Raw genomic sequence first — 282,469 nt, forward strand, 5'->3', positions numbered from 1 at the left:
CCCTTGACCAGTTCCTAGTCCCTCAGAGCTAACATGGGGATGGGATCCTGACCCTATAACACAGCAGTTCTCAACCTGTGGGTCACGACCCACGGGAACTGTATTAAATGGCCGTGGCACTAGGAAGGTTGAGAACCACTGCTATAACACCTGTCCCAGTCTAGAACCTTAAACTAAACCAGTGTTTTTCAGCCTTTTTTATCTCACAGCACACTTGAACCGATAGTTAAACTTCCGTGGCACACTTAAATTATGTTGATCAAAAAAAAAGAATTAAAAAAATGAATATATTTATTGTGCTTTGAACTTCTTTAGAAATAAGATCCTCTCATGGCACACTGGTTGAAAATCACTGATCTAAATGCTCAGTCTCATTCTTGACATTCCCTAGTCCCACCCTTAGCCTTTGGAAGGAGCTAAAAATGGGAGATCTGCTATTTGCCCTGTATGGCCAAGGTGTGCATTTCTGGAAACTGCGGGGCCGGCTTGAGGAAGAACAAAAATAATTCCTGTGAAATATGGCCCAGTTAGTGCTGCTGCTGCAGACAGTAGCACTTGGTCCTTGCTGAGGACCAAGGAAAATAGGATGGAGCTGGAGGGGGGCAGAAGTGTGGCTGTGGGGGACTGCAGGCTCGTGGTAGTGCTTCTCAACAGGGAGGGGCTGAGGCAGGCCCTGGGCAAGTAGGGGGCCTGGGCAAAGGCTTCCTGCTGGAAGGCTGGAAGTCATTCTTCATTCACTGTTGAACAACTATTTACCGAGCACCTGTGGAGTGGAAGCATCAGTCCCTTTGCTGGGGGAATAGCAGTGAGCAGAACCATGTCCCCACCTACATGGAGCTCACATTCAGACTGGGGAGACAGGCAAGAAACACACTAACAGATATGTCCAGAGGATGGGACAGAGAGTGACAGAGGCTGTTTATATACGGTGGCATCAGGAAAGCCTTTCTGGGGAGCTTACATTGAATAAACATTAAAAGACAAGAGGCAGCGAGCTCCTGCAATTATGAGGGGGACAGTGTCCAGGCTGAGAAAAGAGAAAGTGGCAGCCCAAGGCTGGCAGCAAGTGACATGTGAGTCCAGACACAGTGAGCAAGGGCCTGGGGTGAGGCCAGAGAAGTGGCTGGACCCAGTGTTGAGGCTCAGCCTGGCTTCCACAGTCAGAGGTCCCGAGAGGGCAAGGCCCTCATGCTCCAGTGGCGGGGAGCAGTGTAGGAGTGTAGGGACTGGGAGTGGGGCCACCCTCTGTAAGGTCAGGCTTGGCTTGGTCTAGGCTTGGCGGGGGCCTCTGTACAGGAGAGAAGTGGGGCCTGCAGTTTCCCCCCAATATCCGCAGCCTCAGATGCGCACCCACCTTGTGTTTCCACATCATGTACAAACCAACAAACACGTGTGGAAAATAAGCACAGGTAGGGCGGCACCTGTGGCTCAGTGAGTAGAGCATCAGCCCCATATACTGAGGGTGGAGGGTTCAAACCCAGCCCCAGCCAAACTGTAACAACAACAAAAAAATAGCCGGGTGTTGTGGCAGTTGCCTATAGTTCCAGCTACTTGGGAGGCTGAGGCAAGAGAATCTCCCAAGCCTAAGAGCTAGAGGTTGCTGTGAGCTGTGATGCCACGGCACTCTACCGAGGGCAACAAAGTGAGACTATTTTTGAGTGTCTCTAAAAATAAAAAAAAAATAAGAAACCAAAAAAGAAATAAGCACAGGCCCACCCTTCAGGGGCACCCATAAGGACACTGGACATGAGAGGTGCACAGATTCCTGTGCATGTGGACATTCATAAGAAATTCTAGAAGGGCAGAACATCAGGCTAAAGGACTTTGGACCCACTCTCATGCACAACAGAGGAACTGAGGCCTACAAAAAAGAAGCCCCAGAATTTGGTGGTCTGGGCAGCTCTTGGAATGTGCGCACATGTGGTCTTCTCTCTTCTTGAGGGCCCAGCAGCCTCTCCCTCCCTGGACTCCCAGCAGGAGTGGGCAGGGCTGCCTCCCAATGGTTTTAATGAGCTGCGGAGGGAACATGGGGTGGGGACCCAGGCTGACTCTGCCCTCTTGGCAGGATGGCAACAGTGCACACCATAGCTGGCCTCACTTGCTGGCAGCTGCACACACTGCTTATCCCTCTTGGGACCTATGTCAGGGCCCATCAGATCTTCCTCTGTCTGGCTTTGCTTGTGTCCTCTGCCTCCAGCTCTAACCTGGCTGGCTGTGATTCTGTTCCTCCCTCTTTCCTCTGGTGCCTCTCTCATTTCTGTTTCTCTCTGGTTCTCTCTCTCTGTTGGGCTCTGTCTCTCTCCATTCTCTCATCAAGATCTTTTTTTTTCCTTCCAGGAAGAGCTGACGTGGCACTGCCAGCAGCCCCTGGTCAGCGGGAGTGAGGCCCCTCGGGTGGAGGAGTGGTGATGGGGCCTCGAAGCCGCAGCTGGGGTGGTGCGGCAGGACCAGGAGGGGAGGGGGCAGAGGAAGGGAGCAGAAAGGGCTGGGCCTCTGTGGGCAAGAAAGGGAGGGAAGGAAAGACTGGGGGAGGAAGTGAGCCCCACCTCCCCTGCTAGGGTGGTCAACTGTCCTGATTTCCCTGGGACTGTCTGGGTTTTAGCGCTGAAAGTCCCATGTCCCAGAAAACCCATCAGGCCCAGGCAAAGGATAGTTGTTTGGTCATCTTACTAGCTGCCTTAAACCCACAGGAGCTGAGGCCAGGACTGGCAGAGATCTCCCAAACCCACTCCCTTTTCTTTCCCCTCTGTACCTCGCAGCTGCCCCTACATTGCTGTAGGGTTGCATGACCAGGATGTAGGTGTAGGGGTTGGAGGGTCTGGGAAGAGCTCTCCATTCCTGGGCCTCTAGGCCCCCTTCTGTGATCTTAGGACAGTCAAGGTCTCACCCACATACTCACTTGGGGTCCCCATATTCAGACCTGAGCCCAGCTTAGAGGAGGCTAGGAGAGGGAAGATGGCAACCTAGGGAGCCCACTGGAAGCAAAGCCAGACTTCTGGCTTGTCTTCCACGTGCTGGCATTACCTCCTAGGGGTGCATTTTTTGATGGTGAGGGGAGAGAAGAGGGATTCCCCAGGAAGTAACAGGCCCTCATCCTTGGAGGTATGCACACTGCTCCTCGGCTCTGCCGGGGGCAGGAGCCACCTGTCTCACTATGAAACAACTTGGAGAATCGAGTGGTCCTTAGCTGAAGTATACTCAGCCCTGGTGGGCCTTGTACAATGCCCTTCTTGGTGGTGGTGAGGAACAGCTGCACCTTGTAGGCGGTGGTGGGATCTGGGCATATGGAGATAAGCTGTCAGTGACAGTGTCATTTCTGCCTGAGGGGGCTGGCACCTTGTGTCTCCTGCCTTCAGTCCCCAACGACTATTCCAAAAGGAGTCCAAACTTAGTGTTCAGCTGTCATCGAGGTCTGCAATGATGGTGAATGAGGGGTAAAAACTCCCTGCCCCCAGGAGGGCTGATAACAACAGAGTGTGGGTCTCCTACACAGTGTGAAACATTCTCTAAAACTGTCTATTTACAAAGAACTACACAACCTTGGGCACATTCTTTCCCCAAACTGGGCCCAAAGTCCCCACATGGACAACAAGAAGGTGGAGTTGGTGTTCTCTAAAGCATTTCTGTTTTTGGCATCCAGTGACCATCCACCTTGTCCAATATTCAGTCAACTCGATGAGACCTTTTCTGTGCCAGGGATCAATAGCAACTGTCAAGGTAAGGCATTTGTCCTCATTGGGCTTCCTCCCTAGTAGAGGGTCACATTAATAACTGCTGATGATAGCAAGGGCTATGAAGAAAAATCAGGGGCATATGTGAGAGAAATTCATGGGAACTACAGATGGGGAGATGGCTGCACTCTGACCCTGGTGTGCTTTGGAGAAGGCAGGGGAATGTGATCTGTGAGCACCTCACAGAATCCTGGAGTGGGGGGCTGAGGGCCCTTTGTGCACATAAGGGTGTATGTATGGGCTGTATGAGACACAGTGAAGCCCTCTCCACCAGGAAGCCCTCCCTGGCTGACATTGAGGTTACTGATTCTCCTTTCTAGTTTATTGAACCTGGATGTGTATACTGCTAGCCTCTGGTTGACCCACCAGATTTAGGACTTTCACAGAACTCTGGCACAGTAAGGATGATGCAAAAGAGGGCTTCCTTTGCAGTGGGAGGGCTCTATATTAGACTATAGTAATATCCTCAGCATTGAACGTGGGGTGCAGGCAGCATGCTGAGGACTTCTGCAGTTTTACTTGCTGGTGGGGAATGTGGGCTAATGAGCTGGGACAGACTTCCTGGGAATGTTTTCAGCCAAAGATGATATCTGCCAAAAGGGTCAGTTGAGTCATGAGCACAATTCAGCCCGTTAACAGATAGAAGGAAAAGGAAGCTTTGGTGAGGGCTACTGGGGGGATATGAGTAGGCTTATTTTGTGAAAGCAAAATTATTCAGACTACTAAGTTCTTTCCTGGAGCTCCCTCATCTTCAGTTTTCTCTTCCAGCTCTCTTGTTTTAGCCCATTTTTATCTTTTTATTATTTATTTATTAATGTTTTTTAGAGACCAGGTCTTGCTCTAGGCTAGAGGGCAGCAGTGGCACAATCAGAGCTCACTGCAGCCCTGAACTCCCAGGCTCGAGAGATCCTCCCGCCTCAGCCTTCTGAGGAGCTAGAACTGCAGGTGTGTGCACCACCACACCCGACTTTTGGACCTCTTTTGTCTCCCCATTCCCACTCCCCTGGGCCCTCATGTTTGGGGGAAAAGGGTCCCATATCCTCACCTTGGAGAGGTATGCCCCTTCCACACAGTGTTGGGCAGTGGAGCCCAGAGAGGGTAATGCTGACTGCATGGACACTCAACACCAGGGGTGGGATTTGGGGGTACTGCGGGGGCCATCGAGAGAACACTCTGGGGTGAAGCCCCTCAGGCTACCCTCTGTGCGCAGGGTGGGCAGTCCCGGGTGACAGCCTCTCTGTGAGCCTGGCCATCTCAAAATCCCAGCCATGGACACTGAAACCCAACTGGTTCCTGCCCTGAGCTTTCCAGTACGGAGTTCTGAGCCAGGTGTCCCTGTCCCCTCCCTATCCAATCTGGAGTACAGCGGGGTGGGGGTGGGCCTCGAGCCTCAGGAGCTCCCTGGACAACAACATGCCTTTTGGGCAGCTTTAAGGAAACAGCTTAGGGATCTGTTTCCTTAAAAGAGCACACCTGCCATTTCATCTCACTGAAGGACTGGAGCCAGGTTGTTGTTTTGTACACCTTGACCTTCTCAGCTTGTCACTGAGATACACAGAGACACACTCACTTCCACACACAAACTCACACACACTCACGCAAACACACACACAGACATAGACAATCACACACAGATGAGTCTCACACCCACACAAAGACACATCCACATACAAACACACACACTCGAACATTCTCAAGCGCGCAAATCCACACACGGTCTCATACCACATGGACGCAAGCACGTACATACTCACCCATACACGGAAATACACTCTCACACCCACGAACTTGTACACAAACACACATAGACACTCCCATAGCCCCTGCTTGGGAAAAGGAACCCCATTTTTTCCTTCATGTCTCCCACCTTCCATGAGATTCAATTTCTTGCTCTTCCGCCCCTAAAAACTTCCTGGCCCCATCTTTTCTTGGGTTTCTTCCAGACAGTGCTGTATCTTTAAGGAAGTTGAAGCTGCTAAAAGTGAGTGAGTGAGAGAGAGAGAGAGAGAGAGAAAACACAACCCAAAAAAATTTGGCATCTTTTCCCCCTCAAGTTTCTGGTGTCACTTATGAAACACGGGTCCTGGTTGTTGCAGAGAAGCAGTTGTTTTGCCAGAAGAAGGGAGTGTGCGGCTGCCCTGGGCCCCCTCCCTACAACCTCCCTCAGCAGACTTTCTGATCCAGGCCGCCTGTCTGTGACAGGGTGGGCCCAGGCGTGCACATTGACCGTGCGGAGGGACCAGTCTGCCCCTCCCTTCAGCATCTAAGTCCTCCTGTGGTGCCCTTGGCCCTGCAGACACTAAGGCTAACTTGGTCCTCTGTTGCTGTTTAGTCCATCTTGGACGAGGCCCTGCTGGACAAAGAAGAGTAGTTTGCAGGTAAGCTGTTGGGAGGAGGCTCCCCGGGTGGAGGTGGGGGAGGCCTGTTGGAGTCAGAGCTGGTTCCCTCTTGGCACATCCCTGTTGGTTTGAGGTATTTGGGACAGTCCCTGGCTTAGAGCTTTCAGGGCCTCTGCTTCTTTGACAACCGACAACTGAGGCCCCGGAAATCCCAGCTGCCTTTGGGCTGAGCCCCTGGCCTCTCCCAAGCCAGCCGAGAGGTCCTGGTGGGGGTTTATTTAGGCAGCTGCCTGGTGTAGTTTGGACAGAACAGGCCATGGGCGTGATTCTACAGAAAAGGCCTGGTGTCTGCTGTGGTCACGGCCGGGCGAGCGGGAGAGTCCGGGTGGGGCGGATGGGGGTGGTGTGCACTGCACAAGGGGCCTTGTCTGGACTGGGGCAAAGCATACCTATGGGGGCTCCAGTGGGAGGGACTGTAGCCAGGATGTGGGAGGGCAGGGGGAGGTTCTGTGAAGTGCTGGGGGAGGGGGTGGCTGGAAAACAGATTTCGAGTCATAAAGTTGGCTAGGATCAGGCCGAGGCAGGGAGAGCTGTCTGCTTAGAGGAACTGGGGTCCTCTTCCATCTTGTCTTCACCCTGCTTAGCTGCGAGACTTCGGGCAAGTCCTGGCCCTTTTCTGGGCCTCAGTTTCCCCTTCCGTAGAATGGGGGTGGTGGGCTAGGTGGTATTGGGCTTTAGCTGGGTTATGTGGTGCAAGGCCTTCTGATGGGGAAGGGTCTGGCTAGGATCCTGAGAGGGATGAGTCCCTTTAGCAGGTCCTTGGGAGCACCTGAGTGACACACCCTTCTCTGCAGGAGGCGTGATGCAGGAGCTGCGTCTGCTCTGCTGGGTGGTTGTCCTGGGCCTGGCTCAGGCCTGTCCTGAGCCCTGTGACTGCGGGGAGAAGTATGGCTTCCAGATCGCTGACTGCGCCTACCGAGACCTGGAGGCCGTGCCGCCTGGCTTCCCGGCCAATGTGACTACGTTGAGCCTGTCGGCCAACCGGCTGCCAGGTTTGCCAGAGGGTGCCTTCAGGGAGGTGCCCCTGCTGCAGTCACTGTGGCTAGCACACAATGAGATCCGAATGGTGGCTGCCGGCGCACTGGCCACTCTGAGCCATCTGAAGAGCCTGGACCTCAGCCACAACCTCCTCTCTGACTTTGCCTGGAACGACCTGCACAACCTCAGTGCCCTCCAGTTGCTCAAGATGGACAGCAACGAGCTGACCTTCATCCCCCGAGATGCCTTCCGAAGCCTCCGTGCCCTGCGCTCACTGCAGCTCAACCACAACCGCCTGCACACGTTGGCTGAGGGCACGTTCTCCCCACTCATCGAGCTGTCCCACCTGCAGATCAATGACAACCCCTTCGACTGTACCTGCAGCATTGTGTGGCTCAAGACGTGGGCCTTGGCCACGGCTGTGTCCATTCCGGAGCAGGACAACATCGCCTGCACTTCTCCCCACGTGCTCAAGGGCATACCTCTGAGCCGTTTGCCACCGCTGCCTTGTTCAGCACCCTCGGTGCAGCTCAGCTACCAACCCAGCCAGGATGGTGCTGAGCTGCGACCTGGCTTTGTGCTGGCGCTGCACTGTGATGTGGACGGGCAGCCAGCCCCCCAGCTTCACTGGCACATCCAGACGCCCGGCGGCACCGTGGAGATCGCCAGCCCCAATGTGGGCCCTGACGGGCATGCCCTGCCTGGCACCCTGGCGGCCAGCAGCCAGCCTCGCTTCCAGGCCTTTGCCAATGGCAGCCTGCTCATCCCCGACTTTGGCAAGCTGGAGGAAGGCACCTATAGCTGCCTGGCCACCAATGAGCTGGGCAGTGCTGAGAGCTCAGTGGACGTGGCGCTGGCCACACCTGGCGAGGGTGGTGAGGATGCACTGGGGCGCAGATTCCATGGCAAAGCCATTGAGGGCAAGGGCTGCTATACAGTTGACAACGAGGTACAGCCATCAGGGCCAGAGGACAATGTGGTTATCATCTACCTCAGCCGGGCTGGGAGCCCTGAGGCTGCAGTGGCAGGAGAAGGGGCCCTTGGGCCACGGCTCTCAGGCCTGCTCCTGCTGGGCCAGAGCCTCATCCTCCTCTTCCTTGCCTCCCTCTAGCCCCTCCATAACTGGCTGGGCTGGAGCAGCCTCAGGGCTTCTCTGTCTCCAGCCCTGACCCTGCCAGGGTCCCTGTGAGTGCTGCGGGGGTTGGGAGTTGGCAACTCCTAAGATCTGCCTGGGCAACTTTACATTTTCCTACCTCCCCTCTAATCTTTTCTAGAACACCCATGACCTCCAACTTCTAGGCCTGCTCCAAGCTAGTGACTAGGATAATATTTAATCCCCTAAATCACAATCTGTGGAGCTAAGAGCTACTCACAGCATGACCCCCCATCAGGGCAGCATGCTCACAGGACCATGCCCTAGCCCAAGCCTCGGCGGTGAGTGCCCAGGCTCTGTGACTGACAAGCTGGCAAGGGCCAGGCAGGGTGGGGATGGTGATGGGGTATGGCTAGGATGCAGCCTGAAGCACACAGAGCATAGGGGACGAGGACAAGATGTAGGGGCAGTGGCTGGTGTGGACCTGAGGCTCTCCATGACCTGTTCATGCTCCTCCTGCCCTTCTGCCTCTTGGGGGATCAGGAGTCTGTCTGTTCTCATCTCAGACTGCACTGGAGGATCAAGGATGGGCCCTCCTCTCATCCTTCCTTCTTTAGCCTGGCCCCTCCATCCTGGATTCCTGCCCTTCCTTTCTCTCCAAATGTGCCTCTATAGCCTGCCAATCTGGAGAGGCCAGCTGGCATGGGGGCAGCAGAGAAATAAACGGCATTTCTGATGCTCCCCTGTGTCTGCCTGGAGTTTTGTCTGGATTTAGGAGCCCCTGTTGGGGGTAGGTTTCAGATCTGCAGAGTCAGGGCAGGCAGGCTGCCTGCCCACATGTGATGGGGACCCAGTGTGATGGGCCAGGGGCCGGACATCCAGGGAGAAGAGCTACAGATATTCTTTCCTGTAACACTAGCCCACAGGAAGCCAGAGTCTGACAACTATCACAGAGGCTTCCCTGATGTCATCAGTGAATCTGAGTGTGGCTGTGTGTCAGCAGTGGCTTCAAGAGGCACTTGCAGAAAGGAGCAGAGAAATACAAGTGGCTGGGTTTTGGCCCCTCTTCCCTGTCTTGGTCCTGGAGGAGATGTTAGGAATAGAGAGACAGAAGGGCCAGGTGAGGCAGGACAGAGGAGATGGGAACATACTTAACCCCTGCCTTTCAGGAGGAAGAAATGGTTTTCCAAGAGGAAAGTCCAAATGAGGATTGCAGATGCCCATAGGAATCTCTCCCCAGGAAGCAGATGGATGATTAACTGACCCAGGCAGTGGATGGAAGGAGGGGGTGCTGACAGTGACTTTCAGGTCTCTCAGAATGGGGAGAACAAAGGGTCTCTGAACTTGGAGACCTTACAGAGCACAAAATCTGCACCAGATGTGTCTCCCTACTTCCTCCATCCTGCCCCTTTCAAGATTGAGGGAACTGCACACAGGGACAATGACCCAGTAGGAGAGGTTCTGTGACTTCTGCCCAGAGCCTCCAGAACTGCTGAGCTCAACAAAGTGGAAGCAGGAGACCAAGGAGTCTGGGGTAGCAGCTGTGAGCCTTGGTGGCTGGCCAGCTCCTCCCCCTCCTCCTGGTCCACATACGGAACCTCTTCCTTCCCCTGACCCTTGCTAGCTTGCAGCTCCTGCTGAGCTGATGTCATCAGCACCCAGCATCAAGAATGACTCCACATCTGGAGGAAGGCAGCAGGATAGAGCCAAATCCCATGTACTGTGACACCTTGGGTAAGTCACTGCCCGTCTCTGGCTTTGGTGGCCTCAGAAGTCAACTGATGTGATAAGACAGGGTACTACTTAAGGGCCAATCAACTCTGATTATCTAAGGCTATAATCCTAGTGTGATTTGGACCCTGATGTCCCTGCCTCTATTCACAGCTGAATAGCCTTGGATTCTTGGAGCAGGACCTAGACTGAAGACTGGGCCAGGGCAGCACAGGGAACACTCAGCTGTGCCCTGAGGGAACTAGCTACTCCTTGCTTTAAAGTTTTCCATGGCCCCCAGTGCCCTCCAGGTGAAGCCAACTTCCCCAGCCTGCCATTCATAGCCCTTCTGACAAGCTCCTCCGATGTTCAGCCCCATCTCTGCCTCTTCTTGGAACTGCTAATTAGTTGTTCTCATAATGCTATGTGGTGTCACCTCTGTGCACACTCTTCCCTCGACCTGGGCACCTCTGCCCTGTTCTTAGTTTGGCTACATCAGTCTTTGGGACTTGGCTCAGGCCACACCTCCTCCAGAATGCCTTCCTGGATGTCCCTCCACCCCCAGTGGGGGCCAGGTCTCCTCCCTGGTGCACACAGCTCTGGATTGGATCACACTATTGTGACTCTGTTTCCTTGTCAAGGGCAGAGACCAAATCTGGTTCACCTCTCTGTGACCCTGCAGGAAGGTCCAGGAAGATGATTTTTCAGTAGGCTGCAGTGGTATCAGAGCACGCCCTCTTTGGTCTCCTCAGGGCAACCTTAAAGGTGGGTCTGAGGTCCCGGGCCCCACCCTAGCTTCATAGGTGTTTAAGACTTAAGGAGGGCAGGAACCTGGGTGTGGAGCAGATTATTGGTCTCCACTAGTTGTGTAGATGTTTCTCGAGGCCCTGCTGACCCAGATCCATGGGGTGGCCACATCATCCCACCCTCTGTAGGCCCCTGGGGCCCCATACCCAGAGCATCTTTCCCATTAGTGCATCCCCCTACTCTACCCAGCCCCGGGCAGGGGAAGGGACTCCAATCTTCCCCAACCTCTTGTCTGCATACTCAGTCTGCTCCCATTAGGACAGCTCCCCACCATCCTCTAGGGTGGCACACCCTTGTCCTCCTCCCCAAATCTTGCCCATTCTTTAAGACCCAGAATGAGTCCTACTTCCAAAGTGACATCCATACTGCTCAGGGGTCGCATCATAGGATTCTCACTCTCTCTACCATCTAGAGGGATGCGGCTATGGGTTCTCTCTGCCCTCCACCCCTGCCCAGACCAAAATGTGATCAGAATACCCCAAGCTCACTCAGGCCCCATAAATTCAGTGATTATTTACTGATAGTGTGGGTCAGTATCCCCTGCATACCCCTCCCCCTATAAGGAGGACTGTTTCTCAGGAACAAGTTTATTACCGGGAACACACTAACCTCTTTCATAATAGCTACAGGCATAAAAACTACAAAAATATCTGGCTCTCAAAAGTGGGCAGCTCAGTACGCAGCCTGGTTTGAGTGGTGACTTGGACTGCCTTACAGGTCAGAGGCCCATGAGCCTTCCAGCCATACCCCAGAGAAGACAGGGGGAGCTGAGGAAGAGAGAAAGCCCCATGGTGGTTCCACAGTATGAAGGCCAAGGCTGAGATGGGGCTGAGCTGGAATGAAGGCTGCCCTGCCCTACCCTGGATCACCAGTCCTGTTTCAGTCTTGAGAAGGCTTCAGAGAGGTTCCACAAGACTGGTGGCAGAACCAAGGTCAGGAGAGGCCTAGATATGGCCACCACAGCTCCACTAGCTCCTGCACCAAGGGCCTAACCCAACAATTGCTTTCTCCAGAGCTCTTGTTGGCTCTCCTGAAGCCTGGGGAGCACAGTGGAGCCCGCCTGAGGCTCACAGAGTAGGCAGACCTCCACCTAGCCATGCTGATCCTGGAGCACCTGCCAGCAAAGCTGGTGCTCAGTGGAGGGGCTGCTGAGGCAGGGGGTGATGCTGGAAGACCCAGGGAGGGAGTAGGATGGTGGGCAGGAATGTTTCTCAGCACAGCAGGGCAGATGGGTCGGCCTTCCCCACCCTCAGGACTGGGTGCCATTGGCTTGGGCACCTGACAGGGCCATCTTCCGAAAGGCCTGCAGGGCTGGGTTGTGCAGCAGTGTGTAGGCCAGGCCCCAGCGGGCCCTGCCCCGGCTGACCCTGGGACCTGCTCCCTTGGCCATGGGGTCCTTTGTCTGCAGCAACTGCATCCCTGAGAGGAAGAGACCTTCTGTGAGTCACTCATCAAACACTCATCCGTGTCTCCCCAGTACCCAGACCTGAGCAGAGAGCCTGAAAATCACATGCCTAGTAAGGAGGGTGAGCCTGGGGTTTAGCTCAGAGTGGGAACTGGGGAGACTCTTCTGAGATACAGAGGGCTGTTTGTAAAGGCTTGGGATGTCACCCTGAATGTGGCAGACAGAGCGAGGGATGAGGTCTGTCAAGCCACTGGAGCTGACTTGGAGCTGACTTAGCATCCCCTCCCTACTACATACTTCCTAGGCAGTAGGGAAGGTGGAGGTCATACTCTGCAGAGGGAGGGGCGAGGGCGGCAGAGCCGGCCTGGGGTGATGGTGGGCATGACAGCCCCTTAGCAAGGCAGCCATTTCATTGTGCACATATGGTGTGTGTTCCTATCACGGAAAAATTACCCAGAGACCAGACCAGGAGGGGTGACCATGGCTGCCAAGGGAGAAAGGAAGTGAGAATTTTCCTGGCACTCGTGACATGTTGGGGGTGCTTGCCTCCTTCCTGGGAGAAGCTAAGGAGGTTCAGTTCCCCCCATTCCTAGTGGGAGTACACACCTTCTTCTTCCTCCCCTGGCCTCAGGCTGTCCTGGGGGGCTGGCGGGGTCCAGGATGGGGGGCTCCGCGCTTGCAGGAGCAGGGTGCAGAAGGCTGTCATGGCTGGATGTGACTGGCTGACCTCAATCTTCAAGAAGTTCCGGTATGTGTGGTAGCCTGGGGTAGGCAGAGAGACAGCAGTGGTGAGGGCACAGGGGCCTCTGTCTGCTGGTGGCCCCTAACACATGCACAGGGAGTGTGTGGGCATGCCGCCAGCCAAGCATGTAGACGGTTGGACACACGGCTCCACTGCATGTGGACACCTGGAGCGCACGCTGCTGGGACACACCACACCCGGAGAGCACACTGCCGCGGAGCGCAGGGGCCACGTGCTTACAGACATCTCTGGGAACTGAGCAGCACGTGGCTAGGGGCAGCGCAGCCTGAGCAGTCTCCCAGCCCTCAGCCCTGCTCAGGGACTTTACCAGGGTCAAAAGTGGCAGCTCTTGGGGGCAGCAGGCTGAGATCTGTCTGGCCGAGGTGGACGGCATTGTAGAGGGCAGAGAGGCACACTCGCCAGGCGGCTACCATGGTGCCCACCAGCACGTTGAGAGGGAAGAGAAGAAAGGTGGTTGCGTAGAGTGCTCGCCTGGGGTGGGGAGAGAAGGAAGGCTGAGGCAGGCCTCCCCAGACCCCTCCCCAGGCTCAGTGTCAGACCCAGATGCCCAGAGATATGTGTGTTTATGGAGTGCCTCCCATTTATCGGGGGTGCCTCTGTGCACCCCACCCTGTGCTGCCCTTGGCCTTCTCTCTCAGCCCACCATTCTGGGAAATAAGTGGTGTTATCCTTTTCTAGAGAAGGGAAACTTAGCCAAGGCTGAATAGCTGCTCAGTAGCAGAGTTGGGTTTGAATCTACTTGGGTCTTTCTGTGAGCCAGGTATTGCCCACCTCCCTCCTTGGGTACACTGTCTACTAACTCCAAGTCCCTGCTGGGGCCAAGGTTCTCCCAGAGCCTTGCCAGCTGATATGGCCCCTCCATTTAGAAGGAAATGAGGGCAGAACAGTGCTAATTCCTGAAGCAAGAAAGGCTGAAGGGGGTATTTCTGGCCCCATGACAGGTATGGAGAGAAGTATGTGGAATGGCTAGGCCTTTGTCTCTTTTCTCTATGGGCAAGGCAAGCTTTCTATGATCCCCTGGGATCCCTGACTGACAGAGGGAGGAGATGGTAAAGGAGGACAAAGGGCACAAAAAGAGAGAGGCACTGAAGGAGAGGAGGCTGAGGGCCTGGGGGAGCCACAAGCCCAGGGGCCACCTCACCGATTGGTCAGCTCTGGGTGTCCATGATGCGTCTCCAGGAAAAACCAGTGGGCTGCCACATTCTGCAGGATCACAGCCAGGGCCAAAGTCAGCCAGAAGGGCCTATGGGTGCGGTAGGGAGGGGGTCACTATTAGCAGCCTCTGGGAAGGGGCTCCAGAGCCAGCCACTCCTTGCCTCACTCACCACGAGGACTCCAGGAACCGCAGGAGCAGGAGGTTCCTGCCATGGAGCACCGGCATGAACACCAGGAGGGCGAGGGCCGTGGTCCCCAGGAAGAAAATGACCTGCTGCACCAGGAGCCCTGCCGGGGGTGCAGTAGCAGAGGACAGACATCAGGGCCCATGGGAGTAGATAGCCCACCTCTGCCACCCCCAAGAAGGGCTTTGGAATTTGGCAGCTCTTTTTTCAAATCCACTCTGCCTCTGCCTAGCTGTGCTGCCTTCAGCAAGTTACTTTACCTCTCTGAGCTTTGGTTTCTTCTTCTGTAAAATGGGGATAGTAGTCCCTACCTTGGAGGGCTGTTAGGATCCCATGAGATAATGTCTGGAAATTCTTTGAAAAACCATAAGTGGTTTGCAAATGTGCTTTTGCCCCAATTGCTCCAGATGATCGGGGATAAGACCACATTTTAAACAAATGTTTGCATTCCTATGGATCAGAGCCTGGCATATGGTAGGCGCCCAAGGGCTGTCTACTGAAGTAATCTGGCCGGTTGATTATATGGGATAATGTGTACAAAGGGGCTTGTGAGGTACAGTAGAGATAAAGTCCAGCAAGAAGAGAAGTTATGACTTTTAGTCCTAGTAATTCCTCCACTGCTTTATCATCTGCCTCCAGCAAGGTGAGAACTCAAGGAACTGGTGGATGGAAATCAGCCCTGGCATCAACAGCACTCTCCATTGTCAGAGTGCTTTCCTCCCTGCAGCGCCCAATGGAAGAATCTGAAACTCAGGGCTAGGAGGAGTCCTTATTTGGTTCAATTCTCTAAGGGTAGGACCCTTGTTGCAGATGCCAACAGTGCCCAAAGAACTCTGCTTCCATACCCCCAGCAAAAGGGATCTCATTACGTTTTGAGGTGACCCATTGTGGCATAGCCCTTCCTTACAGGAGCAGGAGCAGGAGCAGGAATGTACCACCCTGAACTTGCCAGTTCCAGACCTGGGTCCACCCTTCATGTAAATACTTGATGGCACCCAGGGTTCATGTTCACATGAAGGGTACCCACTTCCTAAGGGCTTCTGCACCCTCCACCTCCTGAGCTTGCTGAGGGTGGGGAAGGCTCTTGCTCCTGAATTAACCCAGCCACAGACAAACACTCAGGGGCAGCCAGGACCTCTGGAACACTTTTCCCCTCCCCTGCTGGGCTGGTATCTCAACCACGGTCTGGGCCCAGGCTGGGTGTGGGGCCAGGGAAGCTTACCGAGACAGGTAAAGGCAGTCTGGTAGGCACTGAAGCTCATCCAACAGAATATGGCTTGGCGGGAAGGATGAAGGCTCTGGGGTGGGGGCCCCAGGTCCAGGGCAGCCCCTCGGTGCAGAGCTCGAAGGTTGGCCCTAGGGTGGGAGCAAGGAAGGCAGGGACCTCAGGCAGCATACACACTCCCTAATTCTTCCTCTGGGCCAGCCTCCAGCCAGACTTCCTGTCTAATTACAACCCATGACCATCAGCAGGGAAGCCAGAGCTGTGGGAGCTCAGAGGAAGCCACTAACCCAACCTGGGCATCAGGGAGGGCTTCCTGAAAGAGGTGATGTCTGGGCAGTCTTAAAGGGTGATTAAGGAAGACAAAAGCAGGCAGAAGGCTCAACCTGGGCCAGATCAGAAAAGTGGGAAACAACAGTGAGGATGGAAGTGTCATGCAGCTCAGCCACAGGGCAGGAGGCAAGGCGGGCAGGGCTCACAGCCTTGAATACTGGGACAAGCAGGGCCAAACCTGGGGAAAAAGGTCCCTGCACAGGTGCTCTGAGTTCTGGCAGATGTCAGTTCTCTAACACTGGTGAGGTGCTAAGACCTCCTTTCCCACCCACCCTGCTCTCTTTCTGCCCAGAATCCCCCAGTGTACCTCCTCACTCACCACAAAAGGGCAAGCAAGGTGGCTCGACATTCAGCACCCACCGCAGCCTCTCAAGAGCCCTGATGCCCACCAGGCCACCCTCAAACCCACCTTCTCCTGTCAGGTCCCTCCAGCCTCTGCTCTCACCCATGCGTCCCCATCTCCTGCCTCTTCTTCCATTCCCAGGCGCAGGCAGCCCCCCAGCTGCCTTCCTGCCCCTTCTCAGAGGGCAAGCTCTACAGGCTGCTCTGAGTCACTTGTGCTGTGTCACCCAAGGGCAGCCCTAGCCCCACCGTCTCCTTCCACCCCAGTGTAGCACCACCTCTGGTACTGCAGAGGCCTGCCCAGCCTCCAACCCAGGGCTTCCCCACAGGTGCCCCTACTCCTCAGGAGTCCTGAAGGCCCACAGAACCCCTCCTCTTCTCCACTCTGCACTGGCTGAGTCAGAGCCTGCCACTAACCTGTGTGCTGCCAGCGAGCGGATCAGGACCAGGAAGGTGAGGGAGCAGGACAAGACCAAGGCCGAGATGTAGCAAACTGGAGGGCAAAGAGGAGGAACTCAGGCCTGGAGGATCTCCGAGGGGCCGCTGAGCTGCCAGTGCCAGGGTGGTGCCCTGGGGAAGTTACCTCTGCCCCATGCCCTACTCGGAGTGGAGGCCTCTTGACCACCCCCTCAGTTCTCAGATCCAGTGTAACTTGATGACTTTGGCCACCCCATCCTTCCTGGTGACATCTTGTGGCCAAGATCTGGCCCTCACTCTGGTGCTGCAGCTTCCACTGCTGCGTGACCCACTGTGGGAGACTCCATCCAACCTGGTGTCTGCCTCCAGCTCCATCATCTCTTGGCCACATGGCCTTCAGGAGGACGGTCCTTCTCCCCAAGCCTTGGTTTGCCCATGAATATACTGCTCATCCATCTCCCTAGGTAACAGGAGGCATAAAGCCCCATCTGAGACTAAGAGAGATGGAGGGGGATGTGCAACCACTTCCAAGCTGATTCAGAATGAGCTCAGGTACCTGCACTCTAGTCAGCCAACCCACAGAAGTGTTCCTGGTGCCTGTGTCCCCACCAGAAACTTGGACGGGGGAGAGCAAAAACACAGGGAAAAGACAAGCGCTTAGTCCTTGCAGCCACTGGTGCTAAAGCAGGGGTGTGTTGTGGGGGGGGGGTACTCATCACTGACAGCATGTTAGGATCACCTGGAGCTGCTAAAACTTCCCATTACACCCCGACCAGTTAAATCAGAATTTCTGCAAGTTGCACCCAGTCTTGGCTTTGTGAAAGCAGGGCCAGTGAGTCCAGCATGCAGCCAGGCCTGAGAACACTCTTCTGGGGGCTTTCTGAAGGCAGAAGCTGCATGATTTATTTATATTGGAAAAGGATCGAAATCAACCCATCAGCAACCCTCACACGGAGTGCCTGCTACAGTGGGGCTCAGACTATGCTCATCGGAGTCCCCGAGGGCTGTTTGTCAGAGATGCTGACCCCACCCTCAGTTTTCCATTCAGCAGGTCTGGGGTGGGGCTTGAGCTTCAGGAATTTCCAGGTTTCCAGGTGGTTCCCAATGCAGCCAGGGCTGAGAAACCTAGGGCCTCTCTGCCTGTCCCTGGCTCCCTACTCCAGTGCCCTGGCAGGGGCGCTTCTCTGGGAAGTAAGGGTGGGAGAAAGCAGTGTGCATGCGTGGCTCCATCCTGCTGCCTTGCCCCTTCTGGAGCCAGCTCTGCAGCAGAGGTGCATTCTGGGCCATTTGCTGCCAGGAGGTGAGGCGCCTGCTCACTGAGCCTGCCCAGTGAGTGAACAGGCTAACACAGGGTTGAAGGATTAGCAAGCCCCCTGGCCACAGGCCTGGCGTTTGATGTCCATCTGTCTACCTCCTGGATCTCTCCTCCATTATTCCCAAATGTGGGTCCTGCCAAACTCTGGCACCCCTGGAATCTTCTTTCTTTGCTGCCCCAGGGATCCTGCATGTGCCCCTATTTTGAGTCCTGCTTTGGGGACAGATCTGTCTTAGAGTCTGAGCTTTCTGTGAATCACACCAAGCTTATGGTTCAATGCCAACTGGCAGCTCTCAAATATGCTGTCAGAGCTCAGAAGACACCAGTTCCCTAGGCTAAGAATAGACCAAAGGACTCCCAGGAGCCAAACCCAGACTGCTGAGTGGCTTTGGGAAGATCTCTAACCGCCTCTCATCTGCAAACTAGGAGAGTAAAATACTTCTCTGTTTGGTCCCTGTACCCAGGAAGACCCCAAGTGGGAGAATTTTGATCTTGGAAACTGTACCATGGATTACAAACGTAAGGTGAGATGTGTAGAAGCAGCGTGTCCATGGACACATCACTTCTTTCCCTGAGCCTTAATTTCCTGCTTTGTGAGGTGGGATCAGTGATGCTGACCTAACAAAGCTGTTGCAGGTGAGGGTCTGGGCTTGGATGTGGGCTGACTTGGGCCATGGCTGCTCCTGCCTATGAGCCAGGTTAAGGCCGGCTTGGAAAATCCCCTTGGAGATGTCATTTTTGCCCACCTGGAATTTGTTACCTGTCCAGTTTGTGGGCCTCAGCAGCAGTTCCAGGGAAGCCTCTGGGGTTGGAGCTGAGGCACTCAGGAAGGTCAAGGCAGGGTGTCACTGCTTGGCCCTCTGCCTACCCTCATTCCCTGACCCCCTCCATTGCCAGCTTGCCCAGGTCTGCAGGACAGGGTGATGTTATTGGTCACGAACGGCTGCAGAGCAGCCACACCTCCACCTGCAATGCTGGCAGTCTGAGCTCCGACTGTCACATGTTACTCCTCAGAAGCCAGGATGTTCATACCAGCTGGGAGCCCCCATGTCAGTGAGGGAGCAGGCCCTATGACTCCTGACCACCAGGCTTTGTCTGAAGGTGGTAGCCAGAGCCAAAGCCCAGGTTTTAGGAGCCCTGCTGGTTGACCTCAAGCAGACCCTCCCCATCTGCCCAGTCAGGGTGCTCCCCTTCCACGGAGCTGAGGGGAGGGGCCAGGAGGTGGGAGAGGTAGGTGGCTGCAGGAGGCATCAGACCATAGAAGCAAGGCTGAGATTGTTCCCTGATGGGGAGGCTTACTGTCAGGGACAGAAGAAGAAAAGGGGATGGCACAGAAGATGAGGATGGGGAAGAGAAAGTGTGGACCCTGCCCACCCCAGCCCTTGCCCTGAGTGAGATTAGCTCAGAAATTCTGATCACCTGCCTCCTTTCCTCCTTCCCCACACTCAGCTCCCCCATCCCATGGCCTTCCTCATCTCGACACCTAGAGAGTTGGTCACAGACACTGGCGTTTGGGGTGGGAGATACCACACAGACCGACAAGGAACCAGGGCTACTGAGACAGTCCTTTTGAGTTTGATGGAAACTCCAGTTGCCCCTATTTGGAGAAGAGGCAGTCAAGACCAGAGAGGGGAAGAATGTGCCGAAGGGCCCCAGTACATCTGTTCAGGCTGGGGTGTAGCTCTGGCTTGTGTCCCCACTGTGACCCTCAGGGGCTCCCCGGAAGCCTCACCTTCCAGAGCCCACAGATAGTGCTTCACCAGCTCCACCACCTCCTGCCTGTCCTCTGAGAGCACGATCCCAAAGCCGGCCAGCAGATAGGAGACGTCTGTGGTGACACCTGCCCTCACCTTCTGTATGGTGGGTACCACGCCCACCAGGAGCAGCAGGGCCACCTGGAAGAGCCCCACAGTGAGGCTCTCAGTGTCTCTGTGCTGCCAGGGGAGACCCCGGGGGAGACACTGGCAGCACAGTGTCATAGCCATATGCCCACTGCCCATCCAAGTGTTCATATCTGTCCCTTAGAGCAGGATCCTCATGCTTCCAGACAGATGCAATTGTGAGCTCACAGGCCAAAAAGAGGCCTTTGAGCCCCTCAGCTGTACACAGTGGGATTCCATATCTGTGGGTGCCACAGCCAACCAATTCAACCAACTGCAGATCAAAAATATTCAGGGAAAAAACCCACAATGAAAAATAACAACAATCAGGAATAATTCCAATTTTAAAATACAGTGTAACAACTATATATGTATGTATATATGTACAGCATTTACACTGTATGAGGTATTATAAGTAACCTAGAGATGATTTAAAGTGTACAGGAGGATGTATGTCAGTTGTATGCAAATACTATGTCATTTGCATTATATCAGGGACGTGAGCAACCATGGATCTTGATATCTGCAGGGGTCCTGGAGCCAATCCCTATGGATACCGAGAGACACCTGTATCTATACCCTATCTATCACTCTATCTATCATCTATTTAAACTTCAGAATATAAAATTTCTAAGTTTTGTATGTTGGAGAAAGCAAATGAGTACAAGAATTAAAGCTAGATAGACCTGGAATCTAATGTTGACTACCCTGACACATTAACTGTGTAGGAACTTGGCCAAGTCAAATTCATCTCTCAGAGCCTCAGTTTCCCTCATCTGTAAAATGGAGAAAATCATTCCTACTTCAGAATTTTAATTTTATTATTATTTTTTTGTGTGTGTGGAAGTGGTGTTTATTATATTAGCTCACTAAATCTTTTTTTTTTTTTTTTTTGTAGAGACAGAGTTTCACTTTATTGCCCTCCGTAGAGTGCTGTGGCAGCACACGGCTCACAGCAACCCCCAACTCCTGGGCTTAGGCGATTCTCCTGCCTCAGCCTCCCGAGTAGCTGGGATTACAGGCGCCTGCCACAACGCCCGGCTATTTTTTTGTTGCAGTTTGGCCGGGGCTGGGTTTGAACCCGCCACCCTCGGCATATGGGGCCGGCGCCCTGCTCACTGAGCCACAGGCGCTGCCCCTAGCTCACTAAATCTTTCCAACTATTCAAAGAGGAAAGCAATTCTGTTTCCTCCATTTTACCTATAAACTAACAGGTTCAGGGAGATCAAAGGACCTGCCCAAGGTCTCATAGGAGTTAAGTAATTGAACTAGGATTAAAGTTCATGTTTATATGGATTTTAGAACTCATACTCTGAGTCACAGTATAAGTCCAACAAGAGTTAACACTGCCGCCCTTGTGCATAGGCCGCATTCCCAAGATGGCCAGAAGCATCTGGCCAGGATTCAGGGTGGGACATTTGGAGAGCTGAGTTGGGCCTGAGCTGTTCCAGGCTCGGGATTGAGGGCAGGGGTCCAGGGGCAGATGGCACTACAGGGGGCAGAACATACCTGATAAATTGCCGTCCCTGTCAGGGTGGCTGAAAGCACCAGCTTCAGGGGGAGGCGGAATCCTGCATCCCCAAAAGAAGGGGCATGGTGAGCAGCACCACCCAGGCCCAGGAGCCCTCACCTCTCCCCAGGGGCCCAGAAAAAAAGTCAGGGCTCCCAGGACTCTGAACCACCAAGGTCAGGCCAGGGTCTTGCCCTCGCCCTGAATTAGGAGTTGTCCCTTCTGATGACAGGATTCTGAGGAGCAGGAGCGAACCTTCTATTGCAGCTGTTCTATGCAAGGGAGGGTGAGGTCACCTGTCACTCTGGGCCTTGGGTCCCACCCCTTACCTCTCTGTGGAGTGTAGATGTACTGCCTGAAGCAGCTCCAGGCCCAAGACAGGCACCCATGCTTGCGGGAGTGGGAGCTGTAGAAAGATGCCGGTAGTGGTGTAGCCCTCAGAAGCCCCTGCCCCAGGACAAGTCCTGGAGTTTGGTCACTCCTCATCTCTGCCCCTCCCCTGCTGCCCAGTGCCACTCTCCCACACACGCCTGCTAACTGGCCCTGTTCCCTAGCCCCTTTCCCCCGCCCCAGCAAGGTGAGGACCTCACCTTGTCTCCAGCTTCTTCCTGCAAAGAAGGTTCCTCAGATATTCCTCAGAGTAGCGGCTCTGCAGCCCCTGTGGAGACAGACAAGCAGAGGAGCAGATGACACATGCCTGGAGCCATGCCTGGGGCTCTGGCTCAGGGTCCTAGAATGTTCACCAAGTAAGTGCTCTGCAAAATGCTCTTGGCTGTGGTAGTGGTGGTGGGTGTGAGGCAGCTGACCTGTGGAGGTGAGATGCCTGCCCATAAAAACTGCCTTTTTCTTTGTCACAAATACAAGGCCAGTTGGTCTCCTATGGAAAAACCCTCAGTGCTGGGAAGTTCTTCCTAAAATCAATCTCCAGCTCTCTCTCCTGCTTTACTCAGTTGCATCTCACCACTGCTTTTCTTCTAGCCCTCGGGCCTCTGCTGTCTGAGAATGGGGTGATAGAGAGCCTATGTCCCATGGGCACGTCCCTGCCCAGACACAGGATGGGGTCATTCCAGGTTAGACACCCAGGCCTCTCCTCCCGCTTCTACTGAAGAGAGATCACAAGGTGGCTGGATTTGTCTAAGCCACATTCCAGGCCTTAAGCTGCCTGGCAGAGGCTTGTGGAAGGATGGGGTGAGTGCCTGCCTAGTGTCACCTATTGCCATGACAACCCTGGATCCAGGGCAGGAGTGGGTCAGCACAAAGCTTGATCTGGTCCTTTGAGACTTAAACCTCTTTGACCAAAGTCCAAAGAAGATTTTGTTCTTCTCAAGACTTGGGAGGAAAGGCTTGCAATGGCAGGAGAGGTGAGGCAGAGGAAATCCTAGAAGAGGCACTGTGTGTCCCCAGGGAGCGTCCCCTCTTCTGAGCCAGCTGTAAACATGAGGGGACCGTGATTTCTTCAGGAGACTATGAGCACCTGGGTAGGAGTTATAAGTCTTCAGAAGCCACACCAAAGCCAAGAGTCAGTGGGCCTCCTCAGTCCAGAAGGACCTGTTGGGGACCCAGGGCTGCCCCTTGGGGACCTCTTGGCCTCTTCTCTTCTCACTGTCCATCCCCCCTCAGAGTCTTACTCATTCTCTAGCTTCGGTCTGACAAAGCCCAAGTTAAGACCTGATCCCAACCCCTCTGCTGACCTCCAGACCTCGAGCAAGGCACGTACCCATGGCCACGCATCACCACAGGGGCCCCTGCTCTCACCCAGTTTTCCAGCCAGCATCTGGCTCCACCACCTGCCTGCTGTCTGCCTGGATGCCTCCCACCAGCCTTTCCTTCATCCGCCCTATCTGGACAGGAGCCAAGCCCTCTGGCCTCTGTGTCCTCAGCCTTTTTGAGCCCGTCGATCTTCCCCTTTGAGGGCCTCATGGGAGTTTTCCTCTTCCTCCCCTCTCGCCAGGAAGGGTTAGTCAAGCTGCCTGCACGTGTTCCCGTGGCATTCAGAGCAGCCCGCTGTGTGTTTACATTGCACTGCATGTCTTTGTCCTGCATTTCCCCCGGGTCCCCCACCTCACCAGGACCTCCTGGAGGTCAAACACAGGTCAGCCAGCTCTGGTCCACAGCATGGAGCTCAGGGTCTGACCCAGGGTAGGTGTATGCAAGACTTACATACACAATAAGATCACAATATCTTTTAAGAATTCTCTCTTACTACTGTGTATTCATCTGTCCATCCACCCATTCATTCATCCATCCACCCATCTATCTAAAAATTCAAAAATATTTGCTGAGTACTATTATGGGCTAAGACCTGTCCAGTCATGCAAACAAGACATGAACAAAACAAAGCCATCTCTCTGCCCCTTTACTCGCGCTCTTTCCTGTGTCTACCTTGCCTTCCTGTTCGTTATTCCTTCCCTCTCCAGATCCTCCCTGTCCTTCAGGCCTCAATAAAGTCTACCTCCTCTAGGAAGCCTTCCAGGACCTCCCCTTTTTTTGGTATTATCCAATTATGTCTACCCTGGAGTTGATTCCTAATGCAGTTCTGCCTTAGTGATTCCTGCGTCTCTTCAGCACGTGCAGAACTTGGATTAGGGAAACGGTTCCAGGCCTGTCTCATTTCTCCATCTGGATCCTCCGTTTCAAAAACAGAGCTATGACGTTCCTGTCTTCTGACCCAGTTCCCCTTTGAGTCCCCACTAGTCAGATAACACAGTGCCTCAGGTATCTTGGGCTCAAGTCAAGAGCGCAGTCCAGCCTTTGCCTGAGGGACTAAGCCGTCTCTCCATGACACAACAGACATTTTCTGAACACCTGCAATGTGCTGGCCCCCTACCAAGCATGGCCGTATACATAGGACCACAGATGGGGGTAATCTGGGGTAACTTGGGTGCTGAGCAGGGGCCCACCCCAGCCCTGTGCCCCTTTACCTCGAAGCCTGTCCTGTGGCTGAAGCTTCTCACCAGCTGCACCGGGTACCAAAGGCTCAGGAATCCAAGGCCCAGAAGGAGAGGCAGGGAGGCCAGCAGGGAATAGTACTTATAAATCTGGACAGAAAGACACCCAGACAGACCTACCTTCTGCCTTCTTCCCCCAACCAAGAACCAGTCATCCATTTCCCTTCCCACCTCACACTGGGGCCCTGAGGATGGTCTGGGCAGGGGCCCTGGGAAGCCTTCTGGGTCTTTGTCTCCCAACTCTGCCACCCTGCTCACTTCCCCTTCTCAGGCCCTGCAGAGGTGCTCACCCCTCCCCCAGACTCCCATAGGCCTGAGAGGAGAGAGGAGTCCACCAGATCCCCTCCTGCCCACCCCCGGGTGCTAGAATGAGGCCAGAACAGAGGATACCCATTTTCCCTGGCTTCACATTTCTGGACTATTAGCACACAGGCTCCTGCAAATCAGGCAAAAGCCTCATTTTGCCCACATACAGTATGCAAGCTGGGCATCAGGAAAGCACATGCCCTACCTCCGAGGACCAAAGTCTTCCTGGAGTCGAGCCCCTTATATTACATATTCGTTCATTTATTTGTTAACCCAGCATGTTATTATTCCAAGTTTAGCACGAGCCAGGTTCCAGGTGATGAAAAAGACCCACCAAGTCCACCAGCTCAGAGCAACCATCTAATCTTTACCTCTACCCTGAGGGATGGGTGGTGTTATCACCTCCATTCACAGTTGGGGAAACCAGTCTTAGGTAACATTGTTTCCTCAAGGCACTGCACCACCTGGAGTCATTTTGTTTATCGTGTTTCCCCAAGGATTTAGTTTTGTCTTTTTCATGGTAGTAGTCCAATGCCCAGAAATGTCTCTGGTACAAAGTGTGTGCTTCAGTGTGTTTGTTGAATGAATGAATGGGTGAGTGAATGAATGAAGTAAGTAAAGCTAGGCTTAAACTCAGGTTATCTAGCTCTAAAGTCTGTACCACCATTCTTTGGGTCTAGATGGGCAGCTTCACACTCCAGCCAGCAGTCAGTGAACTGGATTCTGAGGTTCTAGAATTCTCCTTTTGGCCCTTCGAGACCATCTCCCAATTCAGCCCTGGCAGCCTCTATCCCTCTTCACTTCCATCTCCACTCCAGCCTGACCAAAGGCAGTCTGGGAAATCACTAATGGGTTTCCTCTTCTTGGTCTGCCCGTGCTGCCCTTCTTGTTCCCTTCTAGACTGGAAGCTCCTGAGGGCAGGACCCAGCTGCTTATACCCTGCTCCTCCCACAAGAAGCTGAGCTTGGAACAGGCCTGTGTGTGAAGATGTGGAATCCCATGTGAGAGGAGGCAGGGAAGCCTCAGACACAAGAGGAACAGACTGTGCGCCCCTCTGCCCTTGGCCCTTGTGAGTCAGTGGTTACCTGGGGTGCCTGGGGACATTCTGCCCTCTGCCAGATCTGGATCCCCAGGTGGGCCCAGGACAGTATGCTGCCGAGCACGTGTGCAGCTCTGTGGCCAGTCGAGGCACAGGAGGCCAGGGGGTAGTAGAGGGCAGCGTAATAGAGCAGGCCTAGCATCTTCTGGGGCCCTGGAAGGTGAAACAAGCAGAGACCCAAGCTGGGAGGACAGAAGTGGGGCCTGGCGGGAGCCCACCCAAGTCTTTCTCCCATCTCCAGCTTCCAAGCCCCTCAGCGAGTTCAGTAAGCAAGAGCCCTGAGTTCAAATCTGACTAGTATCAGCTCTGTGAGCAAGTTACCTCTTGGAGTCTCAGTTTCCTCATCTGTAAAATAGAAATTTTCATGTATTAGTATATTAGCAAGGACAAAATGATCAGGTTTATATACAGTGCTTAGCATAGTGCCTGAGTAAGTGCTTAATAAATTAAACTACTACTTTATTGTCGTTTCTATCTCTGACTCCCAGTTCCCTCCACTATAAAATGGGGCTAATATCTGTGCTATGCAGAGTCACTGTGCAGACTTGATCTAAAGAGGTCAAGCTGCTGGCCATCGACAGCCTTTCCTGTTACCATCACTTCCTTTAGTCAAGCTTAATGCCCCTCGACCCTCCCCACCGGTCCCATCAAGGCAGCCACAAGGCCTCGGCCACACTGGGTACCTTGGCTAGGTGGCAAGGCAAGGCTCAGGAAGGGCAGCGGGTCCTTGTCTGGGAGCAGCAAACATAAGGAGCTGAAGAGGGCCATGAAGACGGCAACAGGCACTGTCCGGGGCCTGTCCCCAGCCAAGAAATCCACAGGGCTGGACAGAAGCAGGGACAGGGTAGGAAGGAGTCACTTAGCCTCCTGCAGCCTCATTACCACAGGTTGTGTTCTATAAACCAGGGGATGGAGTCAGTCTCACTTTCCAGACAGGAAAACTGAGGGTCCTTCATTCATTCATTCCATAGATAATTGTGGAGCTCTGAGCCCTGTGGCAAATGGGCTCAGGACACACATGCAGTGGGAACAGGCCATAGCTCCACCCACCCTGGATGCTCCAGGAAACAGCTGCCCCCATACTGATCGGTCTGTCTGGGCTGGCAAGCCTTCAGAGAGCTCAGCGAGTCACAACATCCTTGTGTAACTGCCGCCGCCCTGGGCTGGGCGTGGACCCAGGGCAGAGGGTAGACAGCGGGCACGGCTGTCTCAGGCTTCGCCCCTCTGGGCTCAGGGCAGGCTGCTCAGACCTTCTGCTCTGCATTCCAGCTGGAGCTCAGGCTCTGAGAGCTCTATCCTGCTTCATTCCCCGCCTCCAGCATGTCCACCCTCAGACAGGGCAATCTCTTTCCTGAGCCAAGCAGAGATCCCAGGCTGGTTCCCCACAACGCCAGCACAGCAGGACCCACCCCAGTGGGCAGCCCAGGTCTGGGGCGTGAGGCTGCCTACATTGGGCTCCACCCACCACCTCCCACAACCCTTTGGTCTCTACCCCACTAGCCTGTGAAGTCCCATCTTCCTGGGGTCGTGCCTGTCCTGGGCTCTGATTCCAGCCATAGGGACTAGAGTTATTCCCTCCTAAATCTTTTAAGCATCGGGGTCAGATGACACCCCTAAGGAAAGGGGAGAGTCGGGATGGTGCTGAAGTAGCCATGGTCAGTCCAGACACTGAGGGCTGGCAGAGAAGTCACAGCCTGGAGCTGGATCCAGTAGCGCTCCTGTGTCTGCGCTCAAATCCCCTCTCCCCATATCCTGGGCAATAAGAGCAGTTGGGCCTGAACACATCCCTCCCCCACTCTCTGAGGTCCCTAAACTAAACCTAGAGATGGGGTGAAATTGAAGAAAGCCCCTGGGCTGTGAGGTAGGGGTGACCCTGAAGCCAGACCTGGCTTTTAAGTACTTGATGAATCACCCGTCCTCCCAGAGTGGCCCTGTCAGCTGGGCCCCCTGAGTGGGGTGCCCAGGTCATGACACCAACCTGGGCAGGCCTGGCCTGCCACGCCCGCAGTCGGGCCAGAGCTGGCGGCGCCTCACTAGCATGGCCAGCAGCAGCAGTGCGAGGATCTGAAAGGAGAACACAGAAGAGGGCTCAGGGTCCCCAGGCCTTCCCCAAGGGGGCTGAGTCTGAGGGCTTGGACTCAGACCCCAGGATAAACCCCATCTTCCCAATGCACACTTACGTGGCATCTTGGGGACTGGTTAAGAGGTGGCAGATGTCTGGGAAGTTAGATTTGGCCTGCATCCTAGTTTGGGTTCCCACTGTGGGAGAACTCCTAGATTCCCCCTTCTAGGGTCCCCCCTCACCAACCCCAGCAGGAAAATACAAGCCCTTCGCCCACGCTGGGAGCAGGTTTCAAGTCAGGTTAGACTCAGGTTGGACTCACCGAAAGTGAGGCCAGGCAGGCATGGTGCAGGCCAGAGGACACACTGGGGTGACAGGAGGGCACTGTCCTGCAGAGCAAGCAAAGGCCAGCTTAGGTCTAGGTAGGGCCCCTTGGGTGCACAGATGGGACTGGCATCCAAGGTTGTATACACTGAGGCTCACTCCTCAATCCTCTGACCCTCTGATCCCTCCCACACCAGCCTGCCTCAGGCCACTTTCTCGGGGTCATTTTGGAGCCCTCATGTTGCTATAGTGTGCCAGCCCCTTGCCGAACTATGGGTTTATAGGGTAACAAAGACAGGAGGCTCCCAGGGGATGCAGATTAGGCCAACTCGGCCTGAATGCCTCTTTTTTGCTCACCCAGATGCTCCCTATCCCTAAAGACCCATTTCATTCCTCCCCCTCCAGGAAGACTCCCTGACTGCTCTGGCTTCACAGGTCTCTTCTCAGAACTGCTGTTAAGCATACACCTGGGTCAAGCAATCAAGTAATTGGTATCTAAGACTGGTCTGTGATTGAAATGATCTTCTCTGATCCCCCTCTTTTCTTATTTTCTTCTCATTAAGAGCCTTCACGTGCAGCTCGACAGGCTGCATGCTGCCCAAGGATGCCTCCCCTCCACCGACGAGAATGAGTAAAGTCTGAGACTCAGGCCACACTACTCACCAAGCCCTGTGCACCTACTGAGCTGAACATACTTAAAAAGGAGTTCTTTTTTTCTAATTCCACAGAGGCAACCTATATCCTGGCAGAGGTCCTGCTCTCGCCTTGGCTGAGCACAGAGGTAGGCCCATTGTGGACATGAGATCAGTGAGGACAGTGAAGGCCTCAACTTCCCTGGCTAGGTCATGTGGTGGAGAAAGGAGGTTAGCTCAGCGCTGAACCTGGGCCTGGGAGAGCAGTCTGGACTGGGTCCCCAGGGAGGAGTAGATTTCCAGATTTACCCAGCTTAGGCCTGGGAATGCCAGAGAGATGATGGCAGTGTTATCAAGGCCACAAGGTCTGGTGACAAGGACCTTAGATGGGGAACCAAGCTACAGTCAGGTTCTGCGTGCCCAGGAGGCTCTGTCTGCCCACCTGGGCACCCTCCCATTGTGTGGAAAGGAGGAACCAAGGTTGCATCTTCCCCATGAGCTCGGAGCGCTGGGCCCCTCTGCTGGGACAGCCCAGTCTCTCCTGTTTGCCGCTCTTTCAGGAAATCCCAGAGGGTGAGCAGTGGGAAAGAAACCAGTCACTTAGGCTTGTCCTTGAGGTGGAGGGACAGAGTAAGTCCTTTCTGTGGAACTTCTTGGCCCGAGCAGAGCTTACCTCTCCCTCTCCCAGAGCAAAACTGGGGGCAGCGCCCATAGCTCAGTGGGTAGGGAGCTGGCCACAAACACCAAGGCTGGCAGGTTTGAACCCAGAGCAAAACTGGGCTCATGGATAGAGTAGGTGCCACGTAGGGGGTCAGGTTCCCACTGCCTGGGCTCAGGCCTCGCACTCTCCACTTCCAACTCTGAGCCCTCTCACCATGATGTGTGTGGCAGGGTCTAGGCTCCTGCCTAGCCCCTCTCAGCCTGCATCTCACATAACTACGCCCTGCTCCACCCTGTCACCCTGGGCCCAGCCAGGTTAGGGACTCGGTAAACTGTCCCTGGAGCAGCTTGACCATTTTTCTGGGGCCCTCACCCCCAAAACCAGGAGTCACCTCCACCTCTGGGGATTTCCTCCACTGTCCTGTCTGGGGGAAACTGGCCCTTTCTGTACCACCTGAGGTCTCCGTCTGCCCCCTCAGCTCAGTGTGTCCATTCCACAAGCAAGTGTTTGATGGCTCATGGACATGTTTTGTGCTGTGGAAAATGCGGGAAGGCACAGTCGCAAAGAACAACGTGGGGGAGGGCAGTGGGCTCCATCCCAACACCCACAGGCAGGTGCTACAGGACGCAGAGGAGGGAGAGGAACTTCGGGCACCTGATTTGAGCATCTCTTTAGACAAAAATGGGGGAAGGTATCTCCATGGAGCGGAAAGAGCAGCGTGGCAGGGACCGAGCCAGGCTTCTAGTCTGAGTGCAGCCCGGAGCTCAGATGAAACCCTAGGAGGCCACGAGGGTGTTTGAGCCATTGAGTGCTCTGGATTTAGAAAATTTCTGTGGCTGAGTCTGTCTTGGCTACTATCATTGGTGCCCACCCACCCCAGCTCTGGCCTGACAATGGTGGAGCACTCTGAGGCACAGCTGAGAGCTCCGGAAGTCCTCAAAGCTTTGATGTACCACATCCCTCAGATGTCTGACTCACAGAGGGAGAGGTGAGTCCAAGTTCATCTCCTTGGGATTTCCCTGAATTCCCAGCTTCCTACTCCCACCTTTGGAGCCAGAAGGATGGCCGGTGGTTTGACTTGATTTGGCTAAGTAAGTAGATTCCAACAAATGTCTTCATCCTTACAAGTGCCATGCCCTGCAGTGGGAGAAGAGAGCTAGATGCCACCCACATTAGGGACAGCACTTCCCATCACCAAGTCCCTGCCATGCACGCAAATGCATTCTGACATGATATCTGAATAGCCAGCTACAGAGCTGGCTGCAAGCACCTGGCCCCCAGCCAGTGCCCCAGACTGAGGCTGCCAAGGTCACAGCTTCAGATTAGGGCCATAACCTAGGTTAGGATCTTCCTCCTCATGGGGTTCCTGGCCCTCCCCACTCTGCTCCCTCCCAGCTCCCATAAGCACAGAAAGGACACAAGGAGCTCATAGGCACTCAAGGTCAACCAGGGAAGATGAGTGGGGAGCACACCCTTGCTGGCAGCAGTCTGTTTTCCAGGTGGTCAGAGCCCTGAGTCCTCCAAACAACCGCTCCTTCCTTCAGGCCTGGGTGGGGCCTCCATCCCTGCAGGGTGACCCAAGCCCAGCCAGGCTGCAGCCCCAGCCCCTGGGGAGGCACGCAAGAATTTTTCCTTCTCCAGTTTCAGGTTTTTATGGAGAACAGATGTGCACACATCTGGCTCAAAAATCCCCCAGCCTCACCTTTCCAGTTCCTCAAATCCTCAGACAGAGCAGAGAGGCCCAAGATGGGGCCAGGGTCAGAAACAATGGGATAGAACTGAGCTCAGGGTCCCAGGCAATCCAGGGGTCTTGGCAGCAGGTTGGGGGCATAGAAAGGCCCAGCGCCCTTGCCAGCATGCCCAGACCAAACAAAGGTAGAAAGTTCTGGGTAAAGCAGCCGTGGCTGGGTCCCCAGGTCCCTCCCTCCTCTGGGGTGGCCTGAGCACTCTTGCTAAAGACAACAGGCCCTCCTCATCCTCCTGGAGACACTGAAACCATCCAAACAAAAGCCATGCTTTCTTCCACCAGTTCTCTGCCTGCCCCCACCATACTCCCCAGGGTGCCCAGAGAACCTGCCATACCCCAATGATTACCACACAGACCAGTAACACCTCAAAGGCAGGCCTACTTCCCTCAAGTCCCCCAGCTTTCCCCATCCTGGCTATGGGCCTGGATCATGCAGGGTGCCACACAGATCTGCTGGACCTGAATCTGCAAAGATAAAGCCCAGGGATCTGCATTTTCAACACAGCACACAGGTGCTTTGTAAGTGACCAGCCTGGCCCAGGTCTCCCACCTCAAGCATCTTAACAGCAAGGACAGGGGTGTTGCTGTCATGTAACAGATATGGAGACTGAAGCCCAAAGAGAATGAGACTTGCTCAAGATCACACAGCAAATGAGTGACAGAGCCAGTCTTAGCAGCCCTTGCCCTCCCCCCAGTGGTAACCTCTACCACACCCCACTCTGGTGGCCACAGAGTCGGGGCCTCCACACTCACCCGTCTGGCTGGAGCCCCTCATCCCCCTGGGGCTCATCGATGTACCAGTTGTCATAGTCGCCTGCAGAGGAGGTCTGGTTCCCGGCTGCCTGGGAGGACATTTTCGGTCCTTCTCCTTTGACCCCTAGATAAGAGAGAGAAAAAAAAGAAACCAAAAAAAAAAAAAACCAAAAAACCCACTACAGATGTGAAAAGAGGCTTAAAAAAAAAGAGAGAAAAAGAAAGGAAGAAAGAAAACCCAAACAAAGAAACATTTCTCTTTAATCCTAAAGGTTACTTTCTTGCTTTTAGTTCTCTGGGAAAAGCCCGTCTGGGATTGAGATCCCGGGCAGGCGGGCACGGAGGAGGGGAAGGGCCTCTCCTGTCCCCTCCCGTCCCGTCTTGCCCATTCTCGCCTGGTCCTGCAGAGATAGCTATCCTCTCGGGGGTTGTGTGCACCCCTTCAGCGTCCCTGGGGTCTTGCTGGAACTTCTGCCTGCCTGACCAGCTACCACCAGGCCTTTGTTCAAAGGACCATTTTCAAAGAAGGTTAGCCCAGTCCGAGCTGTCCAGAGACCCTCCCTTCCTTTCCCCTCCCCAAGCCCACCTAGACGGACCCACAGACACACCAGAAGGGAGGACCAGAGAGGAAGGCACCGTAGAGATGAAAGGGTGGGCGGGCCACAGTCAGTTCTGCACGGCCTGCCCTCCCCACTGGGCTCCTGCCCCTCCCCGCTCTCTGGGGTCCTGCCCAAGCCCCCACTTTGCTCAGGCTCCCTTCAGCCCCTCCCCCAGCCTCAGCCTACCCCTCTGGGGGCCCCAACTGTATTGGCAGCGGAGCCCTGGAAGTGTGGCCAGGAGGCGCCAGCACCTGGCTTCACACACATACCTGCCTCCAGCGCCTGCTCTGGGGCACTCGGACAGTGTCCCCACATCTGCAGTGCCCCAGCATTGCGGTAACCCAAAGGAGACAGACCACTGCAGTGGGCCGGGTACAGAAGCAGGGACAGGGAGTCTGTTCATTCCTCCTCCTGTGGCTTTCATGAAGGAGGCAACATGTGTCTCACTAGAAACCCTTTCTGTTCCTACAACTTGATTTCACAAGGCGATAACTCACCCCTGTGAGGCGGATGTTCTTTAAACACGAACCAGACCCAAGGGTAGGCAGAGGAGCCCCGCCTGCCTCCTCCTCCTCCTCCTCCTCCTGGAGTGTGGGGGAGGGGTGAAGGTTCCTCCTCATCCTCCCTCCCCTCCCCTCGGGAGCCAGGCCAGACCCCTGGCTCAGCCTGTTACCTCTCCCTAGACCCAGAACAGAAGAAGGTGCAAGGTGCAGAATAAAATAGAGAGCCGTTCTCAGTCTCTAGCCCTAGGGGGAGGCTCAGGCCCCCTGAAACTTTGAGGGTCTCTATCCTTCAAGCTCCACAAAGGGCTTGGGTCATGGCCCTACCCAGCTAAGACATTCATTCAACAGCTTTTCTGAAAAGACAGTCATTCACTTATTCTGTTAACATAAATTTATTGAACACCTACTATGTGCCAGCACTGTTCTGGGCCCTAGTACCTGAGAGATTCCAGTTTGGTGTGTATGGGGTGGAGCAGAGGCAACTAAGTCAATAGCCGGAGGGTTACATGGGGAAGGCCCTGGGTGATGTGGGAAACTGAATTGGGATAGAGAGAACTGGTTGTGGGTGGTGGCTGGGTGGTTGGTGAGGGATTCCTGAAGAAAATAACCTTTCAGTGGCGGTCCGCAGCGCAGGGACATGTCAGCTGAGCAGAAGGTGGTGGCGGACTGAAGGGGGGAGTCGGGGGAAGTTTGTGTCCAGCAGAGGGAACAGCACAGGCAAACACTCAGGATAAACAGGGCTTGAAATCCTAAAGGCTCTATTCCACACTCCTTAGCCAGGCCCACAGGGCAGGTTTAGGGCCTGAGGGCTGGTCAGCCTTAGTCCCTCCCACTCCTTCCCAAATGGCCCCTCTTCCAGGAAGAGGGCTCTGGCCCCCTCCCCCATCCCACAGAGATGTCAGTGTCTGCTGACTCAGAGCTGAACCTGAACTTTGATATAATGGAGAAGCCCACAGTGGGCCCTCTGATCCCTGGGATTTAGGGTAAAATTTGCCTCTCAGGCCTGAGTGGGAGCTCCCTGAGGGCAGAAGTCTAGCCCTTCCTTCCTTCTTCCCTCTTTCCCCTAATGCTCAGTGTGTGGCCCTAGGATCAGAGTGACTTTGGAAACTGAGTTTGGCAAAGTCATTGATTGTTATGGTAACTATTGTTCATCCCTGGGCATGTCCCTGTCCCACATAGCTGTGCAGTCCCCTGGGCTTCACCAGCTGGGCTTCCAGAGACCTCAGAACCACTCACTGCTTGGGGGTCCCAGACCTTTATCACAGGGAGCAACAAACTCCTATGTCATTTCAAATCTCCTTGTGATAACAACAATGGGAGTCCTGTTCCAGACAGGGAGCTCACCCCCCTACAAAGCAGAGAGGTCTGTGGTGGGTCTCTCCGCTGATCAGAAACCATGTACTTGCTTGGAAGGAGCTTAACTGCCTCCCTCAGGCTGCTTTGTTCATTCATTGATTCAACAAATGCTCCCTGCACACTGATTCCATGCCAGGTGCACCCTACATGCTGACGGTGCAGCAACAAGCAGGGCCCTGCACCTCATGGGGCTTAACACGCAGCAGGGGAGACAAAACAATTGTCATGAGTGCTGAGAGGGAAAAAAGTGGGGGAAGAGAAGACAGGCAGATAGGAGTTGTTTTAGACATGATAGTAAGAGAAGCCGTCACTGAGGACGTATTACTTGTAAGAGAGGGAGGTTCTCAAGGGCACTGGGGAGGGGCGTTCAGGCTGCCCAAAGGAGCCTCCATCAGCTCAGGCTGGCAAAAGGGGACCCCCAGCCAAGCCCAGGCTCAGAGCCTTCCCCACAGCGCCCCCTCCCTCCTCCAAATCCTGTTCTGCCCCAAGAGACTTCCAATGGATTCCCCCTTCCCCTATGGAAGGCCCAGTGACGACAATACCACCTCCCTTCTCTCTGGAGAGATGCAGAGGCCACCTTCAGGGAGGCCCTAAGCATCAGTAAGGAGAGCTTTGTCCCTCTCCCCTGGTGTGGCCCAGTAGGCAGAAGGCAGCCTCGGGCAGAGCAGTGCTGGGGATGGGAGGGAACAGGTCCAGAAAGTGAGGACAGGGTTTCCACCCAGCAGTGGAAAACTCCTAGTTGGGGAGACAGCCTAGATGGGTTGAGCCCTGGGTCTGGATGTGCCCTTGAGTCCCCTCTCTGGGTTTCGCCCCGCCTCCCTACAGCCTGGAGATTCTTCAGTTGTGGGCTCTCTCCCCAAGGCCCCCACTCCTTATGCTTAGTGACTTCATGGTCCAAGAATGTGGAGCTAGCACACTAGTCACTGGCTGTAACAAGAAGGTCAAAGCCACAGAGAGTGGGCGGTGCCTGTGGCTCAAAGGAGGAAGGTGCCGGCTCTATGTGCTGGAGGTGGCAGGTTCAAACCCAGCCCCGGCCAAAAACTGAAAAAAAAAAAAAAGCCACAGAGAGTGGCCATGACCCCCCAGGTGCTCCCATTGCCTTCCACCCATCCTCCTGGCCTGCAGATCCCCCACCCACCCCCTGGTAGGGGCAGGAGGACAGGTTGGGTTGAAGATCCAGGGATCCTGGGTGGCCACATGGCTCAGGCTAGGAGGCTGAGCCCACTTCTTGGAGTCCAAGTGACCTCCTCAGCTTGGGGAGTGACCTCCTCAGCTCCCATCTGCATGATGGGAGGGTTTGGCCTGGGATGTTAGGAAGGATGTTGCCTGGCCAGACTGCCAGCTGTCAGGGAGAAGTACTGGGAAGAAAAAGACAGTAATGATGAACCCCTGAAGAATTTCTCCAGAGGCCTGGGTGGCAGAGCCCATGGCCTACCATATGGAGTTAGCTTGACAGGGACACTTGTGCCCAGCAGCCTCCAGGCCCTAGGAGGGGCTGGAGAGCAGTGGTATCTGGGAGACAGAACTGCAGAAACTGAAGTGGGTGTTAGGAGGGAGGAGATGGCTTGGGCAGTCTTGCGGACTTCCTGGAGGAGGGGTCCACGGAAGATTGGGCATGGTAGCAAGAATGAAGTTTAAGTGTCTTAACAGAGTCAAGAAGGGGAGTGTGAGAGGCCAGGAGAGAGCAGGGTGAGGTCAGGGCAGGGCTGCCTTGCTGTGGCCTGCTCAAGCCCTTGTGGGCACATTCAGATGAGGCTGACGCCAATATTCAAGGAGCAGCCCAGGCCAGCAGGACTCCCAGCTGGGCACAGATTGGGGTTGGCTAAGCTCTGCTCACTGTGGGAAAGGGTCCTAAAAAGCATATGGAAGACTGAGCCAATGAAGGCCTTCTGCCATCTGGGCTTGGCACAGAGCTGCCCTGTTCCTCAGGCTGGAGCTGGCCTATGAAGTCTTGGGACAGAGCTTTCTTCCTTCCCATGTTTTTGTTCAGGTTGATTAAACCTGAGGAATTTTTGCATCCAGGAACAGAGGCCCACGTGCGTGCCTCTGGCAGCCTGTGGTTATCAAAATCCTCAAGGGGCAAAGGACCAAGTTTAGAGGGTGCTGACAGCAGGCCAGAAGGAATGGGGAAGGCTGGCACCCCAGAAACATCCCTGAGGACTCCCAGATCTTCCAGATCACCTTAAGAATCTTAGTAACATTCCCAGAATTTCAGTAATGCCATAAGAACCCCTGGATTCTCAGTATAGCCCCCAAGGACCCCTCCCAGACTTCACTAACACATCAGAAGTACTATAACACCCCAGGACCCTCCAAATCAAGCAGAGGCTGCAGCAAGATGCCCAGAAGCCTGTAAGTGGCTGCAGAAAGCCCAGAGACCCTGTCACCCTCCACCCCCTCCCTTTTCACCCTTGGCTCTGAACCCAGCAACATACCCAAAAGTTCTACAGCACACAACCTCACCAACACCCCATAGCCTCAGCAACATCCACAATCCCCATAGCACAGCAGAGAACATCACAGGGCTGCTTCAGTCCAGGAGTGGGACATGGCCAGGATGCCAGCCTGTGTACCCTGGCCCCCAAGAGCCCACCGGTAAGTGGCCAAGGCAGAGTCAACCCCACAAAGAGCAGCGAGCTCAGGGTCTGTCCTCAGCTACACAGCAAACAGACACACATACACACTCACATCAAACTATGCACCCTCACACAGAGGTGCTCAACTCTGGCTCCAGACCAAGCCTGCCTCCTTGTAGTGGGCTGGAAAGCAGCATGATTGGCAGCCAAGCTCATGAAGGAGAAAATGTAGGTACCGCCTGCCTTGCTACCTCCTACCTGTGGGAGGGTCAGAAGCATCATGTGATACACCTCCCTGGAATTCTCATGCCCCTCTCACCAACAGCATCATCATTACACAAGGGATCTGCTCTGGCATGACGCTGGACACGGGTGAGGAGGAGCGTAGGCAGCTGTTCCAGGGGAGCTGTATGTTCTTCCCCTCCCAGAGGGCGAGGCCAGGACTTGGAGGAGGGAAGGCAGGTTTCAGTTCAGGGCAAGAAATCTTTCTTACTCTAACAGAGTATTGAGCACCCGATCAAAGGAGGCAATCAGGAAGAGACTATTGGCTTGGCACCTGTAGCCCAGTGGTTAGGGCACTGGCCACATACACCAGGGCAGGCAGGTTCAAACCCAGCCCGGACCTGCTAAACAACAATGACAACTACAACAAAAAAATAGCCAGGCGATGTGGTGGGTGCCTGTAGTCCCAACTACTTGGGAGGCTGAGGCAAGAGAATCACTTAAAACCCAAAAGTTTGAGGTTGCTGTGAGCTGTGACGCCATAGCACTCTACTGAGGCGTCATAATGAGACTCATAATGAGGCATCATAATGAGCCTCTACTGAGGCGTTCATAATGAGACTTTGTCTCAAAAGAAAAAAAAAAAGAGGCTGTTAACATCAAGGTTCTAAAAAGGGTCTCCTGCCTTTAGAGGAGGACTTGCCAAAAGGCCATGAAGGTTCCCAGCTATAAGAGCTCTGGGTTCTCCTTTCCCAGCGTGGTGTCCCCGTGGTCTGGCCTTGAGATGTAGGCTTTGTTCTGCCCTCCTTCCTCACTGAGGACACTGACTGCTGGGCCAGTCCCCCGAGTTCTCTCTCTTTGTTCCCCGGCTGACTACGGGACAGGGTTCTCCATCAACCTCTTGCTCACAGGCAATCAGATCCAGCTCAGACCGGACTGTTCTCATGTCTCCCTGCCTTTTGGAGATCCCACTAGCTCCCATTCCACTGTCCCCTGAGGGCAGCCATCCCCAGGTCTCCAATCTTATACATCAGAATTGCTCAACCCCACCATTCCTGTCTCCTTCCTATTTCCAAGCCCTGGTTCTTGCTCTATCCTGCACCCCAGTCCCATGTGCCTTCTCCCTGTTCTCCCCTGTTCCAAGCCTACCTTACCTTGGTGTGGCTTCACCCCACCTCCACTCTCTTGACCTCTCCCTCCTGTGCTTCTTCCTTTTCCTTTGTTGATCTCTCCAGGCGGGCAGGCAGGGTGCTTCCCAAAACTGGGGCCTTCACTTCTGAGCCCCAGCACCAGCTGGGCTGGGACCCTGAAGGAATGGCTGTTTGTGTGGTCTCAGCAGTTGGCCCTGAGCAGTGTCCCCAGCACCTGCTTTGAAAGGTGTTTCATCTCCTCCTCCCAGGAAGGCAGCTCCCTCCTTCCCCTGGCCTCCTGCCCCTCCTCCTCTCCCAGGCCTCCTGCCTCTGATTCCAAGATCAGAGAAGCCCACCCCACCCCCATCTCTCCAGCTCAGGCCCAGAGAAGGGGGGCTGGGGCCCCACATCACACACTGGGCAGCTTGTCTCTGGCAGCAGAGCCTCTCCACCCCCAAACCATTTGCCCGAAACTTGATCTCCTTGGCCCTCAGAGTCACCTCGGTGTGGAAGCCTGCACAGGGCTTTGATGGCTGAGTTTCCCCAGCTGTGGCCACGATGGGCTCCCCTAGGTACCCTCATTTGTCACCATCCATCTCTCCCAGGCAGCAATTGCCTGATGAATAGTACTGAGCCAGAGGGGAACCACCAGCTCAGCTTTTAATAACCGGATCAGCACCCTGCTGCTGCCTAGCTGGGCTGTGGGCCCTGACCATGGGTGGGGGATTTATCACACTTTTATGGGGCATTGGGGCTGGAATTCCAGGTATGATCCATTCCAGGGAAACATCAAAAGTTTCCCTAGGGAGCTTTCTTTTTCACCCCTCATAGAGAGGCTGGGGCTCTGGGGTCCTGCTCTTCATCCCAAGCACATTCCTACAACCCCCAAGGATGCAAGACAGGGGACCCAGCACCCTAGAGCAGGTTCACTTACTTTTTCCTCCCCTCCCAGAGGGGCACCCTGCAGGGATGCCAACCGAACTGGGCAAGAAGACAAGTACTCAGAAGGTGCTCAAACCTAGTGCTATAGCAGGCAGAAAGTAAAGGACAAGAATAGGATGTAAATTCTCAGGAGAAGGGAGCTGGAGAGTGTCCTGCTTCTTCCTCGAAGGAATAGGGGGAGGGGTGCAGTCAATATAAGGGTAGGGCCGCCCAGGAGTCCAGACTTTCAGATGTGCAATTGACTTTCAGAGATGGTGAAAGACCCCAGAAGAGGGGGCTAAAGGTGAGGATGGTACAAGAGATGTGCCTACCCAGCAGGAGGAAAGGAAGGGATGGAAGGAGAGCAGCCGAGCAGAGACAGGGCAGTAGTCTGCCAACTAGGATATGACCACCCTCTTGCAATGGAGAGGATTTGGGGGTAAAAGGGTTAAATCCACACAAAGAAAGAATTAACCTTTGGCCCCCTTCTAAGAATTCATCCCCAGGGGATGCTTTCATACATGCACAGAGAAGATGCCAAGGCTGCTTGTCATGGCACAAAGTTGGCAACAAGCCTGATACCCATCAATAAACTTTGGCAGGTCTACATGGCAAACTACTATTCTGCCCTTGAAAAGAAGGAGGTCCCTCGCTGTGGACTGACATGGTGGAACCTCCAAGACGTACTGCCAAGTAACTGTAGCCAAGAAAGCAAGTTGCTGAACAATACAGAAATCGTGATCCATTTTATGCTTCTTTAACTAGGTAGACATATGTGTGTGTGTATGGATATACATAAAAAGTGAATCTGGCAGACACGCGGCAAACTGTTCACAGTGGTCACACTTGGGGAGGGATGAGTTTATAAAAATGAAGGAGGGTTTTCACTTGTTTGAAATGTATATTTAAAAACTTACATCGCATGCATAATTTTTTTTAATATGCCTGCTGTGAGTAAGGAGCTGTGAAGGCATCACTGAGCTGTGTGAAATGGATTCTGTCCCCAGCCCAGTATTGCACATTCCCCAGCCTTCCTTGAAGCTAGATGCAGCCCTTCAACGAAGTACTGGCCAGTGAAATGGAAAAAATAGAACTGAGCATAACTCCTAGGATGTGTTCTGTAAAAGAGAGATGTTTTCTTTACCCCCTCCTACTTCTAGCAACAACGCAGTCGTGATGGCTGGATCTCAAGCAGCCATTTTGGATGATAAGGCAGAGGTCATGCATTAAATAGGATAGTTGGCTGCAAAAAACACAGACTGAGCTAAGCCCAGATCATAAAGTTGAAGGAGACCTCAGAGACTTCTTACTCTACCCAATACTGCATCACATCCAAAGGAAACTTATGCACATGATGTGCCAAGGTCAGTGACTGAGCTAAGGGGAGATTTGCCAGAGATTCCTCCCTCCACACACAGTTCACCACTCTTCCCCCAGAAACCTTCCTTCCTAGAGCTTGGACTCTTTTCCATTCTGAGGCTAGGAGATGCCCTTTGGAGTTGGGGGGAGGCCCTAGACTTGATTAAGCCAAATGGCAGAGCTGGGACATACCTCTCAGTATTCCATATGATGAGAACACAGCAGAACCCTGCCTACCGGTGCCCACTGGTGGGTCTGCCTGTTAATAGCTCCTATTTGGCTTCAGTCTGTTGTCCTGTCTGCCTTTCTGTCCCTGGCCATCAGTCTCTGCCATACCTGTTATTAGCACTCTCTGTCTCAACCTTCCTCAGTCTGTCTCCACCTTCCTCAGTCTGTCTCCTATCTCTCTTTCTAAGTCTCTGCCTCATGCTTTCTCTAACTCCACATGTCTCTCTTTGACGCTCTGTCTTCTTTGTGTTTCTCTCTCCTGCTCTCTCACCCCCACCCCTGCCCGGAGTAAAGTATGTAGCTCTCTGTCTCAATGTCTTTGGTGGTACCTTTTCCAAGCTAGCCCCTGCCCTTCTTAAATCTCAGATCTTGGGCCCTGTCCTGGGCTGACTCAGTGCTGCCCCCACCAGCTCTTGCCCATTTCCCATCCTCCTGACCTGTTTTTTCTGTTCCTGGTGCTCCAAGAGGAATGGTGCTGGTCTCAGAACACGCCCGAGTCTGCAGGGCCCCAAGGCTGCTGGACACTGTGTCAGGACGATTTGTGTCTTGGTGCCTGGTGCGGCAGCTGGGTCACTGGACACATGGAGCCAAAGGTCAGTGTTGCTGACGCGGCCAGGGAGGCTACCCTCTCCCTCCTGCCAGGCCAGGAACTTTAGCCCCTTCAAGGCAAGGCTGGCAGAGGGGGGCTGTTGGGGAAGACCGGAGATTACTGGTGCAGCCCTAGCTCCCCTCCTCCAGCTCTGCTCAGCTGAAGGCCAGAGCCAGAGGGCTTCAGGGATGGCCTGGTTCTCTTGACAGCACTCAGGGCAGGAGAGCCTGGAGCAGGAGGCCAGGGAAGGACAAGTGTACAACCTGATGGGGCTAATGTTATAGGGACAGACGTGTCCCAGTTATGGAAGACAGATTCAAGACAACCCTTAGTGGAGTGATGAGACCAGAATTCTAATTTTGTCTTTTCCTGACACTAGCTGAGTGACCACAAATGCAGACCCCAAATGGGACTCAGAAAACAATACCCTAAAATATAGACCTCAGAAGCCAAAGTTTTTCTCTGACCTTTTCTTGCCCTCCTGTCCCTCAGTCCCATTCTCCTCTGAGACTAGCCATAGAAATTAGAATCCCTTTTCCCCAAGGTGAGTCATAGAACTAGAACCCCTTTTCCCCAAAGCCAGCATAAAGGCTAAAAATACTACTCAAACTTTCTCTTGGCCTTTCTGTATAAAAACTGGTCATTAAAAAAAAAAAAAAAGTCTGACCTACCTTGTTTGACTGTAGGTCATAAGACCCCCATTCCAGAAAGGGTCCTGCTCCACAGCCAGAAGGAAAGAATACATCCTCAGGAGGCCAAGCAGAAGCTAGAGCAATGATTTTCAACCTGCGTGCTGTGGCACATTGGTGTGCTGTGAGAGGATCTTAGGTGTGCCATAAAAATTTGTGAAGATCATGTATTAAATCATTTTTGAAAGAAGTTCATGGGGTGGTGCCTGTGGCTCAAGCAGTAGGGTGCCGGCCCCATATACCGGAGGTGGCAGGTTCAAACCTGACCCCAGCCAAAAAAAAAAAAAGAAGAGGAAGTTCAAAGCACAGCATGTATATTCTGTTTTTTACTTTTTTTTAATCAACATCATTTAAGTGTGCCACAGACATTTAACTATAAGGTTCACGTGTGTGGTAAAAAGATAAAAAAGGTTGAAAAACACCGATCTAGACAGACAGGCCTCGATGGGATTCCCCGCTTAGTCTGTGAACAGTAGATCACACCCTTTTCATCCAGTCATGTTACTACATGGCGGTTGAACCTAAGCATGGAAATGGACAACTTCCCCAGTACCTTTGGGTCCTCATTCTGAAGGCTCACGTGTGCATGTTAATACATTTGTATACCTTTTCTCCTATTCATCTGCTTCTCACCAGTGGTTTTCAGGGAACCTTCAGAGGGTGAAGGAGTTTTCCCTTCGCCCCTATAGTCCCTTCCTCGCTCTGTGCAGTGGAGAGAGACAGTCTGCCATCCTTCCCTTTGCCAGTCTGAGTCCGTAGTCCTGTCACCCTCCAAGCCCCAGGCACTGTGGACTTGAAGGGAGTGGGCTGTGGGACGGAGAGGCCAGAAATGAGAAGAGGTGAGGATGTTAGGGGACTGGGTGGGGAAAGCCCAGTGATGGCCACATGATCACCCGGCCTAAAAGGCAGGAGATCTGAGGTCCATCCCTTGGCCACCTACCTGATCTCTCTGGGCCTCTGTTTCCTCATCTGCGGAAGGGGATTAGAGTCCCAGTCCCAGGTTCAAGGCATGATCCAGGATTCACAGACACCCCTGCTTGCCAGAAAGATTCAGCTCTAAGCAGAAGTGGGAAGTTGGGTGGGGGTGGGGGAGAGAGCTGGAGGTGGGTCCTTGAGGATGGGGATAAGAGCCTCAGGAGGGGGTGGTGCTGAGGAAGGCTGAAAGGAGTCATTGTGAGAAGCAGGAAGGGGCCCTCTGAGGTGGACTAATTACAGGCCCAGGCTCTGGAAGACAAAACCAGCAACTTCTGAGTGGCCATTCTTCTAGGGAAGAAAGACAACTCAAGGGCCCCATTAAGGTCTTTCAGGCTGGAGCTGCAGAAGCTGACTTAGAAGTCAGCCTTCCAAGACCTGCTCCCTGCCCGCCTCACCTCCCAACACCTTCCCACATCTCACACCCCTGATTGACACCTCTGGAAAGGCAGGCCTGCCCCCAGGGACAGCCTCTCCTGGAGTCTAAACCTTTTGAATCAGGGAGGCAGGTACAAGTACAATCCTGGGAAAGGAGTAAGGATCTGCTCCTGCTTTGCACCCTGGGCTCCGTTTCTCCCGAGATCTGTGAAATGGGAGTGCCCCCAACTCAGACTTGCTAAAATCCTTTGAGATTTCCAGACTATCTCCATGGAGATGAGGCCAGGCCCAAAGAAGCCTGAGCATCAGGCGCCCCTGCCTCCTGCCTTACCACTTAGCCCCATACTGCTACCCTCCCTCTTGGGCACCAGCTGGCCCACTGAGGCACCAAGCTATATCTCCACTTTCCAATTTGACTCAAAAGCCCAAAATGGTCTTTGCTTCTCACATATGGAATAGAGACAAAATGGCCAAAATAAGTATTTTTCTTTTTCTTTTTTTTTTTTTTTTATAGAGACAGAGTCTCACTTTATCACCCTCGGTAGAGTGCCGTGGCGTCACACAGCTCACAGCAACCTCCAGCTTGTGAGCTTAGGTGATTCTCTTGCCTCAGCCTCCCGAGCAGGTGGGGACTACAGGCACCCACCACAACACCTGGCTATTTTTTTGTTGCAGTTTGGATGGGGCCACATTCGTATCCGCCACCCTTGGTATATGGGACTGGCGCCCTACCCACTGAGCCACAGGTGCCACCCAAAATAACTATTTTTCATTCCTTTCCATACAAGCAGGGCTGGGTTAGGTTTGTTCCTCAATTCATTTATTCTTCCATTTACCATCCATCCATTCATTCACTAGCTCATTCATTCATTCCATATTGCTTTAGACCAGCGGTTCTCAACCTGTGGGTTGCGATCCCTTTTTAACAATGAAAATATATTGCGGCATTATGAAGGTTGAGAACCACTGCAAACCGTCACCCAGGCACCTATTCCTTGCCCACTCATGTCCTGGGTACACTAACATGATCCCTGAAGGAACATTCTTGTTAAGTGTGGGCAAATCATTTGAGACAGGAAAGAACACTGCAAAACGAGGTGAGGAGAGCATCACTGCCTGGGTTGCTGGGGAGGAGACTTTAGCCAGTCTGTGATGAGTTGGGTTTTGTCAGGTGGCACGGGGACTTTTGGCAGAGAAAATCACACCAGCAAGGGCAGAGAGGTGAGAAAGGGCAGGCCTGGCTTGGAACAAAAGTGAGCCTTCCTCAGGACTTTATGTTAAATGAAATAAGCCAGTCACAAAAAGACAAATGCTGTAGGCTTCCAATTCTGTGAAGAAGTAAGAGTAGTCGGATTCTCAGAGACAGGAAGTGGGATGGTAGCTGCCAGGGAGTTGGGGGAGGCGGAAGGGGCGTTGTTTAAGGGGTATAGCGTGTCAGTTTTGCAAGATGAGAAGAATTCTGAGCTGCATGTTTAAAAGTGGTTAGGACGGTAAATTTTATGTTATGTATTTTATCCCATTTTTTAAAAAAAGTAACCATACACATACATAAATAAAAGAGTGTGTCTTCCTGGAGGAGTGGGGAGGGGAGGCGAGAAATAGGAAGGGTGAGGATGTTCGGCATTGGAGAGTCCTAAAACCATGCTAAAGCCAACAGAGCCACCTCAGATCTTTTGCAGAAATTTGGAAGGAGGAACAGCAGAGAGGAAGGAGGGAAAGAGGAACACATTGAAGGGACTCCGGACGAACAGACCAGGAGAAGAAGTGATTTCCAGGCATAGCCCCTGCTTGCAGGGGTATGGGGCTGGGGTGTAGCACAGGGAGGTTGGCTCTGAGGCAGAAGGAACTCATTCCCATCTTACAGCATCTCTGGGGGGTGCTCCAAATATGCAAGAGAAGAGAGCTGCTCTTACTGAGTCACCAAGCTCTAAGATCTTAGAGCCAAGAGAAGCAAACCGTGGCCTCCCGCCCTCTCCCTCAAATGGCCATGCTGTGGCCTTTCCCAATAAGATCTAGACTTCAGACCACCAGAGCTGAGGGATGACTTGTCCACCCCTCTGTCTCTCATCATACAGACAGGGCACTGACACCCAGAGGGAATGGACCTGTTAAACTTCATCTACAAGCCAAGTAACTAGAACTCTTTGCCTCAGTTTCTCCTTGGGCAAACTGAAGAAAATGAATTTTAATCATTGCAGAGGAAGCCTGCCTTATACATTAGGACCCTTAGCTGGGTACTTCTACAGTTTTAAGGTATGCAATTCCTTAATAGGAGGGAATTAAATCTTGGAGCCAGTCCCAGGACATATTTAGTAGGAGAAAGTGTAGATAGAATCCTTGGATTCAAATCTCAACTCTACTTATCAGCCATGTAACTTTGGGTAAGGTTCTCAACATTCTTTCAGCCTCCAATTCTTCTTCTGTAAAAAGGGAAATAATTATATCTCCCTGACGGAGCCAGATAGAGACCCTGGTAACCAGTATCTTCTCAACGAACAGTACCACTAGTGACACTGATGATGATGTTGAATAATGATGACAATGATGATGGTGATGCTGCTGGTAGGGTCATGATGATGATGGTAATAGTGGTGATGGTAATAGTGGTGATGATGGTGGTTTTAGTGATAATGGAAACGGTGGTGGGAATGGTTGTGGTGGTGGTGATGGTGGTGGTGGCAGCTGTGGTAAAGGTCTGGTAGTGTTAGAGATGGTGGTGGTGGTATTGATGATGGTGCCAGTATTAGTGATGGTGGTGGTGGTAGTGGTGGTATTAGTGATGATGGTGGGCTCAATGGTGGTGGTGGTAGTGGTGGTGATGATGATGGTGGTAATGGGGGTGATGGTGATGCTGGTAGTGATGGTGGATGGTGGTGATGGTGATAGTGATAGTGATGGTGGTAATGGTGATGCTGTAGTGATGGTGGTAATGGTGGTGATGGTGGTAATGGTGGTGGTAGTGGTGGCGATGGTGATGGTGGTAGTGGTGGTGATGGTGATAGTGATGGCATGGTTGTGGTGAAGGTGATGGTAAGAGTGATAATGGTGGTGGTGATGGTAATGGTGATGGTGGTAGCGGTGGTGATGGTGGTTAGTGGTGGTGATGGTGATGGTGGTAGTGATGGTGGTGGTGGTGGTGATGGTGGTTAGTGGTGGTGATGGTGATGGTGATAATGATGGTGGTTGGTGGTGATGATGGTGGTTGGTGGCGGCAATAGACATAGTTACTGAGATGTGTCCAGGATTTTGCATCACCCACTGGGACCCAGGATCACAAAGAATGGATTCTAGGTTGACAACTCTGGTGTGAGAGGCTCTGAGCTCTTTGCAAAGTGGTGCTATGTCCCACATTGTAAGTCTTGATTAAGAAGATAAACTAAGAGCATACTCCCAGGGAAACAGATACTGCTTCCCTTCCCTTGAGAACCTCCCACACCCAAGTCAAGAACTCTTGGGTAGGGCAGCGCCTGTGGGTCAGTGTGTAGGGCACCAGCCCCACATATGGAGGGTGTTGGGTTCGAACCCGGCCCCGGCCAAATTGCAACAAAAAATAGCCAAATGTTGTGGTGGGCCCCTGTAGTCTCAGCTACTTAGAAGGCTGAGGCAAGAGAATTACCTAAACCCAAGAGCTGGAGGTTGGTGTGAGCTGTGATGTCACAGCACTCTAACGAGGGCAACAAAGTGAGACTCTGTCTCTAAAAATAAAAAAATAAAAAAAAGAACTCTTGGGAAAACATAGACATATGGCGACAGGCTCTACCAGAAATGGGAGGTTCTGAATACCACATACCCATGTGCTCCCCACACCAGAGTCTTCATCTGGACCCTCTAGCATGCATTAGATCTTCCAGCATACATTATAATTTACTTATTTTCAATATTACTGTTTCTTTTTGTCTGTCTCCCCACTGGAAGATAAGCTTCGGAGAGCAGGAGGTTTTACTTGCATCCTTGTTATATTCCAAATGCCTAACAGCATCTGGCACACAGTAGGGGCTCACTGAATGCTTGTTGAAGGAATAAATGCTAAAGGGGAGGGATCAATGGCTGCCTTTGTTCCAAGGCCCAGGCCCAGCTTCCTGGCTTGTTACCTGGTTTCTCCTCAAACAAACAGAGAGGGGTGGGAGGGGCCCTGAGCACCCAGCCTATAGGCTTTCAGACTGGACCCTGGCTGGGACTGTGAGCAGGAGGGGACAGTGCTGAGAGGTCAGTCCCTCACAGTGGCCATGGCCTCCAGGGGACCTGAGCCCTGGGTCCCTGCATCCCTGCTGAGCCAGAGGCTGAAGGCTGAGGAGAAAACACTAGACCTGGAGTTTGAGGTCTTGAGCGTGGGGTTTAATGAGGGTGGCAGATATGCCCTACGGCTGTCAGCTGAGAACCCGCTGCAGGCAGGCTCTGGGGTTGGGGTGCAGCTGCAGGTGAATGATGGGAACCCCCTCCCTGCCTGCTGTGCGGTCACTGATGTCATTGAGCAGCAGGATCCTGGCCAGAGCCTCCCCGTCACCAGGAACAAGTTTATTTTTACTTTGCCCAAAGGTATGAAGTAAAGGTGGGGGTGGGGGGGAGAAAAGAGCCCTGGCATTCCTTTTCTAGCCCCTCAGAGACCTCCAGGAGCCTCAGGAGAACTTGGAGGGGTGTGGTTAGAGCTTCAAACTGCACTGCAAAGCTCTTCAAATGCTGGTCCTCCATGAGCCCCTGCCTCCTTCAGTGTGACTCAGCCTGACAAACTGGGACTGATGCTTATCACATAAGGCAGGGTGACAAGGAAATGGAAGGGCAGATAAGAGATGACTTTGTGCATTTAAAAGTGCTAAGCACAGGCTTGGGGCCAGTCCTGGGCAGTGGACTGGTGAGTTACAGTGAGTAACATTAGAACCAACCACCTGAGCGCTTGGCCCTGAGCACCCCATGGTTGTGGGTATGGGGGTGAACTGAAATGAAGAGAAACGAGATCTGACCCTGCCTTCTGAGAGCTTCCAGACCAGCTGAAGAGGCAGGAATCCCAAACAGATAGTAAAGTGAGCTGGAAGGAGCAGAACACCCATGCCTGGACTGTGAGGCCATCCAGGCTGGCTGCCTGGAGGAAGAGGGAGGGACATGACAGAATGGGAAAACCAAGTCGTAGGCTTCAGGTGGGCAGAAATAGGGGCAGACTGAACTCTTCCCTGATCTAGGGTGTTGGCAGAACTCAGGACCATGCCACAGGCTAAGAGCCTTCCTCTCTGTCCCATGCCCCCGCCATGAGCTTGGGTTGGGCCTTGGTAGAGGGAGGGAAGCAAGGGTGGGGACTTGATAGGAGGCCACCCATCAGGGAAACCTTAGCCAAGCCTGCCTGGCTTCAATGCAAGGGCTGGGCATCCCGGGGGTCCCCAAGCCTCTGCTTGTCCTCCTCTCCCCCTGTCAGAGACAGAGAGACCCCAAAGACCATCTCTAAGCTCCATGTTGCCTCACCCAGGGTTCTGCAAGAATGATGGTCAGCATGATGCACAGCTGAGGGTAGAGGCACTGAGGCTGGACGGACCCTCAGGACAGGCAGCCCAGCGGGTGGGCGAGGCCATCTTCCCCATCTTCCCAAGGCCAGACCAACCCCGCATGAACCTGGAGGCGCGAGAACACGAGGACCTATACCGCTACTGCGGCAGCTTGGCTCTGCTCCGGGCCAGCGCCGACCCCACCACCCGCCACTGCGGGAGCCTGGCCTACAGTGTGGCCTTCCACGTCCACCGGGCCCCTCAGCCTCCTACCTCAGACTCCACTTTGCAAGCTGGCGAGCAGGAACTGATGTCATCATACCCGGAGGCCCAGCTTCCCAGGCTGCAGGTGCGTGCTCCCTGGGCCCCAGCACAGGTTCTAAGCCCACCAGGCATGAGACACAGCCTCTCTGATAGCCCAGCTGTCCTCAGCCCCTCACTGAGCAGAACAGCAGAGCTCCCCAAGGCTGCCTTATTTGGTCCAGGGAGCATGTGGTCTGAGCATGGACACAGGGAGTCCCAGTTTGAAGGGGCAGACAGAAAATGGGGCAAAAAAGAGCAGAGACCCAGCTGGAGGGAATTTGTTTTGCTCCATGGGTGAGTGTCCCCTGAGACCCTTCAGTCCCCGACCTCAATCTGACATGTTCTTACCAGATTGGGAGGCTCCACATGACCAGGAGACCTCCTCTGTGTGCCCATCCTCGAGACCATCCAGCTCTCATGACCAGGAGGGGCTCAGTCTGAGCTAGGACCCTGGCAGTCTCAGGCCCAGGTGAGGGGCCTTATCCAAGCTGTTGGAATGTCCCTCAGCACGGCCATGCTCTGCAACAAGGCATCTTGTCTAGTGGGCCTCACAGCCAGCACCAGCAAAAGCTGATAGAGCAACTAGTAGCCCATGTTACAGGTAGAGAAACTCAGGCTAAGGATATTTGAATCCGTTTAATGTCAACAACATTTCCTGGGAACCTAAATGCGTAATAGTGCATAGAAGCCAAAGCTAGATCGGTCCCTAAGCTCAGGGTGTCATGTAGCTTTAAGACAGTTGGGTACAACATGGGCATCACTCCTGGTTCTGTGAGACGTTGCTGGAAGGGAACACGCGTGTCAATTTTGTGCCTAGGAATGGCTTCTTAGACGAGGTGTCATTTGAGATGATTCTTTTGCATGCATTCCCTCATTCACTCACTTACCCATTCACTCATCCATCAACCCTCTGCTAAGGTGGTAGATTCCGGAAAGGCAATCCTGGGCTTTGCGGAGGGTATTCCAGGAGAAGGGATCATAACAAGGTGGCTGTGGAGGAGGGAAGGGTCTGCCTGGCAGCAGGAGGACAGCCCAGGTTGGAAACTGAAGTCCATGACCAAAGGCAGCCGGCGCTTCTGCAGTGCCTCTCTGCCACAGTGCATTGGTCGGGTGTTGATGTGGAGCCCAGGGGTGCTCCACACTGAGTTGGGCTAGGAGGGGGCCTGTGGCTAGAGAAAGTCAAGGGCATAGTGGCAGAACAGTAGATAGGTATTCAATTCAGGAGACCATGGAGGAGGTTTATGTGGGAAAAGGATAGGATCTGAGCTGTAGTTCAGGATGAGCAATGGGGCAGTGTGCACCAGCAGAACCAGAAGGATGAGCAGGGACCCAGGAACCAGCTTCTCCTGCCCAGGTCACTCTGCCCGTTAACACAGCCCACAGTGCCCCCTGTTCATTCATTAATTCATCAGTTGATCAACACATACTTTTGACCACCTAGCTCTGTGCTGGGTGCTGAGCTTATAAAATGAGATGGGTGTTATCTGGGCTCTTAGGTGACATTCTATTTCCCCAGACTGTACGACGATCCCTGACTTTAGAGCCTTGGCCTGGCCTCTGTGCCCTACAGTTTTTCACAGGACTGGGCATGCAGGAGACACAGAGCTTAGGGGAAGTGTCCTCTGCTCTTCAGGTTCCAGCATAGCCTCGCCACCAGAGCCACAGGCCATGTGGCCTGTGCTCTTCAGACTTGAGCCCTAAATGGATGTGAGGGAGGGGAGAGGATGCTAGGGGAGGAGGGTTCATGAAATGTCCTCAGCAACTCTAATGTCTGTTATTTAAAGCCATCATCTCTCCGCCATGCTCCCTCTTAAAGTGTCAGATGTCTGCTTCTAGCAAGACAAGAAAATGACTTTCAAGGGAGAGGAAAATCGCTTCCCTCCAGGGGGATTCAGCAATCACAACCCTGACAACAGGGCCAGGAAGTACAGGGAGCAAACAATGGAGAGGGGTCCTTGGAAGAACAGAGGCCAGGCGTCTATTGTTTCTTTCAGCTCTGGTGAACTCAGTCCAGTGGGGTGGCCTAAGGAAGGCAGGCATCTTTCTGGTGCTGGGTCTTGGAGGCCCAAAGACACAGCCGAAAGGACAATAGCAAGACCAGGCTCTCAGTGAGCCATATTCAGTTCAAGGCCAGGAATGGTTTCTGGTTTGCAGACACAAATGTCTAGATTCAAGGCCACTTCCTCCAGGAAGCTTTCCCAGCATTGGTTCCTCCCTTGTAAGTTATTCTCGGTCCTGTTTGCATTAGGCATTTCAACAATTGAATCTTTTCAGTTTAGAACTTCATGGCAGGATCGCAAGTTGTTCTTCAGTATGTGTAGAGTGTGTCCATTTTTTTGTAACTGGAAATGATGATGATCATGGGGGCTGTAAGTCTACGGAGCAGGGGTGGAGTGGGGTGGGGATAAGAGTGCACTGATCAAGATGATCACCAATGAGGAGGGAGCAGGAGGCAGGGCTCAGTGTGAGACCAGGTCAGAGCTCAGAGCCAACTGACTTGGAATGCGAATCACTTGGTTTCTCAGCATGGGTTATGTGGTCTTAAATGGCTATGCCAACACTGCTTACTGTATTTCCTGAGTCCTAAAGACCCAGCAACTGGAACAATCAAGTCCCCTGTGCTAATATGTCATGGACAGTGAACAGTTTCCCTTCTCTAGTCCTCCAGTGTCCTCTGTGAGTGTGTGGAGTGTATGTGCTGAATATTTGCAGGACATACAGCCTCCAGGATAGAATCACTCCTTGGGCCCATGAATGGGGACACTGGCAGCATGTAGGCAGTGTTGCAAAGGGGAGTGCCCCTGCATGGAGGATAACTAGGTCCAGGTCATCCCAGCCATGGGCAGCACCCTTCCCAGGCAGAGGAGCTTCCTTTCCTGGTAGAGCTTCGCCTGACTTACCCTGCCCCGACACTGCCTCCTGTCACTCTCAGCAGGTTGGAGACCACATGGCCACACACCTCCAGGGTAAAGGGGAGAAGGAGGGTGCCCTGTCCAGTGCTGGGCAGAGTGGGTCCCTGAGGGCGAGGACAGCAGGAAAGTGCACGTTAAAGCCTGACCAGAAGGCTGCACTCTTAAGGACAATGGATGCCTCTTGGAGAGATGGGGAATGGCAGGGGAAGGTTACAACAGCTTTGGGCCTGGTGCCACCAGACCCTCTCAACCCTCCAAACCTCCAGATACTTCCCCCTCCCTCCCAAAAGATCCCTGAAGATTTAATGGCAACCTCCCACAGGCAGAACTGTTTAGGAGGGAAACTTTGGGCTGGAAATTCCCAGGGATGAAATTTCTGGAAACATAAATTTAAAAATCCCTTGCTTGCAGCTCTGGGAGCCACCCTGGGGGCTCCCTCATTAGAGGTGCTGGAGCCTCTTCCCACTTAGCTCAGAGATTTCTGGGTTCCAGGTGGAGGGCAAGGAAGGTGAGGAGGAGGAAGAGCAGCTGGTGGGCCTCCTCCCCCAGCACTCACCCCTTCCTTTTTGTTTGTTTGTTTGTTTGTTTTGCAGTTTTTAGCAGGGACTGGGTTTGAACCTGCCACCTCCAGGATATGGGGCCGGCGCCCTACTCCCTTGAGCCACAGGCGCCACCCCACTCACCCCTTCCAACAATCGCAGTTTTGTTTCATGGAAATGATTCCGTTTCCCAGGAGCCTTTTAAATGAGGCTTTCAAGGTTTTTTTAATATATATATTATTCCTTCCGCTTAAAACACTTTTTTTTTTTTTTGAGCCCTGAGGGAGTAAGGAAGAAAAGAAAAAGCTAATAAAGCAATCACCAAACGTTGAGCACCTGGCTCCATGCCTGAGGATTCTGTTTGTGGATTTGTCACCAACAGGCTGGGGGCCTCCGTTAAGAAGTGGAGGGGGAAGGAGAGAAATCCACGGAGCTGTTGTTAGTGGCCAGCGTCCTCTCTGCTGGTCCCTAGCCCCCCTGTCTCAGCATCTCTCTCCCTCTGCCCCTCCCTCTCCCTGTCGCCTCTGGTCCCCATTCTGGCTGCTGAAGCTCTAGGCCACACCCTCCCAGCCCCAGGCATCCTCCTGCCTTTGGGCCCAGGCTCTAAATCCTCACTCTCCCCCTTGGCCCTGCTTTTAAATTCATTATGCCTTTTATTGTTGGCTGTTGCCTATGCTATTTCTATTGCCCTGGAGACCAGAATGGTTCAAGCAGCAGAGGCACCCGATGCGCATTTCATTAACTTTACTGTTTACTGCCCATTTAATACAGTACGGGGAGAACGGTATGTGAGGGAGGGCTGGCCTGGCTGGGGGAGTTGGGCACTCTGTTCACGCCCTTTTCCATCAGTGCCGGCCCCTCAGAGCTGGCTTCCGTCATCTTGTGAAGCCTCCGTTTCTGCTGCTCCCCCTACTCTCTTGGTGGAGGGGAATGTCACCGGCCCATTTCATAGGTAGAGAAACTGAGGATCTGGAAGACAATGCTTGGGCTGCTACCAACAAAGTGGTGGGAGGTGGGGAAGGTGAGAACAGGTTAGACCAGGATGGCCAGCCCCTTCCCAGGCTAATGTCCCAGTCCCTTGGCACTGGGACTTCAATGTTCCCGCCCCTTCTCTTTCTTTCCTGTGTTCCATCAAATATGGAGGACTTGAGGCAGGTCAGCTCCTCCTTGCAAATGAGGCAGTTTTATGGGCTTTAGAAAAACACTGCAATTGTTCCTTCAATTACCCTGGAGCAGATTGAATATATTAATCTCTCTCTTAACTCGAGTTAGAGACTCGGCTGCTGCCCCTCCCCCAGCCACTAGCGTCCCTGCATGGGCACGTGCCAGGGATTGACTCCCAGCCCCCACCCTCAAGGCTCAAGGGCCCAGAGCCAGTCAATCCAGGCAGCACATGTGCGGGCACAGACACGCATGCACACACACACACATATACACACACGGCAGACAGCAGCTTTACATTTCTCTATCAATGTTCATTGATTTTCTCCTTCGCTTAAGTAAACGCAATCATGGGGGGCTCCCCTCCCCAAATAGGGCACAGGAGGGGTGGGAGGGGGACTGGGCGGCTCCCCCTTCTGCTCCGGTGACAACTGCCTCCAGCTTAAACACACTCTGCCCCAGGCAGCTGGGGCCTGTTAAAAGCTACCTGAGGTTTTCCTTTGTAGCTCGATTTTCTTTTATTTCAGGGGAACAAAGGCACTGTCAAGGCATTCTCAGAGAGCTCTGTCACCATCACAGGGAGGGGTGCAGACCTGTCACTATGGAGGAGAGCAGAGGTGCAGGCAGGCAGGTGCTGGCCCTGGAGAGGGTGGAGTGGAGAGGATCCCTCCCCCCCCACCACCCTGTCAGGAAGAGGGGTTAATTGCACCACAATCACCCTGCCAACTCCCTTCTGGCCCCTCATCATTGTCCTCCATCCAATGCGTTGAAACACTTTGTCCCCATGAGTTCCTGGCCAAACATGGATGGGACTGGAAGAAATATATCTCCGTGTCCAAGCCTGTCCCTCTGCCTCCACCCTCCAAGTTGTCCGTATGTGCCTTTGGAGGCCTCTGGAGTAGGTGCCTGGAACTCAGGGGTGGGCTGTGCCGAGATTTGAGATTCAGCCAATATAGGGTGAGAGGCAGGTCACGCTCTGTGTAGGTTACATAACCTCCCTCACCTCTACTTCCTCATCTGTAAAATAGGGACAAGAAATTCTCATGTTCTTTATTGCTGGGAAGATTAAATGAACTAGTGTACAGTTGGCCCTGCCCTGCAGGAAGTGCTCAATAAATTCTTGCTGTTCTAGTAATGACTTGGGATGTCTGTGTTGGGTGAGGAGGCTGTGTCTGAGCCTCAGCTTCTGCATCTGGACAATCTGTCTGCTCCTTGTTGCCCACCCAGTCTCCTAGGGGAGGGGCTTGGAACTTGTGAGTCTTATGGCCTCTGGACCCAGATAGCAGGTTGCAGTGTGAGCAAGGCTGGCCCAGCCTGGGTTCTAGTCTGGGAAGAGGTTTCATTAGCAGATTGTTGTAACTTCACACACCAGATGGCCCTGCTGCCCTCCCCCCATTCTGCTTTCCCCCACCCCTGGCTCTGACTCACTGCCTCCTAGAGGCCTGTGTGTGTGATGTGCTGTGCTTAGTGTGAGGAGAGATGGGGGGAAAGGGAGTGCCTTTTTTATTTTTTTTAAAGACAGTCTCACTTTGTTGCCCTCTGTAGAGTGCTCTAGCATCACAGCTCACAGCAACCTCCAGCTCTTGGGCTTAGGCAATTCTCTTGCCTCAGCCTCCTGAGTAGCTACAAGTGCCCGCCACAATGCCCTGCTATGTTTTGTTGCAGTTTGGCCAGGGCCGGGTTCAAACCCGCCACCCTTGGTATATGGGGCCAGTACCCTACTCATTGAGCCACAGGCACCACCCAGGAGTGCCTTTCTCTATGTCTCCCAGCTAGCTGAGGCCCATGAGTGGCTTATGAACTGCAGGGCAGGGACATGTGGTGGCCTTCTCATGTCCAGAAATGAGATGAATGAAAGAAGTGGGAGGGGCTGGGCACCATGGCTCACACCTGTAATCCCAGCACTTTGGGAGGCCAAGGCAGGTGGATCGCCTGAGCTCATGAGTTCGAGACCAGCCTGAGCTAGAGTGAGACTGTCTCTAAAAAATAGCGGGCATTGTGGTGGGTGCCTGTAGTCCCAGCTACTTGGGAGGCTGAGGCAAAAGAATTGCTTGAGCCTAAGAGTTTGAGGTTACTGTGAGCTATGACGGCACAGCACTCTAAGGGAGTGATAAAGTGAGACTCTGTTTCAAAAAAAAAGAAGTGGGGAGGAGGTACAAGAGAGCCTAGTTTATGGTGGCCTTTTCTGGTCCTTATAGCCCTGGAAGGGGTATGTGCCCCAACTTTCAAACACAGCTGCCCTTGTGGACACTCAGATACACAAGAACACGCATGCAAGCACACACACACTTGAGTAGACATGAATGCACTACACCATAAAGATGCATTCATACCTGGAATCACATGTCCTTCCACAGACACATACCACCTTGGAATCCTTCACCTTTGGGCAGACCTGCCAACCGTAGTTTCTACCAGATGAGAAAGCAGCTTGGGCACATGGCGTGGCATGTGTACTCTATGAGGTGAGAGTAACCCTGTGGAAACCCATCTTTAATGTAACCCTAACAGTGAGGGCAGGACAGGAAGGCTGACAGTGCCTAGTGGGCCTGCCCCAGCCCTGGTAGGGTAGGTCTGTCAGGGTCAGCCCAGTCAGCCTAGCCTGGATCCAGTGCTGGTTTTGCAGAATCCTGGGGTCAGGAGTAGCTGAGGCCAGCAGGGACCAGAACAGATGGAAGAAACAGGTGAAATGTCCTTTCTCCATCTAGACCTGTCAGCCTGCCCTGTGCCCCAATGGTCTGACCTCCCTCGGCCTAGGGTGGCTCTCGTTCATTCATTCATTCATTCATTCATTGGGTGTCCTAAGCAGTAAACCAGGCTGCTGTGTGTCCAGCCCATGGGGACCCTCCAGGCTGAGCAGGGAGAAGAAATGGGAGGATCTGGGGAACATGACTTTCCAAGTTGATCGTGGAGGAAGTGGTGGACACAGGTGGCTGGCCATCAAGGACTCATTCTACTGGAGGGAAACAGCTCTGACTGGTAGTGAGAAGACTTTGGTTTAGAACCTCATTTCCCAGTTGCTTAGAGCAAGTCACTTACCCCCTGGGCCTCAAATTCCTCATCTGTATGTTGGGCAGTGGGGCCTCCTGACAAGGGAGTTATGAGGCTTAGATGAGGAAGGGGGTGGGAAACTGCATGGTGCTTAAAACCTGCCTTACAAGTGTCAGAGAGTCCCTTGATCACTACCTGGAAGGTGAGGTGGGATTCCAGCTAAGATGGGGGGGGCGGTGCTTCCAAGTGCAGAGGACAGTGTGAGCAAGGTGTGGAAGCTGGAATGTGGAGCATGTGAGGGACAAGCAAGCAGGGGAAGGCAAGGGATGGACAGAGGAGGTTTGGAGTTGAGGGAGTTGCAGGGAATGCCAAGGGAATAGCCTAGAGCTTCAGTCATCTCTACCTGACACTCTCTGCCATTCCCTCTTTAGCTGAGGCTGCTCTGGGCCAGGCTGGCAAAGACAGCACTTAGATCACACTTGGCAACCTGCAAAGCCCATTGGAGCATCATATTGGTCTTGGGAGGTGGTCAGGGCAGCCTTGAGAGGTGAGGGGGGTTTTCTGTTTCTGGAGCAGGAAACTGAGCCCCGAGAGGAGGTGAATGACTTTCCTAAGGCAGTCAATAGCAAACCAGACTGGAATCCATGTCTCCACTGTATATTCTGGTCTTTCTGATCCAGTACACAGGTGGAAATGACTTCGAGCATCCTTTCCCAGAGAGACTCACACTTCACAAGCTGTTCCTTAGCCCATTTGAATACAGCACTAATACCGGACTTACTGGGCACTATGACAGGATCATGGGGAAGCAATTCAGGGAATAGATTTCTTCCTGGTGGCCCCATGTCACACCAAGTCTAGCCAAGACAGGTTACTTGGTATTATGCTGACCCCAACAAAGAGTGCTCATCACACTGGGCTGTTTGGGAGCAAGGCTGGACTTGGGGCTATCAATGGCTGAGTCTCAGGGCAGACCCCTGGCCCACTGCAGATGGCTGATGACACTTAGGAAAAAGTGTTCCACAAATAGCCCTAGCCCAGAATTAAGCCCTTTCCCACCCTTTCTGAGAAGTAACAGTGACTTAGTTTCAGCTAAGGAGGTGGAATGGACAAACTTCGGGAACTCAGGCTTGAATTCAGACTCCCACTTTGCCTCATAGGAGGTATTCTGAATAAAGTCACTTTGCTTCTCTCCGTTTTCTCATCTGTAAAAGAGAGATAATGATGCCTACTTTGCAATGTGGTTGTGAGAGATTAAAAAATATGCTGCCCTCACTGTAGTCCAGGAGGCCTTCTTGGAGGAGAGGGGCTTCCAAAGGCTTCCAGAACCTAGGCAGCCCGGAAAGCACCTTGATTCAGCCTTGGAGGTGGGGAGGTGATATCGATTCTCCCTTGCAAGAAGCATTTGCTGAGCCCCAATTCTATGCCAGGCCTGGACTCTCAGAGCTCTCTACGGGGACCCCAATGCAGTCAGTGAGCCCAGCTAGGCCCAGCTTTGGAAGGCTGAAGGTACAGGGGAGGGGTGGAAGTACCTGAGCCAAGACAGGAAGGGAGCAAGGAAAGTAGTATCAAGTTCTAATTTAAATCCTGCTCTGCCTCCTCCAGCTGTGGGACTCCGTCAGTGCCTCCTTCCCTCATCTATAAAATGGGGTGATAATGCTCCTCCAAAAGGACTGTTGAATTGAATATGTAGCATATTTCAAGAACATAGCAAATACTCATGATCGTGATGCCCGGATGGCAGCAAGCTAGGTAGACAAGGGTGGGAGGGCCACTTCTAGGCAGACAGAACAGACTGAGCAGAGACCCAGAGGCTTGAGAGAACGTGGGCTCTTTGGGGAACTTTGAGGCTCTCTGGGGAAGTAGTGAGTGTGGGAGCAGGCGGGGGGCTAAGCCATGGGTGCCCCACCCCTCACCTCTCACCCCAGTGTGAAGTTTGCCCTTAAGTCACTGTTGGGCCAGTGGAGCTGAGACCCCTGAGTATGCATAGGAAGGGGAGGGTGTAGACATTATTTGAATCTTCCTCTTAAAGCATAATTGCTCTTTGTCAGTGGGGGTTCCTGGAGTGGCCTCCTGGGAGATCGTTTTCCGGGCTCCTCTCTTCCAGGAGACAGGCAGGGCTGGGCCAACTCCAACTACAAATGCGATTTCATGGCCTCAAATGAGATTAGGGCCAGAGGCTCTGTTCTCTGGTAGAGATGGCTGGCAGTGTGAGTGAAGGGTAGCCGGAGCTGAGCAGGGAATCCGGAAGGGATCCCAAGCAGGCTTGGCCTGAGTAAGCAGTTTCCTATAACTGGATCTACAGAGCTGTGCTGCTGTGGGCTATGGGTAGGGTGCTCAGGCCTATCAGCCCCATCCCCAGACTGCCCACAAGCACCTAACAAGGGACAGCGCTGTGATTGAGAACACATGTGCTACAGCCAGATGGCCTAGGTCTAAAGCTTGTCTCTTCTGTTCCTAGTTCTGCCTCAGTTTTCCCATCTTTAAAATGGGAGCTACAGTAGTACCTGCCTCATGTATCATTTTGAGGTTTGAATAAACAAAATGCATAGAGCAGTGTGCCTGGCACATTCTAAGTGCTCACTAATTGTCAGCTAATATTATGAGTTTTATACACACCAACCATTCCTGCCCTAGCAGGGAGAGAAGGCACAGAGGGCTTGGACTCTGGAGGAGGGATGTTTTGTGGAGAAGACATCCCTCTTCTAGGCTGAAGTAGCAGGGAGGAGGAAGGCACCAGACACTTACGTCATCCCCCACTCACTCACCAAGCACCTACCTAGTACCAACTCTGTGCCAGGCAACATGCTGGGCCCTGGGGATGTGGCAACCATCGGGCACAGTCCCTGCCCTCGGGACCCTACTCTGACGCTCCAGCTCTGGGACTCCATCTGTCAGTGCCTCCTTCCCTCATGTATAAAATGGGGATGTTGATGCTCCCCCAACAGGACCATTGAATTGAGTATATAGCAAATTTCGAGAATATAGCAAATGCTCATGATTCTGATGCCCAGTGGAAGCCAGCGAGCTAGGCAGACAAGGTTAGAGGGCCACTTCTAGGCAGACAAAACAGCTTGAGAGAATGTGGCTGAGTGTGGCTGGGCCAGTCCCCTATAAGCAAGGGCAGAAGCCGGGAGACTGGAAGATGACAGTTTTATCCAGCACAAATGGGCCATGGACCCTGTCCCAAAAAGTCAATACTGGGTCATGAGTCAGGGTTGGGGAGGCCCATGGGCTGTGGATCTGATGATCTCAGAGTGTGGGTGGAGATCATTGGGGAAGGTTCCAGGCAAGAATGAATGGATTATTCACTGGATTATACCATGAATTATTCAAGCTGGTGGGCGGGGGGGTGGGGGGGAGACAGCCCAGGCATACAGAACAGCATATGTGAGGGCATGAATGTTGGGGAGATCAATGCCCATTTGGAGGCAGGGTACAGGTGTACCATGAGGCTGCAGCAGGGAGTGAGGCAGGAATCACTGTGTCGGATAGAGGGCTGGGCTGTCAGACTATTAGACCTCCTGAGAGCAGTGAGGCCTGCTGAAGTGTTAATTGAAGTAGAAGAAGGACTTGGTCAGATTTGGGGGGTTGGAAGAGGTGAGTGAGGGAACACAGATTTGCTGGACACTGACTGAGGCTAGCTCCCCACCCCCAGGCCTTTGTCCTGTGACTGGACTCCCCACACACACACACAGCTTTTGCAAGTTACTGCTTCTGCTCCTCCTCATGGAAGGGACTGATGGAAGGATTCGTTGCTTACCTCAAAAGAAAAATACCCCAAAGCCATGTTGCATCTTTAGCAAAGTGATTTATGACATGACAGTAGGACCTTGGCTGCCCCAAATGAGAGCTCTGGTTACCAAAGGCTGAGAGAAATCCTTCAACATGGCAATCAGTGAACATGCCTGCCAAGCAAATGAAAGCAGCATTATTCAACAATGAGAAGACCACGCTCTTTACCAATCACCCCCAAGTCTCCTGTTGCCAGAGGGGCTCCATGTTGTCGCAAGCTAGTGTAAGCGCGAAGGAAATCTCATTTAGGGGCTGCCTGCTATGTGCCAGACATCATTCTCCTGTCTAATCCTCACCATGACTCTGCAAGGAGCCTGCTTGCAGGTCTGTTTTGCAGATGAGGAATGGAGGCTCCAAGGAGTCAGTTGACTTGCCAGAATCCTTGCCGCAGGGCCTGGCAGGGCCAGGGTTAAAGGCAAGCCATTCAAGGCTGGCAAAAGTTTTGTGCCCAAAACTTTTTTGCCTACTTGGTGGTGCTAGACCAGGCTATCCCAGGGGGCCAGAACCCACAGAATAAAGTATAGAAAGAGAGGTGAGCCTGAGGTCTCACTGGACATAGCAAGAGAGGTCAGGACTATCACAGAGTCTGCTCTGTGACAAAACTTGGATGCATGTGGATTTAGCCCAGTAGCCATTTACTGAGCTGATAAAAGTCACCTCCGTATAGTACAGAACCAGGGCAAGGTCAGAAGGGCAAGGGCAGGCAGCAGCCCAGCACATCCCGAGTCCCACCCTTGCTCATTCAGCCAGCAGGCCCTGAAGAGTCAGCAAGCATCTAAGAGGCTTAGTGGGAACTGGGAACAAGCTTAGTGATAGGAGTCATGGCCCAGAGTGCTGTGACCACACCAGCCCTTGGGGGACAATCAACCCCATGGCCCATTTGTTCCGGATAAAAGTGGCATCCTCCAGACTCCCTGTTTCTCCTCTTGCTCACAGGGCCCTGGCCCAGGGTGCTGAGCCTCTAGTGTGCCACTCTCTCTTGCCACCGGTGTCCACAGGCTGCATTGTCACAGAGCCATCTGTCTGGCCTCACACAAAAGGCCAGGTGTTTTTGATCTGAACTTCGCGTTGCCCCAAGTCTCCAGCGAGAAGGAAGGAAAGCTGCAATTGCTTTCCCCAGAATGAAAGGAATAGGCAGTGTGGTTTGGTGTTTGTGATCACAGACTCTGGAGCCAGCAGGCTGGATTCAAACCCCAGTTCTGCCACTTCAAAGCTGTGCGACCTTAGGCAAGTCCACTTCCTCAGTGCTCTTAACTTAAAATGGACTAACAGCAACAATGCCCAGGAACAGGGATGTAAGGGGCAAATGAGACAATGCGGGAAACCCCTGGCACAGCACCCGGCATACAGTAAGTGCTCACTAAATGTGGTGGGAGGCGTCTGTGTAGGAGCTAGTGGTGATGATGAGAGTGGTGACACCAGGACATTCAGTGAGAGCTTAGGCTCACAGAAAGGGGCTTGTACATCAGGGGTATCAGTCAGAGTCCTACCAAGAGAAAGAAGGCATTCAAATTTGTGAACTTGAGGGAAGTTTAATCAAGGGACTATTTGCAAAGTTCAGGGTGAAGAAGGAGAGTGCAGTACCCTTGGGACTTGTAACTTCCCTACTCCCAGATGTGAAGGACCAAGAGCAGGGAACTATGGCCAGACCTAAAGTGGCAGCTGCTGTGCGATATGGAGAGAGCTGCCTGCAGGGTGGCAGTCCCAGGGAAGTGTGTCTCTCCCAGAACCAGTGAACGTGGCTTTCCCTCCCCGCTTAGCCCTGTACCACCCCTTCCCACTCCCCCCATCGCTCTCCATTCCTTTTGGGCAGCTGAGTTGGATGAGGTGGGAAATGTAGGCAGTGTGATTTTGTAGCAAATGGCAGCACATAGCTGTGTGATCTTGGGCAAAATGTTAACCCTCTCTGAGCTTTACAAAGTCTTCATGTTCCAACCACCATTCATGCTCAGCCCCAGCAGTGTATACAGCAGGTACTCATTGTTGGCTGAAGGATGGAAGACTCTGAAAGAATATCCTCCTCTGACTACAGCAGAGGCTGCACTGACTTCACATCAACTCTGAGGCTCAGCCTTGGAAGTTTCTGTAGAGAGATTTGGGGGGCTGGCTTTGCCTTGTGCTTAAATCATGGCTCCAAGTGGGCACCCTGGAGGCAGTTCACATCCTACCCCTTGAGGTGCTGGGATGGGTTTAAGCTTAAGTCACCACAGCCAGATCTGTGCTGGAGAGAGTTTGCCAAGTCCAAGGTTGGTTAGCAGGGAAGGAGCGAGCATGTCTCGGGGCACTTCGCCATCAGTGTCAAGCGCTTTACCTGGACCATCTCCTTCAGCCCTCAGAGCAACCCTGATGTCCCCACTGGATAAGGAAGGGAACTAAAGCTCAGAGAGGGTTAACATTTTAACCCAGGATACCACAGCTAGCTGTCATTTGCTACAAAATCACACTGCCTACATTTCCCACCTCATCCAACTCAGCTGCCCAAAAGAAATGGAGACAGAGTGATGTGGGAGGGGGCAAGTGGGGGTGGGACATGGCTAAGGAAGAAAGGAAGGTACAGTTCACTGGCTCTGGGAGAGAGACAATTCCCTGGGACTTGCTGCATGGGCAGTTAGTCCTGAAGAGCTGCCTCCTCAGCATCCAGGCCTTAGACATGGCACAAGGGCATGGCTGACCATGAACTACATGTATCCACCCAGACTCTTCTTGCTGCCCAGCAAGCCCAGCACAAAGCCAAGGAAGGCAGCAAGTCCCCTCCTTCCCTAAGAGCCAGCCCAGATCCAACCATGAGGCTTGCCCTTCCCAGAATTGTGGGCTCCCTAGTGACTGTGTTTAATCACTGGTCCAACCTAATGAATGATACAAGTCCAAGTGCTCTCTCCTGGGGTCGGGGGCGGGGGCGCAGGGTTACCTATTAGCTGTGAGATTAATCATTACCTGCTTCCCCTCACACTGGAATCTCCCTGAATCATCAAAGCTTGAGGCTGGCCCCTGGGCAGGGGAGTAGAGTTTCCTCTGGACATTAGGGGAATAAGCCCATTTCCCTGGGCTGGGGAGGTGGAGTCCCCCAACTCACTGTCGGACAAGGAAGAGAAGGTAGAGCACAGGGACCCTAGTGTTGTTGAGGCCCTCTTGCCCATCAGGAGGAAGCAGTGCTGGGGAGGTTATGGTAGGCACAGGAGCCAGGGTCCCAGGGGTCCTTGGTCCAGGGAGATAGATAGTGAGTGAGGTGGGGGGAGGCTTCCTTCCTGTGTCTGCTGAGTGCACAGTGCCCGCTCTCTCTCTCTGGAGCCAGACGGCCTGGAACCAGTGTCCAATTGCATTATCTTCTTCCCAGGCAGGAAGAGCACAGGGGTGGGGCTACAGTGACAGAAAACTCAGATGCTAGGCAGGGCAACTGCCGGGAGCCCAGCAGGGCAGAGCCACAGAGAGGCAAGCGCAGTGGCCAGGGCACTAGGGCACAGAATGGCAGGAGGCACTTGAGCAGAAGTGGGGCCCTCACACAGCCCCGAGAGTCACTGCCCTATACGTATGCTCCTAAGTGCCTACCTTACCACTCCAGGCAGGAGTTACAGTGATGCCACCACCCCCTCCAAACTGCTGCCACTGTCTCCTGGACCAAGCAGGCCTGAGAGAAAGAGGGAGAAGCACTCTAGGGAGACAGGGAAGCCATCTGCTGAGACCCTCTCCTCTTGTGCATATCATGTTGTGACAGGGCTGGCCCCAGAGGGAAGTAAAGCACTGTACTAGCAGCCAGCCATTCCTGGTCAGGGCAGGACCCAAGACCCAGAGCCCCAGGATGCCCCCCTTGCCAGGCCTGGACAGGGAGAAAGCTAGGTGTGGGGTTCCTGGCTTCCAGCCCCAATTACCTGAGGGACATTGACTGGTCCTTTCAGTTCTACTCAAAGGTGAAGCCTCAGCTTTTGTCTCTAAAGCGAGGAGAACTTCATCTTCCCTGCCTTTCTCTTTGTAGTGGGGGTGGGGAGAGCCAAGAGGCCTCTGCAAAGCAGAAGGAGGCTGCTGGCTCCTGGCTGCCAGGGTGGTCCTGCTCTTGGGCCCCAAGCCAAGGAAGATGAAAAGAATCCCCAATGTGGGGCCTAAAACGGCTGGCTGAATAACAAGGGAGACCACCAGGGCCTCCCAAACACCCTACCTAGAACCCCAAATCACTCCTTTTCTGGCCCAGGATGCCTGATTGCTCTGTAAGGCCCAGCTCAGACCTCCCTTCTCCTTTGGCCAGCCCCCATCCCAGGCCCAGGACCAGTCATTCCTCATTCTGCCATCTTGCTTCACAGTGAGCACCTAGAACGATGCCTGGTGTTGCTCAGTAAAAAGATTTCTCATCTTTATAATAATTTCCTGAGGAGCTCAGAACTGGATTAACTACAATCTTTGGCTCATACTCTAGTACCGTCATTGGCACATATATGTCTCTTTATTTAATTATAATTTCTTTTCTTTTTCTTTAATTTTTTAAAAATTTATTTTCAAAGTGGAGTAAACGCCCATTAACTGGCCACCCACTCTAACAACCAGAATGTTACCAATCACAAATCTGCTTATGTGTTTTCCCCTCTTCTGGCTTCATCTTCTCACCTATTCTCAAGAAGAAATTATCTTCTTGAAGTTTGTGTTTATTATTACCAAAAAAAGGGAAGACTGTTAGGTAGCCAAAGAGCCAGGAGGGCTGTAGACTCCAGACCAAAGGCATGAGCCTCTGGCTGTTTCTAGGGCTGGTGAGACTTCAGCCCTCCCCTGTGACGTCACACAACGTTGCCCAGGTGACCCAGCTAGGTGGCTTTCCCAGTTCTGGGCAGAGAGAGGGTCACCCCTCTCTCCACCTTCCCGGGGGTGCCAGGAGTCAATTGCCCGCTGGCTAACCCCTGTCTAGGCCATGGCCAAAACCCCTCAAGGTACCTCCACTCACAGATCATCTTGCTGCTAAGAAATAGTCAGGCCTCTACCCCTCACCCACCCTCCAGAGCTAGTGTGTGGCACTCTTAAAACCACACTGACCTTCATATTGTTCTGGGACTCCAACGTGCCCAGGCCAGCTGTCTGGGCAGGACTGATGCCTGATCACCCACCAATTCCAGGTACTGGTCCCCAAGATTGTTAAGGCCAAACACTCCTGCCCCCAAGAGGATGGGACGGAAAAAGGAAAAGGTGAGGCTAGGGGCATGGACCACGTACCTACCTGAACTCATCCCTCCTTCAAAGTCCCTTGTTTTGTTTGCTCTGAAATTATGAAAAAGCCTGCCTTCTCTAGGTTTCAGTTTTTGCAGCTGTGAAGTAGGGACTGAGGTGGTCTCTGTGGCTCCTCTAGGTTTGACGCCCTGTGCTCTGGGGCGATGTGGAGCACAGACCTGAAATGCAGTGGGCTTGCAAGTGCTGTCGACCCTGCCTGCCCTTCATTTCTGCCCTCTAATCGCTGGGGTCACGCAGGCTCAGAGAGCCCACTGAGATGGCTCATCATCCCTCTCCCTCTTCAAGTTCTCTGGGGGATTCCTAGGCTGCTGCCTGACAGCCCCAACCTTGATGCCCACTGTCCCCATACTCTCCCAGCCCTGGCCCTCATCTTCTGGGGCCCACACCCCCTGTTCCAGGACACAGATGCTCAATTGCCTAGAGTGAAGGGATCTTGTCTATTGTGTTCACTGCTAAATCCCCAACACTCAGAACAGCGCCTGACACATAGTAGATGCTTAAAAGAAAGCAATGGTCAGCCAGGCATGGTGGCTCATGCCTGTAATCCCAGGACTTTGCGAGGCCAAGGTGGGAGATCAGTTGGGCCCAAGAGTTTGAGACAAAGCCTGGACAACATAGTGAAACCCCATCTCTAAAATTTAAAAATTAGCTGGGTGTGGTGATGCTCACCTTTAGTCCTAGCTACTTAGGAGGCTTACTCGAGCTCAGGAAGCTCAGGAAGATTACTCGAGCTCAGGAATTCAAGGCTGCAATGAGCTATGATCATGCCATTGCACTCCGGCTTGCGTGACAGAGTGAGACCATATCGGGAGGGGCCTAGAATCTCAGTACAATGAGATATAAGCCATTCAATGTTCCTTCAACTGTGTCACCCATAGGGATAGCAGAAGGAGCTGAGACCAAAGGCACATGGGTACTTGCTAACTAGGAATACCCTCTCTGCAGTTACACTCTTAGGTCAAGTAAACCAAATAGTTGGCGGTGCCCAGGCCCCAGTGTGGTTTCCATTTCGTTACACTTGACTTTGGTGTTTCTGGTTCTTGTTGTTCTCTGCCCACAGGTGGCCTCTCCCCAGACTCCACCCTCCCCATTAAGCCTCTTTTGGAATGCTACACTCAGGACCAGGTCCCAGGTGTCTTGGCCTTGGACCCTAAGCTGCCAGCCAATTCCCGGCTGCCCCACTGAGCAGGTTTCAGGGATCCAGGGAGAGTGCATGGCAGCTCCAAGGAGGAGCCAGAGTTGTTTTGTTTGGTTTACAGCTTTTGGAAGCATTTTTAATAGCTTGGCAGAATCCCCTATAAGCATATTCATAATGTATACATGGTGTTAAATATTTGGGTTTCTTCTTTTGTTAATCCCCAGTTTATGTCTTTTTTTATTGGGGTGATGTCTATGGACTTCAGAACTCTTTGTGTATTAGAGATATGAGTTCTTTTATATATATTGCAAATATTTTCTCCTGTTTGTCTTTTCTTTGTATAGCAGTGAATCTTGGACCATTATAGAAGCTGGTATAGAGTTTTAAAAAAATGTAATCAAATCTATCAGTTCTTTTCTTTATTATTTCTGACTTTTGCATCATTTTTGGAAGTCTCTCTGCTACAAATATAACTCTTCTTGCTGCTACCAATGAATACCCAGGTTATGAGTTCAAGGAGCATATGCTGTGTCCCAAAGAAGGAGCCCCACGTCCAGGAAGTATGGTTAGAGCCAAGCAAAAACAGCAAGGTTGTGGTATCAGATAGACCCTGGTCCCAGCCCCCCACTGCACCCCTCTACCTGAGCTGTGTGCTTTGGCCTCTCTGAGTATGTTTTCTCACCTGTAAGAAGGCCTCGCCCTGCCCAGTGTAACTCCCAGGTGAATTTAGATGCTGAAACTAGAAAAAAAAAATTAGGGACCATTTTTACCTCAAGGACTCCTGACACTGCTGAGCAAAAAGGCCCACTGGAGATCCGGGCAGTCAGGCCCCTGCTACCCAGTCTCCCACATAGCCAGCTGCTGTGACTGTCAGATGCAGGGCTCTTCTAGGGGACAGAATTGGGCTTCTGAACTTCTCAAGGCGTCCCAGATGGCTAGGGGAGAAGGGTTGACAGGCGTGGAAGGGGTCTCCTCCTCCCCACCAAAACCAATGTAAATACCCCCCTCACCCATGTGAGGTTAAAGGGGCTTTAACTCCTTCCCTGCTGGTCCTATTCTCCTCCTCCTATTTCCTCCAAAAATGTCCCAACTGATGCCCCTAAGACATCTGCTGGCTGGCTCAGTGCCTGTAGCTCAAGCAGCTAAGGCGCCAGCCACATACACCAGAGCTGGCGGGTTTGAATCCAGCCCAGGCCACCAAACAACAATAATGGATGCAACCAAAAAATAACCGGGCGTTGTGGCAGGTGCCTGTAATCCCAGCTACTTGGGAGGCGGAGGCAGAAGACTCGCTTGAGCCGAGGAGTTGGAGGTCGCTAGGAGCTGTGATGCCATGGCACTCTACCCAGGGCAATAGCTTGAGGCTCTGTCTCAAAAAAAAAAATAAATTGGCCAGGTGTTGTGGCAGGTGCCTGTGGTCCCAACTACTTGGGAAGCTGAGGCAAGAGAATCTCTTAAGCCCAGGAGATGGAGGTTGCTGTGAGCTGTGATGTCACAGCACTCTGCCCAGGGTGAAAGCTTGAGGCTCTGCCTCAAAAAAAAAAAAAAAAAAAAGACATAAGCCCAGCCTATGGAGGCCAAGGCCGCCCGTCTGGATGGGGAAGGCCTTGGGATTAGCCATGCCAAGCTGGCTGGCACTCCACACCCAGTGAAAGATCCAGGAGTGTGGCACTGTGGCATCAGGTTTCAAGGCTCACACCCCATCCTTCCACCCACTGCTGGTGGCCCTGGGCAGCTGAGAAACTGGCCAGTCTCCTGCCTCAAAATGCTGTCTACTCATCTCTGTCCCCTAGCAGTGTTGGATGGGCTAACTGAGAGTGAGCCCGAGAGGCCGAGAGGAGACAGGAACGTGAATTCTCTCTCAGGGCTCCTCACACCTCTGCACATGAGTCTGTGGGCCCTGAGGATTAGGGGAGGGAGGTTTTACTCCCACTTCCCTTTCACTCCCCCTTTTGCAACCCAGCACATGGACCATTTACTCATAAATCCATCGATGCAGGGGCGAGGGACAGGGAATATTGGTCCTCCTGCCAGGCATCTCCAAGGAAGCCTATAGATTTCCAGATTCCCATCCAGATGGAGGAAGGAAAAAGGGGAAAACAGAAGGATGGCAGCCCTGGCCCACCATCCCCACTCCAGGCCTCACCCTTGGCCCCAGGCCTTTCTGGCCCTGGGCCCAGCCTGCCCAGTGGGCACATGCCTGCAGGCCTCATCAGGAGGCGCCAGCCTGGCAGCTGGCCTGGTGCCCAGAGCTAAAGCAGGAGCGGTTCTCACCAAACCCTCTGCAAGCTTTATTTCCTAGAAGGCTATAGCCACGGTGAGGCCCAGAGAAGGTAGAGAGAAAGGGGGTACAGCTCCTAGCCTGGTCTGCAGATGCCTAGCTGGGCTTCAGGGCTGCCGGGGAGTCAGTGAGAGCCCTTGAACCAGGGCCCTGCTTCTAGACCTTCACTTCTGTGACCCCAAGGAGCTCATGGTAGACCCTGTGCCTTCACAGCAACAGGGGCACCAATCTAGGGCTGGGAGTGACATTATTCACTTCTCCCAGCCTCAGTGTAGGAACTTCCAGCACACTGGCCACTGGCAAGACATCAAAAACCACTCCAGACATTCCTGTTGGCCAGGTGGAAAAACTGAGGCCCCCAGTTGGTGGCACAAAGTTGAGGCAGAGCTGGGCTGAAACCTAGGTCTCTGGGGCCCAGGCTGTGCTAGTCCTGCTCCTATGCCACTGAACCAGGGGAGAGAAACTGCTGGGGAGTAGGAAGGTTAGGGGTGGACAGTGAAGGTGTGATCCTAGGAAGAGCCTGACACAGGAAAGGAGGGGGTGGTTCTGAAGATGCTGCCCCTACCCCATTCTTGCCTGGCAGCAGAATACAGGGAAAGGGGAGGGGTAACTCTCATCAACACCTTTGCAGATGGTGACAGGCCCTGTGGGTCCTGGGGGAGGGGGTGACCTCTTCAATCAGGGGAAGGGGAGGGGTCTCTGTAGTGTTGGCACTTCTGGGAAGGTGCTCTCACCTCCTAATTAGTCATCTTATTAGGCAAGGAGGACAGTGTGCACCAGAAAGTGACAGGAGCAAGCCAGAGATGACAGTGTTGGGGTGACCTCTGAAGAAGGGTGTCTGGGCAGAGGAAATAGCCAGGGCAAAGGCTGGAAGGCTAGAGGGGGCTTGGTGGGTGAGAGAAACAGCTAGGAGGCCCGTGTGGCTGGAGTGGGGTGAGCAATGGCCGTGGGACAAGATGAGGTCAGTTTACCCAGCCACTGTAAGGCTCAGAGAGAAGCAGGGAGCTGCTCCATTCCTCTGGAATATGAAGGATCTCCCTGGCAGCTGTATGACCTGGGATGGGGCAGAGGCCTGGCCAGAAAGGAAACAAGAAAGCATTTAAGAGGACAGTGTGGACATTGGGGTGTTGGGGCCTCCAGTGTGTGAAGTTGGAAGGTAAAAAGGGGTTGGACCTTAGATGTGGTTTGAAGGTGCAGCTGACATGATCTGGATCTGCTAGTGGGTTGGACAAGGGGTGTGAGAGATAGGAATTACAGACAAGGGGACCTGCAAAAGCAAAGGCTTAGAAGTAGGACTGGACTTGAGAGATGAGGTGGCCTGTCTCATCCTGCAAGAAGGATCCAGGACTGCAGGAGAGACAGAGAGGTGCTGAAAGAGCCTTGGGGTGGAGAACAGAGGTAGGGAGAAAATGGGTCCAAGGCGACTACCTTCCAGAGTGGGTGGAAGGATGACAGAAGAAGACAGGCACTTGGAGGGGAGCTGTGAGGAGGGCTGGAGGGATGGCATTAGAGGGAGGTGCCACATTGGAAGAGGCTACTCAGCCCAGGCTCTCCCCACAGAACACTGAAGACCCAGAGGAGCGTGTGGACATCCCCAAGAGTACAGAGTCTGAGGTCAGCCACCTGTCTCCCTCTAATAAGGAGACCATCATGATCACTGTCCACGGGGCCACCAATCTACCCATCTGCAAGGATGGCTCTGAACCATGGCCCTATGTGGTGGCGTAAGTAGCTGGGTAAAAGTGAGGGCAGGGGATACATGGGGCTAGGGGACGTGTCGGGGCTGTGAGTGGAAACCAGGGGATGGCTTTTGCAATATGAGCACCCAAAGGTCCAGGACCGAGACAATGATACCCAGTGGGGAAGAGCCAAGTGCGACTCAGACAGGGCTGTGGGTTTACAAATAGAGGCCTGGCATCTTCCCTGCTACATGGGAAGCTGCTCACCAAAGCTGAGAAAAGAAGGGAACTAAAGGGTCCAGAGAGCCACCCCTCTATCTCACACCAACTGGGCAGGGCTTGGCCACAGCTCAACCCCAAAGGGAATGCAGAAGCCTGGGCTGAGCTCAGTGGGGAGTGATGGCCAGAGGAAAGAGACAACCTGGAGCCTGCCTCTCCTGGCCTCTGGGTGCCCCATCCCACTGTGTCCAGCCCTGGGGTCAGCTCCTCACAACGGCCTCCCCACCCCCACATCCTCTCCAGTCATTTCTATCATGGGGGCTTCCCAAGTTCTGTTCCTTCGATGCCTCCCATGTGCCCCCACCAGCCTGGTACTGTCTCAGCCTGCCATACACCCCTCAGCCCGGTACCAAGGCCTGCCAGGCCATGTCTGCTGCTCACCCCACGGGCCTCACTTCTTCCTGGAAGGCACTAAGGGGCAGCACAGTCTCATCCAGCTACCCTTCACTATGGATGTTGGAAATTTGCTCAATCTTTATTGTAAAGCACCATCTCTTAACCCCCTCCAAGGAGCTTGTCATTCCTTAAATCCCCTCTGTAGACACTGGAAGTCGCTGCAACTTCCCACCAAGGCTCCCTATCTCCACCCGGTTCCCACCAACAGTCTGTTGCCCACATTTCCTTTAGGGGCTCATTTCCTTCCCCAGCTGTCTCACTAACACCTGCTAAAATCCCCCCTTCTTCAAAGCTTTGCTCATGATACCTCCTCCAAGCAGCCACCAGAGTTGAATTCTCTCTCCGCTGGAGCCCACAGCAGGGGTCTGAAATAGGCACCTTTTATAAATTATGGCCCTCTTCTGCCCCCCAAACAGACCCCAGGCAGGTCTTCTCCATTTCTCCAACAATGCACCCAAAACAGACCTGAGTACAGACCTAGGGGACAAAGAGTAACTGAGGCAAAGACTTGGTCTCTGTGACGACAAGCTTCTGTCCCCCCACCCCAACACACACACACACACACACACACACACACACACCCGAAAGGGAACAGATGCCTTGCTGAAGACCAACAGGTGAAGCACTCGCCCCAAAAGCCCATTTGCAACAGCCCAGCTCCCGAGTCCTCTCCTCCCCTCCCCCTGCCCATTTCCGTGGCGAGAGGACAGGTGGCAGGGAGAGGGCTTGGCAGGGAGGCTGGTTTCTAGCGGGGAGCTGCTTTCTCCTCTCAGTTATTTCCATAAACCAATTATCACCGATCATCTCGGGAGATTGAGGCCCCTGCTTGTCACCAATCCAGCCCGGACGGTGGGGCGGGGAGCTGGGTGGCGGTCATGCTCGCTCCTCGGAGGGCACCGCGACCCGCCGCATCACCCCGTTGCTATAGGAACTCGCAGCTGGAGCCTAGGCGACCTAAGCCTGGGGGCTGGGGGCTGGGGGCCGGGAGTGGAGAGCTGGACACACGGGAGTCCCCCCGCGCCCTCCCAGTGGCTGTGGCACGTGGGGCGGGAGAGTCCGTGGCACGGAGTGGGTAAAAGGGCGCCTCTCTACAACTTCTCCACGCTAGCCGACCTGGCCAGGCTGCAGCCTGCGTCCCAGGGCTCTAGGCAGAGCTGCCACCAGCTCTAGCGGGTGCTAATGAGATGCAAATGAAAGGAGAAGGGAGGGCTTCTGAGAAGGAAGGCCCAGCTGTTGGGCTTTCAGTTCTGGCCCCCAGCCCCAGGCAGGAGCCCCCCGAGGAAGGACCCGGAACCTCAGAGGCTGCAGATCCGGCAAAGATTTGATGTCCCTATGTCTAATTACAAACACATACTGACAAAGCATGCAATAAACATAAGAAAGTCCATTAAAGGTCTCATTTTGCTTGCAATGAATATTTCAATGCTTTTAAATGTACATATATATTCATATATTTCTAGACTTAAATGTAAGACCTGAAACTCCTAGGAGAAAACATAGGGGAAAGGCCCCTTATGGGTCCCTTATATTGTTTTAGAGACCAATTAATAATGATTTTTTGAATACGACACCAGAAATCTAGGCAACAAAAGTAAAATAAACAAGTGGAACTGCATCAAACTAAAAATTTGGGGTGGGGGTTGGGAATGAGGGAAACAAGGAGATATTGGTCAAAAGGAACAAACTTCCAGTTTTCAGATGAGTAAGTTCTGGGGATCTAATGTGCAAACAATCCACAAAATGAAAAGGCAGCCTATAATATAGAACAAAATACAGGGTGGCCATAAAGTTCGTTATGGCCACTTTGTATTTGCAAGCCATGTATCTGATAAGGAGTTAATCTCCAAAATTTATGTACGAGGAACTCATACAACTCAATAGCAAAAAAACAAATAACTCAATTTAAAAATGGGCAAAAATGGGTATTTTCCAAAAAAAGATATACACATACAAATGGCCAACAGATATATGAAAAGGAGCTCAGTATCCCCAGTCATCAGGGAAACGCAAATCAGAACCACAGTGAGGTATCATCTCACACCAGTTAGGACAGCTACTGTCAAAAAGACAAGAGATAACAAGTGTTGCCCAGGATGTGGAGAAAACGGACCCCTTGTACAATGTTGGTGGGAATGCCAATTGGTACAGCCAACATGAAAAACAGTACAAAGGTTCTTCAAAAAGTTAAAAATAAAACTACCATACAATCTGGCAATCAATCCCACTACTGGGTATTTATCCAAAGGAAACAAAATCAGTATCTCAAAGAGACATCTTGAGATGCCCCTATGTTCATGGCAGCATTATTCACAATAGCCAAATATAGAACCAATAAATGAGTAGATAAAAAAAGCATCATATATCCAGGGTGTCCATAAAGTTTGTGTGCAATTTATTATATTGACTATTGTAAATTGCACATGAACTTTATGTCCACCCTGTATAAGTACAATGTGTGTATTGTAACATGTAGGTATACACGCGCACACACACAAATGGAATATTATTCAGCTATGAAAAGGAAATCATCCTGTTTGCAACAACACGGATGACCCTGGAGAATATTATGCAGTGAAATAAGCCAAACACAGAAAGATAGATACTATTTGATCTCTTTTATACATACGTGGAATCTAAGCTGAGCTCATAGATGTAGAAAACAGAAAAGTGGTTGCCATGGGTTGGGGATGAGGGGAAGAGGAAATGTTGGTCAGCATGAACAAACTTCCAGTTTTAAGATGAGTAAGTTCTGGGGATCTAATGTACAGCAGGCGGCTACAGTTAATGTACAGTACGATACTGTATTGTATACTTGAACTTTGATTGTTATTATTCTAATTATTCTCACTACCGACATGCACTACATGTAACTACATGAGGTGACGAACGTGTTAACTAACTTGATTGTGGTAATCACTTCACAATGTGTACCTATGTCAAATGATGATGTTGTGCACTTTAAGTTTATACGATTTTTATTTGTCAATTATACTTCAATAAAGCTGGAGAAAAATGAAATTATATGAAATTTCACATTCTTTCCAAATATTTTTTCTCACCTTTGTGCCATCACCGTTTTGTGGTGCCCTAAGCTTAGTCTCCCTGGGAGGTTGCCTGCTCTCTGCCTCCCATGCTGGGGGTAGGGGCTTGGGGATCCTTGGGGATCCATTGTCCTCCCTGGGTTTGTTGCATCCTCTGCAGACAGGCCCACAGATGCAGGTGGGGGAGGGACAGATGCACAGGCCTGACAGGGCTCCAAAGCCATCCACTCATTCACCCCATTCATGGAGAGCTGAAGAGTGTTCAGGTTCCAAGATGGTATCCCACTTTGGGGGTTTGGTTTCTTCACCCCTTAGTAGGCACCAGCTTTGAGCCCGTCTAGTACTAGAATGCATCCCCAACAGTTCCAGCCCAATAAGGCCACCTCTTTTCAACTAAGCCACTGGTCTGCTTCCAATCTGTCCCTATGCTCTGTTGGAAAAGCTTTCTCTACAGCCACCAGCGACTGACTGTCATGCCTGGTCCTATGCCCAGTGGACGTCTTGCACGATCTCTCAAGAGCATTAGCCTCTTGGGACCACTCACTCTTTTTGAAGCCCTTTTTCCTCTTCTTTCCATCTGTGGCTATAACCTCTCTATCTCTTCCATCTGGCATTAAGTGTTGGGTTGTCACAAGCTTCAACCCTAGGATGTTCTTCTTTCTCTGTACTCTCTCTCTTCATGTGATCCCATCCCCAACCTGGTGTTGCAAGAATCACAGTCTTCGCCCCATCCAATCTGTCACCACATCATGCCAGTGTCTCTCCCACCTCCTGAATTCAGCTGCTTCTCCCCACCAGCTCTCCCACCCATATAAGCTACTGCACTGTTTCTCCAACTGCTCTTGGTACCGCTCTTGGTCCTCCAGACCCAAGACCTCCCATATTCCCAGAGTGAAGAGGATTCCAGGCCCAGGATGGATGGGTCTTTGCCATCCCCACTAGCTCCTTGGCAACATGACCTCCCACCTCTCTCTTTGTTCCAACCACACCAGACATTTCTTGGTTCTCTGAGGAGACTGTTCCCTCCCACCCTAGGTCTTTGCACTCTCCCTCCCCTAAAACATTCTCCCTCCCCCTCTACCAATCTCAGCTCAGTCATCCCCTCCTCCACAAAATCCTCCCTAGTTCCCAGGCCAAGCCAAATTCTTGCCCATTACACACTTTTGTGAGCCTATATGCAGCTGCGGCTTCACCCATGGTGATACACTTTCTGTGATTATTAGCTTCCTATTTGTCAGCACCTCCCGCCCCATGGTGCCCCGTTAATTCCATAAGCAACATGGTCTGCTTTGCTCGCCATTATATCCCTATTATTAAACTCAGTATCTGGAACATAGGAAGCTATCAGTAAATGGTTGTTGAATGAATGAAAGAATCTGGCCCTGCTTCTAGCTTGCTGTGTGACTTTGGGAAGCTATTTGTCTTTCCGTGCCTATATACCTCACTTGGAAACCTGCCTCAAAGGGCTGTAGAGACGGGAGAGCCAGACAGTGGGATACTGACAGTTCTAAAGCATGATGGGGTTGAGGGGCGTCCTGAGCATTCATCACAGTGGGCTCACATGAGGAAAATCTGACCCCCTTCACTGGGGTCAGGAAGACCCAGCATCCAGTCCACTACCCCAACTCCCTGTGTGACCTCAGGCCAGCCACTGACCTCTTTGAGCCTCAGTCTTTCCATGACCAGGATGCAAGCTTTGGTCTCCACGCTGCTGCAGGCCTGCCTGGCTTGCCTGTGCTCTGGTCTGAGAAACGGTTTCAGTTCTTGAGAGGCAACAAGAGCCCCAGCTGTGCTGTCCGAGAGTCCATGCCCAGGTCTGCTGTGCCAATGACCGGGCCCAGGGTCTCCCAGTGCCTAGCACCTGTCACCAGCTTGGCACAGAAAGACCTGCCAGTCATAGCCCAGCAGGGACCAGGAAGGCAGTGGCACTGACGGGTTGAGGGGGGTGCCCCAGGGCAGGATGAGCTGAGGAGAAGGGGCCAGAAAGGAGATGGCCTGTGGGGTATGACCCTTGGCCAACGCTGCATAGCAGGGCTGCCAGTGTTGGCAGCTGCTGCTTTGGTTGCCGGCTGCCCAGAGCTAATGAGTGGGAACAGGGCCAGGCCTGGAGAGGGAAGGCACTGCTTCCTCCATGCACATGGTGCAGGGTTGAGGGCAGCACAGGGGAGGTGGCACAAATCAGGACCAGCTAGAGTCACACTCAGAGGATCTTAGGTTTTCTTAGATAAGTCTGAGCACCCTCACCCTGTCCTCAGACTGAACCTGACATTGGTCACAGACTGAGCCCTAACTCTGGTGAATAAGTGAAGAGGGTACTGTTGACAGTAGGACAATTGTTCCAGGTCCTGGCAAGAGGGACCTTAAAAAATGTTATATTTACCGAGTGCCTACATATTCCTGGCAGAGGTACTAGGACCGCACATGTGTGTTTCACACAGTTTAATTGTCACCGTCCCTGTGAGCTAGGTATAATATCACTCCCATTTTACAGATGAGGCTCCTGAGACTCAGAGCATTTGCATGACATGCCCAAGGTCACAGAACTAGCGACTACCCACGAATCCAGGAATCCCAAATCCAAAGCTCTTTCCACCTCATTCTGTGCCTTAATCTTCCATTAGCCATTGTCCCTTTTAGGAAGAGAAACTATTGACACCAGGACAATAACCCAGACTTTCCGAGAGGATACAGTGACCAGTCTGGAGAAACCTTGGGATCTGGCATTCCTCTTCCTTCTGGTCAGGCTCTAGGCCTTTGGCCAAGGCCTCCCGAGGGCAGGAATCTAGGCAGAGTGGGTGGAGGCCGCAGCATGACTCACAGTGACCTGCAGGCTTGTCTGAGCAGCCAGTGAGTTGGATTCAGCAAAAATAACAGTAATAGGGTGACTGTGTGATCATGGGACAGTCCAGCCCACATTTGCTGAGTATGCCTCACTCTGAGCTCACTGAGAACTGATTCTTCATACACTCCAGCTTTAACAGAGCAGCCTGTAAGGCAGGTTGCATGAGCCCCATGTGATAGCCAAGGAGGCCAAGGCCCAGGGCAGTGAGGGACTTGTCTGAGGTCACATGGCTGGCCAGCAGGAGTGCAGCAGATACAGATGACTCTTCCCATCTGGCCGCCAGCTCCCGCAGAGGCCCAGGCTCCTTTGCTCCCAGCAGGAAGCACATGGGACAGCAGAAGAGGTCAGGGAGCAGGCCTTGGGTGGGGCTGGGAATCCAGGGTCCTCACCTCCCCAGCAGGGCCCCAGCCCAGCGCCCGATTTCCCATCCACACCTGCACCATATAACGTCAGTCCCTGGAGGCCCAGAGTCTCAGAGTTTTTGTTCACTGAGAACTCCCAGTATCCCAGAGTTATAAACACAGATGGCGTCAGCCATTAGAGGAGGATTGGCCTGAGATCTCCCAACCAGACTTAAGCCACAAGTATTCTTTCCAGATGCTTCCCCATCACCACCACCCAGGGTTCCTGAGGTCTCTTCATGCCTGAAATGCTCATTCAGGCTCAAAAAGCATGAGCTCTCCCTTGGGAGCCGTGGAACTCCAAGGAATGGTCTTATGAGGGCAACACTTAGAAACTAGTGTTCTGGGGGAAGATTCCGGGCAGTGAGCCAGGCTGGAGGGGGCCTTCCTGGTGTCCTCATGGCATTACGCATGAACTGTCTCCTCTGCTTATTCTGAAGACGGACAGAGATGCTGACAGGCTCCTCCTCCCCAGACATCACTGGCTGCCAGGAGGCATGATCCTCCCCCCAGGCTTTGTGTGGCTGCCCTCTGCCCTGCTGGCCCCTGGGCCCTCCAGAGACAGATGCCAGGTGATCCAGCATCTAGCAAAGCAAGGGAGGCTACCAGGCAAGGGGTGGAGCTCAGGGCCCCAGTTCAGCTCCTCCTGACCCCATGTCATTCCACACACACCAGGATTGACAGGTCCATGTCTTCAGGGCCACACTGCACAGCCCACCAGGGTGGATGCAATAGACGGCAGAGCCACTGTGGCGGTCCTGGGGCACTGCACAGTGGGACCCTCACTCAGACCAGCAGCCCAAGTCCTTGCTGATTCTGACAGGGAAGAATGAGGGCTTGGGTTATCAGCTCTCTCAGTTTGTCAGAAACCCCCCATTTTTGTGTGAAATCAGCTGTTACTTTACATGCAGACCAAACAACTCTTGTCAGGTAGCTCCTCTCCTGGACCCCTCATCCTCATCCCCTCCTGAGCCCTGGACCTGACTCAGACTTGACATCTCATCCAGCTCTGCTGGCAGCTCCTCTTCTGCCAGGGGCATGACCTCCCCATGGCTGTATGTCCCCCCATCTGAGGCCTTCTCTTTTTTTGCCTCCAGGACATCCCCCTCTCCTGATTCCCTCCTCTGTCTCTGACCATTGCGCTGTGGGATGCTCCTTGTCCTCTTCTCTATAAATGTGGGTGCTTCTGCATACATCTTGACTCTCCTCTGTGCCCCAAGTCTCTCTGAGATATCCCCTCACCCTAGGGACCCCCTTGGCCCCTATCCTGAAGGCTCCAGGATCTCTGGATCCAGCTAGGGCCTCTCTCCTGAGCACCAGCACCAAGAGCTCACCCACCAATGCATGTCTGCACCACACATTCAGCCTCCCCTAGATAACCTCCTCTTCCTCTGGGCCTCCACTGTCTATCTAGAAACCTGTGAGATACAGAATACCACTAACTGGGAGGTGCTGAGCCCAGAGATGTCTAAAGGGTAAGGCACAATCAGTAGCAGTGAACCAGGAACCAGGACTCAAACCCACATCCCGTAAGCCCAGTGTAATTCTCCTCTCTGGCCTTCAGCAGGACTGGCCTGGGAACGCTAGAAGGGAGGCAGTGGCATCCCCTTCTCTGCTCCCACACATACTTGAGGACAGAGGAGCAGCTGGCCCTTCCCTGTCTTTTCCTGTCTGACTTCCCTGGCTGCTCTGTGGGCCTGTGCCCAGTGCATGCCGAGGTGCCCTCTGGGTGCTGGAGGAGCAGGGCCTAGGGACTCGCTTGGGACTGTGGCTGAGGACTCTTAGCATGGTTAGTGTGGCCAGCTGAACCAGACAAGAGGCCAGGGCCCAGGCAAGATCAGGGCTCCTGGGGCCTCAGGGTTTTGAAGAAGTCCAGTTGCCGTGGCTGGGCTCTGCTCCCCTCTTTTGGTACATGCTCTTGGGAAAGAACTTAGGATCTGAACCCTCCCCCCAGCCAGGAACTGCTCAGGTCAGTCCTGAGGAGCTGCCAGTTTCTTGCAGAGGCCCAGCAGCGCAGGCCAGGGGGTGGCCCGGCAGAGCTGGAGGACTCAGGCTGCACATCTCCATCTTCCAATGGTCTGTCCTCTCCTTCTTCATTCAACAAATACTTGCCTGGCCCCACTGTGCCCATGCTGGCAACTGGGAACTGAGTCCCAGCAGGGACAAGACATGTCTGCCCTTGAGGAGCTTACGGTTTAGCAGCATAGCATAGGTGGGTGTGTGTGTTTGTGTGTGTGTGTGTGTGTGTGTTTGTGTGTGTGTGTGTGTGTGTGTGTGTGTGTGAGTGAACAGATAACCATCCCCACTCATTCCCCCTTGGTCTACAATCTCCCAAGAAAACAGTTGAGCAGGCTCCAGGCCTCAGCACCTGGGTATCAGAACCCCTCAGGGGTGCTGGGCTCTTGGGAAAGGGCAGGAGGCTGGGGGTTGCTCCAGACCTCAGACCTTGGCCTGGACCACACAAGTTAGGCTGAGAATCAGAATGACTTAGGGATCAGAAAAATCAGGTGTTTGTTCTGAGGTTGGGCAGTTCGCTTTCATGTCTGGCCTATGCTCCTCCTGCATAAGGCTACATGTATGAGAAAGGGGACACCCAGAAGAGTGGATGTTCAGAGTGACTAACCATTGAAAGATCCCGAGTCAGGCCAGGTTCCTACCTCGCCAAAGGGACTGTCACTCCATCCCCACAAGATGTGGTGTTGACTGACAGGGGCATCCTCCTGCTGCACAAGTAGATGGCTCCCAGGGACCCTCAGCAGCTGCACCACAGGACAGACCAGAGTGTGACACTCCAAAGGCTGCAGGTGGTACAGGCAGGGCCCTCCTTGGGCCTGCATTGTCTCCAGTCTCAAACAGAGAAAAGAGGTATCTCTGGAAAATGAGGAAATTCCCTTCCATGGAGAGGTGTGACAATGCCCAACACACCAGGCTTGAGTCTGCCTTTGCACCATAGCTCTGGGGGCTGTGGTTTCCCTGGGCCATACATATGAAAATAGCACCCAGGTCTCCCCAGTGTCATGGGCGGGGATGAGGGTACACGCTGACTATGAAGGGCTCCCCCAAGAATAGCAGGTGAGCAGGGGTGGGGAGCACTTTTGTTTTACAGGAAGATTTTTGCCTTTGTCAGAGGTCCTTGGAACACACTCTTTCTTTTTTCCAAAGCAGTCCTGTCACAGGACTCCTTGCACCAGAGTTAGTTCTGTACATGGAGGCCACCTGTAGTGTTGTAGCACCATCAGCAATTAGTGATGGTTCATTAGAGTCCAGTTACTACATGAAACCAGGATGAGAGCCCACTGCTTTGCTGAGAGTAACAGCCCTGTTCATGCCTTAAGTGGCATCTTTCTGAGAGCTCAGAAGCCACAAGGACCAGTTGCTCCACCTTCAGCATTGGTGGCTGGGGGTCAACACCAAGTGGGAGCATTGTTGGTGGCTGCTTTCTGGGGCAAATGGGAAAGGGGCGGGGAGAGGGAGTTTCAGACCTGACTGTTCCTGCCTCACTTCTCAGCTTCTGTCTTGAGGAGCCCCTGGCACAACTCCCTGCCCAGCAATCCCAGGGGACCTTGGCCAAGGCCAGAAGCCTGCAGGCCAGGGCTTTTCCCTCCTGTCTGCCTGGCCTCAGAGGACACTGCGTGTGGCCATAGAGAGAAAGGAGGTTGGGAGGGAACTCAGTAAGGGAAGACCATAGCTCCCCTCCTTACTGCCTGACCCCTGCTCCCAACCCATCATAATACCCCCCTCCCTAGCCTCAGGCTTTCTCCCCCAGATGGGGAACTCCTCCTCCCATGCTGCTCAAGCCCTGCCCCCACCAGGAAATCTCCCTTCACCTGTCCAGCCCAGGCAGGGTCAGAAACACAGGAATCCCGCCTTTTTAGCCACCCCATTCAGATTACTATCTGTCTCTGCAGAAGCCAACTCCCCATCTCCTGTCCCTAGTGCATAAACCAGGGCTCCTGGATTGGAGACAGGTCATTGGGTTTTCCAGAGCCTTCCAGGGATGGACATAGCCTGTGGACTGGGTGTCTGGGTGCTTCTTGGTCTTCTGGAGGATGCAGGAGGCCCAGTCTCCCTGGCTAGAGGCTGGCGTGGAGGATGTAGGTAGAAGGAAATTGCCCTGACCTATCAGAAAAGATTGAGGTCCAACCATGACACCCCTGGCAGCTGGCCCTGAGGACTCTTAATCAGAACCTATCCCCTGACTTCCTTCTCAGATTCCCAGGTGAGCCAGCAACAGGGCTGTGATGGACCAGGTCAAAGCATTGCCAGACCTCTTGATCCACCATCCCTCCACCTAAGGGTTTGACTTCATTCATTCTTCTCAATCCCCACCTGATGGCTTCCTTCCCATGGGCTTCTGGAAACATCCCTCCAGTCTTTTAGGATTTGGGAGCCTGCTCAGCAGCCAGAGCAAACACAAACGGGGACTCTTCCCTCTCCTTCACTCTCCTGGAAGCTACCTGGGATTGGCACTCTAGGCAAAGAGGAGGCCAGGCTTTGACTTTTCATGTTTTGATGCTTTGAGGGGAGCTGAAGGCCAGAGAACTGGGCAGGCAAATGGGAAGGTGAGTTCAGTTGTGAATAGCAGACTTCGGAGGTAGCTTGAGGGCTGGCAGTCTGGGGACATAGGGCATGGGGCCTGAGGCAGCATGGAATTCAAGCCTCCCCAGGCAGTCTCTGTGCGTGTGTCCTCTAGAGGCAGGGTGGGGGCAGCCCTAGACCTGCTCCCTCTCTCTCCATCAATGCCCTGTGCTTTTCTGCTGCTTACCTCTGCTCACAGCTGCAGCCCCTGGGAATCAGACAACAGTTTTCTCTCAGTCATGACCTTGCAGAAGGAAAGCAAAGTCCTTCTTGTCCCCTCCCACTCACACCTGCACTTGGGCTTGCTTCTGGCCTCCCACCCCCTGCTGGGGTGAGCCCCAGGGACTCCTGGCTTGAGTCTGGAGTTTGTCAAAAATTTGTCAAAGATGCACACCCCCCTCCTCCAGCAGTGTGGGGATGGGCTGAGTTGAAGGGGTGGTTAACATTTCCCTGGAGCTTGGCACAGGGCTGCTGCACTGTCTGTGAACCTGACCCTAGTACCCATCTTGGTGTCGCTGCAAATGCTGGGGGTGGATTAAGCCTGAGCCACCTCTGAGCTCCCTCTGGCGCTGACTGGCAGGAGCCAGCTATAGAGCTGGGGCAGGGCTCTGGGCACAGGGAGGGATGAGTATCAGTCCTTGCGGGGACCTGGGGAGGGAGGCTTTGAAGAGGTTCCCCAGGCTCTGAGGCTGCTCTGCCAGGCCTGAGCCCCTTCTGGGTCTGAGCCATATGCCTAGCTGGGAGTGCAGAAAGGAGCTGGGCAAAGAAAGTGAGCTGGTCCCCTTCTCCAGTTCTGCAGGGAATCAGAAGTTCTTCTTGCATGAAGGCCCACAGGAGTCAGCTGTGCCAGGAAAAGCCATTACCCTGACAGCTCCCTCCACCTGCTAAAAGCCTTCCTCCTCCCCTGGGGCCTCCCCCTCCCAGTTGCTTCCTCTGCACTCACCTAACCCTGTGGCCCTCTTTAGTGGGGAGTGGGAATGGGGGCAGGGAGAGATACAGAGGCTTGCTTAACTCTTTCTTTGCTGGAGGGAAGCCAGTATGACTAGGATCCCTTGAAGCTTCCCACCCGTGTGCACCTGGAATTCCTCCTGCCGACCCTCCAGGAGAAGTGTAGAGAAGGGGAAGGGACCACAGGCCACGGAGAGAGAAGAGCAGAAGAACAGGCTGGCAAGTGCAGGTCATGGGGTCCAGCCTGAATCCTGTCACTGTGCTGCTGTGACTTCAGGCCCTCAGTGTTTCTACATGCACACAGAGCCACTGGGAGACCCCTGAGAAGCCCCCCAGGACAAGTCTGTGCAGGAACAGGTGCTGTGTCCAGCCCCCAGGTGACATTCTTGGTGTAGAGGAACTGACATCCTCCTTGCTTATCCTCAATGTTCCCTCCTTTCTGCTCCCATCCTCTGTTCTCTGGATACCAGTCTCTAAGGAGGGAGGCAAGCATTGTCCTGCAGGCAGGGAACTAATCTCTCGCTTCAAGGCAGAAGAAGGCTGCTGAGAGCCCGGAGGCCTCTGACTTCAGGCCACAGAGTGGCACCAAGAGGGGCTCTGATTGTGAGAGGAAGGCACCCAAGGGCAGAGGGTGGGCGCTGCCCTGCCAGCTTCATGCCCGTCCTCCCTCTGCAGCCTGGCAGCCTCCCTCCGGCCCCTACACAGGCGGGGAGCCCATTCTGTGGGGCCTGCAGGGACAGTGGCCTGGTCAGCCTGGTGAGCCTAGGTCTAAGAGGGGCTCTCGCTCCCCAGGAGATGCCCCTTCTCATTCCAGGGCTGCCCTTTTCCCCCTGCCTGCTGCCCACACCCTGATCCTTTGAGAAAACACCCAGGTTATTTTGTATCACAACATGAACTGGGGCTTCCTGGGTGCCAGAGCTTAATGTGTTTTCTCTCCAACCCTACAGCCACTCTCTGAGGGAGGCACAATTTGTAGGGGAGGACCTGAGGCTCGGAGGGGAGCTGATGCAGTCAGGACAAATGTGGGCTTAATCCCATTCTGAGTGACTCTGAAACCTGTGCTCTTCCCAGGGGTCCACACATTGGCTGGAGTGGCCAGAGATGCCCCCAGCCTTAGATCAGAGTTTGGGACATGATGGGGAAGAAACCAGGCCAGGAGTAAAGAAGCTAAGGTCTCTAGCGATATGGGGTAAGAAGAAGGAATTACATTTGTAATTTAAACATTCAAAACCATAATCATTATTAACACTTTATGGTACTTAACAACATGCCAGGCAGTGAACATACTACTTCATTTCATTCCCACAGCAGCCCTGCTGGAGGGTACCATTGTCACTACCATTTCACAGATGAAGAAATAAGGCACAGGGTGGTTGTGCACCTAGCCCAAAGTCACACAGCTTAGTAGGTGCAGAGCTGGGACCCAGCTGGTCTGACTCCAGGGTCTCTATCACAATCACTTTGTCACACTGCCCGTCAGTCGAGGCAGAGTGAGAGTCCTCAGCTGACCCCTGGAGCTTGGAGATGGGACTCTTCCCACAGAAGTGGTCACCCACAAGAGCAGGACTGGGTTTGTGGTAGCAAGGGGCCAGGCCACGGTGTCATTTAAGTCTAAAGGACAGAGAGAGCAGGGAGGAACAAGCCGGGCAGAGAAGGACCATGTTGGGGCCGCTAACACATGGCGCAGACTGGACCTGAGCCAGCTGGTGTGCCCCACACTCCATTTGGGAGCTTAGGTGTGGGCCAATGGCTGGTAAGGATGCCATCTTCACCTCCCCCCAGGGTACCATTTGTGCACCATGCTTCCCCTCCTGGGTTCCCCAGGGCAATGCCTCATGCCGTGATGGTCTCCAGCCCTGACACAGACACACTCGCCTCTTCAGCAGAAGCACAAACTCTCACTGACTGGTTGATGGCTCTGAATCTCAGGAACACTTAGCCCAGATACCTGTAGGGTGCACTGGGATGTAGCAGTCCTGAGCTCCCGTCTCACTTTTGACAACCCATCCTTGAGCAACTTGAGTGCATGAGGGCCAAAATTCCCCGTCACTGTCCCCTGCACCCAGCCCCAAGTCCTGCACACAGTGGGCACCACAAAAGACGTGTGGCGTGTGTGGCGTGTGTGCTCCAGTGAAAGGGTTCAGAGCCTGAGGGCTGGGCTGAGACTGGAGTCTGGGCAGAAGAAAAATGGAGGTCAATAGGAGAGGACAGCCAGGAGGGCCATCTGACTTAGAGGAGAGGTCAGGCTGCAGAGTCCACGCACACAGGCGCCTGCTGGGGAGCACACCCTCCCTGCCCTGCGAGGGGCAGGAAGTCAGACGGTAGAGGCGTCTCTTCCCACCCCCACTCTGAGCCTCTGGTACCTGTATCTAAGTGAAGGCCTCAGCAGTGGCCAGTGAGACAGTGTGGTCACCCGGCAGGCAGGGCAGCCAAGGGGACAGGCCTGGCATCCCCCGGGCCTGGGACAACATGAGTTCATGTCTATGCATGGGAGGGAGCTCTTCATGTTCTGTCTACCTTTTGCTCAGATTTATGGACAGTGGCGTCTAAGAGGGGGCAGACAGCGGACAAGATCCCTCCCTCTGATTTACCCTGTCCTTCCCCTCCCCAGGAACAGCACATCTGAGGAAGCGAACAACCAGAGCTCCAAGGCAGTCACATCTGTGACCTCAGAGCCCACCAGATCCCCTGTCTGGGGGGACACGGTGAAAGTGGAGATTCAAGCGGCAAATGCTGGGCAAGAAGGTGAGGCTGGGGAGTGGAGGGTGGCAGTGTGAGCACAGAACTGCCCCTTAAGGCAGAAGAGGGCTCTCACCCAGCTCAGCTGGCAGCCACCTGAATGTCACTTTGGGCTCAGTTAAAAAAAAAAAGCACTTAAAAAAAAATCCCAATATTGTCATGCCTCATCTCCCTAGTCTGCTCGAAAAATGAGATGTTCCACAGAAATGAATTTTCCAGACAATGCAAACTTATCTTTTTTATGTCTGTTGTTATTATTTTCATGGTGGTTATTATCACCATCTCCCAGTAAAACAGCACATTACAGCTTCATGGCACGTCCCCACACATCACTCATCGGAGTCACCACCTCCCAGGAGGAACAATGCTGTTCCCATTGCTTGGGAGAGAACCATGAGGTTCAGGGAATTTGAATAACTGGCTGGAGCTCAAGTTCTCAGTAAGCAGAGGACATAGGACTCGGCATTGCATGTTCTCACTGTAGCTCCAGTGTTCTAGCTGCCTTGACTTGATGTTTTTAAAAAATGTCTTTAATGTCACTAAAACAGATGCTTTTGTGTGTGCCTCGTCCTTCCTGGGTCTCAGCCCAAGCTGCCAGGGCCCCATGTGCACTGGGCACAGTGCGTGTGCACATTGCATTTCCCCTCCGATGGGAGAGCCAGGCTGGGCACACAGGAGCACGAGCTGGCTGACACTGGGACGGCTCTGGGCACCAGCATCGGGTACTGCCAGCACAGACCAGAGGTGCCTGGCAATGTCTCTGGTCTTATCTGATGGGAAGAACCCTGGGCTCACTTCTTGCAGGTGGCCTCTGCCTGAGAAGACAGGCTTACCTCTCCTCTTGAAATCCTGCCAGGGACCTCAACAGAGCTCCTTGTTCACCTCACGAAGAACAAAAAGCTGGCTGCTGAAGGCTGAGAGGGGAGTGGGAGGGGGAGCCTCTGGAGAAGCCGAAAAGCCAACTCCAGGTCAAGCCAGAGAATTGCTTTTTCTGCCTTGTAAAGGGGGCGGGTGGAGCTTTTGGGACAGTTTCAGAAGACACAAAAGAGGAGGAAAAATTGACATAGCATTTCATGCAGAGGCACATGTGAGCGTGTGTGTGTGTGTCTTTGTGAGCACCTGCATGCCGGCCTGTGTGTACGTGTGCACATTGTATGTGTGTGAGGATGTGCTGCGTCTGCCCTGCAGTCACGCATGCTGTGCCTCTTATGTGTGTGTGTGTGTGTGTGTGTGTGCGTGCGTGCACAGGTGTGTCTGGCTACAATGGCATGTTGTGTGTGTGCCTGGATGTATCAGGATGGTAGTGTGCACCTTGCAGTGCATAAGCGCATGTAGTTTGTGTGTGTGTGTGCCAGTGTGTGTCAGGCATACATGTATGTGGCTGGTGGGAAGTTAGGGGTCATGGTGAGTGGACCTGGGGGCTGGGATCCTGCCCTGGGCTCTAGTCACCTAGGGTAATAGAGGGAAAGGTATGATAGGACCCATCTGTGCGGCACAGAGCGGGCAGAACTAGCTGCAGGAGGGACGGGAGGCCGCACGGGCAGGCAGGAAATATTGGCAGGCGCCGCTCTGCAGATTGAAGTAGCTGGATGCTTGTTGGAACCTGGTTGGAACTGGTTGCTGTGGTGATGTCTGCAGTGGGGGTGGGGAAGATGGGGGCCAGGCCAAGAGGTGGGGGAGGGTGGGAGGTACTCAAGGATGTGTTAATGAAAACCAAAAGGGAGTTTCAGACCCTGTGACAGGGCCAAAAGCAGGCGGGTGACAGAAATGGCTTGTTGGCCACACAAAGGGAGCAGTGGGAGGCCAGAAGGGCACAGTGCCCAGAGAGGAAGCTGATGAAGCGTGTTTGTGGCATGGAGACAGAAGCAGGGCGGGTGGCTGTCCATTCCCCCCAATTCCAGCTCATCTGCAGGTTGCCAAACAGAGGAACAGGGGTGGGGGTTGGGAGGGAACCAACCTTCTCACTAGGTTTCAGAAAATCCCAACCAGACCTGGGGACTCCAGGGCCCATGGGGAGTGGGCATGAGGGGCTGCAGCCTGCACAGCTTCTTTTGGAGCTTAGGCTGGGAGCACTGGAACCCCCAAGCTGAGTTTCCTCTGGTCTCAGAGTGGGTGAGTGTACAGAGAGCTGCAGGTGGTTGACAAGGGGAAAAATAGTGATAGCCACAAGGAGCATTTGCTTGGAACTTTATAGCATGAAAGTAGTACACGCCCCTCCTTACAACAATCCTAGAGGAGGGACAAGATATTTCTTTTTTAGAGTATTAACATTTTGCAGAGCAGGAACATGAAGCTTAGAGAGGTTAAGGGACTCACTAAAGACCCCAGAGAAAATTGTTGTCTTGGTACTAGAGCCCAGGTCTGCTGACTTCAGACCCCTTGCCTCAATCTACTTTCTTTAAGCCAAGCTCCACTCCTTGAATGACCTTACCCCCTCTTTCCTTTGTGGCTACCTCTTGAGAGGCTGTGTATTCAGGTTAACTGTGAGGGAAAGAGAAAGAAGGAAGAGTTATAAAATCTCTCACCCTCCTCCTCCACCCTGACATCCAAATGATCCCTCCAGCTCCAAGTGACCAAGCTTCTGACTGGGCTCATCTCTTGGCTTCCAGCCTGCTGAGCCTTCTGGGACCAGTAGCTGTCCTTGGTACTGAAATGTCCCTGTTTGAAGAAGAAAGGCAGAGGGCCAGTGGCTTTCCAGGGGTCTCCCTCAGACACATTTCTCCATCCCCATCCTCCCATTCTTCTCTAGATCTCTGTTTTATCTCCTTTCCTCCACCATCTCTCTCTCCTCCTCCCTCCATCTTTCTCTTTGTCCTCCTCAAATCATGGATTTTCTGAATGGAAAGATGCTGCAGAAGTCACCAAATCCAGCCCCTCCCATCATCCACGTCCTAGCTGGGTAATGTTGATCGAGTTATACAACAACTCTGAGCTCCATTGTTCCTTTTTTAAAAAAACAGAGGTGGTTTTGAAAACCACCCCCTACTTGAGGGGTTGTGCCAGGAATTTGTTGGAGTAACAGCTGAGGAATGCCATCCCCATGCCTGGCACACAACGAGTGCTCACTAACTAGAACACCGTGATTACTTCCAGGATGCTGCTGTTCTTCTTAAAGTTCATGCCAAAGTTTATGCCCTCTTGCGGGGAAATGTGGTCTCTTGGGAGGACATTGACTAAGTCATTTACTTGTTGATGGTTGCATTAAGGGACTTCTTGAGCAGGTCACTTTTTATTGCTGAAACTCAGTGTCCCCACCTGTAATATGAGGAAGATAATCCCACCCTGCCTGAGGAACTGGCGAAGGTGTTTGTGACCCAGGGAAGGGGTCTTATTCCCAGAGGGGAGTGCTATGCCTTCTTGCCTGTGTATCTATCTCTCCGTGAGCACACGCATGTCTGCTGCCACAGGGGCTGGGCGGGGAGTTTCTCCACTGCAAGAGAGAATGTATTTGGGGTCCTGACAGCACCTGGCCCAGAGACTTGCCAAGTGCAGGGGCTCAGAGAGTGCCTGTGGGGCTGTGTGCACATGTGCGAGCCACATGTGTCCGTGCACATTGACTCTTCAGTGGCCCCGCTCCCTGCTCTCGGCAATGTCTCTCTCCTCCCTGGGAGGGAAGGCGGGAAGTTAAGTCCTGTTCTGACCATGTGCTCATGTTTTCTCTTTCCAGATGTGGTCCTCAAGGTGGTGGACAACAAAAATAAAGAGGCACTATTGTCCTACAAAATCCCCATCAAGTACCTGCGTGTTTTCCACCCCTACCACTTTGAGCTGGTAAAGGTGAGTCAGCGGCCTAGGACAGGAGGGGACAGAGCTGGCGGAACGTCTTGGTGCCCCCGGCTGTTCCTCAGAAGCAGCCCCGGGCATTGCCTGCCCACCCACAGTATGACAAATCCAGGGCTATGGGGGGCTCTGGAAGACCTTTCTCCTGACCCTCTAAATTCATCTCTGTAAAACAAAGATAGCATAGCATAACTATACCACATTAAGTGAATATACCAATTAAAGATATATTCTGATCTCCTAAATGTTTTAAAAGGGGGTGGATCGAAAAATTAAAAAAAAACAACTATTTGCCGAGTACCTACTGCTCCAGACCCTGTGCTAGGCATCTCAAACACCATCTCTAAAACCTCAAGGCAAGTACATTCTGCATACGTGGGACTGAGCAGAAGAACCCTGTCATCCTGGGTGACAGAGAGTGAGTGAGTGGCAGAGTCAAGAGTGAGCCCAGGTCATGCTCTCTCCCAAGCCAGTTCTTTCTCTGCTGCCTCTACACGCTGCCTTGGCAGAAAGGCCCAGAAGGGTTGGGAGATGCGGGGGATAAAGCATTTCCCAGAATGCACCTCTCAAGTGGGCACCTGGGAATGAGCATGGAGTGGGGAGACTTAGGCCCCTCAGTCCACAGCTTGGACCTCTCAGCCTGGGCCCTCCACCTGCCCTCCCTCCCCATGCTGAGCAGTAGAGAGAATTCACTTGCTCATTGCTTAAGTAGTTAGGAAGTACCTACTACACCGCCAAGCCAGGCCCTGGGCCAGAGGTGAGCGCAGACATCACTTTCCTGTCCCCCACTGTGCACTGCAGATCCCTGTAGTGATTGAGAATACAGAACAATGTGAAGCCAGACAGTCTGGGTTCCTGCCCCAGGCCTGCTGCCTACTGGCTGCATACCCATGCGAAGCCACTTAACCCCCTCTGTCTTCCTCAGCAAAGCTGAGCCGACATACCCAGTGCAATGATGGGAAGGTGCCTGGCACGTAGTAGGTGCTCAGTTCAGTTAGCTTCTCTCCTCCCTCCCTGCTCCAGGCCTTGCACTGACCTTTTGTCTTTTTATTTATTTATTTATTTGAGACAGAGTCTCAAGCTGTTGCCCTAGGTAGAGTGCTGTGGTGTCACAGCTCACAGCAACCTCAAACTCTTGGGCTTAAGTGATTCTTTTGCCTCAGCCTCCCAAGTAGCTGGGACTACAGGTGCCCACCACAATGCCTGGCTATTTTTTGGTTGTAGTTGCCATTGTTGTTTGTCAGGCCCGGGCTGGATTCGAACCCACCAGCTCTGGTGTATGTGGCTGGTGCCCTAGCCACTCGAGCTACAGGCGCCGAGCCTGCACTGATCTTTTTTCCAAGTGACTATTCACCATGGCTCCTGGGATATTAACTTTTCCTTAGGCCCCAAGGGGAACCCCAATCCCGGGCTTCAGGATAAGGTGCCAGGGCCAGGCAGGGGAGTGAAGACCCAGAGAGATGAGTGACTTGCTCTGGGAGATGCAGAACCTCAACTGTAATTCTGGGTGTATGGGTCCCCTGGCTCCCTGGCCACTTACAACCCAAGCCTTGTTATCACATCTTTACCAGAGAGCAGGCAGTCACCGGTCCTTGTGAGGGTGATGAAATATTCAAATGGAAAAGGGAAGATTTATTATATTGATCTCCTTGGAAGGGCTCACAGGGACCATGAGGTTTAATTATCAGCTCAGAGCCCCAGTGGAGCAATGCCAAGTGATTATCTGCAGAAGGCTGGATTTATGGCCAGGGTCTGCCCTTTAGACACCCTCCTTCTGGTATGTCTTCTTCCCCTACCCTGTCTCTAGCCCACCTGGTCTGGGAAAGATAACCAAAAGACTAGCAAGACGCAACTGTACACCACAGTCGTTCGGAAGTGTAGCTTCATCCCCCGCTACGTCGGCTGCAGCCACACAGCTCTGGAGGTACCAGGGCTGGGGCCTCTGGGGTGGCATGTGGTGTGGGAAGGGGATAAGCTTTGGGCCATCCATAGATCCTGTTTTGGCCCCCTCTGCCTAGCCTGAGGGTGTGGAGCAGAAATGTCAAGAACAGACAAACCAAACAGGCCTTCCCAAAATAGTCAAAGTACTTTGTAGAAACAGGCCCTGGGTTGGCAGGAATGGTGAGGGGGAAGATGCTTACTTCTCTTTCCCTCTCTGCCCTGAACACCACCCCTCTACCACAGGGAGGGTGGAGCCTCCCAAAACCTGGTGTCTTCCTGAATCTCCCAGAGCAGGGAGAAGCCCTGTGCTTCCCACTTTGGCACCAAGTCCCTGGCTGTTTCTGTTCTGTTCTTCCCTTTCTGGGGTAGTGACTAGTTCCTAAGCCCACAGACAAAAAGTTAGGGACTCCCCAATTTTTCCTTTAGTTTAGTGGTCTAAAGAAGTTTGTCTGGTCTGCCAGTTAGGTATTCTGGGGTCCATTCATTCATTCAACAACCATTTATAGAGCTTCTTCCATTAGCCCAGATAAGGCTGGGCCACCTGGGACCTGGTCACCATCCCTTGACCCATCACCTTCCACCTCTACGCTGTTCAGCAGCTTCAGAAGGAATCACTGAAGTCCAAGGCTGACATGATTGAGGGACCAGGCCCCAGTTCTACTCCATCCAGCCTTTAAACTGCCCATAGGTGACAGATTCAAACCCAGCTATGGCTTAGATGTATGAAGGAATCAGGGAGGGAGCTGTGGAAAGCTCTGGGCTTTCTTCCCAACCTGGATGATCTGACCCCCACCCCCACCCCATAGCACTATGTGCCTGGCAGGGCAAGAACTGTTCTTTGTCCCCATTTCACAGGGGACACTGAGACCCAAGGAGGGTCTAGTCCCCATCAGAGAGAACTCCTAGTCCATAGTTCTACCCCACACCCACCCCTGGATGCCAGCCTGTGCCACCCCTGTAGGCTCCCTCTGCGCCCACCTCTCCTCTCCCTTCTACTGCCCCCTTTCCCAGCAGTTCACAGCTACGCTAAATGAGAAAGAGTAGCAACATCTTGGCCATGCTGTCCCAGGCTGCACTCCTGGGGCTGCAGGGGCTGCTGTGAATCTGCCCCCACCCCAACCTCTCTGACTTGCCTGGTAACTCCCTGGCCCCCAGCACCCCACCCACAGATACCCTCCCTGTCTTAGCAACTAGTATAGCTCTGAGCAAGCAGCTGACTGCTCTTGATAGCAGCTGGAGAGCACAGCAGGAGCAGAAACTGCTTCTGTGACTCAGCAGGCTGTCATGAGCAGGTATGGTTGGGCAGTTGTCTCAGCCACACCTGGCCAGAGTCCACACAGACAGGAATAATTAGCTACCCTCTCCTTTCAGACTCTCTTCTCAGTCCATGTGAGCTGCAGGACCTGAGTGCTCCCATGAAATCCCTCAGGCCCAGATCCCCAGCCCGATCCAGAGTTTGAAATGCCACCATCAGAGTCAGCCCTTTGAATGTGGAGAAGGGATTCAGCCTCCAGAGGTCCCAGTGAGAGCTGAGAGGCCTTGAGCACTTATGGTTCAGGGTTGTGTGTAGTAAGCGGCAACCAGCTGAGATGGGCCCTGGCAGAGGGGCCTGGGACAAGGGAGAAGAGAAACCAGGAAAGGATCCAGAACAAGCCCCATTCCTGGGCCTTCTCCTCCCCTGGAAAGTCAGAGATGGAGGGACCAGGGAGATTATGGCCCAACTGCTCAGTGTATAAGTCAGAAAACTGAGGCCCAGAGTGAAGCAGGACTGGCAAAGGGGACCCAGCCAGAGTAGACAGGGGGACCCTTCCCATCCCAAGCTGTGGCTGGGCATGGTCCCACAGTGCTGTCCAGAATCCCTTCCCTTCCTGCTCCTCTCCCATCAGTACCCTTCCCCCAAGACCCGCTCTGAGACCATTGCCTGTCTCCTCCCCCCCAACCCCCCCCCCCGCCACAGGGCTCTCCCTCTGCCGCTCCCCTCTTTCTCCCTAATTAACGTGACACTCATTTATCCCACAACACATATTGAGGTCTACTTTGTACCAGGCACTTTTGCTAAAAGTCACTGGGATGACAACAGTGAATGAAATAGACTTCTAATCAAATAAACAGAAAATAAACAAGAAATGAATTAGAATAAACACAAGCTATGAGGAATATTGTGGGAGAGGCGGAGGATGGGGCAGCTACTTTATTAAGAGTGGTCACAGAAGGCTTCTCAGAGATAGTGACATTTAGGCTACAGGATGGGAAGGAGTCAGCCATGACGAGTTGGTGGGAGCTATGGGAGAGTCTAGTTAGAGGAGTTAGCTCGTGCACAGAGCCTGAGGTGGAAATAGATTAAGGTGGGTTGGAGGAGTGGAACAAAAAGTGCTCCGGGAGGGCTGGAGCAAGCTTTTGCCTGACCTGCCCCCTAGGGACACAACCCGCTTCTCCTGCTCTGCCCCTGTGCACGTTGTGCCAGTGGAAGTCTGGAGGAGAGGAGATGCAAGGAAAGGGTGCAGAGAGGGCCTTAGGAGGTGACAGAGGACTGAGGTCTGTGGGGGAAGCAAAGACTGGGATCTGATGGAGAAAAAGTAGCCCAGACATGTGATGCTATGACCCGTCCCCACGGAGAGCAGGCACCAGGGGGCACCCAGCTGTGGCCACTGTCCTCAGGAAGCTCAGTGTGGCCAGAAAACCAGACCTGGGCATGGTGTCCTCGGTTTCCCAAGTGTTGTCTCACAGATGATCTAATCAGAGCTCCTCCCAGCCCTGAGAGGAACCAGGACAAAGGTTTTTGCCTCCTTTGACTGACTGAAACACCTGACCCTAGGTCCTGGCCCCAGGAGCCAGGAGAGGAGCCTGGGTTGGAACACAAGCTTCCTACCCAAGTCATGACTCTCATCTGACCCCTCCTCCCAAGGGAAGCTAGTATAAGAGATCCACTGAGACCCAGGACAGAAAGCCAGGGGCAATTGCCTCAGCTAGGCAGAGAAAGCTTCCTGGAGGAAGGCAGCCTTGCACAAAGCAAGAACTGAATAAGGCAGGGCACAGGGAGGACAGGTGCCAAGTGCAGAGGCAGCCATGAACTCAGGGGAGGAGAGAAAGATGGCAGCGGGAGGGCCCAAGGCCACACAGGGTTCACCTGCCTCCTTTCTTCTCCAGGTCTTTCTACATGGAGTCAATGAGCCCCTAGCCAACAGCCCCAACCCCATGGTGGTGATTGCCCGGGTGGTTCCCAACTACAAGGAATTCAAGTGAGTGGGGCCCAGGTGGGCATGGGGAAGGGGGAAGGGAAGGCTGTCATTGCCACCACAGGCTGACTCCAGGAACCCTGGAAACCCACCTCCTCACTGGGTCTGAGATCCCAGGAGGCTTTCTGTAGCAGACTATTGAAAGATCAAATTCTGCACAAATAGAGTGGAACCACCTAAAAGAATTAACCCCCTACCCTCTCCTACCGGATGTCCCACCTAAGAAAGGTGAATGGGTCAACCCCCTACCCTACCACACCGGATGTCCCACCTGGGAAAGGTAATGGGTCAACCCCCGCCCTTAACAACAGATGCCCAAACCAGGGAATGTCCTGACTCCCACCTTCCTGACCTTTAAACCCCCCTATGCCATCCTTTCCCCAGGGAGAGCTCAGACCCCCTGGAAAGGGGCAGCCCAGACCCCTCCTGAGAGCAGGCCAGGGCAGGGGACAGATGAGAGCTGGAGGGAAGCCAGTGTGTGAAGGAGGAAGAGAGGAGTCCTTATCCCTGTGATGGGGCCTCAGCCCTTTGTCCTGCCTCCCATCTCACACTCTCCCTTTCACTCTAGCTCTAGGCCATAGGCTCCAGCTGGTGGTTTTCCCCACAGGAGACAGCCTAGGGACCCTTTTGAAACTTCATAATGTTTAGCCCTGCCTAAGAGTCCCCTCCTGGAGGTGTCCCTAGCCCCAGCCCCAACACGTCCCCTCCTCCTGCAGACTTTCTTCTGAGGGTGCTGAATGTACAGTGCTCAGGAGGAGATTCAGGCTAGTTTGGCTGCACAGTAGGGGAAGTTCCCCAGTGAGCTCCTGCTCTCTGTGACTGCACCATCTCCTGGTAGGCAGATATCTGCCTCTATCCCCTCCACTGGCTCTGATGACCCAAGAGGACCCCAACCCATCTGCACCACCTGCTGAGTTTTCATGAACTATGAATTCTCCTTGCTTCTTGGAGGAATAAAAATGACTGATGTATGTATGCCCCAGCCCAGTGACTCAGCACAGGGCACAGGCGTGCATGTACACACCCTGAATCCTGCCCCTGCAGGCACTTGATGCCCTTCTAGCCTAAACCAGGACCCCCACCATGGGCATGAGTCATTCTGACTAGATCTTCCAAAGGCAAGGAAGGGAATGCAAGGCTCATTTTAAAGATGGTGCAGCTGAAGCATTCAGATGTGGTCAGGGATAAGGGAACCTGAGAGCTACATCTTGTCTCCTGACCAAGATGAGCTTCCCGGAGCATGGGCCAGCAATCAGAAGGACCAAGATCACCATCTATATCCTGGGGTCCTGGTCTGAACTTAGCAGGCCTTTGTACTCTTTTGCTTCTATACAGAGTCGAAATGGGGTCCTGGGATGCCAGGCTTAGGCACAGAGCCAAGGCAACTAAACTTGTCTCTTTGCCTCCCCAGGGCCAGCCAGCTAAACAGGGACCTCACCTCCGTAGGGCTGCCTATCACCCCAGTCCCTTTCCCTATCCCATCCATGATGAACTTCGATGTGCCTCGGGTCAGCCAGAATGGGTGCCCTCAGGTATGGCTCCTTCTTCCTGCTCTGTCCTACTTCTCATAACTTCTCCCCCACATTCACTCACTAACTCAGTCAGCTGTTCATTTGACTATTGGATAAGAGTGTGCCGAATACCACTGTGTATCCAGGGCTGCGCTTGTGTGTGCTACAGAGGAACTGCCTCTGGAACTCTTGGTTTAGTGAAGATAGGTGTCACACGCACAGAAAGGTTAAACATTGACATGAAATACACATAATGTATGATCTGATAGCAAACTCAGAGCTATAAACATCAGATGCAAAAAGACACACGGGGACAAATATTGTATGATTCCACTTATATGGTGCACCTAGACTAGGCAAATTCATAAAGGCAGAAAGTAGAATCATGGTTACCAGGGCTGGGAAGGGGGTGGGGGAGGGGGGAATGGGGTTATACTTAATGGATACAGAGTTTCTTCCTGGGGTGTTGACAAAGTTCTGGAAATAGTGGTGATAGAAGCACAACATTATGAAGGTACCTAACATCACTGAACGGTCTACACTTAAAAATGGTTAAAATGGCGAATTTAGTGTTATGCATATTTTACTATAATAAAAACTTAAAAAGAAAACAGGAGAGGGAGGTGAAGCCTGGGTGATCAGGGAGGACAGTCTTGAATTTTTAACAGAGGGAGAGTCAGCACAGGGCAAGTAACAGCAACAAGAGCACAGTGATGGGACACATTGGTCACATGCATGTCAGGGTGGACAGGAGGGCAGAGTGTCTGAGCATGGAGGGGTGTGTACAGGTCACGGCTGGGTCCAGGGGAATGGCCAGATTGATCTCTTCTCATAATCTGCACTTCATTGCAAGCTTGCCCCCACCTGATGGTCCCAAGATTGAGGACAGAAATAGAAGGGTGTTTTTTGGAAGTCTGTCCTGTTGTCTACCCACCAGTGCTCATGTCTGGCATGGCAAAAATAGAACAAGACACCCCTTCAGAGCCTCTCCCTCCATTTAAAGGCAAAGACATCTGAAGAAGGCTCAGACACAGGCAAGAGTGATGGTGGTGGGCGGCGCCTGTGGCTCAGTCGGTAAGGCGCCGGCCCCATATACCGAGGGTGGCAGGTTCAAACCCGGCCCGGCCAAACTGCAACCAAAAAAATAGCTGGGCATTGTGGCGGGTGCCTGTAGTCCCAGCTACTCGGGAGGCTGAGGCAAGAGAATCGCCTAGGCCCAGTAGTTTGAGGTTGCTGTGAGCTGTGTGAGGCCATGGCACTCTACCGAGGGCCATAAAGTGAGACTCTGTCTCTACAAAAAAAAAAAGAGTGATGGTGGTGGGGAGGGGTGGGAAGAAGGGGGACCCTAGAGACAGAGGCTTCAAACCCAAACCAATCCTTTGCCTGATTTCCCCAGAGTCATCTCACACATGGCCCTGCATTTGCCCAGAAAATTATGAACCAATCAGCAGGCTGTCCCAAGGGGTAGGAGGCGCTGCTTGCTTTAATGAGTGAGCCCCCTCCCACGCCTGGGCCCTCTCTGGCTGCCTTAGCTGCATAACTAGTGTGTGGGGGTGGAGGTGGGGAGTGCCCCTTAATACAGAGACTTCCCTCTAACGCCTCCTGCATGTTTGGGGCTCAGAGTCAGAAGTCCAACAATGACAGGACACTTGTTGCAGGTCCCCTAACAACACAGTAGGTGGGCCAGGTTGAGAACTTGCTGCCAGCTGACACCAAGGTACTTACCCAGGTACAGCAGTGAGAGAACACTGGGGCAGCTGCTGTGGTGTGGAAGGGGCGAGGACAATGCAGGCAACGCCCTACCCGGAGGGGGCACCAGTCAGCAGCCCTGGGCTCAGAAGTTCACAGCACCCCTGCCCTGACCTCTCCGAGTTTGGCTCCTCTACAGTTGAGGGTGTGGAGTTGGACTAGATAATTTCTAGGGCCTGCCCCTTCTGACATGTTGGGGGGCTGTGATTTCCCACCACCTCACCGTGTGAGAGCGCTGTGAGCAGGGGAGAGAGGGTCCAGCCCACCAAGGTTTGTCCCCTAGCTCCATGACTTATTAGTCCTGTGACCTTTAGCCAGCTGCTCAATCTTTCTGGACATACTGATTTCTACCTTATGGGGTTATCGGTAGAACTCACAGGATAACCCGTGCAAAGCAACTAAGCCCAGGGTCCAAGTTAAAGTGGTTCCGTCTCTTCAAGAGCTGCAGCCTCCCACCCCCCGCCGCCGGTGACATACGTCCCTCTGAGGCCAGCCTCACCATGGCCTCTGTCACATTTGGCTCCAAGTAAAAGAAACCCCAACTCGAAACCCCTTAAACACTAAGGGTATGTACTGTCACGCATCACAGACATCCCGAACTGGTTGCTGCCGGCTCAGAAGCGTCCTGGAGGGTTTTGCCATCTTCAGTGGGCTAACAGCTCAGAGGGTGAAACGTTCCACGGACCCCATCCAAATAAGGCCAAAAACCAAGAGAAGAGGGAGGCCTTCTAGTCTCACGGTTGGGTTTTATGAGGAACTGGAAGCCAACCCCACCAGCCATCCCTCATCAGACTGTCCTCTGTCTCAGCGGCGGAGCACCTGCGCTTCCCTGAGCCAATCGCTGAGGAGGGGCGTGGCTGCGGCGGCTGCGGAGGAGGGGCCACCCGACTCTCCGGGACGCCTGGACGCTGGGTCCTCTGTGGGCGAGGAGGGAGGGGAGCTGTCGCGGGCTAGGCGGCCCTCAGGGAAGCCGGCGAGGAAGGCAACAGCTGAGCTCCTATGAATTAGGGGATAGGTGGGGCCTGACCAGGCCTAGACTACTGGAACCAACACGGGGATGGGCCTGGGAGTTACTTCTGACCTTGCACCCCATTTCTGAAGGGCGGCCCGTTGCCCAACAGACTGCCAAACTCCTACCGAGGCTGTTGTCTCAGCCTCCTACAGAGTTGGGCGGAGCTCGGAGGAGCTGAGACACAAGGGTGGAAAAAGCTCAGGCCCAGCTTGTTCGCCAGCTCTCCTGGGGTTCCCTTCCATCCCGCAGTCTGCCCTGGTGCTGGCGCTCTCTAGCCCGGACTCCCGCAGCAGCGCCCCCTCAGGCCCTCCCATCATTCTCTGCCCAGGGTCTCTGCTACCCTTCTGGCTCCCAGCGCTGACTCTCGCTGGCATTCTCCAGCCCCACTGATGACTTGCTGCTCTCCACAGCCATGCCACCCTCTCTCTCCTCCAGCCCTTGCCTCTGCAGGACTCAGCTGGAGCCGCTCTCCTCCTCCTCCCCTGCTGTCCTCCCCTCCTGTCCTCCCTTCCCCAGGGCAGAGTCATTCTCAGACATCCTGCTCCCACAATCAGACCTAGCTTAGGCCTCTACAGGGGCCATGGTGAGGGGGAGTGTCGGGGGCAGCTGTCCTATCCCCTTGAAAGATGTTGGGCTCCGGCGGGGAATGGTCTGGCTCTAGCTCCCACATGTGCCCTGCAGCACCTCACAGGGGTCTGGCATGGAGAGGTCCCCCAGTCAACCTTTGCTGAGTTCTGTTGAATTGAACTTTTACCTTCCTGGCAAAATATCCATTGTCTCTTCAGTGTGTGGCGCACAGAGCATTTTCTCTTTGCATGATGAAAAATTGTGGTCCCAGACAGGGGAAGGGACTTGCTAAAGGTCACACATCAAGGTTGAGGCAAACCCAAGTCCAGAGCCAAGGAGTCCCAGCATCCCAGGAGCCCCACCCCAGCCTCAGCTGCCCCCAGCTACCCTCCTCAGGATGGCAGCCTGGCCAGAGAGGCAGCAGTGGGTGTGGGGGTGGGTGGGCCCGGAAGCAATGGGAGACCCTATAGAATGAAAGCTCTGTCCCCAGGGAAGGCAGGTCTGCCTCAGTGACTGGGGGTTAATGGCTTTTCTGAAGATCACAGATGAGGGTTAATCACATTCTTTTAATTCCACAGCCAGCCATGGCTTTTCCCATTAGCAGCTGCAGGCAGTGTCTACTCCCTCCACCCCCCTCATGCCTTCCCTCTCCAATTCTAGGTCTGAAGGGATCTTTCCTGGAGGACTTATTCTGGAAAACTGTTCAGAGAGGTCTGTCCCTTATTGGGCACTCACCACCTCTTGCTTTGAGTACTCCATTTAGACACATTAATAGGTCCCAGAGAGGACAACTAGCATCCATTAAATAACCTTCCTCCAGGGTGGAGGCAAGACACAGGGCAGCAGGGGACTGAGTCACACATCCTCTCTGAGTGCCCCTGTGCCTGGCAGATGGTCTAGGCCACGTGGATCCCCGAGCACCCAGGAGAAGGGGTGGCTCTGGAAGAAGCATGGTCTGAGGATCAGTCCTGAAAGATCACTCCCAAGTCCCACAGAAGCCAAAACCAACTTGTCTGGCCTGACCTGGTGGCCAGGTGGCTATCCCTGATCTCACTCTAGGAGTATCTTGGGGACACTCTCATACCTCCAGTCCTTGTTCTGGTTTTCAGGCCCCCCTGGCAGTGATTGCCACCTGTCTCCCCAGGCACAGGGGCAGATGCAGCCTAGCCTTTGGTGGGGCCTGGGAAAACCAGGCATATTAGTGTGACAGACATCGGAGCCCTACCACCACAGGGGAAGGAGACCCACATTGATATTTTGCAATCCTGCCATCAGTAACTCCTGGAGCCAGTGGTGCATTGATGCTGACCTTTATGAGCAATGATTGATTCCCACAGGGGAGCAGGAGGTGGGAGCAGCTGCCACTGCTGCTGACAGCCCCTGACTGGGGCAGAAGCAAGGCAGCCCCTCTCTGTGCTGGGGCCCCACCAAGCTACCTGCTGGGAGTTACAGATGATGCCCACCTTCCAGCTTTTGCAGATGCTGGGCCTCCCCCTGGGGTCTCTCCTTATGCCAAGCATCCCCTGCTCAGTGCCACCCCCACAGTTTTGCTAGTGCTGCTTTCCCACCCAGAAGAGGTGGGAAAAGACTTTTCAAATCTTCACCTGGTCAAATCCTCCTCCAGAGGCTTCCCCTTCCTGACCACCCACAGGAATGTCTCCTATAGCTCCCTTATTTGGGGAATATAGTTAATACTGTCTTCTTTCACTGCTTAAGTGGTACCCATGTGAGTGCCCCCAACTGCTGGCTTAGGGTGCCATCAAGTCCCCCAAGTGCCTGATGGCACTCATTGCTGGCACACAGGGGCTTCAGAGCCTGAAGATCTGTCTTGGCCTTCTGTGAAGGGCTGGGGAACCTGCGTGGAGGAGAGGGCTGATGAAGAGAGTAGAAGCCATGTCTGATTTGGCATCTGTGACAAGCCATGAGTGTGAACATGAGTGCAACAGTTTAGGAAAACACTCTACCAATAATGAATCAAGCGCCGTAAAACATGCATGCCCTTTAACTCAGCAGGGCTGTTTTAGGAATTTGTGCTCAGGCAATAATTTGAGAAACAAAGATAGGTAGCAAAGAACATTCAGTGCAGCGTTATTATAGGGAGAAAATGGGAAGGGAGAAACCAGGGTGCTTGCACATTACAGAATATTCTGAAGTTACTAAAGTCATGGGCAACAAGAGTTTCTTATGACTCTGGATATGCTTAGGCTTTGATGGTAAATTAGAAAGGCAAGGTGCTAGAATAACAATTATATATAAAATAATTGCATAGAAAAAAACAAGAAAGAAGCACACAATTTTATGAACTGTTCACAACAATTGTCTTTAGTGTGAGAACGTAGTTTTTTTTCATCTTTCTACTTTTCTGTATTTTCCAAAGTTTATTCATTAAGTGTGTGTTGCTTTGTTCATTGGGATAAACATTTGTGACACATATAGACACACGCCACAAACAACCAAGTATTTGCACATGCTTTGATTTGGGAGGAGCTGTAGCCCCACCACCTACTCTTAACTTCTCTCTCCAGCTGTCCAAGCCTGGGGGACCCCCGGAGCAGCCCCAATGGAATCAATCCTTCCTCTTCCAAGGTAGAGATGGAGCCACCAACTTCTCAGAAAACACAGCCTTGGTACTAGAGTACTACTCCACTTCAAGTGAGTGCCCATGGTGCCTCGCCAGGTCAGCCATGTATCAGGAGCTTTGTATAAAAGGATGCAGAGGACCATCCCACCTCTGCATCCCCCAGCGATGGGTTAAGGGCTTTGAGGTGTCCAGGCAACCTCCCAATGTAGTCAGAGGAGAAGCTGGCTGGCTTACTTGTCCAACTGGCAGCTATGAGGACAAGCCAGTTCTTATACTAGGTCCTGTTCCCATGCTATGGTTTCTTTTCTTTTCTTTCTTTCTTTCTTTCTTTTTTTTTTTTGAGACAAAGCCTCAAGCTGTTGCCCTGGGTAGAGTGCTGTGACATCACAGCTCACAGCAACCACCAACTCCTCGGCTCAAGCAATTCTCCTGCCTCTGCTCCCAAGTAGCTGGGACTACAGGCGCCTGCCACAATGCCTGGCTATTTTTTGGTTGCAGCCGTCATTGTTGTTTGGCAGGGCCGGGCTGGATTTGAACCCTCCAGCTCAGGTGTATGTGGCTGGTACAGGCGCCGAGCCCCATGCTATGTTTTCATTGCACCCTTCGGGGGAGAGGTGGAGTCCTCAGAGCTCACAGAGATGGGTGGGGGAGACAAGATTCAGAGACCAGCAGGCATTGGAGCCCTCAAAGGGCAGAGATGAGGGTGATCCATCTAAGTACCCAGAGACACAGAGTATGTTTAGAGTTGGCTCTGAATTCTCAAAGCCCTGAAGACCGGAAAAGGAGGAGGATGTGTGTGCAGGGAAAGACCAGGAGGAAGAAAAACAGCTGGGTGGTGGGAGATGGGAGGACTAGATGTTGGGTATGGAAGGTTGATGCTGGGTGGGGAACCCAGATCGTCCTTTCCCCTGTCTAGTGAAAGGCAGCCAGCCCTGGACCCTCGGTCAGCCCCTGGGCACCTCTGTGCTGCCACTAAAGAGTCGTTTGTACAGGAAGATGCTGACAGGGAAAGACCTGGATGGGCTACGCGTGGCAAGGCTCCCCATAACGGTAAGTCCCCCCATGCCCAGAATGGGCCCCCCACAGGACCACATGGTCCTCCCCTTGCCCCACCTCGACACACCTTCATGGAGAATTCGCTTCTCCCAAAACCTTTCTCTAGGGCACTCAGTGTACATTCGAGGAGCTCCCCCAACCAGAAAAGTCCTGCCGCTGTGGCTGTGATGAACCAAGCCCGGGAAATTGCCTGGGAGCAACATGGGGAAGAAGCACAGGGGGGCCCTGTGGGATGGTGCAAGAGTCAGGCCTTCAGCCAGCCAGACCTGGGGTCAATTCCCTTCTTACCCCCATCCTCACACGGAACAAGGGGTAAACTACTCTTTGAACCTCAGAGTACTCATCTCTAAAATGGGAGTGACATGCCCAGTATACAATGTCTGTGTATAACAAGAGAGTTAGAAGCTCAGGCTCCAGAGCCAGAGTCTGGTCCAAATTCTGGCTGGAGCTTACACAGCAACCAGCTTACAAAACCATGGGAAAATTACTTCAAGTTTCAATGCCACTGTTTCCTGCTCTGTAAAATAGGCACATGTAACAGTGCTTTTCTCATGGGGTTGCTGTGAGAAAAGCACTGTTACTATTTCTCATAGGATTTCGTGAGGGAATACGTGTAAAGCACTTAGAATAAATTCTCAATAAGAATTAGTATCATTATTCTTTTTTTTTCTTTTTCTTCTTTTGGAGACAGAGAGACAGAGTTTCACTATGTCACCCTCAGTAGAGTGCCATGGCATCTCTACTGGATTTGAACCCGCCAGCTCCAGTGTATGTGGCTTGGTACCCTAGCCACTGAGCTACAGGCACCGAGCCAGTATCATTATTCTTATCATCATTATCTATTTTTATGCCACTTTTCCTCTAATATACTTCTGGCCGTCCTGTATCATAGACTTCAACAAATGGGACTGGAGGCTCAGCGCCCATAGCTCAGTGAGTAGGGTGCTGGCCACATACACCAGGGCTAGTGGGTTCAAACTTGGCCCAGGCCTGCTAAACAATAATGACAACTGCAACAAAGAAAATAGCCAGAAAAAAAAAAGTAGCCAGGCATTGTGGCAGGCGCCTGTAGTCCCAGCTACTTGGGGGGCTGAGGCAAGAACATCGCTTAAGCTCCAGAGTTTGAGGTTGTTGTGAGCTGAGATGTCATGGCACTCTACTGAGTGTGACATAGTAGGACTTGGTCTCAAAAAAAAGGAAAAAAAACTGGGAGCTGGCTCTCTGCCAGGAGACAAGTCTGGAGGTGGCATTTAGGTCCCTAGTGGAGTTGAGAAGGGTGTTGTGAAGGTGGTGAGGGGGAGCAGAGGCAGGAGGCCAGCTCCTGACTCCCTCTCACCCCACTGACACAGCCCCCAGTAGACAACTTCCTGGGACCAGAACAGTGGATGGAGCAGAGGCCAAAGCTGCCCCTGGCCAGTGTGACCTGAGTGCCCCTTCTCTTCCCCAGGAAACCAATCTGAAAACCATAAATGGTGAGACCCCCACAGTGGATCTCTCCTTCCAGCTGATTTCCTCTGAGGTAAGACTGGCTGGAGGATGGGGGTGAAGGTTGGCAGACTTGTGCCAGTGCCTGTAACCTCTCAGTGAGACACAGCCTTGTTCAGGGCCTGCGGCCAGGGCCTTCTGGGAGGAGGAAACTGTTGCTTCAGATAGACATGTCTGAGAGTGTTTTGATGCTGCAGAAGGCCATAAAGAAAGCTGAGATTAGGAAGAGGAGAGTTGAGAGCAGAGGGCCACCTAGACCCGAGAGTCAGCCTCTGACCCAACCCAAGCCAAGTCTGGCTCACTGGAATCAAGGTTCTGCAAAGGGGAACAGGACATCAGTTTTCTCTTGCCACATAACTGACTTGGCAGCTTAAAGCAATACCCATCTTTTACCTGACCCTTCTGTAGGTAGGTAGTACAATACAGTGTGGCTGAAATCAATACACTGGCAGGGCCACATTCCTTTCTGGAGGTTTCCAAGCTCATTCTGGCTGCTGGCACCATCCGGTTCACTGCACTTAGAACTGACATCCTGGTCTCCTTGCTGTCTACCTGCTGGACCACTCCCAGCCCCTGAAGGCTGCCCACACCCAGAACCACAGAGAGGAGAGTGGGAAAAGTGCAGCAGGTGCCTGCCAGGTACCCTGGAGCCAAATGATCAGGAGCCAAGCTGGGCTCAGACCTCAGGTACAGCTGGCCAGAGGAACGGAGGTGTCCAGCAGCCAGGCCTCAGCCCCCAGGTATCTTTCCATTCTGACCAACTCAACTGTGGTAGACAGAATTCCAAAAATGGGTATCCAAGATTCTATATCCTAATTCTTGGAACCCATGAATACAATGTGCTATCACTCCTATGATTTTGTTATGTTATATGGCCCAATTGACCTTAGGGTAGAGGGATTCCTAGGAAATGAGCCTGGGAAATGCTTGCAGGGGCTGACGTTTGGGCCACTCACTCTTGCCAGCTCTGGGGTGGTACCTGACCCTGACCTCACCCATGAAGAATACAGGGAGCTCCATGGTGCGGGTAGGAGGGGGTATATCTAGGCAGGTACCAGCTGGAAAGTGCCCTTACGAGGCCTCTGGTGAGGGCCTGAGATCTCCCCTTAGTGCTCCCTGCTAGGGATGCTCACCATGGCCCTCTCAAGGGTCCTTAAATACCTGGGTGGGAGAGAGTTAGATAACCCCCAACAACCTCACCACCACCACCAAACCAGGAACAAGAGGATATTGAAAGAGGAGGGCACAGAAGAAACAAAGGACCCCAAGAAGGGGGCAGCAGCTCCCTCCACTGGGGCATATGTGTCCTGGGATTAAAAGGAGCGTCAGGGGCCCCTGGTCAGGGGACTGGTACGCCCAGGCAGGCAACAGGCAGGTGGGCAGGACACTTCCCCAGTTGCCTGGGGGCTGGGCACAAAGGTCCCCAGTAATGAATTATTCACTGGAGCTGTGCTAAGTGCAGAATTAATCCCTTTCCTTCCAGCTGGCGGCCTCACTAAATTATCCCTCCAAGTCATGCGGGAAAATGCTGCCGAATTCATTTAGCTGCTGAGTGTTTTGATCTGGACCTTGTGATTTTAGCTTTCCCTTCCCCCAGCTTCCTCCACCCCACCCCAGGAGGGTTAAAAAAAAAAAAAAAAGAACCTTTTAGTAATGGATTTCTGAGAAGAAAGGAAAAGAAAAGGGATCGAGATTGGTTGTGTACCAAGAAAACAGTACTAGCAGATTCTGCAGCCAAGAATTTATACACACAGACTGTACACATATGCACACTCTCATGAATCACATGCAAATAATATCTACACGCAGTCACGTATGCACAGATGTGCTCACACACACCTTTGTAAGGGTGCACACAAGGCTTTGTACACGCGCCAACTGACACACAGAAGCCAAACCTCTTTGCAGCTTAACTGTTTCTTGGTGGCCAGTAACTGATTCACTTTGATTCTAGAATCTTGAATCACTTTAGGGGCCTGAGTCCGAAGAGCTAATGCAGGTCGACTAACCATAAAGTTCTTGCAGCCACAGCCCTCTCCCTTTTGTTTTTTTTATTACACATAAATTTGATGAGGAACCACTACGTGCCAGGTACAATGCAAGGAAAGAAGTAGAGTTTGGGCTGTCCTTGTGGATCCCATCTGCCTTAAGTTCACCCTCATCAGTCTTGGAGATGGCTCTCTGCTGGTGTAGGAGCCCTTTGCCATCCTTCGCCCTAAGAGGTGGCGGGATAGCATTGAGAATTGATGCATGGTCAGATGGCATTGCCGCTAAGTCTGAAGGAGTTCATGCCCTTCTCCATCCCCCACCTCCACCTTCACTAAAACACAGCCATTGTCCTCCATACAACTGCAAATGTGTGGAGTACCTCTCCAGAGCAGATGCTATTCTGAATTTTAGGGATATTGCATTGAAGAAGACAAAAATATAAGGCCCTCTCATCATAAAGCTTGCATTCTTAGAGAGCAGGGAATGTGGACAATGAACAAATAGTTTGTCAGCAGATATCAGCCAGTGAGGAGTAAGCTGAGAAAACTCAAACAAGGAGATGTGATAGGGCATCCTTGGAGGGATATTTGGATTCCACGCATTAGCCTGGTAAGGTTACGAGCTAAGTTGCTATAAAAAGAAGACAAGCGTCCTCCCATTTCATCCGCCTCAGGTGTTGCCTGCAACTTCATGATGGAAGAGACATGGTCTTCATCTCTGAGTCACAGCCTGCAGGAAGGCGGTGGCAGGGCTGGGCCTATTGATTCTTCCACCACTTAAACCAAGCACTGCTTAAGGTCCAGGAGCCACCACTGGGTGCCTGGAGATTTTAGGGTCCTTTGGACATTCCAGCCGCAGAGGTCTTGTGAGAGTGAGGATCTCACGCCCCTCTTGTACCTGGTCAACAACTCCATCTTAAGGACAGCTCTTTGCATGTAGTCAGACAAGGCATTACTGTCACAGAGCAGAAGTGCTCCAGAGGAAATCAATATATAAGCCTTATTTGGAAACAGTCCCAACCGAGGACACAGCCCCTTTCCCATGAGCCTCCAGGTTGAGGAGGTTTGGGCACAGGCTGTCCTGAGTAATTGGACAGTTTGGTGAACACAGCCTGCCCACACCAACTGCTTCCACATCACCCATTCTCAGAGCTCTCAGAAATGTCCATACAGGTAGACACTGCAGAGGTCTCTCTAAGCAGCCCCACCCCGGACAGGAAGCTCCTTGGCAACATCCCCCACAGGTGGCCATCCAGCCTCTCCTGCTCTGCCCTCACAGGGAGCTCACGACCTTCAGAAGCAGGCTCGGTGGCTGAAACCGAGTGAATGAGTGATGGAAGCACTCAGTTCACACTGAGCCCAAGCTGCCTCTCCAGGATCTCCCTCAGCCCCACGCTACTGGCTGTGCCCCCTGGGGCTACAGGGCAACCCCAGCAAGCCTACTAGGTGGATCACGTAGTCAGCATCAAGCATCTTCGGGGGCAGACTGGGTAGCAAAGCCCACAGTCTTAGCAAATGGCAAGAAGTGGTAGTCTCTCACCTCTTGAGATAATTGTATTTCAAGGTGATTTGTTTTTTTTTTTGTTTGTTTTGTTTTGTTTTGGGTTGTTTTTTTTTTTTTTTGCTTTTTGTTGTTGTTGTTTGTTTCTTTGTTTGTTTATTTTTTGGCCGGGGCTGGGTTTGAACCCGCCACCTCTGGTATATGGGGCAGGTGCCCTACTCCTTTGAACCACAGGCACCGTCCCTCAAGGAGATTTGTTGATGATGGGTTAGTTTTTACCCTGTCATGGAACTTCTCTGTAACCATTTGCTGTGTAGGGTGATCTGTCTTAAGCTGGATTTCTGTGTGTAGGTAAATAAAAACTAGAAAAACAAGCAAACTCACCTGCACACAGAAAACTTCCCCTTATTGCACATTCAGTGGGGGTTGGCCTTTGAGGTCCTTCTGGCTCTGAGAATCCACATACACGTGAACAGATAAACCTTTGGTCTCCTCCATGCCCCCTCTGATTTCAGCCTTTTCACTTTGAAGAGGGTGATATGGCCCCCTGGGAGTCTGCAGTCCTCCAGGCTAAGCAGCCTGGCTCTTTAATGAACGGGTTTCTTGATCCCATGGCAGCCTGGGTGCCTCTAGGTTGCAGCCAGCCTCTTTGAAGTGAGGCCCATGCTGACCAGGTTTCCTGGGCTGACCCGTGTGGATTGGAGCCTGGCAAGCACACAGTAGGTACTCACTGTGTGAGTTCCTGCAGCTCTGCCTGGAAATGCACCTCCCCAGAGGTGGGATAAGTTCATGATGTCATGTGGGGGTGTGGCAACATTTCCTCTCTTGGGGTTGGGGTTTAGGATCCATTGTCTTGCCAGGTGGGGCTCGGGGCAGCAGGCGAGGTCAGGCTCCTCAGATGTGTGGCCACCCCTCCTCGGCCCACAGCTGAGAGATGCTGGGAGGACATGAAACCCACCAGCTTCCTGCGATTTTAGCACAGGGGGAGTGCATTTGAGGGAGGAGGTGGTAACATGATGCCACCACTGAGGGAAGGAGCAGCTTCCCAGTCCCATCTGACCCTTCCCCACACTCTCTCCCTCAAAGGAAGGTAATGGGGTGAATCTTTGATGCTGCTCTGGTGGGTTTTTTTCCAAACTAGTAACAAAGCTCTCTCTGGGGACAAGGCTAGCATGGGGACAAATGGTTACTGAGCAAATGTAGCAGGGAGGGCAGGGGACAGGCAGAATGATGGTATCTTTTGAAGAACTCTCATGAACTTTTTTTTAAACCCACGCATGACAGCCCTGGGTTGGTCCTTAGAGAAACCCTAACACAAACCTGCCTCCATTTCCTCACCCAACACAGCTGCCTGGAAGGACCAGTATCCAGGACAGCACAGACATCTCAACCGGTTCTGTCCTCTGGAAGGCTCTGTCCCCATGCCCAAAACACCAGCTCTGAAAACACTGCTCTAAGGACGCTGATGGATCCAAAGAGAGAGCCCCTTTCCTCCCACCACCTCACAACCTCCCCCACCCGAAGATCTTGCTCTCCTGTCCTCATTGTCCCAGGTCAGATGCTAGGAGGTAAAGGAGACAGACCTGCCCCTCACCCAGCTCCCAGGCATCCTTTCCTTCACCTGCTCAGGTTCCAGACCCAGTCTAGAACTCTTCCCCTCCAAAACAAAAGAAGCCGGAGACGGGCAGGAGAGAAATGAAAACCTGGGCTTTCCCAGGGGCCAGGCTAGCCCTGAGGTCACAGATGTTCGGTGTGGAGACCGAGCTGGCCATCACACTTTAAAAGGCATGCACCTGCTTTCCACAATGTCCGAACGAACCCCAGTAGTGCCCTTGGGGGCAATGTTGGTCCCCCCCAGTCTTTTGATGATGATGCAATTCCTCCCACGCCCTCCACCTCCGAGAGAGGGAGCTGGACATTCCCTCCAGAGCACACACAGAGGTTCTACAGAGTCTGCTTTCTCCTTTCTCATGACAGGATGCCCATTCACTCCCAGAAAGCCCTCCCCCATCTCTGCCAGCTGCCTTATAAACCTCTTCCTTCTGTCTCTCTCTAGAGTTCTCCCCTGTCTCAGGCTCCAGAGAAATCAGTTCCCATGGCCATGTCAGCCCTGTGGACGCTTGCAAACTTCTTATGACGTCTCCAGCCTGAACTTGCTCTCTTTCCTCTGCCTGCTCTTTGTCACACTCAGCCCTTGACATTCATCCTGCTGGTTGTCTGTTCTTTACAACACGCCTCTTGATGTGTCCCCCAAGACTATGGGGCCTGATCAGCATTGGTGGGTAAAACAGGACTATCTCCCTTCTCTCTGAACGCCTTCTCCCCTTTGGCACAGCCATAGTCTAGTGTCCCGTCTATTTTAGTGCTTACCAAGGCCGTGAGGCTCCACTTAGAGCCAGGGTCCGGCTCTGCCTCAGTGGGAAGGCGGCTCAACTGCACTTTGCACCTCTGCTGCTCTATTTGAACTCATACAGGGTTTCTCTTCCCTTGTAGTATTTTGTCTTCTTTGTCTCACCTCATCTTTTAGGCTTGAGATCATTGTGGACCCTAGTTTTATTATGTAACACCTTCAAGGTCCCTCCTCTACCCCAAGCCCAAGCTCCAAATTGTGTGTGGATGTGGTCAGGAACCTTTGGAGCTGCATGCGACATCCACAATGTACATCCTTCGACCTGGGTTTGAATCTTGTATCTTCCACTTGCCCTCAGCCACCGTGAGCTTCCTTTTCCTCACAATGGGTTTGTCATCCCCACTAGCCAGGAATGTAGTGAAGATTGGAGACTGGAGAGCGTGCACAGTGTCCTGCAGACATGCGTAAAGGGAGCCCTTCATGGCATTCACGCAAGTTGCTGATAAACATGCTGAACTCATCAGGGATGTAGACAGGGCTCCTCAGGGAGGGGGGAACAGTGGAGCACTGTGAATCAATCACTCAGCACCCGCCCCTCTTGACAGCTGCTCCACCGGCTTCAGCTTCACGTCCATAAGGACACCAGGAGGCCTTGTCAAGTGCTGAAGATAAACATCACCAGCAGCACATTTGGTCTCACAGCAATTTTCAGAGAATGAAAAAAATGGGGAAGAGACAGATATTCATCTTTCCAGAGGCCAAATTTGCTAAATTCCCATGTACCTTGCCCTGAGCTGGGAGTTGTAGAGGAGACGGAGAAAGTGAAGACCAGCTCCCAGGCCAGGGCAAGAAGGGCTGATACCAAGAACTACACTGCTTCCAATTGTTAGTGATCGGGAGGCCTGACTCAGGTTCCCAAATGCCTCACCAGCCACAAGCACCTGTGCTGACTTGAGAACGTGACCTGCAAATCCCAAAGAGGTGGAGCATATTAAGGGAGGAGGCAGAGATGGCTGAGGAACCTGGACATTTCAGACCCTCCCTTCCCCTGCTCTACTCTCTTTATGCACCCAGTGCATAATTGGTAGATTGAAGAAGGGGGAGAGAAGGAATAGAGATGTGGCAGAAGCTTCCAGATCAAACTTCTCAGAAACTGGGAGCTGATCTTGAGATTTTCCTCATCTCAAAGCCCAACCCAGACCTCGTTTCAGCCAAACCAGATGAATTCCTGTCCCAGCCAAGGTTGTCCTTATATAAATTCATTAACCAATGATTAGATTCCTAGCCCATGCCAAGCAGTAAAGCACCCTGACAGATCATCACCACTCATCTCGCTGATCTTAGCTGGTGCCTTGCGCATACAGAGGTCAGGGGAGACAACACAGACAGGCATGGTTTGAGCTCTGCCCAGACAATGGCTTGGAAATTGACAAGGCAAGGGTGTTTCAGGCAAAGGGACCCCATGTGCAAAAGCACAGTAGCATGACAGTGTACAAAGGACGTGACATGTGGGGACTATAGTGGGTGGGGAGACAGGAGAGCTAAATGGGACCTAGGTTGTGGAGGGCCTGGATGCCAGGATACAGTGTTTGGACTTTGTCATGAAGGTCTTTGAGCAGTAGGATGTGGTCTGATCTTTGAAAAGTCTCTCTAAAAGTGAATAGTGGGAACCCAAGGGAAAGGATTAAATGCAGAAAGAGCAGGATTCAGGCTAACAAGAGTGAGCACACAGTCCATCCACTGAGCCACAGGCAGGTCTCTATTAAATACTAGAATCCCTGGCAGGATTTTTAAAGATCTTTATCAGGACTCCCCTCCCCCGACCCCACAACTTACTTTTAGATTAACTCTCTGACACCAATTCTGGCAAAAGAATCATGGCCCCATCAGGGATTAACACTTGGATCCTTCTTGGCTGGGAGACAGACTCGAAGCTTCAAACCCCACTGCAGCTGCACAACCAGGAGGGATACCATAAATGAGGCTCACCATATGCAGGGGAGGCAGCAAGCCCTCATGGAGGGGTCTGTTGTCTGAGCCTCACCTACAGCTGAAGAGATAAGAACCTACAACTGCAGCTACAGGAAATGACAAAGCAGTGACTGATCTGGGACCCGCTGCACAGGACTCATTACAGTGCTTGCCAGCAGGCGAGAGACCCTTATCAGGGAGAAAATTACATCAGGCCTCCTGAATTACTAGAGATTGGAAGCAGATTTCTTGGGACGCACTTTGTTAGATACCTAATGAGCGGGATACAGGCGGGCAGAGCCCATAGCTGGCTGGGCGAGGGACAAATGTCTTTGTTAAACAGAATTTGTCAGTTTCCTCTCCAGGCTCCCCGGGGAGGGTTCAGGGCCAGCTAATTGAATTAAGAGCATGTGCGCTCCAGCAAGAAGGCTCAGGGCGGGGCAATAGGCAGGCTGTCCAGAAGGCGGGTACTTTCAGCACCAAGGACAGCAGCTGCAGACTGGCCTGTCTGTAATTGCCAGGGCAGGCCGGAACTGTTGCATTTTGCATGATCAGGGATCCAGGGGATGAAGTGGGTCAGAGGGAGGCAGAGGATGTTGGGGGAAGGAAAGAGGTGACTTAAAAAGCCTCAAGCCTGTGATGCCATTGGCCTGGTCTGTCTCGACAGACCCTGCTTTGCTGTCAACAGTGAAGGCTGGGAGGCGTGAGGAAGTGGTATCTTCCCCCTACTATGGCATGCATACGTGGTGTGGGCAGCTACAGCAACATAGGGAATGGTAGGTTCAGTCTGAGATAGTGCGTGGCCATGCATCGCTTTGAGCTTTCAGAGTCAGTCTCCAATTACAGCCCTAATGAAGCAGGATACGCTGCAGCCACAGAGCCACAGAGCCAGGGGCCACTTGTCAGCCCCAAGCTGCCCCAGCAGGTGGGGCAAGGCTTGCCAGGTAGAAAAGCAAATAAGCAGACTTGTGGGGTAGGCCAGGAGCCCCCACCCCACCTGGAGGAAAGGGGGACTGGAAAAGCCAGGCCAGGCTGGGACTGAATGGGGAGGAGTTAGTCTCCAAGGCTTCTCCCTCCCCCCTTCCTCTAACCTGATCACCACCCTAGCAGCCTGACCTCTCCTTGTGGTCTCAAACAAGCTTTCTTTCTTGAGGAGTGAGGAGGTGGGAACATAATACCCTCCCCCAAAACGTGGGCCAATTGAAGCTGAAAGCCAGGAGAGGCAATGCTGGCCATAAAGAAAGGGAAATATTAGGAAAATGTAGACCCTAGAGAAGCCCTATGTCCTCTTGGTATCCCTCATTCCAAGAAACAAAAGCAATTGCCTTGGGTTTCCTTTATACAGTCGGTGATGTTTAGAGGTCTAAAGATTTTCCTATAAATTCACCCACCCATCTTGCCTCCAAACCCCAGGCCAAGATGAATCCTGGCAAAGGGGAATAGGGCAGGAGAAAGGGAATGTGGGTAGGAGACCTGTGGGGTAGGAGCTACTGGCATGAGGCAGCAGATCTTGACCAGGACCCGCCCCAGAGGAGGGCATGAGCCACTGAGTTTTTTGGCTGGGATGGGAAGGACAGACTAGATATAAAGTCTGTAGATACCCTGCCTCGCCTTCCCTCCTTCTCAGAACAATGCCCTGCCCACGAGACTGATGGGGTTAAGGCGCTGGTCTGGACTAAGGGGTTGGCCTCATCTTTATTTTAGCTTTGTGAGGAAGTTAAATAAATTATACATAGTAAAATTCAGAGTCCACATAAAGGTACCCAGTGAGTGCCCAGTTCTTGACCAGGGACTCAGGAAATGTCAGCTCTGGGTCATTGAGCTGGCCCAGCTGGGGCTGGGACCACACAGAGTGGACATCAGGGAGGCAGCCTGTGGGGGAGGGGCCCTCTCGGCAATTGTCCCTGCTTTCAGTACTGATGGAGGCACCTCTGGAGACCTCTCCCTTGATTTCATTACTCCTACTTCCTCCGCTAACTGGATTAGATGGCAGTCTATGAAACCCAGGGCATTGAGATTGGCTTTCTGCCTGGAAATGAGAAGAAATATCATTATGGGTCCTGAATCAGCATCTCACCCCAGCCCCAGGGGCCACCTGCTCAATGGGGAGGTGGTCTTTGCCCTGTCTAGTTACTCTTTCCTTCATTCTCTCTTGCATCTATCTATCCATCTAATTTGCATTTGGTAGTTCTCTGTGGCCAGTTGGGTGTTCAGCTGTTCTGAGCAGGAGACAGATGTACTTTTTTCCATATGAAACACACAGACATTCAGAAAACCCCAAACTGTCTGAGTCAAATGCTGCATTGGGTGTATTCATGTCAGTGGGGAACCTCTGAGTGAATCCCACCCTCCCTAAATCAGAGCTACCAAAAAGACCAGGTGGGAGAGACATCCAGGCCCACAGACAGAACAGGTCTAGAAGTTGTGGCCATGTGGTACAGTAGGTGCCTGCCAAAATCAGCCTCAGGGCACCAAGAGCTCATCTCCCCATTCCAAGAGTCTTATTGTAGCTGTTTTTCTTTGAAATTACCTATTTGTGTGCCCACTGGATTGGGCGGGGGGGAAGATGAGACCCAGGCCGAACTGAATGTCTCTGGGTATTTGTATGACTGTTCTTTACTCTGAGGACACAGCCTAAAAGGGTTTCATGTTAATGAGTTCTGTGCACTAAATTTTATTTGAAAAGGGCATAAAAAAATAATCATTTAAAGAGTCCCAGTTATAAAGAGATGGACCCTGGCTCAATCCATCCAGCTCATCTGTGTGAATTTTCACACAGTTTCCGCTTAAAGAGAAGCCCACCTGGACTCATTCTCACTCTGGTTGTTCAAGGTCAGATGTCTAACCCCCAGTGCTCTGTCCTGCTTGGCACTGCGCCCGTTACTCTATTTGTTTCTAGCACAGTACTCTACACAGTAGACTCATTTCCCTGCTATGTGGCCAACAGGGAGTTCCAACAGATGACATAGGGTGAGACTGGCATCTCTACAACCCCCTAGACTGTGTGATTCTTTTAGGGATAACCACAGATTTCAAACAGATCTTTAAGAGTAACCTCTCCTCAAAGGGAGCACAGACATGCCCCTAAGCATAAGGAACTTAAAAGTTTTTCTGGAAAAACAAAAATAGCAAGCAAGTCTAGAATCAGTAGTGTAAGAGCACAGATAATCAGTTCTGGGCAGGAAGAACCCAGAAAAGCTGGTAGCAAATGTGATCTGAGGCATCAAGGGGTCCCCAGGGGCTGGTACTTGTGAGTGGGGTTAAATTTTACACACCCAGAGAGGAAAGCGATAGTCATACTAAGGGAGAAGGAGGGGAAGCGGGGAAAGAACATGAAAGTAGAGGCTCACCAGAGAATATGAAAGAAGAGACTCTGTTTAGTGGGTGGTAAGAAGAGAGAATAATGGAGGAGATGAAATGGAAAATAACTCTACAGAGCAAAGGGTGTCAAAGAGTTGAAGCTATTACCACACTGAGTGTGGGAGTCAGAGATGGTATTGTTTGTTCTTTCCACAAGTATTTGTTGAACACCTACAATGAGCCAGACACTCGCGTGGGTTCAGGCACTGGAGGAGGGAGGCACTTAACATGTAATTCCATTTTTTGAAAGTTAACATTCTAGTAGAGTACTATGGACACAGTAAAATGGGGGAAAATGTGGATATTGGAAGTGGGGTTACTTCAAATAGAGTGAGTCTCTATTGCAAAGGGCAGGGCCTCTCTGAGAAGATCACGTCTGAGCTGAAACCTGAATGATGAGAAGGGGACAGCCATGTAAGGATCCAGGAGACCGTTTGCTAGAGAACAGCATGTTCAAAGGCCCTGAGGCAGGAAAGATCTTGGCTTATTGGAGGAACAGAAAGGATGGTGCTGTTGGGGCCCAATGAATAAGGAGCAGGTGGTTTTGCATGCAAGGCTTCCTGAGCAGTGAGTGGGGGAGGCTTCAGGTCTAAAAGGTGTACTTATGTCAGGGAAGCACAGAGACATGGCCTGTCTGAAGGTTCTCTACACCTTCTCTTCTCAGAGGCCAGAAAAGTTCTTGACGCAAAACAACACCAAGGCTTTGCCCACCCTGGACCCAAAGATCCTAGATGAGAAGCTGGGAACCATCCGAGAGTCCTGGTCCAAGGCCACAACAAGCTCCACAATGGACTCCAGCACGCCCTCCTCCTCGGTGGCAGAGGAGGAGTCTCCAGTGTCAGAGATGGCCCGAGATACAGTGAGTCTCTGTCCTGGCAAGGAGGGCTGAAGCAGTGATGGGGGTATGGGGAAGGGGCTCCACTGCCACCTGTGGGGCTAGTTCACACCTCAAATGACAAGTAGGCCTCCCTTTAAACATACTCTGTATGTGAGCTGCCCCAAAGACAAACTGGTGCAAGATGTGGCTTCTCCATTTTACAGTCTCTTCACCTTTTGAATGGAACTCCCATGTGATTACACTTATAAGCCAGGGTTCCATTTACTTGGGTAGTTGTCAGCTTAGACCTTCCTCAGAAGCATGGCCACTGGGTAATGGAACACCCCCCAAGAAGTTTATTTTAATGTGTAAAATTGGGGCTCCAAGAGCAGAGGACACCTGTTTTGGTTAGAGTTCATGTCCTTGATCATGGGAGTTGGCATATTTTCCTGTTGCTAGCTGACCAGATGCTCAGAGGGTGCCAGGTAGTGCACTTGAAGTGGAGTCTTAATTTGGTAGGGCTCAGCACCGGGTCCCTACCCCTGGATGCAGAGCCAAAAAACAGGCCACCAAAAAGACAGTCCAAAGTCCCCAGCTGAGGCACCACCCAATGACACAGGGAATCCATGTGTGGCTTCCTCCCTTTTTCTGTAGCGGATCTCATGGGGAACGCTGCTCTGAAAGGTTCTGAGAAAAGGTTCCAGACAAGCCACCAGCCTATAGGGATGCCTGGAGCAACCTCCTCTCAGGATCTGCCCCTCTCCACTGACAGCCTCTTTATCTTCCCTGGCACTTCTGCACCTTTCTGGAACATGTCCCACCAGACAAATAGAAGGGCTGCTGTCTGCTGGAGCAGGGCCCCCCTGTCAGGCCACAGCACCTATGGGCCATCTTCTACAACTCCTGCCTCTCACCTCTGCCCTTTGGGGAAACAGCCCAGACATAATTGCATTGAAAACAAAGATACAGGCTTGGCTCCCGTAGCACAATGGTTACGGCACCAGCCACACACACGGAGGCTGGCAGGTTCAAACCTGGCCCGGGGCCAATGGTAACAAAAATAATAGCGCGGCATTGTGGTGGGCACCTGTAGTCCCAGCTACTTGGGAGGCTGAGGCAAGAGAATTGCTTAAGCCCAAGAGTTTGAGGTTGCTGTGAGCTGTGACACCAGGGAGACATAGTCAGATTCTGTCTCAAAAAAAAAAGAAGAAGAAGAAAGAAAGAAAGAAAATAAAGATACAGATCTTGTCTTTGGAGCTTTAGGGCAGCATGAATTCCTGCTGTCCCCAACATCCTGGCTACATGACCTCCCTTCTTGTACCTCTAAGCAGAGGTAGTAAAGGAGTAAACTCGTAAGGGTGCTCAGGGCCACTCCATGCCCACAGACTGTCAGGAGCTAATGGGGAACTAACCCAAGCATGCCCACCCTGGACATCACCCCCGGAACCCCCATCAGTGGTCATGCACCCAGAGAGAGGTTTCCCTGGTCTCTCTACCCTCCCTCTTACTAGATACCTGGCAAGCCTACAAAGACTGGCTGCTAACCCTGGGCTGCTTCCAGGTTAGGTCCACTCAGCCACCACCATGCAGTCCTTGAACTAAAGAGTCTCTGGGCTCCAGGGCCCCGCCCAGACCCAGCCCAACACAGATACTAGTAAGTGCTTGTTGGCAATGTAATAAAACCTCTGGCTGAACAGCAAGAGCACTAGAAATAACACTAGACTGATCCCTTCATTACACAAAGGGTGATAATGGGAGGGCCCAGGGATGGGCAGGGATAGACCTGACCCGCCTTCCTAATGTTGCTGTCCTGTGCTGCCTCGCGTGTAGCCAAGGAAATGGTGGACACCGCAGAGGCCCGTGTGCACAGCCAACCTGGCACCATCAGTCATCAGATACCCACAGGGTATTCAGGGCACAGGGACTGCCCCCTCTCTACCATCTCACTCTGTTCCTCTTTGTCCCTGACTCTTGGCTCCATCCCATGTCCAACCCTGGTTCAGTCCTTCAAAGCAGCATTTCTCTCTTGTGCTCTCACTCAGTTTCTATCTCAGATTTACCAAGCCTGGCTATTCTCCCCTCTGACACTTTGCCCTACTTGAGTCCTAAAGGCCCAGGTCCCCAGCTCCAGCTCCCACCCACTAGCCAGAGCCCAGAAGGATCAGGGCAGGACCCAGACACACACATTCATGTGGCCCAGAGCGCCTGGTGACAGGCCATAGAATGTAGGCGTGTAGCAAAAGTGCATAGCTCCATGAAAGTCACAGGTAGCATGTCTCAATGGGTCGCTGTTCCATAGCAACAGACAAAATTACATAGCAATGAAAGAACTCGAGCGACCGTGAGGCAGAGTGACAAGCAACTGAGTGCAGCCATGGAGTGGTGGAATGTCCTTGCATAGCAATGGCTCAAGCCGTAGAATGATGTCACAGCCCTGCATTGCAGAAGGATGCAAGGCACAGTCACAGAACACCATATGTAAGCCCCAGACAGAGTCACAGAGCAGCAAAGGACACATCAATAACCCTGGGACACACTGAGTAGCAATGGCATGGTCACAAGGTATGCAGCTCCTGGACATGTGGTCGGGACTGGTCACGGCAACAGAGTCTGGGGGTAAAGCAGCAGCCCGGAGACATGCACTGGTTGTGTAATAACCAACAGCAAACTGGTTCCCTTAGCTTGTGGCATTGTCTCCGCCCTCCCACGAGCATCTCGGCTTCACCTGATTTCTAGAGCAAGGCATTTATGTCTAGTCCCATCATGCGTTCCCCCAGCCCAGGAAGCAATTTTGCCCTGATTCCCTTCAGAGCCTACTTTAGCTTAATTGAACATTTTCTGGACAGAGGAGCAGCTGGGGAATGGAGGCAGAAGCACGGGGATGAGGTCTGTGCCCTTCTGTGCAGGTGCTCCCTGCTGCCCTGCTCCTCCCAGCCCCTGAGTGTGCCCGAACAGCCCCTGAGGGCACCTGTTGATCTGCCTTCATCCTCCAGCTGCTACCCAGCCATGTCTTCCCATCTCAGGACACTTGGCTTTGACACAGGCCTTTCTTTTTTTTTTTTTGTAGAGACAGAGTCTCACTTTATGGCCCTCAGTAGAGTGCTGTGGCATCACAGCTCACAGCAATCTCCAGCTCCTGGGCTTAGGCAATTCTCTTGCCTCAGCCTCCCAAGTAGCTGGGACTACAGGCGCCCGCCACAGCATCTGGCTATTTTTTTGTTGCAGTTTGGCCAGGGCCGAATCCGAACCCTCCACCCTTGGTATATGGGGCCGGCGCCCTACCCACTGAGCCACAGGCACCACCCTGGCACAGGCCTTTCAAGTGCCATACTGTCAACTCGATGCAAAGCTCTGGTCCTAGATGGGTCCACTGAGGTCAGGGTCCCAGGGGTGTGGTCTTAGGTCAAGTACAGGATCTCAGGCAGAGGCTTCTAACCATCTCAGGAAGCATTTGGTAAGGCTTTTAAGTGCATGTGAAGAGTGACATGTTAAGGGTCATCCTGAATGTGGCAACTTACCAAACATTAAATGACCTGTCAGCATTTCCCACTCATCCCCTAGACACCCTGAAGCCACCTCACGCTGAGCCAGGTCAGGTCTCTGGACACCAGAGTAAGAGCAGGGAACCTGAGGGGCTCCATGCATCTCTAGACGGGTCCACTTCCACCTGTGTGTACCTGGGCTCCCCACTCCTCCAGCCAGTCAGAAAACCAGGATTCCCCACCCCGCCAGGTGCCCAGCCCTGTGTCCAGCTTGCGGCAGGGATGAGGAAGACGACATCAAGGCCTCCAGCTCTGGAAATTCCCCAAGCGGATAGGAGCAGGCTGCACACAGGCAGACAAGGAGTAGCCAGTGCAGGACGACCAGGCAGAAGGATGTAGTTGAGGCGATGAATCTTTTATTTAAAAATCGGATTAATATGGGAGTGCATATGATTAAATGGCATGCTTTTGTAAGGTTAAAAGTCCAGGTTGTAGTTGTGCCCTTCACCTAGGAAGTTCACAACATACCCGTGCAATGTACCCATCGGGTAGGAATTGACAGTTTATCTTCTTAACTGCCACACTCAGCCAGCATTGCTGGGCACATCTAGTAAGCCCTTGGTAAACAAGGGAGAGGGAGAAAGCTGGAGCAAGGAAGGCCTCCGCGTAGAGGTGGGCTGTGCTTGTGCCGAGGTTCTCAGTCACTATCAAAGAGTGTGTGTCCAGTGTTGTTCCCAGGACAGAAATTCAATCACAGGTTTGCTCCTCTCTCTCTATCCTCCCTCCCTTCTCTTTCTCTCTTTCCCTCCCTCCCTTTGCCTTGCTCAGAGGAGGCTGTGGCAGAGCAGAGGGCCCTCATACCAGGAGATGAATAATTGACAAGGGTGTTAAAAGATTCAGTGGAGTTTTTCCAGCCTCCCCACACTGGAATAACTCATTTCTTTCATTCTCTCTTTGAAAGCCTTGCCCCCTCCCTCCCTCCACCTGTCTCTTCCACATCCCCGCCTCCCTCTGAGCACAGAGCTTTTGTTCCTCTTCCTTTCCTGAGTCTGCTGGACCCCAGAACCTGCCCTTGGCTCTTTAAGTCTACTTTCCCAGCCATCCCACCACCTGTGACCTGCCCCCCAGGGTAGTAGGTTGATGTCAGCTGAGAGGCAACATTTCGTGGGTACAGGGAGGAAGGCAGGCCATGGCTTCTCCAAGGCATGATGCAGCAGAGAGAGGTAGGCGGCTCAGGCCCCAGGAAGACAGGCCTCCCAGCCCAGGGACACCTCCCCTCTCAGGCAGGCAGAGTGCTACTGCTCTGTCATGCCTTCCCCGGGAGCTCGGAGACTTGGTGTCCCTATGCCTTGATTTCTCCATCTATAACACAGGAGAGCTGTTTACCCTACCCTAACTAACCCACAGGATCAATTGGGACAGGTAAGGCTATTTTTTTGTTGCAGTTTGGCCAGGGCCGAATCCAAACCTTCCACCCTTGATATATGGGGCCGGCGCCCCACCCTTCAGAGAGGGAGCAGAGACACCCATGTGCCTAGTCCTTTGTGTCTTCCTGGCATGGCCCTAGGGTGACCAGCCATCCCTGTTTTCCCAGGACGGAGGGGTAGGGGACTTTCAGTGCTTAAATCAAGATAGTCCCAGGCAAACCTGGATGGGGTCACCCTGCATGGCATGGAAACCTCCCTTGCTCCAGGCCTGCCCCATTTGAGCTTGCCACACCGCCTCCCCCTTTCAGCACCCCCCATGCATGGCACAGACCCTCTGCCCTGCCCAGCCCAGTCCGGCTCCACACTGCTCCCTGCACTCTCGCTGCTTCTTGAACTCCTTTCCCTTTTCTGGGCCTCAGTTCCTGCCTCTGTCAGCTAAGGTGGTTGGAGCAGATGTTCCCAAGTCCCCTGAGCTCCTGCACTGTGGCCAGAGCCTTGGTCCTGCCCCCAGGCCCACTGCCAGGCTGAGGTCTGCTGCCTGGTGAGGCTGACAGAGGTTCAGTCCCAGCCTCAGTTCTCTCAGCACCACCTGGTGGCAGGTGATGTGTCCTGAGCTGGTGCCTTTTGCAGCAATCGACAGTAGTCACCATAGAGGGAACCCGGGGCGTGCCTGGACGCTGCCCAAATCGGTGGCAACAGGGATCAGGAACATCAGCTGGGTGTTCCCTTCCCTGAGGCCAACCTGGGAAGCAGGCAACATCAGGTCCTGAGAGTACAAGTCCCACCCGGGGACCCAGGCCCTTTGGACCCACAAGGGCAGAGAAAATAGAAGAGAAAGAGACAGTGAGTCAGAGACAAAGAAAGTAGAGCCTTCTAGCATCCATCTCAATGGCTTCCAGACAGATGCCCCTGACTCAGTGCCCCTCAGGACACCCCATGACCACCACCAGACAAGTTCCCAAGACACTTGTCACCCCAACCCTCATATTGCATTCCTCAGCCTCCCCAGCCCAGCCTTCCTGGCCCCAGTTGCCCAGTCAGTCCTGTCTCCCTGGCACCTTCGCAGCCATCCTCTGTTCACGCCTGGTCTCAAGGCCACCCAAGGCATGTGCTCATTACACTCACCAGCCAGCCCAGGCCCAGCTTCCCACAGGCAGGAAGACTTTGGGAGTCAGCTCCAGCCTGCACTCCACGGCCCTGAGTGGCGGGGAGGAGCTAAATTAAAAATCTGTGAGGGTGCAGCTGTCCCGAGCCACACTGAGAGCCCTCACCTACCCTACCCCAACTCCGTGACTCTGTCCTTTTTATCCTCTAGGTCCTACACATGTGCTCATTCACACACACTCACACACACACACAAACGTGCACACGCACACACACGTGCGCAATGCTTACCAAGCATTTGAGGAAGGAAGAAAGAAGGGAGGGGAGAAAGGTGGGAAAGGAAGAAATAGGGATCTCACTCCACACACGTCCCTGTTGTCTCCCCGTACAGACCCCTCTTCTCATGCATGCAGCTCTTACAGGTTTGAGGCCCATCTCCACCACTCAAGAGCTGTGTGACCTTGGATAAACTGCTCTACCTCTCTGATTCTGTCTCCTCATTGTTAAGTGGAGGGAATACTGTGAAGGGCCATTCACTTTGCAGGAGCTGTGTTTATGGGGCCCTGTGTGGGTGACAATAAAAGGGGGGAAGCACAAATCCCTTAGGCCTCTCCCTCTGACCCCTTCTCCAGAAAGACTACTCCCAGACCTCTGACCCACTCCTCCTCCCTCCTTCCCCCCATGCCTCCCAGTCTCCAGCGGGCCATTCTCCTGCTTCATCCATCACCTGGGACTAAAGAGATTAATAAACGAGACTCATAGCTCAGCTGCTGGGATGCAGCAGATATTTACGGCTCCGTTTCAATTTGCAGAGAGATTAAGTATTTGTCGATTTATTGTCTCTTGGCGTGTACAAGCAGGCAAGCAAGGCCCCCTGCTAGCCAGCTCCCCCTCCCCCACTCCACATGTCCCCTGCACACATGTGTGGGCTCATCACCTTCTACTCCCAACCCCCACCCTGCCCCTGGAGCTGGTGGGGAGCCTGATGCTACCCAGCAAGGGAAAGCTATGGACCATGGGAGTGGGCCTGTCTTCCTGAAACTTGGCCAGAAGGGCAAGTGGCCTTAACCCCAGGAAAGGGGCCTTGAGGCCCTCAGAACAAGGTATTATACAGGAAGGGGAAGGGACAGTATCATCCTTAGGCCCATGTAGCAGAGCTACTCTGGCCCTCCTCCAGCCTCGTCTCTCCCCAGCCCCAGAGCCCAAGCCCCACACTTCTAGAGCATTCTCCAGTCCCCAAGACTCCAGAATCCCTGCCCAGTGGGCCTGAACCTGCTTCTGAGAATCGTGCAGACCTCTCTCTGAAGTTTGTCCTTCTAAGGAGCTAATATTTCTGGGGGGTGCACCCCCAGGCCCCAAAGTTTGGGGGCTCATTCTGAGATTCTCCTGCCCAGGGCTCCCCAGATGTTAGCCCCAGATGTGGGCTGGAGAAGGGGAGGCTTCCATGGAGAAGACCCTGCAGAGAGGCCAAGGGAAGTGAGACAGGAGGCTAGTGAGAAAGGAGGTGTCACCCAGGGGTTGAGAAGAGAAAGCACTAGAACCCCAAGTACCAACAGTGCCTGAGGCACCTAGGTGGGGACTAAGGGCACAGGGAGCAAAAGTGCCAAGTGCTCTCCACCCCCAGCCCCCCAGGTGCTTCCCCCCATCCCTGTTGACTTTGCAATCTGGCATATGCACCCACTCACTCACCCACCCATTCATTCATTCATTCCACCAGTTTTTTGAGCACCTACTCTGTGCCAGTTCTGATTACCTCACCTCACAGACCCTCCATACCTTTGTGCAGCTCTGGTGGGTTTGAGTCCCATTTCCACCATCCAAGCTGTGTGACCTTGAATAACTCACTCCATCTCTCTGATCCTGTCTCTTCATTGTTAAAGAGAGGAAATAATCTTCTCTACTATTCTCTTGAGGCTTTTGAGAGGATTAATCAGAGAGTGGATGGCAGCACACTGGAAGTTGTAAAGGGCTGTCCACCTGGGCACTTTGCAGGGGCTAATTAATAGTCACTATACTCATGGGATCCTCTGAGACTGAGGGGAATGAAGGGAGCCCACACGACTCACTCTGACCCACTCTCCAGAAGCTCATCCCAATATAAGTGGCAGTCACACAAAGATAACCCTGTACAAGGGTCCCTGTCCTCAGGAAGCCCCAGGTCAGTGGGAGAGACACATCAGGAATTGGTGCAGGGGGCGGGGCGGGGGGTGGTCAGGCCTGGGCACAGACCTCAGGAGATTGTGGGAGCACACAGGGGCATACCTAACACTAACCCCACCCACACTGCCCCAGGCAAGGCACAGTCTACATAGAAGGCCAGGGCAGTCCACACATGTCACTGTGATAAACAAGACAGAAAAGCCAACCAAGCATCAATGTTTGTTAGTATGAAAACAATGATAAATTTTTGTTCATAGATCTTTGATTTGTTGGTAGAAGAGAAGCGTAGGTAGGTAAACTTGTTCCTGAAAGAGGAATCTGTTTATCTGCTGAGTGGAAATTGCTAGAGTGAGTGAGTGTGTGTGTGTGTGTGTGTGTGTGTGTCTGCCTCAGGCCTGGGCTGGCGTCTCACCAAAAGGTGCTATGGGGACCTCAGGGCTAGTCCCTTCCCTTTCTAGACCTGAGTTTATTTATCTGTCAAATGGGGAGAATACTTCCTTCCAGTGAGAGATGAGAAAGCCTGAGGGGTATGGAGTAGGGCACTAAGCGGGTAGACGGGGTAGTGGATTGACAAAATCAGGGCCTGGCCCCAAGCACCCAAGATCTGTCTTGGATAAGACGAGGAGGGGAGGGCCACCAGGGGCAGAGGCTGCCCCAGAAGACAGAAAACTAATATCGGAAAGGAGCATCAGGAGGCTTGGGGTCCAGCTCTGAATCTGCCACAGACCCAAGGGGTCAGCCTAGCTAGCCTCTCTGGGCCTCAGTTTCCCCCTCTGTGCAGTGAAGAGCCTGGATTGACAATTTCCTCTTTCATCACGCCAAACAAGGCAGGCAGGGGTGTGGCAGCCTCCTGCGCCGCCGTTTAAAGAGATGGCTATTGCTTCCCTGTCTCCCTATTCATCCCAGTCCTTGATCAAGCAATGGGTAGGTAGGGCAGGAGAGTGGCTCTCTCGATAAAGAAAGCCAAGATGGTGAGGCCATAAATTGCTGATAGCTTGAGTCATAGACCACTGGGTGTGGTTGGACTGCAGAATCAGGCAACAGGGAGAGAGAAATGCTAACCTGGGAGATGGGGTCAGTCCCTTCTGCAAACTGCCAGCCCAGCCCATCCTTCACCCTCCCTCCACTAAGTGTCCCCATCAAGATGTGTTGAGCTGTCACTCTGCACCTAGAATTTGGTTATAACCTCATGTAACCCTTGCATCAATGTGATGAGGAACATACAATTATGATCTCCCCACTTTATAGGTGAGGAAACTCTTGCAGTTCACTAACCCTCCCAGGGTCACAGGCAAAACCTAAGGAGAGTCTTCGTTCAATACAGCTATGGGGTCTCTGGCCCAGCCCTGATCCTGCAGTCTTGGCCAAGCCTGGGACTCAGAAGTCAGGAGCCTGGTAAGCTTGACTCACCATCTGGGAGGGAGGGTGCCTCAGTTTCCTAGTAAACACTGAGATAGAGCTCTCTGGTTACAGGTCCCCTCCCCAGGCCTGCCCAGAACATTTGAGAGTACAAGTGAGGGCCCACACACCGTATGTCTAAACCCAAAATAATTTACAAACCAAGCCGAAGCTGGCAAACTATTAAATATGTTCTGTCCCTCCACCTTGATAAATGCACCGTGTGAACAACCTCCAAGAGTTCTCAGATTCCACAGGGCATCTTGGTGGCCTAGGGAGAGCTGCCCCCAGTCCCCTGGCTTCCACCCCAACCCCTCCCTACACAATTTCAGTTTACACACCAGGAGACTTTGTGGGATCTTTTGAGTGTGCAAAGGTATACCCCCGCCTTCAGGAGGACAGGCCCTGGAAGCAGGAGGGAATTCTGGGGTCCCAGTTACCCTAGGCGTGGTCTAAAGGGGACACAGTGTCTGGGCATGCAGGTCTTGACTCCACTAACCCCTCCCTTCATGGGAAGGGTTGTGCCCAGAGGATGGCCAAGGCAGGAACCCAGAACACACAGGCCCAAGACAAGAGGCTGTCTCATCTAAGGCTAAGAGTGGAAATGTCCCTCTACCAGCCCAGCAACCCTATCAGCAGGTGCTCCTACACTCAAATTAAATGCTTTTCAGTACAATCTAATTTCCTTCTGACATATGGACTAGACACATGCACACACATGCGCACACATGCACATACACACTACATTTGGTGCTAAATATGCAATCAAGTCCATAGAAAATAGACAACAGCCAGTTCATTCCCAGTTTAATCAGATAAAATACCCATTCACAGCTCCTGCCTTAGGATGGAGTGAGGAGGGGTTGGGGGAGAGAGAGAGGGGCGAGACACTGGGGGCTGGAGTATGTGGCCACTGTGCCTTTAAATCTTCAAGGAGGGGGGACAGGCGCCCGTGAGGGACTAATTATCCTTCAGCCTTTAGCCAGCTCTTGCTCAAACAGACAAAAGGGGGCTGCAGCCCTGGTGGCAGCTAAGCCTCCACAGCAGAATGTTTTTCACTCTCAGATATGCAAATCCACCTCCATAGGGGACCCTGGGGACAGGCTGAATGGGGGCTTGGGGATTTGGAAGGGCCAGAAAGGGCAATGGCACTGGACCCTCAGAGGACTAGTTTGGGAGACCAGAAGCATCTCACTCTTTCCCCTCAGCCTGGGTGGGAGCCCACTGGAGCCCTGCTTCACCAGCGGGGGAGGGTCTTGTGGAGGCCAAGATGAAGGCCCCTCCCTCCTGCCTTCTCCTTTACGTGGGTGGGGGCTCCTGTGGAGGGCAGAGGGGCTCACTCAGGAAGCTCTCTCTGGGTGGGGAGCTGGCAGTCCAGAGGAGCCCTCATGTCCCCTCAGGCCCCATCTTTCTAGGACATAGCCCCCAGGTGACCTGTCCCAAATGCAGAGTTAGACAGACTCTCCTAAACCCTTGACAGTTCTCTTACCTGCAGCATGAGCCCCTCAGGCCGATGAACCCCTGGGATCACTAAAGCCTATTACCCTGAGCCTTTACTTGAGCCCAGAATATTCTACCCACATCCAACCCTGATGGTGCTGTTCACAGCTCCAGGGCTTTGCTTCTTGCTCCCTCTGCCTTGTATCCCCTCCCCCTCCACCATCCTGGGTGATGGGCACACAGTAGGTGCTCAGTAAGTGTGTGCCCACTAGATGCAGAAAATGTTCCTTCCTAAGCAGCTAGCATGGGCCACAATTTGTCTGGACCATAGAGGAGAAGTTTGCTTCCTGCTCAGCTTTCAGCCAGCACCTGCAGGAACCTCAGTCTTTACAGCTGTGAAATGGGGATAATGCTAACCCTTACCTCCCATGGTGCCTGGAGAGGGCTCTGGGAGCTATGAAGAGCCTCTGGTGCCTTATCATTCACAACAGAGGGTACAGAGGACAGCGACAGAGAGTCGGACGAATCCCATCTCCCTCTGCCCCTCCAAGACATATCACACAACCATCAGCCACCCCCTTGAGGAATCTATTCACCCGCTATATCTTTTCTCTGCCCTATCCTTCCAGGGTCCTCCAAGTCCTTTATCAGCCATCTCAGCAGGAGGGCCTGGACCCTAAGTGTGGGAAAGGAGCTTAAAAATATGGAGACAGCAGCACCACAGAGGGACTGGAGAGGTGGGCTTGGTGCAGAAGGTCTGGCTAATCAGGATTTGAACTCTGAGACTGACCCAGGGTCTTGAGGTGGGCACGGCCGGGGGCCATCCTGAGAAACCCAGTGGGAAGGGTACCCCCAGGTTGCCCCTCCCCTCATTTCCACCAGTATCTGTGAGTGTCTGGGCCCTGGATTCCCATTGCTTAGGAAGCAGACAAGACCTGGGCAGTGGTTAAGGCTGAAGAAGGATGTAGAGAAGATTCCTACAGGAGGAGTCTCGGGGGTGGGAGAGGGTGAGTCATGGGAGGAACAGTGACCAAAATATGCTGGGTGACAGGCCAGGGAAGAAGCAGGCTCTGAAAGGAATGACAGCTATGAAGCTCTAGCCTCAAAAGGCAAAACTGAGCACAGAGATTTCTAGAAGCATTGCCCAGAAAGCTGGTGTGTGCGTGTGTGTGTGGGTGACCTAGAGCCAGGTTGAAATGGAGTGGTTTTCAGCAACACAGGGCTAGGGAAGAAGCTCTGGCCTGGACTGGAGGCAGGAAGGGTGAACCAGCCAGGAAGGGCTGAGCCACTGAGGCTGGGTGGGCAGAGACAAGGTGGGTGGGCTTCCAGGGATGGGGACCTATATGCAGCCCACTCTCAGGGCAGGCTGCCCCAGGCAGTACCCTAAGGATTTCCTGGCCATGCCAAGCTCCCTCTGAGGAAGCCCCCAGGAGTCTGCTCCTGACCATGCCTAGGCAATGAGAGTAGAGGACTCTCCCTCTCCACTGGCCCTCCCAGGGGTGGCTTTATAGCAGTGCAGGTAAGAACCATCTCCAGCTCACCCGTGACAGCTGAGCTCCCTGTCAGCTCAGTCCCTGCCCCACTCTTTGTGCCTCCCAAGGTTCCAGGGCATCTAGAACATTGGATTTCCCAAGAGGCCTAGATGTCTAGCCAGGGCTCCTTCCCCCAGGCAAAAATCTAGCAGGTACGCCCCTCTCCCTTCACTGCCCCTGCCCCAGGGCTTTCCCTCCTGGACTGAGAGGGGACAATGAACAGGAGCAGTGGGTACATACCTCTCTAAAAATAAGAAATCGGGGGAGGGCAGAAATGAGAGCCTAGAATTAAGTTAGTCTAAGGGTTTGATGCTTTAAACCATGGGATCATAACCCTCCAGCCATGGATACCCAGGAAGGCACCTGTGGTCCAGCAAAGTTGGGTTCATTGACTGGTTGTAGCAAAGTGGGGTGCAACCACAGGGAGCTATGGGCATCTTAGCAAGAATGTAAAGGACTCTGGCTGGTGTGAGGTGCTTTGGGGGAGGATTCAAGGAAACAGAGTCCTGCCCTGGGTCGGGTGCTGTTGGGAGGCAGGTACTAATATGAATGGGTATCATGCTAATTCTTACCAAGAAGGCAGGAATGATGGAGTGAGCCAGGAAAAGGAGATGTTTGGTCATTTTTGTGGTTTGGACAATGTTCATGTTTTATCTGTGTTCACACATGTCACATAGTGGCCAGAAGGCAGCCTTGTATAATGCTATGAAATTATGTTCAGCAGGAGGAAACCAGGGTCTGTTGTGGGGGGCTGGCTCCTGGCCATCAGAGGCCACTTTTCTTTCTTGGTAGCTTCAGCCAGTGATCAAAGAGAGAGGGAAGGGACAGATGTTACTCATATATCACATGCTGGGCACTGTGCTTAGCACTGGGCAGACTTTTCTCAGTCTTCACCATAGCCTTCTCCCCATTGCATGGATGAGGAAACTGAGGCTCAAGAGGCAACGTGCTTGTCAGAGTTGAAAGTAACTGGCAAAATTGGAAGTAACCCAGAGCTCTCTGTCTCCAAAGTCCCTTCCACTCCCCTGCCCTTGCCTGGAGGCTGAGCTTCCTCCTACTCAAGGCACATGGCCCTGAATTGTGTCCCCCAGGCATCCCAGCTGGGCCTGAGTGTGTCAGCAGCCACTCAGACTGGTCCCCTGTGCCTAGAGGTGTGAAGGGTAATGAGGGCTGGTAATTAAGGTTTCTGGAGACATGGCCAGGAGATTTATAGACAGGCTTTGTCAATAACTGTGCTGCCGGCTGCAGATCCAGCGAGACATCGATAAGCACTCATTACAGCTTCTGCCCGCTCCCTGCCCTGCCCCCCACCAGCCCCCCTAAGCTGTCAGCCCGCCTGTTCACAGCACCTCTGTACACAGGCTTCGCTCAATTAATTTGCACTTGTTGGCACCATCTGTTCTTTTCATGTGTCCTTATCGGGATGCGTGTGTCCTGCCACTTCCTCAGACGTGCTCTGGAGCAGGGACAGGGACAGGGCAGCCCTTCTCATACAGGCTGGCCGGGTCATGTCTCCCACCTCAAACTGGGACTCCTCAGCATGGGGCACTGTCTCCCCCACAATATAGAACCCCTAAAGACAAGGCTAAGTCTTCCTCCTCCTTCATCTCCTTCCCTCACCCTTTCCCTTCACCCTGGTGAGAGCCAAGCTTGGCCTGAGACCCTCATGAACCCTTCTGAGCCTGGGCCCACCTGACAGGGCCTCAGCCCTCCTGAGGAAGCCTCCTGACCCCGCCAGCCTCTGGAAGACTGGCGGCCCCTAGGTACTGGGAGGCAGGTCTTCAGTTCTCTCCTAGCTCTAGGTCCCACAGCCTAAGGTTTGGCAGGTCACTGCTCCAAGAACAGTGACATTTTTGAGGCACGGGTTGGGGAGGGGCTCAGAACCTACTTACAAGTCTGTTTCCCCTTGAGCAGCGCTGTCAAGGGTGGCACAGGAGCCTAGACTTGGACAGTTTTCAGGGTGGGGTGGGTCACAGGCTGGTGGCTCCAGGATGCCAGGGCAGATGCCCACCCAGAGAACTGAAAAAAGGCAACATCTTAAAGACACCTTCCCTTGGCTGTCTTTCCCCATCCCAAAGTCTTTGGTAGCCAATATCCCCACTTACTCTTCTCTGGGCCATTCTCTCCTCCAGAAGGTCTCTCAGGCCCTTCCAAGTCTGACGGACTATGCTTCTGGCCCTACGCTCAGATTCTCACCCTGGAGGACTATGAATGCTGAGCTGGCCCCGCCACAAAAGTTCCACGGGAAGCTAAGCAAACTTTTACTCTGTCTGGGCTCTGGGTCCTGCACAGCATACTGGGTTTGTTTAGAAGGCAACCAGGCCTCATATGGGGAGGGTCTTTGGGAACTCACAGGCAGGCTTGATGCCAGCATCTAGCTCTGGCCTCACCCACTTCACCTAACTATAACAGGCTCCACGCCTGGGTCTGAGCCTGGCACTCAAGGCCCCATGACACGTCCCTACAAGCCCCTCTCCCACCATCCACTCCTCTCTATAGATTCCACTGTCTGCCAGGCTCCCCCCAGTGTTGCCAGGCCACTTCTCACCTTCCCACCTTTGCTCCTGCTAGTCCCTCTCCTGGGACTGTACCCTTTCCTCACACCTGTCTCACCTAAAAAACTTCTATTCATCCTTGAAAACCTATTTCAGACATTGATGCCCCCCAGTACACCCCTGCCTGCACCCCAAGATGGAGAGGGGCTGGCCAAGAGGATTCCCCACTGTAGCACTTGCCGTACTAATTTATCATATCTTAGCACCTGCTGCCACCTCCACTAGAATGCAAACTTCTAGGGTCAGAGACTAAGCTTTGGTCTCGTGTGTGTCCATGGTATATGGCACAGGGACTAGACAAATGGGGCTGCCAGAGAATGTGTACTGCACTGGAGGGACCCTAGTGTCCTTGGCTTAAGTGGGGGAAAGGCAATTTTCACCCCTCCCTTGCAGATGGGTGGACACAATTCCTCTTGTCACCCTGGCTGCCCACTAGTAGGGTCTTGCAGGCCTCTGGGCAGGCGGTGGATTCAGTGGGGACCGAATGCAGATGCACCTCTGGGATACGCAGGAGGGGCTTTGGCCAAGCTCCTGCTCCCTTCCTAGCCCCTACCCTGGGCCCATCCTAGGGCCCCTGTGTGCATGTCACTGGGGTCACTGTGAGTCCTTTCCTGCAGCTCTCCAGCCTGTGGCTATCACTTGGCTGGGGCTGTGGGGTGGGACTGTAGTTCTTGTCTTCCCTGTGCATTGCAGACTCAGTGGTGGCACTCCTGCCAAAAGAGGGTTTTAGAAATAGAGGGCCACATTCCCTTGGCACATGTCCCGCCTCCAGGTGCTGGTGTTTTTCACCCCACGTAGCCCATATGCAGGGACACAGGGCCCCAGGTGCCCACAAATCCCCTCCTAGCCTAGAGCAGAGAGGCCCTCAGCAAGAGAGAGCCCAAAGGCACTGGCGAAAACCGCCTTTAGGCCCTGTCTCCTCTCCTCAGGCTTCGTCTGATACGCTGGGCTCACTGCAGGATGTGAGGCCCTCAGGACAGCCTCAGGATGCATGAGCCCGTGGGGTTTAGGAGAATAGTGCAGACAGTGGGGCTCCAGGATATGGGTGTGGGGCTCAGTGGAGGCCACTGCAGGGGACCAGGAGGCTTCTGGACCTTCTGGCAAAGTTGGCTTCAGACTCTCCTGCCAGTGGCTGAGCACCGCCATAATGTCCTGCATGGCCTGCCCTGGGTTCAGCTGAGCCTCCACCTCACAATGTGGATCCCCCAGCCCCAGTGAGTGAGGAAGCTGGAAGCAAGACCCCTGCCCTGGTGGACTGGAAGGCCAAGGCCAGTTGAGAAAGGACCTGGGAGGTTGTTAAGAGCACAGACTTTAGAACTAGTTCCCCTCACGCCTCCCTCTCCTCTGTGGAATGGGCATAACAGTAGCTACTTTATCAGGTTCCTATTGCTGGCTGTCTTCCAGCCCTGCTGAGGTGGGTGGCAGCTGGAGTGCCCAAGTGGGACCTCAGGGGTGCATTACTGGACACAGAACCAGTATGGGCTGCTGAGAGGGAGGGGAGCCCCTTGTGAGAGTCACACAGGACAAAGTTAGATTGATCAGGCTCATGGTGAGCTCCTGTTACCTGGTTCAGGCTCTAGAAATTCAGAAAGGAAGCCACGGAGAGCGGGAAAGCCTGTGTATCAGGAGGCAATAGATTACAGAATGATCTGCAGAGGCAGGTTGAAGGCGCCTCCCTCCTGTTGGTAGAGGAACTGCATGAGCAAAGGCACACGCAGGATGAACTACACCTGTCCCCGGCAAGGTTCTGCGTCTACAGGAAGTGGGTGATGTGGGAGTGGCTGGTGGAAAGGCAGTTGCACGGGAGGCTGGGGGTTGGGGGTGAGACCAGGACCACAGGGTTCCTTGACCGCCAAACTAGGTGAAGCAAGTGTGAATAAAGTCCCCAATACCACCAGGCATCTCTGTACTCCCCTCCTCTCCCTCGTATCCCAGCCTGGCATCTGCCCTGCTCCTTGAAGGACATCCACAGCCCCACAAAGAACCCTAGTCTTTACACAGTAATGGTCTGGTGCGTCTCTCTGTGCTTCCAGGTGTGGGGCAGGGCCGGGAGGGCTTGTTAGTACCCGTCTTACAGATGAAGTGCCTGAGACTGGGTGGGTCCCCTTGAGGCCTGCCTGGGCTTCACAGGGCAGGCTCAAGCTCACAGGCTCCTCGCCCTCTCAGCAGCCCACACATGTGCTGTGTCCAGTGGTAAGCACCTGAGGTCCTACTTGGGCACCCCAACTGTCTCCCACAGGAGCAGGGCTGCAAGACAGCCATGTCTGGGATCTGGCTGAGCTCAGTGAGGGCCTCCACGTGGTACATTATTGATGGAGCTTCTAATTGTGCATTTCCCAAAGTCTACAGGCCTTTGATGAAAAATTCATGGCACGCCCGAGGATGGGAGTAGATTCAATCGATTGGCACCACGGCAGATGCAGGGGGACTGGGCCCCTCGAGGGGAGAGGCAGCTAGGTCTGGGTGGGGAGGGGCCATCAGTTGGCATTGCCCTCTCCCAGGCTTCCAGCCCAGAGGTGTGGGATGGAAGGGGCTCACAGCAGGAAGCAGTAGCCCCTGGAAGGGAGTCTCAGGCTGGGGTGGGAAGGTCTGGGGCCCATATCCGAGATACCAGCAAGGTAACTGGTACGATCCAGGGAGGAAGGCTGGCTCCACCATACACTTCACTTTCATTTCCCTGGAGGAGTATTGGACTCCCCAGGGAATTGGACCATTCTCCTTATGAGGGTTACACAGAGGAGGGAGTATTTCCGGAGCTCCTCTTATGTGCCAGGCACCATGCTCAGAACTTTATGCCCACAAGCTCATTTGATCCCCTGACAACACTATGCGATGGGCAGTGATGCTCTTCATTTTACAGAGGAGGAAACTGAGGCCCAGAGAAGTTAGGTGACCTGTCCAAAGTCATTCAGCTAATTAGCAGCAGAGCCCACTGACTCTCCATGCCACCAGGCCAGCTAAATCATGAGCTGCATGGGGACTGTCTTATCCAACTCCCCTGCCAATCCCTATTGTACAAAAGAAGAAACCCTATCAAAAAAAGGTGAATTACGTGAAAAATGACACCTGCAAATAAGAAGAGGGAGGACCCCCTAAAACACTGACAGAAGCCAGGGACCCCCACCCCATGCAGAGTGCTGAGCTAGGCAGCCAGCAGCAGGGGTTGGGGATTTTGAAACAGGCAGAGGTGTCTGTGGGGATTCTTACTGTGCTACAGAGAATCCTATCAGTCATCTATTTGGTCATTAAACAAGTAAAAAAATATTTATAAAGTCCCAATGCTGGGCAGGCATCTCCATAGATAAAGATTGGGGTGAGGGTGGGGCATCAGGAAAGGCTTTGGGACCCAGGTGGCCTGGAACATCCAGGCTGAGCCCAACTCAGTGGGGGAAAGGAAGACAGACCCCTTCATGCCCTTGGCAGAGGTTTCTGCCGCCTTAGGCTGAGGCCAGTTATATCAGACCGCTTGTCTTCATGACTAAGGACGTTTCCAGGTGGTGGGCTGGCTTGTTTGGGTTTGTTTTCCCTTTGCTTCCCAGTGAGTTCCTTTTAAGAACATCCACCCATGTCTCCACTGAACTAAAGGGAAAGGAATTCATCAAAAACATCAGGAAAGCAGAGATGGGAAGTGGGGGCGGGGTGGGGGGCAGATACTGTACAGCCTCAGGGAGCACTGTGAGCCTAGCCTGGGCTGCTGTGGCCGAGTGCCTGAGGGACAAGGGGAGATGGAGGAGCAGGACCAGGGAGACTCAGCGACAGAGGATGAGGCTAAGGGGCAGAGAAAGGGGAGACAGGGATGGGCTAATCCACCACAGAATGGAACAGAGGGGAGAGTTAAAGGGGGGGGGAGGAGACTGAGGTATAGCTGAGAGGCAGCTGAGCCTGAAGTGAGGGGAATCTGAAGGCCAGAGCTCTGCAGGGCCCCAAGGCCCTCCCCGGCCCTACTGTCTCTTCATGGTTCCTTGGCCAAGGAGTGAGCCCAGCCTGATCTCAGCCACCCCACCCTGGTTCCCCACCCTGGAACAAAGGGCAAGTGGCCCCATGGGCCTGCCTGCTTCCAGCTCAGGGCTGGGCTCAGTCACCAGGCAGGCACTTGTTGTAGCAACAGCCCCTGGGGACCCATCCTGGGAAACAGGACTGCTAGCAGTAAAGATGGAGGAGCCAGGGTCCCCGCCCCCTCCAGCCCCCAAGGCTGCCTTGGGCCTCGTTAACAGCCACTCTGTAAGTTGCCCCCACACCCACTAGTTCTGGAAGGATGGGTCGGCTCACTTAGAAGGCAGGTGTGCTGGTTGTGCTGCTGGGCAGCCCACAGAGGTATTCCCAAAGCTGGTGGCAATGGGGGGTGGAGCAGGAGAGGACCAGGACATTGGCCCCTAAATGTCCATGGTCACAGGAACCTTCTATGGGGCTCTCCCAGCCCCAGATAGGCCTCCCCTGAGCCCAAACACAGGAACCCAGAGCAAGGAGAAAGAAAGAGTTCTGGGAAAATCCCTTAATATGACTATTTTCTCCTGGTAACCCAGCCTGACCTCTGGTGTCTTAGAGGTCCAACCCCAGGTCCTAGAAAGAGACTGGCCTGGGCTGCCTGGTGAGCAGGCAGTACAGAGCTGTGATGCAGGCAGAGAAAGCAGCTCAGCCTCAGGCCAGGCTAGAGCTGCCTGGGTTAGCGATAACCTCATTCATTCTTACCCCAGTTACCAAAGCATTTCCTCTTCCACTGTGGCAGAACCCCAGAGTGCAACCCCAGCAGGGATTGTGCCCCCAGCATACAGATGAAAGGGCACAGAGCCAGCAAGGGCCTATCTCCAGATCACACAACAGCTGTGGGCAGGGGCTAGGTCAGAACCAGGGTCCTGGACCCCAGCCGGGGCTCCTCCCCCACCTCCCATGGGGCATTCCAGAGGTAGCAAAGCTTTAACCAGAAGGTGATCAGTGGGGAAGGGCTCTTTGACAAAGAGAGAGCACAAGGGATGGAGTCTGTCCCTCACCACTCCCCCAGTGCCCAACCCTCTCCTTCCCTGGGACAAGCTGCTGTCAGCAGAAGCAGGAGTCTGAGCCTTATGCCCCAGAAGGAGGGATTGATAGGGGGGCTTGGATGGCCTGGGGGTCTTCCTGGAGGAAGAGGGCCCAGAGTGGAGCCTAGAGTTGAGCAAGGTTCAGGAAGACCTGGGAGGGGACATGGGAATGGGAAGACAGCATCTTCCAGGAAGCCCCACCCCCACCACAGCCCAGCCTGGGTACTATTGTGCACCCCAGACCCAATTAGCGCGGGGGCCAATTAGACAGAGGCTGGGGTCAGCTGCTGGCCAAGGTCCCGCCACCCCTCAGAGCTTCACCAAGCCAAGCACAAAAGCTTTCTAGGCACCATCTCTGCTGCAGCAAGAAAGGAAAAAAGGCACAAAAGAAAGGGAAAATTCGCTTCTTTTGTTTCTTTGCTATTACTATGGGCTGAACAAAAGAAGCAACTGCCTCCCACTCCAGGAGGGCAGCTTCCACAGAGCAGGGTCTCTGTTTTAAGCAGCAATTTGCACAGAATTGTTATAGTTGGGAGGCCCAGATGACAGTTGAGGGGAACCAGGAGCGAACATCTTGGGTGAGCAGCATCCTGGTTCTGGAAACTTCTGCAACTCCTGACTGCCCTCTTTCCCAAAGCAGAGATCCCTGGGCTGGCACTCAACCCACCGCACTGCCTCTGTGACTGGTGCAAACTGCGAGGCCTGCTCCCGCTCTCTCCACATAGATTGATCTCTTCACTGCCTCCAAAGCACCAGGCCCGTGTTGGCCTCCATGCCTTTGCTCAGTCCCAACCCAGTCCAGTGAAATCTCACCTAGGCTTCAAAGGCCAAGCTCCATCCTCTCTCCCTGCCACAGCCCCCTCCCCCTGTGATTTATACCCCTAGGGCATGAGCTTGTGTACTCCTACTGAAAGTCTCCCCACCCCCCAACAAAGCTGAGTCTTGGTGCAAATGCTGGCTGCCAGGCCTTGCTGGAGAGAGGAGGAAGGGAGATATATATCAAGACAGAGCCCAGAATGGGGTCTGGGAGTCGGGAGCCCCCTGAGGTATTGGCAGATGGAGAAGGAACCCACTAGTGCCAGGCCTCCTTCAGGCTCCCACCCCAAGGACAAAGCCTCATGGCAGAGACCTCCCTGCCCAAACTTCCCACCTGTACCCTTTGTGTCTTGGAATACAGCCACCCTCACTAGGCCATGTCCTTGCTGCCTCAGTGTCCTCATCACCCAAAGAGGGTCATAGTCCTCCCTTGCCTGCCCTCTGGTGGTGACACAATTCAAAAGTGAATAGAAGGAAAGAAATAAGCTTCTTCTGGTGGCCAATGGATTCTGTTGTCACATGGTCCCAAAATGGGTAGGAAGGGAGCTTGGCTGGGTGGTCAGCAGCCAAGGACAGAGGGGCCAGGGACCCAGTGGCTTTGGCCTAAGTGTTTCTGGGAGTAAGGGGGCTGCTTAACTACAGTGAGTGCCTATCTCTGGACAAATCCCAGTCTCTTTCACCAAAGCTCCAGGCACAGGCTCCATCCTCTCCCTCTCATCCCTCAGATCTGAGCTCTTGTTCCCTGGGGGAGGCCAGCACTGATTTGCAAGTCGGATGTTTCCATTTTATTTTAAAGACATCCCCTTTGAAGGTAATGGAGAGCTTAGATTAGCTGAGACAGGCCTCTGACATCCTGAGAAGACCTGCAGGAGTCCTGCCAATCCAATGACAAGAAATCTGGCAGGAGCAGAATCTGGGTCAAAGATTTTCTGGAGAAAATCAGACAGAGAGAGAGGCCCTTCCCTACTGTCAGGGTCTCCTGGAGCTGGGGGGCATGGCATGCAAGGGGTCCCTGTCAAAGAGGGAGTACCAGGCTAGGGTGGGTCAGGGAAGTCTTCTTGGCAGAGGTAGGTAAGATTTGAAGATGGAAAGGGACCCAGAAGGCTGGAGCCACGGGTGGAGTGGCTGGGGCTAAATTTTGAAAGCAGGCATAGTTATGCTGAGAAGGACCACTTTGAAGTTCAAAATTTATCATGAGGGCCTGTGGAAGCCATTAGAGGGGTCTGAGAGGTAAGGGAGAATGTTCCAATTACTATTGTTACATAACAAACTACCCTAAAATGTGGTTTAAAACAATAATTTTTTCTTTTATAAATACATCCCATAGTTTTGTGGCTCAGAGACTCAGCCAAGGCACAGCAGGGTAGGCGCCTGTCTACTCCACAATGTCAGAGTCCTCAACTGAGGTGACTTTGGGGTGGGCCTCACCCTCCCCCACGTGGTTAGTCTGGGCTTCCTCAGTCTTGGGCCAGCAGGAAGGTAGCTGGTCACAGGGAAGAGTTGGGGTTATTTCCAGATGGGTTTTGTGCCCAGCCCCTGTCCTTCCCAACCAGCCTCACTGTCTTCCCTGGGGCTGGCTCAGGACAGAGGTCCTGGCAGAGGTTCACAATTTGCTATGTGACCTTGAGCACGTCACTGTACCTCTCTGGCCCCATCATCAGAACCTCTGAGCTGGGATTTTCAGGGCTAGAGGTCAGGGAAGGCAGGGTGGACCCCGTGAAGGAAGGATATGTGTGCCCGGAGCTGAGAACAGCCCAATTCATGCCACAACAGGAGCTGTGGTGTACTCAGGCCAGCCTAGTCTATTGCGGCTGCCGCTGGAACGTCTGTGGGAGGAGGCTGCCCTCTGCTGGCTGTAAAAGCAAACACATGCAGGCAGCTGGGCCCACCAGCGACTGATCCTTCCACCTGGGGACTCAGTGATGTGGTGGCTGCCCAGGGAAGGAGAAGGAAAAGAGGGTGTGTGCCCCATCCAGCAAACCAACCTTCTGCACCCACTCCACCCACTCCAGGCCTTGCCACCCACACTGCCCCAGACTGAGCAACCTGTCTCAGGCCTCTTTCCCCACTCCACACCCCCACATCTGCCTTCAGCCCCTGTTCCCCATGCATCCCTCTCTGCTATCTTCTGATTCTCCAATAAATCCTCTCTCCTCACCACCATGCCTCTCCTCTATGCTGTCCCCAGCTACCTGTGTCCCTGCTCAGCCTCAGTCCCCTTAGATCTCAGCCCACAACCCAGCATTCAGAGCACTGGCCAAGGTTGCCAGAGACCACCTCTCCAACCACATGCAGGGACTCCCCTGCAGATCTGGAAGTTACTAAGCCTTCTCTTGTTTTTTCAAGTCTTTTAAATTATGAACTGTGACCCAGAAACATTGTGTCACAGGTCACAATTTAAAAGACTTGCATTGAACAATATTATAGAATGCAGGCAATCTCCAGGTTACCAATGAAATAGGTTCTGTAGGTTTGTTCTTACATTGAATTTGTATGTAAGTTGGAACAGGTACATTTACCCATTACCTGTAATAGCCTCCATGTAAGTTGTACATCAGTGGATATTCATAACTTGGGAACTTAGTGTAATAGCCTCCATTTGTAAGTGCAAGTTATACATAAGTCAGATGTTTGTGACTCAAGGACTGCCTGTATAGCCAATTATTATAAAGCAAACATCCATGAAAGCACCATCCAGGTCAAGAACTAGAGCATCGAGAGATTAAAGATGGTGGCCGAATAACAGCTTCCCTCCAACTGGGAACAGCGAGTCTGGGGAGACAAGACTCCAGGCATCTCTGGCTGGTGGGATCTGCCTATAATCATCCCTTTGAGGATACAGGGAGCCAGCAAGGGACTTCTGGACCCCAAGAGGAGGACAAAAACAGTGGAAAACTGGCAAGTGGTTGCATGTGTTCCATCGACCTAATCACGCCGGCAACCGTAAGTATAAGCAGCAGTGAGACTGCAAACCGGAAAGGCCTTCCATGTGAACTGTTTCAGTGTTCTTGGACTTGGCACTCAGTTGAACTGCCTTGGGGAGAGCTTGAGCAGGAGTGTGGAGAACTTTGGGCATTGTCTGGGGCCCCAGACTGAGCCACTGAGCTGGGCTCAAGAAGCCATTGTGAAAGAACTGCCCCAGCAAGCTCCACCCTCAGGGTCTCAGAGCAAGGATCGGGCGGGTCAAAGTAACCTACTGACTGAGCAGCCTAAAGGCAGGGACTGAGCTGCCTTACAGCCTTAATCCTTAGGGCAGAGTGAGACGGTTTTGGCACACTGGAGCCTTGGGCTGTTGCCCTGGGTAGAGTGCCGTGACGTCACAGCTCATAGCAACCTCAAACTCCTGGGCTTGGCTCCACCCAGACCTCCATAAGAGCTGTGCAGCAACCCCCGACAGGTGACCCGCACCTACCGGGCCTCCACATTCCCTGACCAGGAACTGCGGGAGCCACGCAACCCTGTGTCCTCCCTCCTGTGTCCTCCCAGCTTCCACACTAGCCCGTTCATCTGCACAGGGACTCTGGTAGCTGCGTGCCCTTTGGAATCCTCCCTGCCTCTGTGCAGAGCTCTTCTCCTGGCCAGAGAATGCTGAAGCCTTGTGCTCTCTGTGCCAAAGTCACTGGGTGCCTGGCACTCCCAGAACCGTGTGCACCACCCCCAGCCCTGTTGCTGGATCCGGGTGTGTCACAAACCGGAGCTGCTTCCACAACCAGAACTCCCTAGCTAGAGCAGCCCCAGAGGAACTACACAGGGTCACTCCCTACAAAGATCCAGCAACAATAGAGTGATCCCGCTGGGGTCTAATCTTTGAGAGACACCTCCCCAACTCTGAGGACAGCCAGAGGCAACGGTGAAAAACAATCATGAGGCGAAATCAACAGAAAAACTCTGGCAATATGAACAATCAGAGTAGATCAACTCCCCCAAGGATCAATGGGGCAGAAACAGCACAAGACCCCATGCACAAACAAATAGCTGAGATGTCAGAAATTGAATTCAGGATCTGGATAGCAAATAAGATCGAATTAGAATTCCAAAAATTATCTCAAGAATTCAACGGATTCAAAGACCAAATGACCAAAGATTTCGACACATTGAGACAAGAAGTTGCATCCCTCAAAGATCTGAGAAACACAGTAGAATCCCTCAGTAACAGAATGGAGCAAGCAGAAGAAAGGATTTCTGACATTGAAGACAAAGCTTTCAAATGCTCCCAAACCCTCAAAGAAGAAGAGAAATGGAGAGCAAAAACAGACCACTCCCTCAGAGAGCTCTCAGATAATTTGAAGAAAACCAATATTTGTCTTATAGGGATCCCCAAAAGTGACGAAGTGGCTTCACAGGCACAGAGTCTCTTCTCCATGAGATTATGAAGGAGAACTTTCCAGACATGCCAAGAGATTCCGAAATTCAGATAGCAGACAGTTTCAGAACTCCAGCACGACTCAACCCAAATAAGACATCCCCCAGACACATCATAATCAATTTCACTAAAGTTAATATGAAGGAGAAAATTCTGAAAGCTGCCAGACGAAAGAAAACCATTACCTACAAGGAGAAGAATATCAGAATAACTGCAGATCTCTCTGCTGAAACCTTTCAAGCTAGAAGAGGATGGTCATCGACTTTTAATCTCCTAAAACAAAATAACTTTCAACCCAGGATCCTGTACCCAGCTAAACTGAGCTTCATTTATGACGGAGAAATTAAATACTTCAACAACATTCACATGTTGAAGAAATTTGCCACAACTAAACCAGCTCTCCAGGACATTCTTAGACCTATACTCCTTAAAGACCAGTGTAATTCTCCACCACAAAAGTAAACCCACCCAGAAAATTTTTGATCAAATTCCAACTTCCACAGTCACAAAAGGATTAAAAATGTCCACTGGTCTCTCGAAAGGCTTATCAATACTCTCAATTAATGTGAATGGTTTAAATTGTCCTCTAAAGAGGCATAGGTTGGCGGACTGGATGCAAAAACTCAAGCCAGATATCTGCTGCATCCAAGAATCACATCTTACATTAAAAGACAGACATAGACTCAAGGTGAAGGGATGGTCATCTATATTCCAGGCAAATAGAAAGCAGAAAAAAGCAGGCATTGCAATCCTGTTCGCAGACGCAATGGGCTTTAAACCAACCAAAATAATTAAGGATAAGGATGGACACTTCATATTTGTTAAAGGTAATACTCAATATGATGTGATCTCAATTATTAATACTTATGCACCCAACCAGAACACACCTCAATTTATAAGAGAAACTCTAACAGACATGAGCAACTCAATTTCCTCCACTTCCATAGTAGTTGGAGATTTTAACACCCCTTTAGCAGTCCTGGATCGATCCTCCAAAAAGAAGCTAAGCAAAGAAATTTTAGATTTAAACTCAACCATTCAACATCTGGACTTAACAGACATCTACAGAACATTTCATCCCAAAAAAACTGAATACACATTCTTCTCATCAGCCCACGGAACATACTCCAAAATTGACCACATCCTAGGCCACAAATCTAACCTCAGCAAATTTAAAAAAATAGCAATTATTCCTTGCATCTTCTCAGACCATCATGGAATAAAAGTTGAACTAAATAACAACAGGAACCGGCATACCCATACAAAAACATGGAAGCTAAACAACCTTATGCTGAAGGATACATGGGTTATAGACGAGATTAAGAAGGAAATCACCATATTTTTGGAACAAAACAACAATCAAGACACTAATTACCAGAACCTCTGAGATACTGCAAAGGCAGTCCTAAGAGGGAAATTTATAGCACTGCAAGCCTTCCTCTAGAAAACGGAAAGAGAGGAAGTCAATAACTTAATGGAACATCTCAATCAACTGGAGAAAGAAGAACACTTCAACCCCAAACGCAGCAGAAGAAAAGAAATAACCAAAATCATTGCTGTGAGCTGTGTGATGCCATGGCACTCTACCGAGGGCCATAAAGTGAGACTCTGTCTCTATAAAAAAAAAAAAAAGAAATAACCAAAATCAGAGCAGAATTAAATGAAATTAAAAACAAAAGAATTATACAACAGATCAATAAATCCAAAAGCTGGTTTTTTGAAAAGATCAATAAAATAGATAAACCTTTGGCCAACCTAACCAGGAAAAAAAGAGTAAAATATCTAATTTCATCAATCAGAAATAGTAATGATGAAATAACAACAGACCCCTCAGAAATTCAAAAAATCCTTAACGAATACTACAAGAAACTCTACTCTCACAAATATGAAAATCTGAAAGAAATCGACCAATACCTGGAAGCACGCCACCTACCAAGACTTAGCCAGAACGAAGTGGAAATGTTGAACAGGCCTATATCAAGTTCTGAAATAGCTTCAACTATACAAAATCTCCCTAAAAAGAAAAGCCCAGGACCAGATGGCTTTACATCAGAATTCTACCAAACATTTAAAGAAGAACTAGTACCTATACTACTAAACCTCTTCCAAAATATAGAAAAAGAAGGAATATTACCCAGCACATTCTATGAAGCAAACATCACCTTGATCCCCAAACCAGGGAAAGACCCAACAAGAAAAGAAAATTATAGACCAATATCACTAATGAATATAGATGCTAAAATACTCAATAAGATCCTAACAAACAGAATCCAACAACACATCAAAAAAATTATACACCATGACCAAGTCAGATTTATCCCAGGGTCTCAAGGCTGGTTCAATATACGTAAATCTATAAATGTAATTCAACACATAAACAAACTTAAAAATAAAGACCATATGATTCTTTCAATTGATGCAGAAAAAGCTTTTGATAATATCCAGCATCCCTTCATGATCAGAGCACTTAAGAAAATTGGTATAGAAGGGACATTTCTTAAACTAATAGAAGCCATCTACAGCAAACCCACAGCCAATATCATATTGAATGGAGTTAAATTGAAATCATTTCCACTTAGATCAGGAACCAGGCAAGGTTGCCCATTGTCTCCATTGCTCTTTAACATTGTAATGGAAGTTTTAGCCATTGCAATTAGGGAAGAAAAGGCGATCAAGGGTATCCACATGGGGTCAGAAGAGATCAAACTTTCACTCTTCGCAGATGATATGATCATATATCTGGAAAACACAAGGGATTTTACTACAAAACTTTTATGGAATATTATGCAGCCTTAAAGAAAGATGGAGACTTTACCTCTTTCATGTTTACATGGATGGAGCTGGAACATATTCTTCTTAGCAAAGTATCTCAGGAATGGAAGAAAAAGTATCCAATGTACTCAGCCCTACTATGAAGCTAAATTGTAACTTTCACATGAAGACTATAACCCAACTATAGCACAAGACTATGGGGAAAGGGCCAAGGAAGGCGAAGGGAGGGGGGAGGTTTTGGTGGAGGGAGGGTAATGGGTGGGGCCACATCTATGGTGCATCTTAGAATGGGTACAGGCGATTGCACTAATGTACATAGCTATGATTTAACAATAAAAAAAAAAGAAAGAAAGAAAAAAAAAAGAACTAGAGCATCTCCGGAACTCTGGAGCCTCTTGCGCCCCTCCCAGCCATACCCCTACTCTCCTGGAGGTGACCTCTCTGCCAGCTTCACTTCCTTGCTTTGCTTCTTTAAGCTGTCATCACCAAAGTATACCTCTTGGACCACTATGGCCTAGTTTTACATTTTTACCTTTATTGAAAGGGCACCGTGCTGTATGGGCAGTCTGCTCATCTTAAGGGGTGGGGGCTCACCCGCATTGCCTCTTGCTGTGGTTCCCTCTTCTCAATGCAGTGTGGTATCCACTGCATGGTCCCCCACCCCCGTCTCTGCCTGATAATTCCCGACTGTCTCACCAGCTCCTTGATGCTTCTGTGAAGGTGGGTTTTGTTGGCTACTCAGGCTATCTCCAGTGGCAAGTTTGTCTCTATTACCCAGCCTGCTGTGACCTGAGCAGGTGATCAGCTGTCCTGTTGTAGCTCTCTGCACCTCGGTTGGCTTTGCCAGCCAGCTTTCGCTCTTGTCCTCCTGCCTCTTTGACAATTGCCCTGGTCTTGAGGGCCCTTCTTCCCACCACTCTTTGTCCTCAAACTCCTCTCCTCATTTCAACTTATCCCCAACTCTGAAAATCCACTCCCTTCCCATGACTCCAGTCACACCACTGAGGGCTGCCCTCCCACCACTCTCTCCTACAAGGCCACCATGGGACACCTGTCAACCACCTCCACCCAGAGCCCCACAGGTATCTCAGCCCCAGTGTGCCCTCCTCCTCAACCCAGCTCCCCCTCTGCCCACTCCAGGGGCACACCTCCTCCACCCAAAGATCCCAGGCTCTGCTCCCTCTGCCCCCACCTCTCTTTGCTCTGCTCAGGGCCCCATTGTCTGCCTGGCCTGCGGCTGCATAGGTCCCTTGAGTCTCAGCCAGCTCCAGCTCTGGGCCTCCATCCCCCATCTGTCCTCAGTGCTGGGCAGCCAGAGGGGTCTTGTCACCACCTCCCACCCCAGCTTAATCCCTTCAGCAGCCTGCAGGATGGCATTCAACTCCTGAGACTGGCCTCTGAGGCCTCTGCAGCCACACCCCTGCACTGACTCCTGCACTCGGCCCTCCTCACACACACGCTAGCCTCCCTGCCTTTGCCAGTGTCTCCTCTGCCCAGGCATGGTCTCTCCACCCATAGGTGACACCTACTCTTCCCCCTAGAGTCAGCTCAGATTATCACCACCTCCAGGAAACCTTCCTGGATCCCCAGGCTGGGAAAGAACCTCCTCTAAGCTCCTCTCTGTCGCAGATGTCATTGCTGTCTCCTCAGTGTAGGTGGGAGATCACCTACTCCATGGCTCAGTATGGCACAGACCTGGCCCAGAGCGGGCACACACAGTGCTCAGCAAGTGATGGTGTTTATTGTGCTGCTTCTAACCTGGGCCTAATACTGAGTCTCTGCCACCTTGAGAACACCACTTCCAGCCTCAGTTTCCCCACCTGTATAATGAGGGTACAGGGCCCTTCTGGTCAAATAGTTAGTGGTAGCCACAGGCATATGTGGATGAGGTGGCCCAGATTCCACCACAAATGTTCATCGGGGCAGAGCTGCATTGCCCTCCTCAGGCTTTTGTAAAGACAATCACCACCCTCCTCCTTAATGGAAGCTGAGCCTCAGTTTCTGTAAAATGAGAGTGGTCACACAATCATCCCAGGGCTATTATAAGAATAATTTTTATTATGGGGGCAAGACATGACTGCAAGAGGGACTTTGCCTAACAATTGCAATCAATGTAACCTGGCTTATTGTACCCTCAATGAATCCCCAACAATAAAAAAAAAAAAGAATAATTTTTAAAGAAAAAACCACTCAAAGGGTGGTGCAGGGAAGGGAGGTGCCAGGGCCTGGTCTGGCCCTCCTCTCACTCCCCGGCACCCACAGCAGCCCCCTTTGAGCTGGGGTGACCTTCCCATTCCACAGATGAGGGCACCGAAGCTCAGAGAACAGCTGCCCCTTACCACAGGCAAAGAGGAGGTGTTGGTGCTTCAAAGGCCACCAGTGCTCAGTGGCAGTGGGACAATTTGAACCCAGGACCACCTGATATTTCTCACCTCGGCAGCCTCTGAGAGCCGGGCTCCTGGTGGTGGGGAGGAGGTGGTGAGCACTCAGGTGCTGTCACAGTGGCTTTGGAGTCAGTGGCCCTAGAGGACACTCCAGAGACAAGACAGGGTAGGGACCGGCATCCTGCCCCTCCCCCAGCAGGCAGTGGTGGGGCAGGACCACAACAGGGATGTGGGGCACAGTGTCTTGCATGTTCCCAAGGCCAGGCTGTGACGCAGAGCATGGCCTTGGGAGGGGGAGCTGGGGTGCGGGGGAGGTCAGGGCTGCCCACCTGCAGGCTCTGCCCTCCCAACCCAGCTGTGCTGCCCAAGGTCCCGACTGTGTGTTGGGGGAGCCGAGGAGGGAGGACATGTTCACAGGTTCGTGTGAATGTAGAGCACTGGCAGGACGGAGATCAAGGGGCCAGTGCCAGGCCCCCCCATCTGGGGAGCCCTCACTCTCAGAACGTGGCCAGGCTGCAGGGCAGAGGCAACGGACCTGTGGAAGGCTCCCAGGGTAGTCTTTGAGGGTTGGAGTCCAGCAGGGACCGTCTAGCTGAGGCAGTGACCCCATGCTCTCCCTCCATCTCCTTCTTTCTACCTGACCCAGCTTACTTCCTCTTCAAGGGAGGATGTTAATAGCAGGGGTCTGCTCACCGCTCCCAGGACTCCTGAGCTCATCCTACAAAGGATAAGCCCCTGAATGAGAAGAAGAGTGATCAGATTCAGCCCCAGGGGGTAGGCCCAGGGCCTGCAGCCACTTCCCTGTGGTGCCCTCCATGTACACACACACCCCAGTTACAGATGAGATCATATTAATCTGCCCTGTGCTATTTCATTTCACAATAGAATATGGCCATTCCTCTGTGTTAGCACAATTAAATCTAGGTCATTCTTTGTAACTCTGCCTGGGATCCAGAGACTCAGCTATGCCCTTGGTATAAGACCACAAACTGGGCTGCAATGAGCATCCTTGAACGTGTGTATGTTTTTCTCCAGGAGATAAACCTAGAAGCCAAGAAGCCCATTTGGATGCTACTATAATTGTCCAGAGCAGACATGATAAGAGTTTGAACCAAGCTGAAGAAAAAGGGAACAAATTTCCTTTGTCAAAATATCATGGGCTTTCTCTCCAGCCAGGCTGCTGGGCCCCTCAACCCCTGATCAGTCATGGGCTGCCGTAAATTGAAGGTCCTGAGCACAGCAAAAGAGGAGAAGGAGTCTAGGGGGGCAGCAAGGAGGAAGAGGAAGGCATCTGACCTGATGACTAAAGCAGCCAGTAGAGCATAAATGGGTTGGGATGAGAACAGTATCCTCCAAATTATACCTGCCTGGGCAGGGGCCCTGCGTGTGTGTGTGTGTGTGTGTGTGTGTGTGTGTGGTCTCTGGACTGAGTCTCAGTTAATGGTGCAGTCCAAGGACACCGGATGGGCAGATCTAGAGGAGCCAAGACTTGGAGCTCAACTGGGGCAGATGCTGAGAGATGGACCTGGCACAGGCACCAGTTTGAAGGAGTCCAGCCAGAAGGCTAGACAGTGACAGATGACAAGTGGTATCTGATGAGGCCCTATTGTCTGGGGACCTCTCCTTTAGAAGCCAAGGCCTGCCGTGCAGCAGGTGGCAGGCAGTGGCAGGGGAGCCAGGCCACATCCACAGTCAGCATGGGGTCGGGATGGGATCTGGGGACAGAGCTCTGCTTCCTGGGGGCATGAGTCCCCTCCCCCATGTGCGAGGCCTCCCACAGCTTCAAGAAGCCCAAGGCCACCAGGACTCAGCAAATTTTACTTCCCTGCTTCCACAGTCTCCCATATCCCAGCTCCTGCCGCCACCTCCTCTACCCAAATCTTTCTGGATTCATGTTTGGGATTCCCTTTTCTATTGTGCTATTTAGATTTAAGAAACTCTTCATGAAATGTTTGTAATTTCTGATTATAAAACAAATGCACATATATATAGCAAATTAATTTTCCTATGTATAGCATGTGTATGAGCAGACATGAATTTTTTTCCAAAATGAGTATTACACAGCTAGTCCGTTTTTGCAACTTGCTTTTATCACTTCTCATCACATTGTGAAGTGTCCACGTGTGAGGGCATCGTGGCAGGACTAATGCTTAATAACACAGGCTGATGGCCCAGCAGACCTGGATTTCAGATCCTGACTCTGTCACTCATTAGTCTTATAACTAAACAAGTTATTCACTTCTCTGAGTCTTGATCCCATCGATAAGTGGGGATGACTGTAGTACCTGTCCTCATAGGTTTGTTGTGAGGACTGAGGGAGGGCACAAAAAACATTTAGAAGCAGCCCGGGAACATAGTAAATGCTCAGTGAGCCTCAGATGCTAGATAATTGTTACTGCTAATCTGAAGACTGAGTGCAGCTTCCAGCCCCCACCTTGCAACCCACATCATGTAGCTGGATCCCAAACTCCACCCTGAGTCCTTACCTGGGTCTCCTGGGCCCACTATGGGTCCTTCGCTGACCGCTGGGCTGGCGGGGGAGTGGAGGCTGATGTGAACTCCCAAATTGCATTCAGGGGGATGTCTGAGAGGTTCTTCCCTAGGCTTTCAGTGATGTAGGGAAAAAGGAACCAGAAGAAGAGAATGGAAAGGGGAGAAGGCAAAGAGCCTTAGACTTGGGATTCTGTTGCCCAAAGGCTTTCTCCCCTGGCATCTGGGCCCTGGGTCCCCCTCTGCTGGTATCACAGTACATGCTGTGGTCCCTGGGAGGGAAGATTAGTGCAGCTGCCCTGTCCTGGCTGGGTGGGGGGTGAGAACCCAGTTCGTCACAACCACCCTCCAGAGACTTGCTAAGACTCAGGGGCATAGTGTGGGCTCAGTCCACTTGTAGGCCTTGGGGGGAACCCTCCAGCTTTCAAGTGTGGGTGAATATGTGGGATAGGGGCTCCTATGGGACAGAGGTCTCAGCCCTGGGCTCTGGGCTCCACAGGAGTTGAACAACTACCGGCGGGCCATGAAGAAGATGGCAGAGGACATCCTGTCGCTGCAGAAACATGCCAGCATGCTGGAGGGGGAGAACCGCACGCTGCGGAGCCAACTGACCGAGCTGGAGGCAGAAGAGGAGGAGGGCACAGCCCAGGAGGCCCAGAGTCTGGGTGAGACCACCAAGGGCATCCAGCTCCCTGCCTGGACCTGGGCTCTGGATTGTGTGGTGGGTGGCGAGGAGCTTTTCCCAGATGTGCATGCATCTGGACTCAGGCCCTCTCAGGGATGGGAGACAGAGAATGCAGTTCTGTCTCAAGCCCCAGGGCTAAGAGCCCCCTGCCTTCTCCCCACTAATTGGCAATTTGAGCTGTCTCACCAACCCCCACCCCCACCCCAACAGTGTCCATGAAGCAGAAACTGCTGCTGAGAGAGATGGACATGAAGAAACTGAGGGACAAGGTGCAGCATCTGCAGAACGAGCTGATTCGAGTGAGCCGGGACTGGGGCGGGCAAAGGGGGCGAAAGTGGGCGGTGTTGGGAGAAGTTCCTAGGAGCAGGAGGGACAGCAGGGAGAGGGGAGGGTGCCCAGCCAAGTGGAGGACTCAGCAGAGGGGCCTGGGTGGACCTCAAGGGCCAAGCAGGACCCCCGGGCAATCCATTTGTCCCTGCTCCCTTGCAGAAGAATGATCGAGAGAAGGAGCTGCTCCTTCTGTACCAGGCTCAGCAGCCACAGGCTGCTCTGCTCAAACGGTACCAGGACAAGCTGCAGAAGATGAAGGCGCTGGAGGACACCGTGAGGCACCAGGAGAAGGCAGGTGCCAGAGGGGCCACCCCCAGAGGCCCACCAATGACAAGCAGGGTATGGCCCCCCCCCGCCAGCCCAGTCTCTGCCCTGCCCTCCAGGTGATCGAGAAGATGGAGCGGGTGCTGGAGGACAGGCTGCGGGAGAGGATGGAGCCCCCGCCTCCCAGCAGGCTGCAAGGCAAGCCCAACATGGGTGCATCCGCTCCCCGAAGTGAGTGAGTCTGTGCCCCAGCTCTGCTCTCCCTAGGAGGCCCTGCCTTCCCAGAGCCACCTAGCTTCGGGAGAATCTGCAAAGGGGGCCCACTGCAGATCAGAGAGACCCAGAATTGTGCTGCTCTGTGCATGCTCCTTCAGGCACTGAGACTTCCAGAGGTGTCCCTTGGGCTCTCTCCTTCCCTGGAAACCCTTCAAGGCACAGTTGGGACACAGTGTGTGAGCCAGGCTTAAAGGAGGCGCCCTGTACACTAGAGCAAGCACAGAGGCACTTCCCCAGGCAGCAGTTCCCACCTTCTAACTCCAGGATGCTTCCAATTATTTGCCCTTCTCCTCATACCTTCAAAGCTTCTGCCTCTGCAAATGAACAGACATACTTTGATTACATCAATGACTTGTTCCCCCCACCATTGATGTTAACCAAAGCCACTGATAAGCTCTGATAAGCAGAAAGAACCAGGTGCCACCTTATCAGCCCAACGCAACGCAAGGGATTTCTGGAAACCCACCTGTGCAGCCTTGCCATGGTCCCCTGTGTGGCCAGCCCTGTGCTCAGTCTTCAGGGAGGGGGTGTGGAGGGTCCTAAAGGTCTTTATTGATAGAAATCTGAGCCAGCCTTTTAGGAACACTGAGGTCATCCAGGAGTCTAGGTGAGAGACCAAAAAGGCAAAAGGTCAAGCCTAGAAGGACAGCCTGAGGAGAGTGGACCTGATCCCACTGGCAGTAGGGAGACACTGAAGGCTTGGAAACAGATGGGGGCAGATGGGAGCAAAATGCTGGGCAAATCAGGGCAGGGCCATAGAGGCCGGAAAGCCCATCTCACCGACATCTGTGGCCTTATCTGCAGCCCTACCTATGCTCTCAGGCTCTGGCCTTCCCCTGGGTTCTACAGGAGAGAACCTGCCAGGCGACCTTTACTCAGTGCTGCTGGCAGAAAACTCAAGGCTGCGGGCAGAGCTGGATAAGAACCGCCACCAGTCAGCCCCCATCATTCTGCAGCAGCAGTCCCTGCCGGTAAGAGCCACTGGTACAGGCTTGGCTTGGGCTGCCTGTGCCAGTCACTGGGTGCCCAGCAATCACCCACAGCACAATCTAAGTTCAAGAGCTAGACTGGGAACTCGGCTTCCCAGGGTCTCCAATCTGGCTGGAGTCTCCTGGAATCTGAGCACTTAGGCCTTGCTTTTTTCCTCTGCGGGAACGCAAGAGTGTCACCTTTACCTTCATTCCTAGGAGAAAGCCAACCCCTAACTGACCCTTGATGCCTGAACCCTGACCCTTTTTGTCACCTGGCTGGCCTCTACCTGGATCCCACACAGGTCTCTCAGAACTACCTTCTGAGGCATTTCCTGGGGTTGGTGCAACTTTGGAGAGCCCTTTTCCCCCATCCCAGGTGGACCCCGGGGAGTTGGGAGCAGGAGGAGACTTGGCAGAGAGGCTGCAAGAGACAGATGGCCCAGGCCACTCCAAGTGCACAGACACCCTTCCCACACAGGTGGGTGTCCCAGAACCCAGAAATGCCCAGACCCCACCCCACTTCTGAGGCAGCTACAGTGCCCCCTGCTTTACATAGACCCCAAAACAAAAACATTTGGAATTAGAGAGGAGTGAGCAGGGCAGGGGCACAGCACAGTTTTCTCTGTACCCCAGATTCACGGGAGGTGAGTTCTACCTGGAAACACACCTGATGCATGACATCCAGGTAAAGTGTGAGGGCTGGGCATCCTTGCTCCACAGAGACCTCCAGTTCAAGGTTCCTTTCTGTGCACTAGAGGGAGCTCCCGGATGCATTTTACATTTTTAAAATAAGATATGGTAAAAACTTCACGCACCCAAATCTCTGCAGGGAAACAGCTGTGGCAAAAGCACATTCTGAACTTCAGGAAGAGCCTGAGTCTGAGACTCCGCACCAGAAAGCTGGTCTCACCCTCAACACCGTATGGTTTCCTGACCTCACACGTCCAGCAGCCCCCAGCAGGGCCCATTTGTGAATTCTGCTTTGCCCACAGGATATCCTCAGCAGTTCCTCAGACAAGTTTAACCTCCTGGCCAAACTGGAACGAGCTCAAAGCCGGATCCTGTCCCTAGAGAGCCAGGTGGGTGAGGTACAAGGGTGGATCAGGCTGGGCCAGGCTCACTGTACAGTTGTGACAAAGATCAGTGCTCAGTGTGTGATCAGAGTCAAGGCTCAGTCTGAGTAGGATCAGGGCTCAGTGTGTGAGCAGGGTCAAGCTTCAGTGTCTGAGGAGGATCGGGGGTCAGTGCGCGAGCAGGGTCAAGCTTCAGTGTCTGAGGAGGATTAGGGGTCAGTGCGTGAGCAGGGTCAACCTTCAGTGTCTGAGTAGGATTGGGGGTCAGTATGTGAGCAGAGTCAGGCTCAGTCTATGACCAAAGTCAGTGTGAACTCAAGATAAGGGCTCAATACATTGTTGGAATGCAGAGAAGACTCATTTGTGTTTTAGACTGTCTTATTATTTGGCCTCTCACCCTCACCCCTGGTACCCCAGAGGTCTCTTGGGAAGGTGTCAAGCCTACATTGTCCACAGCTGTCAGGGATGTGGCTTGCTGCCCACTGGGCCTCCAATTGTCCTTCTCTTTGTCTACAGTTAGAGGACTCAGCTCGACGCTGGGCACGTGAGAAGCAGGACTTGGCCATACGGCTGCAGGAGCAAGACAATGGCTCCAGATACCCCTCAAACTCCATCATCACAGAACAGCCAGTGAGTGACCCCTCCAGAGGAGCTACTGGGGGTTCAGGTGATAGAGCAGGAAGCCACCCCATCCCCCAAGTTACCAGGCCCTGAGAAAAACCACTGGGGGGCCAACTCCTGGGCCCACAGCCAGAAGTCCTAGGAACCAATTTCTCCACTGTTACCAGCTAACAGCCTTTCCTGGTCTTAGTCTTCCTGCCTGGCTGAGGAAAACAGAAACACTCTGACAAGACTAATGAGGAGGTGACTGTGTAGGGTGTGCTGACTCTGACTGTACTTTAGGAACTGACGTTGCTCACGACAAAGTAGCTTGTGACACCACCTGGCTCCACAGTGCCTCAGACAGTCCTGGTAGCATGCCCTTTCTAGGTGGCTGCAGTGTGCAGATAGGCTCCCAAGAACAAACAGGCCTACTCACCACTTCCCCTCAAGCTCAGTCCTGGGACCACCTAGCCCCTGGGGCAGCTCTTCTCCTGCTCCTGAGCCAGCAGCACTTTGCTCATGGCCACAGGCTCAGCAGCTCCTGGGAGAGGCTTAGAAGAATGAGGGAACCGACAGGGGACATAGGGCTACCTTTGCAAACTCATGGAGCCCTGGGGACTCTTGGAGAAATTAAGTGTGGTCTGCTGTGATAAAATGTGTTTAGAAATCTTTGAGAAGTCATGGCCCACTGGGTTCTGGATCCTCTGAGGCATGGCTTGCCAGGCATGCGCCCTTGAAGAGGTCACCCCCCAAGAATGGGAACCATACTCACACACCTTGCTTTGCATACCACAGAATGCCCCCACCCATTCCAAGGACCTCAAGCGGCCCTCGAAGCTGGAGCCCTTGCTGTCCAGCTCAGACACTAAGCTAAACAAGCCTGTGAGCTCCCAGGTAACTTCTAAGTCTCAGCAGGCCTGAGCGCTACGGCAGGCCTCCTTCTCCATGTGCTGGACAGTCTCATCCTCACCAACTAAAAATGACTTTATTAAATGCTGTAGCTCCATGAGTATGTGCCTCTTTTCTGGGCCAGCTTCCTCCTCCCAGACCCCACTTGACGTGCACAGCCACACAGCCCTGCCTGTGCCAGGAGTTAGCATCTTTGGAGAGCCAGAGGCCACAATAGACTCAGGAGAGTGAAGAGAAGACTGCTTCCCAAGCAGGGGCCAGGGAAACAAGCAGCTTCTAGACCTCCAGAAAGAAAGAGGCCACCACCAGAGGCCATTTCTGTTGGGAGATAAGAGGGAGGCTAGGACTTTCCATTTCCCCCAAAACATCTATTATGTCTGAAGTCCCTCTGTTACTAAAAATAGGGTCTCACTCTACTGTTCAGGCTGGAGTGCAGGGGCATGATCATACTCACTGCAGCCTCAAACTCCTGGGCTCAACCAATCCTCCTGCCTCAACCTCCCAAAGTGCTGGGATTACAGACAGGAGCCACCACCACACCTAGCCTGAAGTCCCTTCTTTCAAATTTGATTTATCTGTCTCTTGAGAAGGAAAAGACTTGGCACCTTCTAGTGGCAATAATTACAAATCAGGGTGAGATGTTCTGTTAACCATGATGGGCTGAGTTGGCAATTGCTACGTCCAAACGTAGCCAGGGACAGGAGAGCAGCTTGGACCAGGGAAAGGATATTCCCACCGAGAGTCAGGAGGCCTGGATTGTAGCTGCAAGTGTGCTTGTATGACCTCAGGTGGCCCAAGCAATCTCTCTGGACTTTACTTTCCCCATCTGTCCCATGCAGAATTTGACCTCTTTTATAGTAAGGATCTAATATTTGTGAGTTAAGGTGACTCAAACCCAGAGGAGACAAAGGAAACAGGAAGGAGAAAGACAACAGGGAAGGAAGGTTATGTGGTGGGGGAAGAAGGCTCCTTACTTGGAGCCAGAACCTGTGGACCTGTAGGAGATGCCAAGCCCGCCAGCCCACTATCCAAGCTGGGCTAGCTCCCCTGTCTGCCTGCAAAACTTAGACTTAGCTAGCCAAGGGTCAGGAAGAGTCAGGAAATGTGGAACTCACAGGGAGTTAAGGGAGCTGAAATTGAGACCAGTGTTTCACAGTCCAAATAATGCTGTCCCTGCCTACTGCCCAGGACCTGGACAAGGGGCACGTTCCCCTGGAGCAAGAAGATGAGGCCTGGGACAAGACCAGAGGAAAGTCAGGGGGAGTAAAGGAAGCATGCTGGCCTCTCGTCCCCAGGGTCAGTTACTTCCCACCAGCTCCTAGGTGACATGGTGTCACCTCTCCCATAGTCCTCAGCCCTAGACATCCCCAAAACTCTGTCTGGACCTTGGCAGGAAGTCCTCATGACTCCACAGGCAACTCCCACCCAGAGTTCAGCCAAGCAGAGCCCTCAGTGAGCCTCATCCCTTGCCAGGTGGGCCCACCCAGGAAGGCAGGACTGGCCCACCCCTCTCAGGCCACCCAGGCCTCTTTGCAGAACCCACAATTTCCTTCATCCCTTTGATGGATGCTTCCACAACTCCTAGCATCATGGCAGTAATACCCCCCTCACCTCACCCCCTGCCCCAGGGAGCCCCAAGGCTGATCCTGCTGGCTCCTGAGCTACTGTGGGTAGGTGGGTCATAGCAGAGATGCCCTCAAGTATGGCTTCCTTGGATCCCCAAGCATGCCTCAGATCCCATGGTTGACCAAGAGTCAGGGAGCATCCCCATGGGACTGAGGAACCAACCCCTTAGGAGTCTGATGGAAGTGAAAACATTACATTGCTCAGCCATTTATTGCCTTCATGGGGTGGGTGAAGAGGAGCAGGTCAGCTGGGCTGGGGCAGGTGACCACTGAGAACCCAATGCACCTGTTCAGTGGCTGGGCAGATGGTGCAGGGCTGGGGACAGAGGACTGAAGATGCAGGAACCCCATGGGGCCCTCCCCCCAGCCTTCCTCCCACATGACTCTGGCCATCCTCTCTGATCACGCCTGGCTTGGGTCCTGGGTGAAGGGCCGGAAGGTGAAGATGATGGGGTTATCAGGCATCAGGATGAGGTTGAACGTGGTGCCCACATCACTGAGATTTTGGACTTCAATTCTAAAGTTCTCCAGCATCTGAGAAAGAAAGGTGGTGGGCTTGGGGCAGGCCAGGGCAGAGGAGAATCTGTCTTCCTGGGCCAGGCTCCTTCACCTGTAGGCTGCGCCCATTGGATGTGATTTGAGGAGCTCCTAGGGGCTTAACACTGGCTCCTCATTAACCCTGCTCAGTGCCTGAAAATGCACCATTAGTGCTTTGTTCTCTTAGATTTAGGCAGTAACCTTAAGTAGTCTACAACCCCCACTAGCCTGACCCATCACCATGGTAGGGAATGGATTTTCAGGGGACATCAGTGGGTATGAGTGGTTGAGCCCCACACAGGGCAGCAAGGAGTTGTGGGAAAGAACCAGGGCAAGTCATCATGGGCAGATGTGCCCCAGTCCTGCACTCCCTGGATCCTGGACAGAGATAAGAAGAGGAGGGATGGTGCCTTCCTTAGGGCCAGGGCCAGCCCGGGGTGCCCAGACGCCCCTGAGTTTGACTCACATGGATAAGGAAGGTGGTCATCTCAACCTCGGCGATCCGCCTGCCCAGACACTGCCGCACACCCCACCCAAAGCCCAGGTTCCGGAAGTGGGTGATGTTCTTATCTTTGCTCAGCCAACGGGTTGGGTCAAAGTTCTCTGGGTTGTGGAAGAATTTGGGTTCTCGGCCCAAGGCGTAGTTAGACACCTGCACCAAGGTCTGGGGCAAAGTAATCAGAGGTCTGAGTAGGCCCCACCAGCCCACAGCCCCGAGCACAACACCCAGATTCCCTAGACCCCTAACCCATTCCCCAGTGTGGCCACCCAGTTATCCAAGACAGGACATTTTGTCCTCCCTGAGCCTTATCCACTGAACGGGGATAGATGGCTGAAGACACAGGCCGGAATGACCCAAAGGACTGTTCTGCCCTTCCCTCGACCTTAGGGGCCCCCTGAGACTCAGGCAGACCTACCTGCTAACCCTGGGCTCCAGCACCATTCCAAAAGTCACACCCACCATGCCCACCCCCTCTGCCCTTCATTCAAACTTGGACTACTGCTGATGTGAGCTCTACCATGACCCCTGCACCACTTTCAATCTGTAACTGCAGGCTGCCCCCAGCTCGCTCTTTCTGACTGGCACCTCCTGCAGCCCCCTTGCTGTACATACCTTGGCGGGAATCATGTAATCTTGAAGAACCAAGTCGTTTGCAATATACCTCTGAAGGGTCACCGAGATGGGGTGGAGTCTGCAGGAGAAGGGCACTTAGAAGCTGATGGCCCTGAAGTCTGGACACAGCCCCTTCGTCCCCCAATTCCACACCAGCGTCAGCCCCAGATTCAGCAGCCCAGGGGACTCTTATTTCCTCCTCCCTATTCCCAGCGGTCTCCTCCAGGCTTCTCACTTCCTGCTTCCAATCTCCTCCACCAGCCCACCCTTACGCCAATCCTTTCCCCATGCACCAGCCTGGCCCTGCCCCATGGTTGGAGTTGGGGGGATAGGGGTGCATGTGGGCTTGCCTCAGTGTCTCTTTTATGCTGGCTTTGAGGAGTGGGACCAACTGCAGCATCTGGACCAGGTCTCCCTGTGCCTGGCGCCGGGCAGCCAGGACCTCGGCCCGCAGCATATTCTGCACCTTGAGGTTGCGTCCCATCTCGTACAAGTGCCACTGCAGGGTTATCGATGTCTGGTAGGGAGTGTGAGGGTGCAGAAGACCAGAAGGGGCTGTCACTCTGGGGCACCTTGAGGTCCGTGATACACACTAAATTTTCATTTCCAAGAACCTCTCTCCCCACAACCTTCATCCCAACCTCCAGGACCACCATGCAAAAGTGAAGCACAATCCAAAAGGCAAGTGTTCAAGATTTCCTTGCCACCCAGGCAAGAATGTCTGGAGAAGCAAGTGTCCCTGCCTCCATCTCTTGTGTTGTCAAAACTTGCCCATCTCCCCAGCCAATGCCTTCTTCAAAGAATTCCAGAGGCCTTTAGAGGCCAAACCTTTTCCTTCTGTACTGATTGCACTCTGGAATGACTGCCATTACTTTTGACATACTTTTTAAACAATAGACTCTCCCCAAACATTAGCATTTGTTTAGCAATATAGCTTAAAGATTCAGAGACAAGAAAGCCAGACCAGCCAGATCTGTTTTGTATCAGTGTTTCAATCAGAGATTGTGACCATTAGCCCTTTCCTAGAGGGCCCAGATTCCTCAGTGATAACAAACTAAGCCCATGTGAGACTCCAGCCTGGAGCAGCCCTCCCTCCTGCGGCTAGGATATGAGTTGTTGGCACCATGTCTTACCAAGGGCCATATTTTGTCCAAGAGGCTTAGACACACTCCTCCCGCCTCCCAGCAGAAACAGCAGTGAAAAAACGTCACTCAGGCCCTTCCCAGCTTAAAATCTTCCTGGCTTCCAGAGCCTCCAGATGAAGAGTGGAGGCTCAGGCCTATCCCACAGAGCCCCTTGACACCCACCTGTTGTTCATCCACCTCCCATCCCACCTCTCCCCAACTGCCCATCTGTCCTCACTGTGTGGAGCCACACACAGCTCTGGAACCCAAAGTCTGCCCCAGAAGTTCCTCTTCCCGGAATGCCCTTCCCCACCCAGGAAGCGAGTGTATGCTCCTTCTCCAAGACTCCAACCAAACGTGTGCGATTGTCTTGGTACCTCCAGGCCTGCCACAGAGGAGGCAGCTGGAAGGTACTTGTTTAATAAGGTAGTTAACTAAGTTACTAGCTCTGTGACCTCAAACAAGTTACTTAACCTCTCTGTGCCCTAGTTCCCCCATCTTAAGAGGGAGATAATAGCAACATATTCCATGGTGTTGTTTGTGAGTATTAAATGAGATAATAAATGTGAAAAGCTTAGGACTCTGCCTGCCAAAGTCTGTGCATAATAAATATGACCACACGATAATAGCTTCTTTGGTGAGGGACTTTTGGCTCTCTCTTTGACATACCTGACAATGAACTATGTATAAAATATGCTCAAAATCTCCATGTGCAGCCTCCCACAGTGATGGAAACTTCTCCATCAGAGTGTGATGTAGGGATAATAGCTGGGAAAGGAAGGTGCTAAACCAGGGGCCTTGACATGTGCGCCTTCTCATCCTGAAATGCTACTCCTTCTCGCCTCCTGGCAACTAACTTCAAGACACAAGTTGAAGTTTAACCCTCCACAGGGCTTCCTCCCTGACTTGGCTGGTGTATGCCCATCATGGCAGCTCCACAACGGCGTGGTGATTCACACCACTGCCTCCCCGTTACTGAATCGTGTCCACCCCCACAACATTCACAGTCCTAACCCCTAGTACCTCTGAGAGATAGTAGGAGACAGAACATTTAAAGACATAATTAAGGTAAAATAACAAGGCAGCCAGGTAGGGAAGGGGCATACAGACACAGGAGGGCACAAGATGTGGCCACCTCACCGTGTCCACACCTCCTGCCAGCATCTCAGTAATGTTGGCCTTGATGTCCTCAAAGGGCAGCGTGCTGTTTCCCAGGAGTCGGTAGAGGATGCCAGGGTAACTGTTGCTGAGGTCTCTTTTTTTTCTCACGTCCCAGTAGAAGTTCTGGGTGTACTTGTCAGCTGTGGTATAGGAGAAAAGAAAAAGAATGAAGTCCCCTGTAGATGGGGGACTTTCCTATCCAGGTTTTCAATGAATTCCTGGGGTATGTAACAATATCTCCCTTTTACAGAGAGGCAATCTCTTGCCCAAGATCACATGGGCATAAGGGGCCTCCACCATACCCCACCCATCCTTCTCCAACCCATCTTCCCACCCAAGTCCTAGCCCCCAGCTCACCCCATCCCCATCACCCAGCACAGCCCTGATTCAGACACTGGCTCTCCACCCTCTGGGCATCATGAGCTCCCTTAAAGCTCTGGTCCTCAATCCCTGGGCATTGGACCAGTACCAGTCCGTGGCCTGTTAAGAACTGGGCCACACAGCAGGAGGTGAGTGGCAGATGAGCAAGTGAAGCTTCCTCTGTATTTACAGTGGCTCCCATCACCTGCATTCACCACCTCCTGTCAGATGAGTATAGAGTCACGTAGGAGTGAGAACCCTACTATAAATTGTGCATGGGACGGATGCACACTCCTTATGAGGATCTAATGCCCTCCACCCCCAGTCCATGGAAAAATTGTCTTCCAGGAGACCTGTCCTTGGTGCCAAAAATGCTGGGGACTGCTGCTTTAAAGAATTATCATGGACATCTCTGCTCTTCTTTCTTCAAAAAATTCTAATCATCCCCAGTAGTCAGCCTTCAGCCCACCATTGCCAGGACTTGCTGACACTAAGGCCCTCCTGACACCCATCCCTGACCACCAGAGGGTGGCTTTCCTGCTCAGCAAGTCAGTGCCCATTGCTATAGCTTGGGCCAAAGAGGCCCAGCCTGAGCAGACAGGCCTCTCCCAGCCCTCATGCTTGACTGCCCAGGACACAGCCAGGGGAGCCCTCACCTTTACTAAAAATCACATCCCATGCATCCGTGTGGTCCCTCCAGGTCTTGGTCCTAAACAGACGGAACAGTTCTGGGGGGATGTTGAGCATGGGGACGCTGGTGTGGAACATCTTGTACACAGCGTCAATGAACCGCTGGGCCTCGGGGTCCACAATCTCCTCCAGCATCCCCAGGCGCTCCCCAAACATGACATTGGTGATGTCTGCAGGGGGAAGCAGAGGCTGAGGAGCCCCTTCTGATCCGGGTGTCCGAGAGTCTCAGCTCCCAGGGACTCCTCGCCTTCCCACCTGACCCCACACCACACAGGACCCCTCACCCCCACCCTCATCCTCCTTCAGGAAAGAAACTGAGGCCTGAGTCCCAAGGGCTCAGAATGCAGGTCTGAGGAAATCTGACTTCTGGCAACCTCTTAGGTACTTCAGAGGGGCATCCAGGAAGGGGTCCCTAGATGGGAAGCAGGGTCTCCAGCAGAGCCAGGAGAGGCCCAGATTGGGATGAAACTATTCTGCCCACCCTTCCACTGAGAGAGATTTCTCACTTATAATGACTAAATTGGTTAAATACTTCCTGAAAACAGGTCAGATGGGAGATTGAAGGACTTAAGTCCCAGGATAATTGGCCATCCAAGACCCAGTTTGGCTGGCCCTAAGAAGTCCCAACAACCTTGTGTTTCTCACCTACCAGGTAAGGAAATTAGTGCTGGTTTCATGTCCAGCTCTAGCCACCCTACATCTCTTGCAGCGACCACAGGCTCAGGGCCTTTGCACATGTCATTCCCTCTGTCTGTACTATCTGCCTTCTTTCCCTCACCTAGAAAACTCCTGCCTATTCTTCAAGGCCTAACTCAGATTAACCACCCAGCCCTCCTCTTCCCTACCAGACTTTGAAGGTCTACGTCCCCAGGGAAGAAGTCTTGCAGAATGAAGTGCTAAGCCAACCTCTGGGTTTTGAAGGAGAGTGGCAGTAGGGACTTATACTTTGAGGACCCTCCTCCCCCTGCAGGAGCGCCAGATGAGAAGAATGTACAGCTCCCTCCAGGCAGCTGACTGTGGAGGATGTGATCAACCACTCATCCCAGAAGCCAGTCTCAATGCTTCTGCAGGGACTGTGCTCGGTCTCAAGGTAAGAGAGTGAACGCTGGGTTCTCCCACCCCCAGACCAACTGCCAGCCAGATACAAGCCCCTTACTCTCAAACGCAAAGCGGAACAGGTCATCACTGATGTCCCCTGAGAACTTCTCAAAGCCCTGCTGCTTGATGCGCCTGTTCAGGACACGGACGAAATCCTGAGACACTGTATCCATCAGAGGCAGAAAGTTTTTGATGGTCTCTGGAGCCATCACCTCCTGGTTCAGGGCCACCCGGTCTCTCTTCCAGGCTTCTGACTTCCTGAGAAAACATGGGCCCTCAGGCCCTCATGGTCACAGACCCCAGGCCTGGGGGCTGACTTGGCTCTCCCAGGGGTTGAGCCACAGCTCAGAGCACCCAGCGCTCCTGTCAGGGCCCCTGCCTTCACCTCCTCCCTGCTCTGCCTGGCCTTGGAGAGGAGAAAGGAAGAAAGAGGGTGAAGGAGGAAAAGACCCCAACCTCCCTCTGCTGTTCCTGCTGCAAACCAGAAACTCACAATCTTGTACCCTCGGAGTAACTTTCGAGATCTCCGGTCTTTGCCTTGGCTGAAAGCACATCTTCCGCGCCACTTCCCCTTCCTCCTGGCTGAAGCTTACCTTTGCCACTGAAGGGCTCATATGGATCACCTTTTCTGACTCTTGCAGAGATGGAATTGACTGAGCTCTCCTCCCCCAATGAGTCCCATTATTCAATCGGTGGGAAACTTCAGGTGCCCAGCACTGGGTTAATCATAAATTTCCGTTCACAGCACACTTGAAAATTGATCCATGTGAAGCTCTCTTTGTCATTTGGGGAGTGTTTTTTGTTTTGTTGTTGTTGTTATAAACTTTTCACCTTCCATGAAAACTAAGGACTTACATTTGCCTACTTAGTCCTTCCATACCCTTAGTCCCTCTCTAAGGGGACTGCCGACCTGAATCCTTTGCTCTCTTTTGTGTATAATGTGGGGAAGAAATCCTCAGAACTCTGACAAATGTACAGCTGTTTGGGAGACAGGTAGCAAAAGAAAGCAGGCCAGAAACCACATTTTATGATTATGGCAACCCTCTTCCCACATTCCTGTAAATCCTCACGACCCTGACAAGGGTATAGCCATCCTGCGAGGACAGCTGGTGACAGAAAGCAGATCAGAGACCAAATGGCATGGGTACAGAAATTCCCTTCCCACCCTCCTGAAATGCTTCAAGGTCAGTGTTCCTGGGAAACATCAGAATCTCCTACCCTCATCCTGGCTGGCACTAGAGACACTGTCCTGGTTTAAGATTAGCACCTTTTGCAGAAGGCAGTAATTCTAAAATCAGTCTCAAATGTAGCTCCGTTCACTCTGCAGGAAAGATGACTTCCCTCACCTCTCATGACCCCCTCCCACATTTCAACTACACTAATAAAAATCCCTTGAAACTGTGTTAGAGGGGCTAACTTCTGGTCAGACTCCATTCTGCTCCTTTAATTGTTTAATTATTTAAGCCTGTCCTTCGTCCCCGGCTGGCCTCCACTCCTTGTGGATCCTGGCCCAGATTTTATCCCTAAACCTCTCATATATTTTTCTATGAACTGCATTTATTTCTAAGAGAGATTTTCTAAAAAGATGTACTTGTTTTCAACTTTTTTAAAAAGGCTGTCACATTGCTGCTTGGCCTTTTGGCTAAGATCAAGTTTAAAAAGGCTGTCATGCTTTGGGGAACAGTGCTACCTTAACTATGGAGCCAGAAAGCCTAGCTACCTTCCCAAGTCTCAGGCCTTCACTTGTTTTGCGGCCTTTATTCAGTCAACTTTGTCTAAGAATCATCTATATGGTAGTTGGTGTGGACCACTATTCATTCATTTGCATTCCTTTTGGGCATTTAGTGGTCTCCTGATTTTTGCTATTATGAACAGCACTACCACAGCAGGGGTCCTCAAACTTTTTAAATAGGGGGCCAGTTCACTATCCCTCAGACGGTTGGAGGCTGGATTATAGTTAAAAAAAAAAAAAAAACTATGAACAAATTCTTATGTACACTGCACATATTTTATTTTGAAGTAAAAAAACAAAACAGGAACAAATACAATCACACCGCCTCATGTGGCCCGTGGGCCATAGTTTGAGGACCCCTGTTAGTGCATGTCCCTCAAGGGGAACAGTCTTTGAAATATGTCCTAGAAATCAAAATTGCTGTGTCACAGGTACGTGAATATTCAATTTCAGGTAATTGAAGATAATATCCAACCAATTGAGATAATATCCAACCATTTCCAAAGTAGTGGTAGAGTTTACACTCCCACGGGCACTGGGTCCTGCAGTTGCCCCATAGCCTCAATACCACTTAGCATGATCACATTTCATATTTTTGAAACTAGAATCCACTACACTTAAATACACTGATTTGTCCCTGTTTCCCACTGCCCCTTCAGCTGTGTGGGACTCCTGGGAGGGTCACTGTCTCTCCAGCCCCTGTGCAAGGACTAGCCACAGTGGGTACCCAGTAAGGTGGGGCTCAATCGTGAACCAGTAAACAAGAACTCTTGAAAGGTCTTCAATTATTCATTAAGCTCTTCAGCCTGATCATTTCCCCAGAGGTGGCAGGGTAGTTCATCATCACCATCATTTTAAGGAGGCAAGAGTATAGCAGGGATTTGCCTAGTGGACTGCCAGGACATGCAGGACAAGCCTGGCCCCAGCCCCTCCCCTCTCCACAGATCCCCATCACCTCCCCCCAGTCCCTGGTAGATGGCCCAAGACTCACTTAAGCAGGACTCCCACTGGTCTCTGGTAATACTCATGATAGGCGACCCAGGGGGGGATGAGATACCGCTCTGGTCTGGGACCCTCAGACTTAAACAGAAGAGCCACATCCTCCGGGTCGATGATAAAAACTGATTCAATGGGGCCGAGCTTCTCCCTGGAGTGGTGAGGGAAAGAGGCTGATGGAAGAATCTGAAAAGGGCCATGGTCACAACTGCCTCAAGGTTCCATGATTTACTGACAGTGTGATGTGAGGCAAGGCCCTTAATCACTCTGAGTCTCTACTTCCTCTTCTATAAAATGGAGACAAATACAGTAGAACCTCTGTAACTTGACCACCAAGGGACTGTAACAAACTGGTCAACATAAGGACCTAGGCCTACGGTACCGATATGATATGTACATGTGGTACACGGTTGGTCTGTGAAAATTAGGTCAACTTAAGGAGAGGTGGCCAGTGTCAGGAGATGGTCAGCTACGGAGGCTCCACTGTATAGCGCCTGTCTCACAAGGCTGCTCGAGGACAGATGATATGAATAAATAGGTGTGAACTTTATTAAGAATGTTATAAGTGACGGCTTTATGATCACCACTTCCTGGGTCTACTCTTGCAGCAGCCCCAGCTTTGCACTCACCCACAGAGCTCAGAACCAAGGCACATATCCATGATACCACTGGAGTGACTCACTGGGACACGCTAGGGAGGCCATATCTGAAGCCAAAGCCCATGCAGGCTCTAGGAATGAAATCTGGGGAGTGGCCACCCTTCTCCCAGGAGTCAGATGGTGCCAACAATGCACACTTCCTCTCTGTAAAATAAAACTGTGACAAAACATCAAGCCCTGAGCACACAAACGGGCAGGGTGGGGGGCGGGGCACACAAAGCTCTCTGAAGACCGTCTCTATTAAAATGTATGAAGAGGTGGCCAGTGCCTGTGCCTCAGTGGGTAGGGTGCCGGCCCCATATACTGAGGGTGGCGGGTTCAAACCCGGCCCCTGCCAACAACAACAACAAAAAATATATAGCCGGGCGTTATGGCAGACGCCTGTAGTCCCAGATACCTGGGAGGCTGAGGCGAGAGAATCACTTAAGCCCAGGAGTTGGAGGTTGCTATGAGCTGTGACTCCATGGCACTCTACCAAGGGCAACAAAGTGAAACTCTGTCTCTAAAAAAAAAAAAAAAAAAAAAAACTGTACCTAGAGGCAATTAGGACACAGTCCTGCACAGAGGAAAGGTCATGTGATACCACGGGGAGAAGACGGCCATCTACACACCAGGGAGAAAGGCCTCAGGAGAAACCAACCCTGCCAACACCTTGATCTCTAACTTCTAGTTTCCAAAACTGTAAAATAGTAGTTTTTATTGTCTAAGCAAAAAAAAATATATATATATATGTATATATATATTTACTACAAAACAAAACAGAGAATTCTGCTTCTTGCTTGCTTCTGCCTTTTGCCTAAGAAAGTTAATCCAAGATGTATTTTAAGGGAAAATATCATTAAGACATACAGATACAAGCCAAGTATGCTTCAAGTTCTCTCTCTGACACGACTGCCTTTTTTGTTTTTTGTGTTGGTTTTTTTTTTTTTTTTTTGAGACAGAGTTTCACTATGTCTCCCTCAGTAGAGTGCTGTGGCGTCACAGCTCACAGCAACCTCAAACTCTTGGGCTTAAGCAATTCTCTTACCTCAGCCTCCCAAGTAGCTGGGGCTATAGGTGCCCACCACAACGTCCAGCTGTTTTTTGTTTTTGTTTTTGTTTGTTTTTTTAGTAGTTGCCATTGTTGTTTAGCAAGCCCAGGGTGGGTTCGAACCCGCCAGCCCTGGTGTATGTGGCCGGTGCCTTACCCACTGAGCTGTGGGCACCAAGCCTGACAGTGCTGCCTTAACTGCAGAGCCAAAAAGCCTAGCTACCTTCCCAAGTCTCAGGCCTTCACTTGTTCTGTGGCCTCCCAGAAAATCCCGTTTTTTTCCAGCCACCATGTGTCCTTACACTAGCCCCAGACCCCCACCCCAGCTCAGCCAAGTCCTTGAACTACTATTATTATTATCCATTCCACTTCTGGGACTCCAGCCCAAGGCAATGATCTGACACGGCAACACTGCCTGATGGATGGGGATATTTATCCCATCCCAGCATCAGAATAGACCTCTAAAAACTAGATAAAATTATCCAAACTATGGACTATTATGCTGCCTTTTAAATTATATTAGAGAAGAAAGGAAAGAAATCCCTGATACACTGTCCTGGAATGCCATAGAGCATATAGAATGTATTCATAATGGTGCTTAAATATTATCTAAGTTGAGATTGTAACCAACTTAAATTTCTCATGTATGCTTCTCTGTATTTTCCAAATAGCTTTTTTAAAAAGCAGAAACAAGCCTTTGTATTAGAAGAAAACCACACAAAAGTTTTCTGTTAAATTCCTCACATCTATTAAGAAATGTATCATTTTTAGGGTTAGAAGTCTCAGCACACCAACGCATAGAACTAGACTATTTTAGCTCTGGCCCTGGCTGTGCCCTCCTGAGCTGTGTGACATTGATAAGACCCTTCTGCTCACTGGGCCTCAGTTTTCCCACCTGTAAAATGAGGATAACACTAACTTCAAGGGCATCTTGCAAGATTCAGATAAAAGGGACTCAGAAACAAATAAAAAGGAGCTTTAAAATAAGGAGTTCCTAATGAGGACTAGGAAGTGGTGAGGGAGAGGGGAGGAAGCAGAGATAAAGGGGGCAGCAGCTTAGATCCCAACACAAACAAGCTGGCCCTTCCATCCTAACCCAACATGGCCCTTGTGTACCTCCCTCATGACCAGCCCATTAGAATTCTTTGAGTTGTAAAGACCCTTTCACTTAAAGTAAAATCTATTGTCCCTCCTGTGTCCCCTAGCAGCCCCAAACCACCATATACACCGCCTCCCATCCCTCTGTACTGGGCTCCAAGTAAAGGACCCAGATGTGGCTTGAAGGTTGCTCAAAAACTGTTAACATTATGGACCCAGCCAACCCATACTAATTTAACCCCATCCTTAAATTCCCTAGCAATTTTCACATTATTGCACTTCCTCATTGTTATTTACCATTAATCTAAGAATATCTCTTTTCAACAACATTCAATGTCAATAACTAGTAAGTAAGTGAACTGGTTTACTGGTTTATAGGCTCTTAGCATTAAGCCACTGTTAATGAATACAGGAAATACAGGAATATAGGAAAAGGTGGTCAAACTGATTTTTTCCAGGTCCTGGGGACTGGATATAGAAAAAGATGGTCAAATCGGTTTTCTAAGCAGGACAGGAATCTAGCTGGGTGACCTCTCTGAGCCTCAGTCTCCTCTTCGGACTGTGGAGCTAACAAACTTACCTTACAAGGCGTCCTGAGGATGGCGGACGCAGGGAGGCCTTAGCAGGGTTCATTCTCCTGCCACCCCCTCCCGCCATAAAGTTACAAGGGGAATGGGACCTGGGGAAGGTTGAAACCTCAGGCCTAGGAACTGGGAAGAATTTCCCTTCTACCGCCACCATTCCTAGCCCTGGAAGAAATAAAATCAGAAGGTGGAAAGGAGCCTGGAACTAGAAAACAGACCATCTGGAAACAGGGAAGCATGGCGGGGCTGCCTGGGCCCCTCCACATCCCTATGCCATCAGCCCTCTCCCTTGGCCAGGTTTACCTGAAAATGGGACCATATTTCTGGAAATTCCGGACGTGGTGATAGTGGAGTGTGTGCATGCCCTTGTCCCTCCAGAAACGGTACAGGTTTATCCAGCCATTGTCACCAGGAGAAGGGATCTCACTGAAGGGGCGAGGACTTCGGGTGGAGATGCTAGCTCCCTTGCCAGTGGGCACGCTGGGATTCCCGGGGCGCTGACAGGGGGCACTCAGGAAGGGCTGGCAGCCTTTAACAAGGATGGAGCGTAGGGGAAGCCCGTTGGCCAGCATGCTGTGCTCACGACTGGCGTGTACCTGCTCCTCAGCAGCAAGGCTTGACACTGGCCCTCAGCCCTAGGAGCAAGCTTATAACTGCCAGCTCAAGGCTAAGCCAGAAGCTGGACAAAGTTCAGCCTCCTTTCTCCTCCTGAGGGCTTCCCTCCTCCTCCAGGCTCCAGCCCACACACAGCCCCTCCCAGACTCAGAGTATGAAGTCTTAGTCTGGAATTTCTGCAGCCACAGAGGATCCCAAAGCAAAGGGAGACCTCTTAGTCTCTGTCCTCAGCACCAGCCCTAGCAGACCCCTGAGACAGCTCTCTGTGACTTTGTGTGGAGGCCTCCAGTTGGCTCCCTCAGTGGGGTCTGGGTGCTGGCCGACGGTAGTCACAAAGTGCTGACAGCCTGCCATTGCCGGTAGTAGGAACCAAGGAGGAGGTCAGAGCCACCTTGCCGTCCTGCAGGCAGCACACATCTTAGGTGGCCCCATTATTTATAAGCAGCTGCTGAACAACAGGGATATGTTCTGAGAAACTTATTGTTAGGTGATTTTATCATCCTGTTACCGGACAAAGAGGGTTTGGCTGCCTGTCACTGTCAGCCAATCTGCAGAGATCTGGACAACAGCTTGAGTAGCCTCTCCAAGACTGTTCTGGTCTTCCATTTCCAGAATCACAGTTTGTTTGTTTGTTTTGTAGAGAAACAGTTTCACTTTGTCGCCCTCGGTAGAGTGTCAAGGCATCACACAGCTCACAACAACCTCCAACTCCTGGGTTTCCGCGATTCTCCTGCCTCAGCCTCCTGAGCAGCTGGGACTACAGGCGCCCGCCACAACGCCCGGCTATTTTTTTGTTGCAGTTTGGCCTGGGCCGGGTTTGAACCCGCAACCCTCAGCATATGGGGCCGGCGCCTTACTGACTGAGCCACAGGCGCCACCCCAGAATCACAGTTTTATATATAAAAGTTCAAAGCAAAGACCACATTAACCCTCATTTTAAATAATAATCAACATAACTCAGTCACCTGTTATAACATTTTAATTCAAAATTTAAACCCCTAAATCAATCCATCTAAACTACTCAAGATAGACAACTTTAGGGTGAGAGCAAATTTACAAAACAGTAGGAATAGGAGACAGGAGGTAAAGGTCACTTAGGACCGAAACTGACCAGACCAGCTGCGTCATGTTGGCCTTAGCCTGACCGACTCCATCTTCTTCTCAACACATGTGCTTTCATTCCCCATTCCTATTAATACATTTTTTTAATGAAATAGATTTTAAATGGAGATAATTACTACGATGTACTGCATTTGTCCAGGGATAGGTGTAAAGTTCCACTGGGAACAACACGCAGCAGAGTTAACAACAGACAAGGGGCGCACTGAACACAGCAACAAACACAGGTGTCTGAGAACAACAAACTTCCCATCCCGACTCTTCCAGACGTGCAGTCCACTGGGCAGGCTCGAGTTTGTTGGTTTCCTCGGGAGGATAAGGCTTGATGCAGGAGTGATGTAATCTAGACAACTTGACCACTGTGAGGGTCGCAGGCTGGACGTCCCGGGGCTAGTCCACTTTTCTCTGAGTTGTTCATCAGGTCTTTCCCTCCAAGTCCTGAGGATAACCTGCTCACCAACTGGAATGTATGCAGGTTTCACCAAGCAGGGCAAGGGGCCTCTTCTTAAGTGATTCAGAGTGTAGCCTAATGTAGCCCAGGAGGGGGTAGGGCATGCCATGACAGAGATTGAAGGTCATCTGCTAGAGGCCTTGAAAAGTCAGAAAGGTCATCTTGGTGGAAGGTCTAAAGCCTGTTGAGTAAGTCCCTTGGTCTGGGTAGGTCCATTACTTGGAATGCAGGACCTGGAAAATACCTGAAAAACTACTCCAGGGTAAAGAAGTAAACAGAGGCCCAATCTGGCATCTTCAAGCCAGCACAGGTGAAGTTGGGTTGTGAAACCATTTAGAAGTCACCTGGGCTAGTGAGGTGAGTGATTTTTGTTGAGCCTTAAGGCTTTTGCAGGCTTTTCCCATTAGCCTTAGTGACAAATCAAATCTCCAATCACACTTCTTTTGGCATGTAGTCTATAGATTGGGACAAGCATTTTAGTGTGCTTTTGTAATGTTATTTCTGGGGCAGCTATCTCAAAAAATGTCAGAGAGATGTACTTTGAGGTAAGTATTTTTAATTTGTTTTCTTTTCAGTGCCCACTTTGAAATTAAAAGGTTTTACATTTTAAAATTCAATATGTTGGGGGTGGTTACTGCAGCTCAGTGAGTAGGGTGCCGGCCCCATATACTGAGGGTGGCAGGTTCAAACCCGGCCCTGGCCAAACTGCAACAAAAAAGAGCCGGGCATTGTGGCAGGCACCTGTAGTCCCAGCTACTTGGGAGGCTGAGGCAAGAGAATTGCTTAAGCTCAAGAGCTGGAGGTTGCTGTGAGCTGTGACACCACAGCACTCTACCGAGGGCGATAAAGTGAGACTCTCTCTCTAAAAAAAAATTAATTAAATAAAATTCAGTATGTAATCTCAGGACTAAGAAGCAAAAAGAAAAAATAAATTGGAGCAAAGCTGACCACTATATATAATTCTATAACCTTGGCTAGTCTCTTAGTCCTATGAACAGATCAGTTTGGTTAAACAGCTACATGTCATTTTACGTGCTGGCTTTGCAGACAAAGCTGGCATCTAATACAGGTGGGCCATACTTTTTTATTTTTGAACCATATTTTTCTCTAACTTCCCATTTTATTGAAGACAAATCATACCAGGACCAATTTCTTTGTCAAAATAAACTGTACTCTCAGTATACTGGGTCTGATTACGTGCTTAAGAGCAGTAAGAATAATTATTAGCCAGCTAGCCTTTTCTTTCTTTAAAAATTGGCTTTGCTTGAATCTTTTATAAGGAATCTCAGGTTAGAAGTGAAAGCTTCTCAAGTCAAGCAAAGGTTTCATCTGTGCCATTAGATAACCCGTATGCATTGGGTAAATTCCTCTTTTCTCCAGGTCTCAAAGCAACTTGGAGTTTCTGAACCTGTCAGAAAGTGACATTCTTTACTCACCACAGACCAAGAGACATTGCTGATGACCTGGCCAGTTTTTCCAACCGGTTTTCCATTGGCCTTATTAAGTCAACCTTAATTCCTTAATATGCCTGAACACCTCTGAAAATGTGATTCCAGACACAGCCTTGGTAAAATAACCAGTGTCTTTAATTGTGTCCTATAAAAGAAAAACAGATTCTATGCAAATAACTATATTGTCAGAAATTAAGCATACTTATGAATGGTTTTCAAATTCTGGAGAAATCAAGCAGAGAGGAAAATAAATGTTTCAAATGTTATTTATAGAAGTATACATTAAATAGCTCAAGAGATTGAAAAGGATTTTCTTGACTTCTGGAAAATAGGACACAGAAAGAATCAGCAACGTTTTAAACAAAAAGTCATAAAAATCAACTTACTGCCATGTAATTAATTTATATTTGCCAGCTTTTAAACATAAATTTTTATTGAGTCTTTTTGAGGTTAGGTTAGCAACACTCGTGGACACGATAGCTTTCTAATTGAAGTCCTGGAAGTTTGGTTTCAGTCCAATGGTATATAATCTTTAAAGCTATAAGAAATTTGTATTTGAGAGAACATGCCAGCCTTTCCATTACTTTCCTTGAAGGACAAACTTTGGATTTATCCAGTTGAGAAAAAAATATTTTTTCTGAGATGAATGAAAAATTATTACTGATAATTACATTAAGACATATCAATATTTTATATTAGGACATATGTGTATATATGAACATAATTCACAAAAAATTAGCCACCATTTCACATTTGACAATATTTCCTTGAATAAGCCTAATATGTCTTCCTCAGACATTCAGTGGTCTTAATATTTCAAAAAGACCAAATTTAGAGTTTTGATTTTGGAAGGTTTATCAAATATCAAAGGCTTAAAACATTTGTTCAAATAGGATCATGAGTCAAAAGATTCTACAGGCAATTCAGGAGGTTATATGGGGGTAACCCTTAACCCTTTTAAAGTTCACTCTTCTCTAGTTAGCTAAAACCCTAATACAGACAACATAGGGATTGTTTCTTTCAGACCAGTCACTGAAAAGGTAAAAAAAAATCCAACTCTCCTATAGTGTAAATTTTAAATTAAAGAGAAACAGGTAACCAAATTTTATAAAGTATAGCCAGGTGGAGCCCATAGCTCAGTGGGTAGGGCACTGGCCACGTACACTGAGGTAGGTGGATTTGAACCCAGCCCAGGGCCAGCTAAAACAACAATGACAACCACAACAAAAAAATAACTGGGCATGTAGCAGGTGCCTGCAGTTCCAGCAATTTGGCAGGCTGAGGCCATTGTACCCATTGCTATCTATAAGAAAAACTTGGACCCTACTTCAGGTATAAATCAGATGGTGATTTATTACACCCTCGCATGGGGCACTGCCCTAAAGGGCAGGTGGCCCTCAAGAAAGGAGCAGGCTGATTTTTATACCATTTTTGTGCTGCATGGCAAGCAGGCTGGTGGGGTCACGGTACATGGTAAACCACTTGGGGGTGGTACACAATTATAAGAGGGACTTATCTAACAAATGCAATCAGTGTAACCTAATTCTTTGTACCCTCAATGAATCCCAAACAATAAAAAAAGAAGAAAATTTTAAAAAGGTAACATGTCCATTGAGTATAGCTAACCTAACATCAAAAAGAACAGAAATTATTTGCATGGGAGTGAGCTGATGTTTAGGACTTTCTGTTTAAAACCTGGCTGATTCTTTCTATGTTATGTTTTCCAGAAGTCAAAAAATCTCTTTTTTCATCTCTTGAGATATTTATAGCCTGCAGCAGTGTAAGTGGGGTTTTTTGTTTTAGTTTTTGTTTCTGTTTTTGAGACAGAGTCTCATTTTGTTACCCTTAGTAGAGTGCTAGGTCATCATAGTTCACAGCAACCTCAAACTCTTAAGCTCAAACAACCTTTTTGCCTAGGCCTCCCTAGTAGCTGGAACTATAGGTGTCTGCCACAATGCCTAGCTATATATATTTGTTTTAAAAAAATTTATATTATATACTATAGATATATATGTATATATATAATTTCTTTTTTTTAGAGATGTTGTCACACTCTGACTAGTCTGAAACTCCTGAGCTCAGGCAATCTGCCCACCATGGCCTCTGAGAGTGATAGCGTTATAGTCATGAGCCACCATGCCCAGCAAATGTATATATTTGTAAACAAAATCTGAAACATTTATTTTCCTCCCTCTTTGATTTCTCCAGAATTTGAAAAACATTTGTAAATATTCTTAATTTCTGGCAATATAGTATTGCTGTCCACTGGGCTACTGGTCGATGACACAGAGGCAGCACTGCAGATGAAATGAATGATTTTAAAAGGGATGGCTGGTGCTCGCTCAGGCCCATCAGCAATCACCTGCCTTTATTCACTTTCTTATATATCCAAACTCATCAGATAAAAATAATCCAAGAATAAAGAATACAAAAGGTAACAAAACTGTCATCAAGATTCCTTATCAGCGTTAATACAGCAACGTAAACACACACCTTTCTAAACTAAGAATATCCTGTTTGGAGATAAACAACAATGGAGATAAACCACAAAGGGCTGGGTTGTCTGTTCTGTTTGCCCACTTCCCTATATGACTAACTGGAAGTTATTGTGTAAATAGAGGTAGGGGATTAAGTGCAACAGTCCATTGCCCCAGGCAGATGATCTGTCTCCAACTAGAAGGCCCTCTGGCACACTGTCTCCCAACTTGGCAAGGCCCTCTGGCACACTCTTTCCTTTAAGGTGTGACTGCCTGCATTTTTCAGCAAAGCTGCTTCTGCAAGCTGGGGGAGAATATCCCCCAAAACTCACATCTAGCCCAAGTACTAGAAATGTTCCTTCTCAGAGCCTCGTACCTCAAGGAGCACAAATGAGACTGATTCACTTTACAAGGTTGCAGGGGACTGTGCCCCTTCAATACAGTTATTTGAATAAAATCAATAAGAACCTGTTTTCTTTTATAGGACACAATGAAAGACACTGGTTATTTCACCAAGGCTTTGACTGGAATCACATTTTCAGAGGTGTCCTGACTGTGTTAAGGAATTAAAGTTGACTTAATAAGGCAAATGGAAAGCCCGTTGGAAAAACTGGCCAGGTACCTCATCAGTAATGTTTCTTAGTCTGTGGTGAGTAAAGAATGTCACTTTCTGACAAGTCCAGGAACTCCAAGTTGCTTTGAGACCTCAAGAAAAGCAGAATTTACCCAATGCATACAGTTATCTAATGGCACAGATGAAACCTTGGCTTGACTGGAGGAGCTTTCAGGTCTAACCTGAGATTCCTTATTAAAGGTTCCAGCAAATCCAATTTTTTTCCTTTTTATTTTTTAATTCTTTATTAAATCATAATTGTGTACATTAATGCATTTATGAGGTACAATGTGCTGATTTGATATACAATGTGTAATGCTTACATCTAACCGATTAACATTACCATTTCCTCACGTATTTTTGTGGTAAGATGTTCATATGCTATTCTTAATGGTTTAGAAATATATCATTGCACTATGCACATTAGGTGAGGTCCCCCCAAATATACTCCCTCCTCCTTGCCTCCCCCCTCCACTCCCCTCTCCTTCCTCTTCCCTCCTTCTCTCTGGACTATAGTTATGTTTTACCATTCCTATGAATGTGTAGGTGATTATTTACTGATTTCGTAGTAGTATTGAATACATTGGATACTTTCTTTTTCCATTCTTGAGATACTTTTCTAAGAAGACTATGTTCCAGCTCCATCCAGATAAACATCAAAGATCTGAAGTCTCCATCTTTTTTTATGGCTGCATAGTATCCCATGGTGTACATATACCATAATTTGTTAATCCATTCATGGGTTGATGGGCACTTGGGCTGCTTGCATGACTTGACAATTATGAATTGGGCTGCAATAAATATTCTGGTGCAAATGTCTTTGTTGTAAAATGATTTTTGATCATCTGGGTAAATACATAATAGGGGGATTGCAGGATCAAATGGTAGGTCTACTTTTACTTCTTTGGGTATTCTCCAAACTTCTTTCCAAATAGGCTATATTGGCTTACATTCCCACCAGCAGTGTAGAATGTTCCCTTCTCTCCACATCCACACCATCTATAGTTTTGGGATTTTTGTTATGTGAACTAAACTCACTGGAGTTAAATGATATCTCCAAGTTGTTTTGATTTGCTTATCTCTTATGATTAAACTTGATGAGCATTTTTTCATGTGTTTGTAGGCCATGCACCTGTCTTTTTCAGAGAAGTTTCTGTTCAAGTTTCTTACCCATATAGAAATGGGGTTTTGTTTTTTTCTTATTAATCAGTTTGAGCTCTCTGTGGATTCTAGTTATCAGACCTTTGTCAGAAGTATAACCTGCAAATATCTTTTCCCATTCTGAAGGCTGTCTGTTTGTTTTATTTACTGTACTCTTGGCTGTGCAGAAGCTTTTTAGTTTGATCAGATCCCAGTAACATAATTTTGGTGTTGCTTCTATTGCCATGGGGGTCCTCCTCATAGAAAATTCTCCCAGGCCAATTTTTTCAAGGATTTTCCCTGAAATCTCTTCTAATATCTTTATAGTTTCATGTCTTAAGTTTAGATCTTTTATCCAGTGGGAATCAATCTTTGTTAATGGTGAAAGATAGAGGTCCAGTTTCATTCTTCTATAGGTCACCAGCCAGTTCACCCAGCATCATTTGTTAAATAGGGAATCTTTCCCACAGTGAATGTTTTTGATAGGTTTGTCAAAGATCAAATAACTATAAGTGGTTGAGTTCATCTCTTGGTTCTCTATTCTGTTCCATATATCTACCTCTCTATTTCTGTGACAGTACCAGGCTGTTTTGATCACTATAGATTTATAGTATAGCCTGAAGTCTGGTAATGTGATATCCCCTGATCTGTTTTTATTTCTCAGAAGTGTATTTACTATTTGAGGTTTTATCTGATTTCACATAAAATGAAGCACCATTTCTTCAAGCTCTTTAAAGTATGATGATGGTGTAGGGATTGCATTAAATCTGTAGATCGCTTTGGGTAGTATAGACATTTTAACAACGTTGATTCTTCCCATCCATGAGCATGGTATGTTTTTCCACTTGTTAACATCTTCAGCTATTTCTTTTCTCAGAGTTTCATAATTCTCTTTATAGAGACCTTTCATGTCCTTTGTTAGGTAAATTCCCAGATAATTCATCTTCTTTGGCACTACTGTAAAAGGAATAGAGTCCTTAACTATATTTTCAACTTAACTATTGTTGGAATATACAAAAGCTACTGATTTATAAGTATTGATCTTGTATCCTGAAATGCTGCTGTATTCCTTGATAACTTCTAAGAGTTTTGTAGTTGAGTCCCTGGGGTTTTCCAGGTATAGGATCACATCATCCACAAAGAGTGAGAGTTTGATCTCTTCTGATCCCATTTGAATATCCTTGATCCCCTTCTCTTGCCTGATTGTGATGGCTAGAACTTCAATTACTATGTTGAATAGCAGTGGAGACAATGGGCATCCTTGCCTAGTTCCAGATCTGAGTGGAAATGTTTTCAATTTTACTCCATTAAGTATGATACTGGCTGTGGGTCTGCTGTATATGGCCTCTATCAGTTTCAGAAATGACCCTTCTAAGCCTATTTTCTTGAGTGTTCTGATCATGAATGGGTGCTGGATATTATCAAAAGCTTTTTCTGCATCAATTGAGAGAATCATGTGGTCATTGTTTTTTATTTTATTTATGTGATGTATTATATTTATGGATTTACATATGTTGAGCCAGCCTTGTAACCCTAGGATAAAACCGACTTGATCATGATGTATAATTTTTTTGATGTGTTGTTGAATTCTGTTTGCTAGGATCTTATTGAATATTTTTGCATTATTATTAATGATATTGATCTATAGTTTTCTTTTTTTGTCAGGTCTTTTCCTAGTTTAGGAATCAGGGTGATATTTGCTTCGTAGAATGTGTTGGAAAGTATTCCTTCTTTTTCTATGTTTTGGAAAAGGTTATGTAATAAGGTACTAGTTCCTCTCTGAAGGTTTGGTAGAATTCTGATGTGAAGCCATCTGGTCCCGGACTTTTTTTGTGGGGGGGGGATATTTCATATTGTTGATGCTATTTCAGTGCTTGATATAAGTCTATTCAGCATTTCTAATTCTTTCTGGCTGAGTCTAGGGAGGAGGTGCGCTTCCAGGTATTGGTCCATTTCCACCAGATTTTCATATTTCTGAGAAAAGAGTTTTTTGTAGTAATCATTGAGGATTTTTTTTTTATTTCTGAGGTGTCTGTTGTTATTTCTCCTATAACCAAAATTAGGGCAGAATTAAATAAAATGAAAACAAAAGAATCATTTAGAAGATCAACAAAACAAAAACTTGGTTTTTTTTAAAAGATCAATAAAATTGATAAGCCTTTGGCTAATCTAACCAGAAACAGAAAAGTAAAATTTCTAATATAATCAACAAAGCCAATTATTAAAGAAAGAAAAGCCTAAAGGGCTAATAATTATTCTTATTGCCCTTTAGGCAGGTAATCAGACCCAATATACTGAGAGTACAGTTTATTTTGGCAAATAAATTGATCTTGCTATGATTTGTCTTTAATAAAATGTGAAATTAGAGAGACAAAAATATGGTTCAAAAATAAAAAGCTATGGCCCACCTGTATTACATGCCACTTTGTCTGCAATGCCAGCACATAAAATGACATATAGCTGTTTAACCAAACTGATCTGTTTATAGTACTAAGAGACTGGCCAAAGGGTATAGAATTATATACAGTGGTCAGATTTGCTCCAATTTGTTTTTTCTTTCTGCTTCTTAGTCCTGAGACAACATATTGAATTTTTTTTTTTCTTTTTTGAGACAGAGTTTCACTTTGTCGCCTTGGTAGAGTACAGTGGTATCATAGCTCATAGCAACCTCAAACTCTTGGGTTCAAGCAATCCTCTAACCTCAGCCTCTTAGTAGTTGGGACTACAGACACCCACCACAACACCCAGCTATTTTTAGAGACAAGGTATCACTCTAGCTCAGGTGAACTCCTAAGCTCAGGCAATCCACCTGCCTCAGCTCCCAGAGTGCTAGGATTATAGGTGTGAGCCACTGCACCCAGCCTCATATTGAATTTTAAAATGTAAAATCTTTTAATTTCACAGTGGGCACTGAAAAGAAAACAAATTAAAATATTTACCTCAAAGTACATCTCTTAGACATTTTTTGAGATAGCTGCCCCAGAAATAACATTACAAAAGCACACTAAAATGCTTGTCCCAATCTAGACTATATACCAAAAGAAGTGTGCTTGGAGATTTGATTTGTCACTAAGGCTGATGGGAAAAGCCTGCAAAAGCCTTAAGGCTCAACAAAAATCACTCACCTCACTAGCCCAGGTGACTTCTAAATGGTTTCACAACCCAACTTCACCTGTGCTGGCTTGAAGACGCCAGATTGGGCCTCTGTTTACTTCTTTACCCTGGAGTAGTTTTTCAGGTATTTTCCAGGTCCTGCATTCCAAGTAATGGACCTACCCAGACCAAGGGACTTACTCAACAGGCTTTAGACCTTCCACCAAGATGACCTTTCTGACTTTTCAAAGCCTCTAGCAGATGACCTTCAATCTCTGTCATGGCATGCCCTACCCCCTCCTGGGCTACATTAGGCTACACTCTGAATTACTTAAGAAGAGGCCCCTTGCCCTGCTTGGTGAAACCTGCATACATTCCAGTTGGTGAGCAGGTTATCCTCAGGACTTGGAGGGAAAGACCTGATGAACAACTCAGAGAAAAGTGGACTAGCCCCGGGACGTCCAGCCTGCGACCCTCACAGTGGTCAAGTTGTCTAGATTACATCACTCCTGCATCAAGCCTTATCCTCCTGAGGAAACCAACAAACTCGAGCCTGCCCAGTGGACTGCACGTCTGGAAGGGTCGGGATGGGAAGTTTGTTGTTCTCAGACACCTGTGTTTGTTGCTGTGTTCAGTGCGCCCCTTGTCTGTTGTTAACTCTGCTGCGTGTTGTTCCCAGTGGAACTTTACACCTATCCCTGGACAAATGCAGTACATCGTAGTAATTATCTCCATTTAAAATCTATTTCATTAAAAAAAATGTATTAATAGGAATGGGGAATGAAAGCACATGTGGTGAGAAGAAGATGGAGTCGGTCAGGCTAAGGCCAACATGACGCAGCTGGTCTGGTCAGTTTCGGTCCTAAGTGACCTTTACCTCCTGTCTCCTATTCCTACTGTTTTGTAAATTTGCTCTCACCCTAAAGTTGTCTATCTTGAGTAGTTTAGATGGATTGATTTAGGGGTTTAAATTTTGAATTAAAATGTTATAATAGGTCACTGAGTTATGTTGATTATTATTTAAAATGAGGGTTAATGTGGTCTTTGCTTTGAACTTTTATATAAAAAACTGTGATTTTGGAAATAGAAGAACAGAACAGTCTTGGAGAGGCTACTCTCACTGTTGTCCAGAATCACTAGCCTTCTGACAAGTAACGTTTGGTGGACCTATCCCCGTCTCTGCAGGCTGGCTGACAGTGACAGATGGCCAGACACTTATAAACTCATAAATTCTACGAAGAAAAAGAACAAATATAAGTATTTTAACCAGACTTGTTTAAATAATGTAATATCATTATAATAATTCAGGGATCCACTTTTTTCAGGCCACTTTTCTCCAGAGTCAAGAGGATGTATCCATCAGGCTGTGTTACAGTAAAATTTCATTCCTTTTAAGTTATAGGTAATGCCTATACTGAGACCAATCAGGCAGAATACACCCCAATGGGTTCTCATTTGGGATTGAGGCCTGAGCTCCCATCACACAGACTAGATACAGAAACACCAGATTTCTTGAGAACAAAACAAGAACTGTTGAGAACTAAAGTTCTCAGAGAGCAACCAGAATAAGGCCGGCAGACCTTAGTGAGCAATGGGGACGGCAGGTGTGTGAGAGCAGGCCCCGAGGGCTCCCGGGAGAAATCTGGCCTCTGGTGGAAGTGTTCAAACACTGTGTGGGTGACTGCTAGGATTCCCTGGTACAGCACTTCCCTGAGTAGTCTAGTGATGTCTTCATGGTACCAGAAATGTTACCAGACAATGAGGGTCTGGACACCTGTCACTGTCAGCCAATCTGCAGAGACCAGGAGAGATCCACTAAACTACACTTGTCAGAAGGCCAGTGATTCTGCACAACAGTGAGAGTAGCCTCTCCAACACGGTTCTGTTCTTCCATTTCCAAAATCAGTTTTATATATAAAAGTTCAAAGCAAAGACCACATTAACCTTTATTTTAAATAATAATCAACATAACTCATTGACCTATTACAACATTTTAATTCCAAATTTAATCTCTTAAATCAATCCACCTAAACTACTCAAGATAGGCATCTTTAGGGTGGGGGCTAAATTTACAAAACAGTAAGAATGAAAGGGCTTGGCGCCTGTGGCTCAAGCTGCTATGGTGCCAGCCACATACACCTGAGCTGGCAGGTTTGAATCCAGCCGGCCCGCCAAATAACAATGACGGCTGCAACCAAAGAATAGCCAGGCATTGTGGCGGGCACCTGTAGTCCCAGCTACTTGGGAGGCGGAGGCAGGAGAATCACTTGAGCCCAGGAGTTGGAGGCTGCTGTGAGCTGTAATCCATGGCACTCTACCCAGAGTGACAGCTTGAGGCTCTGTCTCAAAGAAAAAAAAAAAAAAAAAAGAATGGGAGAAAGGGAGTAAAGGTCACCTAGGACCTAAACTGACCAGACCAGCTGTGTCTTATTCATACACCTGCCGTCCCCATTGCTCACTTGTCTTATTCTCACTACACATGCTTTCAATCATGCAAATGGGAAAGTGCACTTACACAAACCTAGCTTACTTGGCTGCCACACACACAGGCTGTGTGGTACAGCCTATTGCTCCTGGGCTACAAACCTATGTATAGATTCGTATCTTACTGTATGAATACTGCAGGCAGTTGCAACACAAGGGTAAGCATTTGTGTATCTAAACATAGTTACACGTAGGGAAAATATGGTATTATAATCCTGCGGAACCACTGTTATATATACAGTCCACTGTTGACCAAAACATCATTGTGTATTGTTAACCTGTATGTGTGTGTGTGTGTGTGTGTGTGTGTGTGTAATATTATAAACTATTTTTGTACAGTTCCCTGATTTTTCTTTTTTTTGAGACAAAGTCTCACTTTGTCACCCTCAGTAGGGTGCCGTGGTATCATAGCTGACAGCAACCTCAAACTCTTGGACTCTCTTGCCTTAGCCTCTCAATTAGCTGGGACTACAGGCACCCACCACAATGCCCTGGTATTTTTGGAGGTGGGGTCTCACTCTCTAGTCTACAAGTCCTGAACTCAGGCAGTCTACCTGCCTCGGCCTCCCAGAGTGCTGGGATTGTAGGTGAGAGCCACCACGCCTGGCTTTAGTCCCCTGATTTTTAAGGTTCTGCTTTTTTCTGCTTGCAAAAATTAAAAATTAAAAATAAACCCTATATTTTCTGAAAATGTATGTTGCAATTATTGCTATTTTTTTTTTTTTTTTTTTTTTTTTGTAGAGACAGAGTCTCACTTTATGGCCCTCGGTAGAGTGCCGTGGCATCACACAGTTCACAGCAACCTCCATTCCCAGGCTTAAGTGATTCTCTTGCCTCAGCCTCCCGAGTAGCTGGGACTACAGGCGCCCGCCACAACGCCCAGCTATTTTTTGGTTGCATTTTGGCCGGGGCCGGGTTTGAACCCGCCACCCTCGGTATATGGGGCTGGCACCTTACCGACTGAGCCACAGGCGCCGCCTCGCTATTTTTTTTTTTTAAGTACAGGTGTATTTGCTCGCTGTGGAGCACTGAGGACAAAGACAAATAAGGAAATTAAAATCCTGAGTCCTTAATGTTGAATGAAAGAAGCCAGAGAGAAAAGAGAGAAAAGAGTTTTATTCCATTTTGATGAAGTTCAAGAATTGTCAACATTAATTTATGGTGTTAGAAATGGTTCTCTTGTGAGGTAATGACTGGGGAGAGGGCAGCTTGGAAGTTTCTGGAATGGTAGAAATGTTCTCTTTCTTGAGTGGAGAGTTTAAATGTGTAAAAATTCTCTGAGCTGTATGCTTATGAAATTTTTGCCTATAGTATTGACTATAAGTTAGCTCAGTAAACAAGTAAACAAAAGATCTGCATCATTTCCTAGCAGACTCTTTTTCCTAAAAAAAGAAAAAATAGTGGCCTTTACAAAGAGGACACAGACTCACCAAGTGGGAGTTAATTCCAAAATAAGCTTTGGTGCAGGTTTACCCACCTTGGATATTGCCAGAAGCAGAAGGAGACCTCCGGCTACAGGGAGAGGAAATTGTCACTTCAGGCACAGCCTGGGCCACCCTGACACAACAAAGAAATAAGGGAGGCCGGTAGTGGAGGCCAGTGGCCCTGAGAAGTTCTGCAGGACACTGCCACCTGGCAGGGAAGGGGCAGCAGTTCATTCAGTGAGTCCCAGCAAGGGTAGCAGCATCACCACTCCTGAACAGTTGTCCTGCTGTCCCAGGTGACGGCAATCGGACTCTTTGTTTCTGGGGCCAATGAATGTGGTTTGGGCTTTTATCAAGCCACCTGGGCATCCAGGGCTAGCCTGTCCATAGGCACACATTCCCACAAATTTTTGGAGGTTGTCCATCTAATGATTCTATACCTCCACTCAAGGCAAAAACCAGAAACTCTCTCCCAGCACCCCTTGCAACTGGTATGTAGGCAGATGACTTGGGCTCCACCAATCAAATGTGCTCTCATAAAATCTTGGTTGATGGGGCAGGGAACCCTGCCTCTGATACCTGGAGTGACAGAGTGTGGAACCCTCTGATACCTGGAGTGACAGAGGCTTCCATCCTGGGCCCTGTGGGGGTCAGTGGGTAGACACCAAGGCAGCTCTGGGGTGTGATTTGAGGGCTATTCCTGAACACATTGGCATCCAAGCCTGACGGTTACCCCTCTAGAGATTCTGTGAATGACTATGTCATTGTCTCCCTTGATAAATTCTTTTCCTACTACATATTAGCTAGAGTGAATTCTGTTCTAAGAACTGTGAACAATACAGCAGTAAACAACTAACAACATTGCTAAGGGTTATACTCTTACATTTCAAACTTTTCTAAGTTTTATACCATCCTACTTTTAATTTAAGCCTGATAGTCTTCAACTCATTAATGGGACTTGAGGGAAAGAGGTTTGTGATGGGAACTGTTACTGTATTACCTACACTTTTACCATCCTTAGATATATTGCTTTTCTATTTCTGGAACTCCTACTATTTATATGGATTTATCTGTATCTTTTTCTGTTTCTATGGTGGTTTTTTGGAGTGTTTTTGTTTTTGTTTTGCTCTGTCTCCCAGACTAGAGTGCAGTGGTGTCATCATACCTCATTGCAACCTCAAACTCCTGGGCTCAAGCAATCTTCCTGCCTTAGCTTCCTGAATAGCTGGGACTACAGACATGTGCCATCATGCCAGCTAATTTTTCTATTTTTTGTAGAGGCAAGGTCTCCCTATGCTGCCCAGGCTGGTCTCAAACTCCTGCCTTAGTGATCCTCCCATCTTGGCCTCCCAAAGTGCTGGGATTATAGGCATGATCCATCCAGCCCAGTTTCCACCCTTGGATAACTGCTAAAAAACATTTTGGCATGATTCCTTCCAGTCTTTTTCCTTGTTAATTCTTTGTGGTTTTCCTTCTTTTTTTAAGTGATTAAAATTATATTTATTTTTATTTCAGTTGTATCAAAACAGTCCATGTAGGTTGAAAAATTCAAGTAGTTCTTGCATCAATCAGGATTCAAGCAGATAAGTGGATCAATGGGAGAAATGTATTAAGAGATTTATTGGCGTATGTAATTACGGGGCTGGCTGGGCAAGGCCAACATCTGCAGGGCGGCTCGTCAGGAAGGGCAGGCTGAAACATTGAGGCTGAAGCTGCTGTCCACAGATGGAATTTCTTCTTCAGGGAAGCCTCAGCTCCACTCTGAAGACCTTTCAACTGATCTTTCAATAGCCATGTTGTCTAGAATAATGTCACGTATTTAAAGTAAACTGAATCTTGATTTTAGTCACATCTACAAAACACCTGGACAGTGCTCCCTAGATTAGTGTTTCTTCTCAGAAGCATCTCCTAACCATTCGCTTCCCCTTCCATGCTGATTTCCTCTGAGCCTGGACACAGCTTTTACCCCTTCACCATCACCTCGTACCTTTCCATATTTTTCTCCTCCTTCCTGCATCCCATGTCTCTCCTGTTTTGTTGGAACATATCTTTCCATAATCTTCCTTCAAAAGAGTACATGAAAGGCGCATTTTTGAGGCTTTGCTTATCTAACAATGTCTTTATTCTGCCCTCACACCTGGTTGAGAGTTTTGCTAGATATGGAATTCTAAGTTGGAAATAATTTTCCACACTTTATTTTTTTTTTATTTTTATTTTTTTTGTAGAGACAGAGTCTCACTGTACCACCCTCGGGTAGAGTGCCGTGGCGTCACACGGCTCACAGCAACCTCTAACTCTTGGGCTTACGCGATTCTTTTGCCTCAGCCTCCCGAGCAGCTGGGACTACAGGCGCCTGCCACAATGCCCGGCTATTTTTTGTTGCAGTTTGGCCGGGGCTGAGTTTGACCCCGCCACCCTCGGCATATGGGGCCGGCGCCCTACTCACTGAGCCACAGGCGCCGTCCAATTTTCCACACTTTAAAATAAAAGCAAAACTCCATTGTCGTTCACTTTCTAGAACCGCTATTAAGTCCAGAGCTATTCTGATTCCTGAATCCTGGCGTTTGTCCTTTTTACGCCCCTCTGGTAGCTCTTGGGCTCTTCTGACTGCTCTGAAATTTCACTCTGCACCTTGCCACATCAGTACTTAGTGATCCCTTTCGATCTGGAAATTCATGCTTCCAAAGCCCTGGAAATTTCCTTGCATAACTTATTTTATACTTTCTCCCCTCTATTTTATTGCTTTTCTATTTCTAGAACTCCTATTATTTATATGGATTTATCTATATCGTTTTCTTTTTTTTTCTTTTCTTCCCCCCCATAAGGTAGCAGTTGACTCAATCAAGTCACAAAGCTGGGTGTAGAGCAATAGCTACAGTTTATTTGGTGCTTCAGTGAAGGCTGGCTGAGCCTCAATAGGGCCCAGCCCCAAAGAGCAAGAGTGCTTATCTGTCAAGGGTTTTAGGTAGGGTAGGAGGGGAGAGTGTTACTTTGGTGTCCTGGTACCTATTGTACTAGGTTCCATCTGGCTTCCCACTGAGACCGTTCTGTTTCTTTAGTTTCACTCTGCTAACAGTTTAGCCCTCCTGGAGCCACTGTGTTGGGTAGGTGCTCATTTCCTATGGCTGGGTCTCAGAGGGGGTGGTTTCAGCAGAGGTCACTGAACAGCCAACATGGAGTGCCTTATGCTCAAAATAGAGTGGCCTGTGCTTGCTCTGATTTTGGAGTTCTTCCAACCAACCTATCCACCATGTTCCGTTTCTGGGTTTCCACCTAATGAAAGATTCTCTACTTCGGCTTCCAACCTTTCTATTGCAATTTTTATTTCCATTGTCTCTTCTTAGATGCCCTTGGGCCCTTTCTTATGTGTGGACATGGACACAACATGGGCAGAGCAGCTTCTCTTAACTCTCTGAAGGTATCAAGTCATAGTTTGGGTTTGGGGTTTGGTATTAGTTTTCGTTTGTTCTCTGCATAGTCTCTATTTCCTCTGAATTCGTTTTCCTGTTCATTTTGATCCCTGCCTTTCACGTTAGACGTTTCCTCAAATGTCTGCTAAATTTTAGCAGATCTTTGGAAGTACTGCCCAGGTTCCAAATTTCAGAGTCAGGACCCAAATGACTGGCCAGAGTTTGGAACATACAGGCAGGGATCGTCCAGCGGTAACTTTGGGGCTGGGTCATCACAGAGGACTCTGACAGCTGGCCACCATAGCTCAGTGGTTAGCGTGCTGGCCGCACACACCAAGAACCATGGGTTCAAGCCTCACCTGCGCCTGATAAGCAGAGGACTCTGACAGATACCAAAGTCAGTGACTATAACATGTCACTTGGGCTCATCATTTCCTCTAAGGAAGGATCCTCTCCCTTCAGTATGAGACCTCTCACTTGCCTTACTGTGGCTGATGTCCATAGGTTCAGAGGCTTCTTGATTCAATGAATCCAAAAAACAACCCTCACCACAGTGACCCAGAAGCCTGCCAGGCATTCTGTGCACACAATTTTGTGAGCTGCTGTGTTTGCACCAAAATTATCATAGCATTTCCCCTTGATAAAGAGAAGATTAAATGTTCCCAAACTATCTCTTGACTATTTTGTTAGCTGAATGCCATTATCTGTGCCTTATTCTTAAGTTCAAAACCCTAAGGTTCAGAGGTCAACTTGGATGGTTAGGTGAGGTAACACCCAAGGGTGGGAGGACAGATGCGGGTATTCATCCCAACACCTGCAGCATCGACATCTCTATTTCAGGCATGGGACCAGGTGACGGTGCAGAGCAGGCTTCATGGGACATGTGGGCCCTGCCCTTAGGGAGGCACAGTCCAGAGGCAGCATAAAAGCCAAGAGCAGGAGTGAGCCTTAGAAGGCATTTGAGGATGGGTTGGGAGAACTGAGGCTCCTAGAAAGAGAGCAAAGAAAGGAGAGAGCCAAGAAAGGACTGGGAGAGAACCAAGTCCCAGGAGGAGAGCGATAATGTTGTCCAACACTACAAGGGAGAGGCTGTGGGATCTGGGTCAATGTGCGCGTTTTTCATTCCTGGAAGTTTCTGTGCCATTGTGTTCCTGTATGTTGAGTGATTTAAGGAAGGCAGACTTGTGTAAGTTAAGACTGGCCAGCCACAGCCTATTGGCTTCATGCCAATTTCCTACACTCCAAAGCAAGAGTTGATGGATCAATCCCAGAGAGCAAATGAGAAGGGAACAGGAAAAGCCAAAGCAGAGAGGGCTTTGTTCTCTCAGCTCTGAACCAAGCCAACCAGCTTTGGCTACAACCCTGCCTCTTACCAGCTGGCACCTTTGGGACATGGGAGCAATTTCCCTGCACTCAACTTCTATGTCTGTCAAATGAGTGACCTCAGAGCGTCCCTGTGTGTTGGAGAGCTTTGTCCAAGAAGCCTGGCACAGGACTGGCACTGCGTGAGTCAGGCGGGGGGCCTCCCCTGGGGAGTGTGGTGGGGAGGAGAAGGAAGCTGGACACTAGCTGGAGGGGACAGACAGGTCAAGCCAGATGGCTTCACTTCCCTCCTTTGGAGCAAAATCAGGGAAAGCTATACAGGTAGAAAGGAGCAGAAGGAAAGGAGACGCTCGGTGGGAGGCAGGGCAGGAGGAAGGGGAAGATGGGAAAGGGAATGGAGGGGCAAGGCCAGGAGGCACAGGAAGGAGACCAGCTCCAGAGAAAGTTCTTTCCAGTGACACCATGCCAGGCAAAGAAAAATAGGACTCAGGATGAGGGAGGGGAGAAACAGAAACTGTAAGAGGAGAAAGGACTCCCTGGTGGCTGCACCTCTGCCTGGGCCCTGTGCTTATCTCACTGGGCCTGGACTAGAAAGAAGAACAGGGTCGTAGTGAGCAGGACACAGCCTTGTCCTGCTGACTGCAGCATGCACACAGTCACCTGAATCTGTCTCATCACAGCCTCCAGCCCCCGCCTCTGAATCCCTCCAAAGCCCCTTCCCCACACTGCTGTCCAACAGAGGCAGAGAAGCCTCCCATGCCAGGGTGGCCCTGTGTCCCTGTGGAAGGCCCAGGTTGGGGGAGCCAGGCCCCCCCAAACATCTGTACCCCGCTTTCCCCTTGTGCACCTGAGGGGAGGGCTTGTGCTGTGGTGGGAAGAGCCCCTGGCTTATTTTGTCCCCACAGGCCTTGTTTCTTTCTGTCAACAGAAATCAACAGCCTATGTTACACACTTGCTATTTGCAGGGCACTTTGCACACGTAGCTTCCCTTAATCCTCACCCCTCCACCCATAATAAGGGACCTTCTAATACTTCCCTGTTTTACAGATGAGGAAACCGAGGCTCAGAAGAGATGGACACTTGCCCAAAGTCATACCACTGACTAGCCACAGAGCCAGGCTATACCTCACTCAATCCTGGGCTCTCTGCCCCTTGCTGTGCTGCTGAGCAGTGGAGCTGCACCCACTAACTGAGAGGGTGTGCAGAGCCATGAAACACCTGCGCGTTGCTGCCCATGGGCCCAGATTACCCTGAACCTAGACGCCAAGAAAAGCCCTGGTGGGGGGAGGTCATTCTTTTCAACTTCCATTTTATAGATGAGAAGACTGAGGCCCAGGAAAAGGTAGAGGCCTACCCTGGGTCACGAGAGTGAGGCAGGGGCAGAGGTGAGACTGAAGCCAGGCCTCAAGCCCGCGAAAGAGTTAAGAATGGCTCCTCCAGAATATTTAGAGACCTAAAAATAGACCTGCCATTCTATCCTATAATTCCTTTACTAGGTTTATACCCAGAAGACCAAAAGTCACACTATAACAAAGACATCTGTACCAGAATGTTTACTGCAGCCCAATTCATAATTGCTAAGTCATGGAAGAAGCCCAAGTGCCCATCGACCCACGAATGGACTAGCAAATTGTGGTACATGTATACCATGGAATACTATGCAGCCTTAAAGAAAGATGGAGACTTTACCTCTTTCATGTTTACATGGATGGAGCTGGAACATATTCTTCTTAGCAAAGTATCTCAGGAATGGAAGAAAAAGTATCCAATGTACTCAGCCCTACTATGAAGCTAAATTATAGCTTTCACATGAAGACTATAACCCAACTATAGCACAAGACTATGGGGAAAGGGCCAAGGAAGGGGAAGGGAGGGGGGAGGTTTTGGTGGAGGGAGGGTAATGGGTGGGGCCACATCTATGGTGCATCTTAGAATGGGTACAGGCAATTACACTAATGTACACAGCTATGATTTAACAATAAAAAAAGAAAAAAAAGAAACAATAACCTGGAAAATAGACAAAACAAAAAAAATGATACATTTAGAAATTGATTACTTGTCTCAGGGAAACCCAATAATCCAATGGTTTTTTTAAAATATGGCAAACATAACTTACATAAAAAGGAGAAAGTGAATAAAATCAATAATGGGAAAATGAAAAAAAAAAAGAATGGCTCCTCCCCCAGACTGCCCTGTGTGAGGCCAGCCCAAAAGTCACTGCAGTTTTCCACAGAATGGGTTCCAGGCTGATGGCAGAAGGCAAGGCCACAGGAGGAAGAGGGGGTGATAAGGAGGCTTTCATCCCTCAGGCCTTGGAGGAATTGAAGAAACAAAGAAATGTCACCTTGGAACCCCAGCTGACTTGTGATCTGGGCTGATTCAGCATGGCTGACTCAGAAGCCCTGGGTCCCTTGAGCTAAGGTCTGCAAGCCAGGCCACTCTGGACTCACTCCAAGACATTGGCAAATCTGGTCCCCGCCAAACTCAGGATGTCATCTCTTCACTGTCTGCGATCTGGATGTCTTACTCTCCTCTCCAAGCTGCCTCCACAGCCCCTCCCCCCAGTCCACACCCCAGACCCATCCTCTAGCCCAGCTCAGTAGCCCCAACACACGCCAACACACCCTGTACCTTCCACCTTCCCCAACAACAAGGATCGGTTACTAAATGAGCTGTGAAATCATTTCACAAAACTACAGCTCAGCAGATAAAAATGTGTGCGTCAGAAAACACACACATACCATACAGAACATTTCACAACAGCAATCTGCACTGTGCCTTATGTTATAAACTAGAGAGTTTGACGTTCCCCTTAGTTTTTTCCAAAATCCCTTCTGCTGGCACATAACAGATGCGTTTAAAATACCCATTTTAAGAGACAGAAAGTAGCTCAGTGGTGTTCAGGCCTGGGGGGATGGAGGCATTAGAGGATGATCCAGAAAGGGAATCCTTAGGTGATGAAAATGAAAATACAACTCAGTGAATATACTGAAAATCCACAGGCTTGTTCTTAAATGGGTGAATTGTGTGGTCTGTGAATCTCAACTTAATAGAGCTGTTGTCACACACACAAGGGACATCTTCCTGGTACATTCTGCTGTGTCTGCCAACCCATAGATCACCCCGACAGTAAAAGTTGTCCTTACACAGCCACTTGACTCAGGATTCCAATAGCACTCAGGCACTTCCAACAAATTTTAAAGCAGGAGTTTTTAGCAGAAAAAAAATTAAGCAAGGCATGGTGTCTCACATCTGTAATCCTAGTACTCTGGGAGGCCAGGTGGGTGGATCACCTGAGCTCAAGGGTTTGAGACCAGCCTGAGCAAACCAAGACCCTATCTCTACTAAAAGAAGAAAAATAGAAAAACTAGCCGGGCATTGTGGCTGGCACCTGTAGTCCCAGTTACTCAAGATGATTGCTTGAGCCCAAGAGTTTGAGGTTGCTGTGAGCTATGACGTCACGCACTCTACACAAGGCGCCAGAGTGAGAATTTGTCTCAAAAAAAAAAAAATAGCATTTATCAAGAGTGTTTGTTGCTTTCCCTGAGGGGGTGACTGCTGCCCCAGCAGGCGTGGACCTTCTGATAAAGAGAGTTTGGAGAGAGCCATTTGGCCTCACTGATAACCTCCAGCCTAGAATGACATCAGCCAGGGCAGCTGGTGTCTCATAAGCAGCATCCCGGCCATGAGCTTCTGCAAAGAAATGAGGCCAACTTGGCTTTTCCTCCAAGCTGTTCAGAATTATGATAAATTTCTGATTTAAAGTCAATCCCTTTTGTCCTACATGACCCTGCATTCCCGCCTTGGAAGCAGCCCTAACTGACGTAGCATGGAAGACTTTGTGGCCCTCTTCTTGGCAGCCATCCCCACTCTGTCTGGGCCTCCACACTTCCCCCTCAGCCTGTGTGTTATGGGACACTGACCATCACCTCCCAGGACGGGTCCAGGCTGGAGGCTATTGCCTTATCCTACCATAGCCACAGTCACATCACAGGAAAGGCCTGTGATTATTCATTTTGGGCCAATGAGATGCAAGGAAGGGTCTGCTCACTGTCCTGAAAGAGCTTCTAGAAACACATCATTCTGCCTAGTCAGTGGTTCTCAACCTTCCTAATACCGCAGCCCTTTAATACAGTTCCTGTGGGTCGCGACCCACAGGTTGAGAACCGCTGACCTAGATGAAGATGAATGTATCAGTTGTCTGCTTACCCTAAAACTCAGTGGCTTAAAACAAAAATGTTTACTATCAGACAGCTTCAGCGGGCCAGGCATCCTGGAGTGGCTTGCTGAAGACCTCAAGCTCAGAGTTTCTCCCAAGGGGCTGCCGTCAGCTGAGGCTTGACCAGGGCAGAAGATTAGTTTCCAACCTGGAAGTTGGCCCTCCTGCAAGATTTCCCAGTAGCTGTGAGCAGGAAGCCCTGGTTCTTGCTGGTGTTAGTCACAGGCCTCATTTTTTTACCTTATGGGTCTCTTCGAAGACTGCTTGGATGTCCTCCGAACATGGGAGCTGCCTTTCCCCAGCACAAGGGATCTGATAGACAGAATGCAGAAAGCTACACCCCTTTTCACCCTGTTCTCTGCAGTTACACGCCATCACTGCTACTTTTTCCCATTTGGTAGAGCAAGGTACTAAGTCTAGACCAGACTTAAGGAGAGAACTGGCCTCTACCTTTTAAAACAAGTGTCAAAAGAATTTGTGGACATATTGTAAACCACAATGAGAAAGTCTGCAGCACCGGAGATTTGGGGCATCCATCTTGCAACCCCAGGAGCCAGTTTTAGAAAGATGTGTAGTTGTATTCACGTATGTTCTCTCTCCCATAAAGGAGTCCAAAGTGAGGGCCAGTGTGTCAGACCTAGCAAAACCTCAGGCTCCATCTGCCTACTTCACTGCACTGACACTTGGTTTGCATTCCTAAGGCCACCTCATGGTCCAAGCTGCTGCCAGAGCCCTAACCTGTTACTAGCCAGAAAAAGGAGGAAGGGCCACCAAAGACAGAAAGGGGCCCAGCCTGCTGAGCCAGCTCCATTTGGGCAGCCTTCCCTGTAGTCCCGCACAAGTCCAGTTATATCTGCTTGGCCACAACTGAAGCACGTGACTGCACTTATTTTGATGGCAACCTCCCCAGCTAGCAGCCAAGGCTGCAGTGAGTTAGGCCAACTCAGGAGAGAAAAGGAAGGAGGCCTGTTTGAGACTGTAGCTTGGAGCCATGTTCTCCATCCAGCTTCACCAAAGAACAAAGCTGATAATCTGCCCCTGTCAGACGTCTGGGTCTCTCACTAAATCACTATAGGATGACTTACAGGTCAGGATGGAATGTGCCTGAAACCTCAGAAATTCCCAGCACAGTGGCCAGCACAGAATAGGTGACGAGCACTTTCATTTTTGTAGTAGTCACCTTGCTGGTAATTCCCTGTCTCATGATAATCCCTTCCCTCCTGTGAAAAACCCCCAAAACACAGAGGTGGGTCTCAAGGAATCCTCCTGTCTGAAGGTGACAATCTTACTTGTGTTTCAACTGACCTACGCCAGGCAAGTCATGGGCCCTTCCAGAACCCTCTGAAGTTCTTCCAAGGAAAAGGAAGCTGATGGTGAGAATGAAGCCAGAGTCAGACAACTCAGAGAAAAGCTCCCCAAGGCCTTCCGGACATGGTCAAGATCCTTGTTCCTATTCTGGGAACTCCAGAGGCCCAGCTGCACTTCTGGCTCCCAGTCTATGTCATGCAACATCACCTGGGTTTCTGTCACTTGCCGTCAAAAACTACGACTACTCCAGGAACCATTCCTTTTACAACAGAGGAGAGCTTCCATGTTTGAAGCACTTTTAATTATATAATAATATTAGACAGAATTCTTTCAATAACAAGTGGCAGAAATCCAGCTCAAATTGGCTTAAACAAAAATAAACAGAAGCATACATAAAAATTCACTGACATAAATTTGAAAAGTCCAAAGGCAGAAGCTGACGATCCAATGGAGTTTCAGGGCCTGAATGCTCCGTCTGTAACCCTCTCTGTCTCTTGGTTCTTCTTTCTTCCTTATTGGCTGCAGCAGGGAGTTGCCACCTGGCAACTCCTGACTCCCAGCTCATCACAGTCCCCCTGTGAGAACTTATCCCACGTGGGCAGAGCACCCACATGGACTTCCTATGGGATGATCCCAGGCCTGAGACCTAATCTTCACTCAGCTGTCCTGTGTAGCCTCCCCCAAAGACCCCACAGCCCTTGTAAATCCAGAGAAGCCTCCACACCCCAATTTAAGGGTGAATGAGAAAGCCAGAGCACTCCCTATCACCCACCCTCCCCATCTTGCCCAAGGGGGCTTTGAACTCCTGGGTTCCATCAATCCTCTTGCCTTAGCCTCTTGAGTAGCTAGGTCTATAGGCATGCACCACTGCATACAGTTTCTGTTTTGGGGGGTTTTTTTTTGGGGGGGTGTTTGTTTTTCTATTTTGAGACAGAGTCTCACTTTGTCACTCTGGGTAGAGTGCCATGGCTTCACAGCTCACAGCAACCTCAAACTCTTGGGCTCAAGTGATCCTCTTGCCTCAGCCTCCCAAGTAGCTGGAACTACAAGCACTCACCACAGGTACACACCACAAAGCCAGGCTAGTTTTTAGAGATGGGGTCTTGCTGTTGTTCAGTTGGTCTCGAACTTCTAAGCTCAAGCAATCCAACCACCCCCTCCTCCCAGAGTGCTAGGTTTACAGGCGCAAGCTACCACGCCCAGCCCAGCTTCATTTTTATTTATTTATTTATTTATTTTTTTTGTAGAGACAGAGTCTCACTTTATGGCCCTCGGTAGAGTGCCGTGGCCTCACACAGCTCACAGCAACCTCCAACTCCTGGGCTTCAGCAATTCTCTTGCCTCAGCCTCCTGAGTAGCTGGGACTACAGGCGCCCGCCACAACGCCCGGCTATTTTTTGGTTGCAGTTTGGCCAGGGCTGGGTTTGAACCCGTCACCCTCGGTATATGGGGCCGGCACCCTACAGACTGAGCCACAGGCGCCGCTTGCTTCATTTTTATTTTTGACAGCTTCACTCCACTTTCTCAGCGCAAACATATTAAAATATTAAAAATTTGCTGTAACATTTTTGAAAGGATATTTCTAATTTTGCTCTTGAAACCATTTGGTTAGGAGTAACTGATTTAAATTACAATTGGGAATTCTTACAAAATGAGAAAAACCTAACCTTCACATTCTTTCAAATGTAATGAAATTTTTATGAATACTAACTTTAACAATTAATGAGGTTGAGGGCGGCGCCTGTGGCTCAGCGGGTAGGGCGCCGGCCCCACATGCCGAGGGTTGTGGGTTCAAACCCGGCCCCGGCCAAACTGCAACACAAAAAAAAAATAGCCGGGTGTTGTGGCGGGCGCCTATAATCCTAGCTACTTGGGAGGCTGAGGCAAGAGAATCGCCTAAGCCTAGGAGTTGGAGGTTGCTGTGAGCTGTGTGACGCCACGGCACTCTACCAAGGGCGATAAAGTGAGACTCTGTCTCTACAAAAAAAAAAAACAATTAATGAGGTTGATATAATGCTACAGTTGGACATTTGATTAAGAATTTGTTGATTTCAATCTTTCAGTGTTCTTATTTTAGAGCTGTCAGATATTCACATGAACCCCTGGAGGCCCCCTGCTGTGGGCTCCAAGTAACCTGAGCCAACAGGTCTTCCCTATCCCCCCAACACACACACCCCACACCCCTTTCCACATGCACATAATAAGGACAAACAACTGTGTTGGCAGGACTGTGAAGGCAGAGTCCAGCTCTAGATAAGGTGGTCACAAGCTGCTAAGCACACGGTGACCAAGACCCATCAGCAATGAAGGTTGGCATGGGCACCTGGGGACAGGAAGGCAAGAGGTCACCGGCCCTGGTTTACATAGTCAGCCACAGAGCAATGTCCACACATATTTGGGGACTAAAGCTTCTGTGTTCCAGGCAAGTGGGCATCAGGGCAAACAGGCTACGAGAGGCTTCTATATGGCACAAGGACAGCGCCCCACAGGAGGACATGAAAAGGCTGACTCAGCGACATAGGCAGATGCACAGTATCTCAGCCTCCCTTCAAAACCAGGGGGAGCGATGGGCTGAGGTAGTCCTTAGCCACGTCTGCGGGGCCGGGCTGAGGCAGAGAAACACCGCTTTGTCCTTGCTGTGGTCTTTCTTCCAGGTCTCCAGGTATTGGTTTGCAGCTCACCAGCCCCTCCACCCCGGAGGCTCAGCCGGCGCCTCTGAACTTAAACTTCTTGCCACTAGGTGGAGCCAAAGCCCACGGCAACGGCTTCGGGCTCCGCGGCTCGGACGCCCAGGTCTGGAGTGAGGTGGAGGACTCGGGAACCAGGCAGAGTCTGGGCCCTACTGTGGCGTCAGGGAGACAGATGAGAGAGCTGGAACCCAGAGTGGATTTATTTGGTTTACATTTCTGCTCTGCCTGAACTCATACTAAAGGCTAAATGGTTCCACAGGAGACTCCGGCAGCCACAAACCCCCATTCACATGAGGAGGTTGAGGCCCTGAGAGGGGGTCCAGGGAGCCGGGACAGAGCAAAAACCAGAGCCTGCGCCCCTGTCCGCAGCTCCTTCCCCTGCACCGCTCGTGGGATTCATCCCCAGCCTGTGAAGATGTGTCTCCAGAAGTGAGGATCCCGGGAGACGGCCCAGGTACGCGCTTGCCCCGCAGCCCACAACTGGTTCAGTCGCCGGGGATATCATCCCCGCCAGCACTGACCGGAGCCGGCAGCGGCTGGGTGCAGCTGAGGTGCAAGCTTTAAACTCAGGAGCACCAGCGTTCCGTGGCAGCTGAGGAAGGGGGTGGAGTTGGGCTCTGGCCGGGAGGCTCAGCATTGGACTCCGGCGTTGCTGAGGTGCTCGGATTGGCTGTCCATGAGGGGGCGGGGCCGAGAGGCGTGAAGACGCGCAGAAGGCGTAGGGAAGATGCTGAGTCTAGCTTAAGTGCAGCGCATTCTTGTGAGACTAGGCTGGTGCTGCAGACCTGATCCGGTATCCCGGTATCCCGGTCGGCCGTGTTGTCCTCAGAAACAAGTATGTTGCGGGGGACCGAGCCCTAGTCTCCCGAGTAATCAGTTGCGCACTCTTTTGCACAGCCTTGTCCTTCCCAGAGCGATTTAGCCAGCAAGGGAATCTGAATCCAGGACTCTGGCCTGCCCCCCCACACACTCCACCCCGCGCTCTCAACTCCCACCAGGCTCCAGATAGGTGTTCAGATCCTTTCCTATTCCCTATCTGAACGCTGTCATCATAAGCCATGCCGTGCCTACCCCTACTCTCATCTTTCTCTCTTTTTTTTTTTTTTTTTTTCATTTTTGACATAGTCTCACTCTGTGGCCCTGGGTAGTGTGCGGTGGCGTCATCACAGCTCACAGCAACCTCAAACTCCTGTGTTCAAGCGATCCCCTTGCCTCAGCCTTCCGAGTGGCTGCGACAACAGACGCCTGCCAGAATGCCGGCTAGTTTTTCTATTTTTAGTAGATTTTTCTGATTTTTATTTTCTCTCTCTCTCTCTCTTAAGAGACGGGGGTCTCGCTCTTGCTCAGGCTTGTCTCAAACTCCTAAATTCAAGCAATCCACCTGCCTCTGACCTCCCAGAGTGCTAGGATTACAGGTGTGAGCCACCGCGCCTGTCTTCATCTGTCCCTTTAAAAAATCTCTCTCCGAGGTATGGGGTACGTCACACACAGCTTGGCACACCCAGTGCCCAGCACTGAGCCCTCACCTTCTGTGGTTGTCCTTTCACCTCCCCCAGGTCTGTGGGGAAGGGGGACCAGGCACCTAGTTGTTATGAGAGCTTGGGTAAGGATATTTGCAGAAATGTATTGGAGGTAAATGTCACTGCACCTGTAAAAACTGAAAATGGTCAATTATTGTCAGTGTCAAGGAGAAAAACTGGTCCCTTCTTGCCCTTTCCCTGCAACAGGGTCCTGCTGCAAACAAACCAACATGCAAATACCAACCCACAAGTAAATCCTTTTGGGGGATCAGGGAGAGAAACCAATTGTTTGACTCCGCCCAGGAATCCACCGCAAGGTTTCCTTACACGGCAAACTTCCTTTGAAATCTGAACTACCTCTCAATACTCCAATTCCCGTGTACTCTCAGGACAGTGCAGCTGGGGTCCGCTAGAGGGCAGCAGAAAGATGAAGATTTTGGAGACAGGAAGAGCCCGAAGTCAGTTCTTACCAGCACTAATAAAAACACTACTGAGGTCTGAGGCCAGAGCCGGCAACATAGTGAGACTCTCAAAAAAAAAAAAATTTTTGTACTAAAAATGGTTCACATTTTTGGAGTGGTTACTCTAAGCCAGCCATCCTTCTGAGTGATTTGCAAAAACATCAACTCATTTGTCCTCCCATTAACTCTATGAGGTGGCTATAATTATGTTAGCCTCATTCTAAAGATGAAGATTCAGAAGCACACAGAGGTTGAGTAACTTGCCTAAGGTCACACAGCCCGTAAGAGGTAAGTCCAGCATATGAACCTAGGACTGGAGCTGTAAATCCTGCATTTCCAATCCTATACAGTTCTGCTTCCTGTGAAGAAGGGGAGAATGGAAGCTCGGCACCTGTAGCTCAGCAGCTAGGGCGCCAGCCACATACACGGGAGTTGGCGGGTTCCAATCCAGCCTGGGCCTATCAAACAACTACTACAACCAAAAAACAGCCAGGCGTTGCGGCAGGCACCTGTAGTCCCAGGTGCTTGGGAGGCTGAGGCAAGAGAATCACTTAAGCCCAAGAGTTTGAGGTTGCTATGAACTGTAATGCCACAGCATTCTACTGAGGGCGACAAAATGAAACTCTGTCTCAAAAAAAAAAGGGGGAGAATGGAGAGTAAAGGAGGCACTGAGTTCCCCACGGACATAAGTCTGGTGGACGCTTTAAGGTCAGATCCAGGCACAGGCACTAGGCAAGGGCTTCTAGCTAACTTAAGGAATTTGGGTCATCAGACAGATAAGGTCAGAAAAAAGTGAGCTCCCGCACACATATATCCTACATGCCTTGCAGGAGACGGGTCAAGCCCATCTGTCACCACCTGCAACTGGACCCAGCCATTAGATGCCCTAGGTATCTGTCACCATAGTAGGCCTGTCTGGCTTAAATGTATGAAGCTGGCCTGGATTCACCCTCTTCCTTATCCCGTAGGCAGCCTTGCCTGCCTCCCCCAACAGCCTGACTCAGCCTTCCTCATGACTGTTAAGAAGGGGCCAACCAGCAGCAGTTATGCTACTAGAGGCTGGGGTCCAATCATGGTCAGGGGGAGTTTGTTGCATTCCATCCAAGACACCTTTGAGAAGAGTTTCAGGCCTGAATGCCATTCTTTTCTGGTTTTCTTCCCAATTTAACAAACATTTACTGAGCTGCTGTGTGTGCAGGCACCATGCTGATTGCACAGGTTGCAAGGAGAACTTGCTGGGTGACCTTGAACAAGCTATTTAACCCCCTCCTTGGTTAGTTCCTCTTCTGTAGACTAAGAGATCAGAGAGATAAGGGGTTCTTAACTTAGGGCTGAGGGATTCCCCAAAATTGCATGTGAGTGTGTTCAAGTACATCTTTCCAGGGCAAGTTTTTTCAGCTCAGCTCCACTGGTATTTAAGGCCAGATAATCCTTTCCTCTGGTGGCTTGTCTTGTGCACTATAGGATGCCTTTACCCACTACGTGCCTCTCTGAAGCTGGGCCAGCCCCAGGGCCTTTTCACCCACCCCTCCTGTGGCCAGGCTGGGAAGGGTACAGGAAGGTGGCACACTGCCATGGACCATTTGGAAGAGGAAGAGGCAGGACCCCCTCTGGGCTCAGCTCTCTGTGAGCCCTGCCAAGACCACCCACACCTGCCTGACTCTCTGGGGCTCCTCACCCCTGGCCTGGGAAAGTGGCTCCCCCATCATCACAGGGCCCACTGCTGCAGGCCCCTGACATAGGCCTTACCTGTGCCCCAATGAGAGCCCCAGATGAGGGTGGGTTAAAGGGGCAAGTGCCAGCATCAGCACTAGTAGCAGATGTTGGAAGCAGGCGATTCCACCTCCCACAGCCAAGCCTGCATTCTCTCTCTCCCTCTCCCATTCAGCAGCCCCTCACTGAGCACCTGCCAGGTGTCAAACCTGCTAAAAGGGCCAGAAGGTCAGATAAATTCAGTGGTAAGCTGAAAATATTTTACAACCAGTTCTTTGGGCTCAGACAGGGGGCCCTGACTTTGCCCATTTCTGTGATGGAAATACTGTCATGACAGATGTCAAACCATCAGTGTGATGTCACTAAACACTGAGCTGGTTCACACCATTATATAAAAAACATGTCCACCACTAGAAGCAAGAAACACAAATTACCTCATAAGCATAGATCATAGTAAAATGTAATAAAAATAATTATGTGATGGGTTTCTAATGCATATTTCTTTTTTTTAACAGAATATATTTAACTGTGAGCTCATGTAATTTAATTACAAACAATGGATGTGTTTACCAGCCAGTTCACAAGATTCTTGAAAATGTAACCACCAGCTCTCATGAGCTGGAATATGCTGGCTGCAGCCTACCTGGGGGGAATTGCATATAGTCCCTGCTCTTTGAAGGACACATGCCCATCCATGGTAGGCTGGTCTGTGGGGAGGAAGGGGATGTACTAGGGCCATAGAGAACCCAAGGAGGCACTGACCCTGCTCAAGCGTTCAGGGAAGACTTCCTGGAGGAGGCAGTATCACAAAGACCTAAGGGAAAAGTAACAGTATCCCAGATGGAGGGGAAGAGAGTGTGCTATGCTGAAGAGGGCATTGGGAGAAAACCAGAAGAGGAGAAAGCACTTAGCATGGACTAAAAACTAAACATGAATGGCTCAGTCTGGCTGAGGAGATGACTGGGTTCCAGTCTAGTTTCTGCTGATGATGCCTCTGTCACTTGGGTCAAATTCCCTCCCTTCTCCAGGCTTCCCCCTTCTGTCAAAGTGGGGCCTTGATCCAGATGGTCTCCAGGTCTGCCTGTGGTCTAGAGCCCCCAGAGGTCTGTGGAGGGGCCGTGTGATTGTAGGCATAGGTCATGGTGAAGTTCTGGCCCATAGCAAATCTCCTGCAACAATCTTCCCCTCACCTCCACCCTGGTCCCCCACCTTGTCCAGTTTTCCCAGGCGATCCCTGAAACTCCTGGTTTGGCTACAGAAAGTAACTATAATTATAGTCATTTATAGAACACTTTGCTGCCTCTTCTAATTACCAAGCTATGCAATTCCAATTATGTGTCTAAGGAAACGTCTCAGGAGCCCCTTCCCCAGGGCCAGCCTACAGCCCCCAGGCCAGCTGGAATGTTGTGGGGAGGGGCTGGTGAACATGCTGCTGGACCCCTCCCTTGTGCCAGACCAGGAAGGATACCTTGGTTCAGAGGCCCCGCCCTGGGGTAGGTAGAGAGTGAAGGGAGGTAGAGGGAGCCCTCCAGGAAGATAAGCCTGAGACCTGAGGAGGTGGATGAGGCCCCTTCTGGCCATTCAGGAAGCCTTTGTCTACACAGCAGGTGAATCTTAGCACACTGGGGTAGATAATGGCTTCACAGCACAAGCCAGAGCTTGCTCCCCTGAAAGAGGCTGTTTAAAGTTTAGAAAGCAATGCTCTTGCAACTAGGTGCGGGTTCTCTGGCCTCATGCCTGTCATCCCCACTGCAGAGCCCCCCTTAGTAACCCCACAGAAGGACCAACCAGCCCTGCCTCAGTTATCTCCTGTGACGGGGAGTGAGAACCCCCAGAAGAAGCCTGTTATCTTTGGGTGCTTCATCAGTGAGAAAGCTCTTCCTCGCATGAAGAGAAGCCTCTCATAGTGCAATGTCTACCTACAGGTCCCATGTAAAACCTCTGTAGCTATTGTTCCCTCTGTCCTGGGTATACCGATTAACACTGCCTACCCACTGGTGCTCTCCTAGGTGGGTTCTGCCCCAGCCCACCCTTGCCTGTTTCCTTGGCCCCTCTGCTTTCTGAAAAAGCCCTGATCTGGAGGCTCCCTGGGGTTTCTTCCTGTGCACATATCCCCGGGTACCCACATTCAGTTCTAGGGCTAATGAGCTAATGGCTCCCCTGTAGTTCCAACCCCAACCCCCAGCCTCCTACCTCCACTTCTCCTGACCCAGGCCTCCTGGGCAGCCCTCAGGGCTACACCCACCCCATCCCCATACCCAAGCCCACTAGCTTCCTCTGTCCCCACCCCCTGCCCTCTTCACCCAGTCCTCAGGGTTCAAACCTCAGCACCTCCTGCTCCTTCTCCTAAGTGTATCCAAATATCATCCCTCTCTTCCAAGGCCCCAGGCCCTGCTCCACATCAGGCCACTATCCTCTGCCACCTAGTCAACTGCAAGCCTCCTCCCTGGTCTCCCTACTGGAGGCTGACACCCCCACCACATGTCCTGAGAGGCAGCATAGCATGGGGTTGAGGTGAATTCCATTTCCTGCTCCTCCACTCACCAGCGGTGCAGCTTTGAGAAACTGCTTAACCTCTCGGTGCTTTATCGTCTTAATAGTACCTATGTCCTAGGGTTGCCTGTGAAAAGTCCCATTACCAGGGAATACAGAGTGGCTGATGGAGGATGAAGGAAGGGGATAAAACAAAGCAGAAAAGGGCAGAGGATCTGTGTCCCTAAGACCTTCAGTGCTCAACTAAGGCCTGTGAACTTTTTCCTGAGATGAGTAAAAAGCCTTCAGGACAAAGTCTTAAGTCTCTTATAAGTTCTGTGCCTTAGATGGTGCCAGGGGATGTCTTGCCTTCTCTCCTTGAGAGGCTGAGAGCCTGTCCTGTCAGAGGGTGCTGAGGGGTCCAGCTCCAGCTCCCTCCAGCCCCCAAATCTCTGCTGGTAACAGTAAATAATAGAGTGCTCTCCTCTGGCCAGACACAAAGCCTTTCTCACCAAGAGGGACCAGGACTGGACTTCTATGCTCCAATCCCCCTTCCAACCCCAGGGCCACCTGGGCTCCATGGTCCTTTAGGACAGAGGTCTGGGGAAGATGGTTCCAGGGCCCTAGAGCCCAGCCTTCACTGTTGGCCTCGGGTACCCTGGAGGCAGCCAGTTGGGGTTACTCTTTGCCGCTCCGCTGACGCAGATCCACCACCTACAAAGTTATTTTGCAAGGTATTATTAGTTTGTTTAATCCTCATAATAGCTCTGGGCGTTGGTTGTTGTTATCCATTTTACGCCTGGCATGGAATAATGTTCTGGTCCCATTACATACCTCAGGAGTCTACTCAACAGTGGCTAATGCCTGTGGCAGGAGGGTCAGAGTTGCTCCTTAATCCCACTCAGCCAGCCAGCCCTAGAGTGGAATGAGGGGCCTGGTCACTGGGGCCTGCCACACGCCAAGTAGAGAGGGACAGGGTGGGGAAGAGCTTTAAGGCAGGGAGAAGAGGATCGAGGATGGAGAGGTGAGATAAAAGCTGCCTCCAAATCTGAGATCTGGGAGGAACCTCCTGGAGTCACCCTGCTTGTCGTACACATCAGGAAATTGAGGCCTGGGCAGGACCAGAAATATGCCTAAGGCCACTCAGCCTACCAGAGGTCAAGCCAGGATCTGTCCTGGGGTGCACCCAGCCTGGCCTTGGAGAAAATCAAGGAATCAGCCCCACTGGGCTAAACAGCCACTGGGCCAACCAGCTGGGACAGGATGAAACTTCTAGCCCCAGGCCTCTCTGGGTGACCAGCAGGAGGCAGTGCTGCCCCAGGAGTGGCAGCTCTCAAGCTGCCTCCCTGTGGGCAGACTCAGGGCTGGGGACACAGGTAAGGGCGGGTGCAGCATGCAAACCTGGACGTCAGGACTCCTGGACCACATTCTGATGCTAGTCCCTTTCTTCCTCCTTGCATGTCCACCAGCTGAGAGAACATTCTAGAAATGTACCCCTGGCTCTGTCCAAATTCTGCTTTCTGGAGAGAGCAAGAGGCTGGAGAATAGAATGTGTCCCAGGTCACAGACCTGCACAGAAAGTTGACTTGCAAAGGAAGCTAGACTGAAGGAAGAACTTCCAGAGGTCTCCATACTGAATATCCTCCGTGGTTCTAGAACTGTCCCTTTCCTGAAATCATCCTCTGTGGGAGGTGGGAGAGAGCAAACTGCTGTGAGGAGAGAGGGGCTAGATGTGCCTACTACTGACACACACACCCCCTTAAGTGGGAGGAGAGAGTTTCCCCAGGATGGCCAAGGAGAGTATGGGGATGAATGGGGGAACTTGAGGGTGGAGAAGGTGAGCCACACTGGCCCCTAGAAGGGATCCCCAGGTGCAGAGCAACTGGTCTGCCCAGGGAGGAGGCTCCATGTCACCACCAGCAGCCCTGAGACCCTTCCCTATGGCAAGGGTTTGCATTCTATAACCAATCTTCTGCTCTGGTCCCAGCAGAATCCTCACTGAGACTGAGTACTCCCGAGGCTCCCTTCAAAATCCCAAAGGTCCTGATTCTAGAAGCAAAAGTCCCAGGGCAGCAAACAGTGCAAAACCCAGAGGCAGGGGACAGAAAGACCTGCAGACCTGCCTCCAGAGATTAAAAATGTCCCCAGGCTGGGGGTTCTCACCCACATTGCTCTACCTCACTCTGGTCCTCAACACCCAGCCTGGCTGTGTGCTGTGTGGGACAGACAGGTGGTCTCCAGGGGGACCCCTTTCAGCACCACCCTGCTTGGGTTCCCATCCATGCCACCATATTCCAAGGTCCAGGCACTGTCTACTGAAAAGCCCCTGTGAGGGCAAGTCATCCACAGTTAACCCTTCCGTTCTCACAACCTGGTTGGCTCTCCTGCCTAGAGAGTACACAGGGTGGGCAGGGGGCTGGGAGGTCATGGGAAGCACTCCAGGAGAGAGGCAAGGAAAATGGAGATGGGGACACGTGCGGGGGACCATCATGTCAGGTCCCCACTTACACTCCCTGAGGGGCCGGTGACTCACAGAACTGACCAGGGCATTTCCTCCCAGAGCTTAGTGAAACCAGACGGGAAGCCCAGGAAGGAGGGGGAACACAGGTGCACTTCCCAGCCAGTAAATCTATGAATCAGCAGCCTGTAGACATTGTCACCATGACCCCTCCCGCTGCCTCACACTGCTGTCTGAGCGTGGCCCAGGCTCCAGTCTAAACATAGCTATCACCTCTGCCCTGGCCATGTAGGAGCTGCTTCTAATCACAAATCTCCTCCCTTCCCAGGGCTTTTCACCACCAAGGCGGGCCTCTTGGCTCCCCATCTCCACTGCAGTCACACCAGCTCGCCCTCAGCCTTCCATTCACATGCCACCACAGGCCCTTTGCTCTTGTTCTTCTCACTGCCTGAGACCCACCCCCACTACCCCTCTGCCCCACTTCACCTAGTTAGCACCTACTCATCCTTCAGGTTTTAATCCGTGCCAGCTCCTCCAGGGAGGCTTCCCTGCCCTGTCAACTATGTCAAACCCCCACTGCATGTGCTCCTGGCACCTACACCCCTCTCTGGAGCACTTGACCGAGTTGTGTGTGAATGACAAGCACCTGCTCCCCTGCCAGATCTGATGCCCAAGAGGTCAGGGACCAAGACCTGCCCTAGTTTGTCTTCTGTTGTCTCTGACATGTGGCACAGAGCAGACCCACACTAAGCACTCAAACATGCACTGAACAGGAGGATCCGCCAGCAGGCTGGATGTCCCACAGTGCCCCCACCTACTCCACCTTGCCCTGGCGCCTGTCTGTCAAGCTTTTCATCTGCAGTTCTTGGAGTCTCCTAGTGGTCGGGCTATGTGGTGGGGACTGGGCAACCTGCCCTCTAGCTCCCAGATCAAGGCAAGACTCAATACTCAATACCCCTCCAACAGAGAGGTGACCTCGGTGACACCACTTACTCTGACCCAGTAACTCAAAGGTAGCCAGTTCTCCAGAACCCAGCCCTCCTTCCTGATTTTGCATATGGCTGTTGTTCCAGACTCAGGGCCTGTGGCCTTCAGAGACCATCCAGCTGCCACCTAGAAATCAGATGCCCAGAGAGGGCCAGGGCCCCATCCAAGGTCACACAGCAAAGCTGCCACAGAGAATCCAGGACGCTGACTCCAGCATAGGGTTCTCCCTATGCTATAATAAAGGTGGCTATTTTTAGGAATGAATTAGCAAGTCAAATATGACTTCTGCTAAAATAATACCACCTTTATGCTTTTCAGAGTCTTCATCACCTCATTTGCTCTTGTAACATTGAAATAGGCTGGGCAGGGAAATAGGTGGGTGATCTCATCAATAGGTGTAGTCCAGAGAGAGGAAGTGACTGGTCCTGAAACAGCAGGCCCAGCCATCCTGCCACCTGGCTCAGCGATACTCCTGGGGGGGTTGCAGGGCCCCAGAGGCTTCCCTCCCAGGGGCCTGCCTTGAAGCTTCTCGCTGAGTGGCACCATTGGGGTGCTCAGGACAAGCCTCTGCCTCCCCCAGCCTGCTGTCCTCCTGGCCCTGTCCACTCGCCCACCCAGCTGAGGTCAGCCTCCTGCCTCCCTGCATTTAGCAGGTCTTACTCCAGTGCTGGCTGTAGCCCAGCCTGCCTCCTCACAGCCTTTAGGCTTCAGATGGCCTTGAGGCCTGGCGTCCACTGGTGTTTTCCCCTGCAAATTCCTTAGCACATGCCAGGGATAGTGCTGGGCAGGGAGGCACAGGCAGCAGCTGTGCAGCCTGAGATGTCCCTCAACTTGGGACCCCAGTTTCCATCAAAATGGAGAACAGCTTCATCCCAGTGGAGGCAGGGGTCAGATCCAGCCCCTCACCCTGCAGCCTCGTCTCCTCCCTCTCCCCTCTCTTCAGACATCTGGTGACAACATACAGGACCAGATGGACGCAAACATGAGGTCAGATCCTCACTGCTTCCTGAGCCCTTCCCAGAGGGGTGAACACTTCCCACTGGGATGCGGCTTGGCTGCTCCATCAGAGAATGGGAGCCAGGAAGTAGCAGATTGCTTCTGGTAGAGGGTGTGGCAGAGCCCCCCTTTCTCAGAGGGGCAGGCCACCAGCCAGAGGCTGTGAGTACCATGAACCCCTCACCTCTCATGAGAGCCTGCTCTGAGCCCTGAGGCCTGACACGTGTCGAGGAAGGGGTGGGGTAAGACCAAAAGTGTACCTGAGGCCGGTTCTTGACTCACAGAACAAGGATGTATTGTGATAAGAACTCAGACTTAGGCCATGAAGGTCTATTTAGCCAGAAGGGCTTCTCAGAGATAGGGTGTAGTGGGGAGCTCAAGGGCAGCAAGGAAGGAGGAAGGTTTTGAGACAGCCCTGGCAGGCACAAAGGTGTGGTAGAGAGGAGGGATCCCATGAGTCGCCCTTGGCCTGTGGCCCACCACCCAGAGCAGGCTGGCTTGCAGGGGAAGAATCTGCGCTCACTGTCTTTTTTAAGTTTGGGATGATAGGGCCCCACATGTGGTAACTGTCCCCTATCCTGGAGTCTCTTCACTAACCAAAAGATCAGGCTACTGGTCCCTGGTAGGCCAGCAGGGAGGGGTGGCCCAATAGGAGGTAGACATGGCCAGGTCTTCCTGATGAGGAGGGAGGAGGCAAGAGGGAAGAGGGCCTTCCCCAGGGTAAGAAGGTGACAGCCTGTCCAGGGAAGCCTACAACTGCCCAGGGGCCAGCAGGTGCCTCTCCCTCCACCCTTTACCTGGAAGGATGAGGTGGGCACCCTCTTTGCCCTGTCCCAGACTTGGTCCCCATAACAAGGAGCCCCCACCCAGCAGAGCCCTCCCAGGGAAGCCATGCTAGCTTCAGGGCCATGGCCATGCCTGGCAGGGGACGGCAATGATGCTGACACAGCAAGAACATGGCCAGCAGTGAACATAGACAGACGGGAAGGGGGCTGCCTCTACAGGAATCATTCCCAATGTGGCAGCAAGCACCATGGGCTATGGGGCCAAGGGAGGGGGCACAAGACCCACTCCCCGAGTGTTCAGTCCAGCATGGTCCTGACCATATGCTTGGGAGGCAAGGCTGGCTGTGGCCCCTCATGGGCCCAGCTCAGGCCAAGCTTCACCCTTCTCCCAAATCCCCATTGACACTCCCCAGGAGCCCATGGCCCTCCTCTCCCAATGGAAAAGATCCCTTAACTGCCTCTCAACCCCACAGCAGGGTCTGTTTGCCACCCACTTCCCCTTAGGGCAAGACGGGTGACTGTTTAGTGTCAGGGGAGCCCTGAAGGGCCATGCTGAGCCCAGAGGCAGGCAGCACCTGTGGGGTGGAGGGCACGGTGCTCTGATAGCCTTGCAGCAGACATTGTGCCCTGTGGGGAAGGTACCCAGCAGCAAGGGTGGCAGGACAGGTGTGGGAGCCCTGACATCAGGCCTGTCACACAGCATCAGGAAAGAAGCTGCCAGCACTGGGTGAGGGTTGGAAGCCTCAGGGAAGCTGCAGTTTTTCAGCTGAGTGAGCGAGAAATGGTGGCTAAAGTAAAGCTGGTGCCCCACTTTCCAGGCACACTCTTGGGAGGGCTGGGCACCGATCAGCCCACAGAGCCAGGCCAGCCAGGGCAAGCACATGGGCTGGTGGGGCCCAGCATTCCAGGGAGGTGTGGGACAGGTGGTAGCCCCCTTGCCCCTACCACCTTCCACATGAGCCAAGTGAGGCTTGCTGAGTAGGAAGTGAGGGACTGGTGCCAGAAAGGAGCCCTGGTGTCCAGGGGAGAGGGAAGGATGGCTCCCTAGACTGTGGGCTCAGCAAGGCACAGTGTCTGGGTCACCCTGGTCCAGTGGGATGCGTCAAGTGCTGGGATGCAGGCAGGGTAGGAACATTCAATCCAGAGCCAGGTTCTGGGATTGTCCCCAGGACAGTATTGCCATTAGACCAAAGAAAGTCTCCTACCCTGGACCCTGCATTCTAGAGGAAACTACTCAGACCTTCCTTTGGCCTTACCCCCTCTAATGGGGATGGGGGGTCAAAAAACCCATGAGCTAAGAAGACATGCCCACCTAAGACCCATGTTCCTCCTCCAAATGCAGGAGCCCAGAATTCACTGCCCACAAGGGCCCAAATCCAATTCCATAGTCTGCATAGGCCTTTCCCCTGAACCTACCCTCTTGAGAATGAACTTGCTGCTGGTATACACACCCCAAGTCCGAGAAGTAACCAAGAAGGAGCAATTGCTGGGTATGTGGCTGGACCAAAGATGGATGACCTGGGGCTGTCACATGCACTGCCCAAGACAGAGGCTGGGGAAGGGTCTGTGATCAACCCTGTCTCTGATACTACACTCCAAGACTAGACTCCAGGAGCCCAAGAACTCTAAGTGCAAACTTGGCCTACCAGGGTGTTGTGAAGGTATATTTGTCAATGTAGGAGGATAGAGCATATTCTATTTAGCAGTTTTTGGCTTGGTTTATAACTTTGAAATATCTAGACATATGGTATCTGGGCCTCTGTTTTTACGCCTATCCTGGCCCCAGCAAATGTTAGTGGTGGGACTAACAGAGGACAAGCTCTGGCCCCTCACTCCACTTCTCAGGCCGGCCCCTGGAGGAGGGACTCAGAAGGCCCCTGCTGGACAGCTAGAGAGCACAGCTAAAGCAGGGCCGGGCAGAGGGCCCAACAAAATCATAGACCTCAGATACAACTATGGGCCCAGCCCCAGTGCTAAAAGCAGGGGGCAGGCTCCCAAAAGGCAAGTCCTTGGGTATGATGTGAGCAGGGGCAGCCTAGAGACCAGCTGCTCCCCTTTTGAAGGTGGGAAAGCCACATAAGCTGAGCTCATGGCATGGGGGCACACAGTGTGGGTGGTGGTGCTGTGCGACCGCGATCTATCTGCCTACCTCCGAGGTCCGAGCACCTCTGCCTCCAGCCTGGGCTGCTCTCCTCCCTTATCTGGGTTCATTCCTGTGGTGGAGACTTTCCTCCTGCTGTTCCCCATCCCGGCACTTCTTGTCCAGGAGAACCCTGCCCACTCTTCTCCACCTAGTCTCCAACTATTCCTTTGAGGACCAGCCCAAACTCAATAACTGCAAATCCCCAGGCTTCAACTGCAGCCAGGACCTTGGCTCAAAGCAGGAGTCCAGCCCTGTCTACAAAGAGCAGACTGAGGCTCACGCCCCAGAGGGGGTTGCCGCTGAGCTCAGGGAGACAAGCCTTCTGCCCCTGTCAGCACTGGAGGCAGTGCCCGCCACCTCGCAGCCTCACAGACCCCCTGGTTCACTCCCTCGCTGTGTGATCTCTCACCAACGTGTCTATGTTTCTGCCCCTCTGAAATGACGATAATAAAATTTGCCTTGTGCAGTAGTTAGATTAGATAAAAACACACATAGGCCGGGCCTCATGCCAGGAATGCCACAGGGCCTAAACCTTCTGTCCCTCCTCGTGCTGTCAACAGACATTCCTGAGTCTACTGTGAGCCTGAGACCGGATGGACGGCGTTCCCGTCCTGCCTCCTACTGAGGGTGACTGACTCAGCACCAGGAATGAGCTGGAGGATTTGGGAGAAGCAGAGAGCCAAGGGGAGAAATGAAGCTGGAGGCAGCAGGCCAAGGGTCTAGAGGTTGGTCAGGGAGAGCCTCGATGAGAAGGTGACGTGTGAGCAAGTCCTTGAAGACCTAAGGGAGCTGTGCAGCACTGGAGGAAGAATGTTCTGGAGAGAGGGGATTGCACTAGCCAAGTCCCCAAGTCGTGATGGTGTCCTGCAGGTTCTAAGAACACAATGTCCCTTATCTGAGCACACACTCCCCAGCTCACTGTCACCACACCCTCCCAGCATGGCTCCACCTATGGGCCCTGGAGCACATGTAGGCAGGTGTGTGATGTGGGGGCCTCAGGATTTGAGCCCAAACAGGCCCCAGCAGACAGGGGAAGTCTGGCCACAGAGACACCACAGCTGGGCCTCTCTGGGAAGTCAGATGAGGCCTCGAGATCTTTTCTTTCCCTTTTCCCTTGAGTGGCCTGAGAGGCTCTGAGGAGGCACTCGGCACATGGCCTGTTTCCAGGGCACCACAGAGGGAATTGGGATTGGCTCCTAAGGGGGCTGGTGGCCATGCTTGGGGTCCCTGCATGAGGGCTGGACCTGGCTCCCCTATTCTCTGCTTGTTCCAGCCCCCTGCAAATGCCCCAGCCAGGAATGCCCCCACACTTCTCTCTGCCTACTCAGTGCAAAGAGCACAAGGCGCCGGGTGGAAGCCACCTATATGATGTGGTTCCCTCACCTGTAAAATGGGTGCTGCCAGTGACGGCGTCCTCAGAAGGTCTCTGCGAGGATGAGGGCACTTATTCTGGAGCCTGGCTCATTCAGAGGTGTTCAGTGAGTGCCACTTCTTTCCCCTGCCCGCCCCCCCAGGACCACACTGTCAGGCCCTAGGCACCAAAACCAAGTCAGCTCTGAAAGGAAGTGGGGCATGTTGGGCTCAGCCCTGCCTTCAGCGAGCAGTGATCTAGTCGGGGGTATCCGTGACCAGAGATGACAGAACGCTCTCATGTGTCTGTGAGAGTGACAGCAAGCCCAGGTAACCGAGAAACCAGTACCTGAGGCAGAGAAATCAGGAATTTACCAGGCCGCATAGGTGTCCAGGCAGCCACCTGCAGGGGACAGATAAGGCCCCAATAGGTCACTATGCCTCCCACAGCCTCAGCTTCCCCACTTGTCAAATGGGGAGGATAACCATGCCCTCTCCTGAGTCCATCCTAAGGGTCCCCCCAGGTGGATAATGACCTGCTCCTGTAAGGAGGAGGCTGTCAACAAAGCCTGGTTTCCTTCCCCTGAAGTTAACAAAGGGAGTTCTGGTTTTCAGGAAACAGGAAGTAGGTGGATTCCCAGGAGACCTTAGCCCCACCCCAGGCTCTGATGACTCTGTAGGTGAGATCCAGGTGTACCCAGACAGGGCACGCGTGGCCAAACACAGCCATCAAAGCCAGGTCCTGTCAGCGGCCTGACCCTGCACCCAGACATCTGTTCCCTCCTGGGACCTTGGAGAGAATGTGAACACCCAGAGGCCCTCCTGAGCCCAAACTGAGAGAGACACGGGGCCTGGAGCGTCCCACACCAGGCGGTGCTCACCCAAGATTCCCACAGCATCAGAGGCCTGCTGAGCGACACCTGGATGCCCTTGCTTGGCAGACTGGTTTCCACGGTCAGGCCCAACCTCTCTGCCCCTCTGTCCTGCTGGGCCTGCTTCCCAAATGCCCTGGCTCTGAGTTTTTGCTACAGCCAAGCCCACAGCCCCATACTCCAGTTTCACGTCTGTGCCCGTGGGTGGCCCTGCCTGGAAACCTCCCCTGTTATCCCCGTGTCTCTCGCCACAAACAATACTTGGCTATCTGTGAAAGCTGCCAGCGCTGCCCCCGACCCAGCCTCTGCCCCCATCTTGGCTCTACTCTCTCTTATGGGCCCCTCATCTTCCTCTCTCCTCTGTGCACAGGACTCAGGAGCCAGCGTGGCTGCAGGGTCCTGCCAGCATTCTGCCTTGTCTCCCTAGCTTCTCAGCTGCCCTGACCTCCTGCTCCTGCCTCTTAGCATCCAACCCACTGCCTGAGTCTTCCCCACCCTGCAGCCCCTCACCTCACCCTTCCAGCCTCTGCCCTCAGCTCTGGAAGGCATGCTCTCCACTCACTGCCTCCCTCAACCCCTCCCCACCTTCACCTCCATTTAGTTCCCCCGACCCCCACCAGACCACCAACAGCATCTCTGCTGCTACAGTCGGGGACACTTCTCTGCCCACACCTGACTCGACTCCTTGGGGTTATTCCAAACTGCCAACACCTCTCTCTCTCTTAAACATGTACCCACACTCCTGGCTTCTGAGACGCCCACCCAGACAGATTTCTTACCACCTCCCTGACCACTCCATCTACTGGCTGCTTCTTCATTCTGCTTCTTCCTTCTGAGGCCACCTTCAAAGGAGCCCCACCCAGGGCTCCATCCTGGGCCTTTGTCCTCTCCCCACCCACCTCCTCCCAAGGAGAAAGACCCTGACCATTCTCCTGCATCCTGGCTCTCTGGCTCCCCTCCTGAGTTCCAGATCAAATAATCCACAGTGCTTTCTGGACACACCCACCAGTATATCCCTGGGCACTCACAGCTGGTCACCTCTCTTCTCACTCCCTCATCGCAACTTTCATGCCCTCCTTCCCATCCCATCCAGGCCCAAGGCATCAAATGAGTTCTATGCTGTCGACACCCAAACATACACCTGGCTGCCCCCACCCCCCTCCACATCTCTCCCCAGCTGCCACCCGACTTGTAGGTCCAACAAACACCTCAGCAGTCAGAGCTCTGCCCCCCACAGCACTCCACCCTCCCCCACACACAGCTGCACTCCCCACCCTGAGCCGCCAGCTCTCCCCTTCCTGTTGCTCAGACAAAAAGCCTAGAGCATCCTGACCCTGCTCCCTCTCCAGCCGGTAGCAAGTCCTGTGGTTCTAACCTAAAAGAATTCCCAGAATCAGACTACCGCCCTCACCCTGGGCCAGGTCACTGTCTTTCTCATCTGGATCACTGCAGGAACCTCCTAATTGGTCTCCCTGCTCCCACTTTCCCACTCCTGCCCACAGCTGTCCTGGCACAGTAGCCAGAGCAGTCCTATTCACATGGCGCTGGACACACCTCTCTCCTGTTTAAACTTCTCCTATGCCTCCCCTTTCTGTCAGACTCAAAGCCAATGAGCGACGCTGCCTCTGGCCTCCGCGACAGCCCTCCTCTTCTCCCTTAGCCCTCTCTTCTCCGGTCATGCTGCAAGGGCAGCCCCTGGCAAATCAGCACAGGCTGGGCCATGCCACCATGGTGACTGCCCCAGTCACTGGACTCTAAAGCAGACAGGCTCGTCTCTCACTCATGCTTCATGTCCGTGAGGGTCAGCAGGGCGTACTTCTGCATGTCTCTCACCCAGTGACTGGTCAGGAACATCTGGCATACCCCCACCACTTGGCCAGGTGAGGGGGGAATATGGGCTCACTCACTGGCCCTTAAACACTTCAGCCGGGAAGTGACACTCATGTCTACTACTCATATTTCACTGGCCAGAGCAAATGATATGGCTGTGCCCAGCCACAAAGGGAAGAAAAGTAGCCTCCCCATGCTCAGACAGACACTGGTGGGCAGGACTGATGGCCGCCATGCTGCTGTCTCTGGAACACACCAGACACTCATCTTGTTGGGGCCTCTGCCTCTCTGTCCCCTCTGCCCGGATGTCCTTCCTTAAATATCTACATGGCTCACTCCTTTGCCTCCTTTATGTCTTTGTTTAATGTCGCCTTCTTGACAATGCTTACCCTGACCACCCCACTTGAAGCCTCAGATGCCTCCTTGACCAGGACTTCTATCACCCTTACCTTTATTTTAGTTTTTCCATGGTTGTAACAGACTATGTAATTACATATTTCTTATGTTTATTACTCATTGTCAGTCTCCACCAGCTAGAATGAAACTCCTGAGGGCAAGGATATTTGTTTTAGTGCCTGGCATAAGCCCAATTCCTGGGACTGTACTTGGCACTCTGTAAATTTGCTGCATGAATAGCCAGGCGTTGTGGCAGGAGCCTGTAGTCCCAGCTACTTGGGAGGCTGAGGCAAGAGAATCGCTTAAGCCCAGGAGTTGGAGGTTGCTGTGAGCTGTGTGAGGCCACGGCACTCTACCGAGGGCCATAAAGTGAGACTCTGTCTCTACAAAAAAAAAAAAAAAAAAAAATTGCTACATGAATGAGTGAGTGGATCTCGAGCTCCTCTCCCGTCCAAAGCATCTATGGCCCTGCTCACCACCAGGGCTGCTTGTTCCCACCTCGTTAAAAGCTGAGTCTCTATCCTCAAAGGCACTGCCTTCCCCAGGCCCTCACTGTTGTTTGTCAGGGCCTTCCTTTTATGACACCGACTGCCCTTCACCTTCAGCGTTCCCTTCCAGTCCAACCACTGCTCTGAAAAGCAGGATGGGCCACGTGCTGGATGTGGGGGCTCATGCCTGTAATCCCAACACTCTGGGAGGCCCAGGTGGATGTATTGCTTGAGCTCAGGAGTTTGAGACCAGCCTGAACAAGATCAAGACCCCATCTCTACTAAAAAAAAAAGCCAAGGTATTATAATGGGTGCCTGTAGTCCCAGCTACTTGGGAGGCTGAGACAAGAGGATCACTTGAGTCCAAGAGGTTGCTGTGAGCTATGACATCATGGCATCTACCCATAGCAAGAGAGTAAGACTTTGTCTCGAAAAGAAAGAAAAAAACAAAAAGGCAGGATGACCAAGTGATTCAGGTGTGGGTTCAAGAACCAGACTAACCAGACACTTTCTTTTTTTTCCTTTTTCTTTTTTTTGAAACAGAGTCTCAAGCTGTCGCCCTGGGTAGAGTGCCATGGCGTCATAACTCACAGCAACCTCCATCTCAGGCTCAAGCAATCCTCTTGCCTCAGTTTTTCTTTTTTAGTAGAGACAGGGTCTTGCTTTTGCTCAGGCTAGTCTCAAACTCATGAGTTCAAGCAATCCACCTGCCTCAGCCTCCCAGAGTGCTAGGATTACAGGCGTGAGCCACCGCGCCCAGCCATGACCCGGCACTCTCTCTGGCTTTTCTATTCACCAGCTGTGTGGCACTGGGCTGGTTCCTTAACCTTCTTGTTCCCCAGTCCCACGCTTATAAAAAGGGGATGATGAGGGTGGCACCTCTCTCAGGAGTCTGGGGTGTGAGCGGTGTAAATGAGACGGTGCACATGATGCTGTGTCGGCTATTGCTTTACAGTTGCCAGATCTTGCCACCAGGCAGAGCAGATCCAAATCTGCTGAAACTGTCTCTTGGCTCTGGTAGTTTTCAGTTTCCTCTCTGAGCCCCGGGCCCTCCCAGGCTGGTCTCCCTCTGAGTCGCCTGGCATGTCCCTTCGCTCCCGTCCCACTGCATTCACCACAGTCTCCTGAGATGTCATACCGCACCCCTCCACCCCCACCTGGGTACAAGCTGCTTTCTCTGCTGGTCACTGAGTTGTACTTGCTTTTTTACATAACGAGAATCCCAGAGCCTTTTTGCACATTCATACACAGAAAACTTTTTTGCAGCTTGTCCTATCCCATCATAGGGACATACCACTGGGACACACCCAAGTTGATGGCTATCGAGGGTATTTCCAATCTTTTCCTGTGCACAATTGTATACATATGTCATATTTGCACAGGTGTCTCTGTAGGACAAACTCCCATAGTGGGATGGCCAGGTCAAAAGGTGGCTTGTGGGGTGTAAGGTGCTGCTTCCCACTGCACAGCCAGCCCAGCGTGCTCCCCATCAGAGCTAGGCTCTGCACCCAGAATTCATGCTCTCTCTCCATACCATCCTGCATCCTTCAGGAGCATGCCTGAGCTCTACTTTTTGCCTCAGTCAAGGTTAGCCCATGTGAGCACGGTATGTGGGAGCACCAAGATGCATTGCAGCTACCTGGGGAGGAGAGGTCAGCCCCCAGACCCTTCCAGAACACTTTGAGGCTTCATAGCTGAACTTCAAGACATTGGTTCTAGGGCAGCCCAGAAGAGCCAGCCCCAGGCCATGCCATGGCTATGGTGGCTCCTGTGGTCAGCTCTCACAGGCCCACACAGAGGAGAGCTGAGTCAGCACCTGGCCCAGGGGTCCCTCCGCGGCCCATGCCAGCTTCATGCAGGAAGGGCCCCTACACAGAAGTGAGAGGGGCTCAGGAGGGGACCAGCTCTCTGCCCCTCTGCCGGCTTCAGGAAAGTTCCTGCTCCCTGGCTGGGCCCTCAGGGTCCTTCCTGAGCCACCTGTCCACCCCCTGCCCTCCTCCGTCCCATACCCCTCATTCTCCATCGGTCATGTGGAAACACTTGCATTCTCCAAATAGGCAATTCTCCTCCCTAACTCCCTGCTTTTAACTACATGGTTTCTCTTGGTACTGTCTTCGTCCAGCTAATTCCCACTTTTCCCAAAGACAGGACTCAAGAATCAGTTGTGCCTACATACTAACATAGTATCTGGTTTGAAATGGTAACACGATTTTATTTTATGTTTATGTTTTTTTTTTGGTTTTTTTTTTTTTTTAGAGACAAGAGTCTCACTTTGTCACCCTCAGTAGAGTGCTGTGACATCACAGCTCACAGCAACCTCCAGCTCTTGGGCTTAGGTGATTCTCTTGCCTCAGCCTCCAGAGCAGCTGGGACTACAGGCGCTCGGCTATTTTTTTGTTGCAGTTTGGCTGGGGCCGGGTTTGAACCCGCCACCTTTGCCATATGGGGCTGGTGCCCTACTCATTGAGCTACAGGCGCTCCCTATGTTTATGTTTTTAAGACAGAGTCTCACTGTGTCACCCTGGGTAGAGTGCTGTAGCATCACAGCTCACAGCAACCTCAAATTCTTGGGCTTAAGCAATTCTCTTGCCTCAGCCTCCTGAATAGCTGGAACTACAGGCACCCACCACAACGCCCGGCTATTTTTTGTTGCAGTTGTCCTTGTTGCTTAGCTGGCCAGGACTAGGTTCGAACCCGCCTGCCTCAGAGTATGTGGCTGGCGCCGTAACCACTATGCTATGGGTGCCAAATAGGTAACACAATTTTAAATGGCCCTTCCTCCCATCTGTGTTTTCACCAGAGCTCTAAGCCCCAAAGACATGTACCATGTGCTTGAGCCCAGGAGTGTTAGGTTGCTGTGAGCTGGGCTGAGGCCACAACACTCTAGCCTGGGCAACATAGTAAGGCTCTGTCACAAACAAAGAAACAAAGACATACACCGTGTCCTAACCTCTGTCCTCACAGCCAGCACTGGGGTCAGCACAGAAGCTGTCCAGGGAAGTTTCAGCCATGATGAACCAAAACTTCTGGTGGTGCTGAAATCCCCACCCCACAGAGCTGCAGCACCAGGACAGCCCCTAGGAAAAGCCAGGTCCTCGGAGACCCTTTGCTAAAAAGCCAGAAATTGCCCCAGAGCACTGCAGGAGTTTCACAATGGGGAAATGAGCCCTCCTGAGGTGAAGGTGGCAGGAGGCACCCCAAGGACATCATCCTCTGGACTTCCCCCAGCTACTTGCGTTTCTGCATAGTGGCCACAAAGACAGACCTGGGGGCTGCCAGAAACAAGATAGGGGGCAATATCAGCCTGAGTTGGCTGAACCCAGAGACAAGGAAATGAGGACATGCCAAGGGGCGAGAGGGCAGGGGGTGGGCGTGAAGGACACCCAGCTCCCCCTCAGTCCCTAGAGCTGAGGCCAAGGTCAAGAGGGAAGGGAGGGGCAGAGGGAAGAAGCTCCTCCCCACAGCCCAGGTTCCTGTGCCAGTGCTCAGTGCCCATAAAGGATACAGCCCAGCCCCGGAGGGAGCGGGGGTTATGGAGCAGCCCCAAAGGCCCATCAAGCCCATGGTGGTCCAATACCTCAATCTGGGAGTATTTTTGGTAAATCCAGGGTGCAGTCTTTCAGCCTGCATGATCACAGTGTTCTCACAGTGGTCCTCTAGGCTCAGCAGGGCCTGGCCTGCCAGTCCACCCAGGGGCCACTCAGGTCAACCTGGTCCCAGCTAGCAGGAGCCCCATTGGCATCCACTGCCCTTTCTCATATACCAAGCATGCTGTCAAGAGGACTAGGACTTCTCCCACTGCCCAGGAGGACAGGAAACCGCATTCCACCCTGCCTCTACACACCCACCACACCTGATAGGGCTGGTAACTTGCCCTGCAGCCCTGTGAGTCAGGGAGGTATATGAGTAAGGGGTCGAGAGAGATCATTTCCACTTGCTCCTAGAAAGTATGAGCTCACTGAGCAAACATTCCCCAAGCCTTAATTTGGGGCCAGTCACTACCCATAGGAGCAGGAAGACCATCGACATTGTCAGCTAGCTAAACTCTGCCCCAGCTCACCCGCTCCACCAAAGATGGACCCAGCAGAACCTCCAGCCTCTGCCCTTACACAGAGGGGGACAGGAAAGAGATTGCTAAAAGAGGTGGCTGACATTGAGCACATCCCCCAACCGCTGCTCAGAGGCCAAGATGAGCTTGGTAAATAGCCAAGCCCAAACCCTGGGGTCCCAGGGGACAAATAAGACAGAACTGAAACCAAAGCCAATCTGGGCAGGCCCCAGGACCTCTGTGTCCCCCACTTTACTGCATACACCCTGACCAGAGCCACCTCGCCACAGCCTGGGAAAGTCTTTGAAGCTTGGCTCTCTCCCACCTGGGCTCTCCCAGCCTCCTGCTCCCCACCCCCAGCCTCATCTGCCCAGGCTCACCCATCAGAGCTAAGAGGACCCCAGTCTAAGCATGTGGAGATCCAGGCTCTGGTCTTCTCTCTGCCACTGCCTTCTGGCATGACCTTTCCTAAGACATTCCTGCCTCGGGGCTTTGGTTTTCTCATGTGGCTGGCCCCTTGACACAGAGGAACAGGCTCTAGTGGGTAGATTTTAGGCAAGGGTGGGATTTTTCAGATCATAACACTGAGGCACCCAGAACCTTGATCACCACCTGTCCCAGGGACATAGGTGCCTGGAGGAGACAGAGGCAGGGCTGGGCAGTGACAGCTAAGACCTCCCCAGAGCATGAAAGACTGGCCCCCTGACACCCACCCTGCCTCCCATCACTGGGCTGGCTCCCTACCTCCACTCAGTGCCTGCCTCCACTGGGTTATGTCTAGACCAGCCTGGGCCCCCATATCCTGTATCCCAGCACACGCCTGGCAGCAGGTAAGTGCTCAATAAAATAGCATTGCAAGAATGAAGGCAGAGAAAATAACAAGTGTTGGTGAGGATGTGGAAGAATTAGAACCCTCATACACTGATGGTGGGGGTGTAAAATGGTGTTACCTCTCTGGAAAGCAGTTTGGCAGTTCCCTGGAAAAGTTGAACACAGAGTTATCATATGACTCTGCAGTTCTTCGCCCAGATGGATATTCCAAAGCATTGAAAACATATGACCACAAACAACTCATACACAAATATTCACACAGCATTGTTCTAGCTATTATTATAATAGCCAAAAAGTGGGGACAACCCAAATGAATGGATAAGCCAAATACGGCACAACCATGCAGTGGCGTGTCGCTCCGCAGTAAGACGTGGCTTGCTAACACAGACCACAGCGTGGGTGAGCCTTGAAAAACTACGCTGAGTGAAAGAAGTCAAACACAAAAGGTGACATTGTACCATTCTATTTACATGAAATGTGCAGAAAAGACAAATCCACACTGAAAGAAATTAAATTGGTAGGGGGGAAAGGAGAGGAGAAGTGATACTAACGTGCTTTCTTTGTGATGGAGTGCTCTGGACTTAAACAGTGTTGGGGGTCACACAGCATTGTGAATATACTAAAAAACACTGTGTGTATGCTGTAAAGTGGCAAATGGTATGTTAGGTGGAGCTTTTTCCTCTATCAAATAAACAAAGGCAAACAGCCTCCCCAGGACAAGTTTGGAAGGTCAAACCCGTCCTACTGGCTGGTCAGCTTGTCTATTTTTGTCTCTCTGAAAACACCGTCCTGCCTGCGAGCCATTGTTTGTCCAGGGAAACCCCACTCCTGCCTCCAGACTGGACCTGTGAGGAAGAGGGGGAAGGGAAGGGGCCCTGGGGGGACCCGGTGGGCCTTGCAGCCGCGTGGTGCCCTCTCCTTGCGTCCCAGCTCAGGGCAGGTGTTCCTCTGACAAGAGAACTTGAGGTGCAATTGCAGTCTGGCTGTGGTACCAGGCCTGTTCCATTCTTCCGTTTCCCCACCAGCAGTCCACCTTGCACGGTCAGGATGACAGAGTTTGAGGATGACGTGCATTCCACCCTTGTGGGGACCAGCAGTTGGAAAGTTCTTCCTTTGGTCTGACCACAGTATTCCACTTGGAGACATCAGTGGGTAGAGCTTGCCACTGAGTCATCCTGATTCAACCTTACCCAGTTTCAGGCCCCCGCAGGGGTCCTCACTTCCGCATCCTCACTTCACCATAACAGGGCAGGATGTGGGTTACCACCAGCCCCCATAGCAGCTGCTTCCTTAGATGGCTGTTGTGGGAGCCAGTGTAAGGAGAAAACTGATCCCAGGCCCTCATCCCTGCAGTAGCTCCCCAGCCAAAGCAGAGGGGCCAGTGTGTACCCAGCCCACCTCTGTACAGATTGGCAGGTGACCTCCCCCATTGGAGCCTCAGTGTGCCTTGAAACAGGTGATCCCAGCATCTTCCTCTGACATCCCAGCCTCATGGGGTATGTAAGGAGCCCTGGTCTACCAGGACTGACTCTGCCCCAGGCCTGACCTTTGCCTTTTTGCCAGAGTGACCCACCTGTCTGCTCATAAACCCTGTATTAATCATGAGCCCAGTAGAGAAGGGAAGTTTAATAAATAGCTACAGAATGATTGGATGAGATTGGATAGAACAGTCTAAAAACCCCTGTGTCTTGAGAACAAACATCAGAGGCACCTTCTTGCTGTGAAGTTTCCCCCTTCTGTGCTTCAGCGCCTTTCACTATAAAGTGGGGACGATAATAGTATCAATCCCATAGGGCTGGTGAGAATAGCAACTACGATAATTCATAAGAAATTTCAGAATAGTCCTGGGCAGGTGTGTGACTACAACACTCATTCACCACTGTTGCTATCACTCTTGTGCTCACATGCTTGTCTACAAAGCTGAGCTAGTAGCCTGATCAGTGCCCCTTTCTGGCAAGGAAGGTAGAGGCAAAGGACATGTTTCATAAAGATCCCTGGGCTTCTGTTGGGTCCTTCCTAGCCTCTGGAAGGTGCCTGTGGGGGCATCTAGCCCCTGCCCAGCAGTGAGAAGCAGCCCTTCCTTGCTGCCCATACCTGGCTCTGCCTTCCTCTCACGTGCCTCCTCCAGCAGTCTGCATTAAGAGGTGCTCAGTAAGTGGGTTGCCCTGGACAGAGAGTGGGCCCATGTGCTGAGGGTGGGGTCCGCCTAAGCCCAAACGCCAAGGCAAGGCAGGTCTTTGGTGACCCCTAGGGCTTCCTGCCTACTCCTCTTCCTATGGGATCACTCCAACCCTCAGAGACCAGGAAAATTAAACGTCCCAGGAAACCCAAGAACCTGGCAAGGCCTCATCCAGACCATTGTTCTGAAAGGATATTAAAAAAAAAAAAAAAAAGCCCTGTCACCATAACCACCCACCCCAGGGACAGCCAGATCCCAGCTCTCCATGGGTGGGGCAAATGACCAGTCAGCCTTCTGCCCTACAGCTGCCTGACTGTGGTCCAGTCATCCCCTGTCCCCAGCTCTCAGGTGAGTCATGGAGCTTCTTAGCAGGGCCACAGGGAGTGGGCATAACTGGACAGGGGCCAGAGAGCCCACTGGGCCAGTTTGCCATTAGCTCCACGTCTCATCTTCCTATTCCATCCTCCTCTGCTCACCCCACACACATTGTTCTCTTTGCTGGCAGGTCACAAGGGTCCAGAGATCCCAGCTAGAGTCCCAGTGTGGGTCCCAGTCTGGATCTCCCGGCTCCCAGTTGCCAGTGACAGGGAGGCAGAGACAGCCTGGAAGTTAAATGTGGGTTTTCCCTGAGCTTGTGAACCTACCAGAAGAGAGCTGCACCATCTCCCCTTCTCTGAGGATGTGTACAGGACCCAGGGAGGGGGCATTCTGCGTGCGGATGTGCGTGTGCACAGATGTGCATTTCTGCATATGTGTGGCCCCGTGTGCCTGCGTGTTATGTATACACAGACTTGTTTTATCTAAGCGAACACGAGAGAACAAGCCAGAGAGAGAATCAGAAGAGACACAGAAGGAACCAGAAACCAACAGGGAAAGACGCTGAGACTGAGACAGAGAACAACAGCAAGGCACACGGGAGGAAAACCCACAGTTGCGTCTTCCCCAGCCCCGGCTGTCCAGGCAGCGGCTCCTCACTCATTTCATAGATGCACTGCCTGTTTATACTCAGAACCGGGGGGGCTCAGTAAGGGACATTTCAGGGCCCATATCACCACACGCACTGGACCAGTGTGGGCCCTCCCTGAGGCCTGCAGCTTCTTCAAGCTGAGAAATGGGTCCGGGACCCCTAGGATGTCATCCTGGTGCAGAATCACTCCAGGTGGCTCTGGACTGAAGGTGGCTGGAGGATGGGAAGCACCCCTGACAGGCAGCAGAGCCAGGGCCAAACGTCCTAAGGCTGACACATCATGGGGCCTGTGTGTACATCAAGGAGGTCTCACATCTGCTGGAAAATGACGGAGGGGTGGAGGTGAGGAAACCTCAAAAGGTCTAAAACCTTCCCCCACACCTTCACCTCTGCTGAGAGGCATAGATTCTACCCAGCAGATTCTGCTGCTTTCTGGGGGGAGGGCGTTGTATGTGGTGGGAGGAGGCAGGAGTCCTGGGGTCTAGGGTAGCCAGGGAGCTCTGGACAAGAAGGTTCCTGTCCCTGGCCTTATACCTGGTCTAACAGGGCAACAAAGCCCACCCTGGTGCTCTGACTCCAAGGGCTAAGGTGGGGCTGCCAGGAGATGTTGGGACAACAAGGGCCTTTGGGAACAGATTCCTGGCACCAGCTGTGGGAAGAACCACCCCATGAACTCAGCATTCTTTTTTTTTTTTTTTTTTTTTGTAGAGACAGAGTTTCACTTTATGGCCCTAGGTAGAGTGCCATGGCATCACACAGCTCACAGCAACCTCCAGTTCCTGGGCTTAGGCGATTCTCCTGCCTCAGCCTCCCAAGTAGCTGGGACTACAGGCGCCCACCACAACACCCAGCTATTTTTTTGTTGCAGTTTGGCTGGGGCCGGGTTTGAACCCGCCACCCTCGGTATATGGGGCCGGCACCTTACCGACTGAGCCACAGGTGCCACCCGAACTCAGCATTCTTTTACCCTCACACCAGCATGCTTTCTCTGAAGTTGGCCCCACCCTCCAGGAGGACTGTGACTTCTGCTGCCCCCGCTTCCTGCCCCTGAGATGCTGCTCAGCTCAGAGTGTAGGAGCCACTGCTGTGTCACCTGCACATTCACTCCTGCTAATGGGAAAGCCCTCCACAAAGTGGGCCCCCAGCCCCATACCCCAGACTCAGACCAGGATGTTCCCCCCACAGTGACGGCCCAGCCTTGGCGTTATAGGAGGGGTTCCAGGCTGGGCATCAGGACATGGACAGCATGGACCCAGCTCTGCCACTGAGGCACTCGTTGCCTTGAGGATTTCCCCTTCCTGGGTCTACCTGCAGCACTGAGCTGGCAAGAACGCCAGAAGCTCAGAGCTAAAAGGCACTGACTGGGCTTCCCACAAATTATGGGTATGGAAGGATGCAACTGGGGAGATGAGCCCCGAACACTGACGGTTCCTCCTGAGCTGTATACAAGGGATGGGTGGCAACAGGCTGCCAGAGAGGAGGGATAGCCCTGCTTCCCCAGGGCAGGACAGAGAGACCACCTTACTCTGGGTGATCCATGCACAGGCATGGGAGCTAATAGATCTGCCATATTGCCTTCTGCTTACACCTGGCCCTGCCACTTCATCTAGTGTGACCAGCATTTCAAAAGGCTAAGGTCTCTCGTGCTGCTTGGCTTTGCATGTGCTGGTTCCACTGCCTGGAACACCCTCACCCCACTTCTGTGTCTGGCCAGCATCCCCTCCAGAATGGAGAGTGGACAGAGCATGGGGCTTGGCAGTCCCCAGGGCCAGGGCCCAGTGTGTTGGGAAGCAGACCCACAGCAGGCCTACCAGCAGGGAGTGCTGAGTTCAGGGTTCCCAGGGGTCAGGACGGGACTGAGGCCAAGGAGATGGTGGTCGGTGGTTGGGGCAGATTATGCAGTCTGAATTGTGGAGGAACTGGCGGGCGCAGGGCCCGGCTTGGCGCGGGCGGCTGTGGGGGAGGCTGGAACTGCAGACTATTTTTAGGTTCCTGCTGATTTGAGAGACAAGGATGCTCCGGGCTACAAGCCCTTATTTGCTGGAGAAAGACTAAGGTGGCCCCAGTTGCCCCTCACCCAACTCCTGGACTCAAGGCCTGCAGAGCTTCCTCTTTGGTCCCTAGGGACTATGGGCTTGGGCCAGGAGGCAGACTGGCCCAAGATATGCAACACCCCAGATATGCAAACACCCGCAAGAGGTAATTTCCATATCATTTGCAAAGCCACCAGGCCTCCTTATCAGAAGGAACTGAAAAGTCTCCTTTCAGAGGACCCTCACTACAGCAGTGCATTCTTCTGAGTTCACTTTCACCTGCCCACCTGGGTACCAGGAAAATCTGGAGAGAGTGATACAAGCCCTAAACTCAGAAAGGCCTCCTTATCAGAAGGAACTGAAAAGTCTCCTTTCAGAGGATCCTCACTACAGCAGTGCATTCTTCTGAGTTCACTTTCACCTGCCCACCTGGATACCAGGAAAATCTGGAGAGAGTGATACAAGCCCTAAACTCAGAAAGCACAAACGGCAGGTGTTAGCACCACAGTGGAGCTACAGATAGGCTTAGGCTGCAAATGTGTTCCGTCTGACCAACTGATGGTGGCTCCATCAATGTTGATGAGAATCCATTCATTCTACGAATAACGTGGTGAGCACCTTCTATGTGCCAATCACTATCCCAGGTGCTAGAGATTTAGCTATGAACAAAAAAATAAAAAATCCCTTTCCTCACAGACTGGATATTCTATAGTGGTATAGTCCCATAGAAATACAATATAAGCCACACATATACTTTAAAACTTTTCAGTAACCACATTAAATAAAAATTAAAAAAAATAGGTGAAATTAATTTTATATTTTATGTAGCCTGATATATCTAAAATACTATCATAACAGTGTGTAATTGATACAACAATTTGAGATCAATTCTCTTTTGTTCATATTATGTTTCCAAAATCCAACATGTCTTTTACACATACAACACATCTCAGTTATCAGATGAGCCATATTTCAAGTGCTTAGGAGCCCCCGGAGAAGGCAAAGTTCTAAATCTCTCATCTGAGCACAGGAGAAAGGCATGCCACAATTGATTAGTGATGTCTGCCCTGGGCATGGGCTAGAGCTTGTTCAAGCTTGCAAGCTATGTATTGGTATTTGCCCACCATGCACAGACCCAGCCCCAAACATGCATTCACCTCCACCTCACCCTTCTGACCCCATTTATTTTATCCAACCTGAAAAAAACTGCCAGAGTTCTGGGACTTTGATCTGGTCTTGGTCCAGTAGTTCTGGCACAAACACTATCCTGCAGAAAGGCTCTGCATGCTATCAGAGCAAGAGCCTCCTGGGTGTGTTCTTGTGCTCCTTCCCTTGATGGGGGCTGGCTCACGGCCATGGTGACCCTGAGAATATGGATGTTGTTTTTGTTTTTTCCGCAAGGTCTCTTCCTCCCATTGCTAACCAATACCAACATAAAAGTGTTTCCTGAGCCTGATTTAGCCATTTCAGCCCCACTCCATCAACCCACTCCCGCAGACCTCCTGTCTGGCACTTTAGCTGGGACCGCTCCACTTTACTTTTCCACATGATTGAGAGACTAAATTTGGGCCATGGAAGGAGCTGGAAACACCCAAGAATGGGGGGAGGGGGTTGTGCTAGGAGTGAGGCAGGCAGGGATGTGGGGTAAGAAAAACTGGATCTTAGGCACTCAACGTTATCATCATCATCATCTACCCGCTCTTGCTTAAAATCTTTCCATGGCTCCCTAGTCTCTGCAGGATAAAGATTTGGGTCTTCATTCCCAAGATCTGGCACTGATGGAGTTGCCCTACCATAGATCCAGATACTCTCCCTTCGTTAATCTTATTCATTCATTCAGCAAGTATGTATTGAGCACCTACTATATGCCAGGCACTGTTGTATGAGCTAGAGACACGGCTACGAACAAAACTGACAAGGATTTGTGCTTCATTGAGCTCACTTTACTCTAGCCAGGCTCATAACACCCCAGGCCCCCACATGCTCTCAGGCCTTTGCAAATGCTGTTTCCTCTTTCATTCAGTCACTCACCTCCTGGGGGACTCCTATGCATCCTCTAAGACCCTACTCAAAGCCTTCCCTGAGCACTCCCATAATTGGCCCAAATACTCCCTCTGAGCACCCACCTCCAGCCCAGGACCACCACATGTATGGTCCCCATCTAGCCCATATCTCCCTCCTCTTCCAGGCTGAGCCTTCTTTCCCAGGGGCCCCAGAGCCTGCTTCCAGGTGTACCCCCCTGAAGGATTGGGGTAGGAGGGTTCAGGACTCCTCTGGAGAATTCTAGCTCATTCTGGCATCCTACTTCCTGGCATTCTAGGGCAGGGACTCACAGGGCAAAAGCATGAAGTGGTTCCAGCAAAAGTAGGTAGACGGCTGAGGAGAGATGAGCTAGCAGGGCTGGGGGCACCAGAGCAGGACTGACTGATCTGCAAGAGCAAGAGCTGTTGAAGGTCAGACACAACAGGGAGATAAGAAGGCAACAACCTTACCCCAAGACAGAGAAGGTGGCAGGGCAGGGACAGGGGGTGAATTTTAGAGGGCCCTTAGATTGATAAGGCAGGAGGTTAGCCATAAAGGAGTCTACAATTCTCTACTGGGGGGCTTCCTTGGGAGGGCTGAGCTTGCAGTCCTGGCACTCTTCCTCCTCCCCAGAGAGGATGCATGGGACAGAGGACCAGAGGGGGCCTGGCTCCCAACCCTAGTCCAGCCCTCAAGAGGCCAATGTTGATATCGTGTTAATATCTCTGTAGCAGATCCTCACCACCAAGGTCAAGCCTAACGGTTCTGCCCACACACCGCCAGCCAGAAGCCTGCTGTGCTGTGTGTCCCTTGGGGAAAACAGGGCAGGAGCCTTGTGCCTGGCTGGCCCCCTCAGCGCCAGCTCATTTACATGGGATTTACACGGGCTCATTTCATGCCTTGATGCACACGGCTTCCTCTCAACTCAGCCTCTCCTGGTACCTCCAAAGAGACAAAAGAGTGGGTTCTGTCACTCAAATTCCCTGCCATGGGCCCATCAGAGAGGGCATCCCTAAAGGAAAGAGGGAGCCTGCTGAGGTCCAGAGGGGGCAGGGACCTCACTGGAGGTCACCCAGAACTTCAGGAGAGTCCAGGGCTTGAGCCCACACTTTCCCCTCTAGTTTCCCTTCAGCTCGTTTGAAGCTAGAACTCACTCCTGCCCTTTGCTTTGCCACCAGGCAGGGGCTGGCTGAGGGAGCCTGTGAAACCCCTGTGCTGATGCTGATGCCGATGCTTGGCTGGGAGCTGGAATCCAGACCAGGACAGACAAAATGTGCAAGAAAAGGCTCCACAGAAGCCAGCTCCAGCCCTTCCTTTTACATGCGAGAGACGCAAGGCTTAAGACCAGGCTCTGCCCTGGACCACTGCGGTGACAGCACCCCTGGTCTCTAACCCAGCCCATACCTCTTCACCGTCTTCCAAACTCCCAACGGCCCCCGGCCTGGAGTACCTGCTGCCAAATTGCCTCCTTCACTGGTCACCCTGGGAAGGCTGGGTGTAGGGAGATGAACAAACCCAGGAAAATCCTTAGTGCCCTGAAAGCCCAGAGCCCACTGAGGGGGGAGGGAACACCACAGATGGGGGCAATTCTGGTCCCACGGGATCTGCCAGAGCCAGCCAGAGGCTGGGCTTAGACTTAGAAAGGGATACTGTCCCACATCTGCCATATAGTCACTGCTCAGAAAATACTCCCAACATACCCCAAAGGCCAAGGTCCCCCCAACCAGGGGCAGGGAAACAAGAGGGAGGGAAGAGTAGATGGGAGGAAAGGCCTCTGGGGAACATCTGGGCTCCTGACATCCATCCCCATGAACAGCCTCCTAACTCCCCTTCCATCCCAGAGGCCCCTTCTTGCACAAACTTAATCCCATTTGCTTTATCTTGGAGGGAGCTCTAAGTTTCTAAGACACAAATCCTACCTCATCTCTGCCCACGCTCCCCATCTCTCACTACTCTCCAGCCCCTTCTCCTCTGTATACCACCCTCACCCTGACCTCAACCCTACCTGGTAGCCTGGCCTAGAGCAAATACCTATTCCCTCTTCCCCACACAGGCAGCACCAGCCTCCCATGCACACACTTCTACCACCAGAATATCCCCAGGGCCTTATTTGATCAGCTTTCCTCCCAGAACTACCCCTAGAAAGCAGGGAGGCCTAAGGCCATTCCCAGCACAGCCAGAGCCAGCGTCCCCAGGGAAGGTGGGACGTGGAGGCTGGCCATAGGGAAAGGGGTGCAGGAACTCAGAAATTGGGGGTTCAGGCCCCCCATTTCCACCTCTCACTAGCTAGAGCCCTACTGAGCAGGCTGCCAGGCTCTAACAGGGAAACGTAAGAAACCTGCAGGGGCCCTCACACCAGCAGCAAGTGCTGCTGAGGACAGAGCCCCCCACTCTCCACCCTGACCAGGACAAAGAGCAGACAAGGAGCAGGCACAGGTAAATAAATAGCTTGTTTATTAGTGATATGTTACATTTAAAGTGCATTGAGAAGAGATGCAGGAGCCAAAGCTGGAAGGTTGCTGGCCCCAGGCCCTGCCCCAGGTGGCCAGTCACAGCTGGAGAAGGGCCCAGCTCTGGGCTGAAATCCATGGACTGGGCTGGGGCAGGGCCGCCTACCTGGAGAGCTTGGCCCAGGCCATCCCCACAGGAATTTTCACAGTTTAGCCTAAGTTATAACATGTCCTGAGCGGAAGGTGGGAGGCTAGGAGCATGGAAGCACAGCCCCTGGGGAAGGGGGCTGAGGGGAAGGGAGGAGGCCCCCCTGCCCCCCAACCCCCAATGCCAAGGGCAGAGTCCTGGAACCTCCTTCTAAATGAACTCGGTGAACCTAGGGCTCAGTTTTCTCCTTCACTCTCCCTGTCTCCCTCACCCCACCCCTCCCATAACCTCCCCCACACCAGTGGTTTGGACGACATCCTCTTCAGACTGGGCTCCCAGGGCAGAGCCAGCTCATGCCACTCTCTGAGAACCCATGCCCGTCGCCAGACTCTTAGCCCATCCCCAGGAGCCTCAGACTGGGATCATCCCTTCCCCAACCCATCCCTTCCCAGCCCCTCCCTCTCCCACCCTACCCCCAGCATGTAGTTTTGGTATTTTCATACAGATGCAGTCGGAAGTAGCTATACATGAAATAAGCCTAACATAAAAATAGAGCTTTTTCCGTCCTTCCGTCCGGAAAGCAAACATCCTTCAATAAACATGCAAGGTGGCTGTCCAGTGGGACCCAGGGCTAGTGAGGGAGCTGCAGAGACAGGACTGGGCAGAGAGTGGCCTGTGTCTGCAGGAAATCCAGCCACCCCCATCATGGAGCAGGGAGGCGGAAAGAGGCTATTTGGATACAGAGAGTCCAAAAGGACTCAGGCTCAGTCCCAAGGTCCAGAAATGGGATCCTAGTTCCTCCTTTCCAAACCCCTCTTCCTGGCCCATGGGCTCTCGGGCCGGAAGCATCACTGTCAAGTTTGAGTTCTCCAAAAGATAAAGTCTTGGGTCATGGATATCCCAGCTTCACAGTCGGCACCCTCCTTCTCAGCCCCCTACAAGCCTCCGCCCCATCTGGGGCCCAGCAGCCGCCAGCGGCTAGACATCTCCAGACCTGGTGTTTCCCCCATTGGTTGTTCAGTCCCCCTGGAAGCAGCAGCAGGCAAGGAGCTCCAGGGCCGGCCGGCTTTGAATGTGAGACTTTCTAGTGCCTCTGGGCTGCAGAAATCTGCAGCATGCTCGGCCCCTGGAGGCCCTAGTGGACCAGCAGACCAAGAGTGAGTGTGGGCAGGACCCCCAACCAGAGGGAGGTAGCCAGGGCACGGGCACGGCCCATCAGGTGCTCGGCCATGGCACCATCCTCAGGTAGTAGCTGCCAGTGCTGAGCCTCGCGGAAGTAGGAGCCCTCCTGGGCCTCGCAGAAGTAGTGGCCGTACTGCTGGGCTGTGAGGTTCTCAATGAACAAGATGCAGTTGGGGCTCTGGTGGCCGGGCTCACAGCTCTGCTCCACATTCTCCCTGTGGCGCCATGAGTAGGTGGCATGGCGGGACTCCATGGGGCAGCTCAGGTAGTAGCGAGAGTTCGGGGCCAGGGAAACCTTCTGCAGTGGGGCCTTATCTGGGGAGGCAGAGTGAGAAGGGGGTGAGGGCCCAGAGGAGACTGTGACCACCCCAGCGACCTGACTTGCAGTGGGCAAGGCTTCTGCGTGAACACAGGGAGCTTAGCTTTCGGTTTTCTCCTTTGGTCCCCATCTTCTCATCCCACCCACACATAACCAGCCCCTATACCAGGGGCCCCTTCAGCAGGGCTGTGTCCTGCCCTATCTGCTTGGGACCCTCAGGACATGACCATGTCTCCGTTGTACCAGGGCAATCAAGGCCTGGCTCTACCCCCCTCATAGGACCACAGCCACCAGGCAGGGCCAGAGCAGGTACCTGGTTTGGGGTTGGGACACTCCTTGTGTGGATCGGTGGGGTTAATGGATTGCAGCACTGACCTGGGGTTGGAAGAAGGAAAGAGGCTCAGCAGACAAGAGGCTGCAGCCCTGACCCTTCCCTGTCCTCAGCCCACTGCAGCATCAGCAGATGGTGGGGCTGGCCAGATTGGCCCAGCACAGACATCTCCAGCCCAACCTTGTCAACACCAACCCCACACCTATATATACCTTCTCCCAGAGACAAGGGATCCTGGCCAACTTACCGTTGGGAGCTATAGATGGAGATGCAGCGGCCCTGGTCCCAGCCACAGTAGGGGTCCCGGGACATGAGGCAGCCATGGCAGCCCCCACCGTAGACCTCACACAGGTCCAGGGGCACCTGGCTCACCTCCCACTGGGAGCTCACATACAGCTTCCGCTGAAAGGAGAGCAGGACTCAGTTCAGGCCTGGGCCTCGCCCCTGCACTGAGTCCTAAGCCCCCAGGCCCAGGGGCCCAGAAGCTGTTAAAAGGACATGCAAACTGCATGCAAAGGAGACCTGTCTATGGGGACAGAAATGTGGGGGAATGCTCACCCGGTCAGCATCCAGCGACATGGCCTGGACGGCAGCCGCACGGCGGAAGGGTTGGATCTCCAGGATGTTGAAGACAAGGCTGTGTTCCCGCTCCCCTGACTCGACCACCTTGTGGATGGTGCCCCTGTCTGTGGGTGGTGGGCACAGGGTCAGCGGGAACCCCATCCCACAGCCTGGCAGCCTCTCTCTAGGCTGGGGAGGGGCAGGAGATCACGGCTCAGGCGAGGGTCACAGGACTGGGGTGGGTGGGGCAGGGAGAGTATGGCTGAGGAGGAAGGTAGAAGCCCACCGCCTAGTCCACGCCGAGGCCCACGCCCCCAGTACTGTGTGAGCACACCACACTCATACCCTGGCTAACCCTCCTGGGGTTACCTTCCTCACTTGGCAAATAAAGAAATGAGGCTCAGAAAAGCTAAGCAATTTGCTCAAGGTCACACAGCTGGTGACCAGGGAGGCCAAGTTGGAACCAGATCTGTCAGAGTCCTGCCCTTCCGCTTTTTCTATGACCCACCCCCTCACCCCACCCCACCCCACCCCCCGCCCACCTCCCGCCGCTGCTTCTTGAACTCTTAGGGGAAATACATGAGGGCTGCCCGGAAAGTAGCCAGCCATTGTTAATACTATTTTTTATATCACATGGCTGGCTACTTTCTGGACAGCCTTTATATTTTCTTTAAATACATCTTTTTATTTTGGAATAATTTTAGATTTCCAGTTGCAAAGATAGTACAGAGAGTTCCCATCTGCCCTTCTCCAGTTTCCCCTAACTTTACCATCTTACATAACCATGGTACATTTGTTACAACTAGGCAATTGACAGTGGTACATTACTATTAACTAAACTACAAACTTCATTTGGATTTCACCGGTTTTTCCATTAATGTCCTTCTGTTCCAGGATCCAATGCAGGACTCCACACTGCATTTGGTCTCGGGCAATATCTTAATTTTTACAAAGTCTTAGATCTGAAAAGGACCTTGTATTCCACATTAGAGTTCCCAAGATCATGTAACCAGGCTTCCTGCCTCCTAGACCACTGCTCTCTCTGCATGCACCTGGGGACTAATGGGCATCCTGACCCCTGATTCTCCCAATCCCACCTCACCTGCTGTCCCAGTTTCCAGAATAGCCTGCCTCCCTCTCCCTTCCTTCCCAATTTCCCAGGGTATCACTTGCCCCAAAAAAGCAGTCAGATGATGGCCTACCTAGGATGTTTCCTGGACGTGCCTGTGATCCCTGTCAGCAGGCTTGGAGATGTGGCCAGATGCTCCCTGAGCCTGACAAGCCCCCACTCCAGCCACTGCCTTACACCTCCTTCCAAAACATGCCTGGTTACAGCCTCCTCTCAGCAAAATCCTCACAATCAGAATCAATACCTTGTCCCATTACCCGTAAAGGACTCAGAAAGTTCTATTTTTTTCTCTGCCCCCAATATTTCTGAACACTGCAGGCTCTAAAATGGTGTCTTTCCATTGCCCCTCAGAGAGAACCCACACACCTTCCCTAATCGCTCAAGTGTGCCAGCCGCCCAAGTCTTTAGGAAGGGAGTCCCTGGCCCAACCCAGGCTTCTGGTCCTAGCTCCTGCTTCCCATCCTGCACTGCGTGCCCTCTCCTCCCCTGCTCCCCAGTGCCCTGCTGTGCCCCTGGCTGACCACACAGCTAGGCCAGCCACTGTTGGAGCAGGAACAGGGGCCTACAGGTGCAGCCAGGATGAATGGGGTAGGAGGTAAAGAGGTGGGGACTCAGGACCCAGAATCCAGGCCCTGCCCTGTGGGAATTTCCTTTCCCCAAGGCTTCTAGAAGCTCGGTTCTAGTTTCCCATAAGGCCACCAAAGCCCAGACAGCCTCAAGGTAAAGCAGCAGGAAGTCACATGGGAAATGTTAACAATTGAAGGTGAGGGCCTAATGTCTGAACTCTGTGGCCCCAGGGGTGCTAGGGGCCCTTTCTAGTCTGCAGGAAGCCTGCAGCCAGCCCACACTGTCTCCAGGCCTTCTCCCAGGCACCCACCATGGGCCACAGTCTGAAACTGGGAAGCTGTAACAAACTCAACTCAGGGCTGTCTCCTCCAGGTTTGGGGGCTTTTTGAATGCAGGAGCTTCTCCCAGGGCATTTCACCCAGCCTCTGCCACGGAGACCCCTTCCGGGGAAGAGAAGAAGCTGCCCCTCAGCAAAACACTACAAAGGCCCTGCCAACTGGAACTCCTTCCTCACATCTCATTGAGTTCTTTGTGTCCGACAGGGAAAAGAACAGAACTCGAACTCTGTAAAATAACTACAAGCGTTTTATTCTGAGCTGCATGTGTGCAACCACAGCACAGAGAGCCATGCTGAAGAAGCCTGAAGCAAGGGGTGTCACCACGGCTGGGTTGCAGTTTGGTTTTATACATTTTAGGGAGACAGGAATTACACATAAAATCATAAATCAGTAATACATGAAAGGCATATATATTGGTTTGCCCCGAAAAGAAAGGAATCTTGAACTGGGGGCTCACAGGTCAAAGGAAGGTTTAAAGATTTCTTTGATTTGTAATTAGTTAAAGGAATGAAGTTTTATCTAAAGGCTTAGAATGTTTTAAGTTAATATAAAGAAGTCTGTTAATCAGAGACCAATTAGGCCTATTAGTTATTTTGTATTTTACTGTTACAAAGAATTAATTTCAAAAGGGACAGGGCATAACTAGGCCCTGACCTCCCTTCTCCTCATGAGGGCAACTCAGCATTAAGGATTTTGGGGATCCAAAATCCCCTTGGCCAAGAGAGCCAGTTGGCACTCACTCAGCAAGTAGTTCCTCTTCTCCGCATAATCCCAATGATAGCAGAGGGTCTGATTTCTTTGCTCTGCCTGGCAGAGGCGCCCAGGATGCCCTGTGGCCAGGTTGCTCCTCTCGACTTTCCATTTCTCTTCCCTGAGTCCCACATCGCGACCAGAGTTGCCCTCAGCTTTGCTCAGACTCACTATGTTTCTGTCTCCAAATCTCAGTGCATGGTCTTCCCTTATCCTAGGACGCCTTCTCTTTTCCCTTTGCACCCACCTCCTCCAGGAAGCCCTCCCTGCCTGACTCTTGCACAGCCACACACACAAACCCCCGATAGCACTGACCACTCAATTTCCCTTCCACATGTAAACAGATGTTAACTATATTTTCTTTACACCTTTCATATCCATGTTTGCAAAGCAAGCTAGGGGTCCCAGGTCGCTCCTCACCTGTGGTTAGGTAAAGCACATGAAAGGTCTCCCCATGGCTAGCCTGCATGCGGTGGACGACTACTTTCTGGTAGTGGTACTTAGAGTGGAACAATGGCGTCTTCAGAGGCCCCATGGGCTCCACCCTCTGTGCTACCTCGGGGTGACTGTCAGCAACCTGGAAGGTCTCCGTGGGTATTGGCTGCTGGTCTGGGAGGCACTGGGAGAGGAAAAAAGGCCCGCGTCAGGGGAGCAGCTGGGAGGTGGGGTGCGGGTAGAGCTGGGGCCTGGGCCATGGCTGGTGGCACTGCTTACCTTGCCCGGCCGAGGGTTGGGAAGGCTGGAGTGGTAGCCTTTGAGTGAAGAGGTACGGAAGACCTTGTCAATGTCACCAAGGGAATATACACAGACTGCCGAATAGTTCCTGCAGGGACAACAGAGACCACCTCAATGGGGGGCCCATTATCCACTCATCTCCACTTACCCAGGCCAGCCTGGCTCCAGACAGGGTACAACCAAGCTTCCCTGCCTATGAGGAAGGTGGGAAGGAAAATCAGCCAATTTCTTTCTGCTGCAATCTAAAACCACAACCTTATGTTCTGTTACACAATCGCTGAGTTCAGAAGCCACCTGCTCTCCTCATTTCCAAGGCAGGAGGAATACTGGCACAGGCTGGGGGACTCTCTAACTCCTCTGGGTACAGGCTAGTGCCAGCGGCCCAGGCTCCCATGCCCTGCTCAGCCCAGTGTCCCCAACCACACAGGAGCCACAGAGCAGGGTCTTAGCTCCCCCGTCCTGTTTCCCAGCTCTCTACACATACATGACACTTTTCCCTGCCTGTTTTCAATCAATGAGAGCATTAAGAAGCGTGAATTACCAGATGCAGGCAGTGCCTGAGTGGGTGTGATAGCACCCAGCACCCCATACCCTGCACCCTAACAGAGGACACAGCAGCCTTTTTCCAGAGTCCAGTGTCTGCTCTGAGCACACGCAGGACACAGAGGCACAAGTATAGTCCTGAGTGTGCATTTGGTGCACGCATACACATCCATGCATAAACACTCACAAACACAACAGTACACATATCACACTGACTGTCCCCCAAATAGACTCCCATCCCTTGAGCCTGTAGGCCCAGGTCATGCCACACCAGCTGTTCCTTCAGGAGGGCCCAAGCCCTCGATTCCTACTAGACACTGAACCAATGCCAGTTCTAGCCCCAGGACCAGGATCACTCACCAGGGGTTGGAGAAAATGCCATAGACCCTGGTGTCCTTCCACTGGCCATTGGGGTCAGGAAGCAGGAAGACGTCCTGCAGCCTGTTAAAGTTCTTATTGGTGGCCGTGTCACTGCACACCAGCATGGCTTTCAGGAAGGTGTTCCATTTGGAGACTGACAGTGAACTCTCACCACCCTGGTCCCCCTAGAAGGGTAGATGAGAGAGGAGGCCCCTCAGCACCTGCCCAGGCTGCCGGGAATGCTAGCACCTGGGCTACAGAGAGAAAGTCAGGCTGGGAGGGGGGCCGGGATCCTGGGATGAGGCAGAAGTCGCCCAGGACTCAGGCCAGGTTTCCAGATGAGGCTTCAGCCAGCAGGCCTGGGTGACCCAGAGCACAGGGCCAACAGCAGGGAGCTGCAGGTGAGGGGAGAGTTCTGGGTCCCCACAGAGCTGGTGGGCTCAAGCACACGTGTCCCCTCACACACCCACACACGGCACAGTACATTCACACAAGCAAAACACACAGTCATACACATGCATTCACATGCATATACACACCCCCACGTACCTGCACAGCAACACATGTGCATAGGAGCTCAGACATTGCACCCCCCCACATACACACACACGTGGTGCTCTATGCAGTCACTCCCACAATCCCAGATACAGACCTGTACATACATCTGCACATACTCCTTCACAGATATGTACACAGGCCCTCGGATCCTTGCTCATACCTATTCACACACGCTCAGCCACCACCGCACCCGCTCACCCTGCACAGCTGTGCCACACGAGACACATTGAGAGGCGCCTCGGGATTCTTGTCAGGATTGTCCTCTCGAAAGAAGTAGTAGATCTTGTCATCATAGGCCTGGTCTTGGTGCACGATGGTGGCCTTGATGAACTGTGGGTCTGTAGGGACACAGATGAGGGCGTGTGAGGCTATGGAGCCAGCCAAGGGGACCACCCAACCGTGCATGGCTTCCCTTACTAGGGGAGACACAAACACAGGGCAAATCAGACCTGGAATAAAACTCAGATCAGGTCTAAACCCTGAAGGCACTCTAGACCCTGCACCTCCATCCCACACTTGTTTTGCCTCTTCTTACAGAGATGTCATCGGCTTAGGAGCAATGACTTCATGTCTGGGGACTAGAGGAAGTCCTTGGGGGCCCCAATGTCACTTCTGCCCAATTGGCAGAGCCCTAATGTGGAGGCAGGGTAGGCTGCCTCCACGTGAGCTCAGCTGAGGACAAACTTTGGCTCTTGGGGACCTCGCCCTGGGCACGGAGCTTCCTCTGTTTTTGTTCCCTGAAGCATGTTGGGCCTGTCCTGCCTGCACATCTTGTCTCTGCTGCTCCACTGTTCCCAACCAACCCAAACTCCTGGGCTTGAGATGTTCAGCCCTGTTCCAAGTCGTTGCTTTCCTGAATAATCCCAGTGGCCATCAGAGAGCCCTCCTAGGAAATATCAGAATCCCATCCGTCACCCTGGGCATTCACACTCCCTCTCCACCCTCAGTCCAGCCATAGCCTGACTCACTCTGCATGACGGTGTCACTGGTGTATAGCTCGCTTTCACCCCGGATTCGGCGGAACCGAGGGATCTTCCCATTGTACTCCTGCTTCCGGATGGTGGAGTACACCTCTTCTCCTGAGGATGGTGGGAGGAGGACATGGGCAAAGGCAAATAGCTCCTGGAAGTCCCTCCCTGAGGCCAGCCACTAGACAGGGAACTGACCACCCCTAGCCCCAGCCCAATGCAGCAGCTTCCCTCTGGGGGGCCCTACTCCACCACTGCCTTACCTTCAAACAGAACCAAGGAGTTCTCATCTGGGCTGAAGGGGGCATAGCCTCTCATCTCACCAAGTGGTACCACAGTGCCATTCACCTGCAAGAGACCCAAGCGGCCAAATGGCCATGTGATCCCATGGCCACAGCCCCCCATAGGGGTCAATTTCCTTGCCAGGCACCCTATTTTCCCAGGGACTTCACACAGGGTAAGGCCAGCCTCAGAATCTCCCCACCCCACCCCCTTCCCACCATGAGGGGCAGAAGCCCACCCAGACCAAGCTGAGTGGGCACGTGCACACAGGGAGGGGCCTTCTCACCAGGTTCCAGCAGCTGGGGCGGCGGGCATTGGTGCCACACACCAGCAGCCCCTCATTCCGCCTCTCCAGGAGTGTGATATAGTTCTCACAGTCCTGCCAGGGAAAGAGAGAAAGGTGGGGGGAGAGAAGCTGGTTTGTGGAAGATCATGGCAGGCCTAGCACTAAGACCCTCAGTCACTGGGAAGAAAACACAGATGGCAGCCTCCAAGGACAGCCCAGAGGAGGTCCTGCTGACTGGCCCAAACTTCCTTCATCAGTCTGGGACTCCCGGGGCAGGGCCGTGCTTCCTTCCTCTGACTCTCAGGGTGTCCATTTCCCAAGGGGCTTGACCTCCCTCTACACTCACCCGCTTGTCCAGGCAGGACCCCTTGGTGGAGCCGATGTTCACCTGGGGGAAGGGGAGAAGCATTAGTCCACTCTGCCAGGGGCAAGATGCCCCCTAAATGCTTTCCATGCAGACTGAGAACTAGCCCTGGATGAAACTACCATGATTCTCATTTGGCAGCTGAGCAGCTGAGGCTGTGAGAGGATGAGTGATCTACCCCAGGTCACACAGCTGCTTGCTCAATCTCATGCCCAGAGCTGAAGCCCTGAGAGCCTGGACAGTAAGCCATGGGTTCTGAAGCCTGGCTTCCTGCCACCACTGCCCCCTGGACAGGCTTATAGCTCCAATTTTTTTCTCCATGCCAATCTGGGCTACCTTTCAGGAGCCTCCCCCAAGAGCCATTTATAGGATACAGAGGTGAGGGCCAGTTTACATGCTAGCTCCCTCGGATTCACCAGGGCCAGAGGAGAGAGAAGGGAAAGATGAGAGGCCAAGTAGGGAGAGAGGGACACAGCTGAATCCCTGTGGCCAGCAGAGGGGGGTCCAGGCTCACCGTTCGCACTGACGCATTCTTGCCCTCGGGGAAGTTGAAAAGGTAGACCTTGCCGCGTCCACCCACCCACACGGAGGAGCTGCCCGGCTCGTGGAAAAGCACCGTGTGTGGCTCAGCCTGGCCAAAGTCCACCCGGTCCTGCCCTACATGGCCTGGGAAGGAGGCAATTGGTAGAAGCATTGAGGCTGGGCCCTGAGAAAGAAGATTCTGGATCCCCCACCGAACCCCCAAGAATACACACTTGGCAACTAATGCTTGGTGCTAAGGGCACTGGCAGGGCCTCGGAGACAAGGTCCGAGCTTAGGTGGTACCAGGACTTAGCCGTGAGCAAGAGACATAAGAGTTTCTCCAGTGGGGTCCAGCAAGCAGCTGTCCTCACCCATAGCCACAGCTTCTCCCTAGGGATGGCAGCCTTACTCTCCCTCAGTATGTGTGACCTTAGCATGGGGCAGGGTTTGGGGGTCTCTGAAGAGAATAGGCTCTTCTTCACACACACAGCACTCCCAGGGGGCTGGGGCTGGGCAGGAGGACCAGGGCCACTGGGCTGTGCTCTGTGAGGCTCTGTGCTGCCCCCGGCACAGCAGGCAGCCACCAGCACAGCAGGGCCTCTCAGCATTCCACTTGGAGCTCAGCTTCCCAGGAAGCATTTTGTTCAGAACCCTAACCCCTCCTTCAGGATGCCCTCTCTATGTCCTCCCAGCTCACCCCCAGTCCTTTAGTGAGCATTACATCAGAGCTGGAAAGAAATTTCCATTTCACAGATGGAAAAACAGGTCAAGGAAGTGGCAGCCCAAGGGCACACAGAACAGGTCAGTAACAGGCCCTGAACCAGAGCCCACGCTTCTGCCTACAAAGCTGGACGTGGGGCATGGCCTGCTCTGGTGTGGTTTCACCCACATGCTGGCTCTCCTGGGGGAAAAAATCAGCTCTCCCTCCCCAGTAACTGGGACAGGGGGACCTTCACAAAGCACAGCCTGGGCCTTTCCGCAGAAATGACCGGGACAATTTTGCCCAAAAAAGAACCGTCTACAGCCACTGCCTCCGGGAAGATGTCTCATCTCCAGTGACATTGCTGAGGTCGTCCGGGTTGCAGGACTAAATTACAGGGAAGAGCTGGCCTGTGGCTGTGCCCCCAGCAATCAGCCAAAGCCAGCATCTTCCCACCTCTGACCACCCTGGGGCCTCACCCAAGAACTGGGTCTGGCCACTGTTTTCTCAGCTACAGCAAACCCTGAGGCAGTCAGAGTGGGTGTCACTCTACAGCAGTGACATCCAAGCTCCAGCCATGACAGAAAAGAACAGCCATTTCCTTAAATTTTCCCCAAATCCTTCTTGCTGCCGTTTGACCCATCCCTACTGATATTGTATTCAACAGGATCAAGAAGCAGTGGGACCTCACACTGTGCCCACACCTGCATTCCCTCTCCTTAAGAGACATCTTGCATGACCAAGTCATCCCAGGAGATGGGAATATTCTCATTCTTCACTTCTGCTATGACCTGGCTCACTGTACAGAGGAGGAAGAAACTAAGGCCTCCTGGGGGACATGCCTAGCCCAAGGTCACACTAGCAGATAGGATAGATCGGCTCGTCCAGACCAAGTATGAGTTCTCAGGAGTGTGCAGGGAGATGCCAGCATGGTTGTAGTGCTGAGCTCCCTGCCCTCATGCGGCCTGGCTTCCCCTGGGCAGTCCACAAACAGCCCCGTATGTGCAGGGTAGGGGAGCCCCACTCTGTGCTGGTGGTTCAGGAGGGAGGGGTGCTGGCCAATGTGTGCACAGGGCACTGCCCTGCTCCCCTCCTTTCTAGCTGGGTCAGACACACAACCTTACTGACTCAGCTCCCACGGCTCCCCTTTCACCTGCAGCCTGAGCAGCAGCAGGGATCCAGTCTACAACCCCAGCCCTCCTCCCACATTCCCCACAGCTCTCCAGCAAAAAGTGCGTGTCTGCATCTGGAGATGTTGCACTGGGGCGTCTGAGAGCCATAGTCCCTCAGGAACCAAGGGAGGGACACCCCAGTGCTACCGCCTACAACAGTCACCTCAGTCCCAGCAGAGGGGGCCAGCAAGGCCAGTGTACAGCTCCACTCAGAGAGATGGAGGGAACCTTTGTCTGAGGGTTGCAACACTGTCAAGGGGAGAGAGCAGTCCTGCCAGGGGAAGTCAAGCCTGATGGACTGAGGGGTGAGACAGCCACACCACAGAAAGCTTCCACAGCTCTCAAGCCAAACTGTCTTAGTATAGACTGAGCACTGCTCACAAAGTATCTGCTGAAGACATGAAGGGAAGCATGGGTGGGGGAATGCTGCAGCACTAGGACCAGGACAATCCCAGATGGATCTGCAAGTCTGACCCCAGTTCCCTTCAAATGCTGGGCTCAATGGCCAGGGTGGGAGGAGGCGAGCAATGCTCATCCCATTTTGCAGAAGCACAAACAGGAGCCCAGGAGCGTTGCCTCCCCTGACCCCCAGGTTCCTGGCCCTCCCAACTCTGTGCCTGGTGATGCGTATGGGGAGAGGAATGACATGAGCTCTGCCCCAGCACAAGGCCTTGGCCCATTCTCCACCCCAGCCCAGCCTGGGCTCCTACACTGCACATGGCCCTCAAAGGACCTGATTGTGCCTGGGAAGTGTCGAGCGGCAGCAGCTCGATGAATACATGAAAGGAAGCTTTGTTCAGGTTGGCAGGAGCGGGGGCTGGGGGTTCAGGGGCAGGAGGGCTGCCTGGAAGTGAAGGCAGCACCAAGGCATCATGGCCAGGATCTGTGGCCCAGCTGGGTCAGCACAGAGAGAGCTGGGCCTGGGAGGGACGGCCTCTAAGGCTCTGCCCAGGCAAGGGCTGAGCAAGGCCAGGGCTACCCCTGAAAAGGCCCAGGCCATGAGAATAAGTGTCACCTCCCTGAACACGTGCTTTTTGCTGCTTTATGAATCCAAAAGGATAGAGAAGGCAGATAAAAGCTAGATGGGTAAGGCGGCACCTGTGGCTCAGTGAGTAGGGCGCCAGCCCCCTATACCAAGGGTGGCGGGTTTGAACCCGGCCCCTGCCAAACTGCAAGAAAAAAATAGCCAGGCGTTGTGGTGGGCGCCTGTAGTCCCAGCTACTCAGAAGGCTGAGGCAAGAGAATCACCTAAGCCCAAGAGCTGGAGGTTGCTATGAGCTGTGATATGTGATACCACGGTACTCTACCAAGGGTGACAAAGTGAGACTCTGTCTCTAAAAAAAAAAAAAAGCTAGATGGGGCGGCGCCTGTGGCTCAGTCCGTAAGGTGCTGGCCCCATATACCGAGGGTGGCGGGTTTAAACCCGGCCCCGGCCAAACTGCAACCAAAAAATAGCCAGGCGTTGTGGCGGGTGCCTGTAGTCCCAGCTACACGGGAGGCTGAGGCAAGAGAATTGCTTAAGCCCAGGAGTTGGAGGTTGCTGTGAGCTGTGTGAGGCCACAGCACTCTACCGAGGGCCATAAAGTAAGACTCTGTCTCTACAAAGAAAAAAAAGTTAGATGGGCAGAAGCAGGTGGGGAGAGAATTCCTGGCTGCAGAGCGATGGTGGGAAGCCAACTGGATGGTAGGTACAGAGACAGAGGTGCCATGCTGCAGATTAGCCAAGTCCTAATGAGAGAATAGGGAAGATGAACTGAGGCCCTGTTCATGGCAGGGGAGAGGAGGGGAGGCCACCCCAAGGATACACTGACCCACTGGCCATCAATCTCCTGCTGCCTGTTCTCCACAAACAAGGTAGAAGTGGGAAATGCCTCTCCCTCCTGCAGCATCCCCCTCCTCAGGCATCCCCCACCTCCTGGCTCCCCCCTGCTTGCCATTCTGCTTTTCTAAAAGGAGCACCGTCTGGCACCGTGTCTCCCCCCTCACTCCCCAGCCTGACGCATTAGTGGCTGACTAAGTGGTAGCTAAAAGCTCCCAGAATAACCAGGGGTTCAGGCAGGGGAGGGACTCAGGACACAGAGGGAGGGCATGGCCCAGAGGCAGGCTGGGCACAAGACAACCCACCTCCACCCTCATGTGATTCCAAGCCAGTGCTCACCCTTCCTGCACCAAGAAAGCACATTCAGGCTGGCCCACGCCCAGCCAGACTCCATGGCCCCCTAAATTCCCCCCTCCTCACAGTACAGGACCAACAGCCCCACCCCAGCCAGACATGAAGGTTGAGAGGATGGCTGGGCTGTGTGAGAGGCGGTCCCCCCAGACACAGTTTCCCCAGCCCAGGTGCTCACAGAGCTCTGATCCTGCTGGAAAGAATCAGGCCTGGGCCAGGCGTGGTGGTTCACACCTGTAATCCTCGCATTCTGGGAGGCCAAGGCAGATGGATTGCCTGAGCTCAAAAGTTTGAGACCAACCTGAGCAATAGTGACACCCCTTCTTTGCTAAAAATAGAAAAAAAATCCAAGCACAGTGGCATGTGGCTGTAGTCCCAGCTACTAGGGATGCTGAGGCAGGAGGGTCGCTTGAGCCTGGCAGTTTGAGGTTGTAGTGAGCTCTGACAACACCATGGCAATCTAGCCCCAGCAACACAGTGAGACCTTGTCTCAAAGAAAAAGAAAAAAAAAAAAAAATCAGGCCTGATTCCTCTTAGGAATCACTGTCCCAGCAGCTGACTGACTGGCAAGTCAGGACTTCTGCAGAGTGGGCTTCCTAAAGCACGCCTGCCTAGTGGAACATCATTCCTTTTCTTACTCACTCTGGGTGCTGTCACCATCTGGTCCCCGCTATCCTCACATCTTATTGCTTATGAAAAGAGGAGGGCAGCCTGAGTGGACTACGAGTTAGTTTTGTCCAAAGGGCTGGGTCCCATGGTCTGATCTGGGCAGAGAGCCTTCCTGCTTGACCCACTGACCTAGCAGGCCTTGAATGTGGGCAGAGAGATAGACTGAAAATGGCAGGAATGTGCCCCCCCCCAAAAAAAAAAACAGGGAACACCTATATCAGGCAGCTAGGGAGGCCCCAGGCCAAGGAGCAGGAGCCAGGCCAATCTGCGTTGGGACCCAGACACATCTAGCAGGAGCTTCCTACAGTTGTGCCCCACCCGGCGTTGCCAGGCCCACCTTACACCTTGTCCTATGCACATGCTGGCATGGAGAGGAGGCAGGTCCACGTGGGACCCAGGAATTAACCTGCAGTCTCTCCACCTTTGGAATACCACAGCCCATAGGTCAAGGTGAAAGGGTAGGGATCTGAACATTTCTTGAACTAAGAGGGCACAGAGATAAGAGAAGTTGTACCACTGGTCCAAGTACACAGCAAGAGAGGCTCAGTGTTTCTGGCACACATCACCCAGTTCCATTCTCCAGAACCCCATCCTGGGCTTTTCTGATTTGCTAAAAGCTGTATATTCAGCTTCTCTCTACTTCTCTGAGTCACTCCTGCTCTTTCCCCTTCCTGCTCTCATTCACCAGGTGCCAAGTCACTAACCTGACAACTGCAGGGAATCACCCACCCACCCACCTCCCAGGTGAGGCCCCGATCTCCGGGGGCCTTAACCAATCAAAGCCATGAATTCAAAGGAGTGAGTAATGATGGGACAGCAGGTGCTGTGTCACAGTGGCAGAGGAAAACCTTCCACTTGGAGTGGGAGCACAGGAACACGTCTCATCAGTGTTTCCTGACATGGCCACATGAGATGCCCAGTTCCCAGCAGGAAATCAGCCAGGGGCCAAACATTGGTCGTGGCTGATGCTGGGGTCATGGCATCACTCAAAGAGGACTAGGTTCCAGGAAGCTGCCTGGCAAGGACAGGACCTGTATGCTGGGGCAGGTGGCAGGTCCTTACGGAGGAGTGAGAAGTCTGCCCCTCTTTATCAGGCATGGGAACAGTGAGCTGTGTGTGGGGCCAGAAGGGAGCATCCTCCCACCCACCAAGGTCAGCTGTGGGTGTGAGGGGAGTGTAAGTCATGTGTGGGCTCAGCCCTGGCTTCAAGTAGCCTTGTGTTCCCTTTGGCAGCCGGGCAGCTGGCTAGCTGAGACAGTAATCAGGGCCTGGGCCTTCCTGCGTTCATTTTCCTCTTCTGTGGATTAGCAGAGCCAGGGAGAGGGAGAGTGCTAACACTTGTTAAGGACTGGGTTTTATGACCCACCATGATTTTTGACAATCAGTGTTCAATTCATGGGTCATTTTGGGAAAGTATGACTCTGAGTGCCAGGGAAGTTGGAGACGGCTTTCTGGAAGTGGAGGCAGCAGCAGAAGCTGACATTCTCACCCACCTCCACTTACTAGACTACCAAGTCCCCCAACCACGCTGCAAAGAAGGCAGGACAAGAGTCGGCATCCTGATTTTACAGACAAAAACACTAAGGCCCTTCGGGGCCACCAAAGGCCAGGTGTTCTCTGCACTACACCACGATGCTCAAACATCAGAGGCTCAGCTAGCAGGGAGACTAGCAGGGGAAATCCTGGGAGAAAGGAGAGTGTAGAAAGCAAGATTTAGGGGGCTGAGCTGAGCAGAACTCCAGGATGAGGTTGGGGGGGCAGGCACTGAGACCCCGACAGAGCAGGAGGAGGCCCTAAACCTAAACCCAGGGAAAGCAGGAAGCTCAGGACAAACATGTCCTGTCTGCCTTCTGCCCATTCTTCAGGCCAGCATGTTCCAAAGGCCCTAGACAGGGGCCAAGGTCAACTAGTGGCATCTCCAAAGATGCCCATTCTCTAATGGCCAAAGGCGCAGAGCCTGCCCTTGGCCCCAGAGCCAGGGCAGGAGTGGAGAGAGGGAAGAGGATGGCCCTACCCCAAGTGGAGGAAGAGGTTCCTTCTGTTTCTTCTGAAAAACAAAAGGTTCCCCAGCCTCAGCCTTGGCAGCAGGGGAGACAGAGCTGGCAGAGGCTGCGCTGTTGGGGCTGTATTCCATCAGAAACCAGAGATGCCCAAGGATGATGACAAGGGTGACAATGGTGATGATGCCCTAACACCCAGCCCTTCCACAGCATTTACTACATGCCAAGAGCTATTCTAAGTGATTTTTAGATATATTAACTCATTTAATTATCAGTGAACTCTCACAAAGTAGGTTCTCTTATTTCCATCTTACAGATAAGGACAGTAAGACACAGGGAATTTGAGTAAGTTATCCAGGATCACACAGCTAGTAAGCTGTGGAGCAGAAGTTGACATTTAGGCAGGCTGATTCTGGGATCTGTGCTTGTAACTGTACTCCATAGACAGGCCCTAGGAGGCTTCCAGACCAGCCCTTCTCAAGCCAGATGAGGAGATCAAGGCCCAAGGAGCCCAGTCAGGGGGTACTTGGCCAGTGAAAGCCTGACCTCTGCCATGACATGCTGAAGAGAGTGTGAGCGAACACAGATGTGCAGACCTGGATGAGAACAGTAAATTCCTACACTTTAATGTGGCCTCAGCGTCCATTCAGAATATAAGCTGGGTTCTCTCATACCAGAAGCAGGGCTCGGCCACCTGAGACAGTTTCCAGTTGTCCCCCTCCTCCCAGCTCCTCACTGTGCTCAGTCCAGATATCTGCCTTATACAGCTGCCTGTCTATGGAACAGCTACACACAGCCTGCTGGCTGATCCCAATGACTCCACCCCCTGCGCAGACCATGCAGATGTGTCACAGGAACCCCTCTCAGTCACTGCGTGGACCTGCTTGCTCTAAACCCACCCAAGTAAAACTCCCAGTGGAACCTTGTTTAAATAACACCAGGGACCCAATAAAGAGGCTGGCCCATGGAGCTCTCTCTCACTCTCTCTCTTTACATGCTTCCTGATGCCCATGCATATGTGTGTGTGTGTGTTGTGTGTACCTATTATTAACAAAATCTTTATTTTCTTTTTTTTAGAGACAGAGTCTCACTCCATCACCCTCGGTAGAGTGCCGTGGCATCACAGCTCACAGCAACGTCCAGCTCCTGGAGGTGACTCTCTTGCCTCAGCCTCCCTAGTAGCTGGGACAACAGGCACCTGCCACAACGCCTGGCTATTTTTTGTTGCAGTTTGGCCAGGGCCAGGTTTGAACCCACCAGTATGGGGCAGGCACCCTACTCACTGAGCCACAGGCGCCACCCAACAAAATCTCTATTTTCATCTGTGTCTCTCCTAATCATTGACAGAGTGTTCTCCATTGTAAAGCTCCTTAATTACAACAGTGGGACAGGAATCTGTGGGTGCAGCCTTGAGCCCTGGGACAACCAATTGAGAAGACAGGTTTCCTAAGATCTCTGCCCAGCACAGAAAATACTGTGTAGTCTTGGACTGACCACAGCAAAGGGCACTGTGCTCACCAGCCCCTCTTCCATGGCCCACAAAGCTGGATTCCCACCCAGCCAGCACTTGACCAAAACACTGTCTAAAACATACCCCCTGGTTCTTCAGCTCAAAAACCCACCATGGTTCCCAACTGCCCATCCAAGCAGGGTAGGGTAGTCAAGGCCCACCCTATCTCTGCACATCTCTACCTTGGCTCATTCCCCTCTCCACACTTTGGTCCTGCTTTCCCTTACCCTGGAATGCCCTCTTCTCTCTGTGCATGTGGATCTCACCTGTCCTTGAAGATCTACCCTAAATCTCCTGGATCCAGGAAGTGTTCCAGACTGCTCTAGCCCTCACTGGCTGTGCCTCCCACCCACCCAGGATCTTGTGCCAAATACTGCCTGGCACATACCATCCTTTCTCAGATCACATTGTCCAGACTGTGGGGTCCTGAATGTGAGGGCAAGGCCTTCTCTCAATCCACTATCATTCATTGCCAGGGCTGGGCAAGAGGGGACAGTTCAGACAGTATGGAGGGATAGCACTGGGGCAGGCCAAAGGAGTAGAACAGGTTCCTGGGCTGCTGATGGGGTACAGAACTCATCACATGACCCTCCTTCCTCAATAGGCTGGGCCAGAGCCCTGGGCCCAATAACATGAATGGCTCTCTGGCTGTCCTCTGCCCCCACCCCATACCCCTGCTGCTAGATCTAGCCTGGCTCCTCCCCCTCCCTCAGGAAGCCTTCTTCAATTGTACCACCCCACATTGACCTTCCCAGTTCTCACCTGCTATCACAGTCCTAGGCTATCTCCATAGGTCATTCCTGGCCTCCCCCATGGGTCTTCCCAGTGGCACAGGCAGGGGACCTATCTCTCCAGGCACCTGGGGGATTCCCAAGGGTAAACCCAGGGCTTCTCCTCCTGCCTCTCCCCTAGAGGAGCTGAACACAGACCTAGGCTGGCTGCCCTCCACGATGAGGGGTCACCCCAGTAGTGCTGGCACAGAGCCCATGCCTCTGGAAGCAGGGGGTGTAGAAGGCAGAGCAGGATCAGCCTAATCCTGGGCTGTCATGTCAAACTGAGATTAGCCTAAGCCATGACACAGATCAACCTGCCCTTGAGACCCAAGGCCCAGCCGAGCTAAAGAAAGACCAGAAGCGGTATACAGAACTGGTCCAAACCTAAGGTCCTGAGGGGAGAATGTCATGGCTGCTGTGACTCCTGGGAGTAGACAGCACTGGGGCAGGAAGAGTCTGGGCTCTGCTGAGCAGGCAGAGAAGGATGTGAGCTCAAGGAGCCCTAAGCCTGGGACAGAGTATGAAGGCAGAGAGACTCGGGACAGGAGCAGGCTCAGGGGTGGACAACTCAGCCCAGGTTATATCTCTGTCTTGGCCAAAGACCTTGGGTGAGTCTATGTCATCTCTGGGCCTCAGTTTCCTTATCTGTGGAATGTGTGACTGGCTGGGCCAATTTCTGACATTTCTTTTCTTTTCTTTTCTTTTTTTTTTTTTTTTTTTTTTGGCTGGGGCTGGGTTTGAACCCACCACCTCCGGCATATGGGACTGGTGCCCTACTCCTTGAGCCACAGGCGCCGCCCAACATTTCTTTTCTGATCTCCTAAACTCCATGTGTCAGATTGTGTGGGTTGGGATCATCCAAGAAGTTTCTTCAGAGAAATTGAGAAAGAACTGGCACAATTCTGCTGGGCAGAAAGGAGAAGCAGAATTCACGGGGTATAAAGAGAAACAACCAGCAGGGTGATGGCCCCGAGGCAGAAAGTAGGGAGCTGGGAGTAGGGCAGGAAGAACTGCAGGAGCTCAAGTGGCAGTGGGCCAGGCCACCACATAGGGGCTGGGAAGGGAGCAGCCTAGAGGCTTGTGTGTTCTCGGTGGGTGCTCAGCACAGGGACAAGGAATAGTGGAGTGGCCTCAGAGGGGCTGGAGCACAGTCCTAGAGAGTCAGCAGGGCCGGCGTCAAGGCTGGGTGGAGTAAAGGGCTTGGAGAACTCAGGTAACTTTCTGCCCCACACCACAGGGGCAGAAAGGGGAGTGCCTCATGGCCTGGGCTGCATAGGAAAGGGGGAGACTTGTCCTCTGAGAAGGTGGGACCCAACAAGAGCCATAGTCCTCCAGCCGCCAGCTTTCTCTCTAGTCAGCCTGGCTCACTAAGGACAGGTCAGCTGGCCCCACATCTAGCAGCCGGCCCTCCTTGCAAGGCCAGGGAACCCTGGCTCTTCTGAATGCAGGGCAGGTAAAGGGCATCCTTCTACCCTTCCACACTGGAAGAGGAAAAACTTCTGGGGAAGCCAGACCAGGCCAAAAAAGGAAATCAAAAAAAGCAGAAACTTTTCAGGCCTCAGAGCTGCCTGTCAAAGTAGGGGAAGTGTGGTCAGTCTCTTGTGACGCAGTCAGCTGTCCCACAGTGGGTGGAATGAAGTGCATTGGGCTGGGGGCAGAAGATGGCCATCACCTCAAGGAAGGGGGCCCAGCTTCCTGTTCCCCTCAAGTCCCCAGAACCCTATCTTCAGCCAGATAGAAATCTATACCCACCTCCCTATCACTAAGGAGGTCAAGGTTCTTTAAAGGGGAAGCTGATCATAAGAAAGGTGCCTTCCCCCTCCCCCAGCAGGGCCTGCCCAGTGCTAGGGGTGCACCTCTCTGCAGGGAGAGTCTCAGCAGCAGAAGAGTAGGAAGAGGCAGAGCTGAAGGACTGGGCTCCTTACCGAGAGAGTTCCCCATGGTCAGGAGTCAATGGGGAAGCCATGATCCTCCTGGATCCAGACCAGCTCCCCACCAGAGAGCCAAGGCTGTCTGCCAAAGTCCTTTTCCAGAGGGTACAGTCTTCCTCCCCACTGCTGGGCTAGCCATAGACTGACAGTGACCCAGCTCAGACATCCCTCCTGTAAGAAACTCCTGGAGCTCCGAGGCCCAGGCCCTGGCTAACTTCACACCTCCCTCTTAGGGGACTTCACATAACTTGTCTCTTCTGTATGGTCCTAACTGAAAATTTTGAGTCTGAAATCCTACAAAGTGGGGTGCTTCCTCCTATCCCTTCCCTTCTCAAGCTGACTCTTATTCATCTTGCCATCTTGGCTCATCACCTCTTCCTGGAAGCCCCCTGATTGCGAGGACTGCATTAGGCACCTCTTCAGCCCCTCACAGCTGCCCTCTGTTACAGGCTCTGCCACATTCCATTATATCTGGAGATTTGTCTGCCCATCTCCCCATCCACACTGAGATGACTATAAGGTTACAAACTCGTCCTGTCTCTTGTTGCTAGATTTCCATGCCCAGCTCCAAAGCCAGCACAAGGCTGGCCCCAGCAAATATAGGTTCACCCTTGAGGACAGAAACTAACAAGCTACTTCCTCCAACTGATTCTCAGCCAGTAGCTCATGAAAGAAAAAGATAGAAAAGAACATGAAATGCGGCTCGGCGCCTGTGGCTCAAGCGGCTAAGGCACCAGCCACATACACCTGAGCTGGCAGTTTCAAATCCAGCCTGGCCCACCAAACAACAATGATGGCTACAACCAATGGCTGCAACTAAAAATTAGCCAGGTGTTGTGGCGGGCACCTGTAGTCCCAGCTACTTGAGAGGTGGAGGCAGCAGGCAGGAAAATCGCTTGAGCCCAGGAGTTGGAAGTTGCTGTGAGCTGTGATGCCACAGAACTCTACCCAGGGTGACAGCTTGAGGTTCTGTCTCAAAAAAAAAACCTGAAATGCAAGGATTTCCCCTGACCTCCCAGGTTTCGATTTCTCAAAAGTCTAAGCTTTAAATAGGTTGCCATTGTCTCTGCCAAGCCCTTCCATTCCAGGGAGGAAGGAATCCCAAGACATTAGGGTTCAGAAAAGAACGACCCCTCCTTCTACCCTCTTTGGGCATCTAGGGAAAATGAGGCTTGGAAAAAGGCAAGGATTTTAGAACAGATCAGGCCTTGTGAAAAATAAATAAATAAAAAGAAAAGAGAAAAGAAAAAAAAAAAAGAAAAGAAAAGAGCAAGGACTTGCCCAGAGTCACACAGCAAATCAGGCCATAACTGAGGCCTGAATCAGGTTTCTGTGGGACCACTTCTTTCCACTACACCATGGTCATCCTTGGACCTGTGCCAGTAGCCATTGCTCCACTGTCCACGGCAGAGGGGTCAGACAGCTTAGTAGGAAGTGCCTGGTGACCTCATTGAGCATCTCTCCTAGTTTAGGAAACACCCTTTTCCTCCTGGGAACTGCCCCCCTCCTGGTCTGCAGGGGGAGTTCACCTTGAAGGTGATGAACACATCTAAGTCCCTGAGAGGACAAGGATTTCCACTGGAAATGTTGATGCTTAGAGAGCCCCAGCTGTGATCTCATCCCCTGGAGGGAGTGACAACAACCCTCTACCCTTGGGGAATGGCCCCATAATGGCTCCCAACAGCCACCAAGTCAACAATAACATCCTGTTGTTTAATTAGAAATAGTGGGAGGGCAGAAGCAGCTGGGCAGGTAGAGACTAAAGATGTGGGCTGTTACCCTTCTGTAAACAGACTGGCTCACCTCTTACCTTAGGGGTCAGTACCCTCAGGGGCTTCTCCAGCTCCTCTAACCACTGATGGAATGAGGGAGAGGTGTCCAGCTTACATAGGCATGCCAACTTCCTGCCAACCCTCCACCCTCATCTGCAATCCACTCCCTTCTAGCCCCTGCTTGCTGAGAGTTCAGGACCACACATTTACATCATTGACTGGCCTTGTGTCAGTGACAGCCCTTGGGGGATACAACCCCCAGAGCCATTCCTGCTCTGGTGAGCTCTGAGGGTCAAAGACAATACGGAGCTCAAGGACATCTACCTGGTCCATGCTGACACAGCCCTCTCCCTGGCCAACCTTCTCTGTTTCTGCTCCATCCTTTCCTTAGGGCTTGGCGGTCCAAGCAGCAGAAAATAAAGAACTTTCCACACCTATTCCAGTTCCCACACTTGTCCTGGCTCAAAACTAAAACCCCAATCTATGCCTCATAGAAACCATCACCATTTCTGATCCTGACATCCCTAGAAACCACCATCCTCCCACCCAACCACCAACACTCTAGTGGACTGGGCTCTAGGCTTACAGCAAGCATTAGGAGAGTCCCCCTCTCATCCCATTCCTGGGTTGCCTTACCCAAGCCCATTCCTGTCCGACTGCCATGTGTCACCCCACAGGAGACAGGAGGCAGCTGTCACCCGGGCACACCATCACCAGCTGGTGGCCCTTGGGGGGCATGGGAGACAGGTGAATGGCAGGGCCTGTCTGGCCAGTGGGGCACCTGGCACTGGTGAAGGAGACCACAGACTGTCCTTGGACAAGATTGGTGAGCGTCTGGCAGACCCCAGCCAGCGGGGATCAAAAGAGCATCACTAAGCAGAGGGCATGACCAGTGTGGCTGTAGCAGTAAACTGCCAGCAGGGGAGGGGGGCACGGAGCAAGGCTGGGAGCTTTGAAAAGTGGGTAAGAGAACTGAAAGCAGCTTTAAATAGCCTCAGGGTGGGGACTAAGTGCCCCGGATGGGATGTATGCATTAAGTGCTTAGAGGTGGGTGTGCATTAAGTGGGGGGAAGGGAGGTCATGGGAAGACTTTGGGGGAAAGGCAAGCAGAGCCAGATACCAGGGTTTGATGCAAAGATTCCAGAACACTCAGACATAGCCATTTGTCCCCTCTAGAGTTCCCATGCACTGTGATGTCCAAGACAGCCAAGAGGACTAAAGCAAGGCAAAAGAGCTGGAAGGGCAGAGGGGTGTCCAGGCGCTCCAGCCCCTGGCCCACCTCAGTCATAGTCACAGAACCATTTAAATCCTTCTCCCCTCTCTAACCCAGAACCAGGACTAGTCCTGAACCAGATTTGAGCCCTGCCTGCATCTTGTGCCCCTATGCTGCTCAGTGACCTTGGGCCAGTCACATTCCCTCAGCTGCTGCCGCAGTTTGGACCACTCGTTTTGTGTGTGGGTTTTTTTCCCCTCTGCTAAGAATACCTGCCCCAGATACTGCTCAGGCTCCCGCAATCCCTGCAACTGTCAAAGGCATCAAAGGATTCCAGGTGGGGCCAGTCCGGACCAGTCTCCCCCAGCCCTCCGCTGAGAGGGCCCCACCACCACCACAGGGGGGCTGCAGAGACTCCAAATTTGGGGACAGAGCCGAGTTGGCCTGGGGGTGGGGAGGCATTTGTGTGCAATGCAGGGAAAGGGAGCTCAATCCCTCATGGCAGAAAACCTCCAACCCCTGCCTAGCCGGCTTTCTGTCCCATAATACAGGGGTCTAAACTGAGGTGTCCCCGGCAAAAACTGGTTCCCCAGGTTCTCACAGTCACCGTGGCCTAGAGGCTGCACCCCTGCCCCAGATCCACCGCCTGGGGGTCCCAACGGCCACGCCCCACCCAACGGGCACTGCCCCCCACCCGGGCGCTGATTTCTGGTGACACTACCACGTGCGGGCAAGGAGGAGAGCGACCGGTCCCGGCATTGCAGAGGCAGAGGCTGTGTGCCCCGGCCCCCCGCACCGCACGGCGTCCCACCTCGCCGCAGGGTGCCCACCCCCTTGCCTGGCCCGCGCTCCGGGCCGGGGCGGGGGCGGGGGCAGGCGGCGGGGTCTTTGTTCCCTCAGCCGAAGCGCGGCAGCGGCGGCAAGGGGTCCGCGCCCCCCTGGCTGGCCCAGGCTGCATCCCGCGCGCCAGCAAAGCCCGCAGCTCAGGTGCAGGCGGCCGGAATGGGGGGCCCGGGCGAGGAAAGGGTCCTACTGAGAAGCCCCCATGCGGGAGGACCAAGAGCAGCTCTGGGCCAAAAGAAGGGCCCGCCTCCTACCCCCGCGCCCGAGCGCTGCGGCTCCAGGCTGCCGGTGGACTTGGAGAGACTTAGCCGGGGCTACAGCCCCTGGCGCTCGCTCGCCGCAGCTATTCAGCCGGCTCCGGCGTGCCAGCGGGCACACTCACACACACTCACCCAGACCCACACGCTCCTCGCGGGGACAGCGCGGGGACATCCCAAGACCCACGGAGCCGCGCGGACGCGCTCCCTCCGGTGCCGCACACTCCGCGCCCACCCAGCACAGCGTCCGATCCCGCGCCGGGCCGGCAGCGCGGCGCCGCCTACCTTTCCAGACGGCGAAGATGCGGGGTCCGCTCCTCTGGTGGCCTTGGGCCGAGGCGGCGGCCGCCGAGAGCAGTAGCAGCAGCCGCAGCGGGAGCCCTGACCGAGCCGGCGGGCCAGGGATGCGGGAGCGCGGTGCGCTGGGGGCGGCACGTCCGGGCGGAGGAGGCGTCATCCCGCGGCCCCGGAGCGACAGCGGCAAGCAGCCGAGACTGAGCCAGCGCCCGGCCGCAGGCAGACCCAAGCGCCAGGAGGCGGAGTCAAACGTGTGACCCCACCCCGCCCCTCCCCCGCCCCTCGCAGCCTTTTTCGCCTTCTCCGCTTTCCAGAGGGAAAGCAGAGCTGCTGGGGGGAACCTTCGCCACCCCCTCTCCGGCAACTCCACGGGGAGAACCCAGCTGCGGACTAGACAGACTTGTGGTCTTCTGTCATCGGCTGCAGGCCCCATCTCCTCTCTGGGCCTCAGTTCCACTTCCCCCGCCCCGTAAAAGGATTGTCCTAGAAGTAATGAAGAACCTCTTCTAGGGCACGGAGGAGTCTAACAGCGGGCAACCTCGCTATGGCCAGCTAAGTGGTATGGACCCTGAGGACTTGGTTCTCGGAGAATGGACTTGCCTGAGTGGACACAGCTCCCTGCTGAGCCTATCAGCAGGGGCAAGATTCTTTCCCTGGGGGGTGGGGGGGGCACTCAGGGCCCCATTATTGCTCTGCCTTTTAGAACACCGGGAATTTTTCATCTTGGCCTGGCTCCTTCCCCTCCCTTTCCCTTCTCCTCCCTTCCCCAGCCAGCAGCCTTCTGGGCTGCCTCCCCCCCCCCCCCAGCCAGCTGGTGTACGCTCAGAAAATCCAAACTCATTTCCATGTGAGTGGAGGGGGATATAATTAGGAAGGCCCCTTCCCCAAGTAGAAAGAGAGGGGAACATCCTGCATGCCTGAGACTCATTGTGGGGCAGGCAGGGTCAGACCAGCTTAAGGCACTCTCTCCTCACAGAGTGTCTGGGGCTCAGCTACCACAGGCAACCTGATGACCCAGTGGTGGACTCCCTTGGAGGGTTTAAGCTCAGCCCTTTGGCAGTCACTTGAGCAGCCCAGCTGCTCTGCCACCAGCTTATCCTCTTAGAATCACCTGCTTGCCCTTAGGGTCTCCTCTCCCACAGGCCAGAGGAGCCCAGACCTACCACCTCTGCTTGTGCCCCAGGGAACCATGACTGGGAAGTCCACCCAGCTCCGCAAGCACTTATCTCCTGCTCACTGGATATTGAGCCCAAGGTGGGCTGTACTGAGAGGAAACACAGGAGAATGTATAGCCTTGAGAACTCACAGACCTAGACTTGATTGACTCACTGCAGACAGTAGCAAAGGCCCCAGCCCCAGCCCTCTGCCCAGCTCCATGGCCAAAAAAGTTTTGCTACCAGGAAGTTTTAGCTTTACTATTTTATATTTTGCTTTCAATTGTCTCCTCCTTCCATGAGAGCCCTAAGGTATCCTAGCAGGCCAAGAAGGTGAAATCAAGATACCTCCTGAGAAAGTGCAGGGCTAGATTCTTAGTCCACTGGGTGAAGCCAATAGCCTTATGATGCACCGTGAGGCTAGAGACAATCTAAGAGCTTCTCCCCAGGACTGCACCGAGCAATGGAGTCTAGCCCTGGCTGGGCTCCAAATCTAACACTCATTTTTACATGCTGGACAGGTGTGGCCAGAGTCTACTCCGTGCAAAGTTAAGGCAAACTAAGGAATCAGCTATCCCTGGCTTTGAGAACTAAGAATGAAAACAGGTTCAGAATCAATGAAAACATTTCCCATGTACACAGCAACTCACAACACACCAGTCCTACATCCTCTTCTTCACTGAGTGAAGAAGCAGAACTCCTTTTTTTCTTTTGCAGTTTTTGGCTGGGGCTGGGTTGAACCCGCCACCTCTGGCGTATGGGGCCGGCCCCCCACCCCTTTGAGCCACAGGCACTGCCCAAGCATAACTCCTTTTAATAGAAGGAAACTGAGGTACGGGAAGAATCAGGGACCTGTCCAAAGTCAATTGTTGAATAGTAAAACCAAGATGGGAGCTTGGGTTTTTGGACTGTAATAACTGCTAACACTGTGGTTACTATGTGCTGTGTGCATTTCATAGCCTCACTTGAACTCATTTAATCATCATCCTATGAGATAGGAGCTATTATTCACTTCTCTTTATAATGAGGAAATTAAGGCGCAGAGAGGGGATATGACGTGCCAGGATAACGCAGATGGTTAGAAGCAGGATTGGGATTGAAATTCAGGTGGCTTCTCTGTAGAGAAACCACATAGCATCTCTCAGTGTGATGTGCCCTTGCACTACTGCCTCTTATCTGTGACGGGATTCTGGGTTCAAACCATTCTCAGAAGGATCCAGACAGGGCTCAAGTCATCAGGTACCATACAAGAAGTCATGCCAGGGGCCACACTCAGCCTTCCAAATAGCAAGGCAACCGATGGAAACTGGGGTAGATACCCAATAATTTTTTCACAGGCTAGAGGGGACTTCAGGAGTCACACTGAAGACCATTCTCCTCCCAACCCAGCCTACCTAGGGGCAAAGAGCCAGGACTAAATGGTAGCCCACTCATGGTTGGCTCCAGGCAGCCAGGGAAGGTAAGAACTGGGTCCATGACTTAAGGCAATAGCTCTATAGAAAGAAAGGCAGCGAGACTGTGGGACAACAGAGGGAAGCAAATACTGGAACCAGTGTTTAGGCGTGGACTTCCCTGCCTCAGGTAGCACAGGGAGATCAAATCAGAACAGCATAAATGGTATTGGCACCTGCCTGCTTCACTGGAGGCCAGTGGCTCTCAAACCTGGACCAAGGACAGGGGCCAATCCGCATTCACAGCCAATGTTTATAAGAGACCCAGTGGAGGCAGGAACAGATGTGTATGCTGGCTGGGCACAGTGGCTCATGCCTGTAAATCCTAGCACTCTGGGAGGCCAAAGCAGGTGGATCACCTGAGCTTAGGAGTTTAAAACCAGCCTGAGCAAAACAAAACCCCGTCTCTACTAAAAGTAGAAAAAATAGCCAGGTATAGTGGTGGGCACCTGTAGTCCCAGCTACTCAGGAGGCTGAGGCAAGAGGGTCACTTGAGCCCCCAACAGTTTGAGGTTGCTGTGAGCTATGATGACACCACGGCACTCTACCCAGGGCAGCAGAGGGAGACTCTATCTCAAAAAAAAAAAAGTGGATGCTGAAAGGTCTGAAGGGGAGGCACATTCCTGTCCTTCCTGTCCCTGTGACTTCACATTCAGGGAAGGGGAGAAGCTAGGAGGAACAATGCAGAGGCTTCTATTTGTGATAAAAATGCCTTGAAGAGAGCCTCAGCGCCCATAACACAGTGGTTGCGGTGCCGGCCACATACACCAAGGCTGGTGGGTTCAAACCCGGCCTGAGCCAGCTAACCAACAATGACAACTACAACAAAAAATAGCTGGGCGAGCTACTTGGGAGGCTGAGGCAGGAGAATCGCTTAAGCCCAGGAGTTGGAGGTTGCTGTGAGCTGTGATGCTATGGCATTCTACATACCAAGGGTGACATAGTAAGTTAGACTCTGTCTCAAAAAAAAAAAAAATGCCTTGAAGAGGTCACTTCCTGAGCTCCAAGGGCAGCCAAGGCACAGCCAAATCCAAGACGGCACCTTGGATTCAAACAAATGGACACACAGAGACCCGACTTTCACGGCCCTGAAAGAGAAGCAGAGGCCCTGGTCCTTCCCGATGTTCCAACAAAAGGCTTTCATCTTTCAGGACCCAATTCAGCTAATCTCTCCATTCTTCAGGCTTCTCTAGCTTCCTCCTCAGCCTGATTCCATGGCTACACACACCCTTCACAGAAACATACAAATTCAGTAAGGAGATGACATAGACAGACATGTGGTCACCTATAAACAGCTTACTTTCTTTCATGGATATGATGACCCAAGAATTCCACTTCTTGGAAGCACAGATATCTCTCAAAGGGCATTCACCCCACCCCTGCTATGACAGCCTAGTGTCCACCCAGAGCTCCTGGCAACTAATGACAACAATCCCTATTGCCAATACCACTACCATCTACAGTAGGGGGCAAAGAGACCAGGCAGTGGGTGAGAATGAGGGAAGTGGGTAGGCTGGGACCTGAGGAACACTGGAGGGCATCTGTCTCCAGAGCATCTCTTGCTCAGCTACAGCTCATTCCACCAAGAAGAGGTATAAGTATACTCAATAGCAACAGGTAGGTCCGATTTTTCAAAAGAAGCTGAAAATTGAGTCTTTGTTGAAACTCTCAGCTTTTAAATTTTGGCAAATAATTCAAAAGTTAAAGAAGACAGATATGGTCAATTAAAAACAGATGTGTGGGCCACATCTGGGACTTCCAACATCCCATGAGCTCACTGTGACTGTCTCAAAGGCACAACAGCCTTAGCTGCTACCACACCTGGCTCAACTCTCTGAAAACCATGTCAGGGCTGAGGGCTGGACCAGGAGAATAGAGTGGAAGAAAGCCTCCTTCAGATGCACAGACCATGCCTCACCCTCCCCACAGTGCTGTTCTCACCTCCAAACCTCTTTTAGCACGTTCCTCTCAAGTCCTTGCCTCTTCCTTCTAAGCACCCACTGCTTCCTAGACATCCACTCTGTCCACTGTGAATGGAGAACTTCTCAAGCTGCCACCACCTCTCTTAGCCTTGAGGGTCAATGCTTGCCAATGACATCCCATTCCTGTGTCTCTGTTCTCTCTCCTTGTCATCCTAGGTGCATTTTTATGTGATTGACTCTACCCAAAATTGCTAAGATCTTGGTCTGGCTAGCCAAGTTAAGTGAGGGACAAAAAAAAAAAAGCAAAATTCCAAGGGGAATAGTCAATGATGGAAGGGGGACTGGCAGAGAAGAGACAGACCAGCCCTGTTCTCCTTCCACCAGGGCACTCAGCTCACCTAGAAACATGACAGGTCCCAGGCCTTCTAGGGATGGATAGACCAGCACCTTTAACCAATTTGGCCAACATGGCACTGGGCTTGTGGTGGGAGCGCCATCTGGTGGCCACTCTGGAAAAGGGCCAAGTAAGCAGAAACTGTAGTTTTACACTTCCCAGATTTTCTAGAGTCAACTCCTTCCTTAACCCCACACCCATGCCCCAAATCCATCTCTAAGCCTCTGTTCTCAGTGCCCGTAGCCCGAGGCAGGGGAAAATCTCATGAAAATCATGTGGAATCTCTCTAGACTAACAAAATACCCTGACTACATGCAGCTGAGAGGCTGACCAAGCCAAATCTTGGCCACTGGCCAAGGTAAGCAAGGCCCTGCCCCAGCCCAAACCTCCGTTTGTTTACAAAATGGGAAAGAAGAACTAAAACAGATCTCTTCTTCTGATCTATCTCCTCTCTAGAGCAGAGAGAGAGAAAGCTTTCTCATTTTATCTCTGCATCTCCTCCTGTAAATTGAATCAAATACGCTTTTTAAATGATCTCCATAGCACGGTGGGTGTCCTAGGACCCCCCCAGGTCTGATGTGATCTTTGGGCCTGCAGAGGCCACTCCAGTGAGGAGATCACATGTAACATGCAGACATGTGGTTTTCTTTCTTTCATGAATACAATGATTCAAGAATCTGAAATCTTGGGATTAGAAGTAACTCTTACAGCAGTGTTTTTCAACCTTTTTTTGTTGTTGTTGTTGAGACAGGGTCCCACCCTATGCCCCTGAGCAGAGTGCAGTGGGCGTGGTAGCTCACCACAACCTCAGACTCGGGCTGCGGGCACCCGGCTGCCTCAACCTCCAGAAGCCGCTGGGATTACAGGCGCTCGCCGCGGCGGCTGGGTTTTTCCATTTTTTTCGAGTCGGGGTCTCACTGTCGCTCAGGCGAGTCTCGAACTCCTGAGCTCAAGCGATTCTCCCTCCTCAGCCTCCCACAGTGCTGGGATTACAGGCGTGAGCCACCGCACCCGGCTTCAACCTTTTTTTTAATCTCACAGCACACTTGAACCTATAGTTAAACTCACAGCACACTTAAATTATGCTAATCAAAAAAAGAGTTTAAAAAAGAATATACTTACTGTGCTTTGAACTTCCTTCAAAAATAATTTTTGAGACAGAGTCTCACTTTGTCCCCCTCAGTAGAGTGCTGTAGTGTCATAGCTCACAGCAACCTCAAACTCTTGGGCTCAAGGGATTCTCTTGCCTCAGCCTCCCAAGTAGCTGAGACTACAGGTGCCCGCCACAATGCCTGGCTATTTTTTAGAGATGCGGTCTCGCTCTTGCTCTTGCTGGTCTCGATCCCATAAGCTCAGGCAATACACTTGCCTCGGCCTCCCAGAATGCTAGGATTACAGGCATAAGCCACTGTGCCTAGCTCTCAAAAATAATTTAATTAGTGATCTTTAAAATTGTAGGCATTCCTAAGATCCTCTCAAGGCACACTGGTTGAAAATCAGCCTCAGAGGGTATTCAGTCCAACCTGAGAGCCTCTCACAAGAGCTCTTACAGTGGCCATGCAGCTTCTACTTACATACCTCCAGTGACAATGAGCTCCCTCACGAGCCATACTTATCTGTTTAGTTTAGCTAACACAAAGCCTTCTCCAACACCCAAATGGTGGTCCTAAAAATGCCCTTGGAGGCCACATGGCCACTGATGGTCCTAAAAATGCCCTTGGAGGTCCTAATCCCTCTTCCTAGAATAGAGTTCTTTGAGGATTTCAATAGAGAATTTGTGTCTTTTTCAGGGTACATAACTACCCAGTTTCAAATAGGTCCCTCATGGAGCTTACCTGCTTAGAATCTAATCCTACTTGATTCCTAAGACATGATCAGTCATTTAATAAACTTCTACACAGCCCTTCCTAGGTGCTAAGCAATCCAGACTGAGCCCCTCCCTTTCAAAGGTCAGACCTCAGATCAAAACACAATATCTAGGGTGGAGACTGAGCAGTAAAGGGCTAAAAGACTGTCTTCATCGCTAAAAAGACTGTCTTCATCGCTCCTGATTCTAGCACCTCCAAAGGCACTGTCTTATTGGGTTGAGACACCAAGCTATTAAATCCTGTTGATCTTAGCCCAGGGTTATCCTTGGGTCAATTCCCAACCACCAATAGTGGCTCTCTGGGATGCTGGTTTGAGAAAGATTGTGAGTTTGAATCTGGGCCCAGTGGGAGAAGAAAGGAGACTCCATGCTTCATTAGAGCAATTAGTTTTCTGACTGAAGGACCCCAGACTTTCCTTGATCCAGTCCTTCTTGTTAGGGTTACCATAATTTGCCATGTATATTGTGCACTTTTTTGCCCAAATTTTTGAAGGGAAAAATAAGGATGCTCATTATATGTGGATAGTACTAATACCATTATCTATATAAACGCTCTGATACCACCCTGGCACAGTGGGTCACACTTACAATCCTAGAGCTCTGGGAGGCTGAGATGGGTGTATTGTTTGAGCTCAGGAGTTTGAGACCATCCTGAGCAAGAGGAAGACCCCGTCTCTACTAAAAAATATATTAGATGGGCACTGTGGGAGCTACTTGGGAGGCTGAGGCATGAGGATGGCTTGAGCCCAAGAGTTTGAGGTTGCTATAAGACAGTGGTTCTCAACCTGTGGGTCGCGACCCACAGAACTGTATCAAAGGGCCATGTCATTAGGAAGGTTGAGAACCACTGCTGTAAGCGATGTTGATGCCACTGGCACCCCATCCAGAGCCAGAGTGAGACTCTGTCTCAAAAAAATAAAAAAAGAAGAGTGCAAGACCAGCCTGAACAAGAGACAGGCCCATCTCTACCAAAAAATAGAAAAAATAGCTGGGCATTGTGGTGGGCACCTGTAGTCCCAGCTACTTGGGAGGCTGAGGCAGGAGGATCACTTGAACCCAGGAGTTTGAGGTTGCTGTGAGCTAGGCTGAGGCCATAGCACTCTGGACTGGGCAACAGAGTGAGATTATGTCTCAAAACAAATCCACAATGGTTTTACTTCTTTTATTTATGCTTATGCATTAAAAATGTAGTTCTAGAAAGCAATAATGATATTCATATGTAAAATAATAGCCTGGAATATAGTAATCACAGTGGACTTGAAAACCCAACTTGCTGTGATACCTGCTGGGCTAACCAGCCAACTGCAACCTCCTGATTTGTCAGTAAACAAGCCCTTTAAGGCTCTAATGAAAAAAGAGTGGATGTCATGGATGCAGTCAGCTAGTAATGATTTAACACCCACAGGCAGAATCAAGAAAGCATCCATCATCCAAGTTTGTGATTGGATCCTAAGACCATGGAATGGTGTCAAGAAGGAACTGGTTCTGAAATCATTTTTAAAATGCAGCATCAGCAATACTATGGATGGAACTGAGGACGATGAAATTGACTGGGATGAGAAAAGCAACTCTTGAGAAGACACTGGTAATGTAGAAATTGAAGATGATACTGCTGATATTGACAGTGATGAAAGGCTCCTGGCCTTCTATGATGTGTAAATACCATAAATTTGTTACCAGTACATAAAATTTCTGGTACCTTGTACCTGTTCTTGTATTTTGTAATTATTTGTTACATACAATTTATTATACCATAATATGTTAAAAAATAAATGCTAAAATTCCTTTATGGTACAATAAACAATTACCTAGATATAAACAAACAAAAATTTGAATTAAAAAATTAAGTTTTTTTCCTGAAAGTTTGGGCCAAAAACATGGGTGCACGTTATACACAGAAACACATATACACAACAAAATATGGTATTTCATTGTTTGGGCCCTGACTTCATTCTAGAACATTTACCAGTCCAGCTTTGAGTGCGTGGCATCTCTGATAGACGCTGTCAACATCCACTTATATATACTGAGGGGAAATATCAAATGGGATACAACTGAGGCACCAATAAGTTAGGTCACCTGTGGAAACCTTAGACAGTATAACTTAGAAGCCTAATTCCCCTCCAGGACCTGAACCACTGCTCCCAGGGTGAGTGGTTAGCAGACCTATCAGCCAGTCAGGTCCAAAGCCCCAGGCAGGTGCACTGATGGCATCATACTTATACAATCCCACCCAAGCCTTCGGAAGGCCTGTTTCCCAGCATACAGTCATGTCCTACAAACCGAAAGCACACATTTGTACACTAGATAATCACTAGTAGATAATAGTATCTCGTACACTATCTCGTATACGATTATCTACTTCTCAGAGTTGTTATAAGAACCCACTGAGGTGGTGTATGTGAGTGCCTAGCTCAATGCCTGGCACAGAGAGGGTGTTTGATAAATGATCACTATCGTAGTGCATTGCCGTCAGCCAGTTTTGCCAAGATAGAGTAGGCCAGTTCCTGGGTCACCACAAAGGCATTTCAGGCATAGAGGAAGCTGGACTCTACTCCCAAGTTTATGGAAGCAAGACAGGCCCAGGTACAGAGAAACCAAAAGGCACAGCTGAGCTGACCTGAGCCCAGTCCTGGGCCAGAGGGGGTACAAACTATTGGAGAGACTGGGTAAACAGATAGAGAGGCCTGAATTAACTCTCCATCATCCTCACCAAACATTCCTTGCTGAAGCCTGAGGCAGAGGAAACAAGAAGCCACCTCAGGGTAGGGCTCTGAGAGCTTGGTCTGGGGCCCAGGCCATATGGGGCTGAGGCGAGGAGCAGAACTGGGCCCATGTGCCCAGCAAGCTGTGCCAGCCCAGCCCATGCCAGCCCAGCCAAATCTGAGTTATATCAGGAGAAGGGATCTGTTCAGAAAATTCACCCATCTCTACATATTTGCATATTCTATTTCAGGGTCTCTTCCTTTTTTTCCCCTTAGCTTCCTAGAAAAGTTCTTGTGATCATTTCCAACTTCACCTCTGCTGAACTGCTAAAGCTCATTCTCAATCCCATCTCCCTCCAACTACTATCCTATCCCTCACTGGCAGGGTTCTCTACCCTCCCTGCATCCATTGCCTCTTACTAACCCCTGAAATCTGGCTCCCCAAAGTCACCATGGTTCAAGTTGCAAGTTCAAGGTCAGCTCTTATTTTACTAGGTTTGTCTGACCACTGACCATGCCTTTTGTCCAGTTCCTTCCACTTTCTCAGCTTTCTCAGAAGCAGCACATTCTGCCCCACTTCTATGTCTCATGTCTGTAGTCACCTTCCCTATAAAGCCCAACTCCTTAGTAGGTATCCACTTTTCCTCTACCTTTCCCTGAAATGCTGTTACGTTCTCACATGACACAAGCCATCAACTTAGAACTTCCTGACCACCATCTCAGCCCAGAGATGAGTCTATAAGACATCCCCACCTGGCTGTCCCATGCACCCCATTCAAGTCCTCACTTAAGTTCCTTCATTCTTTTCATACCCCCATCCACCTGCTCTCATAGCACCCAGAGCTGATCTGTCCTTCACACCTCACAGCACCCCCTGCTACAGCTCTAGTGGAGGCCCCCACCATATCCCATCTGGAGGCTCCAGTCAGCCTCCTAGCTGGTCGCCCACCCCTTGTCTCACTTCCCACAAATCCAGCCTCCACACAGCTGTCAGATTATCTCACATACATATTTGGTTCCCACTGCCCTGCTGAAACCACCCCAGGGGCGTTCTTTGGCTTCAGGATAAAGCCCAGGTCCTCAGCTGGATCTGAGCCCTCATCACCTCCCATCCTTCCACACTTCAGAAACCATGGGCAGTGGGAGGAAGGGAACCAGCTTCGGACTAAGACAGACCTGAATTTCTAGGCCTGTCTACCTCCTAACTATGAAGCTGTAACAAGTGATCTCACCCCTGTGAACCCTGGTGTCCCCATGTGTTCAATTGTATACTCACCTTTCCCAAAGATCTGATTTTAATTGTAACCCCTAAAGTCTCTCTCTGCCTAATCCTCTCCTTCCCCAACGGCACACTGCCAGGTCAGCCCACTACCTGTCCTAAATGGATCACTGCCACCCCTTCCTCCCTGCTCCCCCTCAGGCTTGCCCACCCCACCTCGGATCTATTCACTACACAGCTGCCAGAGAAACCTTTCTAAAATACAAATCTGACTCTCTCTCCCCTGAATAAAATTCTAAGACTCCCTTATTGCCTGCCCTTGAGGTAAGCCTAAACTCCTTAAATGACTTAATATGATCTAGCCCCCTGCCTACCCAACCCTGCACCTCTGGTCCAGGTGTCATCACCCCACACCCTGACAAGGCCATAGGAGCCATATTTTCTCCCCAATACTCAGCTTAGATGCCACTTTCTTCAAAAAGCTCCTTCCACCCTAACGTAGCCTAAGTTAGCTCCCCTATCTATTAGCCTATGAGCCTATGAGCCCTCACAGCCCCTGGACTTGCCTGGCCCAGTTCTTATCAGGCTTGAGTCTGTCTGCCTTACCAACGACAGAGCTGAGAGCAAGGACACCATCATGTTTAGCCGGCACAGAGCAAAGGCTCAATGTTTGTTGGAAGGGTGAAAGGGACAATGATGAAGAAGGACTCCTTGGCCCATGGAAAACCCCAGGCTCAGTGGGGACACTTATCAGACCCAACATACACTATTAGAAACATGGCCAGAGGAAGCAAAGCCAACTTGCCAAGCCCAGGAGGAAAGAGTTGACAAAGAAGGGAAGGGGAAACCATGGGGGTGCTTCAATTCTGGGAAGTACTATAACCAGCATTGGGGGTTGGTTCCTCGGATAGGGCAGGGTGACCCAAATGTTGCACAGCATAAATGGTGTGGAGAAATTCAGGAACCCCAGTGCCTTTGAAGGCAGTCCTTGGAGGCAGGGGAGAGTTCCCACAGAACGGAAACCAGCCCTGGGCAGGCAGTATTATGGGGACCCGAAGGGCTGTGTCAGCCCATTTGACCAACACATATCCATGAGGATGGGACTGGCCTTTGTTTCCACCACAAACAAGCAAGAATCATTAGGTTCAAAGACAAAGCTTCCTGGTCTTTGCTCCCAACCACAAAGAGGCAGCTGGGCTCCAGGCAGACCACTGAGGCACAAAGGGACCAGGACACAAGAATACAAATACAAATACAAATCTGACTCTCTGATTTGGAGAGTTCTGAGACTTTTCTGCCAAAGCAAACACCTCTCAATATTAATCCCACGATTGAGAGGGAAATGCAGATATTTATCCTACTTTCCGGCGGAGGTAGCAAAGGACAATGTGCTGCCCAGGCCCTTCTGAGTACCTCCCTTTAAGGGCAACACTAATAAACTAGAAGTCATCCAAAGAAGAGGATATGCTGGAAACCCAAACCAGGACACGTCAAAGGGGCAAGTAAGTCACTCACCACCACTATCGGTAAGTAACTCTAGTCCTGCTAATGTAGAAGAGGAGCAGGCTTGTTCTCAGTAGTCCCGTAGGGCAAAAAGGGGGCTAAGGAGCAAATGCTCTGGGGAGCAGTTAAAGGATAGAATAGGCTGTCCCTGAGTGGTGAACCATATGTCCCAGGAGGAGACAAGTGGAAGCTAAATGACCATGACTGGGAATGGTGGGATGTAACATCTGCCAAGGCACAGGGCACAAACAGCCCTCTCAACTCCTTCCTACCCAAGTTAGGTTCCAAATAAACAAAAAATGAAGGAGTGTTTTCCTTACAAAGACTTCAAAGCACATGAAACACACTTTTTCAACTGGTATATGTATGTGATGCCGAAAGGAAGACCATGCCAAGGGGAAGGAGCACCGGCAGATGGAGCAGCAGCTGGGGGTTGGTGCCCTCTGCAGTATTAAAGCTGAGCTCTGTTCATGTCAGTGTTGGTTAGTATTGTTATTTAACTACTCTTGTATTTACATCTTCAGGACAGAGAAAAGGGTCCTGCCTCCTGGCCAAGCTCTGAGATCTGGATTCTGGCATCATTACAGAATAGGTGTCAAAAAATGCTTGGTGAGAGTAAGCTGGGGAGAGACAAGGAATTTTCTGGAAGTCTTTGGAAAGAGTGATGTAGAAGGCAGGCTGCCCTCATGTGCTCCCCCTGAAAGTCCACCCAGCCACTCCTTAGACTGTGGACAGCTAAGAAGCGTGAGACTCTTCTGGCCATAGCTATAACCCAGCAGCCACTCTGAAGACTGCACAGCAGCCCTGCCCTAGCCTTGGGCATGTCCCAAGGCTGCCATGCCCCACCCAAGGGTCCAGGCTACCACTGGAAACTTCTCCCAAAGGTGAACATTGGTATCACACAGCATCCATGATATGGATCTAAAATCTTCCACCCAAGGACCAGACCCAGTGGCCAGCCCTGCTCCCTGATGCCAGAGCACCAAGACCCACACACCTTACTTGTCCCACTGTCTCCACCACCTCAGATCAGCCAGAAAACCAAGCACTGAACAAAGTAGGAGAGTTGAACATCAGGTATATTGGGGAGGGGAGAGATGGAGGCACCTTCCTAAGTGCCTCCCATGAGATGCAGCCTCTACAATGTGCTCGGGAGGCTCAGGAAGAACAGGAGATTCATGGGGCTCCTCCAGCAAAGATGAGCTCCAGGGCTGCCTGGATGTCCCCCCCGGTGGCCTGCAGGGCCCTCAGGCTCAGCTCATCATCCTGGATGCCCATGTCACGCAGCTGCTGCAGTTGGGGCTGCCACTGGCTCTGTGGAAAGACAGAAGCAGGCAGAAGCCGTTAGCTGGGATCCTAATGAAAATTAACAAGGTCTGTGCTTTCGGGAGAAGGAAAAGTGCAGTCCTACACCAAGGTCGCTGATGTTAAGTTCCATGAACACGGGGCTTCTAGGAAGACTAAAAGATAGGCGTGAGAGTGAAGAGAACAAATTCAGTTTTATGATTAAAAAAGGAAATTCTTAGCATAAGGATAAAAAGAGAAAGCACATATTACTCAGTGTCTAAATTCCAAAAGACTAAATTACTTTCTTTCTCCTGCTATATGTACACACACACATAAAAATAAATGAGGATAGAGGAATAAAATTTAAAACTAGTTTTGTTTGGTTTCTTTTTTCTTTTTTTTGTTTTTAGAAACAGAACTCTGTTGCCTGGGCTAGGGTGTAATGGCATCATCACAGTTCACTGCATCCTTAAACTCCTGGGCTCAAATAATACTCCAACCTTGGCCTCCAGAGTAGCTGGGACTACAGGTACACACCACCACACCTGGCTAATTTTTGTTTTGTTTTTTTTTAACATGATATGCAGTGAAGTCTAACTCTCACCCACTCCCATCCCTACCCTACATAACCGATTTTATTTTCTGAGGAAATATAAATATACATTCTTACATTTACCCTTTTCTTATACCCCTGTTCTACATCCTTTCCTAAAAAAATTTTTTTAACATTATCAGTCTATCCTCAGTATCTTTCTGGGCAGGTATATTAAAACACTTTTTAATAATTTACAATATTCCAACCCATGTAAGTCCTGTAATGTACCATGACTGGGCTATTTCTTATCTGCCATTACGAGATAATTATTACAAATAATGCTGCTATGACTGACTCCGTACAAATGTCATTTTCTACATCTCTAGGATAAATTCCTAGAAAGAAGATTCTTAGGAATGACATGGGTTCAAGGGCATGTACTTCCTTTTCAGTGAATAGTTCATATCTTTTCCCCATTTTTTTTTTTTTTTTGTAGAGACAGAGTCTCACTTTATGGCCCTGGGTAGAGTGCCGTGGCATCACACAGCTCACAGCAACCTCCAACTCCTGGGCTTAAGCGATTCTCTTGCCTCAGCCTCCCGAGTAGCTGGGACTACAGGCGCCCGCCACAACGCCCAGCTATTTTTTTGTTGCAGTTCGGCCGGGGCCGGGTTTGAACGGTATATGGGGCCGGCGCCTTACCGACTGAGCCACAGGTGCCGCCCCCTCTTTTCCCCATTTTTTTTTTTTTTTTTTTTGTAGAGACAGAGTCTCACTTTATGGCCCTCGGTAGAGTGCCGTGGCCTCACACAGCTCACAGCAACCTCCAACTCCTGGGCTTAAGCAATTCTCTTGCCTCAGCCTCCCGAGCAGCTGGGACTACAGGCGCCCGCCACAACGCCCGGCTATTTTTTGGTTACAGTTTGGCCGGGGCCGGGTTTGAACCCGCCACCCTCGGTATATGGGGCCGGCGCCCTACCGACTGAGCCACAGGCGCCGCCCTTTTCCCCATTTTTTTATTGGATTCTAGCATTCCCTGAGTTACAAACATCTGATTTAAGTACAACTCACACTTATAAACAGGATATTACAGTAAGTCCCTGAGTTACAAATATCCGACTTATACTTATGAATGGGAGCTATTACAGGTAATAGGTAAAATGTACCTGTTCCAACTTACACACAAATTCCATTTAAGAACAAACCTACAGAACCTACCTCATTCATAACCCAGGGACTGGCTGCATTTGTCTTAAATTTCTAAATCTCTACACAACAGAGAGATTTTTGACCTTTATGTGATATGTGTTACAGATTTTTTTTACCACTGGATTGTTAACTTTGCTTCTCTTTTTTTGTTTGGTTTGCCACATAGAAATTTTCACTTTTACAAACTTAAGATGTGTAACTCTTTTACTTAATGGCTCCCAGATTTTGAGTTTTAGCCATGAAAGGCCTCCTCTACTATGTATGTATAAAAATTTAAAGAAAGTCATCCACATTTTCTTCTAATGTTTTCATAGCTTCATTAATCTATTTCATGACAGGAGGGAAGTAAGTAACTTACAGAAGACAACACGTCCACACGGGGAAAAGGGCAATGCAAAGGGGACAAAATGCAAACTCAGAGAATGCAGAGGGTTTTACAAACCCCCACACATATGAGCTCAGATTCATTTTACAGGCCAGGTAGAGCCAGCAAAGCTCTCGAGCTGGGGAACAAAGTAAACCAGCCTCTAGCTAAGGAATGTGAGAGAACGGAGAAGACAAGTTCACATGTCCTGCTCCCCTCACTGTCTACAAGGGCCACATAAAGTAGTGAAAACCACTGGAGCTTTTGGATGACCTGTTTTGACCCTGTTTTTATGATTTTGTCTGAGGGTTATGACCTCAGACAAGTTCCAGGATGGAGGCTCCCCCCACAGGTTTACTGAGAGAAGGGAAATAGGCATGAAGCAAACAGCTCATTCCTGACAAAATGCCGCTGAGCCCTTCAGTCTCCCACTCAGCTGCTAGGGTGACCTTTCTGCTCCTTAAAGCACCTATGGCTCCCTAACTTGAAGATCAAGTCTAATCCTTCTAGGTTGGTATTCAAGACCCCTTGAATATTCTATTCTAGCCTTGTAGTTTTGATCTTCAGTCTAATGCTCTCCCAATTGAGTTATTTCAGCTCACTTTTTGTTCTTAAGCCTTGTAGTTTTGATATGCAACACAGACCTCAGAGTTGCCTCTGCCTAGAAATCACCCGCATCCCCACCTCTCTAACCTCTAACGAATTCTTTGACAATCAGCTTAAACACCCTCAAAAAGTTTTGCCTCATCTAGGACCCCATGTCAAGGGCTTTCCCCCTTGCTGCTCCACAGTTCAGTACCTGGCTGGTGCCCCTCCACAGCATGGATAAGAACCTGCTTCTCGCTAGCCCCAGTACCAAACCCAGGCCTGGTATGTGCCTGCTCAATGCTAAATGATTAAAACCAAAATGATTATCTAAGGCAGGTGGTCAGGGAAGTCAGGCCACAGTCACTGGAACAGGAGGAGAAGACCACAGGGACCACTGTAAGAGTGTGCCCTTGCTAGAAACACTCCTCACCTGTCACTGCCATGCTCTAGCTGTTCCGAGGGTTAAGCATGCCGAGAACAGAAAAAGGCTCGGCATTCAAAATAACAAGGAAGCCTCACGGAAACCAGGACACAGGAAGACTGACCTGAAGGCTGGGCTGCCCAGAGGCCTGCAGGGCATGCTGTAGGGCTTGGCTGAAGAGATCGTTGGTGATGGGTGTCCCTGACTGTACGCCAGAGGACATTGGCGAAGTCCCTGAGGAATGGCCCTAGAGAAAAATCAGTGGTCAATGCCAACCTCAGAGCCATCACAATCTCAGAGTAGACATCCATGTTGTCATATCACCCACAGTGCTCCTGGGGGTGGCCAACTACTGCCTCCCAACAGGGGCCTGCCATGAGATAACCACACAAAGGTACCTATGTAGGTAGGGAAGATTTTATTCTCTTCTGCTTGGAGGGCCCTGACCCAGCCTAGGACCCTAGCACTGTGAGAAATGGTCTTGAAAGCTAGAACGATTTATCACCAGACATGCTTTAAGTCAGTGATGTCTGCTCCCTGTCAGGAGTGAGGAAGGGCACATTGTGTGAGAGGACGTTCTTCTAAACTATGAGGAGAAATCAATCAGGACTGTGCTAAACCCTGGACCTCTGATCCCTTATAGCAAGTGAGGTGGAAGTCACCCAAGCTGTAGTAAGAATCCCCACCAGCGATCCAGGGTTCAGCTCAAGCCAATTCTAGCACCAGGGCTAGCAAAGGCAAAGCTATCCTACTGTTAGGGAGCTTCTCCCTGGGGAACCCAGTTTTGGTCTTCCCAGCCCTCTGTCCATACCTGGGTACCAGGAGTCGGCGTGTGAGAGCTACTCTCCGGAGTACTGGCCAGGGCCAGGGCAGTGGCCAGCTCACTCTGGGTTATTGGCCGGGGCCCAGCAGCACCACTGTACCCAAGAGAGGCTGGGCGGGAGCTGGGTGTGCTGCTAGAGGGCGTGGAACGGGTGCTCTGGAGAAAGGAGGCACAAGGAATCAGAGCAGGGCACTGTGAAATTCTCAAATGAACCCCACCCTGCTCCAGAAACAGTTCTCAGGAAGACTAAGCTCCCAAATTCAGACAGGAATCTAGAAAAAGCAACAGCCTGACATGGTCTTGGCTCCCTAAGGGCCTATGACCACCTCCCAACCTGGGTTTGCCAGGAGCCAAGAGCAGCTCATACCTACCACCACCTCCCCTAAATGGCAGGCAGGGAGGCCACTTACTGGGTGAAAGTCATCCTCATCATCTGAAAGCCCTTCAAACAGGAAGCCACCTGGAGGAGGGTGAACAGATTTCAGGAGGAAGAACAGAAAGGCACAGGCGCAGCTCCAGAATCTCAGCTCAAGTTACTCTCCAAATTCATATTTTTATCTCTCCCCTTGGAAAATTACAGGACAGATGCACTTCCTGACTCAAACCGAGAGTTCCCAAGGAACGCCCTCTGCTGATACTATACATAGCTGCTGAGTAAAGCAAATCCCTGGGCCACTGCCAGCTCCCAAGGGCCTACTTTACACTCCCCTGGGGCTCACCTGGCATATCCCGGTACGAGCCAGAGGGCATGTTCCGGGAAGACGAGTCAGCCCCTGGCATCGGGGCACTGCCTGCTACCGAGTGTAGAACCAGGATGATGGCATTGACCAGGGCCGGGTGTGCAGGCACCAATCTAGGACAGGTAGGAAGAGACCCAGGGGTGACTAAGAAGGAAAGAGTACCCTCAGCCACAACAGGAGTTCTGGGTGCCCCTTCACAACAAGGGAGGCACCTGTGCCTGCCCTCAAGTTCCTCAGTCTTCAGCATTTTCCCCCAGGAAGCCCAATCCTCCTGTGGATCTGCCCCAAGCAACAGCAGCAAGGCCTTCAGTTCCTAGATCTCCTAGGGATACTTTACCTTCTCCTCAGGCAAGGCATGATAGGGAAGATACAGCCTGGTAGGCTTGGGGTTCAACCTCTGGTCCACTTGTCATCACCCCTACACTAGGCAACCTTAGACAGGGCCCTTCTCTTCTCAGGGTGGGACCATTCTCTCTCTTCACTTAGAAAATAAGAGGGGCGGCGCCTGTGGCTCAGTCGGTAAGGCGCCAGACCCATATACCGAGGGTGGCGGGTTCTAACCCGGCCCCGGCTGAAATGTAACCAAAAAACAGCTGGGCGTTGTGGCAGGCGCCTGTAGTCCCAGCTACTCGGGAGGCTGAGGCAAGAGAATCACTTAAGCCCAGGAGTTGGAGGTTGCTATGAGCTGTGTGATGCCATGGCACTCTACCGAGGGCCATAAAGTGAGACTCTGTCTCTACAAAAAAAAAAAAAAAAAAAGAAAATAAGAGAACATGTCCCTTCCAGCCCTAACAGTTTATGGATACCTGCCTCTCCTTTCCTCAGCTCCCTAAAATCTACAGAATGAAAGCTAAACTGAGTCTGATAGGCAGAGCCCTCTCCCTCAGAATTCCATTTCCTCCTGACATTCTTCCTATGTCCCTGCCCTTGCCCCTTCTCACCTCCAAATGTTATGAGAAGACAGATCTGGCGATACACTGTAGATAGTCTCCAAGAACAGATTCCAGCCAGGGTGACAATTAGGTTTCTGTTCTGACCATGTGTGGAGAAATAAGGGACTCTCTACTATAACAGTTATACTTACGTATCAAGCATGTTGGGATCAGCAAAGACAGAGAAGAGATCCTTGTCCTGGAGAACCCCTGAAAGAGAACAGGAGTCACGTCAGACAATAGAAATCTTGCCAGATCCAGGAGGGAGAAAATGCTAGGGCTTGGCACCCGTAGCACAGTGGTGACGGCACTAGCCACATATACAGAGGCTGGCGGGTTCGAACCCGGCCGGACCAGCTAAACAACAATGACAACTGCAACAAAAAAAAGCCAGGCGTTGTGGCAGCCACCTGTAGTCCCAGCTACTTGGAAAGAGAGAATCTCTTAAGCCTAAGAGTTTGAGGTTGCTGTGAGCTGTGACGCCACAGCACTCTACCAAGGTCAACATAGTAAGACTGTCTCAAAAAAAAAAACAGAAAATGCTTTAGGTATCAGAGCAACAGGCTCAACAGCAGGGACACAGGACCATAAATCAGCCCTCACGAATAGAAGAAGCGAAACACCAAGCCACACAACCCGAGTGTTCTTTCGTGTTTCAATGGGACAGTCCCTTTTCTCCCCTCCCCCTTGCACTTAAATCACATACTGAGTAACAATATGCTGGTCTCTTTCTCCTCTGGGTTCCTCCCTTATTTATCAAGGCATACAGAACATCTTCCCTGATTGCTGGGATATGGACTAACTATTGCCCTCATTTGGCATCCTTGTGCCTTCATTTATGATGTTAGGCCATTACCTCTCTGTGGGACTGAGAGCTCTCAGAGGGCTGGGTATGTCAAACACATCTTGATGACTCTCCCTCTTCCCATAAGACCAGTGATTCTTCAGAAGATAGTCAAGTCTCTTTAGGGTAATTGCCTTCTCCTGGTATCTCCTTTTCCAACAACTAATATTTTCTCAAATCTAGTCCTGCACTTACCAAGAGCAATGGGGTCACTGCTGAGGCCTGGGGTGGCCACAATGATCTGATCCAAAGACTCCTTATTGCTAAGCATCTTAAAGACCTGCAGGAGAAATAGGGAAGCTGAGCACTCCAACCAGCTCAATGCACTCATCAAATACCCACACTCCGCTGAAGGACATACTCCCACTAAGTGCTTACACATATAACACCACAATGGAACAATAACCCCAGAAACAGATGAACCTCTTTTGCTCTGAGATCTTGGCTTACTGGAGGGAAAACAAACAATTAAAAAAAAGAAAAGAAAAAAGCAAGACTACAATAAACCTTCAATCTCTGTGGTCCCATCCTCTATCTACAGCTCTAACGCTTCCAAAATAAAAGCTCTCATTAGAAGCCCAATAACAAAGGTTTCTCTAGGCCCCAAAAGTCCTTTTCAATCTCTATACAACTACTATTTCACATTCATATACATTAGGAAATTCACAGATGTATTTTGCCTGTCAACTCTCCTATACAAAGACATCAGCCTATTTCCCCAATGAGGACATTCAGGTAAAAGGGTGGTAGGCAGGCAGTTCATCCAAAGTTAAAGAATAAGGCCAAACTGAAACAATATGTAGATCCTTTGGCTATCAACAAAATCATTCCATGAAGTCAGTATCAGGAGAGGCTGTATCATTATCATTAAAAAGCCTGATGGAGGCTCGGCGTCTATAGCTCAAGCAGCTAAGGCGCCAGCCACATACACCAGAGGCCTGCCAAACAACAATGACAACTACAACCAAAAAATAACCAGGCATTGTGGCGGGCACCTGTCAAGCCCAGGAGTTGGAGGTTGCTGTGAGCTGTGACACCATAGCACTCTACCCAGGGCGACGGCTTGAGGCTCTGTCTCAAAAAAAAAGATAAATAAAAATTTAAAAAATAATAATAAATAAATAAATAAAAAGCCTGATGGATACAGGCTCTTTGGGGAAAGAGAGAGATCTACCGAGGCCCACAGACATGGCAAAAACTCCCCAAGGAACTTCTGGTTGCCATGGCAACAGGCTTCTAGCTCCTACTCCACAGCCCTTGCCTGTATTTACACCCTTTGCCACAGTCCTGGCTGGGGCTGTGGCATACACTCACCGCCTCCCTGTAGGAAGAGCTGCTGTGCAGGGCAGTGTGCAGCACCCGAAACTCCCTCATGGCAGCCACTTTGTCCACGGGTTCTAGGGAACAAGACACTCAGAGTTACCCCACAGCTCAAGCCCTGTCCCTACATGGCAACATCATTTTAACATGTGCCCAGGTATGGCCTGGTATACAGGCTCCCTGCGTAAGAATGTGAGTAGCCATTCATAAAAACCCATTTGTGCCACAGATGTGAAAACTCCACACTCTTATAAGTATCTTCCACAGATAAACAAATTCAAGTTCCAGCAGAGAAGAATCTCACTACATGAAAGAAACTGCTCTGAAGTCTGAATTCCAGACTTCCTATATTTTAACCAACCCAGTAGACTTTTACACAACGATTTACAATAAATGAGCTGAGTAGGCTAAGAAGTGAGGGCTGCTGTTGGAGTTCTTTCTCCCAGAGGACCCACAAGAGAGAAGGGTTAGCCATGCTGTCCTTGATTAAAAGGTGCTCAGCGCTGCAAAATCACCAGGGGCCACTAGTCCCTACAGTCAAGCTGTGTTTGCCAACAGGACCATTTACATTTCAGGACAGATAGACACGCACCATTCAAGTGAACAGCTTGTGCCAGGAGGGGTAGCAGAAGGAGCTAATAAGCTCTTAAAAACATAGGTGAGGCCGAGTGCCATGACTCATGCCTGTAATCCTAGCACTCCGGAAGGCCAAGGTGGGTAAATCGCTTGAGCTCAGGAATTAGAGACCAGCATGAGCAAGAGTGAGACCTCCATCGCTACTAAAAACAAAAAATGCAGCTGGACGTTGTGGTGGGTGCCTCTAGTCCCAGCTACTTGGGAGGCTGAGGCAAGAAGATCACTTGAGCCCAAGAGTTTGAGGTTGTAGTGAGCTATGATGATGCCACGACACTCTACCCAGGGTGACAGAATGAGACTCTGTCTCAAAAAGGAAAAAAAAAAATAACATGGGTGAGATGCTGAAAAATATAGGCTGTTTCCCTAACGTGGCAAGAAAACTATTTTGCTGGCTGACATAACTGATTTCAATACTGTCAATGAAATCTACAAACAGTATTTCAAGAGTAGTTTTCCTGTGGGAGCTGCTTACCAGGTTGTTGCTTTGCCCAAAGTACGCGCAATTGAAACTGAAGCAGTAGCTATCCAAGGACCTCTCACAACAGGATGACCATAAGTGGGCCCCATGTTTGTTTCGGCTGGAATTTTTAACGTCTTAATTTTTACAAATGAAACAATCTCTTAACATCTTAATTTTTATAATTGATGTAGTATCTTAACATCTCAATATTTCCAATTGCTGATATTTTGACTAAAATATCTGGTTATTATTGAAAAACCATGTAATAGGGGTAGCTGAACATGAATTGAAGATTAGATAATGAATCCAGTTACTGATGTGACAAATTAACTTATCTACATTCCTATTACTGAATGTAGGAAAGAGATACTCATTATTTATTCAAATAAGTAAAAGAAAAATAACAGGTAGAAAAAATGAGTTATTGTTCCTGAGAAATAATCAAGAGCACACCTAATTCAAAGTAATTTAATGATGTGAAATATTTAATTCTCATACCAGGTAATTATTTTTTTACTTGAGAAAAATTATTTAAATTTGAATGGTAGAGGTCAAAGAGAAGAAAGCGGACCAAAGTATTATATAGATAATATTTTTCTAATGGAAATAAAATAGATATACAGATCTTAAAAAATAAAACAAGTGCACCATAAGCCATCTTAACAATATAGAACTTGCTGACACATTGTTAAGAGAGAGAAACAGAACACGAAGTATATGCATTCTCTGGCAAAACTACATAAAATGTGTCCATGTGCCCCTGGTCCAAGGCTAGAGGGGACAACAGAAAAACCAGGGTAATAGGATCAGCGAAATTATTATCACTTTGATATTTTCTTTCAGTATTTTGCTTCTTAAAAAAATAAGAAAGACCAAGAAAATACACTGTACTTCTAAAACTCTCAACAAAATTCTGAGCACATGCAAGTGATCTTTGGACACTCAAACACATGAGAAAGTTCAAACATTCAAACATATAAGAAAGTTTAGCAATTGTCTTAGTTTTACTGGTTACCCTACTATTTAGGACATCAGCCCATTTACAGGTGAAGAAATACGGGTAATAGGAGGGGATAGGTAGGAAATTCACCCTAGGTCACCCTTCAAAATGTGGTTACCCTCATCTAGGACCCACTACCTTGAAGGTGCACACTGTATATTGCCCAACTCCAGGGGCACCACTCCCAAAGCAAGGTGAACAGCACCCCTGGGGTTCAGTAGGACAGCCATATCCATACCTATACTTCTGATTACAATTTGTCTCTTTCAAAAAATATTTACCTTAAGTAAATTACCTAATTTATTCAACAGATGCGTACTAAGCATTTACACTGTCCTGGCTTTGGGCAAGGCACAGAAATGTGAAAAATGAAAAGCCTTGCCATCAAGGAACTCTTACAGCAGTAGAAGAAATGATACTACATCAAATACACAATTACAAAATACCATGTTGAGGACCTCAGCAGAGATGTGGATCCAAGCTAGGATGCTAGGAGAAGAAAGGCAGACAGCTATCAGTGAGACGGAGGACGAGGACACACAGCTGTCTCCTAGAGGACACCATTTGAGAGTGGTGTCAAAGGTAGAGCAGATGTTTACTGGGGGGTGAAGGTTATTTCAAGCCTAAGTGAGAACATGTGCAAAGACATGAGAGAATAAAAGAACGTGGTGCTCTGAAGGAACAGTCATTCTTTGTGGCCAGAGGTTGGGGTACAAATTCTGGTTCAAACGGCAAGCTAACCTGAGGTCCTAAAGGGATTTGTAAGTCCCCATAAAAACCACCAAAGGGATCCAGGTAGGGAAGGAGGGATTAATGGGTTCTCCTCCTGTAGGCTCTAATCTAGTGGGAGAATAAGAAATGTATTTCCTTTGGAAAGAAAAGCACTCAAGGAGAAAATATCTAAAATATTGTCACAAAACAATTTCTCCACAGATATAAAAGTTTATTTTCACCTCCCAATAAAAAGCCCATTTCTTTCAAAAATAAATCTCCAGGCAAAAAATGAAAAGGAATCTTAGTATCTAATCAACTAAGAGTAATGGTTGTCTCTGCAGCATCTCTGAGCTAAGTTCATCCTTTGGAAGTGGAAAGCAGCCAGCCCAGGAGAAAGAACATGGGCTCTTGAGCCAAGAAAACGTAGGTCCACATCCCAGCTCTTGCATTAACCTCCTAAGCTGTTGACCTTGAATAAATACATTCCTAACCCTTTTTCTTCCTCTAAGATATGTTAATGCTATTACCTACCCTGCAGAGCCCCTGTAATGATTAAATGAGGTATAAAAGGGAAAAAAACCTGGCTCACAGAAGCCACAAATGTCATTTTCCTTCTGGCAATTGCTCTCTAGCCAAAGGACTTGTATTTGAATAAGTTGGGCTTATGTTCAGTCCAGAGAGAAGGCACGCCATAGGGAATCATGGGCTGTCTCAATAAGATATTAAAAAGGATTCAGTATAGGATTTGGGCTTTGGCTGGGTGATTTGGGGAAAGTTTTTTTTTTTTTGGTGAGTCTCACTACATCACCCTCAGTAGAGTGCCATGGCATTACAGCTCACAGCAACCTCAAACTCCTAGCTCAACCAATTCTCCTGCCTCAGCCTCCCACTAGCTAGGACTGTAGGTGCCTACCACAACACCTGGCTATTTTTTGTTGCAGTTATCATTGTTGTTTAGCTGGCCCGGGTTTGAACCCACCAGCCCCACCTGGTGCCCTAGCCACTGAGCTACAGGCACTGAGATGATTTGGAGGGAAGTTTAAAGAAGCTGGATGCTGTCAGGATGTTGGGGTGATTCTATAATTGGGTATCTTAATAATTCTTATCTATAAGGAAGGAAAAGTAGAACAAGGTGAAAGCTATAATTATTAAAGCAGCAGCAGTCACTCTTATCAGCCAAGATAGAGGGATGTTTGGTCACTCTGATGGTTTGGACAACGCTCAGGTTTTTGTCTGCTTAGAAATGATAAAGATCTTGTTTCTGTCTTCATCCATGATGGCCTCAAAGTGGCCTTGTCTGATGCTGGTGATCTGTACAATTGTTCACATTCTACAAAAGGACTCCAAGGCCTAACTATGAATGCCAAGGAACCTCCCCAGACGTCAAGGGGTCCCTTTCTCTTTCTCACTTCCCATTAGGGTACAAAAGAAGATGTTTTTCTCAACATTTAGAATTAAAAAGAAGGTAAATTTCAAGCTGATAACTAGTAACAGCAATCACAAACATTATAAAAATATGTAAATCTGCCAGTTTAACAAAGCTATTCTGTGTTATACAGCATATCTTTATCCTTGGAGAGACTTTTAAAACACAAATGCAAAATTTAAATTACGAATTCTAAGCAGTACCTTCTATTAATAAATCTAAAAGGCATTTGAAGCTTTGTATAATTTCTCCAAGAGCTATTTTAATACTGTTCGAATATTTTCAGGGAAATAAATTACCAGTATAGCAGGAGTAGTTAGCTGATTGAACAAATCACCACCTGAGGCAGTTTGCAAGAAGATTTGTTAACAAGAGAACAAAATGCACCATTAGAGAAGTGCCAGAAATTCCCAGCTTTTTTTCTAATGAGAACAAAAACAACGAAAGGATACAAAGTTCACTGAGAAACAGTTAACCTAAAGGGGTTTAAGTAGACACACTCCCCACTCTGTTAGAAAACAGTGGCTAAATAATGTAGAAAGTAGAGAAGCAAATCTCCCTGTTACTGGTGTTGGCAGCAAGAAAGTCAAAACTGGACCCTGCTTATCAGACAAAATTGGGCATGTATAGGGTGGGATGGGCATATGCCCCTGATTATCAATATGGTCTCATCAGTATGTCATAAAGACATCCCCTATCATCAGCTCAGTAAATCACCCCTTTAGTCTATAGTCAGGCCTGTGCCTTAAAAATACACAGACTCTTTCTTTATAGATACTACAGAAACTCTGCCGACTAAGGGCCACCCCTCACTCACCAGGTTTCTGATCAGGCTCAGGCCAGGACTTGCGCAGAACATGAACGGTGGACCCAGGCTGAATGCCATAGAAGTCAAGGGTCTGATCATCTTTTAGCTTCCGGCCACAGTAGATCAGATCTACAAAAAGAATTGTCCATTTATATTTTGCTTCTCAAAATAATTTGGATGATTTCTGTCCCCTGAGAACTTTATTTTCATTGGACAGATAGCTGGAGAATGATATGCTTTCAAAGATACTATATAGTAAGTACATTTTAACAATAATTGTCAGCAAGTACAAACTCATAAAATGGATTTATACACAATCTATCTGCAGAAAGGCTCTGGAGCTTAACAACGTAGAGACTTCTTGTTTAAATAAATGGAAAAATGCAACAACAAAAAAGGATTAACCCAATCCAGGTATGACTAAAAACACCTCTCTGTCAGTCAGATTCTTTAGCTATTATAAATTACCCTTTATTATATTTAAGTTCCTACTTTCTCCACCTGGACTACCTCTGCCACCTTCATTTTTTTTTTAACTGCCTTGCTCTAATCAACCAAACTAAAATCCTTCTAATCATCCCTTAAATCCATCTCAAATACCATATACTGAAGAGCCTCCCCTGACTGACCCCTCCTTCCTTAGCCCACCCCAGATTATTTCTTTCATAGAAAGAATTCAACAATGTCATAGTTAAAGAATTTTGTGATAAAGTAGTTCTGCATAACACATGACTAAAACAGCAATCAATAGTTTTATCATATGATTTGTGTTTCTATTTGGGATTTTTGTTAACACTCAATTCCCTGGAGTGTTAACAAAAATCCCAAGCCCTTAATTTACTCTTGTAATTCCACAAGTAACCTCCCCCAAAAGAGATCAGAGCAGCAAACCAATCTCAGTCCAGAGAGACTCACCAATCAGCTCAGGGTCTGGTACAGACTCCTGGAGTTTGCCAGCAATAAGCTGCTTCAGAAATGAAATACTATACCCCCCTAGTGAGTATTCTCCCAGTTCCGTCTCTGGCAACCGAAGAATAGACTTTGGAGCCAGTGGCTGGTCAGCCAGCTTCACCGCCAGGTGCCAGTCTGAGAGAGACATCCTCTCTCTTTCGCGCTCTCTCTTTTTCCCTGTAAAAGAACAAAGCCTCAGTGCTTAAAGTACAGACCACCACCCTAATCCACCCCCAGCTACCAAAGGGCTAAATGACAGACAAATCAGCATAATACTGTTAAAGAAGCAGAGCAGGCAGAATCAGGAGACCAGAACTAGAATCTGGGGTCCTCTCTTTACTCATTCTGTGATGATAGCTCTCTAGGCC

General features: G+C 51.5%; 7 protein-coding genes across 13 annotated transcripts in view; 3 read left to right on the plus strand and 4 right to left on the minus strand.

Moving 5' to 3' along the window:
* Positions 1–5,723: 5,723 nt before the first annotated feature.
* On the plus strand, positions 5,724–8,939 carry ISLR (immunoglobulin superfamily containing leucine rich repeat). 2 transcript variants are annotated; one of them, XM_053594344.1, is made up of 2 exons: positions 5,724–6,109; positions 6,925–8,939. In XM_053594344.1, the coding sequence occupies exon 2, from the start codon at positions 6,933–6,935 to the stop codon at positions 8,217–8,219; it is 1,287 nt and encodes a 428-aa protein (XP_053450319.1). In that variant the 5' UTR covers positions 5,724–6,109; positions 6,925–6,932; the 3' UTR covers positions 8,220–8,939. The 2 variants fall into 2 exon arrangements, with proteins under 2 accessions (XP_053450319.1, XP_053450320.1); XM_053594345.1 differs by lacking the exon at positions 5,724–6,109 and adding an exon at positions 6,614–6,728.
* A 2,350-nt stretch (positions 8,940–11,289) lies between these two features.
* On the minus strand, positions 11,290–41,180 carry STRA6 (signaling receptor and transporter of retinol STRA6). 4 transcript variants are annotated; one of them, XM_053595825.1, is made up of 19 exons: positions 41,109–41,180; positions 31,778–31,901; positions 27,983–28,049; positions 27,577–27,662; positions 26,282–26,421; positions 25,920–25,943; positions 25,585–25,751; positions 24,167–24,283; positions 21,836–21,903; positions 21,575–21,651; positions 21,245–21,306; positions 19,588–19,750; positions 16,541–16,616; positions 15,449–15,582; positions 14,212–14,329; positions 14,028–14,129; positions 13,194–13,357; positions 12,730–12,885; positions 11,290–12,137 (listed from the first exon to the last, which is right to left on the minus strand). In XM_053595825.1, exons 2-19 carry the CDS (start codon positions 31,876–31,878, stop codon positions 11,968–11,970), a joined length of 1,992 nt encoding a protein of 663 aa, XP_053451800.1. In that variant the 5' UTR covers positions 31,879–31,901; positions 41,109–41,180; the 3' UTR covers positions 11,290–11,967. The 4 variants fall into 4 exon arrangements, with proteins under 4 accessions (XP_053451800.1, XP_053451799.1, XP_053451802.1 ...); XM_053595824.1 differs by lacking the exon at positions 41,109–41,180 and adding an exon at positions 32,646–32,860; XM_053595827.1 differs by lacking the exon at positions 41,109–41,180 and adding an exon at positions 32,386–32,462.
* A 24,433-nt stretch (positions 41,181–65,613) lies between these two features.
* LOC128588721 (coiled-coil domain-containing protein 33-like) lies at positions 65,614–119,878 on the plus strand. Its single transcript, XM_053595562.1, has 12 exons — positions 65,614–65,634; positions 70,656–70,819; positions 85,871–86,004; positions 89,666–89,775; positions 91,586–91,702; positions 94,867–94,958; positions 96,367–96,487; positions 102,320–102,446; positions 103,292–103,425; positions 104,879–104,950; positions 116,751–116,945; positions 119,810–119,878. Exons 1-12 carry the CDS (start codon positions 65,614–65,616, stop codon positions 119,876–119,878), a joined length of 1,356 nt encoding a protein of 451 aa, XP_053451537.1.
* A 16,242-nt stretch (positions 119,879–136,120) lies between these two features.
* Positions 136,121–154,154, plus strand: LOC128588000 (coiled-coil domain-containing protein 33-like). Its single transcript, XM_053594559.1, has 9 exons — positions 136,121–136,222; positions 150,341–150,506; positions 150,737–150,825; positions 151,016–151,147; positions 151,240–151,351; positions 152,201–152,367; positions 152,744–152,845; positions 153,360–153,446; positions 153,957–154,154. Exons 1-9 carry the CDS (start codon positions 136,154–136,156, stop codon positions 154,152–154,154), a joined length of 1,122 nt encoding a protein of 373 aa, XP_053450534.1. The 5' UTR covers positions 136,121–136,153.
* A 2,636-nt stretch (positions 154,155–156,790) lies between these two features.
* On the minus strand, positions 156,791–169,365 carry LOC128587955 (cholesterol side-chain cleavage enzyme, mitochondrial). Its single transcript, XM_053594487.1, has 9 exons — positions 169,064–169,365; positions 165,385–165,540; positions 162,720–162,919; positions 161,530–161,733; positions 160,493–160,653; positions 158,579–158,745; positions 158,229–158,307; positions 157,581–157,778; positions 156,791–157,111 (listed from the first exon to the last, which is right to left on the minus strand). The coding sequence occupies exons 1-9, from the start codon at positions 169,330–169,332 to the stop codon at positions 156,980–156,982; spliced, it is 1,566 nt and encodes a 521-aa protein (XP_053450462.1). The 5' UTR covers positions 169,333–169,365; the 3' UTR covers positions 156,791–156,979.
* A 60,200-nt stretch (positions 169,366–229,565) lies between these two features.
* Positions 229,566–255,027, minus strand: SEMA7A (semaphorin 7A (John Milton Hagen blood group)). The gene is made up of 14 exons (XM_053594558.1): positions 254,817–255,027; positions 239,514–239,665; positions 238,982–239,023; positions 238,636–238,728; positions 238,331–238,415; positions 238,068–238,178; positions 237,298–237,437; positions 236,542–236,726; positions 235,618–235,726; positions 235,324–235,522; positions 232,117–232,244; positions 231,806–231,960; positions 231,541–231,602; positions 229,566–231,223 (listed from the first exon to the last, which is right to left on the minus strand). Exons 1-14 carry the CDS (start codon positions 254,986–254,988, stop codon positions 230,862–230,864), a joined length of 1,995 nt encoding a protein of 664 aa, XP_053450533.1. The 5' UTR covers positions 254,989–255,027; the 3' UTR covers positions 229,566–230,861.
* A 13,077-nt stretch (positions 255,028–268,104) lies between these two features.
* The window catches only part of UBL7 (ubiquitin like 7), a 16,430-nt gene continuing 2,065 nt past the window's right edge, over positions 268,105–282,469 (minus strand). For all 3 annotated transcript variants that reach the window (XM_053594467.1, XM_053594469.1, XM_053594468.1), the window contains exons 2-11: positions 282,066–282,278; positions 281,160–281,279; positions 276,101–276,183; positions 274,982–275,066; positions 274,095–274,152; positions 272,990–273,123; positions 272,681–272,730; positions 272,259–272,426; positions 271,572–271,694; positions 268,105–268,357 (exon numbers count right to left, since the gene is read on the minus strand). In XM_053594467.1, coding sequence (XP_053450442.1) covers positions 268,220–268,357; positions 271,572–271,694; positions 272,259–272,426; positions 272,681–272,730; positions 272,990–273,123; positions 274,095–274,152; positions 274,982–275,066; positions 276,101–276,183; positions 281,160–281,279; positions 282,066–282,249 — 1,143 coding nt within the window. In that variant the 5' untranslated portion in view covers positions 282,250–282,278 and the 3' untranslated portion in view covers positions 268,105–268,219. The remainder of the gene's footprint in view (positions 268,358–271,571; positions 271,695–272,258; positions 272,427–272,680; positions 272,731–272,989; positions 273,124–274,094; positions 274,153–274,981; positions 275,067–276,100; positions 276,184–281,159; positions 281,280–282,065; positions 282,279–282,469) is intronic.

This window comes from Nycticebus coucang, chromosome 6 (genome assembly GCF_027406575.1).
Source record: "Nycticebus coucang isolate mNycCou1 chromosome 6, mNycCou1.pri, whole genome shotgun sequence".
NCBI classification, from domain to species: Eukaryota; Metazoa; Chordata; class Mammalia; order Primates; family Lorisidae; genus Nycticebus; species Nycticebus coucang.

Bases quoted from the DNA above. Each gene is read 5' to 3' on its own strand.
- SEMA7A (XM_053594558.1), bottom strand. From the start codon at position 254,988: ATGACGCCTCCTCCGCCCGGACGTGCCGCCCCCAGCGCACCGCGCTCC. The intron at 239,024-239,513 runs GTGAGCCTGGAC...CCCTTCCCCCAG, and splicing joins AGAATGCGTCAGTGCGAACG to GTGAACATCGGCTCCACCAA. The intron at 231,603-231,805 runs GTAAGTTGGCCA...TTCCAACCCCAG, and splicing joins TCCATCTATAGCTCCCAACG to GTCAGTGCTGCAATCCATTA.
- LOC128588721 (XM_053595562.1), top strand. From the start codon at position 65,614: ATGGGACGGAAAAAGGAAAAG. The intron at 89,776-91,585 runs GTGAGTCAGCGG...CCCTGTCTCTAG, and splicing joins ACCACTTTGAGCTGGTAAAG to CCCACCTGGTCTGGGAAAGA. The intron at 96,488-102,319 runs GTATGGCTCCTT...TTCTCTCTCCAG, and splicing joins GCCAGAATGGGTGCCCTCAG to CTGTCCAAGCCTGGGGGACC.
- STRA6 (XM_053595824.1), bottom strand. From the start codon at position 32,691: ATGTGGGGACACTGTCCGAGTGCCCCAGAGCAGGCGCTGGAGGCAG. The intron at 16,617-19,587 runs GTGAGGCTTCCG...TTTGCCCTCCAG, and splicing joins CTATCTGTGGGCTCTGGAAG to TTTGCTACATCTCGGCCTTG. The intron at 14,330-15,448 runs GTAAGCTTCCCT...CACCCCCGGCAG, and splicing joins GACTGCCTTTACCTGTCTCG to GGCTCCTGGTGCAGCAGGTC.
- ISLR (XM_053594344.1), top strand. From the start codon at position 6,933: ATGCAGGAGCTGCGTCTGCTCTGCTGGGTGGTTGTCCTGGGCCTGGCT.
- LOC128587955 (XM_053594487.1), bottom strand. From the start codon at position 169,332: ATGCTGGCCAACGGGCTTCCCCTACGCTCCATCCTTGTTAAAGGCTGC. The intron at 165,541-169,063 runs GTAAACCTGGCC...TCACCACTCCAG, and splicing joins AAATATGGTCCCATTTTCAG to GGAGAAGCTCGGCCCCATTG. The intron at 157,112-157,580 runs GTGAGTCAAACT...TTTCTTTCTCAG, and splicing joins TGACCACCTTCCTTATCCAT to ATGCTGGAGAACTTTAGAAT.
- LOC128588000 (XM_053594559.1), top strand. From the start codon at position 136,154: ATGGAGGAGCCAGGGTCCCCGCCCCCTCCAGCCCCCAAGGCTGCCTTG. The intron at 150,507-150,736 runs GTGAGACCACCA...CCACCCCAACAG, and splicing joins CCAGGAGGCCCAGAGTCTGG to TGTCCATGAAGCAGAAACTG. The intron at 150,826-151,015 runs GTGAGCCGGGAC...GCTCCCTTGCAG, and splicing joins TGCAGAACGAGCTGATTCGA to AAGAATGATCGAGAGAAGGA.